At 38.2% G+C, this 288,358-nt stretch overlaps 1 protein-coding gene across 1 annotated transcript; it reads left to right on the top strand.

The window, feature by feature from the left end:
- The first annotated feature begins 23,832 nt into the window (after nt 1-23,832).
- HCN1 (hyperpolarization activated cyclic nucleotide gated potassium channel 1) lies at nt 23,833-198,090 on the top strand. Its single transcript, XM_032214019.1, has 8 exons — nt 23,833-24,231; nt 60,096-60,519; nt 133,548-133,709; nt 149,666-149,884; nt 179,486-179,632; nt 189,059-189,299; nt 194,388-194,552; nt 196,494-198,090. Exons 1-8 carry the CDS (start codon nt 23,849-23,851, stop codon nt 197,330-197,332), a joined length of 2,580 nt encoding a protein of 859 aa, XP_032069910.1. The 5' UTR covers nt 23,833-23,848; the 3' UTR covers nt 197,333-198,090.
- Nucleotides 198,091-288,358: the final 90,268 nt, after the last annotated feature.

Raw genomic sequence — 288,358 nt, forward strand, 5'->3', positions numbered from 1 at the left:
ACCAAATATGAAATTGTAACCAAGCCCATTTATTCTTTGCAATTTAGTTGGACACTAGAAAGGAGGTACAGAAATAGGATCAGATGTTTGACTATCTGCCTACCAACAGGATAATTCTCCCAGCAACTAAACACAGCTGGACCAAATTTGGTATGTTGAAGCAAGTCAACTAGGTCAAGTTCAAACCAATTTGGATCAGTGACCAAAAAAAACCAAAACAAAACAAAACAGGACAGATGTAGAAGAAAATGTCTCCTCCAATTTCCCCAACTCATCTCTATGTGAGCAGATGAACAGATCAAAATGCTGCCAACTTTACCATTATTTGCCTCCCTCACTTTTTTTACAATAATTTTATTAGAATTTTAACAATGTAAAGATGAATTACTAAAGAAAATATAAAAAGGAAAGAAAAAAAGTGCGGAGATAGAAAAAAGAAAAAGAACAAAGCAATATTTAAAAGACGATTCCTGTTCCCTCTAGATTAAATAGAAGTTATTTTAGTTATTTCAGTACCTGAACACCTTCTCTAGAATTTCAGTTAAAAGTTCTTTTCTTCCTATATCTCATCCCTTATTTATAATCAGATTGCAAAAAGATCATCATTCAACTCCAATCATCAAAACTCTATTAAGAGCTATATATTAACATATAAAAATTATGTTATGATTTATAAAGTTGTAATATAAAAAATAATAAAAGTCCATTTTATAATCCAATTTTATATTTTTTTCTAAGAAATGAACCAAAAGAATTCTCTCCCCACTTATAAACATATTAAAGTCTTTCATTCAGTCCTAGTCAAAAAGAAATTAATAGCTACACAAACCATAATGTGTATATTTTAACCTTGATCATATACTGTAAATTCATTTGGTAGACTTTCAGTTTACTTTTTGAAAAGCTTGATCTTAAGTCCCATCAAATGATTAATTTGATTAATACCACTTTATAATGCCTTGGTAAGGCCATACTTGGAATACTGTATCCAGTTTTGGTCACCGTGATGTAAAAAAGATGTGGAGACTCTAGAAAGAGTGCAGAGAAGAGTAACAAAGATAGCAATAGCAATTAGACTTATATACCGCTTCATAGGGCTTTCAGCCCTCTCTAAGTGGTTTACAGTGTCAGCATATTGCCCCCAACAACAATCCGGGTTCTCATTTTACTAAGGTGACCAGACATAACGCTTTTGGCGTGACACCCCCGCTTTTTGATGCATTTTCCCGCATCCCGCCCGCTTTTTTAAAAGGCACGCTTTTTTTGGTGCTCGCAGCTCCTGCCCATCAGCTGCTGGGCTGGCTCATCGTTCTGTTCTATGCTACCTACAAATTTAAGCCAGCCCAGCCTGCCGCTCACTGAGTTGATTGGCTGGACTCCAGCCAATCAGTGAGCTGGCCAACCAGCTCACTGATTGGCTGGACTCCTTAGCTGAGGACGCATGGGCGAGTCTCCATTTTATTTTGTCTTTCTTGTTGGGGTTGCAGCTGCGCTTACTGGTGGTGAGTAAAATAAATCATGTTTTGTAAAAAAATTTACTCGGGAGTAAATTTTACTTACTCCCGAGTAAAAATTTTACTCGGGAGTAAAATTTACTCCCGAGTAAAAAATTTACTCGGGAGTAAAAAGCGGCTGCCGGTCGCGCAGAGAACTTCCACGTGGTTCCATCCAGACTTGCCGCCCGTGCTGGCTGGGAACTCCGCAAAGCCAAAGGGGGAGAAGGCAGGGGGCTGTCTCCTCCTCCCAGCCCAGCAAACAGTCCTTTTTTCAGCTGTGCAGACAACTTCCACGTGGCTCTCGCAGCCCGGCAGAAGCATTTTTTCGGGGGAGGGCTCTGTCTTAAGCAAGAATTGCATTAAAGACCACAGCAACAGGTATTTCCTTATTTGCCTGGAGAGACAAATAATTCCTAGGGATACTTGCCATGTTCTTTCATCACCATGACGATCTTATTTTTTTGAGCTAAATGTATTTTTCCAGTTTGAATTGGGCATAATCTTTTTTTATTGATCCACTGTCAGGAAGAGGGATTATAATTTAAAACAGATGATTTCAGTGGCATCTTTTTTATTAATTTAAATTTCTTTCCGTTCTCCATACCCATCTTCTTGTATCAAATAATAGCTGTGGATTCATTGGTATTAAGGGTATATGTTTGAAGCAGTGCAGGAAATCTTGAAAACTTATAAATTTCTCTCCCCTCTGTGGCATTAGGCCTTAGTATCTGATTTGCTATATAACTTAGCAGTAGTTATTAGCACTCTTGGTGAATGATTCCCTTTTCTCAAATTATCTTGAACAATAGTTTGCAATGTTTTCATATCTTGTATCCAGCTTTTTAAATGTATTATTAAATAATTTGTATTCTATCAGGGGCTTTCAGCAGTTTACAGCAACAAAAATGCCAAATAAAATTATATTATTATAAAATCATTGTAACAATTCCACAAAAACAATAAAAAGAAAATCCAGTGATAAAACCATATTAAATCCCAATGGCTCTAGAAGACAGAATAATTTGTACAGCCTTCCTGAATGGACAGCAGGTTAGGGCTCCCTGCTCTGGAGGAGGTTTCCAAAGGATGGGCACTGAAACCTTCCTCCTGAGAAAGCCCTACCTTTGTCATGAATGGGATTACAGGGCCTCCCCAGAAGATATTTAAAGCTCTGGTAAGATAGCTTTGAGGGGGGTGGTCTTTAAATATTTGGACTTTAAGCTGATTTGGGAACATCTGTAAATTTGAAAGCACAAAAAATGCTATTGGCTTGTTTCCAGATGAGTCATTTACTGTAAGGAGTATAGGCTCAATGTATTTTAAAATAATATTTTATTTATTGTGCATATGATTTTTTAAAATAGTGGTATTCTGTGTTGATTCTTTTTTTAAATTGTCTTAGACTATTTAAAAAAAGATTCTATCCAAAATAAATTGAAACAAGCCATTTTTAAAATTTCTATGCACAATACTTTGAAATGGACTCAGGAGTCATGATTGACACTGAGTGAATTTGCACTTTTAATAATCAGGAAGATACAATGGCATTGAAAAAAGTGACTGATGACCATTTTTCACACTTAGCGACCATTTTCACACTTAGCGACCGTTGTGGCATCCTCATGGTTACGCGATCAAAATGTTGATGTTTGGCAACGGATTCGTATTTCTGATGATAGTTTGAAATGGTGACAGTATAAATTATTGCTGGTGTAATACTTAACAATGGTTTTTAAGGATTTCTTTTATTTATAGAATACCTTTTTTATTATTTTGGGGGGATTTTTACTTTTAAATTGTTTATAAAATGTATTTACTACAAGAAATGTTCCTTTTTGCAAATGTGATCTTTGCAAATCTTTGTGATGCAATATGTTCAGACCAGGTTTATGTGTCTCAAAGTGGCTGCTATTCTATGGGCAGGCCAGGTTGGTGCAAGGCAGCTTTGCCAGATTTGGTGTGTTTCACCCTCATTGAATTTTATATCGTATAAAGAATGGAAGGAGGAAGGAAGAGAAAAAAGGAGGAAGGGAGTGAGTGAGGAAAGAAGAGGATGGAAGGAGGGAGGAAGGAAGGAAGAGAGGGAAAGAGCAGAAGACAGATAAGGTGAAGGTAGATAAGCAAGAGGAATGAAGGAAGAAGTGAGGAGTCTCGAGGAGGGGGAAAACATTTAGTGACCAAAGTTACAATGGCATTGAAAAAAGTGATTGATGACCATTTTTCACACTTAGCGACCGTTGAGACCATTTTTCACACTTAGCGACCGTTGCGACCATTTTTCACACTTAGCGACCGTTGCAGCATCCTCATGGTCACGTGATCAAAATTTTGTTTGGCAACAGATTTGTATTTATGCTGGTTTCAGTGTCCTGGGGTGACCTTTTGACAAAATTTTTTTTTTTTAATCAAGCCCCCCCCCCCCCCCCCGCCGGTCAAGGGTGTCCCTCTTTTCCAATCTGAAAATCTGGTCACCTTACATTTTACCCACCTCGGAAGGATGGAAGGCTGAGTCAACCCTGAGCCGGTGAGATTTGAACAGCCGAACTGCAGAACTGCAGTCAGCTGAAGTAGCCTGCAGTGCTGCATTTAACCACTGCGCCACCTCGGCTCTTAGGTTAGGGGACTGAAGGCTAAAACATATGAAGAATGGTTTCTGGAACTGGGTATGGCTACTTTAATGAAAAGAAGGACTAGGGGAGACATGATACCAGTTCCAATATCTCAGGGGCTGCCACAAAGAAGGAGGAGTCAAGCACCTGAGGGCAGGACAAGAAGCAATGGGTGGAAACCAATAAAGGAGAGAAGCAACTTAGAACTAAGGAGAAATTTCCTGACAGAACAATTAATCAATGGAACAACTTGCCTCCAGAAGTTGTGAATGCTCCAATACTGGAAGTTTTTAAGATGTTGGATATCCATTTGTCTGATATGGTCTAAGGTTTCCTGCCTAAGCAAGGGGCTGGACTAGAAGACCTCCAAGGTCCCTTCCAACTCTGTTGTTCTATTAATGTTCTCCAAGTTGATTTCTTATCATTTTCTCCTTTCAGGAACAACTTCAGTAATTGTCTCCTCTCAGTAACAGTTTTCTTTGTTTCACATGTTCCTTTTGTAAATCCAAGATAAGAAGGCTTTCCGAGCCACTCTTCTGATTAATTATTTGTATGTTGCCTTAATTATTAAGACCTCAGCAAGTTCCATTTATAAATCCATTTTGGCATCTTTTTCCATATCTCTCTCCTAAACTGACATATTCTCTCAAGTTCATCTGGCTCCTTAACTTTCCATTATAATTTCACTTTTGCTGTTTGTCTAAAAGTGAAGAGCAAATTCTTAATCTTTTTTAATCCTTAAATTTACCTCAGAGCTTCCTTCATCCAGGGTAGGAAGAAGGGTGTTTTCCCCCAGCAACATAGAAAGGTTTGCCCTTGGGTGAGTTCCTCAAAGAAGTCAGTAATAAACAGTTTCCCAAAGGTGCTTTTTCAAAAGGTAACTGGACCTTCTTTGTTTTTCTTTGAAGACGTTTCGCTTGTCATCCAAGATGCTTCTTCAGTTCAGAAATTCAAGAAAAAAAAACAAATTTCAGTTGCCTTTTGAAAAAAGCTTCTTGGGACAAGCATGAGCTGGATGACTAAGAATCCCCATAGATGATAAGCAGCTTCCTCAAGTAGTTAAGGAGATGCAGTGGCTCAGTGGCTAAGATGCTGAGCTTGTCGATCAGAAAGGTCGGCAGTTTGGTGGTTCAAATCCTAGTGCCGCATAACTGAGTGAGCTCCCATAATTTGTCCCAGCTTCTGCCAACCTAGCAGTTCAAAAGCATGTAAAAATGCAAGTAGAAAAATAAGGACCACTTCTGGTAGGAAAGTAACAGTGCTCCATGTGTCTTCAGGGTTTAATCATGCCAGCCATAGGACCACAGGAGACATCTGCGGACAGCACTGGCTCTTTGGCTTTGAAACAGAGATGAGCATTGCCCCCTAGAGTTGGGAACAACTAGCACATATGTTTGAGGGGAACCTTTACCCTTACCTTAAAGTAGTTAAGAAACAAAGGTGAACCAAATGTTTCTTTGAATGATGACAAACACCATCTTAGACAGGATTCTTTTCCTGCTTTCCCGACTTACAGCAGGCATGCATTTTAGAAATAAAAAGGCATTGCTTAATTTTCCCCACACTGTATTTTTCTCCTTCACATAGTGGTAGCAGCGAGAATGATTATCTTTCAACTCATGTCTTAGTAAATTAGAGCAAGGAAGAAAATGTGGCTAATCAAAGATTGTGTCACATGAACAGCTCACAAACCACTCTTGAATGCTAAATGGAGCTACACAGATGGCTGAGGAAGCTTACCAGTGAGATGGAGAAAATAATGAAGGGCTGCAGGACCTGGAAATATTAAGAAGATGCCACTGTGAATCAGCATTGAAAAAGCTGGATGATGACTTACTGGCAAACAGAACTGGAAGAGAATTCTGATATGGATAGCAGAAGAAAGGGAGTTTCTCTCTCTCTTTCTCTCTCTCTCTCTCTCTCTCTCTCTCTCACACACACACACACACACACACACACACACACACCATGGCATTGTCAACAAATGGGTTAAACAACCTATACTGTAGCTTAATATAAATGAATCTCTGAGGACTAGGAGACAGAATGAACTCTCCTCTTTCTTCTCACTGCATCCTTGGCTTATTGATTTTTTTTTCCCTGTACATTTTCTTGTCTTGCTGAAGCTAGTGGTTGGTTAATTCGGCTTAAGTGGAAAACTTTAAATAGAACTGAACAACAGAGTTGGAAAGAACCTTGGAGGTCTTCTAATCCCTTCCACTTCTCAAACAGGAGACCCTATACCTGTGATGGCAAACCTATGGCCGAGGACCAGAGGTGGCACGCAGAGCCCTCTCTGCTGGCATGCGCGCCATTGCCCCAGGTCAGATCTCCATGCCGTTTCTTTTCTGAGCTTCTGTTTCTCTGAAAACGACAAAACAGAAGTTCATGAAAGAAAATGGTCTTACCTCTTGCCAGTGTCCCCCCACCGGCCAGCTGGTCTCTGCTGTGCAAGTGCGCATGTCTCCATGCATGTCCGGCACACGCCTTTCAGTTTGGGCATGTGCGTGTGCAGTTTGGGCACTCAGTGTCTAAAAGGTTCACCATCACTGCCCTATACTATTGCAGAGGAGTGGCTGTCCAGTCTCTTTTTAAAAGCCCCCAGTGATGGACAACTTCTGAAGGCACGCCATTCCACTGGTTAATTATTGTTGCTGTTAGGAAATTTCTCCTTAGTTCTAGGTTGCTTCTCTCTTTGATTAGTTTCCATCCGTTGTTTTTTGTCTTGCCTTCTGATGCTTTGGAAAATAGGTTGACACCCCCCCCCCCTGCATCATCTTTGTGGCAGCCCGTCAAATATTGGAACACTACTATCACGTCCCCACTAGTCCTTTTTTTCACTAGAGTAGATATACTCAATTCCTGCAACTGTTCTTCAGGTATTTTAGCTTCCAGCCCCCTAATTACCTTTCTTCATCTTTTTTGCACTCTGGACAGATGAAATGATACTGAAACTGAGGTATTTAAGAAATTTCTATTTTAATGTATCAGTTTCAGTCAGCTTGAATGGAAGGTATTGCCTGATTTATTGCTAGCTATAAAATGGCCAAAGGTTGGGTATCTTGTGTTTTACAACCTTTTTTTCTAGTGGTCTCAGGACTCCTTGGTGTTCATGCTGTCTTTTAGTTCCAAAGAAAGATTTCCCATATTGCAAACTGAGGGCTGCTAGAAATGTTGGAGAATGATGAGAGAGAGAAAGAAAAAGAGAAGGAGAAAGAGAAGAAAGAGAAGAAGGAGGAGGAGGCGAAGAAGAAGAAGAAGCCATAGCACCCTGTACCAGTGATGGTGAACCTTTTTTAGCTCACGTGCCATAAGCGGGGGGAGCGCAGGGGGGTCATGTGTGGGCATGCCGCACCCATAATGCAATATGTGCTCCCCCCATTTTTTGTATGTTTTTTTTCTCCCTCCTCAGGCTCCAGAGGCTTTATAGGAGCCTGGGGAGGGCGAAAACAGTCCCCTGTCCCCCGGAGGCCCTCCAGTCCCCCATCCCCCGGAGGCCCTCCAGAGGCTTCAGGAGTTTCCCTGAAGCCTCCGGAGGGCAAAAAATGACCCTACAAGCAAAGCAAAGTCACTTCTGGGTTGCTTGCAGGGCCGATTTTAGCCCTCTGGAGTCTTCAGGGACCTTAAGGAGACTTCCATGAAGGTCCGGAAGACTAAAAACTGCCCTATGAGCAAACAGGAAGTGACTTCTGATTTGCTCGTAGGATCATTTTTTGCCCTCCGGAGGCTTCAGGGTAGCTCCTGAAGCCTCCGGAGGGGGCAGGGAGGCTCTCCCTCCCCTCATGTCCTATAAAGCCTCTGGAGCCTGGGGAGGGTGAAAAATGGCTTTAAAAAAGGCTGAACTCAACTTTCCAGTGTGCGCATGCGCACTAGCCAGCTGATAGGGCAACGCCTCACGGGCCCTGACAAATGCCATAGATTCGCCATCCCGGTCCTATACTATGTAAGAATAAAATAAGCTCATAAATACTATCAAAAGACCTTGAATTAAATTTTAAAGATGTGGAATAAGATAGACTTTCTTTACACAAAGAAAGAATTTGTTTTAGAAATTATTTTTAGAGGATAATAGTTATGTTGATAACAGAGAGAAAAATGCTGTATCTGGCTCTATTTACTCCTTTTATTTTTTCGCTGTTTCAGTTGAAGAAGCCCTTTCTAATACCACAGTAGTGGAAGCTGTCTGTAATAAAGTTGTTCCCATAATAAAAGGAGGAATATTTCATTTCATTCACCTTTATTGTATTTAGTAGCTTCTATTGTTTCCTTGCACATGATTTTTCAAGGGAATCTCATCAATGTGTATTTGTTTCCAGTGCAATCTCTATAATAATGTACTTCTACAAAACAGCTGGGCTGAAGCTTTCCAACAGCTGGGGAGCTTTATAGTAAGGGAGAGAGCAGAGATTCCTTGAAGATTTATTGTGTTTTTCTGTCTACTGCAGAAAGTTTGGTTGCAGGGACCATGCGGCTTTCTGTCCAGAAGCGTTTTTAATTAAAAAAATACATTTTAAAATGTTGTATGATAGTCATATGGACATTAACTAACGTGCAAAACAGATGGATGCTTGCAAATACTTTGGAACACATGAAATGTGAAAGCTGAATCAGATTCCTAGCAACTGATCTTCAGAACTGCAGGAGCTCCCACATATCCTTAATTCTGACCACTGTAGATGAAACTACAGTTGGAGACTTGGTCATGTTTCTCTTAGAGGCCACATGCTTTCATATTGTGTTCATATTATGAAAGCAGATGAAATTCTTGTCACATGATGTCCTCAGCTCATGACATTTATAAAACTCTCCCACCCATTTGCCATAATATGCCCCAACAAGATTCTTCAAATTGCTGTAGCATAACTTCCAGATGTCGTGCAATAGGAGTGGACAGCTATGGCACGTTTATGACCTGTGGACTTCATTTCACAGAATTCCTGAGCCAGCCAAGTGTGGGAGTTAAAGTTCATAGTTTGTAAGAGGGCCATAGTTTTCCACTTTGTCATACAGTTATGTCCCATACAGGGGTGGGTTCCTGCCAGTTCTAACCTCTTCTATAGAAGAGGTTCCACAAATCTACAGTGCCGTTTAGAACCGGTTCCAGCTCCCTCCCCCTGCCCGTCTGCACATCATCAAGATGAAGAGCGAGAGGAGGAATTCTGGGATTTGAAGTCCACAAGTCATAAAGCTGTCAAGTTTGAACACCCCTGGGGATTTTTTTTCTAAAGGGTTAGGGGGTGCAAGGGTCTTGTAACTTGACAGTTTTAAAACTTGCATGCTTCAAATGCCAGAGTTTCTGAGCCAACATTTTGGTTGCTAAGCAAGAGCGTTGTTAAGTGAGTTTCACCACATTTTACAAGTTGGCCATGCCCACCCAGTCACATGACTGCCAAGCCACTCCCACCTGGTCACATGGCTGGCACCCTGTCACATGGCCGGCAAGCCACTCCCACAAAGCAGGCCACACCTACAGAAGAGGTTCTAAAAAAATTTGAAACCCACCACTGGTCCCATAGTATCCTGACATTTAATAGACCTGCCCACGTAGCAGCAAAAATGACTTTTTAACAAAAAAAGTCTATGAAAAAATTGCCATCACAAAATTTGGCTACCATGCAGCAAAATAATATTTTGTCAAACTGATTGATAACTTCTTGGCTTGCTCTTTTAAAAAAAACCTTTACTTTGACTCTATTAATCATCATAAAGAATAATAAAGACTTTGTATAATAAAATACAGGGGTGATTTATACAAAATAAGGTAAAAGGTAAAGGTTCCTCTTGCACATATGTGCTAGTTGTTCCCAACTCTAGGGGGCAGTGCTCATCTCCATTTCAAAGCCCAAGAGCCAGCGCTGTCTGAAGATATCTCTGTAGTCATGTGGCCGGTATGACTAAATGCTGAAGGGGCACAGAACACTGTTATCTCCCCACTATTTTTCTACTTGCATTTTTACATGCATTCAAACTACTAGGTTGGCAGAAGCTGGGACATGTAATGGGAACTCACTCCTTTACGTGGTGCTAGGGATTCGAACCGCTGACCTTTCTGATTGACAAGCTCAGCGTCTTAACCGCTGAGCCACCATGTCCCTTGATTCATACAAAATACAGTAGGTTAAAATATGCATGATAGTTATATAAATGATTTAGAGACTATATGTGTCTGTGTGTATATTTGTACACTCTTTGCATTAAATGATTATATATAAAATTGTCATTCTTTACTGTTATAGTAACATATTCTCTGTATTCTAGTTTTTTGTTGCATTTTTCTTTACTTATTTTAACTACTTACATATTGTTTTGGAAAATGTACCGGTATGAATCTTTGTGTTTTGTTCCATTTGTTTTTTTTTTTTTCCTGTTATTTTAAGAGCAAGAAAATATTGCTCTTGTTAACCAAAATATTGCTTTTATTAAAAAAATAGTTTCTAGTGTGCCAAATATCAATTAAAAAAAAAAGATTCTGTAGGTATGAGTATAGAATAATGGTCAAACAATACATACAGGCCAAGAGTGAAAGTGGGACATATTTGTGTCAGTCAACATTGGAGAGATACATAAAATATGGAATTGTGATTGACTATGAGTTTTAAATATTTCTAACTCTCTTCCCTATTTAATCCTTTTCCCATTCAGAATTCCATCTTTCTCCATGAATTCCCAAATATTGCTTTTTCATTATTGACTCCCCTTTGCTGAAGGCTCACTCATCACTATTCTTAATTTCTTTTCCAGGTGCTGTGCTCCTAACGGAGACATCTATATAACAAGGACAGCCCTACAAAGTTTTGAAGGGCAGCTGTCAGTTTGAAACTGCTTGCTAGAATAACAAATCCTTATACTTCTACAAAGTGAGGTTGCCTTGTTTCTTTACTTTGTACACTTTTGACTGCCTTCTTTAGCAGCTACACATGTGCATAAACCTTTCTGCTGGATATCCTGAAGAAGGTCCCAGAAGTGACACAAAGTAGCAGGTTTCATTGTTAATTCTCCACAATGCATTTTTTGTAGCTTCTGCAGAACCCAGTGGCTCATTGAGGTGAACATAGTGATATTGATTTTGAGCCAGAGACTCAAGCAGAGCCACCAAAATAGGCACAAATGGACACAAACACAGAGACAGTTCTAAAGAGACAGCAGAACAAAAGATGTTCATCATGTAAACTTTTCAAAGGTTTTACATCCTCTGTGACTAAATTAATTATCCCAAAGGCCAGCCTGAAATCTTAAACGTATATCATGACACCGAGATATGGACAAACGACAGCTTTCATCAAATTATGATGAAGCATATATATTCCACACCCATTTGCACCATTCAGGTGACCTTGAGGGCACAGATAAATCTCTGAGTGGCCTCAATGACTCTCAGAAAGAATACTAATGACCAGATGACTGCAGGGAATATAAATCTTTCCATTCTCCACCATTATTCAGAACTGAAGAAGCTTCTTGGGTGAGAAAGGAAATGTCTTCAAATAAAAAAAAACAAAGTTCACTTGCCTTTTGGACAACTATGACTTGGATGACTAAGAACCTCCATAGACATTTAAAAATATACGGTTATATACAGATACACAAACACACACACATACATATATACTGTATAAATGTGTGTGTGTGTGTGTGTGTGTATGTGTGTGTAGAACTACCCAACCCTCTTCCTTCCCTTAAAGGGAAAATTGCAATCAACTACGCTTAATCCTTCCTGATGCTTAAATAGCAATAGCAATAGCACTTAGACTCACAGTACTTTTACAGCCCTCTCTAAAGATATAAAGTTCTGAATCAACATCCCAGAAAAGTCCTTGGACCCACCCACTGTTCACATTTTGACTTCAACTTGGCACTCAAAGTTTGGTAGAGTCCTTGAGTCAATGAAAATTGCATATTGCTGCTCTAGAATATAAACACTAATTCCTCACCCCAGGTATAGTGCACTGAGCAATATACAGCTCCCAAAAGAGAAGTTAAACCTATGATCTATTAAATGCATAATTTGCAGCTGTTCCTGCTAATTTTATCTTAGAGGAAGGGCAAGGAATCACTTTTTGCTCTAGAAGTCAATAGTGGTATAGAAATAAACAATAATACTCCCGCTGAAGATTTTGAAAATGTAATTTAAATCTATGGGCTGCGCTTTGGAGTGGCTGAGCTATAACTAGAGACTGCACTACCTTTAATAAATGTAAGCTGATATTTTCTGCTGTTCACATTTTGTATTTTTAATCTTAATGTTTGCTCTGACAGAATCTAATTTTTAAGATAAGACAGTATACCAGCTGCTGCTGAAGAACTCTTTTCAAATTATATGCATGGCTGTTTCCTTCAAAATTCAAAACAGGCTTAGAATATCAGTATTTGGTCACATTGTAATTCTATGGTTTGAATATAACATAAAACTTACCTTCCTGATGAATTTATACCATATGGCAGTGGTTCCCAAACTTGGCAACTTTAAGACTTGTGGACTTCAACTCCCAGAATTCTCCAGCCAGCAGACCCAGGGCTGCCATTTCGGTGGAGAACCGAGAAGCAGAGATTGCCTTTTACATAGGGATACGGCCACCATGACACTAAACCCACTGAACCGCAGAGCCCACACCACACCTGTTGCCACTGCTGACATCAACATCATACAGCTGATGGGCAGCCAAGCAGCTGGAACCAAAATGGAAGATGCATGCGAACTGAGTGTGGCTGATGGTGGAATTCTGTTGGCTTCCCTGCTAAATGGCTACTGACTCATCTTAGGGAAGAATAGCGGGTAGGTGGAGCTAGGGAACAGTTTAAAAAGGTGGGACAGCTACTGGACAGTTAGTTCTGATTTTGAATTGCCTGCTAATGGGCGTCAGTTCGTGGCGGTGGTTGTGAGGAATATAAAAAATACTCCGTTCAGCAGTGTGAGTTTGTTTTTGTTTTTTCTCACTATTACATTGGAACCTGACAATGTGAAGTACAAATGAACAGCTTGAATGTACCAATATCGTGCTTGTTCTACAACATGGTTTACGATGTCAGAATATATAGCATTGCATACATGGATGACACATGTGGATACTAAGAGCAAAGTTATATAGGTGGCAGCAAGCAATTAGGCAACTTTGTGTATTTGAATACTCCATGTTATTTCTTCTTTAAGAAAGCTGAAAGAAGAATACAGTAGATCACCTTTGCTTGAATTTGGACAATATATACACTCAGCTATATTGGAGGACATCTACTTTAACAATACCAGTCTGAGTTATCTAGAGAACCAGTGAGAAACTGTTGCAAATCCTACATTTTATAAACGGTTTAGAACCTAAAGTGAGAAGATAATACTTCCAGCCTCCCTGTGGAGGTAGATTAGTCCCTTCCTTGCTGCTGATCCATAAATTTTTGAACATGGAATTGTTTTGGTGGGCTCTCCCTTGAGCTTTTGCTGATATCATCTTTTTGATTACTTGTGTTGCTTTTAGTTTTCTTTTGGGGTGAAGGTTTATTTTATGATGGTTATTTGTTCATTTCTGTCTGTTTGAAAAGAGACCAAGGATGTTTTAGCTTGTTCTCTTTATAATCAGTATAAACCATCAAGAGCATCATAATGTTCTGTGTGTGCACTCCTGGAGATAGTAAACTTTTGAAATGTCATAAATAAATGGAGATTGACAAAACAAAAACTAAACCAACAGAAAAAGCCCTGGCATTGTCTGGAAAAATTAAATGCTGAAATTCTCCTCAAAATCTCACATTCTTTTGGGATTTTATTAGACTGAAATTCTATGAAGAGAAAACCTGGCCCAGGATAAAACTTAGGCGATAAGCCTTAAGTGGTTGTTGTTAGTTCCAAGTTCACAAGTAAATGTTGCATTTTTGCTGATAAATAAATAAAGGGAGACTAGTATAGATCTATTTCAAGCTTTTTAGCTCTCATCAGCTAGCCATACCCTTACTGGGATTTGAACCTGTGACGTATTACATATTAGGCAGTTGTGTTAGCCACTAAGCCACAGGCTCTCCTCCTTTATCAGCTAATTATATTATATATATTAGCTGATATATATAATAAATTTAATAGAGATGTATAAAAGTAACACAAACTAATATTTAGAATAAAAAGGGAAGAAAGGCAAGACAAAAAGAAAAGCTGAAAGTGTGTGGGGGGGAAAGGAGAGAAAAAAAATAAAGAAATCACTTCGGGTTTTCTTCACAGAATAAATTTGCCTCTTACTCTATAGTTACAACAGGAATTTTGTTTTTTCTATAATCTACTCCCCCCCCCTCCCAATGGTCAAACCATTCTTCAAAGTTTTCCAGCCTTAACAAAATCCAAATTCTTAAAGTTGCCAATGTTGGAAAATTCTGCCATATATCAGAAATACTTTTTTTCTGTTTCACACAAAAAGCCGAAAATGGGATTTGAGTCAATAATATGGTCATGTCTTTTCTCTGACCATAGATGACAATTTGGCCATCTGAACGCTCATCTTCATGATTCATTCCTCCATTCTGGGTAATGTTTAATCTCTCTCTACCTTTGTGTATAATTACAAGAAGCTTCTTCTTAGATGATTTAGTATATTGTGCCAATTCAGGTTGGAGCAGGTCGACCTGCATACATGCAGGTGCCAAACTGTAAAAGGCTTTATAGGTCAAAACCAGCACTGTAAATTATATTCAAAAACCAACTGGATAGTCCAAGCCAGATGGCTTTCCCTGCTGAGCTGCTCTCAGAGAAGTTCTCTAATTTCAGCTCACAAAAAAATGCTGCTTCTTTCCAAGTTTAAATGCATTTTATTACCATCTCTGCCACATCTGGAATTTCTACAGTTCAGTACCTTAAAGTCTGCTATTTCTCATCAGGTCAGAAGGCATAAACAATTACTGCTGCAATAAAATACAAATCATAGACACCTTTCCTGAAATTGAGCCAGGCAGGTTAGATTCCCATAGATATTATAGCACTTTTTGATTGACTGTCATCTTCATTCATCATTTTTCATACTCTAATTCAAAATCAAGAAGTACTATGGGCCAGTTGGGCTGCAAAGCCTAGATTAAACGGTAGCAAAAAGTAACCTGGTCCTATGTCATGAAGGCCTTATTGTTTTTAAACTTGAATTGCACCTGGAAGAAGCCAATGCAGCTCACACAACAGAGATGTAAAAAGGGTGAACCTAGGTGTATCCAGCACTATGTGCACCACTGCATTGTGAACCAATTGTAACTTCTGAGTGTTCTTCAAAGCCTGTCCATGTAAAGCACAAAGCTGAAATCCAACCAGGAAGTGACCAAGGCATAAGTGACTATGAGAAGAACCTCCACATCCAGGAAAGGGCAAAATTGTTGAACAAACGAATCTGTGTAAGAGCCACAATAGACACTGCTGCCACCTGCTCCTTGAGCTGCAGTTTTGAGTCTAGGTGTTCTGACCTAGGATTCCTGAGAAAACATAAATCACAATCTTAGTCCCCCAAACCCTCTTTTATTTAAATGGCTGTGAATTATGGTCATTCACAGCCCATAATGATTCACAAAGAGTTTGTAAAGAGTCCGACAGATGTCTGCTCAAGTTGCCACAGTCTTTCAGGGTAATGTTGATAAGCACCCACCTTTATCTCCCTTGAAACGCTGCCAGAAATCTAATTGCCAATTAGTTTTGCAAGGCCAAATGTAGCACAGAGTCAAACAGGACTTCTCAGAGCTTGAACCAACTAGATGAACTAATTGCTTCCTGAAAAGGCTCATGTGACTTTGCTCCTCTTTTATGTCTTATGGGAGGGGCCAATCATCTCCAAGCCTTATTCCCGAGTCACCCTTTTTGTCTTAACTATTCTTGCCTTCTGGCAACTCTGCGCATGCAGAGACAGGTTCAGACCTGTTCTTCTGCCTTGCTGATGTCAAACTCCAGAGGCAGCACGTAACTACCAGATGGTCCTGGATCCCTCTCTGCCTCTGACACAGAGCCCTCATCCGAACCTTCCCCAGATTCCAAGGCTAGCCCATGTTCCTCCCCAACCTCTTCACTGTCCAGCTCTGCTGCCAGCTCTGCAGGCTGCTGGCGGACCACAATACGAGGTCTCCAAAATTGTGCACCAGTTCAGTCTGAGGGAGGGTCACCCCATTTAGAGTCAAAGATTACGCATCACCTGTCTGTAGGAACCAAACTTCAAAGCTTGTCAGAGTTGAGTTGGAGTCAGTTCTTCTCCATCATATTCACATAGCATTCAGATACTGGACCAGCATCACAACCAGCATCAACTGCCTGGCCCAAGGTGGGAATGTGTAATTGAATGTCATCAGTATACCAGTCCAGAAAGATAACACAGTAAATGATATTGAAATCTACCAAGATGTCTAAGAAGGTCAGGACAGCATCTTCATCCTGAGCTCTCCCACCCCAAAATGTTATCAGCAAGAGCAATCAATCCTGTCTCAATACTGTAACATGGCCTAAATCAGTGGTGGGTTTCAAAAAATTTTAGAACCTCTTCTGTAGGTTTGGCTGGCTTTGTGGGAGTGGCTTGCTGGCCATGTGACCAGGTGGGAGTGGCTTTCCAGCCATGTGACTGGGTCGGTGTGGCCAACTTGTAAAATGTGGTGAAACTCATTTAACAATGCTCTTGCTTAGCAACCAAAAGGTTAGCTCAGAAACTGGCATTTGAAGCACACAAGTCTTAAAGCTGTCAAGTTACAAGACCCTTGTACCCCTAACCTTTTAGAAACCCTCCCCAGGTGTGTTCAAATTTGACAGTTTTAAGACTTGTGGACTTCCAACTCCCAGAATTCCTCCTCTCGCTCTTCATCTTGATGATGTGCAGACGGGCGGGGGAGGGAGCTGGAACCGGTTTTAAACAGCACTGTAGATTTGTGGAACTCTTCTATAGAAGAAGTTAGAACTGGCAGGAACCCACCCCTGGCCTAAATCCAGGATGAAAAAGGTCCAATTAATATGCTTCACCCAGGGTGCTCTGTAATTGAACACCAACCATCCTACTGAGACTTGATGGAAGTTGTCCAACACATTTGCTCAAGAATGTTGTCTTGAAAAGGGAGCACACTATCAACTCCCTTCAAAGCCAGCAGTATTATCCCTTCCTACAAAGAGGCATTTACCACTGCTTGGATCCATCCACATCCATGGAGACCATGACCAATCAGGAAGGCAAATGGCCAAACTCACAACTGTAAGGACCCCATCTATCTCCTTAGGAAGTAGAATTTTTGCTGCCCTTATCATCAGAGATTAGTCATGTGCTTGGTCAACTTCACCACTTCCTATCTTACTTAATGGACCAAGGTAACTAATAGGATATTATGTTGCAGAAATAACCTTTTTTTAAAAAAGTATGAAAATTCAGATTTGTTATACGCATCCAGTATAGTGGCGAATAAAAATATTCAAAAATAAAAAACCCAACCCAAAACTCTTTGTCAAAATTCCTGCTGTAAGATGCAATTTCTATATCTACCTACCTATATTTCTTTCTTTCTTTCTATCTATCTATCTATCATCTATCTATCTATCTATCTATCATCTATCTATCTATCTATCTATCCATCCATCCATCCATCCATCTATCTCTATATCTATCTCTATCTCTATATCTATATCTATATCTATATCTATATCTATCTCTATCTCTATCTCTATCTCTATATCTATATCTATATCTATATCTATATCTATATCTATATCTATATCTATATCTATATCTATATCTATATCTATATCTATATCTATATCTATATCTATATCTATATCTATATCTATATCATCTATATCTATATCTATATCTATATCTATCTATCTATCTATCTCTATCTATCTATCTATCTATCTATCTATCTATCTATCTATCTATCTATCTATCTATCTATCTATCTATTCCTCATAGTTATATCTTTCTTTCCCTTCAGGAATTCAAAAGTAGTATAGACAATACTTTTTCCCATTTTTCTTAAGAAAAACTTTATGCAGAAGCTTGAATTAAAAGACAATGATTGATCCAACATCATCTAGTGAGCTTCATTGGGAAAGTATTTGCACTTCATTCTTTATGATCCTACATTCAACCAAGTTTCTTGATTCAATTACCACTTTAATCCCTAATCCATAGCTTCCAATCTCTTTATGAAACACTATCAAGAGTAGAAAGTGAGCTTCAATATGTAACTCACAGACTGAATCTATAGCTAGTGCTTGATGTTAATAGTTGCTCCTATTATTAGGAGGCATGGGAGGGAAAGAATATTCTTCCCAGCCAAAAACCTGTCTATTTCCAAAATATTTAGATCATTATACAGGATCCTTAGTTTCAGAAAGAGGGTAAGGAACAAATAAATAGAGTAATAAATTAAATTTAAACAAAATAAAATAATATCAATAAAAAACAAATGGAATTTTGGTCAGTGGCTGCAGCAAAAAAATAATAATTTAGAAGATTTTTTTTCCAGAAAGTGTGCAAGTACAGGACCTCTACTATTTAAAGCAACTATATCCTTTTTCAGGCTTGTTTGTAAATCTGTTTTAATGCAATGCCTAATCCAACTATTAAAATGCAACTGCATCTTCTTCCAGACTCACACAAAATCCTGAAAAAAGACATAGCTACTTGAATGAGTGGCAGTTTATTGCTGCTTATATAAGTTTGATACATTTCTTCTGAATCATGTTCAAAGCACACACAACCATTTTAAAATCAGTTGTGGTTGGAATGAACTAGATATTTTCAGACGTATAAAATATACTTTTCCTTTGCAGGTAGGTAGAATCTACTCTGGAGAAGCTTAATGTATTGTTCCCAGGCATATTCCTCCATGGGTACAGCGTAGCTTCAGGATTGCGGCAATTACAATTATTTCAACCTTTCCATTGAACATTAAAGTAGATGATCTCTGCTTAAGAAACAACTGTCATTTTCCAGCTGTCCTTAGTCACCCTAAAGCAATTAGTAACATTAAATGGCACAAGCACAGATTAGTATCAAAGAAGGAATCTCCATGTGTCATGTGGAATTAGGGATATGTGTTTCTTTCTGTGTCTCCCTGTAATCCTAATGATTCAGCACTGTTATTCCTAGGCTCATACAAAAGGAATAGGACAATCACTTCAAACTCTTGTGAGACAGAATGTTTTGTAACCAGGCTTCTAAAACAGATTTCAGTGATGTGTTCCAAAATTATATCATGTCTAGGCCTTTTAACAGAACAGCACGGACAATATTTGTAAAGCATGTAGAGATACACAGGAAGCATCTCTTTTCTTCTTTTCATCAATATTCTAAGGGCAAAATCTCCCATTATAGAACCTGCGCATTTAAAGCAACAGTCATTTTAAACAGATACAATGGGAAACAGCAAATCATGAAAGCCTATGATTTCTGAATATTGGAATGGTTTGCAAAGTTAACTGTTGTTAAAGATCAATAGACTCGGACACAAAATGTTCGTATGTCAGCAATTATTTTTAAATGACACTTTTCAGAATGGGATATGCATTATGCAGTAGAGTTGTTTTTTTGCTACTCTTGCTGTATCTTCTTTTCTATGTATATTATTGTAATTTCATTCTTGAAAAGCAAATGAAGAAGAAAAGGGAATATGACTGTGAGTTTTGGAACCTGGCAGAGTTTGTTAGCATCCTGGTTTTGCTCCTTCATGGGATAGCAAAAAATATTGCAATGAGAGAGGTACAAAATGTTCTGGCAGATTATTGTAAAATAGTGCTGCTCACAGGTTTTCTGTTTGCCTATCATTTGTTGGATTAGAGGATCAGAACTGGGCAAAGCTATGCTCAAATCCTCACTAAATTACACAATTTCCAGGATGATTTTGGGTAAATCTCTGTGGATATAATTTACAGGATTTTTAGAAAGAAAAAAAAGTGCCCTTCTTTGCAAAAAAAAAAAAGGTAGAATAGAAATAAGAGTTATTTAAAATTCTGAAAGAACACTTAAAAAAAACATTACTTCAAAGCTACTTTGTAAAGCAGGGATGCCCACAGGAGGGCATGATAAAAAAATCATGATAGAATAGAATAGAATAAGTTTATTTATAGGCCGCCCTTTTCCCTGAGGGGACTCAGGGCGGCTAACAACTTATAGGGAGGGGATACAAACAGTAACATATAACATAACACATAATTAAAAAATAAACAACATTCATTCAGCATTCGGGTGGGGGCGAATCAAATCTTTACCCCCAGGCCTGGCGGGATAGCCAGCTCTTGAGGGCTGCGCGGAAGGTCTGAAGGGTGGTGAGGGTACGAATCTCCACGGGGAGATCGTTCCAGAGGGTCGGAGCTGCTACTGAAAAGGCTCTCCTCCGCGTAGTGGCCAGCCGGCACTGGCTGGCAGATGGCACTCGGAGGAGGCCTAATCTATGAGATCTAATCGGTCTCGAGGAGGTAATTGGCAGGAGGCGGTCTCTCAAGTACCCAGATCCACTACCATGAAGGGCTTTATAGGTGGTAAGAAGCACCTTGAAGCGCACACGGAGATCAACAGGTAGCCAGCGCAGCTCGCGGAGGATAGGTGTTATGTGGGTGAACCGAGGTGCACCCACAATCACTCGCGCGGCCACATTCTGGACTAGCTGAAGTCGCCGGATGCTCTTCAAGGGCAGCCCCATGTAGAGCACGTTGCAGTATTCCAGCCTAGAGGTCACGAGGGCGCGAGTGACTGTTGTGAGGGCCTCCCGATTCAGGTAGGGTCGCAACTGGCGCACAAGGCGAACCTGGGCAAATGCCCCCCTGGTCACAGCCGACAGGTGGTAATCAAAGGTCAGCTGTGGGTCCAGGAGGACTCCCAAGTTGCGAACCATGTCTGAGGGGTGTAAAATTTGGCCCCCCAGCCTGAGCGATGGAACGCTAACCAAATTATTGGGAGGGAAACACAACAGCCACTCGGTCTTTTCCGGGTTGAGTACAAGCTTGTTAGCCCGCATCCAGTCCCTGACGGCCTCAAGACCCTGGCTCATCACGTCCACCGCTTCATTGAGTTGGCACGGGGTGGACAGATACAGCTGCGTATCGTCCGCATATTGGTGGTATCTTATCCCGTGCCTCCGAATGATCTCGCCCAGCGGTTTCATGTAGATGTTAAATAGTACGGGGGACAGGACCGACCCCTGCGGCACCCCATATGTTAGGGGCCTCGTGGTCGATCTCTGTCCCCCGACCAACACCGACTGCGACCTGTCCGAGAGGTAGGAGGAGAACCACTGCAAAACAGTGCCTCCCACCCCCACTTCCCGCAGTCGTCGCAGAAGGATACCATGGTTGATGGTATCGAAAGCCGCCGAGAGGTCAAGAAGAACCAAGATGGAGGCGTGGCCTCCATCCCTGGCTCTCCAGAGATCATCGGTCAATGCGACCAAAGCGGTTTCTGTGCTGTAACCAGGTCTGAAGCCGGACTGGAAGGGGTCCAGGTAATCGGCTTCCTCCAAGGACCGCTGAAGCTGGTAGGCCACCAGACTGCAAACAAAGCTTTTGTCTTTATGTATTGCATAAATCATGTGTGTTGTGGAACTTTGATCTCACTGATGTAGTCACTATCTTGATTTTTTTTTCTTCATCACACCCTGAGCATACCCATCTTTTGCAACTGTGTGGCCCCTTTTCTTCTAAAAGCAAAATGTGGCTTGACCCCTCTCCAATTTTTCCACCCTATATGCCAGGTTGTGTGAAATACATCATGATGGTTAAAATTACAGGAGATTTATAGTAAAGACTCCACTGAGTTTGACTTCTGAAAGCTATATTTTTGTGGTGGGTAAAAATATAATAAGGGTTTTCCTTTGACTTTCTTTAGAAAGCTTTTTCATCTTCCCACTCTTAAGATTTTTCTAACTTCAGTATCTGATTTTTCTTAATTTGTTGGCAGTAGGAAGGTTGGCCAGCTGCTGCCAGATGGTTTAAATCCATATTCAGTCACAGGGTTTCAGTGATTCTGGGTATCTCCCCAATAAGCTGAAAAAGAACTTTAAAAATGATACACAACGTTAAACACGCTTCCTATTCTTCCACCTGTGATGCTCAAGATCACAAAGAATGAAAGAACACCCCCTGTAAACCCTCAAAAGAAATGGAAGATTTCTTTTGGATTTTTCAATTATTGTGACCTTGAAGACCACAGGCAGAAGCACTCCACCTGAGATGACCAGAGTGATATGAAATTGCACAATTGGTGAAGGACCTTGGAGGTCATCTTGTTGATGCAGGAATTTTGTAAATATGACAGTGTCTAGACATTCCTTCAACATCGGCCATGAAGGAAAGCTCACCAACTACACAGGCAATATGTCCTAGATCAGTGTTTCTCAACCTTGGCCACTTGAAGATGTCCAGGAAGAAGTCCGGACATCTTCAAGTGGCCAAGGTTGAGAAACACAGTCCTAGATACAGCAGGTCTCAGCCTTATGAATTTTTCTTGACATTGGCTTTCTTAAGAGTGGTTAGAGTGCAGTACTACAGGCTACTTCAGCTGACTGCTAGCTGCAGTTCAGCAGTTCAAATCTCACCAGGCTCAAGGTTGACTCAGCCTTCCATCCTTCTGAGGGGGGTAAAATGAGGACCCAGATTTTTGGGGTAACATGCTGACTCTGTAAACCGCTTAGAGAGGGCTGCAAATGCACTATGAAGCAGTATAGCCTAAGTACTATTGCTACTATTAGCAGATATTTCTAGTCCTTTCTCTTTCGGGCAGTATTTCTTAGGGCTTAAAGGTGTCCAGTGATAGCTGGGGAATTCTCAGAGTTGTGGTCCACAACATCTTCAAATTGCCAATTCCTGAGAAGCATTGCCAGTAACTGAAACCAGGTTCCCCTCGAGAGCCCCAGTGTTTTCACACCTCTGTAAGGGCTCAATCTCCCCAGCAGTTACAACTCGACATTGTGTGTGTGTGTGTGTGTGTGTGTGTGTGTGTGTGTGCGAACTACCACCTATGAATCAGTCAACCTGCCTCGCACACAAGGCAGCTGCGGCCCATTGCAGCGCGCAGCCTAACGCCGCCTTCTGAATCCGCCACCCACTTTTGAAAGAACCCGCAGCGTCCCTGCCGTTCCGAGGGACGGCTTGGCAAGTGAGCTGGAGGTGGTGGTGGGGCACCTTCCGGCGGGTTTCCTGCGTGTATTGTGGACCATCCGTAACTCTTTCTCTTTAAACCAGAGTGTCAGGACTCATAGATGAAGATCCAAATCCAAGCCACCCGGCAGGGTCAGGCTTGGAGCGCTCACACCTAAGCGAGCTGGGGGGGGGGGGCGGTTTTGGAAAAGAAAACGCCGGTTCAGCCAAGCTGAAGGAAAAGGTCGTCCCTCCTCTCTCTCTCTCTCTCTCTCTCTGTGTGTGTGTCTTTCAAGGGCTCCGCCGGGTCGCTCAATGTCGAGACGAGGGAAGGGGCCGAAGGGGCGGGGCGGGGCGTTCAACCAGCAGAGGGCGCGGAGCGGTAGGCTCCGGCTTTCTCTCGCTCTCTCTGTCTCTCCCCGCCCCTCTCGGTTGGTGCCAGAGTGAGAAGCGGCTCTTGCCGGCTTGGCCAATGCCAGGAGCTGCACAGGGCAGTGAAGCGCTGCTCAAGGGCGGGTAGGACCTGCCAGCAGCGCCGCCACCGCCTCCTCCTCCTCCTCCTCCAGTCCTCCTCCTCCTCTCAGTGTTCCGAGGGAGCCGGCTCGCCTAGCTGGCTCTCTCCCTTTTCCTCCGCCGGCGGCTCGAGTGGAGCCGGACAGGCTGGAGCGCTCTCCTGGTCGCCGGACCTTGCCATGGAGGGCAACAAGCCGGGTGCCTCGCCCGGCAGCCGGGACGAAGGCAGTCCCAGCACCAACGCCTGCTCCCAGGCAAAGGCGTCAGCGGAGAAGGCGCTGAGCAGCCCGGGCGCCGGCGGGAGCCTCAAGGAGCATGGCAATTCGGTGTGTTTCAAAGTGGAAGGCAACGGCGGCGCCGAGGAACCGGCGGGGGGCTTCGACAATGCCGACGGCGCGCGGCGCCAGTACGGCTTCATGCAGCGGCAGTTAACGTCCATGCTGCAGCCCGGGGTCAACAAATTCTCTCTCCGCATGTTCGGCAGCCAGAGAGCGGTGGAGAAAGAGCAGGAAAGGGTTAAAACTGCAGGATTCTGGATCATCCATCCGTACAGCGACTTCAGGTGAGGGGCGCTTTGGTTGGGCGGCAGAAAGAGAGCCGGTTTGCAACTGGTGAGCTTGAGCAGGCGTGGGGCCAACTCTGAACAAGCCCCAGTCCGACTGCAAGGGGCGGATTTGGTCCTTTGACAGTGCCAGCCAGGTGCTCGGTGCTGTAATATCTGGATGTCAAACACAGAAGTGTGTGGCACTCTTGAGTTGATAACTCGGGGAGAGAGGAGGAGGAGGGATAGGACGAAATGTTTCTGTCTGTCGCCTTAGTCAGCATTGTCTGTCTCTCTCTTCAGCCCACTCCAATAATTTGATATCGCTGCTGACGAGAATTGTGGGGAAAAAATGCCAGGATTTCTCCTAAAAGCACATCCTATTTTTATTTTTTTGAAAATCTCAGAGAGCTACTTGGTCTTCCTCCCTGGCAAAGTTTTCTTCACCCAGAAGTCATTCCTGTCTCAAGAAAGACCATCCAAGAAACTAGAAGCAAGGATGTTTCTGTAATAGAAGTTACAGAGCTTCTTAACTCCTTTTCCCATTTCTTCTGTCTTCCTGCAAAAACAAGAGTCCAATTCCATTTCCATTTGGAAAACACATCCCAGTCTTGTCCATAAATCTAAATATATGCCTGGGCACACTTACTTTGTTATTTTAAAATTATATCTCATCTTTCCTCTGAGACATTAAGGTGATGGAAATGAAGAAGGTTCTCTGTCATTTCCTGTCCACCGTAATTATCTAATGTAGGATACTGAACATTTGTTGGCCCCAAATTGTACTGTAGTGGCTTTTTCCACACATAAATTGCTTAACTTGGGAACTAAGTTTATTCATTTTTTAATTCATTCCTGGGTTTACATGGGAATACGTTGATCCATGAATGTAACTGAACAGGTTAGGTTCACATGTAGCCCCTAATCTACAAATAAATAAATTTCAAAATCAACTTTATCATTAACCAAGCATAGACCGTGTAAAAGCAGAAAATAGAATTGTTAGCTGATTTGGTTAAACAAGTTGGGGGGTGGGAACATAACCACTGAATTCCTTGCTGAATGAAGACTTGATCCTGGATTTCTCTGATTCCAATTCATGCACTTAAGCAGAGATAACACTGGCTCTCAGAATGCTACCATAACCTTTGGGATTTGAACTGGCAAGCTGGCTCATTTGCATGGCTTTCAGTCCCAATGGAACAGACTATTCTTAAACACCTGACAAGAAGCTAATTTTTTTTCTTCCTATCAGCTTCAGAATATGTTGCTTAAACAGATAACCTGATTCACCTAGCCTTGTTTTAAGGGGGAAAAAACCCAATGCCTCTTTTTAAAAAAATCCCATATATTTATTTCGTTTTATATCTTGCCTTCTATTCAAGAATTGAAGCAAAAGTATGTATTGCTTCCCACCATTTTACTTTCACAAAAAGCCCACAAAGTTGAATATGCTGACAGGTGATGACTTGTCCAAGGTCATCATATGAGCTTCATTCCTGAGACAGTATTTGAGCCCAGGTTGCACTAGTCTCAGTCTGCTAATGTAACCATTGTATAATATTATTTCTTATGACCTTCAGTTTTGAAGGATAGACAGGTTGGGATTTTAAAAATCTCTCTTTTTTCTTAACAAGTAAAAATATTTCACTGATTTTTTTTACAATATATTTTATACATATTTTAATCCATTCCATTCATTCACCCAATATTAATATTAGACCTTGCATTAAAAAAAATGAAACCTTTCACAGCAAAAAATGTGAAATATGACTTTACTGTCATCCCCATTTTCCAAATATAGGACTGTTCCTTAGTTTATCTTCTCCAAAAAGTATTCATTCTCTGAAGTGAAAAGCCGGTGGTTGCTGGCACACTTATTGTGTGGAATCTGTTGAAAGTTGATAGGTGCTGTTTTTCAACAAACCAAGAACCACTAATGTCTAAAAACTGTACATTCATTGTTGTAGCAAATAATCATTTCCCCTCCAGCTGACCAAAGAGGACAAGCAAATGTACACTGCTTTCTTTTGAAAGGTGAGGGGAAAAAAAGTATTTGCATGTAACTCTTTGGGTGATGCCAAAATTAGAAACAATGTGATTGACCTTGACTACAGCCCTGTGCAAAATGCTCTTTTCTAAGCACAGAAAATTGGGGGAGAAGCCACTTTGGTGCATTTAACATTTGTATTAGAGATTGATTCAAAACCATTTAAGTCATTTCTCCCCTAATCAATTCAGAAAGTCAAATGGAATTGACTCAGTTTTATGAATAGATTGAAATAATTAGATTGGTTATTTGAATTAAATTAATCACTTTGTTTGGATTGGAGTTGATCTGTATACCTTAAATATATATGTTAAACATAATATCTGAAAAGTGTTTTACATGGGTAAATACCTCGAACATTAACTGACTGCTTATTTTATATACAGTATTTAGTTATTCATTTCTTTATATCAACATAGGTTCTCTGGATTGCTTTAAAAAAAAGCAAGAATAGGATAGAGTGCAACAGTTAAGATTGTACAAATAACCCAATCTTCTTCAACATATATAGGCAAGCACATACAGTATTTTGTGGTTTATAGAGTACAATTTTACACATACAATTAGGCTCCACATATATAGGCCAGAATGAAAGAATCTCTAACCAGCATAAGTTGGTAGACAGAACATATTTGGGACACTGTAACAAAATGGCTGTTATGCTACAGATAAACATTTTTTAAAAAAATTCCTGTGAGGTAAAACTGGTAAGATAATTTATCATAATCTCTTTTCAAAATGTTGTATAGCTCCTTAGCATACTCTGTTTTCTGGAAAGGTGAACACTCTTCCAAAATTTTGGTCTCTAGCTATCAACTACATTATTTTTTAAGAATGCCTCATGGACTCAAAAGTATTGTTGGGGGCAAAAAGATGCTATCCTTGAGGAGAATATTTTGCTTTTTGATATGCTAGCTTCTTATTTTTAATTAAAAGAAGATTGTCTGGCAGTAATAGTGAGCACTGAAGAAAATGTTAGTGGTTATAGACATCTATCTGGGGATCCAGGGTTTAAGTGAATTGTGGTTATCAGCCACATCAAGAGGCTATGGTCTCTAATAAATGTAATATTTAAATGACATATCTCTGAGTTATTCACTAATCTTTGAACCTTCTTTTCTGATACACAACAAGATGAGGCATCAGTATTAGGAAACCAGAATTTCCTAATTTTTCGTTAGTTTAGAAATGCTGTTTTTGCTCTGAAATGCTGTTTTTGCTATGAAAAATATCAAAGCTCTATGCCTGAGTCCCACTGCTTTGTGAGAAATTTGGAAAGACAGTCTTGGTTGAATCATGCACCATTGAAAAGCTTATGTTGATTTGTGCATAAAATTGCTTTTGTATGATAATACATGCATGTTTAGATGTGTTCCTCAATACTTTGGATACAGGCTATTATTAGCTTGATAGAAAATTAGGATTTTGCAAAGAAGACGAAGAGCATGGATTGAGGGCAACTGGGATTTTGAATAATAATTTTTAGATACAATGGATTTGGTCCTTATTAATTTATCTGTTGCTTGCAAACCAGAGAGTAATATCTTTTAAGATACACAGTATTAGTTTTCATTGAGGTCTGTCAGAGGGGAGAAATATTAGAATCTTTAACTGGGAGCTATCCAAGGTGTTGAATAATAGAGCTTTTGGAAATCCCATATTTAACCTTGGAATGCCTGCCCTTGTCCTTTCAACCACTGTATTTGTTGCTGTGTATAATATATTAATTTTCCTCTCAGGCATAATGAAGAGAGAAGGGAAAAAGAAAATTAAATAGTGATGACCTTCTGAGATCAACTATTAACAGATTAGCAGGATCTTCCACATTTATTTAAAAGCTATATAGACCAAGTAGCATTTTAGCAAATTACAGAATAAACAGTATATCTTTCATTAATGTCACTTTATTCAACCATATAACGAGAATGCTAATTCTATTTATTGATGCCAATTATTATAAGCACTAAATGTGAGGTAAAGATTATATATCTTAGTATCCTAAAATGACTCTTTAATGCAGATATGTTTGGAGAGAATATTATAGCATTGGTGCACAATAATTTGAACTTAATTTATTTAAAACATTTTGTAGGAAGTCCTGGGTTGTTTGTGGATATTATAAAATGTAGATTTTTATAATTTCTCGCTGGCTATTTCAAACTTTTAGAAGACTTTGACAGTGCTGTCAGTTCATACAATATAAATTAATTTTCTCTGTTTGAAGGAAAAACTTTCAATAGAATAGAATATATGAAACTGTGGGTTGAACTGTGGAGTTCTTTAATTTGAGAAATAAAATGTATGCAAGCAAACAATCAAGCTCAGAGAACACCAAGGACCCTATAAGGAGAAGCATGTTTGAAATATTTTAAATAAATACAAGAGAAAGCTTTATTCACAAGCATAAACACAAACAGTGGCTCTTATGGATGATTGTTATAATTGGGTGCTAGTAAAATCTGATATTCCAAAGAGCTGTGCCATCATTGGAGAACTGACTCAAAGTAAAATATCTGAAAGAAAGAGGCTAGCAAATGTCTAACATGACACAGTTTTTCATTTCAAAGTCAATTAACTTTAAATACAATATGGAAGATTAAAATATCCATTTCCCCTTATAATAAATGTGGATTCAGCAATCATCCCCAAACTTTTTCTGATCAATGATTGTTAGCTCGGTTATATTTATACATGAGTTTAGGTAATGCATCACATAAAAATATTCCTGTTGAATCCAGATATCATGTCTAGTCTTTTTTTCTACACAAATCTCCTTGTATTTGTTGAACAACCTTACATGTTACTTTGTGAAAACATGATTCTCACTACTCAAATTATCTATCTTGATTTTTGATATTTTTTATCACACCTTCCAATGCCCTCATTAAGTCTATGCAAGGGAGCTCCGATTACTGTAGGGTCTGCAGGACCCTTGATACCCTCTGGTCTTGTTGGTTTTCTTGCAACATTTCATTACCAAACTGGGTAATATCATCAGATGATGTTGACTAGTTAGCAAAACAACTGCAAGAAAATCACCAAGCTCATAGAGCACCAGGAATCCCAAAGTTCTGTTCTGAACTACAAATATTCTCTTCTGCTGGTTCTGTAGTTTCTCCTACGAAGAGAAGAACTTCATCTCTTTAATTTGGTTGCAAATTTTGTACTCCTAGCTTTATAATGTCCTTATTAAATTATGTAGACCAGAACTTGCGTATTGTTCTGCTGTTATAAACAACAAAATAAACTCAAGCACACATAGAAACACACATACATATACATCATGAGTATACACACTGAGATTGAGATTTTTTTTTTGCTGTGTGTACAGATATTTAGGAAACTATTGGATACATACACGGAATAATGTTGTATTAGATGCAATGCTCCCAAAAAAATTGGAAGTCAACTCAGAAATCCGTGTATGTGTGTCTGTGTACCAGAAGCAGAGCGTAAAATTGATTGATGGATCAATTATATACCATCAAGTTGTTGTCAACTCTTAGCGATCACATAGATAAATTTTCTCCAATGATATGTCCCTAGCCTCTTTCAAGTCTACAAATGGTGCGCCTATCATCAATCTCTCTGAGTCCTTCATTAATTGAATTAATTCCTGTTAAGTAAAATGAATCCTATGAAATAACATGCTTTTTACAAGATTCAGTGATACTCTATTTGCATGGGTCATCCATTCTGTCTCAAATATGTAAGTTGGTGTCACAAACACAAAATACACAAGCAAACATGAACACCTTCCACTCTTTCCTTCCAGAACAAGCAACAGAAGAGAGGAAGAAAAATACTCGATAGAGATGGGGTATGAGGAAAGGGTTGCTGCAATGAGAAGGACAGGAAGAGAAAAGGGGAAAAAAGGTGGATGGGGATGGAGAAGAGAACATGGGAGTAGGAATAATAAGCAAAGAAAGATAAGTCTTTTTAGCATTCTGAACGAAAGAGTTAAATTCTTAAGTAAACACACACACACACACACATATGCAGGTCTTGGCAAAATCTACGAATAGATATAGATATAGGTATAGGTATAGATATAGGTATAGATAGTATATATATATTAGTTGGCAGTAAATGAATTAAGTGCTGATAATATATAATTTATTATTATATTTAATATATATATATATATATAATATATTTATTTACATCCCACCTTTATTATTTTTACAAATAACTTATAGCCAACCTTCCTCCTCCTATTTCCCCACAACAATCCTGTGAGATGTGTTGGACTGAGAGAGCGTGATTGTCTCAAAGTCACTCAGCTGGCTTTCATGGCTAGGCAGAACTTGAACTCAGGGCCTTCTAACATGGTGCCTTAACCACTAGACCAATTTGGCTCTAATTATCCCATATAACTACCGGTAGTTCTGACCCATTTATTATTTTTGTCTGGCTCTTAACTAGTTTTCCATTACCTAATTTACCTCCAAAACAGAGAAGGGTAAAGGATTAAGGGAGGCATGCATCCTGAAATCTTCTGGATGTTTTTAGACTACATTTTCTATTACTTGCCACACTAGCTGAAGCCGTTGGAGTGAAATTCCAAAACAATTGGAGGCAGCAGGAAGACAGAGGGAATAATGAAAGACAGACAAATCATAGTGCATATAAGAAGTGAAGAAGCAAGTACATAAGAAAGAATTGGTCTGTCTCTGGAAATGAAGTTTAAAAAGACATTAATGCCTGTTTTTATGTTATATTATTGAGCTGCTTACTCCTGAGATGGTATAGTTCGGAATACATGCTTTTCATGCAGAAAATTTCAGATTGGCTTTCTAGATTGAACCTGCCATTTGGATTGTGCTACCAGATCTGAGTTGAAAAAGTGTGGCTAGACATTAGATGGCAGCTGAGAGATATATTCTGCATTAAATTTAACAATACCTTTCATCAGCAGTTACTAGACAACTCGCTTATAGAAGACAGGGAATAATCTTTCAAGGCCAGCCTGAATTCAGTGATGTTGGCAAATAGCTCCAAGAAACAAGTTGGCCTAAAGCAACATCAACAAAATGAGAGAGAAGGAGAAAGGGAGAAAGAGGGAGAGACAGAAATAGAGGGTAAGAGGGAGAGGAAGGAAGAGGGAGAAAGAGAAAGAGAATAGCCAAAGTTGATTTTTCAAGAGTTATTGAGCATACAGAACTCCTTCTAAAGCCAAAGTCTATGGTCAGATATTCATTAGTTTTAAAAGAACCCCTGAGCAATGCATTATTCTATGCTACCGATATTTTAATGACTATCTTTAACATACTAGGAAGTTCCATTGTACAAAAACAACATTCAGCTAATTGCACTTAAATTAAAAAAAAGAAAAAAGAAAAAAATTGTGATACAAAGATTATGCAATTCATGCATAAGGTTCTGAATGCTAAATGGATAGATGTATAATTGAAAAGCTTTGAAGATGCACTTAATACACACAACACACAAACAATAGAGAGGAGATATTTTTTTAATAATGGTATGTGGTCATTAGGACAAGGAGAATAGGCTACTCTGATGGGAATTAAGCTCTAATTAGCAAACCATTATGTAAGCCACATGATAAACCTTTGTCTTCACAGCCCCGGTTGTGACATTCAGCTTATGCACTTGAGACTTCTTCCTGACAGCTTTTATTTCTTCATAATCCACTTGTGATACTGATACGATATACCTGAAGATCCCTTCTCCACAGCAGCTGTGTTGCCCTTGTAACCTCTAAACGTATTTTAGTTTCAGATGGAGTAGCAAGTTGAGGAGTCAAACTGATTTATCTTGTATTGTCTGTGAAATGTGGTAGGTAGGGCTCCCATACTGAAGGGCCATTCACTTAAGCAAATAGCTGTCTATACTCTCAATTTGTAGAAAACAAAATAAATGTTTTAGTCTTGTCACAGTGCCATATCCAGGATATAACAGCATTTCTTAATCTTGGTGGCCAATCTATCTTCTCTATTGAAGGTGTGTGTGTGTGTTTGTGTGTGTGTGTGTGTGTGTGTGTGCATACATACATACGTACCAGGATAACTCTGGAACGCCTTGAACAATTTCAACCAAATTTGGTACACAGATGACTTACCCTCTGGGAACAAATACTGGGGGGGGGGATACCCCTGGTGTGTGTGTGTGTGTGTGTGTGTAAGCATAAATCTGGAATGCCTGGCCCATTAAGGAAAGCGAGCGCGGCATCCTAGAGCAGCAATTGTTTGTGACTTCATGGGAGGGAGAAGGGAGAGCCTAGGCCATTAAGGCAAGCGAGGGAGGTGTCTTTGTATCATTTTAAAAATAAACGTGAGAGCGATTACATATTACATACACACCAAGCTATTTCTTTTCAGACCAAGCAATGTTATGCAAGCAAACCAGACTGGTGTGATGAGCATCAGGCTAGAAACAGAGACCCTGAGTTCCAATCCCATTTTAAGCATGAAACCAGACTTTAGGCCAGTCATTTCCTGTCAGCCCTAGGAAGCAGGCAATAGCACACCACTTCTGAAAAAACCTTGCCAAGAAAACTGCAGGGGCTGGTCCACATAGTCGCCAGAAGGCAATGCTGACTTAAAAGCAAACTTCAGAAAACTTCACAAAACATAATAAGGAACAATGTGATCATTTGGAATCGAAATTGAAGAATTCAGGGGTCAAAGAAAGCATTTCCCCCTTGCTAACTTTTTCTGTTTTTTCTTCTACTCCAAGTTCTTTTGTACAATTTTCTTAGGCTTGGAAAAAATAATAATTTTAAAAACGTCTTTCATCCATAATTTTCAGTTTATTTTCTAGAAGTTCCCATTTCTAATACTAGTCTAGATATGTTATTTAATAATAACCTTGTTAAATTAATGCTCATTTTTAGTATTCTGTTTTTGTCACCTCTGAGTGACATAATTATTTGTAAGATGGCATTTCCATTCATAATTGCTAAATCTTGCATTAATTAAGTATACTGGCAGATAATCATTCTAGGGAAAAATTCCATTAAATCAAGGCATAGAGCACTCTATAATTTAGGCTATGCCACCCAAAAGAACCTTAAGCCAGTTCATAAGGCAAATCACTTTGTGATTGTATAAATAGAATAAACATTTTATGAAAGAAATGGAAAGACATATGGCTTTTCCTCTCTGACAATGATAAAGGGAGCATTATCTCTTTACTATATTAAAACTTTGGAGCTCCTTTCATTTGTGCTGGAAAAGAAGGACAGAAGCAAATAACAAAAGTGGGCCACAGTTAAATCAACTATCTGACTAGCCCAGAATTTTCAGTCAACATGCCATTAGCAGGACATTCTGGAAATAAAAGTCTGGAGTACTTAGACTTCAGCAAGTTGAGAAAGGTTGATATAGTGCAGTACTTAGGAAGCAAAAGATTTCAGAGCAAAACTTCCTTTGTATGTTGCAACTTAATTTAGAAAACTCTTCTTTCATCTGTCTGCCCTTATTTTTCAAGAAGTAATTGTTTTCAAGAAGTCACCTGCAATTAGGATTTGTAGAATATATTGATTGGTATTTGGCTACTAACGTGATCCTGACTTAATCTTGAAAATTTACAGATATAGATGTCTCAATAACTTAAATAGGAATTACACTGACAATAGAATAATTTATTATTATTATTATTATTTAGAAATAGAAGAAATTTCTGTTGACAGCTTATATCTCTTCTAATATTACGACACCAAGACGTAAGTGCAATCAGTGGAAAAATAAGAACATTCTACTAAAAACAAGGCTGAATTTTTATGTGCCAAAAAATATTTTCTTAGATAAGCAGCAAACTTCCTAGGAAGACTTCCAGACTGGTATTTATCATAGTTAATTTGACAGCGCCTGAAATCTGTGAAAGACAATCATGTTATGTATTTATGAAGAATGGATTAAAAGTGAAGATAAAGAATTTGATGACTGAATAAATGGTCCTGCATACTATGTATATTAGAATATGAGCCTCCTCTGTCTGGCATTAATGGCACAACAAAATGCCAACAAGGCATTTTGCAAATTTAAAGACAACACTGATAGTGGACTAGTTTTTCTATTGTCAAATTTGTTTGATCTGTAAAATTAGTGATTCTAGTGATAGAACAAATAACGGTTACATTTGGGGGGTGGGGGAGATAAATCTCCAGTGTATTTATCTTTAGCAACATAGAAATCTGCCTTGTGTAGCTCAGACTACTTGTTCATTTGCTGTTCCCATTTACTTTCTTATTTCTATATTGGTTAATATGGTTCCTCAAGAACTTGAGCAGAGACTACTCTAGTCATCTGTTATTTCTTTTTAAAATGTGGATGCCAAGAATTAATTCTAGGATCTTCAGGTAAGAAGAAAGGATAGGCATATCAGAACTTTCTGTTGGAACAATTTTCAGGATTCACAAAAAATGGCTCTACTGTGGTATAAACAAACAGGTTTGAATGGAACCTATTAGCATCTGTCTTCTAGGTATTCATTTATGAGAAATGAATTTTCAAAGTAATATATATCTGTGTTTCAGAAAACCCTTCCTTCCTTCCTTCCTTCCTTCCTTCCTTCCTTCCTTCCTTCCTTCCTTCCTTCATCAGATAGAAGAAACAAAGTACAACCAATACAATTAAAGTCCAAGTTGCCCCAAGCTGAAAACTGGTACATGTTTTAAGGTAGTATGTACTTCCATCCATAATTTCAAAATTAAATGTCATAAAATAACACTATATATATATATATATTGGAAATGTGATATAGAAGGAACATTTTATCATATGTGGTGGTCATGTAAGAAGATTCAAAAAGCATTGATCAGAAAAACTAAAAACAAAGCTTGGATGGAAACTTCACTTCCTTCTATTAGGAACCTTTCTACAATAAATAATTTTTTAAATATCACAACTTACTAAAGTATATTCTGAAACCCTGATATAGAAATAAGGACAAATTTGTCCCAAAATTGGAAAAGTGATATTTTGCTGACAATATCAGACTGGGAAACCATACTTTGACAATATGCACAATGGCAAAATTAACATTATATATCAAGAAGACATGTATGCCCAATTTTAAATAAGAATGGGCTCAAAATTTGGTTTTTAAGAGTTGTACAATAATGCAGATGTTTCAAGTCATGAATCTTGCAGATCCTTGAACTTTTTCAAAAGTATCCTCATGTACAATGCATTTTAACAGCTAAAGTAGGTTGTCATACGATCAGGGTATGGAGTATACCTGTAATTGTGCAAATGTTTGCAAGACCAGCAATAGCTGAGATCCTACTACCAATTTGTGAAAGTGCTTCTTCTGGGGAATCCAGACTAAGCTTTATTTCAATCACAGAATACAGATTTTTCTTTGTTAAAGTCCATTTAGTTTCCTATTCAGTCCATTATTAAGTTAATTTCTTATCTGATTTTTTTCTTGGAGTTATTATGTTATTAGTAGGACTGAATGTAATCAATATATTGACATGGCTCAACTCCAAAGTTCTACATGACTTCCTTCAATGATTTGATGTACATATTAAAAAGCATAGGAGAAAAGATGGACAACAACCTAAGTGATGGACAGTAATTCCCCTAGCGCTCCCTGCCACACACAACTCAGAAACTACTGCCCAGGAATACCCCAAAATTCCATATGACAAAGTGGTACAGAATAATACCACATTGATAGTAATAAAAGCTACTGAGAGGTCAGGAGAGCATTGTAATTTTGTTACGAGAACAAATTTTCCATTGTCTTATTTTAGGTAACACCAGTTTCTCACATTAATTTTAGAACGATATCTGGTAGTCATTCTGTCTGACTCCCTTTCCATCTACATGCAAATCTGTTTCCCATTATTGGTGTTTTTTGGTTCCTATGTAGCCTGGGCTTTGTTATTCACAGCAGCTACCTTAGTAATGAAATATAGAAATGTTCTCAACTTTATTCCAATCTTCTTGCAGCCATTTCATAAAGTCGTCCCTTCATCTCTCAATTTATACGCTAGAATGGATTTTACAGATTATGGCTCTATCTCTCTCTACAGGTAGTATTTCTGAGTTGCCATATTACATATAAATGAATCAAAATTCACAAATATCCACTGAAGACCATGAGAAAATACTAATTAGTGTTGCAATTCAATAATAAGACTTATCCAGTCATTGTTGAATCATACCTATTTGATTGCCTAAGATAAATGCTTAACCTACTTTTGATTTAAAGAAAAATGAGTAAAGGAGACAACTTACTAATTGTCAAAAAGCTTTTCAGCAGTCTATTTCTCTAATTCTATTTTTCCCAGAGATGGTATTTCAGTTTTGAAATTCACGGCCTGTGAAGTGCTAATTCCTAGAGGATTTATTCTAGACATATCAAATCAGGTTAATGGCACACAAAAACACATTCACACATGTACATTCATATTGTCATTGGTGACACTAAAGTATCAGTAGGCTTTCTTAAAGATATATTAATGGGCATGATTTTAAGTAGAGATAAGAATATATATATATATATATATATATATATATATATATGTATGTATGTATGTATGTATGTATGTATATGTGTGTGTGTGTGTGTGTGTGTGTATATATATATATATACACACACACACACACATATACATACATTATTTATTTATTTATTTATTTATTTATTTATTTATTTATTTATTTATTTATTTATTTATTTATTTGCATATGAAGATATAGATCCATCAGCAACTGGGTCCTGTAGTTTTTATGCTTGAATAAAGGTTTTTCAAATCAAATTAAAATAAATGTTTATATGCTATTGTGGCATATTTTAGAGCCAAACCAATGCATACAGTTTTAAAATTGCAAATAGCACGTTGCAGAAATATGTCAAAGGGAAAATGAGTATTTTTCCATTCCCCTTTCTAGAGTTTTGATAATAAATTTCCTTTGCAAAGATTAATAAAATGTATTGATTATCTAGAAAATGGAAGCTGTAGTTCATTGCTAAAGGAAGGGGTGAATTTATGTTTTACTATACCTTCTTTAAATAAAATCAGAGATTACATTTTTCTTTTATGCTTTTCTTTCTTTTTATAATTTTTATTTTTTCCAATTCTGTCTCTTATCTCTTTCTTTTCCATTTTATTTCTCTTTGACCGTTTGTTTTTGTTTTTTATCTTTATGTTTTACAAAAACATTAAACCTATATTAAAAACAATATATAAATATTCAGTATTAGAATTGTGACTTGATGCCAGTGGGATTTTGCCCCCTTCAAAAAAAAAAGCATCAGTAGACAGATTTCTGAGAGAAAAAAAGGGAAGGATTCCTTTCTGGCTCCAGGTACTTCCATAGTTGAATGAGGGATGCGTTGGTTCAGTGGCTAAGACACTAAGCTTGTCGATCAGAAGGTTGGCAGTTCAGTAGTTTGAATGCTTAATGGAGTGAGCTCCCAGTACTTGTCCCAGCTTCTGCCAACTTATCAGTTCGAAAGCATGTAAAAATGTAAGTAGAAAAATAGGGATCACCTTGGTAGGAAGGTAACAGCACTGCATGCGCCTTTGGTGTTTAGTCATGCCGGCAACATGACCATGGAAAAGTCTTTGGACAGTGCTGGCTCTTCGGCTTTGAAACAGAGATGAGCACCGCCCCCTAGAGCCGGAAACCGGCATATGTGGAGGAACCTTTGCCGTATAGTTGAAATGTGAGCTTCTGTGGATTAGCTAGATTACTGAAAGGAAGCCACACTTCTTCCTGGCATTATTCTTGGATAGAATAATCAAGCTATTGTGGCATTATTCTTGGATATGTAATCAAGCTATCAGAATGTAGATTTCTCCCTTGTGATCTCAGGTAATCTATCTCAGCTAATGTCATGCAATGCGGGAAGGAACCATTCCTGTTTATTAAGGGACCCTCATATTCCATGAAGTAAGGCTGCATAAGGTAAAGGTATATGAATAAGTCTAGTTTCAATTCAAATTTATGAATCAATTGGAAAAGCTACATTAATTTAATTCAGAATTTCAAATGAAATCAATTGATATTGATTTTTGAATTAAAAGGATATGTGAACATTCAAGCACTTTAAATCTTGTCTGAAATTTTCAAGTTTCAAGACACAATAACATATGATTCTGAACAACAGGTTTCATTCTGAACAACTTAGGGTTCATTCAGAAATTCATAATGATTACATTGATAGAAACCTACTTGCTTTAAATGAATTGAATATTTGCCTAATTCTATGAAAATCTGTATCAATAATGAAGAAACATTTATGAAGAAATGGAAACATCATTTATTTCTATTTATATATATTCAATATCTTATTGAATAGTTGGCATATTATCATAAACCTCAACCAGTCAATAAACTATCTCACAGTAACTTTTTTTTTAACTTTAACTTTATAAAACTTTATCACTTGCAATGTACACTAATTGGCATACATTAAAATGAAATGAAATGAAATATCTCAAACTCTCAAAGGGTCACCACCTCCAACATACACTACATAACAATGATAGAATGAATAAATGAATGAAAGAAAGAAAGAAAGAAAGAAAGAATGAATGAATAAATAAATACATAAATAAATAAATAAATAAATAAATAAATAAATAAATACAAAATTATGCACCTACCCACATATATTATATGACACAGAAACAACACAGTCTAGTTCAGATGTATAGAGGTATATGGTGAGAAAAACAAACCCTACAAATTTACCAGACAGATGCCACAGACACAAAGCTGTTACAGAATCTGGTAGTCCTGTTAGAAATACTTTGAAACCTCCTCCCAGAGGGGAGCAACAGAAACAGACTGTGAAGTGGGTGTGTGGGGTCTCTAACAATGCTTTGAGCTCTGAGCACATAGTGCTTATAAGCAGTATCCTGAATAAGGAAGCAAGCTTCCTATAATCTTCTTTGCTGTCCTTACCACTCTCTGTATGGTCTTTCTATCTGAGGCACTGCTGCCACCAAACCAAACAGTAATGCAGTTTGTTAAAATGCTCTCAATCGTGCCTCTGTAAAAAGTGGCCAGGACAGAAAGAGAAAAATATGCCCTCCTCATCCGATGTAGACAAAGTGATGCAATAATTGACAAAAATTTACGTGTTAAATGCTGCTGAATTAAATTAGACGAAGTGCCTACTTGGTTCATGTTGTGTTGCCAAAGTGGAGAATGGATGGCAATAGAACGTTGGTTAGCAAAATATGAATGCAAAACTTGTGTTTTCTGCAAAGTAAACAAATAACAAGACATTTTTTAAAAAATATGGACGATTATGAAATTACAGTCATCAATACAGACTTCATCTATCATGACTGAAATTGCAAAGCATTACTTTACCTGCAGCATTACTTCTTGAAATGCTGCTGAGATACAGATAGGCCCTATTCAAAAAATAAAAATGGTGTACTGCTGAAGCCAAGTGCTTTATTTAAAACCACCTGCCTCACACAAAAATACAAAGGAAATCTGTACCTTGAGGCTAAATAAAATGACAGGAATAGCTTCACCAGTTTACCTGCTGGTAAATGGATGTCTTGCTCTTAATGTGTCTACATGAAATGACCCATGGTATAGTCTCAGAAGTCCTGAAGTGCCTTGTTTTCTACCATATAACCACAACTGTTCAAAGTTATTTATAGGTTTATTTCCCATGATGCCACCCACTCTGATGCTGTAATTCCTTCCCTGCAATTATTTAGCACAGTATTCCAATTTCAGTCTTTCTTGGACTGGTAAAGATGCCCTTGAACTCAGCTGGATTTCTGGTAATTCTATAGACATATCCATACAGTTTTCTTACCAATGGTATGGAAATGGTTTGCCATTGTGCTAATTTCTATTCTAGTGTAGAGCCCTGGAATTCACCAATGTTCTGCCATCAAATACAAAGAAAGACTGATTCTGCAAAACCATGGAGCTCAGACTTGGATCTTGAATCCTTGGCATGGTTAACCAGTGCTGCAATTGGCAATTACATCAATATAAGTGGAGGTGGGGGGAATTATCTGCCACCCATTTGCCGTTAAGACCTAGTGTTTCTTTCAAACCAAACGTTTCCTCTGTACACTTTTGTCTGAGAACCAATTTGGTCTAGTATAGGAGTCGGCAACCTTACACTCAAAGAGCCATTTGGACCTGTTTCCCACAAAAAAGAAAACACTGGGAGCCACAAAATCCTTCCCGTGCCTGACTATTTCCTGAGTGCCCACAAAACCAAAAACGTATTTGAATTAAAGGTTCTGTTTTCTTCTGAAACTTTACTTTTCTTGGATTTATCCATGGTTGGCCTATTGGGGGTCGAAAAGCTCAATAAATCATGTGCTGGTGGGTGTTGCACATTGGTGCTTGTGCAGTGGTGGGTTTCAAATCCGGTTCCAATCGGTACGGTTGGAATGGGGCTGGTGGCATCCTCATGAACACAAGCATCTTAGCACCTCCGCGATGCTCCACGATGCTCCATCTGCTGTGTGGAACATTGCGCAGGCGCTGTATGCGCCATGTGCATGCGTGGCAATGCAAAAGCTTTAAAACACAGGTAAGGAGCTCGGACGGGTGGATGGGCCCTCCAGAGCACCATACCGGAACGGTATCCAGTGTTCCGGGCTGGCTCCGATACACCTGTATCAGGGCATACAGCCTGCAACCCACCACTGTGCTTGTGACACAGGGAGTGGTAGCAGAGGGATGAAAGAGGAACATACTGCTCCAGAGCCATGGGTTACTGATCCCTGGTCTAGTAATTAAGGCACCAAGTCAGAAGGCTGGAGACTGAATTCAAGTCCTGTCATAGCCATGAAAGCCATTTGGGTGACTTTTGGACTTTTGTTGTTGTGGGGAAAATAGGAAGATTAAGGTGTGTGGGTTCCAAATAGCATCTTCCACAAACATAAGAATCCGAGGCAAGAGGTTCCTCAAAACTCCAATTTATTAAAAAATGACTTCTAGGCCTGACAAAAGGTGTGTTGCAGTGGTGGGTTACGACCAGTATGCCCCCGGTATGGGTGTACTGGTTCCTGCTGGGAGCACCGGGTACCGGTACAGTGCTCTGGAGGGCCCACCTGCCCTCCTATGCACCTTACCATTTTTTGAGCTCTTTGGGGATTCTGCACACGCAAACGGAGCATATGGCACCTGCGCCGAGCAGCTGGAATGTCACGGAGGCGTCACAGGTGGTAAGTATGCATGCACATGCTGTGTGTGTCCATGTGGTGGCCGCCAAGCCCAGTTGCATGGTACCAGTTGCAACGGGATCCGGAACCCACCACTGGTGTGTTGGATATGTTTTCTACCTTGAGTTATTTGTAAAAATAATAAAGGTGGAATAAAAATAAATAAAGCTTAACAAACAGGATATAGACTTAGGTGTTACTACTAAAATGAAGCAGAATAATAATTTCTTATCTGTAGAGAGTTGATTTTCTAGATACTTGCTTATGAGGATAAAATGTGCCTTGCTTATTGTCATTGACAGAATTACTTGCTGTCAATCATGGAATTTTAATCAGTTTGCTAAGGATTCAAGATGCTATTCTGACTTAACCATCTTTTTTTTTTTTAAAAAAAAAGGTCCAATTATGCATATTTCTGCATAATCCTGCACAGTGTTTAGCATTTTGATTCCTGTGTTATAATGATCTAAGTCTATATTTTTTAATTTGGAGGAGGGGTGAGATTTGCATGAAATTGCATGAATATATTCAGTAGTAAATTTAAATTTAAAACAGCTGCTGAACTCATAACAGTTGCTTTTCAGCCTCTTGAGTTACAAGGTGAAAGCAAATGAGGATTAAAATAGGGTTTATTTGTGAATGACAATACCAAAGTTTTGACTCTTGCAGAAGAGGGCTGAAGTTTTGATAAACTATAGTTCATTCTTATCTTTTTCTTAAGATTGCCACACAACTGTTTATTGCATTTGTTATTTTAGGTTCAAAGTCTGTCAAACTGCTTTGGTGTTAGAAACAGATTGTTTATGTTTTGTTGACATCTTCATTGTGATACCTGGCAATGGTCACTCATGCCTTGATCCCCACATAGAATACTGTAATATCTCCTAAGTGGGGTGGGCTGTTTATGGAGAAAATTCAGACATTATAGTGGATACAAAACATAGCAGCGAAACTGTTTATAGCAATAGCAGTAGACTTATATACCGCTTCATAGGCCTTTCAGGCCTCTCTAAGCGGTTTACAGAGAGTCAGCATATTGCCCCCAACAATCTGGGTCCTCATTTTACCCACCTCGGAAGGATGGAAGGCTGAGTCAACCCTGAGCCGGTGAGATTTGAACCGCTGACCTGCTGATCTAGCAGTAGCCTGCAGTGCTGCATTTAACCACTGCGCCACCTTGGCTCTTATGGGTTAGCCATAGCATTGCAGTGTAATAAAATTAACATGTGAAGTATTAATGCCACTTTATAATTCCTTGGTAAGGCCATACTTGGAATACTGCATTCAGTTTGGGTCACCACGATGTAGAAAAGATGTGGAGACTTAGAAAGAGTGCAGAGAAGAGCAACAAAGATGATTAGAGGACTGGAGACTAAAACATATGAAGAACAACTGCAGGAATTGGGTATGTCTAGTTTAATTAAAAGAAGGACTAGGGGAGACATGATAGCAGTGTTCCAATATCTCAGGGGCTGCCACAAAGAAGAGGGAGTCAAACTATTCTCCAAGGCACCTGAGGGTAGAACAAGAAGCAATGGGTGGAAACTAGGAGAGAAGCAACTTAGAACTGAGGAGAAATTTCCTGACAGTTAGAACAATTAATCAGTGGAACAGCTTGCCTCCAGAAGTTGTGAATGCCCCAACACTGGAAGTCTTTAAGAAGATGCTGGATAGCCATTTGTCTGAAACAGTATAGGGTTTCCAACCTAGGCAGGGGTTTTGATTAGAAGACCTCCAAGGTCCCTTCCAACTCTGCTATTGTATTATTGTATTGTAATTTTAACATTGCTGCCTTGGCTAGCTGGGCAGCGTTCACCAGCAAATCAATAACAATACTGAATATCTTAGTATTGAAACACAATCACAAACAATACACCAACAAAAAAATAACAGCAGAACAATAATGGAAGTCAAATGACAAACAGGCATGCATGAGTAGTCATTTCTCATGTTCAAAGGCCTCCTGAGAAAAAATATTTGTGGTGATACTTGAGGTTCTGAATCTTAAGAAGATTGAGGCCTTATTGCATGTCTGAAGACTGTTGTGGAAGGAAGGCGGTAAAGGAAGGGAAAGGAAGGAAAGGGAAGGGAAGGAGGAAGCCTTTGAGATAAAATCACCATATGTTTCTGGTGCTTTAAAAATAAAGTATAGATAATCTATGATATTCCAAAAGTAGAAAAGGAGGTCAGAACATTTTTGTGCTTGACAAAAATAGCTAAATACAAGACTCTCACTTGAATCTGAGACCCAAATTACTGAAAAATGTATACAGCAGGCTAGAAACCAGTAGATTGCGAGATGATGTTCTGCCTTAGGCATGAAAGCTGGCTGGGTGTCTCTGGGCCAGTCTCTCTCAATTCACAATATCAGGCTCTGGTGAAAAGTCACTCAATCACTTCCTGTTGCAACCAATTAATAAATACTCAGTTGATCTGAAAAAAGCAGACCTGACCTTCCACGTGTGAAAATGCTAGGAGGAAAAAAATGTTTAAAATGAGACTTAAAATAAAGGTTTAAAGTAGCATCTTGACTTAGAAGTAGTATTTCTAAAAAAAAATATTCCAATCCAGCTATAGATTTCTCCCAATCCTGATTATTTTAATTTAAAAAAAAATCCAATGTGAAAATAAAGCCCAATAATTTACTTAACCAATTCATATAAAGAATTAAAGATATCATTTTATACTAACTTACTTGAGAGTAAACCCATTAAACTCATCAAGATTTCTGAAAATAAATACTTCTTAATATACTGTAAAATATAAATCAATTGAAAAACTGCATTTTGGGAATACTTAAGCTTTAAGTGGTAAATAAATACTATAAATGCATTCAGTGTATTCCCATCTGCACAATTTCCCATTAAGTCTTCTGTTAATTTCAGTGTTAATAAAGATTTTTTATTGCTATCTATAAAATGTTTTCTATTAGTTTATGAGCTCTCATTGGGTTTTTTTCTGGCCATAAGCATTGCAGTTTAGAAAGAAAAATTGAAATGATTTTTCTTTCAATTAACTTTCCTTTTTATTTAACCAATTCAATTATTAATCAAGATGGTTTAAAAATGTAGTGAGCTTTAGTTCTGAGACCAAAAGGAGATTTTTAAGGCATATAGTTATTTTTTTGACAAACATAAATAGAAAAAACAGTGGTGGGACTAAAATGACCTAAATTTCTCAAGTGCTTGTTTTAAGAGCAACTAATCATGAGCAACTTGCTCAACTGGAAAGACTTTTCACTGTCACCTTAGGTTGGGTTCTATGTACTGAAGTAAAGAAACAGCCAGAGAACTGCTGAATAAATAATTGAACAATTGGGTCTACTCGGCATTCAAGAATCAGAGAGAACATTTGCTCCAAGAGATTTCAAGGAAGGCATGCTACACAACGTCATTTATTTCCTCTCTATAAGCTGTGGCTTTCATATGATGTCACAGGAGCCACCTGCCCAACTTTGCATATGAGCAGACATTTTAAAATCAATATGGCACTTAGCAACATTATTGAAAAATCCCCTTCTGATGTCCTATAAAGTCAACCGAACATAGATAAATCCATGATGGATGATTTTTCTAAAGAATTTGAGATAAATAGTGCGGTTTAGTTCTGTCCTTGTAATTAGCTTGAAATATCTATCAAATAATACTTAACCATGATTTGACTTGACCGTGGCCGATTTGAAAAATAAGGTTTTTCTTTTCTATATATCTTGTAATCAGCAACAAAACTATAGATAAGACCTTCAAAGTCTTTGCACTTAAAATTCAGGCATTACGTCTCCTGGGTAAAGCATTATTTGGAGCTTTAGATAGCACAAAGCTGCTATAACCTCTTGTCACCTAGCAGATCTTTATAAAACTGGGCTCCAGGTTTTCTATCAGGTCATGCTTTTTAATAGTTTGAGTTCATAGCCAAGGCAAGAGAGTTCACTTGGGGAGCTAGAGGGCTTAACTTAACCTCTTCTAATAGGTTTCCCAGGTTTCCAATCTATAGTAGTTTGATTGACTTGCTGGGTGATATAACACCTTCAGGGACAACTGGAGAATCTTCCTGTTTGCATTAAAATGACAAATGAATGTACAGAAGGAACAAGACTTTTATCATGATGATGAATCCCACTTTGTGTCTGTGGATGATACTGTTCACCTCACTGTGATCAGCCCCCCCCCCAAATAAACCATTCTAATCTCCATTTGTGTAGTATTTATGAAACTATTGTCAACTAGAGACACACATGTTCTGTTTCTTGTTGGTTCTTATATTCATTTTAAAGGCTGTTCTGTCCCAGATTAATATTCCTCTATATCGTGATGGTGAACCTATGGCACGCAGGCCACAGGTGGCACATAGAGCCTTCACCCCAGCCCAGCCCTATTGCACATGCACATATGCCTCCCGCCACCAGCTGATCTCTGCTGCGCATGCACGGGGATGGGGTGAATGTGGGAGATGCATGCACAGGCGGTGAGGCATATGTGTGGGGATGCTCACATTTCATTTTGGGGGTTCGCATGCGCGCTTTGGACACTCCGCACCAAAAAGGTTAGCCAACACTGCTTTACACAGTATAGGGAAGGTGAGTTTATGCCTTGCACTAAAATCTATAGATGCCTTAAGAAAATGCAGTTGCTGTGCTTTTAGAATGATCATAAACCTAAATGTAAAGGCCCAGGTCATACTATCTAAAATAATAACTGGGTTTTCTATACACATTCAATCATAAGTAGTCCACTCCAGATTTCAGTAACTTGTAAAACCCACACATGTAGGTACACAAAGTACAAAAAGCACGCACACACACAAATAACATTTCAGTCCATAGATTACAACTTCTTTTCAGTTATACTTTTAAAAATATTTTGGGAAATAAATTCATAAATTCACCTGAGAAAAGCTTTTCCTCTAAGAATTGATTTGATTCTATGTATTTGGCATACATACACATTATTTTAGCTTTCCAGTAAAAACACAATAATAGACCTGTGTGGCTTTAATGAACCACAACAAAATAAGCTTGCTTTAGAATGTCAGGATAAAATTCAGATTTATTCAGAAAATCGGGGAATTTCAAACTTTTTTAGGCTATAGAACCTGTTTTAAAAAATCTTGAAACTCTGTTCAAGAAGAAAATTCTAAGTGACAGAAAGTTAGCAATAAAATGAAATATAATAAATAAAGGGAATAATAAACAATAAACTAAAATAGCATGCATATACAGAAGGATACATATCTAGGCTGGATGTAACAGTTCAGTATTGCGTGACTGAAAATTATGCATGAGAATCACCATTTTTTTTGTCACTTAGAATTCCACTTAGGAATGGAAAATTAATGGCATGGATTTTTTTTTCTACTGTGAATCCACTTAAACTCAGTCCAGACATCACAGGGTTCATTCCAAAATGTCTCCTCCCTTTGGAGGGTTTATTCTTTTTATACAGTTTTTACAAGCAAAGCAATGACCATATAGCAACAGTGTTATAATTGGCTTATTCTCCTTGTCAATTTCTAAGAGCATCCCACCCAGGGCAGAGGCTTCACATAACTCAATAGTTCCTGGTCGTACCTGTTGTTGTTAATTAGGTGACCTCAGAAGTTAAGAGGTAACCAGCCACTGAGATCATGGCAGTGTGCTGCGCATGGCTTTACATAACCTTTCCTCTATTCCTACAAAGTTCCTATTTTCTTATTCCCCACCTGCTTTTGCAAACTTCTCATGTACATGTATTCACACCATGGTCATGTGTAATGCAGCTACATTTCTTTAATTCCCACACAGCTGTGGAGGACTTACTCCTAATAGGTGTGCACAGAATGCCATCTTAACTTGGCGTATCTCTTCACGACTCATACATGAATGCATATAATTGCAAAGTGAAGAGGAAGGGAAGGACTTCTGGGAATCGCTCCTGTGCTACTAAGCAAATTAGAAGCTCCTGCCAGATTTCTATTGTCTCTGCTTTTAGCTTCCTTAGTTGCCCTTTAGAAGACTTCGATTGTTTAATGGCTGGGGAAATGTTTGTCAGAGCTTGGGGGCAGGCAGGAAATTGGATTTTGTTTGTGTATTGAAGAGAAGGTGGAAGACTCAAGATGTGAGTCTTAAGGGACTTAGGGGTAAGGCAGCCAGTTTCTCCTCTGTGGACCTCTTGCAAATACTGAGGGATAACAAACATTAGAGACACACAACTAGTGAGATGTAAAGAGACAGTGTCAAGGTAGGAAGTAGATAGGATGACTGAGGTATGCATTTAAAACTACTGCATTTGAAAATGTTTTTTTCTTGTTAGTTCCTCATGGAGGAAACTCAAATTTTACACTCAGAAACTAACTTTGGTCTCCAAGTGAAGCACACCTTAAGTACCTGCTGAATATGTTCCACCACAAAACCGCGGTAGACTAAAGCGCATGTGACTAAAGTGCGGTGACAAAACCGCACCGTCAAAACCGCACGACAACCGCGCGCCAACAACAGCACGCTGACAGAAGCGCGCTGTAACATAACCCTAAAAGTAACCCTAAACCTAACGCTAAACCTAACGCTAAACCTACCCTAAACCTACCCTAAACCTACTCTAAACCTAACCCTAAACCTAACCCTAAACCTTACCTTAAGTTAAATCGCGCTTCTGTCGGCGCGCTGTTGTTGGCGCACTTTTGACATCGCGGTTTTAGCGCCGCGGTGTTGTCGGCGTGCAGTTATGTCATGCCACGGCTGAATAAGGTCCTGAAGAGGCTATGGATTGGGCCTTGGGAACTCATTAAAGACAATATACTTGGCTATGAAATGGACTCAAGGAACAGATTAAGGACTATGGCAGTTCTTCCTCAACCATGTTCCTCTGATAGTTCATTATGCCCAGCTAGGTCTTTCCCTTTGTATTCCCTTCTACCCTCAGCTCACAGAGTTTCTCTGAGTGCCCTAAACTTCCTCCCAGGTGCTCTGAGATGCTGCAGTTGAAAAAAGAAAACCAGGAGGGTCACCAGAATTTAGGATGAAGCTGAAGAGATGGTTGAAAGCTCTCGCAAAAGTTTCTGATCTACTGGGAATTCTTTGGGGTGTCTTGTAGAACTTAATGTTCATAGAACTTCTATGTTTTATTTCAGAAGGCTGGAGAGCTTAGAACAGCAGGACAGCAGTGACTCTTGGCTTTTAGAGCTTTCAATCTTATGAAAGACACAAATACCTTGCCATTCCCAAAAGGCATAATTGGAAGCTTGTTCTAACCACACCAATATTTTGAAAGTGTTTAGTTTATAAAATATTACTGAGTGACCAGAGGCTTATATAAAAAGTTAAATCCTATTACATTTAGACAAGTCAACTCAAACTGCCAAATAAGCATGGATAAGATTAATCTACAAGGGCATTTGAAATCTGCAGCTAATCTGGTGATTGCCCAAGCACCGGATCTATTTGTATTCTCTTTTCTTTAGTTCTTCCTTACCAACTAGCAAAAAAATAATAATCACATTACAAACTGTGACTTTAATAAGATGTAAAAATGGAGCAGGGACTCTTTTCCATATGAATGCTGTTTAATAATTTAGCAAATCAGATTCTACTACCATCATTCATAGAAAAATATTTGCATTTATTGAGAAATATTTGATCATCTTTATATTTGATATTGTTAGAACTGAACAAGGCACTGTGTTATGCTCCGCTTACAAGCAAGTAATCAAGCAACTAAAATGGAGAAAAATAAATTTTAAAAATGGATTTTCCAGGCAATAAACATCTGGTAAGATTACCACAAATACAATTCGCTGGTGAGTTCATAAATACAGAAAGACCTGAAATTAATTTCTAAGGAACATTTGGCATAAGGAAGCTGAGAGGTGATGTGAACATGCATTCCAGAGTGTGGGTAGGTACATTGGGGTGTGGGTGGGATTCTACAGGCAGGTGTTTTGGATTGTGGGTGGGTACAGAGGAGGTGCAGTAGGTAGGCAGATTAAAAAGCAGTGGGATTGGGAGGGATTTCTGGCTTCCTGCCAATGTATTTTGTCAGTGGGAATGTCAAAAATTGTAATGATGTCACTATGCTTTAACATCATAATTGCAAGCTTGCACACCGGATTGCAATCACATGAGGGACACAATTTCATGGACTACTTGTAAATTTCTCTAGTTCAGTACTATTGTAACTTTGGATAGTTGTTGAATAAGTGTTTATAACTTGAGGACTATCTGAATCTATTATGGTTTATGTTAGAGATACAGAAGAAGTAAAGAAAAAAATTGTTGCTAGTCTTCTGAAATAATTTCTGCCCATAGGTTGAATTCAGGAGGAGTAATTTTTCCCTAAACCAATTTGAAGAAATTGTCCACAATGATTCACTTATACAAAAGAGAAAAAAAATATTTGTGTTTGGCCACATGAAAAAATATACCAAATGTTTATTTTTTCATGTTATCATTTCAATGCAAGTAAAGAGCTGTCTTCACACAGTATAGGATATAGAATGAGAATTATTTTAACTCCTTAAATAGACAACCAATTGTCAGCCAAGGGAAAATGCAACATACAGAATTCTAGAGTGAAAACTTTATGTTTTCAAATTGTTGTTCCAGGCCATATGCACTCAAATATGAATTTGATCAGTAGGGAATGATACTGAAATTCTGACTCAACAGATTCCCAGAGAACTGCTGTTGTTTATCATAAACTTTCAATCTGGAGAAAAGAAAACAGTAAATATTTGTAATGCAGTTATAGTCCATGAATGTTCTGTTACAGGTTCACAGCAAGAAACGCCAAAACTGCCTTGTTGCTGATTTACTTTTCGTAATATTTTATGTTTTTTAAAATCTATTGTACAACAATATTCTAAACATGTTAATATTTCAGATGGCTTGGGGATTCAATGATACACAGGCTGATTTATTTTAATGTCTTAAATATATTATGAATTGCCTCAGGATAGTTTGCCATAAAATATGGCATATATATGTGGAAATAAAATTTCTGCTGATCTGTGTTATTAAGCAATTGGGGGAAAAAAGGAATGTATTCTTTTGATGGCCTATGAGTTTTGAGTTCATAAGCTCATCTTGCAGTTTTATGCAAATATCCTCCACACCCATTCATTTTAATTAGCCACCTCATAAATCTTTACTTTCCTGTGACAGGGCTTGACCTAATCTCATGGCACTTCATTATAACCATTTCGGTTCCAAGGAATCTCTGAATGTAGATTAGGAACGATTGAAAGTGTGCAGTATTCCCAAAAGAGTGAACCTGCTCAACTTCACCATAAGCTTTTGATAAGTGCCCATGAATTTTGATAAGTCACCAGTTGTTTTACAATGAGGCATCTTTAGAGCCCTGTAGAATGTAGGATAGTCATTAGTTATACCAGAGATATAACTAAGAATAGATAATTACTTTGTTGCTCATTTTTGGAGCCAAGCAGCTCATTGCAACCCTCACCATACAAAGAACCTAAATTCAGTATTTGTAAAAATAAATCACTACACTTACAGAACAGTGAATTTATATTTGGGGATGGGGTGGGGAAACTACTATTATCTTTGAAGATACAGATACTAAAAATAAAATAATATAATAAAATAATTTTTAAATGTCAAACATCTCATGGAATGCCCACCTCATTTGAAATCTTATGAAATGGTGATGATAATAATGGAAAGGCATTACGGACATAAGGTAAATAAGCGGTTTAAAAAAACCTATATCACAGACCATAGGGCTGTGCTGGTGAACCTATGGCAAGCATGCCACAGATGGCATTTGGAGCCATTTCTGCGGGCATGTGAGCTTTTTCCCAGGTCAGCTCCACTGCGCATGTGCCTGTGCCTCCCACTGGCCAGCTGATTTTCAGGTCTTTATGCGGGGGGTGGGGAGTCACGCTTGCATGTGCAGGGGTGGGGGGAGGTGGCACACCCCCTGTTTTTGGTCCCAAGAGGCTTCAGGGAGGCCTGCTAGCATCAAAATGGGAGGTGCAGCGCCCCCCATGCCCAGTTTTTGGTCCCAGGAGGCTTCAGGGAGGCCTGCTAGTTCCAAAATGGGTTGTGTGTGCATGCGTGAGAGCAGCAACGGGGTGTTACCCATGCATGCGCAGGGTCGGGGCCTGAAGGGAGGCATTAGATTATGGGTGTCGGCATGTGTGTGTGCACTTCTGGTATCCAAAGAATTTATTTTTTGCCACCACTGCCATAGGATATCTTACCATTATGGTTCAGGTATTCCTTATTATGAGTGTGTGATTCCCTTTTGTGTGGTAAGAAAACATTGATTTATTAATATGATTCAGATTTGAAATGTAAAGCTGTGATCAGGGCAAGGAAGGAAACACTAGGACGGAATTCTCCAACCTGATCACTTTAAAATGTGTGTAATGCCAGGTTCTGAAATACTTAGTAAGTGATAGGCTTACTGGAAGTATGGGTCTTGGAACCCATCCAGCACATCTCCTGGAGAGAACTACTGGTAGGACGGAAAAGGTTATTGTAGGAAACTGTTCTGAAAACTTTGCTACTGGTGTTTTAAATACACATAAGCATTCATATCGTTCAGTAATATGATTTTTTCTGAATTAATATAATGCTCCTTGGAATTGTGTAACATTTCACTCTGCAGGGAACTTGACAGCATTAATTACTTGATGTTGAAAAGTCTTTGAATGTTTTTTTTAAGTAGGAACTCTTTTTCCAGCACCTAAAGTTAGTGTTGCTTATGAGAATACAGATAAGTTTAGGCACCTGAACATTTATTGGTTATGGTCCATAACTGTCCTTAGAATTTTATACAAAATACTCCATCAGAATCTCTCTATAACAGAGAACCATTAAGTCATGTTCTGCTCTCTGACATAATGGGAAAGAGAACTTGGCCATCCTCAAACATTTAAAGAGTTACTATCATATCCTCAAAGCCCGGCTCCTTTTAGAGATAAAGGTCATGTCCAATCCCTTGATTCTTGCTGTTCCCTGAATGTGTTCCAGTTTCTCTGAATCCAGCAATGTGTACCCCAGTCCTTGAATTGGACTTTGAATAGTGCAGAATAAAGTAGAACAGTTACTTCCTATTATTTGGAAATATAAGTGATGTGCTCAGATAACTTGAATTGTGGCACAGAATTGTGCTAGATATTTCTAAAAACAGCATTCTAATATCATGGGAACAAGCCTGGATACTTTTCTCAAAAAATAGCTTAAGTTGCTGTTCTAGCACAACTACTATTATTACTAATTCTGATTTTAAATTTTTTGGAATTTATAATGTCTTTCAATTATTTTAAATAGATGTCTTTCATCATTTGTGCTTGTGGGTTAAAAGAAATGTAATAGAGATATTTTAAGTCACTTCAAACTACATTTTTTTACTCTCATGTTCTTCCCTATATCTGTTATCTTTTATCACGGCATTAGGCACTTTCTCAACTACAAACTGCTACCATATTTAAGTTCTAAAAAGTCCTTTGGGTCAGTGTTGAATCCAAACAGATTACAGGTTATGCTTGAGGCTAATGATTTACTTCTGCAGCTTTCTATTCACTTAAAAATTAAAACAACAGCAGCAACATCAAAATGAAGAATAGAAGAGAAAGACAATAAAATGCCAAGACCTGAAAACAGAAATAGAATGAGTTAAAAGAAAGCAAAAATAGTACCAACAGTAATAGGCACCTTGGGTTCAATCCCAAGACAACTAGAGTACCACTCAAATACCATCAGCATTGACAAAATCACCATTAGTCAATTGCAAAAGGCAGCTTTACATGGAAACAAACTTACATCTTCTGATGATACCTTTAACATCAACATTTGACTGTCCCAGGTCCTTGGGAAGACCTTGATAAGTGGACAAAAATGCCAAATCCAGTCTGAATATCTGGTGGTGTGAGGAATAATAATAATAAAATGATAAGGATGACTGGTAAACTCCAAAAAGTTTTGGTGGGTATCCTGTCGTTATTAACACCACACATGGTTGAAATATTATGGATTTTTTGTTGCAGAAGTTTCATTGTTTCTGTCCATTGTTTGTTACCTTACACAATCAAATATTTTACCAGTTTGGCATCTCTGATGCTTTATGTATATTTTTCATAAGCTTTTTTTATTTGTTGATTCTGATTATTTTAATTATCTTACTTATCTTAATACACAAAACAGGACAAAATATTTAAAGTAAAATGACATGGCCTTACATCAGTGGTTCTCAACCTTCCCAATGTCATGACCCTTTAATATAGTTCCTCATGTTGTGGTGATGCCCAACCATAAAATTGGTGTCTAGGTTCCTAAGACCATCGAAAATATGTCCCGACACACAGGTTGAGAACCACTGCCTTACATCGTGATTTATTTGTTTATTCATTTATCAAATTTCTAAACAGTTCATCTCACATTAGTGTATCTGGTTTACAATTAAGTCACACATAGTTAAAAACAGAAGAAAAATAGAACTAAGACAAGGTTAAAATGAAGATGTTAAAAGGTTAAAAGAAACCGAGGGAGTTCCCTCAAGCCACCAATGACCTCAGGTTTACATATCATCCTTATTTCCCCATGCTAGTATATCTACTTCGTGCTTTCTAAGGATAAGAATAATCTCCAGTAGCTCTGATATTGATATACTGCAAAATCATGATTATGCAAATATGATACTATGATATATAATGAAAACTAAATTTCCACATATCACCATGATGGTGAACCTATGGCACACATGCCACAGGTGGTAGGCAGAGCCATATTTGGTGGCACACCATGTGTCAGCTCTAGTGTGCATGTGCACGTTGGCCAGCTAATTTTTCACCCTTCCAGAGGCGTCTTCGCCCTCCCCAGGCTTCAGGAAAGCCTCTGGAGGCCGAGGAGGGTGAAAAATGGCCTCAACAGGCCAACTGGAAGTTTGGAAATAATCTGTTTCCAACTTCCAGAGGGCCTCTGGGAAGCCGGGGGAGGCCATTTTCATCCTCCTCAGGCTTCAGGAAATCTCCCGGAGCCTGGGGAGGCATTGTGCAAACATGTGCGGGGAGGGGGTGTTGCATGCACATGTGCAGTTGGGCGGGGAGATTGACTGGGAACGCACATGGCACACAGTTTTGGCACGCCATAAGAAAAAGGTTTGCCATCACTTGCATATCATATTTATAGTAAACACTGTGTCAGTGTTCCAAATACCGTGCAGAATTAAATCGGAGTCAAAGGCAAAACTATGCTTAAAGTTCCAATTTAATAAGACAGGCATGTTGGCATCGTGCTGTGGGATTCCAACTCTGGACGTTACATCAGAATCCCACCCAGTTAAAAGTTCATGATCTTGTCCCCACACCCACAGTCCATCACATGGTCCAATCTTCTTCTTCCACTCTGGTGTCCATGCCCAACTGTTTCTGGTCAGGTGTGAAAGTACGGAGACTTCATTCTAGTAAGGAATGAAAAAACAATACATTCCACAATCCTACTCCTTCTCTTCCCCCCTCCCATCGACTATACTTAAAGAAACAGCATAATGAAATAAGAGAAAGTGTGGCAGGCCAAAATTCCAAAAGGAGTATAAATGCACGCCTGACACACTGGATATAATTTATCCGTACATTGGGGGGAAAATGCTACATATCAAAACAGATATTTGACTGCAAAATAAGAAACTTTCCCTATTTGTACAATATATGTGATATACATTATCCATTCTTCCTCAAATATTGTACCATATCTGAGACATGCACTTATTTGAGGCTGTCCAAGAATGAATTGTTTCTGTCTCCCATAAAGTCCATGGTTAACAGCAGGAATTTCTGTTTTAATGTCAACACCTTAATAGATTATGACAGGAAGTCTGAGAAAAATGCCACCTAACCCTTCAAATATGACATGGGATAATAAGGTAATTCTATGGCACGATGACAAATTCATTCCATATGCCAATCATTGATAGGAAGAAAGAACAGAACCTGAATATGTTTGTGTAACTCTGCATGTATTGTACATCAGAAAAACTGCTGAAACTTCATCAATTTAAAAAATACAAAACTTTTCACCAATGTAGCCAAGTGTTTGTTTGCATGTCTGATGGGATAATCAACAATTTTGCAAGAAGTACATAAAATGACATACAGAGTGTCTTTTAATCTGCGTAATTTTGTCACTATAAGGAGTGAATTAAACACTAAGAATTTATGAGTAAGGAACTTCATAAATTATCTAGCCCTTCAAGCTGCCTCATATAGTATTCCACAAACCTATCACTAAAAAGTGGCCATCCAACTCTCACTTGAAAAGCTTTTACTAATGAGGAACATATCACAGGTTTAAGAAAATGGCTGCAATGCTTAACATTTCTTGTCATGTTTAGGTTGAATCTCCTTCCTTTCAAATACAATATTTTAGTGGTTGTCAGTTTCAGCGTACAACAGATCCCCAAACTCTCGTATACGACAAAATGTTAGGTTCTCTATAGATTGCTCTCATTGCCTGATATTTTTTGCAAGCTGTGTATGCCCATCTCTTGTGAACCACTTTTCATAAATCTTGGTTTCCAGATTCTTACAATCTGATCATGTCTTTTTAAACTGTAATGGTCAGACAAACTGTACAGAATAGACAGTCACCCAATAACAGTCTAAAAAAATGCTTAATTGTGTGAAGCAGCACATCTCTTCAGGTTTTTAATGAATCAGTTCCAGAGTGCATTTATTCAACAAATTGCAAATTCATTGAACTCCAGTACCATCTGCTATAGATTACAGGTAGTCCTCATCTTAATCATTCCTCTAACAATTGATTGAAGTTTAACAACACTGACAAAAAGTGATTTACGACTGTTCCTTGCACTTACAACTTTCACAGCATCCCCATAGTCATTTGATCAAAATTCAGGCATTTGGCAACTATAATCCTGGGATTGTATGATTGCTATTCATGACCTCCCCAGCTGGCTTCTGACAAGCAAAGTCAATGGAGGAAACCGGATTTGCTTAAAGACTGCGTGATGCACTTAAGAACTGCAGTGATTCAATTACCAATAACAACAAAAAAGCTTTTTATGAGACAACTCATTAACAACTGACTTGCTTAGAATGGAAAATCTGGTCCCAGCTGTGGTTTGTTTGACATAATTTGTTCTGGACAAATCCAGTGTAACTCCTGGTAAATAGTAGTATTCCTTTCTAAATTTTCACAGACCTGTTGCTTGACAATTAGCATTCTAGTAGCTGCATGTGTACACATGTGTATTCAATCCCTACCTACCTACCTACCTACCTACCTACCTACCTACCTACCTACCTACCTACCTATCTATCTATCTATCTATCTATCTATCTATCTATCTATCTATCTATCTGTCCCCCAGGTTTTCTTTCTTCTTCATCTTGAATATGAAGGCTATGAAGAGGAGACCTATGTCATTATTATTCAATTTGCTGATACCTCATCAGTTTTCTACTTTTGGTGCTGACACTGCTGTGTACCAGTCCACGAGATGGCAAGCTGAATACCTGCCACAGCCTAGTGATAAGCAAAGCTCAGGGACAACCTTTACAGGAAAAGGACCCCTTTTGTCAGCAGAATCAGATAACAGCTGTAAACATAATCACAGACTTGGCACAGGTTGAAACCCTGAATCCAATCAGCAAATTACTAACTCAAAGGAAAAGACAGGACACATGTGGAGGTGTCCTGTTGTGTCCAGAGCACAGCAGGATATACACATCAAAGTTGAGGCCGTAAAAGTTGTTCACAGGATTTGTTCTCAGAGACCAGGGCCAATAAATCAGCTGTACTAAGTCTCTCCCCAATACACAACTGTGACAATTTACTCTTCAGCTTTGGGGTTTTCTTGTTGGATTGCTTCTTGGCAATCATCTACAGAATTCTGCTGTCTGTTGTGGAATCTGTCAAATTTCGAAGTGCACTTTTGCTGTTGCAACCATTATCACTTCTCAGCTTGCCAACAAACCAGAGAGGAGGGAAGGAGGAGATAGAATATAGGCTCCACACATCAAGAAGACAGCCGTGGGAACCAAAGACACTTCAGTAGGTGTTGGCCAGAGCCAAAGACTTTCTCATAGTAATACAATGAGACTCAATTGGATAATGTGATCTGGTCTCATAGGGAGAGGGAGAATCTATACTTTGAGTATGTGGGTTTGCATGGGAATTAGCCAGATCTGGTTTTGCCCTCATCTGTGCCAAAATGATGTACTCAATAAACTTTCGCATTAAGAGATTGAATCATCTCAGCTCTGCTTGTTTTGGGTGGGTTCATCAGTTGGAACATTGACAGAATCCTTATCAATGCCTTTGATTAGGTCTTGGTGGCTGGAATTCAGAGTCAAAGATACTGTCAGTAGATGCAGGCAAGATGTACTGGGGTCTGGATCTGCTTCAATCAGATCATCATGATTGCTGGAATCACATATAGCAAAACTATTGTTACTACTGCATATGCTCCTGTCTTCACTATTTTCCCAACTTTCTCATCAGAAGTCCAACAGGGCTGTCATATTGTAAGAGTTTTCAAAGATTGCAATCAGCAGTACTTGTATCACTTTAGTCAGATGGTTCTTCTAGTGTTTAGCTGTAATCCAATTGTTTCTGGAGATTTGAATTCCTTTAAAGTAGCAAGGTGGGTTTATATTATATCTTTATAAGGCTAGAGAGTCTACTTTTATTTCACAAACACACTGGATATAAAAGTGAAATTAATCAAAGTCTTGATATTTGAAAAGGACATGCAAGTATTAATTCATAAGAGCAATTCAGTAACTTCTTACTGAATTTACGTAAGAGAACTGTAAACAGATTTGCTGGGAGGAGAGAAAGAAAAATAAATAAATCAAATCCAAGATCATTATTTTTAAGGGATTAAAACTTGTTAAAAGTGTGAGGAGGGAATCCAGAGTTGCCTTATCTAATTGAGGTTAAAATAGTTATGTAGTGATTTCTCATAGCCCTTAATAGATGTTTGCTGACTAGGAATGAATGATAAGTCCTTAGGGTTTAGTTAAGAGATGAGTTATGGGAAGAAGAGTGTACTGATTGTAGAGATAGTGATAATTAGTGATAATTTACTAAATTTACTAAATTAGTAAATTTACTAATTAGTGATAATTTACTAAAGGAAGGAAAAATCAGTCCTTATTTGCCTTTTTAATTTTAATTTTTATTTCTTTATGGTTTTTTTTCTTGTGCTTCTCATTTTTCTTTTTATATTTTTCAGTTTTTTAAGGTAAAAGTTTTTACTTTTTGTATTGTAATATTAATAAAATTGTTTGAAAATATTACTTCCTTGAGGAAGAAAATTAAATCCTTTATAAACATTGCACAATATGGCAGCAATAAGAGATGTAAGGGACCTCAGTCATAACTACTCAGAAACCACCTGTAAAATAAAATTCAACAACAGAGAAGTTTATTCCATGGCCTTTTGAAATGGAGGGCTACTGTTATACACTAATACAAAAATAAGGCCAAAAAAACAAGCAGTACTTCAGAGAAAGTGCAAAGAGAACTTTATTCCTTTTCCAGGGCATGTATTCAATAATACATTTCATGCAGTTCAGAGAAGCTGATTAGGTAAGTGGGAAAAGGATTGTAACCTTAGTTACTTTAGCCAGATACATGAATATATTTATGTTGCAGAATTTTTAAAAATAGAATATGACTCTAATTGCTTTTATAGATGCTATTTGTGCATGGGAGAATATTTATTCCTGTTGTGGCACAGTGGTTAGAATGCAGTATTGCAGGCTGACTCTGCCCACTGCCAAGAATTCAATTCTGACTGACTCAAGGTTGACTCAGCCTTCTATCCTTCCGAGGTCAATAAAATGAGCACCCAGATTGTTGGGGACAATATACTGATTCTGTAAACTTCTTAGAGAGTGCAGTATATAAGTCTAAGGAATACTGCTACTCTTTTGAGCCAACCTTGCCTACAAGTGATCCATCCAACTTTCTTGATAATAACATGGAAGTGGTTTGACACTTTCCCCAACTCTTTGATTTGGACTATAATTCTGGTGAAATTCCAAATCTAAATCAGCTCAATTCTAAGCCCAGGTTGATTTACCAGGTGAATCATAACCACCCTCATATTATATATATTTTTTGTGAAAAAAGCTGAGCAGATCCCCACTATTCTTCTGCTCTTTTAAATTGCATTTTTTCTAGAAGTTTTTTTTAAAATGGTAAACCTTAAAAATGTAATGGTTCTCTCATAGCTTACTATCTTAATACTAATGTTCCTGATTGCTATCATGAAGCTTTTATTTTGCTTCTGAAGTTTAGGCATTCAGATTTTTTTCTGTGTGGAAATGTCTTTTCTTGCAGTTATCAATGCTTTCCATGTTACTGCAATGAAAAAAAATATTTTACAGGGTTAGCTCCAAGCAAATTTATGTTATTCAAGTTAGTTCTTGGTGATCAAGAAATATTTCTGTTGAAGATACCAATGAAAACTGACTCTCAGAAAAATGTACCATCAAACCTCGGGGGAGGGGGAGAGTTATTTTGAAGATATGACCTGCAATCATAGGCACATGAATAATTATGAAGGGATGGTTTCAATTTCTGTTTTGTATATTTCATGAAATAAATATTGAGTCCAATCTAGTTTCTTCCCAATGTTAAAGCTCTGTCCGCAAAACATATATGTACAGAAGAGAATAAGTGGCCATTTACATGTTTCTTTGATTAACAATTGCATTCTCTATTTCTCTTAGGTTTTACTGGGACTTAATCATGCTTATCATGATGGTTGGAAATCTTGTAATAATACCTGTTGGTATCACATTCTTCACAGAACAGACAACTACACCATGGATTATTTTCAACGTAGCATCGGATACTGTGTTTCTGTTGGACTTGATTATGAACTTTAGAACTGGCACGGTTAATGAGGATAGCTCTGAAATAATACTAGACCCCAAAGTAATCAAGATGAATTATTTAAAGAGCTGGTTTGTGGTTGACTTCATCTCATCCATACCAGTGGATTATATCTTTCTTATTGTAGAAAAAGGAATGGACTCAGAAGTCTATAAGACAGCTAGAGCACTTCGCATTGTGAGGTTCACAAAAATCCTCAGTCTGCTACGTTTGCTACGACTTTCAAGATTAATAAGATATATCCATCAGTGGGAAGAGGTAAGTTTCTCTTCTAGATATTCACTCAGCCTTCCATTGCTTTAAAATGATAGTAGTGGTACTACATTGAGACAAGTGAGAATTCTTAGTATATTAGACATGAACTGCACCTCGTTAATTATTTTTTCATTCTATCAATTGTTTAGTTCTTTCTGTTATGGTGTATGAGCTATTTTACAAAAAACTGTAAAAATTGTTAGAGATTCAGCATAATAATATTGATGCTGTGAGAAAAAAATGTTTAGAAAAATTAACAATGAGATGCTTGCTACATTTATAACATGCCTTCTCATTAAAACAAATACTTAAGCAACCTTAGAATAAAATACAGGCAAAATAATAACAATATAATTAAAAGACATTATAACTGAAGTTTAAACGTGTTCTATTTCAAATTAATTTAATGCCTAACAACATTTGCTAGATTAAATAAATAAAAGCACTAAGAAGATTAAAATCCATAAGTCAGTTTCTACACCAGAAACTATTAATAAAAACATCCTTGCTTGTCAATGAAAAGATGGCTTAGCCTGATCTCAAAAAGGAGTTTTAGAAGCGGCTAAATCTGTCGTATTTTTTTCCAAAAGTGATTTCATAATAGTGGGACATGCAAATGAGCTTTCTATGTGGATCTTGAAACCAGCTCTTACAGAGGACAAATCAACACAATAACTTCCTTAGTTTGACCAGCAGTGCATTCATACAGCTCTATAAAAATATAGTACTGTATATACTCGAGTATAAGCCTAGTTTTTCAGCCCACTTTTTGGGCTGAAAAAAGCCGCCTCGGCTTATACTCGAGTCAGTGAAAAATTTGCCCGAAATGGAGGAGAAAAAGGGGCGGGGCCATGCCGCTGGGTGACACTCGTGAATGGCCCAGTGCCCCTGTGAGTTTCCCCTCCCTCTGTGTCAGTTTGCCGCGCAGCGCGCACCGCACCATACCCCCTCCTCACGTTCTAATGTAATGCAGGGCTGTCTTACGATTCCCCTTCCTCCCCCTCCTGCCGCTCTGCAACGATGTCCCACCTCCTCCTTGTTATGGCAAGCAGCCACATAGCGATGTCCCACCTCCTCTGGTACAGTGATCCAATGATAGGAATCACTGTGCCGTGTGTCATAGGAGGCGGGACATCGCTCCCGCGGCTGCACGGGACATCATCATCACAGCGGGACATCAGCATCATGAGGTGAGTGAAGTATTTCATTGAATACACCGCTAGTTTACTGTTTTTCTTTGAAATAAATATTCAAAAACATTATTGGTATCTATTTTTATTTTTGAAATTTACCGGTAGCTGCTGCATTTCCCACCCTAGGCTTATACTCGAGTCAATAACTTTTCCAGTTTTTTGTGGTAAAATTAGGTGTCTCGGCTTATATTCGGGTCGGCCTATACTCGAGTATATACGGTACTTCAGAGCTTATTTGTAATGATAGCATCATCCCACTTTTTGTACTGGCTTGTTTGTAATGCTAGTAATTTTAAATGTCCTTACTGTTTTGTATATAATGGCTTCAACTTTTTCGTAATCAATAATGAACTGTACTTTATCTTGTTTTTATTGCAGTAACAACCAAAAGTCAGTAGAAAATACAGCCGTACAGCTATTTTCAAACTCATTTTCTTGATCTTTTAAAAAAATTTCAATGAGGGGATGAGTCATGGTGTCATTCAGGATTTCAGGATTTGGAAAGATGTGAAATACAGTAGGGAAATGTTCTCTTACTGGTTCCATTTGATCAGGGGTATGCTTCAAAATTTTTAGCAAGGGGCTCTCTGTCCGGTTGCAGGTGGGCATGGCCTACTCAGCCTCCTGAACTATGGCGGGTGGGAGGTTTTTGCTCTCCCTGGGCTCCAGAGGCTTCCCTCAAGCCTCCAGGATGATGGAAATTGCCTCCCCAGGCTCTGCACGTCCTTCTGGTAAGCTTGTTTTTTGCCCTCCCCGAGCCTCCACGCGCACCCTGCATTTACCTCCATACAAAATGGGCTGCATGGGGACTCCTGGGAAGGTCGGGGTGAAGCCAGGAGTGGGATTTGGGGGTTCTCCGAACTGTACAGAATCTTAGCTAGAGGGTCTCCTGAATCCCTGCGAACATGCAGCAGCCTACCCCTGCACTTGATCCTTGATGCTGTTGTACAGTTGCTTGGGAGTACTTCTACAGCTCATTTTGGGAAGAATACAAAGTGTAAGAGAATTTATTGTCTTGCTGTATGGAACATAAATAAAGCTTGACAAACATGCCAAGAGAAACAGTTGAGCAAAAGAGCAGAAAGGACTGAAAGTGCTCTCTTCAATTCCGTCATACAACCAAAGGGCTATTAATTACACTTGATTCCCCCACACCTTCAGAACTGTAGCCTAAATATTTAAGTACCCACATTTTTTTTCAGAATGGAGGGTGTGGAATGAGAATTAATATGGTTATTCCATTTCTCTGGGGCTGCCTGCATTCTGTCTCAGTGATTTTTATCCTGTAATTAACTATACATTATTTAAATTTAATTTTCAAAGCTACCTCGCATAAGCAGAAATGTACCCCTTTGCACAAGACAGCTCTACTAAAGTGACACAAATTCTCCCTCACATTATAATCCACCAAAATTCTCCCGCCCAAACATATCCATCAGAGATTTTTCTCCCTCATCGGAATAAAATGATGGGAGAAAAGAAATACAGTGCTCATGAGATGTCTGGGTAAAGTCAGGAAGTACAGTTCTGCTTCCTTTATTTACATCCAAATACTTCATAACCTCTTAATTCCTATGGCAAATTCATCATTCTGGTCATTGTATATCCATTGCAGGATGAAGGCCTCTTCTCCATGTTTCCAATCAATACAGTCGTGAGCTTTCTTTTGCCAAGTGGACCAGAATACTTGCTGATGCCATTTCACAGTGGCAAAGATTCAGGGGTGGGTTTCTCGCCCCGTTCCAACCGGTTCGGTTGGAACGAGGCCGGTGGCGTCCTCGCGCATGCGCGTAGCGTGCACGTGCACGTGCGCGGCGCACGCATGCGTACTAGTGTCTGTGCGATGCTCCAGCTGCTCCTGGAGGATCGCGCAGGTGCTGTATGCGTCCTGCGCATGCGTGGAAGCGCAGAATTCGGCAAAACCGGGTAAGGAGCGGGCGCGGGGGGGGGGGCTTCGCCGTTCCCGGAAGTTACTTACTTCCGGGTTCAGCGACCAACCGGATCACAGGGACCGCCGCGAACCGGTTGAAACCCACCCCTGCAAAGATTGTAAATTTGCATATTAAACGAGTCAAGTCTGGTCACTTTTAGTTTTTTAATATCAGAAAGAGGTGATAAAATCTAATAAAATAAATAAATAAAATAAAAAAATAAATAATAAATAAATAAAAATAAAAAAATAAAAAATAAAAAATAAATAAAATAAATAAAATAAATAGCAATAGCAATAGCAATAGCAGTAGACTTATATACCGCTTCATAGGCCTTTCAGGCCTCTCTAAGCGGTTTACAGAGAGTCAGCATATTGCCCCCAACAATCTGGGTCCTCATTTTACCCACCTCGGAAGGATGGAAGGCTGAGTCAACCCTGAGCCGGTGAGATTTGAACCGCTGACCTGCTGATCTAGCAGTAGCCTGCAGTGCTGCATTTAACCACTGCGCCACCTTATAAAATAAATAAATAATATAAACAATACAAATAAATAAATAAATAAAGCAAATAAAATAAATAAATAAATAAATACAATAAATAAATAATATAAATAAAATAAATAATATAAATAAAATACATAAAACAAAACAAAACAAATAATAAATAATAAAATAAATAAAACAATAAAACAATAAAACAATAAATAAAATAAATATAAAAATAATTTCTTCATCTATAAACCAAAGAGCTGCTAAATTGTTCCAAACTTTTCAGAGAATTTCCTGTTTTACTAAACCACCGGTTCTATTCTGGCAGCATTTCCAGATGTTAGAAGGACACTGACTATGCGCTTCATATTATAGCAAGTCTTTCTATTTCTAAAATCCTGTAATTAATTGGAAATGAATTACAAAGCAGAAGGGAACTCCACAGGATTATAAAATGTAAAAGATCAGTACTGTGATTCAGTAAAATGGTATTGCCCTTTTACAAGTGAACAGTATTTATTATTACTGTTTCATGTTTTAAGATAACAAGGTCTTAGAAATAACCCTGTTTAGTATGAAACAGATAAAAAATAGAAAAAAATGATACAGTATCACATTAGTGTTCCAGAGGGATTTTAAATAGATTAAAGTTAGGGTTTTACTTCCTGTGAGTTGTTGAAATAAATGAAATAAATGGCATTTTGGGTAATAATTTATTTTTAACATTATAGCTAAGAGCTATAACAAAATGTAAATCCCAAATTGTTATAGGTGGATGTTCTTCCTCTCCTCTTTCCCTCCACCCTCTCTGTCTGTTTAAGGGGAAAAAATCCTCTAGATTCTCAAAGATTACTTATATTTTCAAAATAAAACCAAATATAATAAAAGTATAATCACCTTAATGCTATCAGTGTCATCCAATATGTGGTTTATATTTATTCAATATCTGATCTTAAGTTTATTTATTGCAATTTATAAGTCTTCCCATTTCAAATTCATAATTCTCGGTGTTTAACAACACCATATGACAGTAACAATAAAAGCTATAGCAATAGCTATATTTTTTCTTCCAAAAAAAGGGTATGAATAGCCTTTAGGAGGCTTGTATACTGCTCCTGCCCCCTCCACAAAAAAAAAGCAAAAAAGGCCCCTTTTTTGCGAAAATGGGCCTCTTTTTGTCAAAAAAAGGGCATGCATAGCCTTTAGGAGGTTTATAGAGTGCTCCTGGGGGCTGGGAGGGGGGGGCAAAATTTAACAAAAAATGGCCTGTTTTTTCTCATTTCTGCCCTCCCCAGCTCCTAGGAGCACTCTATAAGTCTCCCTAAAGGCTATGCACAGCCGTTTTGATGAAGGGGGGAAGTTTCAGGAGACAAAAAATGCTATATTCAGCATATAAGATGCACCCAGATTTTCACGCTCTTTTTTAGGGTAAAGGTGTGTCTTATACTCCAAAAAATATATGTTTGGGGATATTCGTTCTCATTGACTTGATGTCACATCTATATTTTATCCCAACCCTGGCATATTTTTTAAGAGTATCTATTTGATGATGGAACAGAATATCTCACCTGTGGGTAATATATGTGGAAAGCTGACATTCTTAGCGTTTGGTATTTTGTAGTGGCATGCTTTGATAATGCCATAGTCTTGCCTCCAGAGATTCTGTTGAAGCAGGTTGCACACCTGGCTTCCTTTTAAAGTTTAACTCTATGTTCACAAAATAAGCACACTGTTTTCCTTTGTTGAATATTGAGGGATGCTGGGGAACATCAGCTGGCTTAAAGTATATACCTTGTGGGCAAAAGTGATCTAAATGTTTGAGCTTCAAATAATGAAAATAAGACATCCGTATATGATGAGGAAAATGATGTCAACAACATCCAATCAATGTTCTTTGTAGCTTCTAGCATTCTAGAAGGAGTGTAGGCGGGCATAAAGGTGACAAGAGGGCATCCTATCTTAGTAGAATTTTGCTCAAGTGTCCCTATGTAACCTTCTCTTTGGTTTGATCCTAAAATCTTCTTTGTCCTCTGGTCCTGATTGCTGCTAAGGGATCATATATCCCCAAAGAAAATAGCGGTATTATAGGAGGGATAATTGACAATGTCATATATGCATTTTCTGGATTTCACATTTTATTAACTACAATTTGACCTTGTTTTGTAAAACAAGCTGGTTAAAAAGAAACTCTAGTAACATTTGTACTGATTTTTAAAATGTATATTGTATATATAAGGTTACAAAATGGATCCCAAATTAGTAGATTTGTTGTAATCAACATTAGTAAATGTTGATTAGTAGAGCAATGTTTTTGGAAATATTCTAGGAACTAGACTGTTGTCATTGTATCTAATACAATGAACTGATTGGCTGATTAGAGCTAAATATGTCTTTTTTCCCCACTGAAAAATTGCTAAATTCATAGCAATGTGTATTTTGTCACTGAGCTGCAATTGTTTCAATAGGAGCAATAATTAAGAACCTGGGAGTGAATATGGCTGCCATCTCTTTGTTCTCCATAACTTTATCTATTGTAGATTTCCTTGCAGTCAGGAAGAGAAAGAATCTGCAGGTAGTCCAGTTTCCCAGGTGGAAAAATGTCTTGTCCCATCAAGAGATCTCTTCAAAGCTTGAAGGATGTCATTATAAGTCAAGGCAAGACAGAGATGGAATACTAAAGTTATAACAATTCTGAATTTTCCTACACTGGGGAAACAAGGCCTTTGTAGTGGCAGCTGAAGGCATACACTGCGAGATATATTTAGAGAATGCTTTAGAGAAGAAAAGTTGAGATGTAGCAGGACTGGATAAGACAAAGAATGCACAGTCATTCTTTCATTTGGCTGTGATGCTGTATAAGCAGAAAGAATGCAAATATCTTTGATGGTGGATTTGATTTTGATGTAGGGAAAATAAACAGAGGAGATGAATTATTGAGGCCCAGGGGAGTTAAAGAATAATTTCATGCACGGGGCATGGATATTTCTTTTAAAACAGCAGCATTTTCTTCTGTGAACCATCTGCTTTTAATCAAGACATTCACATATTGATCTGGGAGGTAAATTAAGGTGAAAAGATGAGCTCCTGTGGCTCATAAACCTAAATGTTTTCCCTATAAAGAAATGCATGGCTCAGTAAGCACAACTGAATGTCCTTTCCTTGGTGACCCCATTTTTTATGCATCAGTTCATTTCAACGCAGCATTTCCTTTCAGAGGCCATTTACATTAGGCCGGAAGCAAAATGGAGGGATACAAAATGAGTACATTTCTAGATTAATAAATCAATAGCATTTAAAGATAAATTTTATTGCATGGAATGGGAGGTGCTTTTGCTAATTGTGTCCCAATTATTGTGTATCAAATATGTTCAAAGAGAAGGGAACAGCAAGAAAGCAAATATGGCTAAAGCACAAGATGTTGCTGATACAGCTGTTAGGAGTCCCAAATTGACCGGGTCAGTTTAGTAAGCAGAGGATTGCTTTAGTACAGGGGTGAATAACCTTTTTGGGTGTTAGAAATTTAGGAGCACAAAGTGATAGTCTTTAGCAAATAAAATGCTCATTCCCTGTGGATGTCAGCATCTGTTTCCTATCTTTCCTTATGTTGCTGGTCTTCTTAGCAAGTATATAGGCTAGTAAACAATACAGTTTCCATTTTTGGTTTCTCAGAACACCTATAGGGACTTTGTGGATTGCTGACTCTGCAACATGCAAGCTTCTTGTTTAATTTTTAAAATAAAAACATGTTTTTTTTTAAAAAAAAAATTAGGCGGATAGAGAACCTGAAAATTGCCTAGGGAGGTGACCGTGGAAATGTTGATGCTTACAGATGCACCGATTGTTTATTCCTGATTTAAGATAGGTTCCTTTCTTTCCATTTATGTAATATACAGAAATCTTGTCCTTTTCCCCAGAAATATGTGAATAAGGTATGCATGATCAATACTTTAAAAATAAGGCTTGGACATGTTTTTAAAAAGTTATTCTTTAACTATGGTAATTTAAGTCAATTTCTTGTTGGCCAGGAAATGGACTGTACATTTCGTAACCAAAATATTGTGTGTGGCTCAAAAGCTATAGATTGCCCCTTTTGAGTCTGCTTTGCAAGTTGCCATTCATAGAAGTGACTCAACCCATTTATTATATTCTTATGTCTCCTGGAAATAAAAAAAGTTTAAGGTGAAAGCCAGTAATAATAAAATTATGCATTAACATTTGAAATAATTCCAGAAATATTTGAAATTTTGAAACACTTTTCAACATTTGAAATTTTGAAGCACAATATATCATCACAAACATTAATAGTAGTAGGCATGTGTTTTTAAAAATGAAAATAGCCATCCAAGTCATTTTGAAAAATGGTTCTTTTTTCTTTTTGCTAAGTTCTGGAAGGCCAATAAGGTGAGCAGTGGGGGCTCACCCAGCCCCACAAAAGACCTTCCTTAATCATCCTAGCCAATGCACTATTGGGTATGTTAGAACCCAGAGGAATCCAGATAGTTCTTCAGATTCTGGTTATAAGCATTTCAGGGCTTTATGGTGATGAACAAGAAATCAAATTGCACATTAGGCTCCAATGCAGCTCCTTAAACAATCTGTTTCAAATTGGCACTTGAAATAGTCGATGCTAAATCAGTAGAGAACGTAGGCCATGCACAAAGCATTCTTTTCTCTAGACTCCACACATTCAGGTAGAATATGTGTATATTTCTTTGAATCCAAGTAAAGTTTTTAATCTGATCTAGTGCACATTCATGTCAGTGTTGACTCACTTGGCCACATAAACTCTGAAAAGACAGTAGAAATCCCAATTTTTCCGTACCATGTAAACAGATTAACAAGATAGTACATGATGTCTACCTCTTTTCCCTCTCCATTGCACTTAGAACTGATTATAGAATAGAATAGAGTTGGAAGGGACCTTGGAGATCTTCTAGTCCAACCTCCTGCTTAGGCAGGAAACCCCTCACCACTTCAGACTAATGGGTATCTTCTTAAAAACAGTCTCTTTTTAAAATCCTCCAGTGAGGGAGCACCCACAACTTCTGGAGGGAAGATGTTCCACTGGTTAATTGTTCTCACTGTCAGGAAATTTCTCCATAGTTCTAGGTTGCTTCTCTCCTTAATTAATTTCCATCCATTGCTTCTTGTCTTCTGGTGCTTTGGAGAATAGTTTGACTCCCCCTTCCTTGTGGCAGCCCTCAGATATTGGAGCATTGCTATCATTATAGTTTCCAGACACTTTTCATTAAATTTATATTCATTTCATGTAGTTGGAATATATACTAGTATGACCAAAATAGCATTTTTCAGGAACATTTATATTTGGTGCATTAGCTTCAGCTTCAGAAACATTTACCTGGGCATTCAGAATCAAGGGGGATCCAGGAACCAACTAATGATAAACTTGAATGCAACTCGGTCTAATTGTTCTGAACCTCAGTTAGGTCCATATCAGTCCATCACTAATTGGAGATTCCTTATATCAGTGGTCTCCAACCTTGGCAACTTTAAGACTTGTGGACTTCAACTCCCAGAGTTCCTCAGCCAGCAAAGCGGAGTTGAAGTCCACAGGTCTTAAAGTTGCCAAGGTTGGAGACCACTGCCTTAGATAGAATGAGATACAAAAAGATACAGTATTAAATGCTTTCTGAACAGAAGTATGCTGAACTTCAAACATTTAAATGACTCAACAGACACTATAATAGTTATATGTGCATTTAGTGTAGGAGACTTCAGGATCAGTTGCTACAATGTCTAATAAGATGGATGAGACAGAAATAGAGCTGGCAGCTGTTTGGTATGAATTGGGGAGAAACATCTGCTTAACATCACACCTATCAATTGTTTCTTTCTTATCTTGCAGACTCTATAATACTATATAATTGGCCTCAGATATATTTCTGTCATGTAATTCATAAACTTGCAGGTTTGTCTGTGAGATAAATAAACCAAAAATTGTGGGAGGCTAAATCAAATGTGTCTATCATATAACTTCCCCTTTTTATATGTTAATAAAATTAATTTTGTATGGGGTGTACTGAGTCACCAGTCTCCAGTCATTTGTTTTGCACAAAGTCCAATTATGCAATCAGAATATAATTGGAGTTTTCCAACCTTTTTCTCTTTGGCGCAGTAATCAGAAGTATTTTGAACAGCCCAAAGTCTTTAATCTTAAAGGCAAATGTGGTCAAAATAAATATAGTTATTGCTTGCAAACTTTGTCTCATTGAGTTCCATATTATATTATATTATATTATATTATATATTATATTATTATATTATATTATATTATATTATATTATATATTATATTATATTATATATATTATATTATATATTATTATATTATATTATATTATATTATATTAATTAAATTATATTATATTATATTAATTATATTATATTAATTATATTATATTTATTATATTATATTATATTATATTATATTATATTACATTACATTACATTACATTATATTATATTATATTATATTATATTATATTATATTATATATATATATAGTTACCTTCAAAATAAAATATGTTGTTACCTTCATTTGCTTTCATTTGCTACACATTTCAGCCAAGGCAAAAGTTTTACTTCGTTCTTGTTTACCCAAACACAATTGCTATTGGTGTGTTTAACTGAGAAGAGGACAGTCATTAGGAGGGTTATTAGTAGAGGCAAGCCAAGAAGGAATTTGAATCATGTTGATAAAATAGGGCAATGTCTTCACGAACAAGACTCCAATAGCAAGAAAGATGACTATTTCTTAATGGTGAAGACATTTACACAACATTGTTTCATTTCTCTCCAAACTATTTTGAAGCTGGCTAAGTGTTTCTGTATATTTGCAACAAAATAAATTCAGTTGGTTGTATGATGTGAATGTTTTTTGATGGTCAGGCACCATAAAAGTTGTAATGATGGCATAACCTCCCCCCTCCCCAAGAGAGGTATTTTTTCCAGAAATGGCAATCATGGTAATAGATTGCAATATGTAGTCACTGTGAATATGTTTGTGGACCAAGAGAGCAATGGTTTGGAGCCCAAGGCTGCATAGTGGAATAAGTAAATGCATGCTATATAAAAACGAGGAAATCATGCTTGGTAGCTTTTGTTGTTTTGTATAGGGATTATAATGCTCATTAGCACAATGTAGTTGAGATGTCTAACACATTTGCTATTAAATATACTAGAGAGCTCAAAGTTCATCTGGGTAATGCAAAAGTTCTTGTGATGGGAAAAAGACCTGCCCCCAAGGTCCATGCGGCTTTACCATCACAATCGCAAGACACAAATTTGTCTTCAAATGTTTAAAATTAAACTGCATGCAGCCAAGCTGAAAGATATCAGCTTAGCTGCCTAAGGAGGATGACTTTGTGTGAACTCATCAGCATGGTACCATTCCAGATTCAACACAAATGCTGAATGTGGAATGGCCTTGAATGCTACCTTAAATCAATCTGTCAGTCTGCCAGTCTCCCTGTCCTGCATCTACTAATTTCAGTAACTAAATCACTGCAGTTTATAGCAATATATATATTGTATAACTCAGGGATGAGGAACAAATACCACCCAGAATAACAGGGCGGAGACTCTGCATTTAAACTTTTACAGTATATTTTAGAATCAAACGTTTTTCAAAGTTTGAAACAACAACAAAAATGTTCGGATGATATTCATACATTAGAAAAAGCCTTATGGAAAATCTCTATTTTAATCGATTCCTCAACGTTGACAGGGAAGTGAGTGAGTCTGATGTTCAGGGGGGAGTTCAAGTGTTTCAGGAGATCATGGCTGCAACAGAAAACACTGGCTCCTGGCCATAGTTCCAGCATTGTGCTTGTCTTGAAATTATTAGTTAGAACAATTCTGGATAGAGAATGCAGTCCTGGAGTTACCTAAATGCCTAGGGCTTTGCAACTATGATATGTTGCTGCACAAACAGAAACAAAATTCTGGTTAGATTATTAAGAAGAGTGATGCTAAAACACGTTTATCACAGTTTATGATCAAACGACCAAAGGACGGCCTGTTATAAATCATAGCATCAACCACTGCCTGCATTGGCAACACTAAATCAGTGTAGCTTTCCAAGCCAAAAGTCTTTCATGTCTAATTTGATGTTCAGTGTGCCTCCTTTGGCGTTCAAGGTCAAAAATGTTCTTTCATTTAATGATTAATTTTAACTGGTATAAAATATACGCATGGATTAAAAACACAAATGATTTATGACCTCCTTTTAATTTTGAATTCAATCATATTTCAATATTAGGATCAACAATTTTGTCTTAATTTATTTGATAAAATAGAATACAGTATGAATCTGCAAAGAAATGCTTGTATGGAATCACCTACAGAACTTAAGTTACTATCAAAAACTTGAGAGGATTTTGCTCTTTCCAGTTTTGCCCTTTGGCGAGATGATTAAATATCAAATTCAATTACAAGCTGTTTCATTTAAAGAAAAGGAGTGAGTGAATGAGTGATGGATGGATAGAAAGGAAGGAAGAAAGGAAGGACTCTCAGAAAAAGACTCATTATTCATCAGTTCTAGGAAAATTAACATGGTATGTTCATGGGTATGTTCATCCCTAGTGCCGTGTAACGGAGTAAGCTCCCGTTATTTGTCCCAGCTTTGAAACGGAGATGAGCACCACCCACTAGATTGGGAACAACTAGCACATATGTGCTAGGGGAACCTTCATATTCATGAAGTAATCTGGAATTCAGCCAAACTCAAAGGAGTTTTTAATCTAATTTGTTGTTCCAAAAAGGTTTTCCATTGCAGTTTAATTAAAGTATGAAAAGCCAAGGAGGCTTAGAAAGATATAATATAATGAAAGATGCTCATTTATGCCCCACAAAACACCTCATAAATAATGGAAGTGAAAGATCCCATCTGTTTTTTTTGGGGGGGGGGAATCAAAATCATGTTCCTTATCAAACTGAGCTTTGATTTAAAGGGGGCAAAAGTAATGTGTGTGGGTTTTTTTTTTTTTTTTGCAGAACAGTCATTTTCTCTGCTTTAAGTAAATTTGGGGATTGAAAACCCACACCCAAAGATCCTCTTTAATTCCACTTAAGGAAATACTAAGACTGCTTCTGTTCTTACAACTGGTTGTCCCCATTTGTTTCCTAAATGATGGATTGTAAATCAGGGAAAGGATAATTTATTCTAGGGCAAGCATTTAAAAAGAATTCTTCCAAAGAACTGCTTTGGCAGATATCATGCCATAAATAAGGGAAACAGTCATTTATTCAACCTTTTTTTTTACAGTATACTACTACATTTATAACTGTTTAAGTGACTATAGTATAGAGATGAATGGCTATTCAAAATGTGAGACATTTTAATAATTTATAATTAATTAATTCTTTTGCCAGACAACATGGGAATATTTTGCTGAAAGTAGCAAAAGGACAAGGGATGGCAGTACTGTTCAAAGTTATAATTAGAACTCTGGGTCTGGAACAGAAAGAATTTTTTTTCCAGAGTACTTAGTTATAGGACACACCAGTGGTTGGATTCAAATTTTTTAAACTTACCGGTTCTGTGAATGTGACCTTGGTGGGCATGGTATGGCTTGGTAGGCGTGGCAGGGGAAGGAAAATGTAAAATCTCCATTCCCTCCCGATCAGCTGGGACTTGGAGGCAGAGAATAGATGGGGGTGGGTCCAGTCAGAGGTGATATTTACCAGTTCTCCAAACTACTCAAATTTCCGCTACTGGTTCTCCAGACTGGTCAGAACCTGCTAGTACCATCTCTGGGACACACTGATATCTATGGTGGACATACTAGATCTGAGAAAGAAACTGTGACTTTCATTCTTTTTTTTTTCTGGAAATCCTTTTTCCTTTTCTTTTATCTTGGCATCTCCTTTCCCTCTTTTTATCTCTTCTTGATATGTTCCATTCTTTGCTCCTATTGGGATCAGACAGATCATTTCAGGCAGAGGTTTGACCTCCTTGTACACAAGGGCTTCTGAGAATAAAATGAGTACTGCATGAAATTAGGCAGGTATCTCTAAATGTGCAGGTTATTACTCATGGGGTGGAAATGGGATGGAAGAGTAGACAACATTTAACTCATCAGGCAATGAGCAGTCCCTCAGTGGATATTGAGACTTTTTCTGAGATTCTGGATTTTCCACATCAAACAGAGGATAGACAACATTACCTAAGACTTTTACCTATTTTATAATTCCTGCCATAGCATACACTGTTCTCTTGTCTTTGAATGAGATTTCCTGTGAAACTGATTTAAATAGACAATTCAATTTCCTACTGACACTGATTGGAGTAGACAGAGAGCATTTTAATAACTGGTTTTTAATAATTCTGCCTGCAGCTATTAAAACAATTTGCTGAATCATCTCAGATTTCTATCAGAAGTAGGGAAAAAAACCCCAAATAATAACTTGAAGAATCACTTGTTCTGCACGATGCTAAATTTGGTGAGCACAGCCTCTCTGTAATAAGGCATTTCAAGAATAATTAAGCTGTTAGAGCTTTCAGGTTGTAGTCCCTGCATGTGTTTCTTAATGGTGTTCTCACTTCAAAAACCAAATGACACCTTTTTTTGCCTCTTTCACTCTTGGAAACTGTCTGGACAGGTCCTTGCAGTTTCTTGGCAAGGTTTCAGAAATGATTTGACACTGCCTCTTTTTAGGACTCAGAGAGGTGGGGGGAGACTGGCCCAAGGTCATCCAGCTGGCTTTGTGCCAAAGGAGGGACTAGAACTCATAGTCTCCTGACTTCTGGCCTGTTGCCTTAACCATTACACCAAATTGGCTCTTGACCAGATATTATCACTAATTATAGTGATAATAATGAGAAGGAGACTCTTGGGAAACAGCAATGAAAGAGGAAAGGCTGCTGGTGGTTCCATAAAGAGAATCAGTTTGGTGTAGGCATCAGGGTAGTAACCAGGCACTTCTCTCCAGCTTTGGAATAAAGCCAGCTGATGACCTTGGGCCAGTTCCTCCCTCTGCATCTGATTCAGAGATGGTATTCAGTCAGTTCTGACAGGTTCTGGAGAATCAGTAGTGGAAATTTTGAGTAGTTCGGAGAACCGGCAAATAGCTGGCCCTGCCCCCACTGCCTCCCAGTCTCCAACTGAACTTCTTTTGTTGCCCTGAACAGGAAAACAGAGCTGGAAAACAGATTAGTGGGTGGGGTGGGGAGGGAATGGGGATTTTGCAGTTATCCTTCCGTTGCCATGCCCATAAAGCCACCCACAAAGCCATGCCACACCCACAAAGCCACACCCACAGAACTGGTAGCAAGAAATTTTGCATCCCACCACTGATCTGATTCATCGCCCCATAGTTTCTTCAGAAAATGGAGGGACCCTTCTATAAAATAAACAGAACAGTAATAAAAAGTAGATGTTAAATTTTAAAAAATGCTACTTTGGATGAATTTGTCAAGTTAATATTGCCAGAATTATAAAACTGAAAGATCTAATTTACCACCTGTTAAATGCAGGTTATGATAAAGCCTTTTGGGTGGATGACTATCTGGGCTTGGTTAAGAACAGGGCTGTCAAACTTGTGTGCCACAAGCCAGATGTGTCACATGCTGGCCATGCCCACACTGGGTTTAGTGAAGGGGAAAAAGTTCCAATACATCACATGATAATGCCGTAATGACACAAATTTGACACCCCTGGTTTAGAAGGTATGTGCTATGTTATGAGCCAGTTTGTTCAACCAATTGACAGCTCTCATCACCCAGAAATTTATCCTAATATGTAACCTGAAAACTCTTTCCATATAATTGAAACCAGTATGTCTCAACCTCAGAACTTTAGGATGCATAGAATTTTTTCTAGGGCAAGAGAAAGCTACCGTATACAAGGTGAAACTCAAAAAATTAGAAAAATCGTGCAAAAGTTCATTTATTTCAGTAATGCAACTTAAAAGGTTAAACTAATATATGAGATAGACTCATTACATGCAAAGCAAGATAGCCGTGATTTGTCATAGTTGTGATGATTATGGCTTACAGCCATAAAACCCCAAATCACTATCTCAGAAAATTAGAAAATTGCATGCAATCAATAAAACAAGGATTGTACATAGAACAATATTAGACATCTGAAAGGTATAAGCATGCAATATGTACTCGGTATTTGGTTTGGGCCCCTTTTGCAGCAATTCCTGCCTCAATGCGGCGTGGCATGGAAGCTATCAGTCTGTGGCACTGCTGAGGTGTTATAGAAGATCAGGATGCTTCAATAGCAGCCTTTAGCTCTTCTGCATTGTTTGGTCTCATGTCTCTCATCTTTCTCTTGGCAATGCCCCATAGATTCTCTGTGGGGTTCAGGTCAGGCAAGTTGCTGACCAATCAAGCACAGTAATCCCATAGTCATTGAACCAGGTTTTGGTGCTTTTGGCAGTGTAGGCAGGTGCCAGTCCTGCTGGAAATGAAGTCAGCATCTTCATAAAGCTCGTCTGCGGAAGGAAGCATGAAGTGCTCCAAAATCTCCTGGTAGACGGCTGCGTTGACCCTGGACTTAATGAGCACAGTGGACCAACACCAGCAGATGACATGGGCTGCCCTAATCAACACAGAATGTAGAAACTTCACACTGGACTTCAAGCATCTTGCAGTTTGTGCCTCTCCATTCTTCCTCCATACTCTGGGTCCTTGGTTTCCAAATGAGATACAGAAGTTGCTCTAATCAGAAAAAGAGGACTTTGGACCACTGAGCAACAGACCAGGTCTGTTTTTCTTTAGCCCAGGTAAGATGCTTCTGATGATGTTTGTTGTTCAGGAGCGGCTTGACAAGAGGAATATGACAATTGAAGCCCATGTCCAGGATCCGTCTGTGTGTGGTGGCTCTTGATGGACTGACTCCAGCCTCAGTCCACTCCTTGTGAAAGTCCCCCAACACTTTTGAATGGCTTTTTCCTGACAATACCCTCCAGCCTACGGTCATCCCTCCTGCTTGTGCACCTTCCCCCCCCTTTTCCCTTCCACATAACTTTCTATTAATGTGCTTGATACAGCATTTTGGGAACATCCAACTTCTTTTGCAATTACCTTTTGGGGCTTTCCCTCCTTATGGAAGGTGTCAATGATGGTGTTCTGCACACAGTCTTTCCCATGCTTGTGATTCCTACTGAACCAGATTGAGAGACCATTTAAAGGCTCAGGAACCCTTTGCAGGTTTTATGGCTTAATTAGCTGATTAGAGTGGGACACTTTGAGCCTAGAATATTGACCTTTTCATAATATCTAACTTTTGAGATTGTGGATTTGGGGTTTTCATGAGTTGTAAGCCATAATCATCACAATTATGACAAATCATGGCTTGAACTATCTTGCTTTGCATGTAATGAGTCTATCTCATTTATTAGTTTCACCTTTTAAGTTGCATTACTGAAATAAATGAACTTTTGCATGATATTCTAATTTTTTGAGGTTTCACCTGTATGACAAACAATTAGATATCTTAAGACTGATATAATATCTCTCCAGTTTTTTCCTAATGTAGGCTAACCAGGTAATATCCCTTTCTGGTTTTAACTCAATACATTGTTTTATCATCCTTTCCAACCATATCTTTATCTTGGCTCAGTACTTAAAAAAGCATTTGCCTTTCTAATAGCAATATCACACTTGCTTTATACTCAATTTATCATCTACAGTACTAAAACCCAAAGCATACACTCAAGCCAGGTCTCTCCCATTCTGTACTTGTGCCTCTCTCCCTCCCTCTCCTTCTCCTCCCTCTCTCTCTCCTCCTCCCTCTCTCTCTTTCATTTGTGCCAGGTTCTACATTATCAAATTACTTGTTGTTCATTGTGCCCCACTTTTCAAGTCTGGGTAGATCTTCTGAATCCTCTCCTCTCTACTATTCCTTCTTATTTCGTGTCATCTGTACATCTCATATTTTCCTCTGCGGCCTTACATTCAGGTTATTAGTAAAAAGGCTGAATATCAAAGGGCCCAGGACAAAATTCTATGGCACTCTACGCCATGTTATTTCTAAGCTGATGTGGAGCAATTTATGAGTATCCTCTAAATGTGATCATTCAGCCAATTAAATCTCCATCTGACAGTGGTATTTAGGTCAGGAGTTTTCAGGCCTTAAAAAGCATGTAGTAACTGTCTTTTCAGGAATATGTTTTATGGATATTTGTAGATGGAAAATATTTCTGAGTTGCCTGTAGTGAAAATGTAGGTTTAATCTTTAAATTAACATTTTTCCACTGTCCTTACCTTGTCTTTGATAAATCTTCAAATCAGGTCACTTTTCAATGGATTACAATGCTAGGAAGAAGCCATATATCCAGGATAGAAACTTGGAAAAGCAAATAATTCATGATAAATCATGTGTTCTAATGGAATTGATATCTAATCAAAGTCAGTTATTAGGACATTTTAGGAAACAGTTAATCTATTTAAAACAAAACAGATTTTAAAACCATTTAAATAGAATTCAGAACATCATCTTTTTTAAAAAGGCTGTGGCTATCATTCTAAATTGATCTGCTGGGTGAGAACAAAAGGTAAATTATTACTTTACATAAACCTTCTCTTGTTTATGCAAATGCACATGTTCCTTGACTCTTCCTTGTTCTAAAAAAATAGGCCTTTAATAGAGAGACATTGAAATGGAAAGCTGAAACCTGGTTTCCAGGCTACAATTTTTTCCACCATCTTGCTTTTGATATAAAATTACAAACAAGTATCAAGAGTTGATGAAAGAAAATATTAATCTAATGCTGTGCACAGACTTGTGGAAAGATGTAATTATCTTTCCAAAAGATGCCATTTGTGATTTGCAAGTCATCATCTGACTTAATGACATTCATAGTCCCAGAGAATAGTCCTATTGATTTATTCCATAATTCTCTTAAATCTACATATTAATATATTTTTGTACTTTCCTTGTACTTACTTTTTGACAGCTTTGCTGCTGCTTTTTTTTTTCTTCTTCTTTTTAAAATATAGGCTGCTATTGATATACTCATACATGTACATCCATAGGGCATGTTAAAAGTCACAAATATTGTTTGATTGATCAGAAACAAATGTTGATATCATTGATGGTAATTAGTTTTAGACATTTGAAAGTACAATATTGAATATATTCCTAATATGCTTACTGTATTTCATTACACTGTTTTTCCTAGCTGGTGTCATACAATTATTATGAGCATGGAATTTACTAATTTAAAATATCAATCTTTAGTTTATTCATATTTAGTATACTACTTCCTAGGAAACCGATACAGCTGAAGACAAAATAAAGTAAAATAAGGTTGATTTATTTTATTCTTTTTCTTCCCATAATATTTAATTAAAGATAAATAACAGAATATGTTTGAATTTGCTCACTGACCTCATTTAATTAAAGGAACCGATATCAGTTCTTGGCAAGTGACTGTTTATGAAAAATCCACTGAAAAATAAACATAAAATTACCACTTATTTGAATTCTTAATCTCAAGCCTCTTAGATTTTACATATCTCTGAAACTTGGTAAGCTACTCACTCATTGACTCAATAGTGACTACCCAAGATTGGCAAAATTGGATTTCAGAGCCTTTTCCAGTCCTGATGGTGATCCCAGCCATTGCAGAGTTTGTTTGTAAAGTAGGGTGACCAGACGTCCCGCTTTTGGCGGGATAGCCCCGCCTTTTCATAATTTTCCCGCGTCCCGCATGCTTCTTAAAAACACATGCTTTTTTGGCGCTCGCAGCTCCCTCGCTCCCCCCGCCCATCAGCTGCTAGCTCGCTGGGCTGACTCATCATTCCGTTCTATCCTACAAATTTAAGCCAGCCCAGCCTGCCGCTCACTGATTGGATTGGCCTGGACTCCAGCCAATCAGTGAGCTGGCTGGGATGGAAAATTTTCAGCACGCCACATGCTGAAAATTTTCCATCCCAACCAGCTCACTGATTGGCTGGACTCTGCTTTGCTGAGCACGCCTGCGTGAGTCTCCATTTCATTTCATCTTTTGGGGTTGCAGCTGCGGTTACTCACTGGTGAGTAATCATGTTATGAATTGGTACCGGTGGGAATCGGGAGGCACTGGGGGGAGGAGACAGGCCCTCCTCTCCTCCTTCTCCCCCTTTGCGGAGTTCATTTCACCTCCTCGCGTCACAGCCAGCCCCTGTGCTGCGCCGCCACGGGCGGCAGAAGCTCCGGAACCCGAGTGGAATTTCTCTGCACGAGTGAAACAGCCCCCGCCGGACTCACGGAGCTTCTGCCGGTGTGGCGGCGCCTGTGCTGCGCGGTTTCCCAGCGACCACACCGCGAGTCCGCGAGGCATGGTAGCATCCTGCCACCCTCCCCTGCGGCTCTCCTGCGGCGGCGGAACGACTGGAAGTTCTCTGCGCGAGGTGAAACGGCCGGCAGCCGCCTCGCTCTCCTGCCTCTCTCCGTTCCCAAGCAGCCCCGTCCTCTCCTCCTCTCCCTCGGTCCTTCCCGCGGCCGCCTCGCCAAAATCTAGCTCTCCCTCCCCCTGCTCGGCCGCTGCTGGCCATCGCCCAGCCGCCGCAGCCACCTCCCCTTCCTCCCTCCTCCCCCCCGGACTCCTCTTCCCGCCCCCGCCGCCTCGGCTTGGAAGAGCCGGGAGAGCGAGCGAGCGAGAGAGAGAGAGAGAGAGAGAGAGAGAGAACGGGGGAATCTCTCGGGGCTCGCCAGAACGCTGCTCCTTTCCCAGAGCAGAGAGAGAGAAGGAAAGAAGGGGGGAGAGAAAACTGGGTGCCCGAGCTCTTTTCCCACATCCCTATGCAGCGGGGAAAGAGAGGTCACTCCCAGTGAAGTGTCGCCCCCACGCTCGCTGGCTTCTGCCGCAGCCACCCGAGGCTGAGACGGGATTCGGGGTTTTGACAGATGCCCGTTTCCCCCTCCCCGCGCCCGAGCCCTTCCCCCACATCCCTATGCAGTGGGAAAGCTCGCTGCTTCTGCCGCAGCCACCCGAGGGCCGATACGGGATTCCCCTCTGCCAGCGCTGGGCAGCAAAGCCTGAAATGTTAAGCTCACTCCCTCTTCCTGCAGCACGCCCCGATGCTGAGATCCCGCGCACTTGGGGCTGCTGCGATGTCCAGGGAGGCTCAGCTGGTCTGAGTAGGCAGGGCAGGGGTAACGCGGTGCCCAGCTCAGGTGCTCTGAGTAGGGGGGGAGCCACCCTCTCTGCCAGCGCTGGGCAGCAAAGCTGAGATGTTAAGCTCACTCCCTCTTCTTGCAACACGCCCCGATGCGAAAAACGCTGAAATCCCACGCACTTGGGGCTGCTGCGATGTCCAGGGAGCTCCAGGATGACTGAGAATCCCCCGTGTTATTCCAGATAGGATAGAATATTGCCTTTTCCACTTTTTCCATTCCCCCCAATGGCGGTTAAGAATCAGCAAAAATTTGGGGCGTGTGTCTGCGGGAGAAAGAAAAGAAAAGTAAGGAAAAGGAAAGAAAGGAAAAAAAAGAGAAGAAAAGGAGGGGAGAAGAGGGGAGAAAAAGGGGTTTGTTGTAGAGTTGATAAAGCTTTTAAGAGTTTGGCGGCGAGAGGATTCTGAATGGATCCTGAATGATCGGGACTCGAAACAGCTCTATTACGTCCTGCTTTTTGTGGGGGGGAAAGAGAGAGAAAGAGGGAAAGGGGAAAAATTTTGGGAACGGCCGTAGCCTACCTCATCTGGATCCTGGAGCAAAGCGCAAAAAAGCACAAAAAAAGCGTTGGGTTGGGGTTTTTTTGATACTCTGATTTTGTCACTCTCGTTACTGTTTTCAATTCAATTCTTTTTTTCCCCAATCTTTTTTTAAAACTGAACGCTTCTACCTCCACCCCTCCTTCTGCCCCGAGGAGTTTTGGAGTGGAGGGGAGGAACAGGGTTTGAGGCACGGGGATGGAGGTGGGGGTGGGGATCGGCTGGCCAAGACGGCATAATTCCCCGCTTTCCAAGCTCACAAACAGCACGGATCTCTCCAACTCTTTCTCTCCAGCTCTAAGTATTTTACACTGAGGTTTTTAGCTCCAGCATCCCTGTTTTAAAATGCTGAAGACCCATCCTGATCCCTCCAATGACGTTCCAGATAATGAAATATGCAGGGCACGTTGTAGTAAAAAAAAATTGCCAATTATCATGATTGAAACAGGATCTGAATTGAAGAACTCCAATTTGCTTGGCATAATGTTTAAAGGACTTTGATTTGAAGAGAAGAGATTTCAGAGGAAGAAATGGCTATGGCTTCAGAGGAACAAATGGCAGCCTCAAGTTACATGAGCTCACCATATGTCATACCTACATGCTTGCAAATTCTTTTACTTATTGGACCAAAGACCCAGCTAGGAAAAATGATAACACATGGAATCCTTTAGTGAATGCTATGCAGCAGTATGTGTATCAAAAGCATAGATTTACAGGAGCTTAGTAGAAATGTGCTGTAGTAATGCAAATCAAAAAGCAGAAGAATTTATCCTTGAGGATCTTTACTATTTTCAAGCCCCCTTCCCTCTTCAGGCTTCAGAATTTAAGGAAAGAGAGAGGGAGAGGGAGGGAGGGACAGAGAGAGAGAGAGAAAGAGGGACTGTGTGCACAGGAGTAGGGATTTCTAAAAGTCCCATTGAATCCAGAGGAGGGAAGAGAGAAAGAAAGAAAGGGAGTGTGTGCACAGGAGTGGGGATTTTCTAAAAATCCCATTGAATCCAGAGGAGGGAAGAGAGAAAGAAAGGAGGTGGGGGGATTTCCTAAACCCCATTGAATCCAGAGGAGGGAAGAGAGAAAAAAAAGAGGGAGTGTGTGAGGGTGGGGGATTTCCTAAACCCCATTGAATCCAGAGGAGGGAAGAGAGAAAGAAAGAAAGGGAGTGTGTGCACAGGAGTGGGGATTTTCTAAAAATCCCATTTAATCCAGAGGAGGGGAGAGAGAGAGAGAAAGAAAGAGGGAGTGTGTGCACAGGAGTGGGGATTTTCTAAAAATCCCATTGAATCCAGAGGAGGGAAGAGAGAAAGAAAGGAGGTGGGGGGATTTCCTAAACCCCATTGAATCCACAGGAGGGAAGAGAGAAAGAAAGAGGGAGTGTGTGCACAGGAGTGGGGATTTTCTAAAAGTCCCATTGAATCCAGAGGAGGGAAGAGAGAAAGAAAGAAAGAAAGGGAGTGTGTGCACAGAAGTGGGGATTTTCTAAAAGTCCCATTGAATCCAGAGGAGGGAAGAGAGAAAGAAAGGATTTGGGGGGGATTTCCTAAACCCCATTGAATCTAGAGGAGGGAAGAGAGAAAGAAAGAGGGAGTGTGTGCACAGGAGTGGGGATTTCTAAAAGTCCCATTGAATCCAGAGCAGGGAAGAGAGAAAGAAAGAAAGGGAGTGTGTGCACAGGAGTGGGGATTTTCTAAAAGTCCCATTGAATCCAGAGGAGGGAAGAGAGAAAGAAAGGATTTGGGGGGATTTCCTAAACCCCATTGAATCCAGAGGAGGGAAGAGAGAAAGAAAGAGGGAATGTGTGAGGGTGGGGGATTTCCTAAACCCCATTGAATCCAGAGGAGGGAAGAGAGAAAGAAAGAAAGGGAGTGTGTGCACAGGAGTGGGGATTTTCTAAAAGTCCCATTGAATCCAGAGGAGGGAAGAGAGAAAGAAAGGAGGTGGGGGGATTTCCTAAACCCCATTGAATCCAGAGGAGGGAAGAGAGAAAGAAAGAGGGAATGTGTGAGGGTGGGGGATTTCCTAAACCCCATTGAATCCAGAGGAGGGAAGAGAGAAAGAAAGAAAGGGAGTGTGTGCACAGGAGTGGGGATTTTCTAAAAGTCCCATTGAATCCAGAGGAGGGAAGAGAGAAAGAAAGGAGGTGGGGGGATTTCCTAAACCCCATTGAATCCAGAGGAGGGAAGAGAGAAAGAAAGAAAGAGGGAATGTGTGAGGGTGGGGGATTTCCTAAACCCCATTGAATCCAGAGGAGGGAAGAGAGAAAGAAAGAGGGAGTGTGTGCACAGGAGTGGGGATTTTCTAAAAGTCCCATTGAATCCAGAGGAGGGAAGAGAGAAAGAAAGAAAGGGAGTGTGTGCACAGGAGTGGGGATTTTCTAAAAGTCCCATTGAATCCAGAGGAGGGAAGAGAGAAAGAAAGAGGGAGTGTGTGCACAGGAGTGGGGATTTTCTAAAAGTCCCATTGAATCCAGAGGAGGGAAGAGAGAAAGAAAGAGGGAGTGTGTGCACAGGAGTGGGGATTTTCTAAAAGTCCCATTGAATCCAGAGGAGGGAAGAGAGAAAGAAAGGATTTGGGGGGATTTCCTAAACCCCATTGAATCCAGAGGAGGGAAGAGAGAAAGAAAGAGGGAATGTGTGAGGGTGGGGGATTTCCTAAACCCCATTGAATCCAGAGGAGGGAAGAGAGAAAGAACAAAGGGAGTGTGTGCACAGGAGTGGGGATTTTCTAAAAATCCCATTGAATCCAGAGGAGGGAAGAGAGAAAGAAAGAGGGAGTCTGTGAGGTGGGGGGATTTCCTAAACCCCATTGAATCCAGAGGAGGTGTGTTTGTGTATTTTGTGTGTGTGTGTTTGTGTATGTGTGTGTGTGTGTGTGTGTTTGAGAGAGAGAGAGAGACTATCACTGTGTTGTAGCTTATGATTCTTGATGAATGTATTGTATTTTATTTTATTTATGTACACTGAAGACAAATTCCTTGTGTGTCCAATCACACTTGGGTAATAAACTATTCTACTCTACTCATTTCTATTTCAATTCTAATAAGGAGTTTAGCTTCTCTCTCTTGAAAATGTAAGCTAGCATAATGCAAGCTAGCTTTAGCTTTCAAACAGTTTCATTTAGTGACCAAAGTTACAATGGCATTGAAAAAAGTGACTGATGACCATTTTTCACACTTAGCGACCATTTTTCACACTTAGCGACCGTTGAAGCATCCTCATGGTCACGTGATCAAAATTTGATATTTGGCAACAGATTCATATTTATGATGCTTTCAGTGTCCTGGGGTCATATAATCGCCTTGTGTGACCTTTTGACAAAATATAAAAATTTTAATCAAGCCCCCCCCCCCAGTCAATGGTGTCCCTCTTTACCAATCTGAAAATCTGGTCACCTTATTGTAAAGAGGAATGAGGCCCACCACAGAACAAAAGGCATTACCTGTTAGCATGTCTATCTATTCCAAAGGACTCTTATTCTTTATTTATTTATTTATTTATTTATTTATTTATTTATTTATTTATTTATTTATCTATCTATCTATCTATCTATCTATCTATCTATCTATCTATCTATCTATCTATCTATCTATCTATCTATCTATCTATCTATCTATCATTTATTTCTCTTTCTTATTTCAAAGCTAAAATACATTCCCTTTAGCCTATGGATACATTTAAAATTTCTAATTTTGCTTTTGTTACTAACCTCCCTCCCTCCCTCCCTCCCTCCTTTCTTTCTTTCTTTCTTTCTTCTTTCTTTCTTCTTTCTTTTTCTTTTCTTTCTTTTCTTCTTTTTCTTTCTTTTTTCTTTCTTTTTCTTTTTTTAGCTTTCTTTCTTTCTTTCTTATATTTCATATTTCTTACTGGCCATCTCCCTTTTTCCTGAGAATGAAATCAACAACCAAGTAACACCCGTTTTCTTTTCAACAGTTATGAAGTGATATACTGGCTGTTTTCCCAAGCAGGCAGAAATATGTGCCTGTGGGAAATAAAATTGTAAACACCAAGCAGGATCATGATAGTAACGAGAAAAATGAAGCAAACAAAACCCTTGTTTTATACCAGATTGATGGCAGTAAATGAAGAGGATGAGTCTTTGTTTTAATTTTTTTCCAATCGTTACATTTTGAAATCCTTGATAAAGTGTTATGATCCATATGTAAAAGGAGAAATGTGCTTATCTATTTATAATTTTGTTCAATTTCTGTGTTTAAAAAATATATTATTGAATCCCTGTTTAGTTTCCACAATTATTACAAATATTTTACACATATTATGACAGAATAAACACCATCTGCACACTTTAATTTTGATCAAACATTAGGGAACTAATATACAGAAAAAACATTTGGCCATGCAAATGAAAGAAACACAGATAAATATTTTAGAAAAGATATTTGCTCCTTATTACAGGTTCAGAAAGGACTGTGAAATGAGGGTTTGATTCTTAGATGACAAACCTCTAGAAAATGAGAGAAATGTTGTAAAAAAGACACCACAGAAATATTCTAAACTATAATTTACTTGTGTGAATATACCTCAGGAATTCCTGGGTTTATATAGTATTTTGACATATTATTTTTACAATTTGACAAAGAATATGATATTATCATAATGCATTTCATACCTTTCAAACATAAGAAAATATCAAAGAAAAATTATGAAATAAAATATTGCCACATCAACATTCCAAAATGAAAACCACATTTTTTCTGGTTTGTATCTGAATAAATATTGTTGCCGAAGACCTCTGAAAGCACATAAATTCAGGGAACTTTAATACTTGAAAAACCTGTAAATATCTTCAGGAAGTACTAAACAAATTGTGTAACCTATAAGACAGGTAACAAAATAATTTTTTGAATATAGAGATACAGGCTGCTTTGAGTTAAATAGAAAGTGCAAATTGATTTGTGCTGGCATCTCAACTGGGAGGTAGTCAAAAACATCAAGATGGCAGCAATGATAGTGCAATCAAAGCTCTGCCTGTTTTTTATGTCCATCATGAAGTAAAACATTGCTTTGAAGCTTACTATATATAATCTGATTTATCTCACTTAACCTTTTAGAACATACAAGCAATTTCAATTAGAAATTGCAAATCTTAAAAAAATATCCAAACTATCCTTTCTAGGCAAATGAACATCCAAAATCTGAATTCAAAGTAGAATATTTGGTATGATGTACCAAAATCCTCCCTAACCCAATTTGATTTAGAACAGCTATAGTTTTCCCAGTTGCAATATATGGCTGTGAAAGTTGGAGCGTAAAAAAGGCTGAGTGCCTAAGAATTTAGGCCTTTGAACTATGGTGCTGGAGAAGACTCCTGTGAGTCCCTTGGACTGCAAGGCGATCAAACCAGTCAGTCCTAGTCTGTCCTTGACTTCTCTTTAGAAGGCCAGATCATGAAGATGAAACTCAAATATTTTGGCCACCTAATGAGAAGGAAGAACTCACTGGAGAAGATCCTAATGCTGGGAAAGATTGAGGGCAAAAGAAGAAGGGGACGACAAGAGAATGTATCTGGATGGAGTCACTGAAGCAATAGGCATGAGCTTAAATGGACTCCAGAGGATGGTGGAGGAAAGGAGGGCCTGGAGGAACATTGTCCATGGGGTCATGATGAGTCGGACATGATTTTGCCACTAACAACAACAACAGACCTTATGTGAAGGAGATTTCTTTGGGGGTGGGAGAGCTCATTAGCTCATGGTTATCCCTTAAAGGACTCACTTGCTGCATGATGTTATATCCAGTCTTGCTTCTATATCCAATCACACATATATCCTAATTTGCAGGAGTCTATAAAGACAGATGTAATACCTTTCCTCTCGAGGACTGTCTTTCCTTCCAGCCTGTCAGTAATCAATGTATACTTTGCTCTAATGCAATTCTTCTCAATCTGGGCAATTTGAAAATATGTGGTCTTCAAACAACCAGAGTATCCCAACCAACATGACAGGAGATTAAATTCAAGCATCTTAAAATTATTCAGGTTGAAAAATACTGCCCTCATGTGGATCTGCTGGTCTTGTTTTATTCGGGTCTTTTCCCATGTAAGATTGAGATTGTCTTGGCAACATTTCGGCGAGGTCTCACTCGCCATCTTCAGGCTGATGTTTTCGGCTTAAAGCGTGGTCGGAGCTGCCATCTTTCTATAAATCTTGGTGGTGGGGTGTGGAGTGCTGGCTTTGTTTCAGTAAGTGGATTGATTGGCTGTGTGGATGTATCATGATTGGTAGTTGGTGCTGATTGGTGCTGGCTGTGGGTCCGTTGTTGTTTTGTGTTGTAATGGCCTGGGTGGTGGGTGGGGCTCATTTGTTGACTAGGGCTGGTTTCCAGATGTCTGGTAGGTGGGAGGTATCATCACGTTTATTCAATATGTATGTATGTGTGTGTGTGTGTGTGTGTATGTATGTATGTATGTGTATATATATGTATGTATGTATGTATGTATGTATGTATGTATGTAGATAGGTAGATAGATATAGATATAGATATAGATATAGATATAGATATAGATATAGATATAGATATAGATATAGATATAGATATAGATATAGATATAGATATAGATATAGATATAGATAGATAGATAGATAGATAGATAGATAGATATATGTTGAATAAACGTGACTGCCCACCTCACCTAAGTGACTCTAGGCAGTTTGCAATCTTATTATAAATCAGTCTAGATTTGCATCCATTCTAAGTCACAGATGCTCTGAAATACTGTAATGGGACACTAATTTGTCAGAGTTAACAATTCCTATTTATTGAAATATTCCTTTAGCGGTCCTACTATGTCTCAATGCAATAATACATAAGGTTTATATGTTCCAGTTGTTATAACAAAACAAATCCCAGGATTGAAATTGCCTTGCCAGTGAACCTTGCCAGCCTGTGTTTAGTGCATTTTATTGTTTGCTACAAATCAAAATAATTTGAAAGATGTGGGAGAGGAGAGAAATGGAAGCCAACTGTCTTGTCTATTTGCATATGTTTCTCTTTCAAGAAACATTTTGACACCGAACATTGGGTGGATGGATTTGTGATTATAAATGTATTTTTTCCTCACAACATTGTCTGTCTGTCTGTCTGTCTGTCTGTCTGTCTGTCTGTCTGTCTGTCTGTCTGTCTGTCTGTCTGTCTGTCTATCTATCTATCTATCTATCTATCTATCTATCTATCTATCTATCTATCTATCTATCTATCTATCTATCTATCATGTAATCTATCTATCTATCTATCTATCTATCTATCTATCTATCTATCTATCTATCTATCTATAAATAAATGGTGCTGTGTGTGTGTGTGTGTGTGTGTGTGCCTGTGTGTGTTTGTGTGTGTGTGTGTGTGTGTATGTTCCAGCATAACTCTGGAACAATTTCGACCAAACTTGGTACACAGATGACTTAATCTCTGGAAACAAATACTGTGGGGGTAAGACACCTCTAACACCCCTTGGGATGTTTGTTCTGTTAAGATACAACCTGTTGTGCCTTAAAATGGTTTCTACCATACTGCTGTAAAATGGCGTCTACTGTACAGCGCAGTGGAGTTGCCATGGTAACGGCTTACCTACAAGGGCACTTCCTCTGGTAAGGGGGAAAATCCAACATTATAAATTACATTTGGTCCAGGATTATTTTTGAGGACAAATGTATGGATTAGGATAAATAAATACCCGGGCAACACCGGGTTATCAGTACCAAATAAATAGTGATGAATCATAATCATAATGATGATAGTGATGACGATGGTGTTGGTGTTGGTGACAGTACTTTATAACTAACAATGTAGCTAAGTATGTATCATACCTACATTGACTTTTTCAAGTTAATAGACTTATTTGGTTGCCTTCTTTGTTACAGAAGAAAAAGCCATGAAGGTATATATAGAACCCTGGTTCAAGCAACAAAAGGGACCAGATGTTATTTTCTATTCTGCTTTGCTAACAAATGTCTTTGAAATATACTTATCCCAAGTAAGTGCAGAAGGATAAGGATTAAAATAGGAACAAAAGCATGACCTTTGGTCAGAAAGAGAAGCCAACCTGAAATAGGAAATTATCAGTTGTTTCTGTGCATTCTTTGCGTTTTTTAATTTAACCCCTTGTATACAACATTCAGTTCACTTGACATTTTACTCCTCTTAATTGTAATAATCAGTATGAAAATGATCAGGTTCAATTAAATCAGAAAAAGTGGGTTTTCAAAGAAGAATATAGTTAAGACAAAATTATTTCATGTTAGAGTCACAGGAGAAAGAGAACAAATTAGATAATAATTATTGCTCCTTATTGGGTTCTAAGAGATTTACTTTGAGTCAGGATCCTTTAGAAATAATTGAAGTTGGCTATTGTCTCTTTTCACTGCTGCTGAAAGGACTGGAATGCAAGAACTGGAAAGGAATATTTTTTACACATCAGAACATATACGAAGTGGGGCCCCTTTGAAGTCCCATGGCAGCATGTTCTCAATGCAACAAAGATATTTATTTCTCCATCACCATTGTGTTTGCGTGAAACTAGGAATGCATGCATGTATGTATGTATGTATGTAATGTATGTAGCAGAGGTGGGATTCAGTCTGTTCTCTCCAGTTCAGGCAAACCAGTAGCGGGAGCTGCGGGAGGCTCCGCCCACCTGCCCCACCATAATGTGCAATGACTGCGCATGTGCAGAAGGTGATGCACATGCACACATGCTCACACTTGTGAACTGGTAGAGAAGGTAAGTGAATCCCACCTCTGGTATGTATGTATGTATGTATGTATGTATGTATGTATGTATGTATGTATGTATGTAAAAAAGGAGAATACTGCTCCAGTATTGGGGCAGGTCATAAGTAGGAAACTTGGCAATGCCATGTTCTGTTCATATTTGTATTCTTCATAGTTTATAGATCTGGAGAGAATAGTCAGAATGTGTGGAGAGATGAGAGCCTGCTTATTTGACCTTGTCACTCCTGATTTAATCAGCCAGAATGGGAAGAACACATGGTTAGAGCAGGTGATTAATGTCTCCTTCAGCCTGGAATGTGTCAGCACCTTTTTAAAGCAAACTATTCAAAGACCTTTATTGAAAAACATGCTCTTTTTGGATTGAAGATGTTTGTAATGATTGCCTAGTCTCAAATAGACCATTCCTGGATAATCAGATTGAGAAAATAATGGCCTCACTGCACCAGTTATATTTGGGTGAAACAGATGGTTGGGATGCTTTCAGTAGGAGCATTGTCTAGGGATGGGGCACTACAGCCTTGCTATGGACTTCTTGATGACTTTTGATACAATGAGCCATAATATTCTTATGGACCACATGATAGGCTTGAGCATATTTTGAAGATATGTTAGTCCTTCCTGTGAAGACTGCACCCAGGCTAACTAGTAGAAGACTCTCTGACATGAAACCATTTGGGAAGGTCATTTAGACCTCTGAAATGGAGTGCCGAAGTTAAACTCAGAGAAGATGGAAATGCTGTTGCTAATGAGGAGGTTTAAATATATTGCAAATACACCCATCTTCTCACACCCATCATTACATATATATGGGTGAATGTCACTCACCCATATATGCCAACAGAGTCACAGCTCTCCATATATCAGAAGTGAGAGTGTTACACAAGGAAGCTTCTCTGACAGAGATGGTCCTTGATCTTCTAATGTCATTAAAATCACAATTGATGTTTTTTTCATAATTAAAGCTAGTGTGCCAGCTGCAAAACTTTCCTGAGCTGGTGATGGGTATCCATATATTGATTACAGCATCTACATTGCAGTTGTATCCAGAAAGTGTAACAAGTAAAAATGCTGTAGCTAGGTAGATTAAAAATGTAACCAAAAGGGTTTTTATAGTGTTGGCATCAAAATACTTGCATTAATTGACTGTGACATTGTTTAAAATGTTGATGCCAACATATAAGGCTTTAATTAACTAGAAATCACTTCCTCAACTTTGATCTGATGAATTTTGATCATCAGAAGAGACTCTTTTAAAAATGCCACCATTGGTAGACATCTGACTATCTGAAAGTGGGAGACAGCCTTTTCTACTCCCAGGTTTATGTAATATGTTTCCCAGGGAATACCTTAGGATTTGATTTTCTGTATCTTCAGTATTTCAAAAAAATTGGGGGGGATTTTCCCCTTAATTTTATTCTATACTAGCTGATAACCTGGCATATTTATTTATCTTAATCCATGCATTTGTCCTCAAAAATAATCCCAGACCAAACGTAATTTCTAATGCTGGATTTTCCTCTTACCAGAGGAAACCCCCTTGTGGAGTACTATGAAGCCATTACTATGGCAACTCCACTGCCGTGTACAGTAGAAAGCCATTTTACAACAGTACAGTAGAAGCCATTTTAAGGCACAACAGACTGTATCTTAACAGAACACACACCCCGATGGGTGTTAGGGGTGTCTTACTCCCCACAGTATTTGTTTCCAGAGAGTAAGTTATCTATATAGCAAGTTTGGTTGAAATTGCTCAGGTTGTTCCAGAGTTATGCTAGAACACACACACACACACACACACACACACACATACATTTTATAGCTTCTTGGAAATGCTCCCTAGATCATCTATTAGTAATGACAAATACTAGAAATGACAAGGAAGCATTTGGTAACTTTGAATCCATTTACAATTCTTTGGTATTGTCAGAATTGAAAACATTGGTATTTGTAATTGCAAACCAGGTGGCTGTTTTTAATTTTTCAACTGAACATTCCTCTGCTGGTATAGAACAATTTGTAAATACTTTGCCTTTAGTTTTCAGTATAAAATGTATTAAACACATATTTATGAAAATGCACTATCACTATTTTATACGATAAGTAAAGGGATTTGTTTAATCTCCTCTATTTTTGAAGCAATATTAACCATGTGGTTAAGATAACTAGATAAGCATATTAGAGTAATTACCTTCCAAGGAAGGAGAAGCTTTAGAAATTTAAACATACTGCATTAAATGATGGGTGGCATTAAAATATCAACAGCTGCTGGGTAAAAGTGATTTATCTCATAGGTTTTTATTGGACATTTTTCAGGTCCAGCATTTCATGGGACATAAAGCTCTTTCTGCATTGGGTTATACATTAAATTTCTACTTCAAAAGTGTGTTTCTTGCATTATGTCCAAACTCTCAATATGTTCTGAGCATTAAATTGGTAGCTTGTCTTTTAAACCTCATTTATGTTTTAAGCATTGTCTGTTAGGGGTATTTTTTTAAAACATATTTGAAGATAGAATAACCTATAAAAACCTATAGGCTACAATATTTCACTTTTAATGCATGTAAAACAGTTTATACAGTTTTGAGTTTGGTTCTCTCAGTAATATAAATCTTCATTAGCCTAAATCAACATACATTGGAGATTAAAAATAACTTATGTGCTACTTAAAAAATAAGTAACAACAAAATCCTGGCCAGAGCAGAAGGTATATTCACTGTAGATCTAACTTTACATTCCAGTCTTTGCATTGTATAACTTGAAATCTATATCTCAGATGCTTTGATTTATATTTGATTAGCAGTATCTCTATCATTGAAGCGAATACTGAAGTTGAAGTAAATAAAATAGTTATAACTGAGATGAAACTTTGAAATTGATTGATTTATAAAATTTATCTGTATGCCTTAAATGGGGCAGAGTTTAGGTAGCTTATAAAATTTGCATATTAAAAAATGAGAATGAAATGATTAAAATAGTTTTTTTAAAAAAAGACTTTATAAATTATAAACTTGGTTAATTTAGTAAAATCCCAAAGTTCCTCCAGAAGTAGAATATTCTCATTTGCTTCCATAATGGCATGAGAGTGGGCCCCATATTGGCAGGAGGACGGAAACTATTTCATAATTTTCTGCTGAAAAATAGAAGATGTAGCATAGTTGTGAGGCCATAATATTGGAGACTTAATGGTGTATGGCAACTGTCTTATTGATTCTGCTTTCATACTTATTATTTATAAGAGCCAAAGCAGAACCTGTTTTAGCTACTGCAAATGAACACCCAATATTTTCTCCCAATTGCCTGGATATTGAAGTGTTGCAGTGCATTGTGGGTGATGATAGCTTTCATTGGCTGTGCTTTTTGGAATGTGTCAGTTGCCATTTTTCTCAATTATAGAACACATGAGCATCTCAGTTCATGATGCCGTAAGAAAAGAAGTGAGACGGAGAAAGAGAGAAGAATGATGCCTTTATAGCTTAGTCATCCTATTAAATTTGCTGCCTCACTTGGGTAATTAATTGTCTGTGAGTGCTGAAAAGTGTCACTTGAGACTCGGATTTGCTGGAACCAATAGACATATTGATTAGTAGGAGAACAAATGAAACATTGGAAACATTACATTATGGTGAATCAGATAATTTGGACTGCAGTTTTCATCTCTCTTGTCTAGCATGGCCCAATGACAGGGATTATGGGAATTGGGATATCATCTTGCAAGCCCCTGATATTCTATATCCTTTTTGTATACAGGTGTTGGGCTTTACTTTGCCATGGGCTCGTGTGCTACAATATGACATCACTGCTACAGTAATCATGACAAAAAAAGAGTATATTGAAAGAAAAGAAACAATTTAATTTGCTATGAACCCATAACTATTTTTCCTTGCACCAGTTTATCAATGCTCTGTTTAATAGCCTTTTAACAATAAACAATGACAGTTCAGTGTTCATTTTTGAAGAGTTTCCTAGGTTCCATCCAGTGGTGGGTTTCCATTTTTTTTACTACCGGCTTGCTTGTCTGTGCGGGTGCAATACTTCTGCATATGTGCAGAAGTGTCCAGGTAGATGGGAGCCTCCTGTTGCCGCTACTATCAGTTCGCCAGCTCTGGGCCAAACCAGGAGCATCCCATCTCTGGTTCCATCAATCCTTTGAAGGGTTGCAAGCAACTTTAGGGGCATTAGTTGTGTATCATAGCAAACTTTTCTTTTTCCTCCAGCCTCATTTGGAGGTTTGAACTTTGCATCTCCTACAATCAAAGAGCTGTGTTAGGGCTATACTGTTGAGAAGACCGGTTTGCATGATGATGTTGTGCGAGGAGATGCTTAATTAGAACTTTCTGTAATTTATATTTACTTGCTCACTGTGGCCAGTTCCTCCTTAATGTCTGTGAATAAAATAGTTGCTGCATATACAAAGCATTTAAATATTCTATTTTCCTTCCAACAACAACAACAATAATAGAATATTTTTTCCGTTAATGGTGTCTTTCACTCTGTTTAATTAAGAACAGAGTTTACTTGCCAACAGAACGCTTTAGCAAACCATGTTTATTGTGTCAGCTATATCCGCTATGGCCACCTTTCATGCTTGCAGACGCTGGCTGGCTTCCATGTTTCATTTTATCTGCAACAAAAAAGACATTAGCAATTTGAGATGTCTAATTGAGATGCTATCTTGGAAAAAAAAACAAAAGCCCAACTTCAATAATTTAACATTAGCATTTTCAAAGCAGTCACCTTAGAATTCCTTCCTTTGCCCAATCAAGTGTCCCTATCGTGACTTTGTGTTCGGGTTTGCTAAATTGTGACCTATCATTAGATGACTTTAAAAAAAACACACCAGAGAACACAATGATACCTTACTAAATATGATTGATTGTCATAAGTTTCAAATGAAGTAGAGTCAGAGTAATTTGTATTTGGCAGCTGATAGGATCGTTTGTGAGGCAAATTTTGGTGCAGGGATTTAAAAAAATCTCCAGTTAGCAATCAGGAGATTGTGAAGCTTTTCTTGTTTTAGGGCTTGAAGCCAGCTGGGGCCCAGTCACTCTCTCAGCCCTAGGAAGGACACAAGGTGCAACAAACACTTCCAAAAAACCTTGCCAAGAAGACTCCATGGATATCATGGCTAACTTACAACACAAAATCCCTAGTGATAGTGTGATATCTCTTAAACCTTTTGTTTTTGTTTCTCTGTAAAAATCTGAATGATTTCCAGCATTTTATTTTGCACAGCTATTTATACAGCTGGATATTTGGACTTCGGATGTTTCTCTCTTGCACAAACACAAACACACATACAGAGTAAAATATTTCAATTTAGAACCTGACTGCCAAAATGTGACCTGAAAGTTATGTGCAGAACTCCTGGATGGGACACAATTATCCTATAATTTAGTGGAATTAAATTTGTTCCTACCTATTTGGAATTTCACCATGCCAAATCTAATATGGCTGTTGAGACAATGCTGCGTTTGTTCTGAAGATACATGCCTGTTTTGATTTTTTAATTTGGGTGTCAAGAATATGGAACTTATGGTGCTATAGCATCAATGGCACCATTAGGTGGTGCCCAAATTTAAAAGACATTAGGATATTATTACATTGTGCTATGTTATAACATCTTCAAAGATAGCCAAATCAACCAAATTTTAGACATTTACATTATATACATAGATTTTTTTTTGTTGATAAATAATTGAAGGGAGACTAGTATAGATCTATTTCAAGCTATTTAGCTCTCATCAGCTAGCCATACCCTTACTGGGATTTGAACTTGGGCTATTTTACATGTTAGGCAGTTATAATAACCTCTAAGTCACAAGCTCTCCTCCCTTATCAGCTGAGCCAGGGGAATAATTAGATGTGTTTGTCAAGGCACCTGGTATGCCCCAAATGCTCCCATATTTGAGACATACCAAGTGCCTTGACAAAACATCATACATACATACATACATACATACATACATACATTCATACATACATACATACAACATACATACATACATATTAGGGCTGCCAGGAGATTTAGATCAGAAAAGTGAAACATGACTCAGAGGTTGAGGTGGTACATATGTGGCACATGTGGGGAATACCGCAAGGTAGCAGTACCCCTTGTTTCAGCATAACCAAAAGCCAGAAACTTTCTGAGTTTAAACAACTGCCCCTCCACAGGTGAATCAAGGAAAAGGTTATGTGCCTTTAAGTGACATCTTGTCTCTTGAATTTGGAGATCCATTGCACAAAATTGCACAGTGCTGTCCATCACCTTGAAAGGTCATGGATCCATATATTAAATTTGATTGAGATTTAATATATCCTATGAAACAATCTATTCATTGTATTTTACAAAACATGGCTTACAGTTTAACGTGATGAGTGAAAGCAATCAGTTGTCGCTTAATCCACCAAAGCATGACTGAGCTTAAAGTAATGTGGCAATCAGATCATTCACACGCATAAAACAAATAACTAAAAAAGAAAAGAGTTAGGGCTCCCTGCCATATATTTAAAAGAAATGATCGGTTAATCATGAACCATGTACCTTTGTCAGCAAGATCTGCCAGTAGTTCTTTCTTTCTTTTCTTTCCCCTTCCCTCCCTCTTCCCCCTCTTTTTTTCTGATCCCATTTTTATCAATTGATGTAAATCTGAGGATTTGTAAACTGGCATTTTTTGCTTGCTGGCTATCCTTCAATTTCCTGCGATGTAAGGATCATCTTCTCTTTGTCAGTATAACACATTAAGCAAATATACTTGAAGACCACATACCTCAACATTTCACTGGGTCTTTGATGATCCTTTCAGGGTTCTGTATCTATTAGTGGTGAATGTGTGAGACAGTGAGAAGATTGCAGTACAATGAAGATAGATACTTTTGCAACTAAGGTACATGCCAGAGTCCTTCAAAAATTTTTATGATAAATAAAATTATCAGATTAGCTTGAGTTTTGTTCAAAAGCATAGGAGCTTTCAGATTTTCTTGCTTTTTTTCCTTATGAGAAACAAGAATGTTGTTTTGATGTGGGATGGGCAAAAATGGTACCATTTTGAAATTCTTTGTTTGTGTGGCAGAGACAGGATGAATGATTTCTTCAAAGAACGGAGAATTCTCATAGCAAATGCTCAAGGGCAGGAGATCTGGAAAAGTTTAAGGAGAGGAATACCTCTTGTGAGGTCATTCCTTGGAAATGTAAAAGCCAGGGAGACTGCATACCAGTAAAAGAGAAGATTCATGCTTGTACTATCAATAACTAATAATAACTTTTTAAAAATAAACTTCTCTCTCCCTTTTTTTCCTCCTCCTCCTCCTCCTCCTCCTCCTCCTCCTCCTCCTCCTCTCCTCTCTCTCTCTCTGAAAATTCCAAGGCAGCCTAGAAGATAGAAAACAATGCAGAATATTTCTTTCGTAGTGCGGTAGTTTTTAAAGTTATATTCCTAATAAGTGCATTGAGTGCAAAAATAACCTTTTTGTTTAATCAGAATTTAATTTCTGCTTTTTGAATCCAAAAATATATCACTCACATTTTGTTTTCTTTTTAGTGTATTAAAATTTCTCAGTTTGGTATTACAATACATTCCTCTTGGGACCCTCCAGTTAGAACAGTTGGATATGAATAAATTACTCAATGTCGTTATTCAGTTGTTTACAACAGAACTTCAGAATCTCAAGTCTTACTGGTCACAGATGATGTAAGCTGTAGTTAATATACCTGAAGGGATACTATGATGAGGAAGATTGATTAATTTGTCAATTAGATATTGTTGTGTTTGCTTCCAGGATAATTGTTAGAAAAATGCATATTCTAAAATAAGATGATGTGTCTAGGTGTGTCTAGGGGCAGTTTCTGTGCTGTCCTTTTTCTTGCAACACAGATCTTGAATCAGCTTGTCATGTTGATGACTTTCTGGTGCAGGCTCAAATGTTCTTCTATTGTTATAGTCTTGAGTTCATCAAAACAGAATAAATACAGTAAAACCAACAAATATGCATATGACACACAGCAGTTGATTCAACAGATTGTATTTTATATTGTTTTGCATTTTAAATATACCTTGTTGTTAAACAGTTTGCTCTGATGCTATAACTCTACAGTATAACAACAATTGTGCAATCATTATTGTATACATTTGTACATTGCAAAAATGCACATTCTCCGCAGCTTTGAGTGGTTAGGATGCATTTTCTTGATGTATTTTTTGCATTCCTAGCCTATGAGACAACCATTTTTCTGAACCCTAAAAAAGGTAGAAGTTCTGTACATAATTTGTGGCTACACAGCAGTTATGAGACACAGCTGAAATTTGCATTACATTTCTTCTCAAACCCTATTTTTACCTTGGATTCTAAACTCATTGGTTTTGGAGAGTGAAGTGCTCTGTGTACATAGGAGGATTCCTAAGAGTGGTATAGCTAGGATTAGTGAAGAGGATATATAAAGTAACTATAATAGAAAGGAGATCTCTTTACAAGAGACTAATTGAAAGGATAGGCAATGCCTTTCTAATTGTATCTTATCAGCTAACAGTCAACAAGCATGGGTTTTGAGTATGTACACCTACAAAGAAAGTCAAAGAGCAGAAACCTCAATTAGCAATCTCTGTGAAGAAGTCAAAAAGCAGTAAAGTCAAATTAGCAATCTCTTAGACAAAGGCCTTTTTCAAAAGGCAACTGGACTTTGTTTTTCCTTGAAGATATTTTGTTTTCTCATCCAAGAAACTTCTTCAGTTTCTGAGGTACTTAAGTGGTAGTGCCATAGGATTTGCACCTCAAATAACTGGAATAAGAGGAAGGCATTAAAATGGATTTTTCTTAGCATCTATCAAGAAAATGCATTAAAGTTTCTACAGTAACTGTATCTTGATATGTATTCTGCTTCCTAAATGCCCAGCTTTATTCAACTTGGGATATGTAGTAGTGGAAAGTCCCTCATCCTTCCCTATCTATCCTAAAATGAGTGCTAGTGATGTATTGCAGCTAATACGCCTGGACACATCTGGCTTGAATCCCAGCTCAGCCAAGTGAATTCATTGGATCGCCTGATACAAGAACGTAGGAAGCTACCTTCTCTGAGCCAAGTGGCTGGTCTATTAAAGCCAGTACTGTCAACACTGACTGCCGTTAGATCTCCCAAGATCTCAGATGGGGTTCATTCTTCTTGCTTTATCATAGATACTAAGGACTTGTGAGGGCAAAGATTGGGCTTGGTTAATAACCCATTGTTTTGTCATATATGTCAGCATATATGATTATATGTTTCCAATGTTTCAGTGAAATTCCTAAACCCCAGGTTTCCCTTTTTTCCAAATATGTATGCTTGCAACAAACTTTTCAAGATTGGAATCTTCTTTGCAAATGATGACAATAGTCCTGTGACCAAATGTACCTAATTTTTTTAAAGAAGTTTCTTCGTAGGTGAGAAGATTGTGCTTTTTTTTCTCTGAGTATCAGGGTCATTAAGAATTTCTTTCATATTTCTCTTGATGCTGGTTTTGATTATTGGAAGTGTTTGCTATAGCTTTTACTGTTCTCTTCTATTATCTATAATAGATATTATTGAGTCATTGCCCTATCATACCAAAGGGTCTATACTGCTATTGACTCTTTGCCAATCAAAAAAAAAGGCCAGTGATAAAGCCACAATATTTTTCACTGGGCATCTAATTTGAAGGATAAGAATCCAAGGAAGCTGCAGCCTCTTGAATGCAAGGACACTTTATTCTTCCTTGCAGAAACCAGATTCATTCTAGATTATTATATAGATTCATTCTAGATTATTATACAGATATGTTCTAGATATATTATTCTTTATACCCCCTTGCCTTCCTAGTGTTAACACTAAAACTCTTTCTAATACTGTACAGAAGATTGGGTGCAGTTTCTTTTCTCACTGACTCTCAGTGCAGTCTTTTTCAGTAAACTAGTTTGGAAATCCCAAAAGGGAGAAGCCCAAAAATGATGAGTCCATAATTTGCCTGACATATAAAATGAATCTATAAAATCACAGCTTCGAGGCCTCCTCTGATCTAATCTTTTTCCATAGTTTTCATAACTCACCTCAATTTTTATTTTATTTTAAAGCAGCCAGAATGACATTCACAGCCCCTATTTTGCCTTTTCATGGAAATCTAGTGATTATATTTCTTCCATGCTCAATACCATTTCTGTTTATACACAACCAATTTATTCGTGTTAAAGTAATCACGGTTACTTATTGAAGCCGATTTGGGGGGTTGCACAATACTCATAAATTAACCATTTGGACAGGGTTTGTGTAATATACAGCAAATAAAATGTCATATTTATGTCATATGAACAAAGCCTCTGAATATTGAATTATTGGGTGCAACAGAGTTAATATTTCCTTACTGATGTTACTAGTCTTAAGTGAAGGTGACATAGAGTCTAGGATCAGAAATTAGATGGTAGCTGACAAACAAGCTGAGTTTCAATGAGTTCAATGAAGCATGTTGTTCACTGGCTACATTAGCACTAAATGGATGTTTAATGTGAAAACATTAATTTAGGACAAGTGATGCTGGGAATGGCTACTTGCAACTGATGTAACAATTGTTGACTTGGCATCATCATGTTAATATTTGCCTATCCCTCACCTTTCCAGTGTAACTGCACACTTAATTTAAAATTAAAAATGGGGTAAAAGTAACTAATCATAAAAAGTTCTAAAGAAGAGTTTTTTGCAGTTTCCAGAATGTAAAGAGAGATAATGCAGGTGAATCACAAAGGGAGGTTATTCCATCAGCCTAATGGCTGAATTTGTCCTGGCTTCCATTCCATTCCCTTTTCTCATGTAATGAGCTACATTTCAAAACCTTTCCTGGAAGTAATGTATTAGATGGGTCAATTCAAATAGGTGAAAGCAGTCTTTATACCTGGTATAAGTGAAAGTGACCATAATGCTCTTTGGAAGTAGAGTTAGCTTGGTCTTCTGATTTCTATGAGTCTTCCTTAACAAATAGCAATAGTGCTTTTAAATATTGCTTCCTAGTCCTTTGCAATCCTCTCTAAGTGGTTTACAGAGTTAGCATATTGTCCCCAACAATCTGGGTCCTCATTTTACCCACCTCAGAAGGCTGAGCCAACATTAAGTTGATAAGGATTGAACTGCCGGCTGTGGGCAGGCTTCACCTACAATACTGCATTCTAGCCCCTGTGCCACCATGGCTCTTGTTGAAATGTTGACAACTGTATTTCAGTACGTTCTGAAGGACCTGAAAGTCCCCAACCCTGAGCTAAGGGTAAAGATGTAATTCTGAGAAATAAGAATGATAGCAAAATATACAAAGTAGACAGTTACAGTAGTTTATGAATCTGTCCTTTTCCTTCAATGTTGTTGCTATTTAGTAAATGCTTGTACCTGGGAAAGATTTTGGGAGTCAGGCAAAGATGCTGCCTGGTTGGATAAAAGACAACACAACAATAGCAATAGCACATACTTATATACCACTTCATAGTGCTTTACAGCCCGCTCTGAGCAGCTTATAGAATCAGCATATTGTCCCCAACAATCTGGGTCTTCATTTTATCCACCTTGGAAGGATGGAAGGCTGAGTCAACATTGAACCATAGCTGCATACTAGGTAAAACAAAAAGCTTAGTAGGGACTATCCCCAAGTTCTCGGGCTATAAAGGCGATGGTGAGAGAATTGTATGTTCAGACTTGCAAGATGCTGTTAATGTTGCTTTTTTTTTTAAAAAAAAGCAGAATTAATTTATCTGATCATATGTCGAGTCTGATGTATCCAGTAAGGCTGATAATATTTCACTGCAGAAGCTGCAAAATTGGGAGAGTTGATTTTTGCAGATTGGAGCTTACAATAATTGTTTCTTAATTGTTTTATAATTTAAATAACAGTAACACAAATGTAACCCTAGTGTATGGTCAATTACAGTGGCCATCACAGCACTTTAATTGCTATAATCAACAGGAAAACTGAACTGGGAAATTTGAGAGTATGAGTAGATAGATATAAGATTCCCCCCCCCCTTTCTGTTTTGCTGCAGTCATTTGCGATATGAAAATTTTAAAATTGAAAATCCACAATTTAGTGACCTCTTTAAACCTATGTAGAAAATGGCTCAAGCCTTTCCTCTTGTTAACATATGTCACATTTTCATTTACTTCACAGAGGACAATATTGCCTAAAAGTGGAATATAACTTAACAGGAAGAAGATTTTCAGTTAGGCTGCCAAGCAATTCTGTGATATCTTTCAAATAATGCAGAATAAAATGTGAGATTTGCCCATGCAGTTGCCTTCTGTTTTAGACTAATTCCAATACTTTACATGGTGTTAGTAAAATATATATATATACTGGTAAAGCTGTAATATTCTGCAGTTCTAGGTCAACTGAAGTTAAGCATCCATCCAAGCTGTTGACAGAATGAAATTGTGAAAGATTAAGAGGAAGTTGGAACACAACTTTAATTTAGGTCACAAACATCTGTTCACAAATGAAAAAATAGAATGTAAGCTTTAAAAAAGAAAGCTGTAGACCAACATTTAAACCCTATTAAAGTTTAATGCTGCAAGCCACTGCTAAAAATGTCAACCAAGTCAGAAAAAACATCTTTTCACTCTGTTCCAAAATTGGATCAAACTGTGCGATGCTAGAAATACATAAAAGCCCTATGCAATTATTAAGACACCATCATGGCAGAAGGACCGAGAATAGTGGGGAGAAGATGAAGAATTATGTCCTTTCTAATAATTCATGAAAAATCCATTTAAATCTCCTTTACTCTGGTTTCTATGTTGTCACCATTTATTTATAAAACTAAATTAGAAAAAAAAAGAATGCAAGATAGGTAAAAGCAAAACAATTTTGCTTTCAGCAAAATTTTGGTGTAGAACCCATCAATATAATATTTACTATTTATTCAGCTTTCCCTGAATAATTTTCATGGAGATAACAAGTTGCTCCTGAACCAACAGAAAATAATATACAAACTGTAGCTCAGGGTTGAATTGTGGACTGCTTGATGCTCTTTGAATTTGGTTGTTGACTTGCAAACTTGAAGGAATGAAAAGCCTGCAGGTTCTGCCATGTTCACTATTCAGACTATTTTGTTTTTCTTATCAACAATTGTTAGGTCTGGGGTATTATAGGTGTTATAATACCACAGTTGCTACTATTGAGTAAGGTACCACCTAGTACCTTACTCAATAGTAGTAACGGTGAGAGAGATCTTGGAGTCCTAGTGGACAATCACTTAAACATGAACCAGCAGTGTGCTACAGCTGCCAAAAAAGCCAACACAGTTCTAGGCTGCATAAACAGAGGAATAGAATCAAGATCACGTGAAGTGTTAATACCACTTTATAATGCCTTGGTAAGGCCACACTTGGAATACTGCATCCAGTTTTGGTCACTACAATGTAAACAAGATGTTGAGAAAGAGTACAGAGAAGAGCAACAAAGATGATTAGGGAACTGGAGGCTAAAACATATGAAAAATGGTTGCAGGAACTGGGTATGTCTAGTTTAATGAAAGAAGGACTAGGGGAGACATGATAGCAGTGTTCCAATAACTCAGGGGCTTCCACAAAGAAGAGGGAGTCAAGCTATTTTCCAAAGCACTTGAGGGTAGGACAGGAAGCAATGGGTGGAAACAAATCAAAGAGAAAACCAACTTAGAACTAAGGAGAAATTTCCTGACAGAACAATTAATCAGCGGAACAACTTGCTTCCAGAATTTGTGAATATGCCAACATTGGAAGTTTTAAAGAAGATGTTGGATAACCATTTGTCTGTAGTGGTGTAGGGTTTCCTGCCTAAGAAGGGGGTTATCCTAGAAGACCTCCAAGGTCCCTTCCAACTCTGTTATTCTATTCTATTCTATTCTATTCTAACCAACAACCAAGCTCAGGGAGCATGAAAAACTCCAAAGCTGGTGTGCTTGTTTGGGACATGTCCCAAAATTTTGGGACATTTAAGTCCTTTTTGCTAGCATTCTATACAACCATTTCTACATGGTTTGTGCTTTCATATTTAAAATATTTTGATAAGGATTGCAGGCTAAATCATTGAGCATTAAATACACATTCAATGTACATCACTCTCACTTTAAGCACTTTGAGAAAATAAAAATGGGATGTCTACAAACCTTTTTGTGGTTGGAAATGTACTTTGCAGGGGAAAATTATCCATGACCCAATTTGTAAGTGGAGACTGCATGATGTGTTTGAGCCAAATCTATCTGAACAAGGCTGGGAATAGAATACAAGAGTCTCCCCACTTAAGGAGGCTACAAAGAACCATTACATAGTTGTATAATAAATGCTGACAAGTAATGATGTCAAATGCCAATCATCTTATTTTTGATAACATGGGTTATATTTTCTGCTAATAGTGAGAATACAGTTAGCACAGCTGATATATCTTTTGTTGTTTGTTACTTCCTAGTTCCCATTTAAAAATACAAGTGCTGATTAAGACAATCAGCCAGCGTCTGCAAATACCTAAGCAAGCTATTACTGAAGCCTGTTTGAGTTCAGAGGCCTTGATATTTTTAGAAGATCTTGATCCAAGTATTTGTTTTTACTTCTTCAACAGGAAGGAGTATACAGGGGGAAAAATAGTGTCACATAGTATAATAATACTGCTAAACTAATTTCTTAATGCCCATGGGATTTCTTTCTTTTTTTAATATCTAGTGGAGCTTTTATTTTTCTTTACCAAATGCTCCCTAAAGAAAAGTTTTGATTCAGATGTTGAAGCTGTTTGGCATTGTCGGCTAAAACATTTGAAAGACCCGAGTTTTCTAATGCTAATCTAGATTGAATAGTATTCTGGATACGATTCGCCAGGATTTCACAGAAAAATGCTTCCAAAACCTGTTTGATGATTCCGGAGATTAATTAAGAGTCTTCTATATGCAAAGTAGAGACTCGTCTTCTGATTTCTACCTTTTCTTTTCTCATTTGATAGGCAGGAATTTAGTTGGCAGTTTTTGGTTTTTTTCATATCAGATTCGTGAAATGCTTTTGAATACATTCTATGGAGATATTATATACATTGCTTAATTAGAAAGTCACAGAAATATTCTTTTGTGCAGAAAATTAATAAACTGCATTCACAAGTTTATATTGACATAGCTAGAGATCATACGTTTCTCAGTCAAGTAGCTAATATATTAATTCTACTGCATGCTGATTTCCCCCCTGAAATCATGCATTTAGAAGAATGCAAATAAATGTGTTATTAGTTTCATTCAGCCAAATTATTTTAGACTTATTTTTTAAGACTGCACCATATCTGTGTTGACTAGAGCTTTTGAAACTAAAGACAATTTGGAAAGGATGGCTTGGGAGATTTCACTTTGAAAGGAAAATGATCCTATTGAATGCTTGAATGATTTATAGTGGCCCTGAAGTAAGATTTTACTTGACAGAGTAATTTTGATAGGAGAATAAAGATAACTCAGTGACCTGCTTCAGCCTTCTCAAAACTGGCATTATCCAATATAATGGGTTATAACTTGTAGAACTCTGAAATCTGTAAGAATTCCATCATTGTGAATTCTGAAAGTTGTAATTTACTACATGAAGAATGGTCTTCAACCAAGTGTTGGAAGAAATGTCCTTCTGGGTTCAGTTCCAAGTGGGAAAAAAGACACTGGAAACACGGAGGCTGCTTGGAAAGATGGTTTAATGGTGGACATGATCACATGGCTTGAGTTACTGAGCAGAATCACATGGTCTGAGTTCCTGAGCAGAAAAAAGGCAGAGATGCTGAGAGCCCCTGGTTTTATGCCCTCTCTAGGACCCCACCTCTATTTCCTGTTCCTGTGTAAGAAATGTATTCTGATTGGTTGCTGTCAGAGGTTATAGCTAGCTTTGTAGGTTGTGTGTTAAGTTTGGTTGAAACTTGATGGGTGGTGCAATGAAGTACAATGAGATGGGGTAGATCTTGTTTATGTAGAATAGGCTGGCTCAGGCCTTAATGACCCATTGACAAATCTGGGGGGGAGCTATTAAAAGTGAATCTGTTTCCTGCCCAAAAATATGTTTCTCTGGCTCAGGCCTTAAATGCGCATTGACAAAGGTGGAGGGCAGAGTTTCTGCCTCTCTGAGTTTCTACTTCTCTTTTTAGGGAAAATATTCTGCCTTTTTAATATTTCCTAAAATATTTCATTTTCTAGTAGTGGGATGGGTTTTAACTTCCTATACAAGGAAGCCCAGCAGTGGCTTTGTAATAGGTTGTAATAATGTAGATTTCAGGATCCAATCTGAGTCTATCACCTGGACCAGAGTTTTGGGTCTTCCATGTTCATTCTTAGGGAACTTCTGTCTCTCCAGAATGTTTCCACATTTCTGGAGAGAAAAAGTTCCCAGAGGATGGGCTCCAGAACAAGTCCAAAAGTTTGGAAAACTAAAATTCCAATCCCAATGACTGACTTTGATTGGATCCTACAACATTATCCTTGGACATGTATATTTGCCTTCATTCGCGTAGATTTCACTTACAGTTTCTTAAATGCTCCTGCATGTAATATCCTCCTGCGATATTGTCTTTTTGATAAAGCATTTTTGCAAGGATAATAAACATTTTGAACGTAGGCTACCTAAGGGAGACCTACAAGCTCCAAGCATATATGTGGCGTTTAACAAAGCAGTATGCAAATCATGGCATTTCAGTAAATGCTGACATTTTCTGTGAAATGAGAAAATTGTTGTCAGCCTGTTGTTTTTAGAAAGATACTTAATTGAAGTAGGCTTTGCACATTATGCTATTCATGGCATAAAATTAATACTATCTCAGAAATCTTAAATTTTTTAAAAGAGGTGTCTATTAAACAAATTGGTTGTAGGGAATTCCATTAGCAATTTATTAAACCTATTGGTAAGGAATCCCATACAACCATACTGGATATATAAAGACAAGTCATAAAACAAAATACTACTTTTTAAAATGTTATGATTTTTATTTTTATCAGGTGGCCTGATAAGTGTATGGATTTTTATACCCATCTTCCCTTTGAAGTTGGTGTGATTTGATGAGATTTTGTATGTGCCTTTAGTTAAGGTGATTGCTCTGAATTCTGTCTTCCTGCCCATTATGGGCTTTGTCTTTCCTATTCTGGGGGTTAATTTTTCCAGGAAAGAGGAAAAGGGGAGGTCCAGGTGACTTATTATTATCCTGATTCCCCTTATCTTAATGGCTCTACTTAAGTATTTTTATTGCCACCTCTGTTAGCACGGCTGCTTTGTGCTGGTGCTTCTTGGTTTTCTTAAAAGGGGCTGACTTGAATCTCTTGGCACTGTTTTCTGAAGCTTCTGGTGCTATGAGGTCCCTGGCACTGTCTCCCTGGGGTACACTTCCCACACTGTCATTATTATTTTTAAATTACTCAAGGTAGTGAATATTCCTAATACTTTTCTTCCTCCTATTTTCCCCACCACAACAACCCTGTGAAGTTATTTGGGAGGAAAGTGCAGCTAGCCCAAAGTTATTCAACTGATTCTCATGCTTAAAGCAGGACTGGAATTCACAGCTACCTAGTTTCTAGCCTGGTATCCAGTGGTGGGTTGCAGGTGGTACCCCCAATATGGACATACCGGAGCCTGCCCGGAGCACTGGGTACCATTCCGGTATGATGCTCTGGAGGGCCCACCCATCCACCCTCACTCCTTACATGTCTTTAAAGTCTTTGGTATTTCCACGCATGTGCATGGCAAATACAGCGCCTTTGCGATGCTCCACTGAGCAGATGGAACATCACGGAGGCTCACTGAGGCATTGCTGGACAGTAAGACGCATGTGCTTGCTGTGTGTGCTGTGCACATCCCTGTGGACACTGCCGGGCCCGTTCCAACCATACTGGTTGGAACAGGATCCGGAACCCACCACTGCTGGTATCTTAACCACTTGACCAACATTTTTTCTTTGAATGGTTTCTGGATTGGATGCCAAAATCACAGGATATGAATTTTAGGATAAAGTAGCTATCAAGTGAAAATGTTAGAGTGCAACTTTTTCAGTTTAGGGAAATTGCTCCTTAGCTCTAGGTTGGATCTCTGTTTGATAAGTTTCCATGCATTAATTCTTGACCTACCCTCAGGTCCTTTGGAGAATAGGTTGATCTCTTCTTCTCTGTGACAGTCTCTCAAATATTGGAAGATTGCTATTTTGTCACCCCTAGTCATCTTCATTAGACTGGATATACAGTTCCTGCATCCATTAATCATCTGTTTTGACCTCCAGCCCACTAATCATCTTTGTTGCCCTTCTCTGCATTCTACAGTCTCAATATTTTTTTTGTATCATAGTGACTAAAATTGAAAACATTCCAGTTTTGGTCCAAGCATTCCAAGCATGGTCTTACCAAGGCAGTTTAAATGATACTAACACTTCATGTATCATTGATACTATGCTGATGCAACTTAGGACTGCATCAGCTTTTTTGGAAGTTGTTGCACCCTGTTGGCTCATATTTAAGTGCTTGGTGACTAGGACTTCTCTCAGTCTTTGCTGTTGAGCCAGGTACTACTTATTCTATACCTGTGCATTTGGTTTTTCTTGCCTAAATGTAAGGGCTTACTTTTCTCATCATTGTGTTGCATTTTGTTGGTTAGAGTCTGTCTAGATACTTCTGGATCTTGAGCCTATCTTCTAAAGTGTTGGCCATTCCCTCCAGTTTGGTGTTCTCTGCAAATTTGATGAATCCCACTTCTATTCCTCATCTAAAGCATTTATGAAGATATTGAATGCTTAAGATAGAAGCTTGAAGTGCCCCACTGCGTGCTTCCCTCCATGAAGATGTAGTTCCATTGATAACTTCATACTGAATGCTGTTGGTCAGCAAGTACAAATCCTTCTAGTGGTGATGCTGTCTATCCCACATTTTTCTATTTTAGCAAGAAGTAGATTGTGGCAAGATTTGCAATCAATAACCCTCGATGGACTTCTGTAACAACATTTGCGATTTCATGACAACTTTTGAATGCTGTAGATTGCACTTCTAAGACTATACACAATCTTAAAACTGTGAAACCCTTCCCTAGGGCAATGTTGTGAGGTTTTGGTAAACTTTTACTCAGAAACTGTCTCAACTGTTTTCCTTCAAACTGAAAATTGGACCACTACATCCACTAGCCTGTAAAGCTCTTTTGGCTCATATAACTGCTAGCTCTTGGAAGCTTACCCACAAATGTTGTTTGACCCTGGCAGCTTCACATTCTGCAAGTCAAGAAAGTATTACTAGGAAGCAAAGTATTAACTTTTAGGGTTGCATGATGTCTGACCTCCTATGCAGTAGTTATCTTTCAAACAACTCTGTAAAGTTGTAAGATTTCTACTGTTATGGAGAAGACATCACCTAAGAATTGAACAAGGCTCCTTGGTGAAATTGTAAATATTGGTTTCCCTAATATCAGTTTTCAGACCTTCAGTTTATTCTCCCTTTGTCTCTGTCATCAGGTTTAAAGGGCATGGGAAACTATATGCCAGTAAGGAATTTTTTTTTGTTAGCTACTATTAATCTTTAATAAAAGTACTAAATAAAAATAAGAAAAACAATACCAAATATACTGAAGAAAGAGGAGATGGAGATAAAAGTGGTGAGTAGTCCTTGTAGGTAGTGTTAATGAAAACATTGCAACCTTTTATACTTTCCAGCACTTAGAAAAGCAAGAATTGCTACACTCATAAATATTATAATGAATGTAGAAGGAGCTTACATTAGCTAGCACTGTCAGAGATCTTCTAACTCTTCCAAACTTAATGTTTATTTGGAGGGTCTGGATGTGCTCTACTTTACAGGCAGATCAACAAAAAGTTAAGTGGCCATTCTAGACAATCAAAATAAGTCTGATATTACATTTGATGAACAAGGAATATTATTATTATTATTTTTTAAAAAATCAGCTTCTTTTAAGAGGCAGAAAAAGTGACAGAAATCTGCCAAGGAGACAGAGTTTTGCAAACCAAATGCCTTATTGCTTATGTAAGGTCATTAAAATGCAGTTTAGCATTAGCAAAAGCACTTAGACTTATATACTGCTTCATAGTGCTTTACTGCCCTCTCTTAGCAGTTTAAAGGAGTCAGCATATTGCCCCCAACAATCTGGATCCTTATTTTACTGATCTTGGAAGGATGGAAGGCTGAATCAATCTCAAGCCAATTAGGATCGAACTCCTGGCAGTGGGCAGTGTTAGCTGGTTAGTATTGCATTCTAACCACTGCACCACCACAGCTTGGTTGCTCTTTCCCCTCAGCTTTATAGAAAATGATTGTAGTGTTGATATCTCTTATGTAGCTGAGAGACCACCTACTGGATAAACGCAAGCATTTGAGAAGAGAAGAACAATATTTTTTTCCTAAGCAAGTAGCTAGTCTAAATTCACAACTACAAAAAAAAAACCACCCCAAAATTCCCCACACCCAAATATGCAAATGCTTTGCTGAATATTCAGTGAAATCAAGGTTGATATTACACTTATTGTGAAGATTAGAGACTCAGAAAATATATTACTATTTAGCTCAGGCATGTTCTATTTTCTGCCAAAAAATAGCTATGAAATAACCGTCTTAATGATGAAGGGGAAAGATTGATATATGTAGTTACAGCCTTTTAAATACAAATTAGGTAAAAAATGAAATCGCAATGGCACCAATTATATATCCCAAAATATCCCTGATAATTTCAGTTTTTATCTCTTTATGACTAAAAATAGAGTTATATTCTTGTACCAAGCAAAAAATAGGACCAGGATAACACTCAAGCAGTGTGTAGTACATTTGATGCTACCTGTATTGAGGCTTATGAGCATGCACATGGAGCATACGGTGCCTGTGTGATGCTCCGCCAAGCAGCTGGAGCATCGCGGAGCCATTGCAGAGCATTGCGGGTGGTAAGTACGCATGTGAGCGCTGTGTGCATGCTGCGTGCATGCACGTGGTGGACACCTGGCCCCGTTGCACCGTACCGGTTGCAATGGGATCAGGAACCCACCACTGCCTCACAGTCATGTTCACAATCCCCTTAATCACCCCCTGTTTGGACTGTTGTAATGCACTCTACTCAGAGCTTCCTTGAAGACTATTTGGAAGCTATATCTGATCCAAATTGTTGAGGCTCCAGTACTTAGAGACAAATCTTAGTTTTTCCATGTTATTCACTACAAGAGCATCACTAGTTACTAGTTGGCTGTTGAAGGAGGTGCTCAGGAATTGGATATCTTTGTGGTAGCCTACTCCTACTTGTTTCTGCCTATCGAGTTGGATCTGGAAGGCTGGACTTGTTCCATATTCTTTTTCTCAAGGAATGTCATCAACAGAGTTTATGTGGGATAATATTTGCAACTGCTGTTCCCTGTATGAAATAGAATTCACTCAAGAATTTGAATGGTCCCAATCCATTGACATTTGGAGAAGCCGTAAATTCTAGCTGTTTTTAAAAAAAATGTGAGGACCTTAGGAATGTAATATTTCTTCCTATAATATGGTGTTTATTTGTCTAATAATGTTACTATGTTCGCTGGTGAATTAGAATCATAATTTTGTATTGTATTTTTAATATTCTTTTTACTTCATTATTGCAGTTTGTTATTATTTTTGTCTGGGTTATGGAGTTGGCCATGTAACTGGAGATGAAGTACAACAAACAAATAGGAATGTAGCTTTATATGTTATATAAAGCATTAGGTTCCATGACCTTTCCTTTTCTTTAACTTACTGCTTTCTTCTTTTATCGCAGCTCCATTTTGTTCCCTGTGGAGTCAGTGAGAATTTTAACACTATCAATAAATCAGTGAAATTCAGTAGAAACCCATAAATTACAATTGTATGCATTATTATTATTTTTACTTTAAAAAGGAATAGAACTCTCTAATAGGCTGGGTACTTGTTTTATCTTTCTTTAAAGAAACATTTTAAAATGAGATGATTGACAATTCCAGTTCTGCTTCTTTCAGTAGCAACATGCTCTTAAAGCTCACAAACGTACTGTATAGTCCTGAAGAGATGCTGTCCCCTAACAATGAATTTCCCACCTCGGTTTTCACTGGAATGTTAAAATATTTAGGCTCATGTAAATCTACGCTGACGGAGTCATTCAGGGATGCCCACCAGCTTTCACAGCTTTCATCTGAATGACTACAGCATTGTGTAGATAAGTTCCACTACTTTGGGGCATGTATACAACGTTGCAAAGCACAAGAAAATGCTATGCTTGTATTTCAATGCTGCAATACTTGCAGCACTCTAACACCCCCTAACCCACACCTTGTCACACCCCTCCACACACATTGGATGCTCCTGGGCACAAAACCTGATTCTTGGTTAAGATTACAAATTACAGGTATTTAAATATTTAAATGCAATAGTATCTCCTTAACTGTGCAACCTTATGCCTGCCTGCTTGCCTGCCTGCCTATCCCTATCTACATCTGTCTGTCTGTCTGTCTGTCTGTCTGTCTGTCTGTCTGTCTGTCTGTCTGTCTGTCTGCCTGCCTGCCTACCTACCTACCTATCTACCTATCTACCTACCTACCTATCTACCTATCTACCTACCTACCTACCTATCTACCTATCTACCTATCTACCTATCTACCTATCTACCTATCTACCTATCTACCTATCTACCTATCTACCTATCTACCTATCTACCTATCTACCTATCTACCTATCTACCTATCTATCTATCTATCTATCTATCTATCTATCTATCTATCTATCTATCTATCTATCATCTCAGTTAGCGAAGGCAGATACACTTTTTAAAGATAGTCACCCAAACTATTAAAAAAGACAGATACAATGTGGAGACAAACGCAAAAAAAGGTATTGTCCTTTTTTTAAAAAAAGGACTAGATTCATAGATTTGGAACAGACCTTGAAGGTCATCTAAACTAATCCATTGTCCATTTAAAAAATCCTTATAATATCCTGGATCTCCGATGAAGACTCATGCATACCTGCTTGCCTGCATGCATGGTCTCAGAAGCCAGGCTGTTTCACTATTTAATAGCTTCCTCCTTATTTCTAATTTGGATCTCTGCTAAGCTTCTACCTTTGAACTCCCAAATAGAACACAACACAGGTCTTTCTCTTTTTCTGTGTTATATAAGAGATGTGCTGGATGGTATTACAATGTGCTATACTTGTGGTTCATACTTGCCATATAAATGGAAGATAACATGTATCTCCTATGCTTGATATCAATGATAATGAGCCCCAAATGTTATCCATCCAGTATAAACTTAGCTGTCCTTCTGCTTTTGATACAGTGTCAGAAGTCAGAAGTCTGGTTAAAGGTATCAAAAGTCTAAAATACTCAGGGGGTGAGGAAGCACTCTTCTTATCTAGACCACAATGAAGCTACCAGTTCAGTTTCCATCTCATGACTGGGTCTGAATATGAATAATCCAGTTTTGTTAAATTCTTCCATAGATGTCAACCAGAGGTGGTATTCAGCAGGTTCTAACCAGTTCTGGAGAATTGGTAGCGGAAATTTTGAGTAGTTCAGAGAACTGGTAAATATCACCTCTGACTGGCCCCGTCCCCATCTATTCTCTGCCTCCCGAGTCCCAGGTGATCGAGAGGAAATAGGGATTTTGCAGCAACCTTTTGGAGTGGGAAGGGAATAGAGATTTTATAGTTTTCTTCCCATGCCTCACCCACCAAGCCATGCCCACCAAGCAAAGCCATCCCCCACCAAGCCACACCCATATAACTGATGGTAAAAAATTTTGAATCCCACTGATGTCAACCTATTGTTTTTACAATTCTTCTATGAAAATTTGGTTGGAGCTTCTTCTGATACCCAGATATGTATTATTTGCAAGACCCATCAGTTTGAATGTGAATGCATGTTAAATTAATAGCTGCATTTAAAAAAAGATAATATTAACAATCTACACGTAAGCAAAATATATTAAAAGCTGATTTGATTCTTAATAAATGGTTGGCTGTGATAGCTAAAATGCTTTAGCAACATTATTTGAAAAATGAAATATAAAATAATGCCATGAACAAATTTGCCTTTAATGAAGGATTCTATATCCATTTTCTTTTTTTAAAAAAGTGCTAATATTGTTAAATAGTGTGTCTTAAGCTGATGACAAAATATATAACCAAACAGAATGCATGTTATTAGCTCTCAAAGTAATACAAATGGATTAAGAATATATATTAAATATATATAATATATTTTTTTAGTATCGGTTCTTTGTATTGTTATACCAGAATAAAAATGAACAAAAAGTTCAATAAGGAAAGAAACCTAAAGACAGCAAAATTATGTGCACAGTTTTATCATATAAATTAGCAGATCGGATTAGAATTACTTTGAATCTATTACTTAGCCTTCCTAAAGTTACCTATTCAAAAATAGAAAAATAGCCCAAATTAGCTTTGCTCCATTTCTAGTAATTTGCAGGGGCAATAATTCAGTTCTACGTTTATAAAAAGCCCAGAATAACTTTTTTGTGAGATGGGCAGCTGTACAAGTTTGATAAACAAACAAACCAATAATAGATTGCTTATTTATGAATAACTGATTTAAAGATAAACTAACACGAATTCTCTTTTGTTTGCTATGTTCTTCTTCTTTTTTAAACTTTAAACATAATTGCTTTAAATTGGAGCCATTTTAAGATGTATATGAAATGGTGTAATTTTAGTGCTCTCTGTTATGTATTGAATGTATATAGTTGTCTTAACTGTGCTAAAGTGAAATTAACCTTTAAATGACCAACTGTTATAAAGTGAAACTAACCTTTAGATAACCCCAACTGTTTTGGAGGGAAATGTAGAACATTTATATTTGGGCGGGCTTTTTTTAGTTCTGTGATTGGTTAATTATAGAGTATAAATCAAAGGCATTTGCCTGCAGTTCCTTAGTTCCATTTTTGAGTCAATAAAAGCTGTTGCGGCTATGCTGGTCTGGTTCTTGCCTGCTGAAGCCCACTACACAATACTTTCATTCAGACTTAGCAATTAACCAAGAATGGCAAGACTTCTCTCAAGCCACGCCTTCATCTTCGGCTTTGGCAACGCGTTACACAAGAGCCAAGCATAGGCTTGAACTTCACTGTCATACAATTTATTGTTCATCCTCTTTTTTCCCATTTCTACATTTACAATCTATTTCCATTAGATTACCCTGCAGACCTTGATATTTGGACTTTCTTTTCAGAGTATACCTTTTGAAACAGGACTATGGAGGATGATCAGTGACAAATGTCTACTTTTGACTTCCGAAAATTGGTGCGCCAAAGATGCTGAATCCTGGGATTCAAAACAAATGTAAATGATAGTTCTGCGGATCATAGTCCAATACATGTGAAGATGTAAGACTGAAAAAGAATAATTAATGGGCATATTTCTGGCTATATTCCTGGAAATTAGAATAAAAAAATCTTATCAGTATGGCTTTCTCATACTTCATCTTTTGCCATTAATAGCATTCTGTACGCTTTTTAAGTTTCTACAAATATTTATTTTTTTCTTCATATTGCCCCAGACCTCTTTTTTTAAAGAGAATTGTTGCTAAATTTTCCTCATGCATTCAGGTTTTCTTAGTATTAAAATTTAAACAAATACCTTCTTGTACTTTGTTTTCACAAATATATGTACATTTGTGAAGATTATGTTACTTTAATCAAGGAGCTAAATATTTATAAAAACTTTCACAGAATAACTGAGTTTCTTCTGTGTGTCAGTTAAAAATGCAAAATCATATCAATTCCCTTTCACATGAAATCTATTAAAATACGCTTCTTTTAAGAGCAGAATACAGGACTGTTTAAGTACAGTATATCTCTAGAAGATAAGACTCTTCCTAGGTGAATGTACCTTCAGTTAAGGTCACCTTCAAAATATTTCTCTAGGCCTCTCCACCATGAAAAGTTACAGCATGTGACAGCTTAGGAAAAACCTTGCATAGGAACATGAAATCTGTGCTGGTTTACACAAAGGGTATCTCATCCAGTATATATTCTGGAGGGCTATTTTGTGCTCACCTGATAAAAACTGAAAAGGACTGCCATCATGTTTTACTGACAAATTATCCTCTGATGTGAAACATCTTTTTATGAGACAGATTGTACAGAGTATTCCAGATTTGAGTCTTCCGTGCATATGTATGAAATATGACAGCGCACATGTCTGTGCTGTCAATTTTTAATACATTGGTTGAACTATCTAATATTGTTACTTAGTTATAGTCAGTCAAAAGTTCTTCTCTGACAATTTTTAATATTTATGGATCTATAGAAAAGGATATATCACCATACACACAAAAACATTCAAAGCAACCTTTCCTAAATTGGTTAGTTATTTATTCCATTTATATTCCACTTTTTTTTGCTAAATCTCAAAGTGACTTTTGTGAGATTCTTCTTAATAATTTTGTAAGCTAGTAAGGCAAAAAAAAAGTGGCACAAAAGCACAAAATCATCCAGTGATTGAATGGGAACTTGAACATGATTTTCTCTTATCTAATTACAACAGATGAACTACTATACTATTGAGGTTTTCTTGCCTTTTATTACTACCAGGGAGGATCGCCTTTCAAAAGTACCAACAAATCTGTCCTAAAGATGCTTTTTTCTGGAGGAAAGTTTCTTGTTTTTTCTTTTGAAGATGTTTCGCTTCTTATCCATTTCGCTTCTGACAGGATAGTGGGGAGTGGAAGGATTTATATTCCTTGCAGATAGCTAGTCATCCTTTGTATCCTTTTAGAGGGTCATTGAACCACTTGGAGGTTTATCTGTGTCCTCAGGATCACCTGATTAGTGCTTCACCTTTGGTACAACCATGGCTTGAGGTGACCCTGAGGACACAGATAAACCTGCAAGTCTTAAAGACCCTCTAAAACGATGCAAATGACCAGCTGTCTTTCTATTCCTTGCTATCCTGTCAGAGCTGAAGAAGCTTCTTGGATGAGAAGCAAAACAACTTCAAAGAAAAACAAGAAAGTCCAGTTGCCTCCAGAAAAAAAAAAGCAACTTTGGGACAACATGCCTTGAATGACTGAGAATCTCTACAGACTTTTACCAATCTGATTATTTATTTATTCAATTTCTATAGCCACCCACTCAACCAAGTGACGAGGATTAGACATCCATCTTGACTTGATACTTAATACTCCCGTTTTAGATAGCAAAACCTCTATTTGCCAGAGGAATCCACCAAATTATTATCCACAATACAACAAATCCTAAAATCCATGTTTGTTTTCTTAGAAATGAGTATTCTGTATTAAATTGGGAAAGTACTTCTACAGAAAATATATTCATTTAATATGAACCATCAGAAGATCTACTTTGCTATGAATGTGTATACAGAAGGAGATTAAAAATCTAGTCTATATAATAAGCAGATAAACATACAAATAAAATAATATTTGGTCTTTTAAAATAAGTGTATATTGTGAATTTGTTAATCAGATCTCTCTTTCTAGTCCTGTGATGTTAATTACAACAGCATGCTAGCTTGAATGTCTTCCTATGTTTATGTTATATTTGCATGACACTCATAACACTTCCCCAATGAGATGGCATTTATCATATATTCTTTTGGCTTCTTTAACATGAATAATTTTTTTATTTAGTGTTTCTTTAGGCAAATTTATTCAGTAATAGAAAAAAACAAAAAAATAGGGCATATGAGTCATAATAAGAGAAATGGTAAAGAGCATGAATCAAATGAAAAAATAAAAATAGGCATATTGTGCATCTGTGAAATAGAGAAAGGAGAAGAATAATAGAGAGCAATGTGAATGCCTTGATTTTGTAAGGTGAATTTAATGAATACATGTTTAAAAGCTCAATGAAAGAATTAAACTGTGTGAAAAAATATGAATTTAAGCTAGAATTCTTTTGATGCATATAAAAGAAAGAAACCATAGCATCTGTTGTAGTTGTATGTAATGTTCCAGGAAAAATCAGAACTTTGAGGAAACTGTGAAATGAATTTTAAAAATTGAAAAAGTCAAAGAGAATTTTGAGCAATTTTGATGAAACGTTTAAAAAAGTTAATGGAGTAAAGAGTCAAGCAAGGAACTTCACTAGCGTGAATGGAATTAAGAATAAAAGTGGTGAAATAATATAGGATGGAAGTTAAGGAAAGGCATTCAGCGAAAACATATTTCAGAGATTTCTGTGAGAATGATAGCAATATGTTGATAAGGCAATGTAAACAAATTTTATAAGAATTAGTGCCATAAATAAATGAATAAAATGGAAGTCATACATCCTATCAACATTGTTGATAGCAGGTATATACAACTGGAAAGGGTATATTATGGATATGGCTTGCTTATGAAATGTTTGTGTAACTTGTTTAATGTTTAAAAAGATTGTGCATGTGAGATCTGTTTTCTCTGGTGCGTAAAGACTGAAAGAAATTGTTATTGATGATATACTATATGCAAGGCAGAGCCGCAGGAATGAATGCAAACACTACTAGAGAAAATTGGTTTTGTTAAGTATACATGGGAAAGTTTTTTCCCCAGAACTCTAAATGAATGGTACTGAAGTAACCATGAGAAAAATTGGTAAGTGCAATGGAGTACAACTTTATTATGGGCATGGAATTTGCAGGCCAAATGTTGCTCTTCAGCAGATCATTGAGGAATTGAAAAATTAGAAATGTACGCATTTGTACATCTGTAGATCTTAAGAAATTGTATGAAAAGCTTGAATTTTGGGATGTTTCACTCATGTGTGAGCAAAAGCTGAAGGCTGATTGTTTATACATTAAAAATGATAGATGAAAAATTAAGGCATACTGAGCAAAATGTGGAAATACTTAATGGTTCCATACTGAGCTGAGAGTAAAACAATAATTTTAAACTGCCATGTTAGTTTAAAAAATTACTAAATGTTTAAAGAAGATTTGTAAATGTTTAACTCTGTTTGTTTTTGTTAAAAATATATGTATAATTTTCTGTGTAAAGAATGGCATTTTATTGGATGAAATTATTTTCAGCAGATGTTAGATTCATTTTTATTTAGTTTATTTATTAAATTTGTATGCCACTCATCTCCCCTACAAGTGAATCTGGACAGCTTGTATGATGAACTGTATATTGAAACAGGGAGCATGCATCTGAAAATTAATATTTCAAAATCTACGTAGTTCTGTATCAAAGTGAGTAAAGTAACAGCTGCAAGTTTATTATATATGGTGAACAGTATTATATGTTAATACTTAGACATGTAATTAGAATTTATGTTTAATGAAGAAAATGGATCAAGAAATTTTCAGGACATGTAAATCATGGGGGAATTTTAGGGAGTATTATGTGATCTGTTGCATAGAAATCAGTATGTATAAGAACATGAATCTGTTTATTTCATTTTAGGGAACTGAGGCTTGAGTATATCAAGAGAACACAAAAATAAGCCATATGCCAGTTATAAATAAGTGACCTATGAACAGCATATATTAAAAAAGGAGATGAAGTCAAGAATGGATGGGTGCTGAAAGAATGTAGACTGAATAGAAAAATGAGCAACCAGTGCAGTTTGGTTATAGAAAACAAAATGAATGAAGATCAAATTGCAGAACAAATCCAAGAGTGTATTTGCAAGAAGAAGGGAAAATTTAGAAAGTCATTGGATTATGTTAATGAGACCATCAGAAAAAGTGGCTAAACCCAATCATGATGGACAGAACAGCAACAACACCAGTCTCCAAACCAACATAATTTAGGTAAACACATTGCTTTTTTTGTGTAGCCATCTGCTTCCTCCTTCATGGATATTTTATGTAAGCCTTGCATCTTCCTTTTAAGGAAGAGAAGAGCAAAACATTTTGCTGAGGAGGCTGGAAGTAACATTATAGATTGAGAATTGTAATCAAAAGATTGGGTATATGTGCTGAGGTAAACTTCCTTTTAAGCACTTTCACCTCACTTTTGCCAATTAGTTTTTGCAACAGACTATATATTCTATATCTCAACCTGTTAGAAAGAAACTAGTCAAGTTCTGTGAGAAAATTCAAGAGCTAGCAAAATTATCTTTGGTATGAATTCTCCTCTACAAGCTGCCCTGGTTTGTAAATTACTGTGAGATATTCTTTTCTTGATTCTAGCAATAGAATTTGATCTGTTAATAAATCAAGAAAGCCTTTTTGGTGACTGCTTCCAAACTTGAAATTTCCATCATAAGAAATAAAGCTCTATTTATTGTTCTATGGACAGACAGACAGATACCACAAAAACTGACATGACTGCACAAACATTTGTTCATATGATTTATATTGCTATTCATATCATATGAATGGGAACTGGGTATGTCTAGTTTAATGAAAGAAGGACTAGAGAAGACATGATAGCAGTGTTCCAATATCTCAGGGGTTGCCACAAGGAAGAGGGACTCAAACTATTCTCCAAAGCACCCGAGGGCAGAATAAGAAGCAATGGGTGGAAACTAATCAAGGAGAGAAGCAACTTAGAACTGAGGAGAAATTTCCTGACAGTTAGAACAATTAATCAGTGGAACAGCTTGCCTCCAGAAGCTGTGAATGCCCCAACACTAGAAGTCTTTAAGAAGATGTTGGATAGCCATTTGTCTGAAATGGTATAGGATTTTCTGCCTAGGCAGGGGTTGGACTAGAGACCTCCAAGGTCCCTTCCACTCTGCTATTGTATTGTATTGTATATGAGTAATTTTAGGCAGCATAGAAGGATATAAACCCTATACAACCTCCTCCCCCTCCCCCCAAAATCCCTAAAAAAAACGCTATTGGAGCCTAAGGATGAACAATAATCCCAGCCATAGAAGAAGCCAAAGCATCAACAACAGCAGATCTAACTCCTGAACTGAAAACCTGAGACAGCCAGGTCTTCGGTGCCTTACAAAAAGGCTGAAGAGTTGAGGCCATCTCTGCTTTTATATAAGCAATCCTTTATCAAACAGACAAGTTTGGACTATTGAATTAGTGATAGCAAAGGTGGGGAATATGGACAAGAAATTTGCTGAGGAAGTTAGGAATTTGTCCTTGTTTGTTGCATTTGCAGGGATGTGGTGGCTCAGTAGCTAAGATGCTGAGCTTGTCGATCAGAAAGGTCGCCGGTTTCGAATCCTAGCGCTGCATAACGGAGTGTGAGTTTCCATTACTTGTCCCAGCTTTTGCCAACCTAGCAGTTCAAAATGATTAAAAATACAAGTAGAAAAATAGGGACCCCCTTTGGTAGGAAGGTAACCGCGTTCCATGTACTTTCGGCATTGAGTCATGCCACCACATGACCACGGAGACGTCTTTGGACAGTGCTGGCTCTTTGGCTTGAAACAGAGATGAGCACCCACCCCCTAGAGCCAGGAACAAGTAGCACATATAGGCGAGGGGAACCTTTACCTTTTGCATTTAATTAAATTTAATTAAATAAATCCATATTAGCTATCTTTCTGAAAAGCCATTTAAGAATTGGATAGTGGGATGGATGGATGGATGATAGATGGATGGATGGATGGATGGATGGATGGATGGATGGATGGATGGAGAGAGAGAGGGTGGAAAGAAAGATATATCCAAATTTGAACCAGACTTCCTAAGTGTCAAAAATCAATAAATTAAATATATCAAAATATATTAAATGTTATTAAATCACTGGTGTTTCTGCTTCCTGGCCCCCACCCTAGGGTAGTTTATTTGAATTCAGGGCTTGTATATGCATAACAAAATGCCCCCATATTTTAAAAGTTAAATACATATCTATTTTACTTTATGCTGAAGTATTACTGTCCTCAAATACACTGAGAATTAACAATGCACTAGGACTTCATTAAGTAACACTGCCTTCCAGGCGTAACCAAACAAAATTACACTCAGCAGCTTTTTCACATGTTCTGTCGCAGACACAGCTTTCATTTTGAGCACTACTAAGTGTTACAAACTATGTAGGGCATTGGGACCACATACTTTAACTATACTGACATCAATAAGAAAGCTCCATTTATTTTCCGCAGGCACTGAATCAAGCGAACAGTTTTGATATTGATCTTTTTTGCCGAGAATGCCACTATCAACAATAGTTATGCCTCTCTATCATAGAAGCTGGATTGATTGCAACGCTCAAAAGCTTTCCTCATTAGTTTTTTATGTGTTCTGGCAAATGGGGCAGCAACTTGCACTATATGAGATGTAATAATCACTCTCGCCTAGGGCTGAGCAAATCTCTTTAGTTCTTTTACCTCTTTAGTTCTTTCATTTTTTGCAATTTAAATTTTTTCCAACTCATTTCCTCTTACAGACATTTATGACTATGACTTCTCTACTTTTTGTGTTTAGCATGAATGGAGGACTTTTCTTGGACTTGTGGGCTACAATGCTTGCACCCACAGCCGAAGATTTTTAGGTGACATCCCCTGGAAAGATTAGGGCCTAGTTTTTCAGCTGATGTCTTCCTTGGGAGAGGAAGGGTGGGAATCGCAGAAGGATAATTCTGGGGTGCAAATAGCTTCTTTTTCTATCTAAAAAAAAAGAAAATACTCCAAAATTACTCAAAATGCAAAGAGAGCTGAATTTCAGATTTTCATTCCCATTCCAAAAACTACCCTGGGGTGGAATGAAAGAAAGAAAGAGATAGAGAGGGAGGGAGGGAGGGAGAGAGAGAGAACATAATACTTCTGAGAATTAGTCATCTCAAGAAGACATTTGATCAGCGTACCGGGGTGAAAAATTGGCCTGAAATTACCTTGCTGTAGGATAGATTTGAGAAAAGTAAATTGGTTGAGTTTCAGAGGAAATATTTTCTTTGTTGTTATGATGGGTTTGTAGCTTACATAAAAACAGACAAGGAATGAAGCCAAATCTCAGGTTTCTGATCCAATGTGGCTCTCTCACTTAGAAGAATTGATAATGAACATTGCATTTGAAGGACACCAGCAGAGCAGGAGTCATTAAAACCATGATTCCTGAGCCATCTGTATTTTCCCATCAAATGCAACGATAGAAATGGATAGGTTGCAAGAGTTATAAAAATGGACGGTTGTCCTGTATTTTGTTGTCTTCTCACCACGATCTTGGAGGCAAAGCCAAGACATGGTAATACTTATGACTCATTATAACTACAAAGTTTAGGAGAAAATTGAGTGACAGTGATGTCTATGCCATGTTTTTCTAAGGCTACGTATAAGAAAAGTCCTTCAGAGATACATTTACTTTTTGGGGGAAGGGACTTTGAGAAATGAGATAAGCTTTTAGATAGGTCTTTGGAGGGCATTATATTTTAGTCTTTTGCATTTAGCTGAATTTTAACTCTTTTCATAAGAAAGTGATTTTGTTTGGGCAAGTAACTAAGCAGGATCAGACTTGGATAGCACTTGAAATTCCTGTCAAACTTATCTCATAGATCAGACATGAAACATGGCCAAATGAGCTAATCCAACTTTATTGAAAAGATACATTATCAGAATCTTGCAAATCTGAAAGTACAATTTTTCTACTGTCATCTTTACACCCCACGACTTAGGGTCAGTTAGTTTTTATTCCGCCTACTATGTGGCATGTGTAGATTCTGCTTCTTTTTATCTGACCATTCCTTGGACAGCAATTCTTTGTGTGGTCTTCCAAGGTCATTGGCACAAACTATTACAATTCCAGAATGGTAGCTTTGACTGGGTGGTTTAAAAAAAAAAGATGAATTAAGAAAATAGCAAACCGTTCTATTTTGCTCCAAGAAAATGACATGAACATTGTCCAGAAAATCACGGAGCTGAGGCTGAGTTCTAAATTTCTTTATTATTTTATTTTGTTTTATTTTTAAAAAATATTCTTTCTTTGGCTGCCATAGTGAAAAAGAGGACGATATGCTGAAAGTCATATATAAAAGCCAGTTGATTAAATTATGTAAGGAACATAATAGGGCATGGACCAACAACAAATAAGGTGATAGGCGAGTTCCTTTGCGCTCTTATGCTAAGGAGTTACATATTCTACATTAATTTCAATCTTTAAGTGTCAATGTATCAAGCTTGATTGTAGCTACTCATTGATTATCAAGCCCGATCACATAATTTCATAGCGAAGCATGGGTATCCAGCTAGTAAGATATAAAAAGGATATACATTTTAAAGTGGAAATGATGAAGATTGCAATACAGGAAGCACTATTTTCTACAAGAAAGTATATTATCAGCACACTTCCATTTATAAGTAATAGAAACACTGTATTTGCTTATCTTAATAGGAATAGTAAATCTGCTATGCCAAGGCTATACGTAAAACTGTCTAACAATTAACAAATGTTGGTTCTTACTAAATTAACTTAATTGAAAAGCATTAAGTACATAATTAGATACTGCATTAATTCAATATATAAGTTACATAAGAGATAAGTTTTCCTAAATAGATTCTCTAGTAATGATCATACTATTAAACATGATATTGAGATTGATTTTAATCCAAATGTTAGGGCAAAGATTCTCAAACTTTGTGATGTTATGGCCTCTTCACATAATGCATATCTCTCACACATCACGAATAAATGAATGTGTGATCCTTTCTTTAAATAGGCACACAAGTCCTATAGAAAGAAAGCAAATTGATGGATGCACCTAACTGAGATGCAGTTGCCAAGGAAAGGATGCTTCTATCCTTTGACAACAACCAAGTTGAAAGAGGCCAACAAGAATGGAATGCGCTCCAAAAGATTCCAGCTGGATCATTGCTGATTTTCCAGTAGGATACATTCTCTTCCTGCAAGAAGTAAAAAGCAAAAAAGGCTTAATGCCTCCTAAAAGAAGCTCAAGAACAAGCATCCTTGGAGTAGGAAGAAGCAAAACAAGGGAAGCGTACCTTGAACCTAGCTGAGATATCTTGGATGGTGCTCAAGAACAGGTTTAAGGCTGTTACAGGTTAAGCACAGAGGTTACTGAAGAAGAGACTTGGTCCAATCCAGTCCAGTCTAGTCCAGCACCAACAGCATAGTGAAGGCCACTTTTATTTTTGTGCATAGTGGAAGCAAGGATCTCTCTCTCTCTCTCTCTCTCACTCACTCACTCACTCACTCACTCTCTCACTCTCTCACTCTCCACTCTCTCTCACTCTCTCTCAGACACACACACACACACACACACTTCCACTTTGCTTCAATCCCCAGACAATCATATTTTATACTTTGCTTGCAATCCCCAGAGAATTGTATTTTTATAATTTGAGTATCTCTGTGTTTGGGTACTGATGACAAATCTGTATTGGGGAATGACAACTCATTAATTTAAGCTGAAGTTATAGCTCACTTAATCCATGTTGCTGAATCAATTTATTTGAAACATTCCCTTACAGCTCTTCATCACAATTGATTGTAGAATAATTTATAAAGTCTGAATATGTGGCCCAATTTTTAAATACATGCAGCGTAGGAGACAGATTTATAATTGGACCAGTCATATTACTCTTAAGTTACCAAAAATAGAGAGTAGATTTCAGCAGTTTTGGCCACAACTTCTCCATTGATAGGTTACTTTAATAATGAATAATAATCTGGCATCTGTCCTTTCCTTTGCTGAGAAGGCTGTCACATATGCTCAGCTTTATTTATTCAATTTCTTTCCATCTTCTTTTGTTTCTTTGCCTTATATCAGTTGCTTTAAAATACCCTTTTAGATCTTAGGTACAATATGTCTTGTTTTTAATAATAGTTTGACAATAATCCATCTATAATCTCATCCAAGTAACAGGAATATTTTAAAAGATGCATTGGTGACATGAATTCTATTCCTATTCAAAACTTAACCTATCCTTTCTATTGGAATTAAAATGTTTGGATTTAATTATGTTCAGTTTGGTCCTTAGTTACTGGAAGTTAGAGTTGTTTCTCTTTGTTCTTCCTTGCCAATTCTCTAATTCACCCTGCTCAGGATTCCAATTCCAGCAAAAACAATTTTTGCAATACATTTGGAATAGGGTGATGTACCATAATTATTTTCAGCTGGCTTCAGTTTCTTTGGTTTCTGTTCCTCCTTGGGTCCCTTCTTGATACTGCCACAAACATCTGTGCATTGATACATGCTATCCAAATCTCCAAACTGCTCTGTGTTCCAAATTCAGTTCAGTATTCAACAATAGATGACACATAAAACTGCACAAACAAGCTCAATACAGCTGTGCATGCAGTTACATCTGCATTGTGTTTTACAGCATTTGTTACTCTAGTTCATATCCATATGTCATAGGATCAGTAGTGGGTTTCAATTTTTTTTAAAACCTCTTCTGTAGGTGTGACCTTTGTGGGAGTGGCTTGCCAGCCATGTGACTGGGTAGGTGTGGCCAACTTGTAAAATGTGGTGAAACTCACTTAACAGTGCTCTTGCTTAGCAACCAAAATGTTGGCTCAGGAACTCTGGCATTGAAGTGTGGTAAAGCTGTCAAGCTAAAGACCCTTGCACCCTAATCCTTTAGAAACCTCCCCCCCAGGGATGTTCAAACTTGACAGTTTTAAGACTTGTGGACTTCAACTCCCAGAATTTCTCCTTTCGATCTTCATCTTGATGTTGTGCACACGTGCAGAGGGAGGGAGCTGGAACCGGTTCTAAACAGCACTGTAGATTTGTATGTTCTATAGAAGAGGTTAGAACTGGCAGGAACCCACCCCTGCATAGGACGCATTAGAAAGGAACAGAAGCGAATATAAAAACAAAATGTGCCCTATTTTTATAATTTCTCTGTGGGGGTGGGGAGGACAATTTGTCAGATACACATTAAATCAGATACACATTAAAAAGATTTTTTTTTAAAAAAGTTCATAATGCAAGGTTTTACATTAGCAGGACCTAGTTATTTGGATAGTGACAGGAGGATAACTACTCACTTTGTAGCAAAAGTATGCAGCCTGCGGTATGATCTAAGTGTAGTACACAAAATTGTCTGCTACAACATTTTACCTGTCAACAACTTCTTCAGTTTCAACCTCAATAATACATGGGCAAACAATCGACATAAACTCGATTGCAGATATGACTTCAGCAACAGAGTTGTCAACTCCTGGAATGTTCTACCTGACCCCATTGTTACATCCTCAAACCCTCACAGCTTCAACCTTAAACTGTCTACCATGGACCTTACCCCACTCCTAAGAGGTGTGTGCATAAGTGCACCAGCGTGCCTAATATCCCTGTCCTACTGTCCCCATTTATTTGCATTAATTTCTTTCATTTATATCCATGTTTATATTTATACCTGCTATCTTGTACATGTTTGACAAACTAAATACAAATAGCAAATTCAACCACAGAAACTCAGGATGCAAAAAGAGTTAATAGCGCTCTCATCCCCGACATTGTTTTCATCATTTTTACTAGGATTAAATCCATTTATCTTCCCCATTGGAAGGGAACATCATACACACCTTGCTGTCAGTGGACTGTCAGTGAGCAGAATCTTTCTTTCCTCAAAATTTCTTTGAGAACAGCGGTGCTTTTGAGATAACCTTATTTGAAAACTTGCGATATTGATAATGCCATACAAGGCTACCTCTTACTAGCTTCTGAAGGTCCCAAGAGAAAAAAAAACCTTACACATCTGAAATGTCAGATCAGCCCAGGGACCTAACATTAGTTTACAACATTCATTAACATATAGCTGTTGGGCAGTAAAAGATTTGTGAACCTTAGAAAAAGAATTTAGATGGTGTAGCTAGTTTGGTTTTATAAGGCATTTGTGACCCCAAGCACAGATCTCATATTTGCTCGTAAATGTGGATGTGATTCTTTGGTTGGAGTAATTTGTTGGTTTGTACATGAATGAGTCATCGCCTGTAGGGATGAGAATAGTCTCTAGGAAAATTTACGAAGGCTTGATTTTCCCTTAAGGCAACAAACAGCTAGGAAAAGAGGTTACTGTGCACGGAAGCATATTGGCAGCTTTATGGCTTCTAATATTTGTAGATTTATTTTGAAGTCTCAGTTTAAAAGATTATGACAGAGATTATAATCTGAAGTAAGATTTATATTGAACATTATCTCAAAGCTTATATCAGTATTACATATATACAGCTTTTTCTACCTGTACCCCCCAGATTTTAAGCGGCCACCATTCAAAATCTTCAGGGGTGACAGGCTAACATACTGTACATCTCAAGGGTTCAAGTAGCATGGCAAGTTATTTTATTCTTTCAAATACACTAAAATAAATTTCTCATTTCAACTATGCAAATTTCAAAAGTGTTTTATAATTCAGTGACGTTTTCCATCCATATCATCATCAACATCAAAGTTGCAGTATAAATTGCAACTTTATATATTTACTCATGGGAATGAAGCACAGTTTTTTTTTAAAAAGTCCTTTTTGTTGTATTTTGCACAGTTTTCCAAGCAAACAAATGTATCAGTTCTATAATTTTAAAGAAAAAAATATCTCATATTCCAGAAAATAACTATATGTCTGTAGATGGATAACAGATTCAGTTCTTAAAGGCTTAATTTTAAAAAGTTTTTAACAGGTTTATTCATTTTATCATTCAATCGTCACGTCAACAAATTTATTTTTTATGTCACCTTTATTAATTTTATAGATAACTCAAGATGGTAAGCATACCAAATACTCCTTCCTTATATTTTCTTCTCCACAACAAGAAGAGGGGGGGCTTGGCTGAGAGAGGATGATTAAAGTCACCCAGCCAGTTTAGAATATTTGTAGTCACTCCAGCTAAGTTAATGGTATGTTAAAGTAGTGGGTAATCAAGAAAAATCTACATAAATATTTAATTTTTCTCAAGGCTGCTAGATTGCTTCCTCCTTACCATTAAATACTGCATTTTCTCCAAATCTTCTAAATAATTATAGGCAATATAAAAGCAGTTGTACATTTTTAACTTCTCTAGGCTACTTAAAAAAAAATTAAACTAAACTTTGGAAATATCAATTCCGAATAGTCAGAAATGCCAAAACATTGAAAAGATCAGTTTTGCTCAAATTGTATTATATTTCATTTAAGAATAGCATTAATGTTTGTAGGTGATCGTTTATAACTATGACAAAATTTTCCCTACAACAAATCTATTTTTTTATATTGTTGTCAGGGTGATTAGTAATTTCTTTTGAATTTTGCTACATTTTTATATTGTTAGAATAGAAAGAGTGTGCTACTAACACTGTATATTATATAACTTTCCATTTATTTGACGTCTTCCCCGTGGGAGGAGTTAATATTATATTTCTCCTCCTTTTTTAGACTCCACTGAAATGTGGTAAGTTAGGAAGGCTGCAGTCACCTAATGAGAAAATTACAGGTAGTCTTCAGCTATTGGGACCAGAATTTCTATAAACAATGTGGTCATAAAGTACGTTGTCACATTATCAGATTGCTTAGCAATGGCAATTCTAGCACTTTTTATTGCCATTGTTTAGTAAGGATTACGAGTCGTTAAGTAAGAATCCCAGGTAGTTTACAAGCAGACCAGCAGCCAGGTAAGGCATGGTGCAAGCAGCAAGGATGGCTGTTACTGTACAGGTTAGTGTGGCATGTGGCCCAGAAAGGTAGGGCCAGGTAGGGCAAGTTGCAAGCCACTTAGCAGAGCAAAGTACAACCTTCTCAGATGGCTTCCCTATTGCCTTTGCTTGTGGGAAGCTGGCAGGAAAGGTTGCAATAGATGATCACATGTCTATGGATCCCTTCAACTGTCGTATGAGCCAATTGCTAGGTACCCAGATTGAAATCACAACCATAACTTCAAGGACCAATCGGAAATGCCCTTTTTCAGTGCCATGATAACCTTGAATAATCATGGTAAGCAAGGATTACCTGTGTTCAGTAATAGACAGGACACTAATTTCCACTCCTCAATGTGCTGACACTGTGCTTAGAGAAGGCTGCAAAGCACTGTAAAGCGGTATATAAGTCTAAGTGCTATTGCTATCTCATTTTATGTCTAAGAATACACATGATCATTTCACTAAAATTCTCCTTCTTTGAAAGTCATTTTTAAAAAATTCAAACTGATGAAAATTGTAGTGGTAGTGTAGAATCTTTAGAATGCTAATAATAATATATGAAATTGAGGGTGGCATAGGCAGCAATTCATTCATGTCTTATGTCTACAGGAAAACTAGGTACACCCTATTATTGTAATAGGTATAACAAAAGCTTAAAAGCATGACTCTCTCTGAACCTCCTTATATTAAAAAGTCATATACTGAATTTCTTTCTTACGCTTTGACCCTATGGGGTTATAACTGATTCTCCAAGTTCCTTCTAAATGGCTCTTCCACACTATTTTTTAATTTACAGCAACTTGGGGCAATCACTCAATTCTCTCTTCTTTTTCTTTGGTACTACCGTATATACTCGAGTATAAGCCGAGTTTTTCAGCCCACTTTTGGGCTGAAAAAAGCCGCCTCGGCTTATACTCGAGTCTACAACTGGATCCGGAAGTGCTGTTGCCTGTTGGAGGAGGAGGAGGCGAACCAGCCTGCCATCGCCGGCCACCGCTAGCCCCGCCGCTCTTCCCGACCCCTTCCAAGCCCCACAGTCCAGCGGACGGAGCAGAAGCAGCTCCGGGGCTTCGCTGCTGCTCCCCGCATTTTCTGCACGGGGATCCCTTGGAGAGGGGATTCCAGCCTGCCATCGCCAGCCACAGCTAGCCCCGCCGCTCTTCCCACCCCCTTCCAAGCCCCACAGTCCAGCGGATGGAGCAGCGAAGCCCCGGAGCTGCTTCTGCTCCATCCGCTGGACTGTGGGGCTTGGAAGGGGGTGGGAAGAGCGGCGGGGCTAGCGGTGGCCGGCGATGGCAGGCTGGAATCCCCTCTCCAAGGGATCCCCATGCAGAAAAATGCGGGGAGCAACAGCGAAGCCCCGGAGCTGCTTCTGCTCCATCCGCTGGACTGTGGGGCTTGGAAGGGGGTGGGAAGAGCGGCGGGGCTGGCAGTGGCTGGCGATGGCAGGCTGGAATCCCCTCTCCAAGGGATCCCCGTGCAGAAAATGCGGGGAGCAGCAGCGAAGCCCCAGAGCTGCTTCTGCTCCATCCGCTGGACTGTGGGGCTTGGAAGGGGTCGGGAAGAGCGGCGGGGCTGGCAGTGGCTGGCGATGGCAGGCTGGAATCCCCTCTCCAAGGGATCCCCGTGCAGAAAATGCGGGGAGCAGCAGCGAAGCCCCGGAGCTGCTCTGCTCCATCTGCTGGACTGTGGGGCTTGGAAGGGGGTGGGAAGAGCGGCGGGGGCTAGCGGTGGCGGCGATGGCAGGCTGGTTTGCCTCCTCCTCCTCCAACAGCACTGCCGGATATCCGCCCAACGCTGCGGGGGCGCCAGCGGGAGCTTTGGCGGCTTCACCTCAGCCGCAGCGCTGGGCAGCAAATGTGCTGGTGCTGTTGGAGGAGGAGGAGGGCGGCGGGCAGCAATAGCACCTGAGGACAGGACAAGAAGCAATGGAAACTTGTCAGAAGGAGACTCAAGCTGGAAATAACGAGAAATCTGACAGTAAGAACAATTAAAATCCTAGGAAAATGTCCTTCATGAAAAATTACTTTTTCAGTTAACTCTGCCTGACATTAGTTGGGCGAACAGAAATATTAGTTGGCCAATTCTAAAAGGGAGCACCAGAAAGAACTTAAAATATTTTTTAAGAGAGCTGGGTTTTTCATTTATATTATATGTATGAACAGAATTAACACAAATTGCAGATACCAATCAAACATAAAGAAAAAAAGGATGAAATAATGCTCATTTTTAAAAACTCAGTGAAAATAAAAACAATATACCAAGAAGGTGGCATACTGGTTGTGATTTGATCTCTTCGGGGGATCCCGGGGATCCCCTATACAAGTATTTTAATATTGCAGACTTGCAGTATTATAAGTCATACTGATATTATAGAACACTGTCCCTTGAATAAACATAACTTTGAGTTTCAAATAACACTGATTTTTTATTTTTGAAATTTACCGTAGCTGCTGCATTTCCCACCCTAGGCTTATACTCGAGTCAATAACTTTTCCAGCTTTTGGGGGTAAAATTAGGTGCCTCGGCTTATATTCGGGTCGGCTTATACTCGAGTATATACGGTATGTTTAAGACTCACATTTTTTCTCCCATTGAATGAGAAGCTACATTATTACTTTATACATTACAGATTATTTTTCTCCAATAACTTTGCTTCTTCCCTTAGCTATTAAAATGGGTGGTTACATTTGTTTGAAGGATAGGTAAGGAATATCAGAGGTATATTGTTGCTCTCCATATTATAATGATATTGGTTAAGTGTTCTTTGAAATTAATAATTTGAGAAACACTTTTAAATAAATATCATTAACATGGATTTGATATTCCATCATAGAATACAACAGCATTGTTGTATCCAATATACCTAGCATTATTTGGCCATCTACATTTCGCACAGTGACATCACTGGGAAAACATACATTCTGATAATGCTGATCAAACAAATCTTGATCACATCATTCTGGTAAAATAACATTCTCGTAATCAATAATGCCTGCAAAAAAATATTTTCTCATAAATTAGGAAAGTAGCTCTAGTAATTATATTTCATTGTGATAAAAAACATTGTTACTATTTGAATTTAGAGTGTTCCTTCTAATACTTTTGTATTTTAGTGTAACCCAGGGCATGCTTCAATTACTTCAGGGTGATGGGATTGTAATCATTCAACAAATCATGAAGAAATCCATATAATAAATTATCAGCCTGTCTTTAATTTAAAAAATGTAAAACTAAAAAGTGAATCAAGTGAAGAAAAAAGAAAAGCAATAATGGTTTAATGGTTATTTACTGACATTTGTTTGAAGTTATATGTTAATTTTATGTAGCTGCAGACTGCTATATATTAGGATAAACTCATAAAAACAAAACAGATGAATACAAATTTGTGCAGTCTTCTATTGCCTTTACAAAATGATTGTCTTTTATTCTCAGTTCTGCTCAGTTTCTAAGGACTTTATTTCCAGAACATAATCTTGATGGCACTATTTTATAGGATTTGGACTATTCAGTCTACTGTTGGTTTTCCTTAATGAGGCATAACTCAATGGTAAAATCTTGGTTTTGATGATCGCGTATTGTCTGTAATTTTACCTGCAGATTTTCCACATGACCTATGATCTAGCCAGTGCTGTGGTGAGAATCTTCAATCTCATTGGAATGATGCTGCTTCTTTGCCACTGGGATGGTTGCCTTCAGTTCTTGGTCCCATTGCTTCAAGATTTCCCAGAAGATTGCTGGGTGTCCCTAAATGGTATGGTTGTAAGTATTGTTCATTTTTCATTGTGTTTTTTCAGACGTTCTTTTTAAGCTTGTGAAAGGCAGGAAGTTAATTAAGAACTTATTGTCTTTAGCAGTGGAAATACTGTCAATTGCTGAGTTTCAAATCTGCCTCAGAGTGGAATGTGAAAATATATTGAAGGATTAGAACAATAACACATAATTTTATTGATTCAAGAACGTGTTTATTTCAGGGAGGGGTTTTAGATATTTTCAAGGTAGAAGGAAGAAATTTTGCTCTATATGTCTCAATTCTCACAATGTAAAGTCAGGCTCTAGGAACCATAAAAAAGATGCTAGTGAATTGCATATAGATACCATGCCACCATTTGTGCATCTGTGGCTAGAATATGTTCAGTGTATTCAGTGCAGGGGTGGGTTTCAGGCGGTTCGCGGCGGTCCCCGTGAACCGGTTGGTCGGCGAACCCGGAAGTAAGTAACTTCCGGGAACGCCAAAGGGTCCACCCGCCCGCCCGCGTTTCATACCCGGTTTTGACGAGTTCTGCGCTTCCACGCATGCGCAGGATGAATACAGCGCCTGCGCGATCCTCCAGGAGCAGCTGGAGCATTGCACAGATGCTAGTACACATGCGTGCACTGTGCGCGTGCACGAGGATGCTGCCAGCCCCGTTCCAACCGAACCAGTTGGAACGGGGCGAGAAACCCACCCCTGATTCAGTGTATCAGTGTATAATGAATATGTTCATATTCATTAGACAATATTGGCTATTTGCTGGTACCAAACCATTCATTTTCTAAAGATGGTAAACATTAAAAACTTGCTGGAAAATTAACCATCAATTTAGTTAGTGTTATTGCTCTTACACTATGAAGATAAGTCCCTAATAGTCTCTATGAGCTACCAGCATCATCACATTTAGAACATGTCACTCATTCTAATAATATACCGTTGGAGAAGAGCCTAGGTGGCGCAGTGGTTAGGGTGCAGTACTGCAGCCACTTCAGCTGACTGCTAGTTCTGCAGCTCGGCGGTTCAAATCTCACTGGCTCAGGTTTGACTCAGCCTTCCATCCTTCTGAGGTGGGTAAAATGGGGACCCAGATTGTGGGGGCAATATGCCGACTCTGTAAACCGCTTAGAGAGGGCTGAAAGCCCTATAAAGCAGTATATAAGTCTAACTGCTATTGCTATTGCTAGAACAAGTCAGACTATCTACTGAATATATTGAGCAAAGGAGAAAAGTATTCTAGAAGAACCGTAGCACTGAAAACATAATTTTCCATTTAAATGGAAAGCCCCTTTTTCCATAGCTGAAAATCTTTCAACTTTCTTCACTAAAACCGATTTTTTTCTCCAATATAAAATGTCATTTTGTAACAACTTTAAAAAGTATTAAAAAACAAAGAAAGGTATAAAAATAAACAGAGTAATTTGCTACTTATTTTTTTGGAAAGAAATGGTTCTTCACAGTCAAAAGCAGCTGATGGATAAAATAGGCAGTTGGATTTTAAAAAATCAAAGATTAAGCAAACAATGGTATAGAACTGAATATTGTCTACCAGCACACATTCAACAAAATTAAAATTAAGGAGAACTGGACTTGCAATTAACTGTCTTAGTATAGCTTAGGTAGTTTCTTAATCATATTCTCACCCCCAAAAGTAATTTCTTAACTTTTTAATCACTGACATTGACATTCTAAAGAAATGCCCATGGCTTTAAATATACCATAGATATACAATATGATTATTTCAATTGCTCTTGGAATATATCTACAAAAGTTGAAACACTGCAACTAAATGCAGAGATGCTTTTCCACTATTACTTTTCCATGTAGTCTCTTTTAAGTTGTGCAGTTAAGATGAAGAATCAATATGGTACTTCTGGAATAGATTGTGCAGCCAATTATTTTCCAATTGCAAACTTGATACTAGATGTACATGGTATTCCATGGAGTTAGCAAATAAAGCGTAATGATTCCATGGTTTTCAGTAGTCAGTTCAGATTCCTCATCAGTCCAAAGGGAATTCATAACTAGGGATAAGGGGTAAGCAGAACTAGGAAATATGAAGGAAAAGCATTGGGATCAAAGAATTAGGGATCAATATATTGAGGCAAAACAAAAGGTATGCTGAAATCCTAAACAAATATTCATGTATTATTTTAGCTGAAAGAGGCTCTCATTCTGAGAGTGCTTTAGATTTTTTTAACCTTGGCATTTTTAATTGTATTGTTGAAATGATGGACAATATTACTGCAACTGTTTTTGTTTATGCATCTTTCCGTTATTTTTAACTTTTTCTAGCTGCCAATTTGAAAAAAACCATATAAGAGATATTTGTTGTGTCTTACTTTGAAATGAGGCATGGGAAGCAAAGTTGTAGACTACTGGAAAGATGATTGGACAACAAAAGACAGGCTGTTCATTCTCTCTCTCATTCATAACATTCAAATTCTCTCTCGTTCTCTCATTCATAACATAAGCAAGTGCGAGAACACCATACTCCATCCACATGTGAGAAATTCATAAAGATTCTCTCCATCTTTGAAAGAAATTTCAGAAGCAAAGTCTCTTGCATAAATTGCCAGAAAATTGCTTCAGATTCCCCCCCCCTCGCCTTACCTTGCAGGACACTAAGCAAAACAACAAGACAGAAACTCAAGGAGATACTTCAAAGAGTTGTTTGACATTTTAAGAACATGCTTCCAGTTTGGAACAGTTTTCTCTTCTACCAAACAGTAGCTAATTGATTGTCAGGTAAGGAGAAACTGGCCCATACACAGAGTTAATCATAGTTACTTTTTTGAAGCGATGCCTATTTACAAGAATCTCACCAGACTGACTGCATTTTCAGATAAGCCTTCAAGGGCTCTGGGAAAGATAAGGCTTGTGCTGCTTTCTGCTGTGCAGAAAGTTCATCCCGCTCTATACATCTTCCCCCAACTCTAGTTGGAGATTCTACCGTATAATTAAAGCAATCATATTAATATTGCAGTTTTCATCATTATTGTTACATTATAATATCATTTTATGTTCACAACAGCACATTTACAACTGAACTGAAGCATGGCCTTGAACCAAAATTGCAGAGTGCACTCTAGTTAGGAATCTAAAGCTGTGTTACCTAGTCACCTAAGCCACTAACCTACTTTTTGCCACTGATGACACCAGAAATTGTTAGACTCTAAAACTGAACCCCACTGAACTCTTGGGTTACATTAAACACTGCTTTCAAAAAATTTAACAAATTTAACTTATTCTATGATGTCAGACTGGATTTGACATGTTTGTCCCTCTGTCGTATCCTTCCCAAGGTCCTGGGATAAGCAGTTGTGGATGTTTGATGATGTTAAAGGTATCATCAGAGGAGGTAAGCTGACCTAAGTACAGCTGCCTTTTGTAATTGACTGGTGGTGATTTTGTTAATGCCGATGGTATTCAAGTGGTGCTCTAGTTGCTTTGTGACTTGTCCCAAGGTGCTATTGGTACTACTTTTGTTTTCTTTATTACTGTTATTATCACTATTGTTATTGCACCACTATAATTGTTATTATTGCTTCAGCTATTCCATGTCAGTATTCTATTTATCAATTCTGAGTTATTTTTATTTGACATAAATATTCTCTTCCTAGCCAGCTATATTTTCTTTGACTTGCTTGTATCAATCCCCTTTCTCTTTTTCTTAGTTTTGATTTTTGACTACTGTGGTCAGAGTCTCTTACATGTTTTGCCAATCTTTGAAGACATTCAGAAATCTCTTAGCTGATCAGCTGTACATTTGCTGACATCCTGCAAGTATAGCTTTTCAAACCAAATGGTGACTTCAAAAATGTAATTACCCTAATAAAAAAAATAGGTCACCAAGTTGCTGAGTGGTGTTTCTTGATCATCCCCATGCTCTTGGTATTCAGCTTTTTTATAGCTCCCTTCCCCAGCACTTACACAGGAAACTAAAAATGCACATTTTCTACAGAATTTTGTAAGCCAGGTGTTGAATGAAAGGAACAAAAGCACTCCCAAATGAGCTAGCCAGAGTGAAAGAAAGATTTTGTATTGTGCCATGTAGAGAGTTTCATAAAAGACAGCGCAAAGCAATCCCAGCGCAATCACCTTTGAAACTCAGGGAGAATTAGTTGCCTACGTTACATGGAGTAACTCTATGCGTGGTTGTGTAGGAGGGAGTTCCAAAGAAACTACTGGGATTTATTTCAACATAAAATCTGCAAGTCAGAAAAGCAAGCAGACAGACATCTCCACTGGTACTTTGTGATTCCATTTAGTATTTCTTCAGTCCTTCTCTATAACTGGCATATTAAAATAACATACATTTCTTTTCAGTTTCACAGTTCTGTATTTTGCTGAAATAGTTTTCAAGACTTGGCTTGTTTTAATTATGACCAATTTTGTTGCACTGCTGTACTGAACTCATTGTTGAATGAATTGATACTTTTACTATGATGGATTATGTTTGTTTGTTTGTTTGTTTGTTTATTTATTTATTTATTTAATATATTTATATGCCACCCAATCCCGAAGGACTCCGGGCGGCTTACAAAAAATATAAGAAAAAACACATAACAATAAAAGAAAACAATTTAAAAACAACAAACACCCTCATACATTCATTCTAGTTGGAGCTGGACCTCAACAGTGAGGTCAACAGCCCCAGGCCTGCCGGAACAGCCAAGATTTTACAGCTTTCCTGAATGCCATGAGAGTGGGTATAGTCCAGATTTCCGGGGGAGTTGGTTCCAGAGAGTCGGAGCCGCCACAGAGAAGGCTCTCCTCTGAGGGCCCGCCAGCTGACACTGTTTGGCTGACAGCATCATCTGAAGGAGGCCCAATCTGTGGGATCTTACTGGCCGCTGGGAGGTATGTGGCAGGAGGCGGTCTCGCAGCCTTAGAAAATGTTAAAAGTATTCAAAGATAGTGTAAAGATCTGGCAGCTATATTTTAAGGAAAGCCATAGTATTCCCCTAAGATGAAAATACTGTTAGTAATTAGGATAAAATAGAAGGAACTGAAATAATTTTTACTTCCATAAAAATATGTAGCAATAGCACTTATATACCGCTTCACAGTGCTTTACAGTCCTTTCCAAGTGGTTTACAGAGTCAGCGTATTGTCCCCACCAATCTGGGTTTTCATTTTACCAACCTCAGAAGGATGGAAGGCTGAGTCAACCTTGAGCCTGGTGAGATTTGGACCGGCAGGCAGCAAAAGTAGCCTGCACTACTGCACTCTAACCACTGCACCACTGAGGCACATATACATATATATAAGATCCAGAAAAGAACTTTATATTTATTTGCTTGTTTATTTAAATCATTTGCAATTAGCTCTTCACTCTGAAAGCTTTGGATATGTAGAATTGAGCATATGTCACTAAATCGCATCAACTGTCCAATCCTCTTTTAATATTAGTGAACTTTTATCTTAATGTGGTATTTTTCTAATATTATATTCACTGCTAGCATAACATTAAATGCTCTTAAAAGATCAATAATAGCAATTTGCGATAATCCTCTGACATAAGAAAAACCAAACTAACCAGAGTCCTGGAGATTAGAAAGAAAGGACAACATTTCCATTTCTTACCCCTTTCTAAGGTTTCTGTCCATTAATAGTAATTGGAAGAGTTGTCTTTATAAACTGCAGACCTAAGAGCAATAGCACTTAGACTTATATACTGCTTCATATCTCTCTCTGAGGGGTTTACAGTCAGCATATTGCCCCAAACAATATGGGTCCTCATTTTACTGACCTTGGAAGGATGGAAGGATGAGTCAACTTTGAGTGAGTCAGAACTGAACTCCTGACAGTGAGCAGACTTAACCTGCAATACTTCATTCTTACCGCTGTGCTACCATGATTCTATCCATTTCTAGATATGTATAGAGTCGGCTCTATAAATCTAATATAAATTTGACCCAGTTATGAGATCTAAGGGTTCAAAGAGGATTTTCAGTCAGATAGATCCATGATAGTGCACTTTAGCACATCAACACAAGATGTCCCATGTTTTGTAAGAGTTTCTCTTCTATTTGAAATACTAAAATAGGTTTCAAATTTATGAAACTTTAACTTGTTTTGTCTATGAAAATTCTCAATCATCCAAGGTCAGGGTTGTTTCAAAGATGCTTTTCAAAAAGTGTCTGTACATCCTTGGTTATTTCTTGAAAAAATGAATAAATAAATCCTTCCACTCCCTGCCATTCAGTCAGAATTGGGAAAGCTTTTGGATGAGAAGCAAAATGTTTTCAAGAAAAAAATTAAGAAAGTCCTGTTGCTTTTTGAAAAATAATGATGAGATGGATGGTGTTGCTTGGTGACCAGAGGAGTTAATAAAGTGGTTAAATGTCTTGCAATGTTGTAGGTGACTCAGCTGATGCTGCTGACAATTGGTCTGAGTGGCGTGCCCTCTTTGTGGATGTTAACTTGTTTTCTATTCCAAAGTAAGGTATAAAATGAAAGTAGAATGAATCAGGAAAATGTTAAGAAAATGCAGCTGCATTTGAGCTTGATAATTTTGGACTAGTCCTTTTGAATAATTCATTCTTTTCATCAAATCCGTTAAAGTTCTATTTCAGAAAACATTGGGCTGCATGCAATAACTGGGGAATTGCTTTATATATTCTCTGTATTCACATAAAATTGTTTTTCTTTTTTTAACAATACCTTAGTCCTAAGAAAGAAGTTTAAAAACAAACCATTGATAGATAAAATAATAACTATTAATAACATCTATAGATAAAAAAATTTTAAAAATTACCTTAAGAATGGGAAAATGAAATAAACAAAATTACCGTTGTTACCAATATTCCAAACTGGGTGGGAGTTACCAAATGTTCTAACATTGAGTCCTTTGATGGTATTGACGGTAGTAGTTCTTTTGTGAAATTGGGAGGCCGTGAGTTCTATCTTGGACACAAAGCTAGAATGGGGACCTTGAGTCAGTCACTGTCTCTCAGTTGTAGGAAGCAGGCAATGGGAAGGAGGCAAGCTGTAGGAAAGAGGAAACTGCATCTGAAAAACTTTGCCAAGGAAAATGCAGGGACTTGTCCAGACAGTCTCTAATTGAACAGGAGGGAAAATATTCTTTTGTAAGGAAATCTGAAAAATCAAAATCCAGATATTATTGAACAATAGCTCCAGTCATCTTTAGGTTTTGGACATGCTTATTGTTGTTAGTTGCAACCATATCTGACCCATTGTGACTCCATGGACAGCATTTTTCCAGGCCTTCCTGTCCTATATCATCTTCTGGAGTCCATTTAAGCTTACGCCTACTACTTTGGTGACTCCATTCAGCCACCTCATTCTCTGTCGTCCCGTTCTTCTTTTGCCCTCAATCTTCCCCAGCATTAGGCTCTTCTCCAGTGAATCCTTCCTTCTCATTAGGTGGCCAAAGTATTTGAGTTTCATCTTCAGGATTTGGCCTTCTAAAGAGCAGTCAGGGTCGATCTTCTCTAGGACTGACCAGTTTGATTGCTTTGCAGTCCAAGGGACTCTCAGGAATCTTCTCCAGCACCAGAGTTCAAAGGCCACAATTCTTTGGTACTCGGCCTTTCTTATGGGCCAACTCTCACAGCCATATGTTGCAACTGGGAAAAGCATAGCCTGGACTATATGCACTTTTGTTGACAAGGTGATTGGACATGCTAGTTGCATCTGTATTCTGTAGTGGTATGTGGGAATAACCTTGGTAGAAAAGGTGAAAAGATGCTTCCTAACCAATAATCAGATAAGAGGGATCGTAGTCCAGAGCTGCATAGCGGGCAGAGCAAGAGACGCAGGAAGAACAGTCCTTACATTATTGAGCTATGTGTCAAACTCCAATAGGGGTTTTCCATACCTGGCAGGGGGGCTTGGACCATTAAGACTGTGAAGGTAACAGCATGAGAATTATACTTTCGGACTTGCAGGATTTTCTTAAGATAGCTTTACAATAAAGTAGAATTAGCTTATCTGGCCATGTTTCTGGTCTGGGCTACCTAGTATGGCTGACAAGTCTTAAGCAAAGAAAATTTTATTGATTCTCTACATGTTGTAAAAACTGAACTGGAGTTTTCTAAAAGTCCTAACAACAGCCTAAGATTCCATAAAGTAGACTTCATCATCTAACATTTGCATTGTTCTTTTTTCTCCTTCTTCCTAGTGTTTTACTGCAAGTATAGTATCTGGTGGTTGTTGTTTTTATTGACAAAGTGTTGACCCATTGGCTGTGATAGGAATTGAGCCTGATGTCATGTGCTAAAAGAGAATTGTAAGGAGTTGAATCGAAAGGTGTAAGAGAAGGAAAGTACTAGGCCAAAGAGTCTAATTTTAGAGAGGAGCTAACTAAGGTTTTGATGGATATGTCACTGGGCCAATACTTCTAAAAATGGAAAAGAACAAGACAAAACTTGAATAACATCATGTCAAAAACTGAATTAATTAAACTGACTGAATACAGTTTCTTTTCATTAAAAATTAATTTTGGCAGTGACTTCGATAGAGTTTGTTGTAGGCAACAGAATTCCCAAGACAAAACAGCATAGAGGAAGCCAGAGAAAAAGGCAAGATATCAAAGAGAGGCTGAAGACTGTGATTATTTTTAATGAAAGTTCTAGCTCATAGTAACAGGTAAAGTGGTAATACTTTTGTAAGGATAGTGTGCATTTCTAATTATAATGAAAAGATGCATTTCAGCTGACAAAGATCTTTTGTTGAAGGTCACTACTGATAAAGGAGAATATTTGTAACTCAGGATTGAAATGAGGAGTCTTTTCTATTCTCTGAGCTTAGTTGTTTTCTTGAAATGTTTGTTACCCAAAGTAGGTAACATCAGTGCTAGTAGGGAGTGAGCTTTGCTCTTGTTTTATATTCCACTGTCTGATAACCTGGCATTACCTGGGTATTTATTTATCCTAATCCATAAATTTGTCTTCAAAAATAATGTAATTTCTAATATTAAATTTTACCCCTTACCAGAGGGAGCCCCCTTGTGAGGTACTGTGAAGCCATTACCATGGCAACTCCACTGCGCTGTACAGTAGAAGTCATTTTATGGCAGTATGGTAGAAGCCACAACAGGCTGTATCTTAATAGAACACACATCCCAAAAGGTATTTGTTTCCAAGAGTAAGTCATGTATGTACCAAGTTTGGTTGAAATTGCTCCAATCCTTCCAGGGTTATCCTGCCATGGATAGATAGATAGATAGATAGATAGATAGATAGATAGATAGATAGATAGATAGATAGATAGATAGATAGACAGACAGACAGACAGACAGACAGACAGACAGACAGACAGACAGATAGATAGATGATAGATAGATGATAGATAGATAGATAGATAGATAGATAGATAGATAGATAGATGATAGATAGATAGATAGATAGATAGATAGATAGATAGATAGATAGATAGATAGATAGATAGATAGATGGGAGAGAGAGGGAAGGAGTAAGAGGAGGAGGAGGAGGAGAAGTAGGAAGAAGAAGAAGAAGAAGAAGAAGAAGAAGAAGAAGAAGAAGAAGAAGAAGAAGATCGATCACTATGTCATAAGTTGAATGACTTTAGTCAGAAGAAAGCACCACTGAATTCAGTTGGGCTTTTATTTTGATGTAGCTATGAACAGAAATGTAAAAACTGCTCTGCAGATTTAATGATCCATTTCTTTTTGGTGGCTTTATTTTACTGGTTCTTTAATCATCATAATTATTATCTCTTTTGACTATAAATTCAAGAAAAAGAGGGTATGTTTTTGTATACATACCCACACATTTACACCTTTTACTGTTGTTTTTCTTCATAGTATATTAGTAGGAGCATTAAAATGGGTTTATGCAGGTATGTGCAGCTTTTCTCTCTCTCCTCTCATGTTACTAGAGCCTGTATTTAGCTAATGAAAATAAATAGACAAGATGTAGGATGAGAAATATTTATTCACACAAACAGCTTTTGATGAGGATTAGACAAATCACTAAATATATTCTTTCAGTGGCTATTGGCCATGGTAGCTTCACATTATATATTTTCCATTTCATTGTGGAACACTTATTAATATAATAGTAGCAAGAGAGGTTTATACTCTTAATGTCTTGCACACAGGTTTCCCATGGGGATCTAATTTTCCTTATGACATTGGTTGTTGAATCAGACAATCTTTAGATCAAATCCAGCTGCATAGATGTTTCCTCCTTTTATTCTTCTCTCGATCTTCTTTTGCTCTCTTCTCCCTTAACACTTAAACAGTAAAATGAGTATAGGATCAAAGTATGTATAATGTACTTACTCTTGTGTTTAATTTATGTCTTTCTGAGTAGTTTCATTATAACTATTTGACATCATCAGTATGATTATTTGATCCACTAGTTCAAACTTTGATATTTAAAGTTGAAATCTTATTGGAATAAATTCTTAGGGGTCTGAAATTTAAATTTTAAATTCTATAAAATTAATGTTATGCAAAGGATGTTGTTCATCCTTTTAATTGTTTTGGGGATATGTTATTTCCCTTACATTCCTTACATTTTATGCCTATTTATTTGGTTTTTTGTTTGTTTTAATTAATGTCTAGCTAGGTGGATATATCTAATAACTTTGGGTTAGTATGAAAATAAAAATTATATAAAAAGTTACGAAGGCTCCAACCTGATTAGTATTTACATGGGAAATCACCAGGATTGTAGTCTACATTGAAAAGTAGAAAAAAAATCCAGAATATTGATGTGTCCGCTTTCTATTTGCCAGTATTAATTAATTAACTAATCAACACATTAATTTTTATATTGCCTTTATTATTTTGGGTTGAAAGAGAATGACTGGCTCAGAATGACCAAGCAAGTTTTTATGCTTAAGTGCATACTTTCTTGAGAAAAACAGGGGGAAAATTATGTTTATGGTCATATAACTTAATACATGAATTAAATATGATAATTAGAAATAGATATTTTTACAGCTTGATGCCCTAAATAATTATTTAGTGTTTGAAATACCAGAGCCAGAAATAACTTTCCATCCCCTTGCAGCTAGTTTTTGGTTGTTTTGAGCAAGCCCTGTAAAAGATCATTTTGTTCATGAATGCTGCAAATAGCATGAGTTTCCCAGTGAAGATACCAGTGTACAACAAATGAATAGTATTTAGTATTAGGTTTAAGTATTAAGTATTTAGGCTCAAAATATCCCAAGAAACCGCTATAAATCTGCTTTCTCTTTTCAGCCTAGCAGAAGCATCTGCTTTGAAGCAATAGCAATTCTGCAGATCTTTGCTACCAGATTGCAGCAGCTGGAGCTATCCAGCTGTAACAAAGAGCGGAAGGAAAGAAAGGATAGCTTCAGTTAGGCAACAGCCTTCAACCTTGAAAATCAATTTGCCTTTGAATGTCAAAGTATGGATGAATGGTGGTAATGAATAAAGCGACCATGTGGCAATAGAATTGATCTGCTTAACAACAGGAGGCTTCCCTAGGAGTAACCCCACCCAACTCAAGTTATAACACTGTTTTATAATAGAACAACAAGAATTGAGCCCTTTGAACTGTGGTGCTGGAGAAGACTCCTGCGAGTCCCTTGGAATGCAAGGCGATCAAACTGGTCAGTCCTAGAGGAGATCAACCCTGACTGCTCTTTAGAAAGCCAGATCCTGAAGATGAAACTCAAATATTTTGGCCACTTAATGAGAGAAGGAAGGAATCACTGGAGAAGAGCCTAAATCTGGGAAAGACTGAGGGCAAAAGAAGGAGGGGACGACAGAGAATGAGTTTGCTGGATGGAGTCACCAAAGCAGTAGGCATGAGCTTAAATGGACTCTGGGAATGGACAGGAAGGCCTGGAGAAACAATATACAAAATATACAATATATACAATAGCATAATTGGAAGGGACCTTGGAGGTCTTCTAGTCCAACCCCCTGCCTAGGCAGGAAATCCTATACCATTTCAGACAAATGGCTATCCAATATCTTCTTAAAGACTTCCAGTGTTGGAGCATTCACAACTTCTGGAGGCAAGCTGTTCCACTGATTAATTGTTCTAACTGTCAGGAAATTTCTCCTCAGTTCTAAGTTGCTTCTCCTTGCTTAGTTTCCACCCATTGCTTCTTGTTCTACCCTCAGGTTCCTTGGTAAACATTGTCCATGGAGTCATGATGGGTCAGACATGATTTCGCAACTAACAACAACCACATAACAGATACTGTTATCATGTTTTCATGTACTACACAGTACATGTGTAGATTCCCCCTTCCCCTCTTTTTAAGAAGAAAGAATCTAACTCTCAAGGTTTCAAGTAGCAGCCCGGATGAAATCAAAACTCCAAAGCCAGAGGTTTCTTCAAAGTATAGATTTATTAGGCATGTCATATTTCCACAGCTGGTGAAAACCAGACTCTGGAGCTCTCTGGATTTTCCCTACCCAAATCAAAATCTAAAGTTCTTCCCCCCCCCCACTACATACAACCATCACATGCCCCAATCAGGTCACAGTCCAAGACCCGGATGACTCCCATCCACGCCCCCACCACGTGCTGATGAGAGTGTCCTTGACTCTCAGGAGAAAGAATATTATTTTGGCTACATATTTCCCCAGATATCTCTACTCTCCCCTCCATTTCCCACAGTTCTATACAGCCTCACCATGGCAACCCTGAAGGTGTTCTGAGATGGCTCCAGGATTGACACTAACTTGATCACAGTTAATCCTGATTATCCACACCTTCTCTAAACCAGGCATATAAAACAATATCTGAATCAAGATTCGTGTATTTGTTGAGGCCTCGAATTAACCGAACTTTGTTATAGTAAGATCTATTGAAGTGAACTGACAGAAGAGCCAGTAGGATATAGCAGACAAAAAAAATCTAAATCTTATTTTCAGACCTGCATGATGGCAGACTCTGTAGGATAATGGAAGAATTGTGTTCTTGGTCTGAAGGCTCGCTGACTTAGCAAAAACTGGGCACAACCCATCATTCTTTTATTTTGAACCCAATTGGGTTCAAAGGAAGAATAGTAACAGTACTGATCCCCGTGACCCAACAAATGCGCGCACGACAAAAGCGCGCCGACAAAACCATGGCGCTAAAACTGCAACGTCATCAACGGACCGAGAACAGTGCACCAATAACAGCGCGCCAACAGAAGTGAAATTTAAGTTAAGGTAAGGGTTAGGGTCAGGGTTAGGTTTAGGGTTAGGGTTAGGGTTAGGGTTAGGTGTAGGGTTAGGTTTAGGGTTAGGGTTAGGGTTAGGATTAGGGCTAGGATTAGGTTTAGAGCACGCTTCTGTTGGCACGCTGTTGTTGACGCGCTTCAGCGCTCATTCGTCGGCGCGGTTTAGAACTCTCGGTTTTGTCACCGCGGTTTAGTCGGGCGTGCTTTTGTCGGACGCCCTTTTGTCGGTGAACCCTGATCCCACAGCTGTCATTATTTCAGCCCAGTTTTTGAAGAACGAATGGACTCAGTTTTGGAGTTTACAACTGCTGAACTTCAACAGTAGTACAGACTCTTATGAACATCAGTAGAATTTATTGTGAAATAAGATATAATCCTTTTCTCTGCTAGCAGTGGCCGTCTTATGCTCCCACAGATGATTTCCCAGCAAAAGTAGGATTGTTCCCTTAGTTGTCCCTTAGCTGTATGAGGCCAATATTTAGAAGGAAACATCTTCCTGATTAAGAAGAGTACAACAGACCTTTAAACATAGAACAGAGCTGTATTTAAATAGAGTTTGCTGAAGAAGACTTCTAAATTAAGGCTTAGACTTGGTAGACTAATTGCAAATAATCAGTGATCACTGCTTTTTTACAAATGTGAAGATTTTCTGGTACCCTCAGGCTTGATTATATAATCAATCCTCGGATAAACAGCTCTGGTATTTGTCACAATTACTGTCTTTAATAGTTTATTTCCCTCCTTGGATTAATGTTTCTCTGTTTAATTCAGTTAAAATGGATTACTACTAATCTGAAGGCAGTGATAACTGTAAGGTAAAAAATTAAATGCCTTCTTTATGGCATTTATAGTGTATTGTTTTTCCCCTTTGAGGAGAAAAAAATAGGATTTTGAGTAACAGAAAGTGTTTTTTAAATTTATCAATGTTTCAGAAGCTTTTAAAAGTTATTAATACTAAGAAAAGTGTCCTATAATATATATTATTGGACACTTGCATGCATCCCAATACTGAATATTTTTCATGCTGAGATCTTATGTTCATGTTTGAACCCATGCAAACAAATATAAATTTGGTTGTAATGATCTCATTTTCTATTTTAAAAAACCCAATTATTTCTTTGTGAACTATTATTGAAAGAGGCATTAAGCAACTGGAAATATGTATTTCTAATTTATACTTGCTGATTTCAGTAACTAGAATGAACAATTGTGCTGGGCCTTTAAATTCTCCTGATTGATCCTGAGGGGTAAAGAAGAAAGGAAAATAGCAAGAAAATATCTATGTTTCTATGTATTCAACCAATGTCATTGCTCCAATCGGTTCTCTGCCCTAATGACCAGCTGGGTAGGCATGGCTTGGTGGTCATGTGACTGGGTGGGCGTGGCCAACTCAATGTCACTCAGGTCAATGGGCGCTTCACCTTAACTGTTACAATGTAATAAGGGTTAACTGGAGAGGCAGTTTCTGTAAGCAACGCAATAAAGATTAGGCTAGAAACAATACCAGAATGTTTCCTTCCTGTCTTCCTTACAGGATTAGCCCTGTAAAGTGGGGGGGGGGGGAACAAAATGAGATTTCTTCCAACAACTAGTTCTCCAAATTGCTTAGAAAGTTAACAACCAGTTCTCCCAAATAGGTGCGAACTGGCTGAATCCCACCAGTGCATTACTCGCAGTATGAAAAAAACCTTCCAAACTATCTCAATTAAATGCATAGATTTCTATATCCATTGCTGAACTGTTGTTCAGCCTCTGCAACAATCCATAGAAGATATGGAGGATTTTAGAGGTATAGAGCGGACTTCAAAATGCCACAAGGTTGGGAATGAAACAGGGATGCCTATCACATCCCCATCAACATCCCCCCAAGAAAATACATTTGTGATATGGCATATTTAAATGAAGAGTCTGAATAGAGGTCCGTCCCCTCCCCAAGACTTAACCAGATTGGAATTAAAGGATATGAAATGCAACTGGTAGAAAAAGATGCATGAAGGAGTGTACTATCTGAGCATTTGAGATTTCAGGATTTCCTTTAAGCATTTTATTTTATGTTTCTTGTTCATGTGCCTTGAACCAAAGTGAACATTTCAAGGAACACTATGATAATTCAAGTAGATAAATTATCTTGGATTTGATAAAGTTATGCTATCTAATTTTACTTCATAGATATTTGTGTCCCGTGAAAAAATTCAGAATAATTTGTATTGTGTCCATCAAATTAGAATCCCAAAGCAGGACATATTCCTATAATTTTATGAGTTCTGTATCAAACAGATATTGTGCTATCAACATTTTCTACATATTACCTGAAGGGGAGGGAGGAGAGGAAGATACAAGCAGTTGTTCTAATAGTATAGTCAACACTATCTAAAAAAATTAATACATTAGTGTGCATGTGCATTTCTGTGTTGATGTATTTACACACATATATACAGATACATACATAAACAAACAGACATACATGGATGGCACATACACCCATGTCTCTGTGTGTGAGCAAATAATCATATAATACTTTTGTAATACATACTGTATGTAGCATTTATCTTTCCTATATGAAAATGCATTATAAATTCTGAGACCCTTGAATACTTGCTTGCCATCCTTTTGAAAGAGGAAAGTTCATGGTGTGTAAATGCCTGATTTGTGATTATATGAATCTCAACCTACTTCTCCAAGATATTTATTTATTTTAGAAGGCTGTAATACAGGGATGTTTCTTCTGGGTAAGAAGGCTGTTATCCTCCTAAATCTAGTTTCCTTTGTTCTGTGTTCTCAAGCATTTCTCTCTGTTCACCCTTCCCTTCCTCTTTTACAGAATAATTCCTGGGGGAAGCAGTATTCCTATGCACTCTTCAAAGCTATGAGCCATATGCTTTGCATTGGATATGGAGCCAGAGCCCCTGTGAGCATGTCAGATCTCTGGATAACCATGCTGAGCATGATTGTGGGGGCCACCTGTTACGCAATGTTTGTTGGACATGCCACAGCCCTGATTCAGTCTTTGGATTCATCCCGACGTCAGTATCAAGAGAAGGTAATTTTTAACAACGGTACTCTTTAAGTTTCAAATCTTGTTAGTTTCGGTGCTTGTTACTGAAAAGAAAACTGGTCTCGTGGATTCTGTTGGGACAAGTTGACTAAAAAGTGGCTGTTTGAAGTAGTGAAGATTGCTGATAAATGCAGACACCCATCAAATGATACAACTGAAAATGGGAAAAAAGAATTTTTTTTTCAGATTTGTTTTGCCTTCCTCAACTGAGCGCTAAACTTCACTTTGAATTTGAAATAATGCAATCTGAAAGACATAATAATTTTGTATTAAACTTCAACATGACAGTTGTGCCCAACAGATGTCATTTCCTAACATTCCCATCTCCATATTTTAGCATCAGCAAGTTGGTGTACTATCTGCAGGATATCATTTCTAGAATGTAAGGGTTAGATAGTTCTTCAGCTAATCCACTGAACTATTTAAGGTCCAGCACATTTCAAAAATTCCTGGCAATTTAAAATTTCCCCCAAATTCACTTGAGATTAGTTTCTCAAGATTTGTTGGGTAAAGTTAATAAGTGCCCAACATAAGCACTCAATCTATCTTTTCCTGTGTTTGAAGAATCAGTAAATGAAAGGATATTCTAAATATATTGTACAAATATAAAAGTTAATACATGAATACAATTTAATTGATTTAGGAGGTGTCTTTAGACTGACACTAGGTAGTTCATAATATGACAAGTAGAAAAAATACAATATAGTTCAGAAAACATAAAACCAACAAAAACAAATAGGATAACAAAAGAACAAGATGGTGAACCCACCACTAACACATACACTAAACCATTCACAAAGGCCTTGGTCTTCTTCTAATGATGTTTGAGATGTATCTTCTTCATCTCCCAAAGTTCCTCAGTAAAGGAATAGCATATGAAATGAATTATGTCATTAAATGAAATAATTTTAAAATGAAATGTTCTAACTCAAATAGCATTATATAGTTTTATCACACACACACACACACACACACACACACAGAGAGAGAGAGAGAGAGAGAGAGAGAGAGAGTGTTAAAGCTTTAAATTAAATTATTATTGAGCCTGTGCATGAAAGTAATAGTATAAATAAAATAAATGCTGGATTTCATCACGTTTTCCTGCACTGTTGCAAACTTTCCATTAAACAATATGCTTGGGGAAAATATCTTTTTTAAAAAGCTATCTTAATAGACTTATGGAGCCATTCTGAAGATTAACTTTTATTTTTCACCCATGTTGTGATTTGCACCACATTTCCAAGAAATCAACCTTTCTGTGCCAGCAGTTATTCCAAATGTTGCTTCAAAATTGCATATTTAAGAGACATAATGTTCTACTCTGTTTTGAGCTACGAAATTCTGAAGTATGCTGCTACTTGGAAAAATTATACTAGGATATTAGCTATGCACATTAAGCATACCAATTACAATCTCTTTCCAGCTTAAAGTAGTTTTACAGTTAGAAGAAACACAAACTCTCATAACTGTACTTTTTCTGCCTAAGAAAATTAAGAAAAAGGAGAAATTGATTCTCGTTATCTATTTCTCCAGCCTGTAATAGCTATATTCTCATCCCTTTTTTCCCATCTTCCTGGTAACCATTGAAGAGTTGTGTTCCCAGTTTGTTTGGCTTCAAATATGCATTAAGAACCATGGCAGGAGAAGAAGGAAGGAGATTTTCATGTAGATAGGTAGTGCTTATGGAAACATTTATATCCAACGTTCCAGAAGAAAGGCTTAAGATACAGAAGGATCTTGACAAACGTAAAGATTGGGCACTATCTAACAAAATAAAATTCAATGGTGAAAAGAGTTCTACATTTAGGCAAGAAAAATGAAATGCACAGGTACAGTATAGGTGGTACCTTGCTCAATACTAGTAACTGTGAGAGGGATCTTGGAGTCCTAGTGGACAACCATTTAAATATGAGCCAGCAGTGTGCAGCAGCTGCCAAAAAAACCAACACAGTTCTAGGCTACATAAATAGAGGGATAGAATCAAGATCACGTGAAGTGTTAATACCACTTTATAATGCCTTGGTAAGGCCACACTTGGAATACTGCATTCAGTTTTTGTTGCCACGATGTAGAAAAGATGTGGAGACTCTAGAAAGAGTGCAGAGAAGTGCAGCAAAGATGATTAGGGGACTGGAGACTAAAACATATGAAGGACGGTTGAAGGAACTGGGTATGTCTAGTTTAATGAAAAGAAGGACCAGGGGAGACATGATAGCAGTGTTCCAATATCTCAGGGGTTGCCCCAAAGAAGAGGGAGTCAAACTATTCTCCAAGGCTCCTGAGGGTAGAATAAGAAGAAATGGGTGGAAACTAATCAAGGAGAGAAGCAACTTAGAACTTAGAACTTAGAACAGGAGAAATTTCCTGACAGTTAGAACAATTAATCAGTGGAACAGCTTGCCCCCAGAAGTTGTGAATGCCCCAACACTGGAAGTCTTTAAGAAGATGTTGGATAGCCATTTGTCTGGAATGGTATAGAGTTTCCTGCCTAGGCAGAGGGTTGGACTAGAAGACCCCCAAGGTCCCTTCCAACTCTGCTATTGTATTGTATTGTATATCGAATTCTTTTTTCCCCAAACTTGGTTTTCTACCATACAACAGGTGTTCAGGTTTAATCAATGCTATACATGAGTTTTTTTAGTTGCTTTGCTTCTAGTACTTCCTTTCTCTGGAATAGTATTGCCTCCAAGATCCATTTGGTCTCTCTAGATAGGCAAAGGACTATTAAACCTATCAATCCCAAAAGGCATCAGAGGTGGATATTTTATGAAGTTTCTTCTTTAAGTGGTGATATGTTTGTCATTAATGGACTGTTATTGTTCCTTGCCTAGTAAATTATAACTAGTTATGGGTGTGTAGTGTAGTTATGATTTATTTCGGTTGTTGTAAGTATTTGATTCTTTTCTTATTTGTTCTTATGCATTGTTTCAATTATGTAAGCTCCTAAGAATTAGCAACAATTGAAACAGCTTATAAATTCAACACACAAATTGAGTACTCAGGGATTTTAATAGAACTTGCTCCTCTCATTGTCTGTCATGTGCTCCTCCACATTACAAAGATTATTTTAGTTAATAATTAATAAATGGAAACATGGCTACAAGCAAAATATCTGTCTCTAACATAACATTTCCAATAATGTTTCTGTGGCCAACCCAGGCCTAGGAGCATTCTTGACAAAATAATAGCCAATAACTGTCTATTTAACTAGACAATAGCTAGGTTGAAAAGGCAAAGAAAATGAAAAGAGAAATATGGCCAATTTTGAGAACTCGCAGATCAGGAAGCATGAAATAATGTATTAATCCACAGTTCAATTGTCATTTTAAAAAATAAGTTAAATAACAAGATTAGTACTTATTTATTTCTCTATTCCATGAATGAACATCATTTTACATCTTTTGAATACCTTGCCAACTATTAGAAAAACAGATTTTGTGTGACAGAAAATAGCATCAGCATCAACTATTTATATTGTTGTTCACAGTTTTCATAAGCGTGCCATTTAAAAAAAAACATATTTCCTGTGATTATTCACAAAAACACTTCTGCTGTAGAAAGCATTGCTTTCTTTAAGCAGATTTGAATTGAAAATGTGTTATTTTGCTTTGTAGTTTATTAAATAGTAGCCCAGCAAGGAATCAAAATTGGACCACATCATTCAAGGAGAGGAACTTCCCCAAAGCACTGTCCTAAATAAAATTACTCACTCCCACTCAGTGATGGGATTCCAGATGTTTTCCTACAGGTTCTATGAGACCATGCTTTGCATGCGTGCGCATCACTCAAAGATCACCCTCAGTGTCAGCACTGGTGAGCTGAGTTGTTATTTTTTTTTAGCTCAGCTGAGGTGCGGCAATCCATTCTGTCGCGTGAATCAGCTGAGCTAAAAACCAAGGGAATATAGGACAGTAAATAATGGGGCAGTAGGGTGGGGCCAGTCAGAGGTGGTATTTGCCAGTTCTCTGAACTACTCAAAATTTCCACTACCGGTTCACCTAAACCGGTCCAAGCCAGCTGAATACCACCTCTGCTCCCACTCCAAATGAAAACTGCTGTTTTGGGGGGGGCAATTTCAGGAGACAATGGAAGAGAGGGGGACCTGGTTGCTGTGATCTGTAGGGTCATGAAGAGTCAGGCACAATTTACCAACTGAATGACAAATTGATTGAAATAATTATTATTGTAATAGAAGTTGTGGGTTCTTTTTTCATTGCTTATATATTTAGTTGCTTACTCATTGGAACTGTTTGTGTTTTGTCATATCATTTACCAAAAAAAAACCCCATTAAGCCAAATTAAATGAAGAATATTAAAAATTAAAATCTTCACAAGTTAAAAAGAACAGTCCCAAAAGATTCGTTTTGAAGACTTTTTGGACAAACCAAGAATGAAGCCAGCCTTTTCAATTCAGCTAAGATTGCCTTTTAAAAATTGGGACAGCTACAGGGAAAGCTTGACCCCCGAGATCTCACAGGAGACAAGCCCCTATTGCTGAACCTCCTTAGATGACCTCAGTGAACCTTGGAGATTTGGACTTGGGTGAATGGGAAGGGGTAGCCATGAAGAAAAAGTTTGAAGTAGCCTATAGTCATGCATTTAGGACTTCAAAGTCAATACTGTGTGCTTTATCCAGAGAAATACCAGCAGCCAAGAGAATGCATATATGGTCTTTTCTGGTTCTTTCTTAGACTACCTAATGCTGATGTCTGTGCTAATTGAAATTCAAGACTAGTTGGAAAGTAATACATAGAATGCATTACACTAGTCAAGCATGGGTGCTATTAATCTTTATAACAAACAACAGTATTGTGTCTGGAATTATTTGAGTGCAAAATATATATTTTATCATCTAGCAAAATGCCCTTTTATGCAAACTGTTTTTACTTTTACAGTCTTCAGCTTGTTACCTTTCTTAGGGCCAGCAGACCCATCACCTATACCAGATGGGAATTATTGGAGTTGTAGTCTCAAATACAGTTGATAGCTATTCTAATAAGGATTTCTAGGTACGCAAAGAGAAAGATTAGCATTTTCCTGAATAGAAATTTTCTGCAAAAGAATATAAAACCTCTAAAGCAACATGGCTCTTTGTGCAATATTGAATTGTGGTTTTCAGTTAAATTAAATCGTATTGGAATCTGATCTTTAGTACCATGAATATGGAGGCCTGATCAAACTATTCTTTCTTAGACTCAAATATTCTGTCTGCTTGCAAATTAATTTTCTCATAGTTTTCTACAGAAAAACTCATGGTAAGCTCATGGCCACTGTACCTTCTTCCAAAGTAAAATAAAATCAATAGGTAAGAAGTTTTGTGGAAATTTTAATCTACAAATTTTATCTTCTGGTGCCTGGTATCCTGGCTCATTATACAGATTCTAGATGCAAAAACTAATTGGCGTTTGATGTTTCACACATGTCAGTACCTTATTATGCTAGTTGACATTCTAACATTTTAATTTATATTTCAGGTAAAAGCAGAGGAATAGTAACAGCTGAATTTTCCTTCTGTTACCTCCTGATATAAATATCTAATTTGAATAGTTTCAGACAGCACAGAATAATTAGCAAGCATTTAAAAAAACTGGTTTTCATCATTTCTCAATCAAGTTCAATTGAAAGAGAACTTCCTTCTATAATTTATTTAGATTTTTATTTTGTATTTATTTTATTTACATACACACACACACACACACACACACACACACATACAAAAGCCAACAGATATATTTTGCTCAATTCCAGCATTTGGGTAGCTGAAATCCAAATGAAACTCATAAAGTAGTAGTAGTAGTAGTAGTAGTAGTAGTAGTAGTAGTAGTAGTAGTAGTAGTAATGGGCGCCACCCCTCCGAAGAGCTTTACCTTGTTGTGGTGGAGGGGCTTGCATGCTCTAATGATCCTAAGGGATATGCTGAACAGGTACAACCATATCAGACAGGTCTTAGGTGAAGGGCCAGACAAAATTTGCTCCACAACCTATTCAAATATGGTGAATATGAAAAAAATGAATTTATACCAGCTGAACCGTCACCCAGATTAACAAGGGTTCCGTTGGATGCTATGGCTCCTGGGCATTCTGTGCAAAATGAGCTACAGGGCTCAGCTCCCTCTGCTAGGCAACCAGGGCATGGAGCTGACAAGCTATTAGAAGAAAAAGTGAAAAAGCGAAAAATCTGGACTAGGGAAGAAAACATCTTTATTATGAAAGCTTACTATCAGTCTGAGCCAGCAAAGCGTGGATTTCAAACGTGAATGTATCAGATTTTGAATGTATCACGGGCTGTGATATCAGTGAACAAAGGCTAGTGGACCAATGACATGTAATTCTAAGCCACAAATTTTTCACTACAGCAGAATTAATAGGAATTGAAGAGAAAGCAACTAATGGTCTGAGTATACCAACAAGAAGAATAACATCAAGAATGATTTGCAGACTCAAAAGCAAACTGAGGAAGAAAGGGAGGTATAGGATGCTGAAATGGATGAAGATAAAGAACAAGGAAGCACTGAAGAACAAACACCAACAGATATTGCTCAATTACCTGAGAAAATAAAGCATCAAATGGAAGATGCTGAAAGAATACGTTTGCCAAAGCTGAACCAAGTGAACCGGAAAGAATTGAGAAAGGTACTAAAAAAGGTCAATGAGGCTGTGAAAACCATTCAAACCACTACATTAGCTGCAAAAATCAGCTGATGTATGCAGCAGCCTTCATAACCACCAAAGAATTGGGTATGAAAATACAAAAGAACCAAAGAGGTAAGAAGAAGAAGCTTAAATGGAAAATTCAGTTGGAATTGAAGATCAAAAAATTTCGTGGAGACTTGAGCAACTTGAAGAACCTAAGGCAAGGTCAGCTAAAGAACAAGCAGGTCAAAAGCAGCCTGGAAGCAAGATGCGATTTGGAGAATAAAGAGATTGCAATAGTAATTGAAGAGCTGAAGCAGAGGGTTGTTGCCATTGCTGAAAAGATTAAAAGATATGAAAACCAAGTAACTCAATTCAAGGAAAACTCACAGTTCAGAGCAAATCAGCACCAGTTTTATAAGAACTTAGAAAGTGGAGATGGAGTAACAACAAATGAAAAGCCTGATAAAGAGAAAGCTCCAAAATTCTGGAAGAATTTGTGGGAAAACAACAAGAAGCACAACAGAAATGCAAAATGGATCAAACAGATTGAGGATTCTATTAAAGTGCATAAAATGGAAGATGTGAAAGTAACAAAAGAAATGATGCAAAGACAGTCAAGAAAAGTGAAGAACTGGAGTGCACCTGAACCAGATGAGTTACATGGCTTTTGGTTAAAGGCACTTACAAGTATGCACAAAAGATTGGCAGCCCAAGTGAATCAGATCCTAAAAACACCTGAAAATGATGAATGGATGACAACTGGGAAGACATTTTTGATCCAAAAAGATAAAGAAAAAGGAAATGATCCAGGAAACTATAAGCCAATCACCTGTTTGCCAACAACATACAAGCTCCTTACTTGTATCATTGCAAACCAAATGTATGGATACTTGGAAAGAAATAACTTGCTTCCTGTAGAACAGGAAGAGGAACAAAGGACCAACTGCTGATTGACAAACTAATCCTAAAGAATTCAAAGAAAAGACGAACCAACCTGTTCATTGCTTGGATAGACTATAAGAAAGCATTTGATTCAGTTCCCCATAGCTGGATCAAGAAATGCCTGAAAATCTTTGGCATCAGCAGCAACATACAAAAATTCATGGAAACTTCAATGAACTTCTGGAAAATGAAGCTTATAGCTAATGAAGAAGTACTGGGTGAAGTTGAAATTAAACAAGGCATTTTCCAGGGTGATTCCCTTTCACCCCTACTTGTTATACTCTCAATACTACCACTGATAATCAAGATGAACTATGGATACGAACTTGCAAAGAAAGGAGTGAAAATTTTGCACTTGGTGTAGAAGGATGATTTGACGCTGTTTGGTAAAACAAAAGCGAACTGAATTTATTAATTGAAAGCACAAAAGAATTTAGCCAGTTTGGAATTGACAAATGTGCAACAATGGTAAACAAAGCAGGCAAGGTCATAGAAGATGATGGAATAGAACTTGAGAATGAAGAAATGATAAAGGCAGTAAAACCAGAAGAAGGCTACAAGTACTTGGGGATTTTAGAGGCCTCTGACTTAATGCATAATTAACCTCGCTATTTGGAAATTTTAAATTTATCAGACTTGAACATTCTGATTCTACAAAAAACCACCCTACTTGGAACAGCTTACATCCTTCGATGTTACCTTAATAGTTCCTAGGTCCTTAGTTAGGACTCGAGCTGTTGAGCTACCAACCAGCCCCAAAGGCTGTGAATCTCACCAAAGATTAACTACGCAATAATAATAATAATAATAATAATAATAATAATAATAATAATAATAATAATAATAAAAACTTCGCCGTTGCCGGTCCCAAGCCCGGATGAGAAAGGAGGAAGGTTGGGATCAGGTTGGCATCTGGTCCCGTAAAAAAACCCCGCCAACTCATACAATATGGTGAAAAAAACGAATAAGAATTCCATACCGCATCGGTCGTCGCGCGGGTTAACAAGGGCCGCGGCGGATGTTGGGGTCCCTGGACATCCGTCGACAAGTGGGCTACAAGTGGACCAGCCAACAAAACGACAAAAATATAGTGCAGATGAAAACCGTGCCATAATGGCCTGTTACTACAACTCAGAGCCAGAAAAAAGAGGATATTTAAAGCGAATGTATGAATTATGGAAACAACAATATCCAGATTCAAATGTTAGTGAACAACGACTAGCAGATCAAAGGCGATTTATTATACGGAATAAAGTGTTTAGTGAAGTTGAACATGAGGAAATTCAGGCAAATTGCAAAACCCAAAAAACAATATCACAAGCGGAAATAACTGATATTCAAGACACAACTAAAGACACTATAGTAGAACTCCCAGAAGAAGCTCTCAGGGAGGAAATAACATCACCACCACTAGAACCAGTTATCACTGAACCAACTGATGAACTAACTCAAAAACAAAAAGAATTGAAGGATAAGATCATGGAGCATTTTCTGCTTAATGAGGAAAGGCAACGTTTACCATCACTAAAAACTGTGCCTAAGAAAATTTTGGCCCCTATCATGAAAATGGTTAATGCAGTGTTTTCAACAATTGAACCGGGATCCATCTTGGAAACAAACCAGTTAATGTACAGCGCAGCTGTAATAGTCACTAATGAACTAGGCATTAAAATTAAAGTACCTAGTCACACAACAGAAAAAGCATCAAAGCCAAAGTGGAAAATCCGTCTAGAACAAAAATTCAAAAAATTAAGGGCAGATGCTAGTAACTTAAAGAACATGCATGAGCAACGGCTTAAAAACAACAAAATCATAGATCGGCTAATCAGAAGATATAGATTGGATACAAGAAACATCAATGAAGCTGTAGAGATTGTAAAACAGCAGATAACAGCAACAGCTAGAAAAATTGAAAGATATGAGGCACGAATCATCCAATATAAACAAAATCAGCAATTTCGATCAGACCAACGGCGTTTTTATCAAAGTCTTAATGTGAATGGTGACACCAAAAGTGAAAAACCAGAAAAGCAGGCCACAGTTGAATTCTGGAAAGAATTGTGGGAAAATGCAAAGGACTACAACAAGGAAGCAAAGTGGATACATGACTTTGAGAAAAGCATTGGCAACAAACAAATGCAAGTATTAGAAATAACAACTGAGATGATCAAAAATCGAGTTAAAAAGGTAAAGAATTGGACATCACCTGGAAAGGACCAATTACATGGTTTCTGGCTCAAATATCTGACCAGTTTACATGCAACATTGGCCAGGCAACTGAATGAAATTTTACAAAAGGGCCAAATTGATGAATGGTTGACAACTGGAAAAACATACTTGATTCAGAAAGATCCAACTAAAGGAACAACACCTGAAAACTATAGACCAATAACATGCTTACCAACAACCTTCAAATTACTCACAGGCATTATTGCAGATAACATGATGGATTATTTGGAAACAAACAACATCTTGCCAGTAGAGCAAAAAGGCAACAAAAGAAGGAGCAGGGGCACAAAAGATCAGCTTCTAATTGATAAAATGATATTAGAAAATTGTAAGAACAGAAAAACGAACTTGAATATGGTCTGGATTGATTACAAAAAGGCATTTGACTCACTGCCACATAGTTGGATCATAAAATGCTTAGAAACAACTGGCATTAGCAAAAATATTACATCCTTTACTGAAAAGGCAATGAAACAATGGAGAACTGAGTTGGCAGTAGGGAATGAGAGCTACGGAATGGTTAATATCAAGCGAGGAATTTTCCAGGGTGATTCACTTTCACCTCTTCTCTTCATCATCGCAATGATCCCACTATCAGTAATCTTAAAAAAAATGAAATTAGGCTACCAAACAGCCAAAAAAGCTGAAAAAAATTCGCATTTACTATATATGGATGATTTGAAACTCTATGGAAAGTCAGAAATAGAAATCCAATCATTGACAAATACAGTCCGAGTATTCAGCACCGATATTTCAATGCAGTTTGGCATGGAAAAATGCGCCACTGTATCCATAAAAAGGGGCAAAATCACTGCATCTGAGGGAATTGAAATGCCCAATGGCCAACTAATTAAATGCAAAGAAAATGAAGCCTACAAATACTTAGGCATTCTGCAGTTGGATAACATCAAGCATGGGGAAGTAAAAACTATTGTCAGGCGAGAGTACACCAACAGAGTTAGGAAAATTTTGAAATCTAAATTGAATGGTGGAAATACAATCAAGGCCATAAATACCTGGGCAATACCAGTTATAAGATACACAGCTGGCATAGTTAACTGGACACAAGCTGATTTGGACCTTTTGGACCGAAAAACCAGGAAACTAATGACAATGCACTACAGTTTACATCCACGTGGTGATACTGATAGACTATATCTGCCCCGAAAATCAGGTGGCAGAGGATTATTACAAGTGAAGCAAACAGTTGAAGAAGAAAAACATGCACTGGCTGATTATTTAAAAGACACTCAAGAACATCTATTAATCGAAGTAAAGAACAAAAATCTACTGAAGGCCCAACAGACAAAACAAGAATACAGAAAAGATGTGATAAAATCAAGAATGGAGAGTTGGCAGAACAAAGCACTGCATGGTCAATTTCTGGAAAAAATAAAAGATAAAGTGGACAGTGAACAAACTTGGTTATGGTTAAAAACAGGTACATTAAAGAAAGAAACAGAGTCACTAATCCTGGCTGCGCAACAACAAGCTATCCGCACAAATGCCATTAAGGCCAAAATCGAAAAATCCTCTGATGATGCCAAATGCAGACTTTGCAAAGAAGCTGATGAAACTGTTGATCACATACTCAGCTGCTGTAAAAAAATCGCGCAGACTGATTATAAATTGCGGCACAATTCAGTAGCACAAATGATCCATTGGAATTTGTGCAAAAATTATAATATTAAAACAGCAACAAACTGGTGGGAACATCAGCCTGAAAAAGTCACCGAAAATCAGATGGTCAAGATCTTGTGGGATTTCCGTATACAAACCGACAAAATACTGGCGCATAATACACCAGACATCACACTGGTTGAGAAAAATAAGGTCACAATCATAGACATCGCAATACCAGGTGATAGCAGGGTCGCCGAGAAGGAACATGAAAAAATCGCAAGATACCAGGACTTAAAAATCGAAATTCAACGACTATGGCACAAACCAGCAGTGGTAATTCCAGTGGTAATTGGCACACTGGGTGCTATTCCAAAAGCACTGGAATTACATTTAAAACAGTTAAAAATTGACAAAATCACCATCAGTCCAATGCAAAAAGCCGCACTGCTTGGATCTGCACGCATATTACGAAAATACGTTACGACGTCCTAGGCCCCTGGGTGGGGCCCGACTAGTAACCAATGCCAAATCCGGCGAAACAACTGGCCGCTGTGATACAATTGTACAACAACAACAATAATAATAATAATAATAATATAGTAATTATATATATATATATATATATATATATATATATATATATATATATATATATATATATATATATATATATATATATTAACAACAATAACAACAACAATAATAATGTAACAGTGATACCCATTGTGATCAGGGCACTTGGCACCATGTCCAAGAATTTTACAAGATACATCAACAAATTGCAGCTTCCTGCAATAACACCAGCGGAACTGCAAAAAAACTGTGTTACTCGGAACATCTTATATTTTAAGAAGGTACTTGGTTGATACCTAGAATGCTGGTAGCAAACCGTATTAACCATTAGCACCAATCACTGGTATTTGTAATGTATTTTTGAATGTTCAGTTGGCTGAGTTTCATGTTTAATGAATAAAGTATATATATTAATAATAAAAGTGAACAAGTTTGGTCTAATGGTTAAGGCACCAAAGTTAGAAAGCTGGAGTTCCAATCCTGCCTTAGCTACAAAAGCCGGCTGGGTAACTTTGGGCCATTTACTCTTTCTCAGTCCAACTCAACTCACAAGGTGGTGGTTGTGAGGAAAATAGGAAAGTGTCTTAGACATGGGTGCGGCCCAGTGGTGGGTTCCTACCAGTTTGGAGTAGTGGTTTGGTGACCTGGGTCACTGGAACTGGCAACAACCCAGGCTTGCCCCCCCCAAAAAAAATGGTTCTCGGGGCGGTGTCATAAGCGCCACTATCTTGCTTTTTTGCTTCTGCACATGCACAAAACAATTTTTATTGTACTGCACACAGCTACAATTGCCATGGTTGGGAAACACTACTCCAGAGCTGGGCTGTCAAACTCACAGCCTGCGGGTTGGATGCGTCACATTCTGACTGCAACCACCCCCGTTTTAGCGAAGGGGGGAAAAGTTACGATATATCATGTGATAAAAATGTTATGCCTTGAGTTTGACACCTTTCCTTCTCCAGAGCTTCACAGGCTTCCCAAAGCATCAGGAAGGAATTCCTCCCATGTTTTTTTTCTCCACCAGATTAGGAAATGGGACATTTCATGTGTAAAAACATAGTTGGCAGTGCTACCTCTAACAATATGTAAACTCTGAAATGCTATCAACAAAAATTTGTGCCAGAAAGGCAATCGCATAGAAAATTTTGTCAATGAAATTTTTTGGAAGAAATTGTGAAGCAGATTTCACACAGCACCAGTGTTCATAATATTGTGAAATATTTAATATTGTCATGTGCAGATGCTTCAAAGACTGCAGATCAATGCTATATTCACATACCAGTTGTGGGTTGCAGGCGGTATGCCCCATTATGGGTGTACCAGAGCCTGCCCAGAGCACTGGGTACCGATCTGGTATGGTACTCTGGAGGGCCCACCCATCTGCCCGAGCTCCTTACCTGTCTTTTAAGCCTTTGCCGCTTCCATTATTTATTTATTTATTTATTTATTTATTTATTTATTTATTTATTTATTTATTTATTTATCTTGTATGCCGCCCACTCCCGGAGGACTCCGGGCGGCTCACAAAAGACAAGGGAAAGGGGGGGAACAAGACAAAGACAACATATTAAAAACAAAACCAACACTCACAATTTCTATGGAGGTAGATGCTTCTCAGCTCCCCCAGCCTGCTGGAACAGCCAGGACTTGGTGGCTTTGCGGAAGGCCGGGAGGGTAGTAAGGATCCGGATCTCAACAAGGAGCTCGTTCCAGAGGGCCGGAGCTGCAACAGAGAAGGCTCTCCCCCGGGGAGTCGCCAGCCGACATTGGCTGGCAAATGGAATCCGGAGGAGACCCAACCTGTGCGATCTAATTGGTCTGAGAGAGGTAATCGGCAGGAGGCAGTCTCTCAGGTACCCAGGTCTGATGCCATGTAGGGCTTTATAGGTAGCGACCAGCACCTTGAAGCGGATTCGGAGACTAATAGGTAGCCAGTGCAGCTCGCAGAGGATAGGTGTAACTTGGGTGTACCTTGGTGCACCCACAATCGCTCGCGCGGCTGCATTCTGGACTAATTGGAGTCTTCAAACACTCTTCAAGGGCAGCCCCATGTAGAGCGCATTACAATAATCCAGTCTTGAGGTCACGAGGGAGTGAGTGACTGTCTGAAGGGCCTCCCGATCCAGGTAGGGTCGCAATTGGTGTACCAGGCGAACCTGGGCAAAGGTCCCCCTGGTCACAGCCGACAGATGGTGTTCTAGAGTCAGTTGTGGGTCCAGGAGGTCTCCCAAATTGCGAACCCTCTCTGAGGGGCGTATAATTTCGCCCCCCAGCCTGAGAGATGGAACAGTTGGACAATCTTTGGGAGGGAACATCAGAAGCCACTCAGTCTTGTCTGGATTGAGTGCCAACTTGTTTGCTCCCATCCAGACTCTAACAGCCTCCAGGCATTGGCACATCACTTCTACTGCTTCGCTGAGTTGGCACGGGGCAGACAGATACAGCTGCGTATCATCTGCATATTGGTGATACTTAATCCCGTGCCGGCATATGATCTCACCCAGCGGCTTCATGTAGATGTTAAATAGGAGGGGGGGACAGGACCGAACCCTGCAGCACCCCATACTTGAGGGGCCTTGGGGTCGATCTCTGCCCTCCGACCAACACCGACTGTGACCTGTCCGAGAGGTAGGAGGAGAACCACCGCAAAACGGTGCCTCCCACCCCCACCTCTCGCAACCATCGCAGAAGGATACCATGGTCGATGGTATCGAAGGCCGCTGAGAGGTCAAGAAGCACAAGGATAGAGGGGTGACCCCTATCCCTGGCCCGCCAGAGATCATCGATCAGCACGACCAAAGCAGTTTCCGTGCTGTAACCAGGCCTGAAACCCGAATGAAAAGAGTCTAGATAATCGGCTTCATCCAAGGACCATTGGAGTTGCGAGGCCACCACTTTCTCAACAACCTTCCCTACAAAGGGAAGGTTGGAGACTGGACGATAGTTGCTCAAAATGGCTGGGTCCAAAATGGCTGGGTCCAAAGACGATGAGACCCCTTCAGGAGGGGTCTCATCACCGCATCCTTTAGGAGGGGTGGGAAGATTCCCTCCCGGAGAGAGGTGTTCACAATCGTCTGGATCCACGTGTCACCTCCCTGCTGGTCGAGACCAGCCAGGAGGGACATGGGTCCAGTATACAAGTGGAGGCACTCACCGCTCCCATGGCCTTGTCCACTTCATCAGGAGAAGCCCGTTGAAACTCAATCCATAAAGCATGCTCAAGACCCTCCCCCGCTACCTCGGCTGGTATCATGCAATTGGAGTCCAGCTCTGTCCGAATCCGAGCGACTTTATCCGTCAAATACTGAACAAATTCCTCAGCTCTACCCTGTAGAGGGTCACCCATATCCCTCCCTTTCAAGAGGGAGCGGGTTATTCTAAACAAGGTGGCTGGGCGCGATTCGGCGGATGCAATAAGGGCGGCAAAATGCGAACATTTCGCCACCCGTATTGCCACGAGATAGGCCGATAGTGCTCGGTCTGACTCAGATTTACTGGCCCTCCAGCGGCGCTCTAGGCGTCTCTTTTGGCGTTTCATCTCCCGGAGTTCCTCGGTGAACCAAGGAGCTCTCCTGGATCCGCCGCCTCGGAGAGGTCGCAAAGGCGCAATCCAGTTTAGAGCCCCCGCCGCCGCTATATTCCAAGCAGCGACTAAGGACTCCACCAGATTGTGGATGATAGTGTCAGGTATTTCTCCAAGCGCCGTCTGAAACCCCATTGGGTCCATCAGGCGCCTGGGGCGGAACCACCTAATCGGTTTCTCCTCCCTACAGTGGGGGATTGGCCTCCGAAAGTCAAGCCTCAGCAGGAAGTAATCAGACCATGACAAGGGCAAGGTTTTAATGCCCTTCAACTCTAGATCACATCTCCACTGCTCCGATATACAGTACCTGCATGATGCTCCGCCGAGCATCTGGAGTGTTTCTGAGGCTTGCGGAGGCATCACAGGCAGGTATGACGCATGCGCGTGTCCATGTGGGCGATGCCGGGCCTGAAACCCATTACTGTCACATACCCATGTAGTCCAAAGTATTTTTTTTTCAAAATGAAATCTGAAATGCTAACGCAGCTCTTTTTTTGTCACCTAAGTAGAACTTTCGTTCATTTTGTGAAACTAAATTCAACATAAAAATTTTTAAAAAAACTAAAATCCAAGGTTTATTAAACTTGATTAATGTGAAGATCGGATTGGTCCACATAGTTATAATAATCTTTATTATGCTCACTGTCCATAACAATGTGAGCTAACAAAATAATTAAAAGATTACTTTTCAAAATAAATAAATATAAAATAAGTCAGGATTTGTTTTACAGGCAGTATAACAAAAAGTAGCTACATTCAAAGAAATAAAATCATACTGATCTAATAAGTGACCATATATAAAAATTGAGCAAAATTGTTGTGATGCTTAACCAAATTCACTATTATCCTATTAATATTAATCCTATATTAATAATTAATGCCATTAGTATCCTACTGTTCCCATTTATTTGTACTCATTTCTTATGTATATACTTATACCTGCTTATACTTATATGTTTATAAGTTATATTCATACTCATACTTGTTTTCTCATACATGTTTGGCAAACTAAATAAAATAAGAAAGAAAGAAAGAAAGAAAGAGAGAGAGAGAGAGAAAAAGAGAGAGAAAGAGAGAAAGAAAGAATCAATCATATTAGGAGGCACAATGTACCAAGCTATGGATTCAGTGGTCGCTTCACAGGGACATAGCTTTAGCTCATAAATAATATGTTTGTATTTGCTCTCAGGTACAGCTGTTGGTAGGACACAGAAATGTGCTAATGCTAATGCTTTTTTAAATTTTGGGGTTGTTCAGTTGAAGTATTTTTCCCGCCTAAAAAGTGGGGGTTGGGTCCTCAGGAACTTATTCCTGGGAGACGCAGATTGATTGATTTCTGCTTTTCCAGATCTGTAGATGTTACTCAAGTGTTTCCAAAGTGTGGCTCTTAAAAAATGTAAGGAAGAGAGACAATAACTTTTTAAAAACCAAAACAGAATGCTTCTTTCACTTTCAACATTTGAAAGTGCAAGATTTTCCCAGCAAGATATCTGAAGGAAACCAACAACAGTGAAATAGCAATTAGAAAAGAAAGCCACAAAATTGCCCTGGGAATTTCCAACAGGTTGATTTGAAAAAGAAAGAAATATGAAGACATATCCTCCCTGGGGTCTCATGCCAAATTTCACGGCAACTTTGAATCCAGCTTTCCTCTCTTCTTGAGTGAGCTTGCTTGACAAGCTGCTTTCTATGACTTAATTCACTGAAGTGAATTCTAAGAGTCAGCTTTAGTTATTCACCTTTCTATTCTCTCTCATTCTCCCACCTTCCCTCTGAGTAGTTTTAATGATTTCACATATTTTTTCTAATAATTTTATTTTTCCACGGCACATGTTAGAAACAGAGATGAAAGCACTCCAAATTTAGTCACTGCTTTTGGATCTCCTCCCTAAATTGACCTCCCTGCAGTGACTCTTATAATATAAGACTGTTAGGTGAGCTGTTTGGAATATTTCCATGCCCAGGTTGAGCACTGTCCAGCAAAAGTTGTGGATTTTTAAGATGCTTTCAGTCCCATTAATTTTATTGACAGATAATGTCTCATATCTTTAATAGTGTTAGACCCCTACTCTGTTTCTGAGAGATTTGGTTTGAATTTTGTATAAAAGCAATTATTTAGTGGATGTACCTAGAAGTGATTAGCAGTTCAGAATGAGGACAAATGTAAAACCCTGAAAAAGACAGAACTTTTACTTTTTTTTTTTACATTCCAAAGGTTTTATTTCTTTTAAAAAACACAAATATTTCATCATTCGTCAATCATTAAAACATTGAAGTACAATTTTTTTTGTATACCCCTCCCTCCCTCCACCCCCCCAGCCCCCCTCCTCCTTCCCCCCCCCGACTTCCCAGAACCCGTACACAGTATGAATTTTTAACTAACACAGTCTAAATCTATTGAGAAAAAAGAAATAAAGAAATTAATGACATTTTACATTGACCTTAGCTTCTTCTTGCTGAACTAACTTTAAACAATTTAAATCATTTCTGATCTTAAGCATAGGCTAACTGGAATTTCTTGGTCCCGTATTTATTTTGTATATAGTCAATCCATTTTTTCCAGTCTCGTTTATATCTCTCATTTGAGTGATCTTTAAGATATGCCGATATTTTAGCCATCTCGGCTAAGTTTGTGACTTTCAATGTCCATTCTTGGATTGTAGGCAAATCTTCCTTCTTCCAGTACTGCGCCACCAACAGTCTTGCTGCCGTTATTAGGTGCAGAATCAAGTTAGTCTCTACCACTGTAAAATCAGTACATATACCTAGTAAAAATAACTGAGGAGTAAACTTTATCCTTCTTTTAAAGATATTTTGCATAACCTACCAAGACAGAACTTTTGAGTGGAATCTCCCAGATGGATTTGCAAAGCTAGCTGATATTATCACATACAGTAGCAAAGATCGTAGGAAGCAATCCATTATTTAGAGACTTCTGCACAATACTTTCTAATTACATGGGATGCAAGAAGAAAACACAAGGAAGGTGAGAAAGTGAAAGGCAAATGAGTTCTTTGTGTCAACTTAGTTTTGATAAATTACTGCAGGCAGTTCTTATGTAAAATATCCAACTGTAAAGAGGGTGCCTCATTAATAAGTAGGAGAAAGTGACAAGATGAGAGGAGCACTTAATACTTAATATGGTGCACATGTGTGATTATAGAAGAGAGTTAGAGGTTCCTGGAAGAGAAAGTATCTTCTTTGAAGGCACGAAGGGCACAGAGAGAAAGACACAGATAAACAGACATGTATTCTTAGTGTACAGTCAAGGAATAATAAAATGGTGGCTAAACTGTTTTCAACAAATTCAGTAAGCCATAATTTCTTTAATATTTACCATTCATGCATTTAACACATTTATGTTTCAGTCTTCTTAATTTAATTTTAATAGGGGTTATAAAATAAACTGATTTTGTGAACCAAAATTTCAAAAATAAGCCAACACAGAATTAAATATCCAGATTTGGACACTGAATTGACTAATTCATAATTATTAACTGTATTTAATCAAACATGGAAATGAAAGCATCTAACCTTCTGTTTCACAGAAAGAACAAAGGCAAAACATTAAATAAATAACCTTACAGGTATTTAAGGGACATGATGGCTCATTGGTTAAGATGCTGAGCTTGTCGATCAGAAAGGTCAGCACCTCAGCGGTTTGAATCCCACATAACGGAGTGAGCTCCCATTACTTGTCCCAGTGTCTGTCAACCTAGCAGTTCTAAAGCATGTAAAAATGCAAGTAGAAAAATAGGAACCACCTTTCGTCAGAAGGTAACAGCATTCTGTGTGCCTTTGGCATTTAATCATGTCGGCCACATGACTATGGAGACATCTTAGGACAGTGCTGCCTCTTTGGCTTTGAAATGGAGATGAGCACCGCCCCCTAGAGTCGGGAATGACTAGTACATATGTGCAAGGGAAACCTTTACCTTTACCTTACAGGTATTTATATGGCCTTCAAATGATTAGCTGACTGTGATAGACTTTATAGTCCTTTCTAACTGGACCCTAGCAGAGCAAACCTTTGCTTTTACTAATTCTAAAGGTTTTGAAGCAGCTCAAAGTTCTTTATGGCAGAAATTTAGCCTGCTGGTTTGTAAACCAATTACACAGAGCAGCATGTTGCTGTTTTTTTTTTTTACTTCACTTAATCATTTCTCTATCAGAAAGGCTGTGCATTTGAAAGGGACAAGTTAATAATAAATGTTTCTTTTTGTTGAAGATTCTTGGATCGTCTTACTTTCATTGCATTAGAAAAGAAATGCAGTTATTGTGTTTAAGTCTGTACACGATCTTCTTCCTGTCATGTCTAGTCTATTTCTTCCCCATTAATTACTCTTCGTGATGTCATTTAACTGATGCTCGGTAATGAAAAGTTGCATTTCAATTATCAATATACATAAGTTTTTCACAGCTTTCCTTTACAATTCAGTGACTGAGAAATCAATTATGTCTGAGTGAATCTTCTGAAGAAAATTTAGAGTCTTACTCTCTTCCTATAAAGCTCTTTTCCCCTTTATTATCTTTTTTTTTCTTCTAAACAGTACAAGGAATGTAACTTCAATTACTTCAAAGGAATAAAGATTGGCTCACCTTACATTAATGATGACAATTTGAGAGCCACAAGTGTCGGGACTCCAAGTAACAATCCTAATGAAAGAAGGCTCTGATGCTTGAGTTTCCTCAAAGTTCCATTTTATTAGTTCCATGTCATATTGGCACATCTGGGAAAACCCGAATCTGAAAGTTTCCAGGTTTTCCCCATGCAAAAGAAAGCTCAAGTCCCTGCCCAGCACCCACATGTCCATCACATGATCCAATCAGGCACCATCCAACACAGGAGGTGCCTCCCATTCATCTCATCACAGCTGCAGGGCCAGATGACCTTGGCTTTCTGAGAAAGAATGTTATTTTGATTATATATCACCCACACACTGTATAATGCCCTCCCATTTTCCCACAGTAGAAAATGTGGCAGGCCTGAAGTCCAAACGGTAAAAGATGGCTTCCAAGTCTGACAACAAGGGTTTTGGCTGTTAATATCAAAAAGGCAATAGGGAATAGGAGAGATTCCCCCCTCCAACAAAGCCTCTTTTTTTCTGAACCACTGTCTACCCTCCAGAAAGTTATCCTGGAAGGGAAAAACAGGAAAACCCATAGGAAAATGGCTAATGTGGTAAGACACTGAACCTGTGTATCACTGAGGTCAGCAGCTCAATTCCCATGAGCAAATAAACCATGTAGGGACAAGGAAGGAGCCTCCCCCAATTGCCTACCAGCATTCAGGTGAAGATAACACCTCCCTTCAAAAATTCCTTTCACAGAGGCAGCCAGCCACCTTGGTTATCCCTGGCTAACAAGTGCCATACGTTAAAAAAAAAACCTTCCCCTTATGCTAGGAGTACCGTAGAATCAACAACTCATGTTCTTCTGAATTGCCAGTAGGGTGATTCACCATCAGTTGATTACCCCACTATTATTCAAATTTTCTCAATACCCTATATTTTTTATTTGCACTACCTGCTAAATAATCGAGATGAATTTATTTCTCTAAAAGTAGCAAAATTTTGCTATAGTATGTATAAGCTTTACCAACGAATGATTGCCAATAGGTCTTGTTACCAGGAGATGGTTTGGTGTTATTTGTCTGATTCAATGTACTTTTACTGGTCAGTGGCCAAAATAAAATTTCTGTTTGTCTGGATGTCTACACCTATTCTCTAGATGAAAATGATAGTTTTATTGCCTTTGCTTGTCCTCAGTTATGCATTCAGGTATTCAATTCCAGCTGCAGAGCATTGTGCTCATATTCAATACTGGTTGAGTAGAATTACCAGGTTAGTCCAGAAATAGAGTTAACAGGAGCTAAGAAAGGCCGAATGAAGCTGCAAAAACAACATCAAACCCCATTATCATTTTTTTTCTGGAAAGAGTTATGAACGTGAGTAATTTCATTCTGAAAATCTATATTTTTTTGGGAGGGGAGGGAAGGAATGAGTTTTAAATCAAGAAATTGTGTCAACCAATTTTCATTTTGTTGCTGACTTCACATAAATTGAATATTGCAAGATGCAGATGAGGGTTTTTTAGATGCAGGATGAGGTTGAAAGTCATTTAGAATAATAGAATACTTAGACGAATAGGTGTAGTGTTTTTAATCTTTAAACTGAATTGTAGGTTTGTGACTAGATTTTAGCATAATTTTTAAACTTTTTGGTAATTGTTTTCTCAATTAAATTAAAATCCCAGATTATTTTACTTTTTGAAAATATTGGTTAATTTCTGTACATTTCAATCATCTACAATGCTTATAGATGGGTTTGCCAAGTTTATTTACTGCAAGAAATACTTAGAATTAATTCAGGAAAATCAAGTCTGTGATACACTGATTGCTTTATTTCATTTCATTTTCATTCATTTCATTTATTATATTTATATGCTGCCCTTCCCCCCCCCCCCGAAGGGGACTCAGGGCGGCTGACAAATCAAATCTGGGAAGGGGGGGTACAGAAGGTGGACCTTTTATATAGAGATTAGGCTATGTATGGCTGGTTTTGAAAAATAGCTGTAAAATTTCATCTAACTCATCCTAGACTGCAGTTTCAGGAGCTGTCAATCTTACTCCTTTTCCCTCTGTTTCTGATCCATATTGAGGTGGATTTGAGTTGGTTTTTTAAAAACATTTTTCTAACCCAAAATGATTACCAGACCTCTCCAGCCATCTGCTGCTACTAAATCTTTGCATGTTTTAAACAGATCAATTACTATCTTGTTCCCTACTTCTATAGACTGGGGGCTGTTCAAGAGATGGGTGTTTTTGTAATGGCAACATTATGATGCAAAGACTGGCTGTTAGGTGACTTATGACTCCCCTTATGTCAGTATCCATTACATAACCTTTGTAATATTTCTAATGCATTCTGCAGAGCAACTGGGCTTAGCTCTCTGAATCTGTCTTTCCAAGCATGACTCCTATGGACAAATCAAGATCAACCGGCTCAGTCTCCAGTAATTAGGGCAATATTAGTCACAATACTCTCACCGTAAATCCATCTCTTTTATAACATCTGGTATTGAAGACTAAACAGTGACCTTCCCCCATAACAACCTATAATCCCTTTCAAAAATAGGTCTTATTAATGATGACTCAGCAGATGGCCCTCTCATGTTTACAGAATACATTTTTTTCAGGCAGCACAAAAAAAGATTTTTTGGTAAATTTGTCATTCTTTCATAACCCAATGATGCTTCTATTGGTTTTTTATTTTTGTTAATTTAACAGTAGCAAAATTAGCACTTAGGCTTAGCAATAGCACTTAGACTTATATACTGCTTTATCGTGCTTTACAGCCCTCTTTAAGAGGTTTACAGAGTCAGCCTATTACCCCCAATAATCTGGGTCCTCATTTTACCAACCTCAGAAGGATGGAAGGCTGAGTCAACCTTGAGCCTGGTAAGATTTGAACTGCCAAATTGCAGGCAACTAGCAGGCAGCAGAAGTAGCCTGCAATATTGCACTCTAACCACACTGCCACCGTGGCTCAATTGCTGATAAAACAAACACAAAATTTCAAAATATGGGTAGAAGAAAATTCTTCTCTCCCCCTCCCCCATTTTGTTCTGACCCCCCCTTCATACATCAAAGCAAGCCGAGACAAAGGGTTCCACCACAAAACCGCGGTAGACTAAAGAGCGTGTGACTAAAGCACGGTGACAAAACCGCACCGTCAAAACCGCGCGCCTACAGAAGCGCGCTGTAACATAACCCTAAAAATAACTCTAAACCTAACCCTAAACCTAACGCTAAACCTACCCTAAACCTACCCTAAACCTAACCCTAAACCTAACCCTAAACCTTACCTTAAGTTAAATCACGCTTCTGTCGGCGCGCTGTTGTGGGTGCGATTTTGACATTGCGCTTTTAGCACCGCGGTGTTGTCGCCGTGCTTTAGTCTACTGTGGTTATGTCGTGCCACGGAGATAAAGATACTTCAAGGATTTATTAACACACAGACTAGACCTTGGCAGCAATCCAGCACAGTCCAGAGCTTAGCAATCCAGCACAGACTAACCTTGGCAGCAATCCAGCCTGCCATATAGCCATGATAGCTTCTCCAGCTCTAGTAAATACGTTGATTCCTGCGACGAGCTTGTGAAAAGCCATTCCTTTTATAGTCTTAAGAGGAGCCTAATTAACTTCTGTAACTGTGTAATTGTTCTTTACACCTATTAGCCCTCTGTTGCCGGGCATCCAGGACCAACTCCCTTGTCTCCTCCCCACTGCTCCAATGAATGACATCAGGATCACACTCCCTTGTGTCCTCCCCACTGCTCCAAGGCTTGACTTCGGGAGCATGCTCCCTTTGGCTCTCACCACTGCTCTAGGCCTCAGGCACCTCCTGGTGGCCAACCAGCCTCTCTGTGCCCTGCTCGGAGTCAGAACCCTGCCCAGGGTCCTCCACATCTTCCAGAGCCGACTCATAGGGCCCCTCGCTGTCGGAGTCTGGTGGCAACTCCAATGGCTCCTGCTGGGTCACAACACCTTTACTATTTATTATTGAATTTACATGCTGCCCATCTCACTCTGCAAAGCAACTTTGGGAGGCTTAAATTTTACAAATTAAAATCATCAATGTTAAAATATTAATAACACTAGGTACAAAACTAAAAAAAAAGGGGGGCAAAAATGATATAGTGGCAGCATCTTCCCCATTAATTCCCCAGCCACCTCCAGTACAGATCCGAGATTGCCAGGATCCCAAGCCAATTGGCAAAGACTCTTCCAATAGGTCCAAAAGGCGGGGCGGGGGGCAGAACTAATTTAAGGTGGCAAGAAGTTCCAAAGACTGAGAGAAAAGATTCTTCTTCTAGATCCTGCCAGCTGAAACACTTTGATTGATGGGAGACCATAACATGCCCCTTTTGGTGGATAAATGGGTTGGACCAATGCCATTGGGTTGAGACGGTGCCTCAGATAACCTTGTCCCATACCATAAAGGGCTTTAAAGATGATAACCAACATCTTAAAACAGACCTGGAAGCAATACAGCAACCAGTTCAGCTCACACAACAGTCGTGTTGCTTGCACCATCTCAGAGTCAGGCAAAACTGTCTGAACCATTATAATATGTACCAATTGTAATATTAAAGTTTTTTTTATAACTGTATTGGTTTTCAGAAAGATAAAAGTTAAAAGCTAAATAAACAAATAGAAAATTTTTAAAAAGGCTCAGAAGGGAATGAAAGTAAAAGTGGAGAAAAGATAAAGAAGAAAAAATTGGAATTTTCTATTCTATCTATAAAGAAAATAGAAAAAAAATGACTTCCAACTTTCTTTGGTACAAATAAGGCTATAAGAAGGATCAGGCTTTATTCTATTTGTCTACATTGTATTGATAATGCTATATAATACTACCGTAATCATCAAATCCATGTCCCCTTTTCATTTTTTTCCAGTTTCTTGCAAAAAGATCCAATAATGGTTTCTAAGTAGAAATAAAATTTGCCAAAGTTTTTAAGTTTTCTTTTATCTCCTCCAATTCCAACTTTTGCAGAGTGCAAAATTCACTCAAAATTAATTAATTTTGCCACCATAAAAATACTTACAGTTGCCATTTACAGTGGAAAGAAAGCCTCCTCCCCCAGCTAATGGGTGTTTTTTCACCATTGTGGATAGCAAACTCAGACATTTTTTGGGGGGGGAGGGGATGGGGAATGAGGAAGAGTTAATCTAATCTACCTCATCCAGGCCATGGTCTACATTTGACTCTTCACTGACCATCATTGACTTAAGGATAAACTCAGTGACCGATACTTAAATGGAATTTCCACATAAGGTGTGTATATATGCATTTTAGATTGTATTACCAGCTTCTTCTCCAGAAAGGATCCCAGGGCAGCATACATAACACTAAAGAAAGTGAAAGTAATACAACAAAAAGCCAATGTGCATATAAGTTGCAGAGGCAACAAAAATGTCACCCATAAAGCCCTCCATGGTAGTGGGTCTGCGTACTTGAGAGACCGCCTTCTGCCAATTACCTCCCTGCGACCAATTAGATCTCATAGACTAGGCCTCCTCCGAGTTCCATCTGCCAGCCAGTGCCGGCTGGCAATTACAAGGAGGAGAGCCTTCTCAGTAGTAGCTCCGACCGTTTGGAACGATCTCCCAGTGGAGATTCGTACCCTCACCACCGTCCAGGCCTTCCGCATAGCCCTTAAGACCTGGCTAGCCCGTCAGGCCTGGGGACAAAGATAATTGCCCCCACCCGAATGATGAATGAATGTTGCTCATTATTTTATTCTATGTTTTGTCTGTGTTATTGTTTGTATATCCCTCCCTTGATTTTATGTAAGCCGCCCTGAGTCCCCTCAGGGAAAAGGGCGGCCTATAAATGTTAATAAAACCAAAACCAAAACCAAAAAGAGAAAGTCACTGCTTTCATGCTCCAGTTAGCTATAGGCGGACCATAAAAATAGCCGTGTGCTAATCAGCCCTGAATCAATTTGAATTGGAAATTCAAGATGCAGAACTGGCATGATTCGATTTGACTTTACAGATTGAGATTCCTGGGCAAATCCTTCAGTTCAAGCCCCTTTGAGATTTTAGAGTCAATTAGAAAACCCTCCCCACAGGTTAGAACTGGAAAGCATTAAGGTTTTTAGAACCTGAATCTTTTTAGGAAGGATAATACATTCCTTGCAGGGTATTAACCCCTGCCTAATATTAGTTGTATAATTTAAAGGATTTCACTGCAATATTTATTTTCAAATATTCCTCTGCCCATCCTTCTTTTAAGGTAGAGACCAAGATTTAGGACAAGTAGCTCAACAGCCTCCAACTTGTATAACTCAAAGCCTAATTGTATTTAACTAGCGCAGCATGGGATCTACCCCAATTTAAAAACAATAATCGTTCAAAAGGTCTTCTAAAAAAATAAAGTCTTCATTTTTCCGCTTACTTTTCTGGGATGCCAGACTGGCTTGACATTAAAGATTGATCCCTAATTTTCCAAAGTGGGATGATATATTTAATTCCCTCTGATTACTGTTTCATTTCCAGAGGTATGAGCAGGATTGACATAACTGGTTGATAAGGTCACCTTCATCATTGGTTTTAGTGGGTATTGACTGTAAGGAAAAACATCTATAGAAATAATTCCTTAATTGGAAAAATTGAAAGTTTCCAAAATTGTTAAAAGTAAGTTTGTGTGTGTGTGTGTGTGTGTGTGTGTGTGTGTGTGTGTGTGGGAGAGAGCGAGTGACAGCGAGAGAGAGAGAGAGAGACCGAGAGAGAGAGAGAGAGAGAGAGAGAGAGAGAGAGAGAAATGTCTGCATAGGAAAAGAATATTATCACAGGTATATTGATAATCTTAGGATACATCTGGCTGACAGTTCTTATTTAGTGATATAACCTTACAAGGAATGTGTAGTATCAGACTGATTTTTTTTAAAGAGTATATTGGTATAAATGTGTGTATCATACATCCTACACATATACGTGTAAAATTAGTAAGGGACCAAAATGTTCAAGTGGACTGGACAAATGAATGAATGAATGAATGAGTAAGTCAGTGACTCAGCGAATCAATGATTGAATGATTGATCAGGTGCAGGAAATCTTATTTTGAGAATGGAATGTGCATTCTGCACTTGTATAGCTATAAATTCAGTGATCAGTAGAAGTTATGACAGTGCAAAGTGAAGGAAAGTTCCAGCCCTTGCAGCACTCCTGCGGTCACATGAACAAAATTTGGGTGCCTAGCAACCAGCTCACACATGCAGCCAGTAGCTGTACCCCACAATCACACAATCACCAATTGCAACTTCCCTACCCCCAAGCAAAGTCAATGGAAAATTGGCATGGAAAGTCACAATTGCAGGAATGTGTCTCCATCCCCTTTGTTCATTCACTCAAACTGCACCCTCTTCCCCTCCACTTTACTCACTCCTCCCCACATCCTCTTTTTATGGCCTCCCTTCAATCAGATACACGGACACACTCTGTACTCTCTTCCCTGGTCTCCCTCATATCACACACACCCTGCACCCTCTTTTCTACAGTTTCTGCAATTGCACACATACACACAGGTCTTTATACGGTTACATGTACCCCATGCCCTCATTCACTAGCTTTTCTGAGTTCACACTACCCTGAGCACCCCCACTCCCAATGGACATAGAGCCTGCACTAGGCCTCAAAGGAACTCCCTTCACCCTTTGTGTGGCATCGCCCCCTCTTCTTACTTGAAACTTTCTCTATTTCCTGCTTAATTGTTGTGGTCCGCCAGCTGGCAGCAGAATTAGATAGTGAGGAAGTTGGGGAGGAACATGGGGTAATCGTGGAATCTGGGGAAGGCTCGGATGAGGGCTCTGCATCAGAGGCAGACAGGGGGTTAGGGCCATCTGGTAGTTAAGTGCTGCCTCCAGAGCCTCTAGAGTCTCACATCAGTGAGGCAGAAGAACAGTGTGAGCCTGTTCCCACTGTGCACATGCACAGAACTTCCAGAAGGCAATAATAATTAAGACAAAAAGGTTAACTCAGGAGTAAGGCTTGGAGATGATTGGCCCCTCCCATAAGACATAAAAGAGGAGCAAATGGATGTGAGCCTTTGCAGGAAGCAATTTTGTTCATTCTGATCGGTTCAAGCTCTGTGTCCGTTTGACTCTGGCGATGAGTTCAGGGAAGAGTAAATCCCAGATGCTCCCAGGTTCTTTAAAATTGTCTTAGCAAGATATCTTAAACCAAAAATTGGTGGTAAATTGTTCCGTAAATGTGGAATTTGGTGCTCGGTTGAGGAGAGGAGTGAAATTAATCCAGTCTGGCAAGAATAATATCAGGAGCAAAGACCAGAAACAACATGACGAAGCGCAGGAGTATGTTTATTGTTGCTCCCTTGTGGTAGTTGTCATTTAACAATGATATCGTCAATAATTATAAATTTGAAAAAAAAATCAGCTATATAGAATGACAAGTGAATGAAATAAGTTTCCCAAGCCTTTATGGAAAGTATTGTTGTTGCTTTTAGCCATTTATTGCGAGATGAAATTTGATTAGATGTAATAAAAATTGTCTAAGAAGAAAGATAAGGATTCTTATCTTCCTATGAATCAGCCATCTGAAATTCAAGTGCTTGTGCTACATGGCTCTAGATAGCTCATTTTCCACTAAACATTTTCTGCTGCAAAAAAAAATGCAGCTGCAGGAAACTACTTAATGCATTCATTCTTCATTCAGCTGATCTTTTGATTCAGCAAGAATCCCATTCATCCTTCTTCAGACAGCACATAATTAACACATGGAATCCATTGCTACAGGAGGTAGTGATAGCCATTGGATGGCTTTAAAAGAGGATTGGATAAAGTCATGGAGGACAAGTTTATTATGTCTTGATTGAATGTCATCTCCATGGTAGGAACAGTGTGATTCACAAACACCAATTGCAACAAGTGGAGGAGACTGTGCCTACATCTCCCACTGGCTAGTACCTCGGAGGTATCTGGTTAGTCACTATTAGAAACAAAATGGTAGATTAACATGGAACTTGAGTTAATCCACTAAGGCTATTACGTGTCTTCCACATGTCTTCTTTCAAAAATATGCTTAGTAAACACACCCCCTCCCCATTACAGTGCTGTTTCTCATGGATCAACATGACAATCAAAAATATTTTTGATGTATAAAGAAAATAAAGATCATCACATTTTTTATTAGAAAAATAAACCTCAATCCATGGCTGGAAAAAATGTCATGATTGAGTTGAACTTTCATAAACTAGAAAGTAATAAAAGCAAAATAAATATATTTCTGGCACAGAGTGTTAGGAAAAATAATTTCCATTCACAATCCCAAGCACTCTGAATTTTAAAGCTATTATGCTTTCATTTTTCTTTCAATAACCATAATTTAAAAATATTAGTAATGCATTATATATGGTTCTTCATATTATTCTGTGACACTTTGCAGTAATTATTTGTATTTTTTTTCCTTTTAGTACAAACAAGTCGAACAGTACATGTCCTTTCACAAGCTACCTGCAGATATGCGTCAAAAAATCCATGATTATTATGAGCACCGTTACCAAGGCAAGATCTTTGATGAAGACAGCATTCTGAATGAACTCAATGACCCACTTCGGGAGGTAAGGAAATGGTGCTGATAGGAAAGAACATTTTTTCTCAATTTGAACTGTAAGAGAATTCAGAAAGTTCATCTTTTCTTAAGGTTTTTGTTTTATTTTTGTTTTGCAACTTTGAGCAGGTTTCTTGACAAGATTTTTAGAAGTAGATTACCACTGCCTTCTTTCTAATGCCATCCACTTGGCTGTGTGCTTAAGGCAGAACTAGAATTCAAGGATCCTCCTAGGTTTACAGCCTGGTGCCACTATTATATCAAACTACTTATAAACTTGGATGTAGATATATAAGACATGAGGAATGTCTTATATTGGATTCCTGCAATGTGATGGTTGAGCTAGAACTATGAATTCTTATTTCCAGATAAAATTGGACCTTTTATTTAAACAGATTCTAAAGTAACCAGGGATGATAACTCCATGATACCTGTGTGTGCACTTGTGCACACTCATGCACATTTGTCTTCAAGTCAGCTTTTGACTCCCAATGACTTCTTGTACAAATTACTAAAGTTTCTGGACAAGATTTGCCACTGTCTTTTTACTAGGAGCGAGAAAGAGTGACTGGCCCAAGGCCACATAGCAGAATCATAATTGCTTAGTTTCTAGTTTGATGACTTAATTACAATACCATAGTGCCTCACTTATATGCCTTAATTTTATTTTATTTTAAGCAGCTCCATAACAGAAGTGTTTAAATTACAACTCTCTGAGTACCATTCAAATTGTGCTCCAGTGTTATTTGCTGGAGATCGGTAAAGAAGACCATCATTGGAATGGTTCTGGTATTGTTGTCAGTTCCTTCATAAGCAAAAGCCAGCAGGACAGAATAAACCATTTACGGGAGCTACTTTATTGGCCCTGATAATTTTAGCATAGGTTAATCATCCACATCAATTCCGGAGTGAGCATATTTCTATCAGCCACCACCATCAATGGAGAAATATTTCTTTTAAAATATGTGCTAGTCATTCCCGAATCTAGGGAACGGTGTTCATCTCTGTTTCAAAGCCAAAGAGCCAGGGCTCTCCGAAGACAACTCAGTAGTCAGGTGGCTGGCATGACTAAATGCCAAAGGCACAGGAACGCTGTTACCTTCCCACCAAATGTGGTTCCTATTTTTTCTACTTGCATTTTTACATGCTTTCAAACTGCTAGATTGGCAGAAGCTGAGGCAAGTAACCGGAGCTCACTCTGTTACATGACACTAAGGATTCAAACTGTCGAACTGCCTACCTTTCTGATCGACAAGTTCAGCATCTTAGCCACTGAGCCACCACGTCCTTTTAAAATATTCAGCAGGTATTAAATCCAGCAACATCACCTACTTAGCCTAGCTGTGAATTTGCAAGTGTGAGATGAGTTGGGTGCTTCTTCTGTAGGAAGATTGCTATGGTCAATAAAATTATATGTTAAGCCACTGAATTGGAAAATCATTAGTGTAGCTCTAGTGTCCAAGAAGAAAATCTATAGTAAACCAGGCAATTTCAACCTTGTCATTTTATTTCTAGGTGACATGGTAGAAAGCACCTTAAAGGCTCAGCTTCATAATATAGAATGGAAAGCGTGCTTCTCATAAAAAGAGGTTCTGTCTTTGTATTTAGACTCACAGTCACCTAAGCAGTAGCCTGTGAAATCATTAAGTACAGAGTATAAAGTGAAACTAGGCCACCTTAACTCATCTAAGAACTGATGGACTGTGCAACTTGGACAAGTTCAGTTTTTCTCACTTGACTTGAATGATAAGGAAATTACGTTTTTGTTTGCAAGAATAATTTTCTATTAGCATTATTGAAATGCCATGCTCATTAATTTTAAACTTCTAATAAAAGTATGACAAATGTTACAACTTCCACAATTTTTAACCTTTTCAAACTCTGTTTTCTATTCATCAGATAATGAATTTTATTTCCCTTGCAGATGAGGGTGGGCAATTCAATTAATTAGAGTTGCACTTAGAAAAATGCCACTGAGCTAACAGTCACTGAAGAAAACATTAAAAAACAAACAAACATGAAAATGATGAAATGCTTTGCACAAAAAGGGGGCAGCTGGAAATATTAGCAAAAGAGTGAATATTATCATGCACCATTAATTATAGTTGGTCCCTGCAACTCTTTTGTTAATAGTGTTTTCAAGTGATCTAAATGTGTGTACTCAGTAAATTCATTCAGTTGGGCTTCATCAGATATTTCATTCAGTGGAGATGTCATTGCTATTTATGACTTTTGTAGAATTAAAAAGTATTGGGAGAAAAGAAAAAGGAAACTAACCATTGGAAATATCTTTGACGGAGCCAGTACTGATAGTTGAATTTGCTTGCTTAAAACTCTAGGAAGCATCTTAGATTTTCTGGGAGTTGCGTAGTATAGTAATCCCCCACCCCTGACCTATGGCCTAATATTGGGCCATGGCCTTTTTGCAACCAGGTTGCATGAGTCGCGGGCTGGTGTACACACATATGTGCACAGCTCAAGTTGCGTGAGAAGAGGTGGGCTGGCATGCATGCACATCAGAGGTGGGTTCCTACCAGTTTGGTTCAGCTGAGTAGGTAGTAACTTGGCTGGCCACGCCCACGAACCCACCCCTGATGCACATGCACAAACAGCACAACTTGCACAAGTCTGTGTGCACATGCACGTACAGACTAGCCCGCCACTCATGTGGCTAGTTCCCCTCTTCCCTCCCCTCTGCCAGGCTGCCAAAATGCAAAGGAGGAGGTATAGAGGAGGAGGAGGAAGAGGAGGAGGAGGAGGAGGAGGAGGAGGAGGAGGAGGAGGAGGAGGAGGAGGTGGTCTTTGAGCAGAATCCTCAACCGCACAAAATAATACCATAACAAAAAATAGATTAAAAAGAATTTTTTAATATGGTAAAGTATCAGAAGTTATTAAACACACAAGACATTATTGTATTCATCATTTCCATCATAAACATGAAACATTAGATATCTTAGCGATCTCAGAACCATAACAAACCAACTCAATCAAGCAGAGCTTTTGTTCTGCCATCACAACTCCTATTAGCTAAGCCACTGCTGGAAAAAGAGAGTTCTGCAGGGATGGACAGCTTTTAAATCAATCTGCATGATTTCTCAAATGTTCCTCAGCTACCATTTTTTATTCCAGATTTATTTATTTCATCAACTTGTTATAATGTATTGAATATATTGCAAATGCATTTCTTGCAGGTTTTCAGAAAGATGCAAACATAAGCATAAAAAATATGCATTGAGTATAATTCTATTTCCCCCGTACTTTTTAGAATTAGTGCTTGCAAACACATTCATTTCAGTAGCCTTCTTAGTAAAATCATCATAATTTCATTCGTCATAATAATGACCAGCCTTCCTTTTAATAATACACACATCCATTGTAAAGTAGGGAGCAACACGAATCAATCTGTAATAAGATTACAAATCCTGGCTGTAAGCATTTGGGTGAAGACTGAATGGCAGCTGGGACCTAGAGATCTCTGCGTCTTTGTTGCCATCTGTATTTTTGAAGCTGAAATTCAGTAGTTTGCATCATGTGAAATTGTTTAAACATGGTTAACTGGCCGTGTTCATGCAGCAACTTAGCTGTCAACCCTGGTTTATAAACTGCAGTGGCTGAGTGACCAACCACATGAAGCCACACCATCCCCCAATCTCCAGAATTGTATCTTAGTGTCATTATACATATCGGTATATATATATTTCTAATTATCTAAGCAAGTAACTAATTATCTAAGCAATTCTAATTATAAGCAAGTTACACAAAAATGCCATTCAGTTCAGGGATAAAATCAACTTACCTTTGCTACCAGTTTGAAATGCACAGAGCATCTAAAATGGGACATCAGGACCTCCAGGCAGGTGGGCGGAGTCTCCCACCGCCACTGCTTCCGGTTCGCCCAAACCAGATAGGACCTGCTGAATTGCACCACTGATTCAGTTAGGACTTAAAATGCAGATAAGGGAATAAAAACAAAAGTAGAGCTTGTGCTGGTGTGCGGTATAGTGTAGCTTTAATGTACCATTTCTGAGCCCATTTTACTGAACCTCTCCGCAGATTTGTGATTATAATTTATACAAGAGAAAGTGATACAAGGTTGAAGAATATGAGATATTTGGTCTCCTTGTCTGGGTATTTTATGTCACTGGGAGTTCCTTTTAGAGGAAAGCTAAGTCAACAGATGCTAGTAGTATATGGAGCTACTGCTCTGGATAGACACCAGTGTAGTATTTCCTAAGATGAAAAAAATAATAATGACAGATTGCATTGCATTGCATTGCATTGCTGCTTATAAAGAAGTGGGTGAAAAGGCAGGTTTTCTTCTAAACCCAATGAAGCTAACAATGCCCACAGTTTCTACTAGCTAGCATTCTACGTCTTCAAGCAAAAACAGATTTGTCACTGTAGTAAAGCAAAAATATTTGCTACACTAATTATTCAGAACAACTGAATCATTGTTCAGTATACACTTTTCCAGGCAAATTAAAAAGGGAAATCCCAGCATTCCTTTCTGACATGACCAAGAAAGGTAAAGACTTCCCTTGTCCAGTCATCTCTGACTGTAGGTGCTCATCTGTTTCTTAGCTGAGGGGGGCCAGCATTGTCAGATCTCTATGGTCATGTGGACAGCATGACTATACACTGAGGCACATGGAACACTGTTACCTTCCCGAAAAGGTACCTATTTACCTACTCGCATTTGCATGCTTTTGAACTGCTAGGTGAGCAGAGAGGAGCAAGTAGTGGAAACTCACCCCATTGCACAGTACTCAGATCTTGAACACGGCCTGTCAAATTTCCAGCTGACAAGCTCAGCAACTTTAACCACTGAGCCATCGCAATGCAAATCTTAAATTGCACGTTAGCAAAAATTGTCTTGTAAGAAACATTGATCTTTTCATTATTCACCATTGTATACCCTCCCCTACCTCTCCTATGTCTAAAGAATCATGTGTGGAGCAGAAATATATTGATCTTGAGTTCCGGAGCTACAGCAAAAGAGTTCTTTGACAGGACCTGCTTTAGAAAGGGCAAGGCCTCCACAGCTTGAGTTTCAGGCACCCTGTGACGATTGTCCAGTTAATCACTTGTTTTCAGCTGTCTTGGTGTTAGATTGGCTATTATTACATTTAAAAAGGGCAAAGGAACAATATTGTTGATTTTGAAAAACAAGAAGATGTCTTAGATATCGTTCAAGATTTAAGAAAGAATAAAAATAAATGCTGTTTTGCCTTGTGAAATCTCTGAAAATATCTAAGTGCAAATCTTTACTCAGTTTTGCTTCATGCTGCAGTGAAGCGTGAAATGACAACTGAATAAAACATGTAATCTAATGTTCATCTGATATAAAAACAGGTAAAAATTACAACATGAACACAGCTATTTATTAATCAGGTGTAGATGGTATTCATTAAAACAGCTCTAAAAGAAAAAAATGCAATAACACCAAAGACATACAACTTATGTAAAATTAAATCAATATTGGAAGGACAAGAAAGGATTGAAGTAGTAATTAAGCGCAGTTTAATTAAGAGAGCCAGTTGGTTAGGCACCAGGCTAGAAATCAGGAGACTGTAAGTTCTAGTACCATCTTAAGCATGGATGACCTTGGGCCAGTCACACACATTCCCCCCAACTCACCGCATAGGATTGTTGTTGTAGAGAAATAGGAGGAGGAAGGATTATTAGGTATGATCACTGCCTTGAGTTATTTATAAAAATAATAAAGATGAGATTAAAAAATAAACCAAAGTATTTGAAGCAACTGGTTAAGTTTAGTTTTAAAAAAAGATAACTGATGCTTTTCAAATGCCTGAAAGATCCCATGTAAAAGATATATATCAAGACCCGATATTTCAGTCTGGAGGGCAGGACTTGGAATAATAGATTTCAGCTAGACGAAGATAAGGTTCCAATTGAATGTTAGAAGAAACTTCCTAATAATAAGAGCAGTTGACAGTGGAATCAAATGCTCAGATAAGTCATGGTCTTCCCTTCATTGTAAGTGTTCCAATGGAAGCTAGATAGCCATCTTTCAGTAATACTTTAATTTGGATTCTGGCACTGAACAGATTGTTGGATTTCAAGACATGAATGGCCTCAATTCTGCAATCCTGTAGTCTCCATGTTTAAAGGAATGCCAGTCCCCTCCCTTGAAACTTACACAAAGGCTATGCTTTATCTTATTTAAAAGAAAAAAAAGCCTAAACTTTGTCCAGTAAAATAAGGTAGAAAGACTCCCAGGATTATTATAATATGAAATTTACAATTAGCCTGTCCAAATATTTGTTACAATTTTTGTGCCATCTATTTTTAACTAGAAATGTTAGCAACATTATTCACGTTTTCAAATAACAATGTTCAAAGGTGGTTTATCTCAGTTTAGGTTTCTTCGGGCAAAGCTGTTGCCTTATGAATCCTCCTTAGGGTCCTTTGCATGTCTTTTGTATCTTCCTTATGACCCTTTGATTTTTTTTTATTAACAGTCAACTAAGGAATTAGTCTTCATGTAACATCCAGATTAATTAGTTTAAGAAATAGGACTGGACTAATTACATCTGAAAGAGGCAGTTCGGTGTAGTGGTTAAAGTACCAGGCTAGAAAACAGAAGACTGAATTTGAGTCCCACCTTAGGCACCCAAGGCTACCCATTCTCTCCCCAACCTAGTAAAGAGGGTGAGATTAAACCACTTCTGAAGCTCTTGACAGGAAAACTGCATGGAGTAATGCTGATATGAAGGCGTGGACAGGCAAAAGGTTACATTTGATCTAGCAGGGCCTTTAAAAAAGAGCACTGGAACAAAGATTTGGGAACTTGAGTCCATCTATCAATTAGATTTAGCATCTCTGACAAAGGTATATTTTGTCAGGCACAAGCAATCGGAGCCTCACATGGACAGGCCTAAATAGATATTTTATTATTGATTGCCTATCGTACAAGAATCCCACCAGACTAACTGCCTTCTCTTGGGAAATGGAGACCTAAGAATATGATCTCAGACATTTCCTTCCGCACATGGATTCTAAGCTGGAATGTGTCTTTACTCTCTGAGGTGGATAGCTCTCCCCTTCAACTGGTATTCCGCCAGAACCTCAACATATAGCAATAGCACTTAGACTTATCTACTGCTTCATAGTGCTTTTTACAGCCCTCTCTAAGCAGTTTACAGAATCAGCATCTTGCCACCAAAATCTAGGTCCTCATTGTACCCACCTTGGAAGGATGGAAGGCTGAGTCAATATTGAGCCAGTTAGATTTGAACTGCCGAACTGTAGCTAGCAGCCAGCTGAAGTAGCCTGCAGTACTGCACTCTAACCACTGTGCCACCTTGGCTCTTCACTCATATTCAGTGAAGAGGACTACCACTTGCCTAACTTATTCATTTAGTCTTCTCTCAAAGCATCTGCACTACTCGTATTTGTTATTTTTTTTCTTAATGTTAAAAAAGAATTTGCCTTGATGCAAAATAAGCACATAATTCAGTATCTTGCCCTGGAGAGCAACAGGAAACATGTGTTAACATTCTCTGCAAAATATTTTCCTGGATTGGTTTAACATGTAGCATAATATTTTGCATTGCAAACGATACCTGCGCATTGTGTTGACATTTACTTCCTGCTCTAGACTGCATATGCAAAGTAGATCAATCCAACGCAAATTATAATTCTGTTGATATTTAAAAGCGAAATTCAGCAGGCAGAGCTAGAGTACAGACTGCAACCTTGAGAACTATGCACTACGGTAAAAGCTAACTTCTGAGAAAGAGGTTAATACCCTTTCCGAGCTATTATTTAAAGTTCAGCACTGATCTATTTTTAGACAGTAGTGTGAGAAGAGGTTGGCTGAAAATAGATACAGATCATGTCTCCTTGTAGAATATAGAACATTGAGACACTTCATTTTCAGAGAACATAATTGGTATTTAGGATATAACCACTGTGCTCTCAAACCTTTCCAAAAAAAAAGAGATTTCTACAAAAGACAAACATTTTGTGTGGGCCCTTACAATACAACAGCATATCAATGAGGTGGAATTTTGAAATGTAGTTTTTTCTAAACAAGTTTGGGAGCCATTGAATTGAAGTTTTCCCCTTAAATCCCTTACTGCTGTGCAATTTTAACAGATGGATTTAACAAGTGTATATGCAGTATATTTCAGCTATCTTACTTTCAACCTCAGAACTTAAGCACCGTGCTGGCTTGGAATTCTGAGAATTGAAATTCATGATATCCACAGCACAAGCTGGATATATTAGTCTAATGCCTCTAAGTAGGCACATTGTCTGTTAACCACTGGGCTATTGTTGTTTTTTAAGAGTCTATTTGGATAGAACATCTGTCTATTTGACCATGAACAGCTAAGTCCACACAATTTTCAGATAGTATCAGTGCTTTGATTTGGATAGAACATCTGTCTGTTTGACCATGAACTGCTAAGTCCACACAATCTTCAGATAGTATCAGTGCTTTGGACAACAACTTCCTCAGGTTCTCCATAAACCTCCCTACCAAGTCCAATGTTTGCTCAGTTCTTCTTCATATTATTATCTGAGCCACACATTTGAAGGGATAATTCCCAGTATGCTGCTCTCAGCAATTGCTTAAAGGCTTTCAAATCAAGAAGACTGAAATATATTAATTGCAGGAGTGATTGAGACATTTCTTTAAAATTCAGACCATTTTTGGCTATGACTCTGGAGTCTATTTCTCATAGAGATCATTTTTGAATCATCTTTTTTTTAAATAAAAACAAATAATTAAAGAAGAAAAGGGATTTTCCATGAAATATATGTCAAATTGCTAGCATGTAAATTAGCCAGATTTGTTTATGTTTCATCTGAATATTTTTTGAAGCCTCTTGATATTATATGTGTCCCCCTCTCACCAGAATATGTAGCTCGGGGGGGGGGGGCAGAATTCTTTAAGAACAGTGGTAAGTACAGGCAGAGATGGGTTGCTGTCAGTTCGGCCCAGATCAGCCAAACTGGTAGTAGCAGTGGTGGGAGGCTCCGCCCACCTGCCCAGACACTTCTGTGCATGCGCAGAAGCATTTCACGTGCATGGAAGTGCACCTGAATTGGTAGTAAAAAAATTAGCAACCCACATCTGAGTACAGGTCTTGTGAAAATTTCCTGATCTTGGAGCTGTTACTGTGGTAAAAATTTGGCACATGACAAGTATATTTAAGTACTATTTCTTTTACTTCGGTTTAGAATTAGTATTTCAATAAATATTCCCATTAAATAAATAACATTGATCTATAACTTAAATACATATTGCTTGTTACCAAATAAAAATACTAAGAGTTTCTAAGGCAATTGTCTTCCCCATTTTCCCCAAGGTCATCCACATCCACGAGTAGGGTAATATTTCATTTCTATCTTCCCTAGATTCTACCAAGGAGCCTTTGTCAGACCAAATCTCTTTTTTCCATTTTAGGAGATTGTCAACTTTAACTGTCGTAAACTTGTTGCCACCATGCCTCTGTTCGCCAATGCTGACCCGAATTTTGTAACAGCCATGCTAAGCAAGTTGCGCTTTGAAGTGTTTCAACCTGGAGATTACATTATCCGAGAAGGGGCTGTGGGGAAGAAGATGTATTTCATTCAACATGGGGTCGCTGGTGTTATCACTAAATCCAGTAAAGAGATGAAGTTGACTGATGGCTCCTACTTTGGAGGTGAGTACAATGGAAGTTGTGGGTTGGTAAAGATGCAGAGACTGAATGTAGGTTTATTGAATATGAATTGCTTTATAAAGACTATGAAGGTACTATGAGATGTCTATTTGGCATTATTTCTTTTTCTTTTACTACAGAGCCCAGTGATAACAGCATACAGTAATTAAAAAAAATTATCCTAAGCAGTTTTTCTGGGAGTCTTTGATATACTGTTTTGATGACCAGGAATATGTCATAATCTGTCACACAGCTCCCATTCATGTCCATGTTGTCTTGACTCCTATTCAGTTGCTTTCCTAGAACCAGTAATCTAACATGTATATTCTTTGATTTCCCATCAGTTGAAAACTCATAGCTGAACATATAACTAATGCCATTAAAAAGCATATGGATGCAGACCTATATGTGTATACAATATTTTTTTTAACTGACATGGTTGTCCCAAAGATGCTTCTTCAAGAGGCCTTTCTGTTTTTTTCTTTGAAGACATTTTGCTTCTTATCCAGGAAGCTTCTTCAGGTCTGGCTGGATGGTGGAGAATGGAAGGACTTATACTCCTTGCAGACAGCTGGTCATTTGCATTCATTAAGGCCACTTGGAGGTTTATCTGTGTCCTATCAGGTGGCATTAATGACTTGCTTAGAGAATGCAAATGACCAGCTGTCTGCAAGGAGTATAAATCCTTCCATTATCCACTATTCAGCCAGATCTGAAGAAGCTTCTTGGATGAGAAGCAAAACATCTTCAAAGAAAAACCAGAAAGTCCAGTAGCTTCTTAAAAAGAAACTTTGGGACAACCATGACTGGGTGACTGAGAATCTCCATATAAAATGGCATGGTTATCTCTGTTGTATTAAGCCTGTAATGGCTACATATTTCTTCATGGTTTTCAACATTATCTCATGCACTGCAGAGGAATCTGTACTTCCACAGCCATATTTCCTTATATCCAATTGCCTAATTTAACCCTGGATATGATACAAGAGTGAGCACACTTCTCCTCCAACTAAAAAGAAATTTATCAGCAATTCACAGAATCTTTCAAAGTGGATGATGCAATATTTTTGCTTGTCAAACAAAATTCAAGTGAGTCATTTCACTAACAATTGCTTCAGTTAGTGGAACAAGAAACTGCAATTCCATTTCTCCTGTAGATGTTCAATATCTCTGAGAAGTTATAGGACCTTCAGGATTAGAGTAGATTACAGTAATGGGCACTTGTACAAGGAAAATGGTGATAAAAACACCATGGAAGCACATATTGATCCCTCTCATGCTTATACTTTATCAGAGCCATTTACTTCCTGCTAGTTTGAATTCCTGATATTTGTATTTGAAGGTATCCTCTTGTGTTTATTTACTAAAAGATATGTAATTTTAAACACATTAATTTGGGACTCTGTAATATAGGTATTTTTATAGGCAAACAAGCAATCTGTTCTATTTTCACAAACACAGAATACAGCCTGCTTCGAATACAGCCTGCAATTCTTCTATGACATTTCCTGCTGTTTCATTTACAGGTATAAGACATGCAGTCACCTGACCATTTTTTTACAGCAGAAAACATCCTTGAAGGATGGAGGTTTAAAAAGGGAAATAGAACTGTTTTTTTCTGTCGGTTCATTATCTCTCACACATACACACAGACCTCTGTGTATTTTTTCCGACCAAGTAAAGAATAGCTGAAGGTGGCATGTATGTTTCATGGATAATTTGAGCAGTCAAATTGATTTGAAAAATGGATCCAGTTTGTTTCAAACATTTTAATCAGTTCAGAAGATTTATTTGACTCAGTCCAAACTTCCAAATAAATTTACTCAAGTAAATTAAATCAAGTTAGACCTGATTCAATCTGCAGTACTTTGGGCTATTAAAATGTAAGTAAACAAGCATAATAACATATGAAATCAGTCTGATTTCATATGTTACCTTAGGCAACAAGTCATTAGAAGTAATGATCAACAATATTAATCACAACCTCAATTCATTTGATAAGGTGCTTAATCAAAAAAGTAAAGAAAATAAAAAGCAGTAAAGTGACAGAATGTTATTAACGTTTCACAAGGATTTTTCTAATATTTTAAAATAACAAATGTTACACATGGACGTTTAGATGATTGAGTGGTTTCTACTCTTAAGTTGGTAGAAGGAAAGTGATTAAACCTTTGACAACTCAGTAACCAGGGGATTTGGTTTTAATCTCTTCCCTTTTGTCAAAACTGCCTGGAACCAGCCACAGAACCATCAGAATATTCTACTCTCCATTCCCAATCTCTACATTCAGGCAATAAAGAATAGCGTGATTGTTGGTATAGAAAGCCCTCAAGAAATCAAGGGAACAAGGATACTCACAGTACTCCAAACCCAGGTTTCCTAGAAGTCATCAGTTGCAATCAATGTAATCTCCATTCAAAAATGGAACATGAAATCTGACTGAAAAAACATCCAAGTATGGTGCTTCCTGTAGAAGCTACAACCTAGCTTCATTAACTTTTTACAAAAATTGAATGATGAAGAGTAGACAATTTTTATCCAGAACTGTAATAAAAAACATGTGATATGTATCCAATGGTCAAGCAGTTCTTCAATATTTTTATAGGCTTATTAGTTTGTAATTTAGAATACTCCTTTAGAATTTGTACTGAAATACCTGCCATTTATTATTAGAAACATAATTAAAGAGAAATCAAGTCCAGCTAGCTATCTTACTTTAAAAATATATGAGATTAAGCTTTTAAAGCAATGAAAAGTTAAACGTTTAAATGGAGGCAAAAGGGGTACACTTAGAACAGTGTTTCTCAACCTTGGTGACTTTAAGTCCTGTGGACTTCAACTCCCAGAATTCCCCAACTCCCAGAATTCCCAGTTGAAGTCCACAGGACTTAAAGTCACCAAGGTTGAGAAACACTGACTTAGAATGTTGCTACTTGCTCCTAAAATTATTTCAACTTCCATTTTCCATTCAAAGTGGAGAAATGAAATTTTATTACTTTGGAGGCTTGATGCCAGTTATCAGTAGATCAGGGAAATGCAAATCTGCCAAGGCTCAGAAGCTTTGGCAGATCATTGCCTTGAAATGACTTCATGTTTCTTCGCTGAACATTTATTTTCCATTTTTAATCAAATATTGATGTGACATTGCATGATAACTAATTATATCGTGAGGTGTAGTTTTATGTGGACAATTATCTGGCAACAATTGGATCAGTGTTGCATTGCCAGCTAGGCATTATGTTGCTCCAAGAGTGAACATTTTTTTTATTTCAGCTTAGAAAAGCAACAGGAATTGGGAATGAAGGAGGAATTCTCATACCTGGATCAGATTAGTATGTGAAATTTTACTCCACTTTATGGAGCAAATTCAATTAAGTATGCTTACATAGAGTGGAACCAATCTCAAAACAGTTTTAGAGAGATATAATGTGTAATTATTTATCAGGTAAGACTTCTGGTGCCAAGGACAACTTATCATCTTATTACCTTATATTGGGGAAGCACAATAAGCAGCAAATATGCTACAACTTGTGATTTTTATCTGTCAAAAGGGGAAATTATTAAGTTCATGGGAAATAATCATATCAAAGATGTATTCAACTTAAAGATGCAGTCAGTTAAATTATAACAAATTTAAGATTTGTTTAGAATCTGACCCTAATATTTCCAATCTCATCTGAAAATGATATAGGCACCTTAGAATGTAAAGCATTTTTTAGTGTAATGGCCCCTTACATTATCCTTACACCAGTGGTGGGATTCAAAAATTTTTACTACCAGTTCTGTGGGCCTGGCTTTATGAGTGTGGCATAGTTTGGTGGGCATGGCAGGGGAAGGATACTGTAAAATCTCCATTCCCTGCAGGGGAAGGTTACTGAAAAATCCCCATTCCCTCCTGATCAGCTGAGACTCGGGAGGGAGAAAATAGATAGGGGCAGGGCCAGTTACATAAAATCATACAATTCTGTGAAGTGTTCTAGAATTTGAATTTTTCTGGGTGTTGAATTATTTACTTGGACAGAGCTTGTATGTTTCCTGGGTTCTCACTTCAGAAAATTTTCATTTGTGAATTATAGAAAACTGCAGATATGTAAGTCTTCTTATTGAATCTTCTCACACATGAATAGTTTAATGACTGCACATGATTATTTGCTTTCCAAATGCTACATCTCATAATTTCCATCTATTTTAAGAGAGGCACCAATCAAGTCTGTTCCGTTTAACTTTATCTCCTAAGTCTATTTTGTGAAGCTTGGCTTACAATGTTTTAGTATTTCTGGAGTGACTTTAGATTGGTGGCTCTCATTACAACGATAATTAGTCTTCCTTTAAAAAATCATAAAGGGAATAATTTTTTCAGAAAGACCAAGTAATTATGGAAATCTCTAGATATGAATGCTATTGATGCATAATTATAAACAGAATGTAGCTATATCTTTTTATCTTTTAGTTGAGTTTCAAGGGGGAAAAAGAAGTTACACAGTAAAATCATGCCAATGTCCACCCCCTTGTTATTGGCTTTTATGTCTGGTTATTGAAGGTCCTAAAAATAGGCTTCTATAAAGGCTGACCCTTTTAAAGGGATCACAGAGCTATATTCTACTGTAAGAATTAAAAAAAAACTTGAGAGACTCTAAGCTTTATAATAAGAGAGTGATACAATTTCTGAATTTTGGTAATCCAGTTTCCAGAACATGTCTATAATCTTTCCATTTACTAGAAACATGCTTTATCATTTTACTTTCTTACAAATAAAGATTTGATGAAAAAAACCTGTTGGGTATTAGCTAGGCACATTTCTTTAAAAGTGCCTGAATTTTCTTCTCTCTCAAAGATTGAACAATTATTTTATTCTTATGGCACAAGAATATCCCTGAGCTCTTGCTCTGGAATACATTATCTGGAACCTTAAAAAATGTTGAAGAGGTTTGCTCATTTCCTTCTATCATCCAAGTTTTAATTCCAACACTCCCAGGAATCCTGGGCTGACACTGAGTAGACTGGCAAATAATTTTTTTTAAACTGGATTTGAATTTGTTCTGACATATTTCCTCTGTCTTCCTTCCTGTATGTCCTTTTTACCTCTTGCAGAGATCTGCCTTTTGACTAAGGGCCGTCGCACTGCTAGCGTGAGAGCAGACACATATTGCCGCCTATATTCTCTCTCTGTGGACAACTTCAATGAAGTTTTGGAAGAATATCCAATGATGAGGCGAGCGTTTGAAACAGTGGCCATTGACAGATTAGACAGGATAGGTAAGTATTCAATTTTCATGAAGCTATTTTTTCTCTTTAAGGTGAAGAAACTTAATAGGCCTTAGTTTTCCATTTTGATTTGTTTGAATGATTGGGTATAAATAACTATATTTGAGATGATGATGATTATCATCATCATAACCATCACTATCACCATCATCATAATGTTGTTGTGTTCTTTTGGACATCATGTCTATGTAGATTAAGGTAGGGGAGAGAAAGGTAAGGATGCCTATTAATGAAACTTAACTCCTGATGACTATATGAGGACATTCATACAATTTTCTTGACCATAGAAGAGAAGAGATTTCCCATTGTTGTCTTGGCACTTTTTGATATCTCAGTCTAAGTTATGGTTCTAGAACTCTTAGTGGTCTTTTATCCAAGTATTACTCAGGGCCAATCCACATAAGGAAATATGTATATTTATCTATCTTATGAGGAAGCATATATACAAATTCCTGTTCCAATGTCTAATAAAGTTAAACTTTCCTATGTCCATGCAAAATGGAATCCCAACAAAACAGGCAGGATCTAGTACATAGTTTCAAATCTTCATTTCACGATCCCTTATCAAACCAGTTGACCAAGTTTACATAAATGTATCCTTTCTAAATATTTCCAGCTCTGTACTATTATAGAGCAATAGTCCTTATTTAATTATTTCAAGGTTAGGGATTGCCACTAATTCATATAAGTATATGAAATTATGTTCAATTGTTATGCCTGTGGCTTTGCAGAAAATATTAATTACAAGAAATAATTCAGTTATTATTGAAGTGGAACATTTATTTTGGGCAGTGGATTAAATATATAACACAGTCCTGTAACTTCGCCTTAATACTAGCGAAATTATAGTTAGGTGTTACATAATATGTTCTATTTTCATGTTATTCACATACATTTAGAAAGATTATCCTCTCAATCTGTTGGTCATTCATTACCAGTGTTGAATAGCTGCTTTCAAGAAACATGTTGAATGGGCACATGCATTCATAACCTACTTAACCTGTTATCATTTGAGAAATTAGGATAGCTTGACAAAAAAAGTCTATAAAATCTAGTTATTCCATTTATATGCCTTTTGGTAACATGCCATTATTGGCTTGTAGAGTATATTGGATACTAACTAACAAACAGACAAGCATGCACATCCAATTATGTGAATAGGTGGCAATATAAATTTTCTAATAAATAAAGTACAAATGTAAAATTTCCAAGTATTTCTTCACATTGGTCTTTATTAATTAATTATGAAAGAGTCTCCTTAAAGTTCATTGGGTTCAACCAAATTATCCCAGAGGGTACATGCAATATTTTTCTGCATATTGCACACAAATCAACATTGTCAACATACAAAAAATGTGTATGTAGCTCTTATGACTTAGAGCAAGGCCATTCAGTGATACAATTAAAATATTCTTATGGATATGATGTTTTCCCCACAACTATGACTTCTTCCCCTTAAAACGTCCATGCAGTTGCGTGGCTAATACATTTAAGTAAAAACTTTTTTTAAAAAACGAATTAATTGAAGCTAAAGAAAAGACAAAGGGATTGACAAATTTCCTTCTAGTCTTGATAACTAAATAAAACTCTTTTGTCACTGAACACTGTTAGATCCATAAGTAGAACAGCCTACATGGCTAGATGCTATGCTTTGTTGAGTTACATTGGTGGCCAGTGTGGGAAACAAGATCCTGGGTGAACCTTTTTCAAGCCAGGCGGACTTTTCAGTATGTGTTCTTGAAAATGAACTTTATATGGAGAATAGAGCCAGAACTGAATTATTGCTTCTCTTTTGTTCTTATAACCATTACAAATGATCATTACCATGATGCAAAGATGCATTTTAGAGATAGAGAAGCAGAAATGTATTCCTATGCTGAATAGCTGCTAACTTGCGTGGTGTGTTATGTCAATCTCACTCTTTCCCTAAAGGAAAGAAGAATTCAATTCTACTCCAGAAATTCCAAAAAGACCTCAATACTGGTGTTTTCAACAATCAGGAGAGTGAAATTTTGAAACAGATCGTGAAGTATGACCGAGAGATGGTACAGACTGTTGGGACAGCAAATTATTCGCAGACACCCGCTTTGAATTCAAGCCCTTCAGCTACCACTTCATCAATGCAAATGAGGACACAGACAACACCTGTCTATGCTGTGACCAATCTCTCCCATGGGAGCTTGAATTCATCAACACCGAGCACACAGACACCTCAACAGGGTGTAGTTTTCTCACCATGCTCCTACCCTTCTGCGGTCTGTAGTCCTTCAGTACAGAGTCCTTTAGCTGGCCGAACTTTTCAGTATGCAACTCCTACTGCTTCACAGTTGTCACTGCTACAGCAGCAGCAGCAGCTGCAACCACCACAGCAGCTGCAACAACCGCAGCAGCTGCAACAACCACAGCAGCTACAGCAAATGCCCAGTGGGTCACAGAAGAGCGACATCCATAAGAGTACACAAACTCTTCACAATACTAGCCTGACAAGAGAAGTACGGCCCCTGTCAGCCTCACAGCCTTCTTTGCCCCATGAGGTCTCTACTATAATTACAAGACCACATCCAACAGTAGGAGAATCTTTAGCTTCCATTCCACAGCCAGTGTCTGCTCTTCAAAGCACAGGAATCCAGGGTGGCAGTAAAGGCACAGTCCCCCAGAGAGTGTCCCTCTTCCGACAGATGTCTTCAGGAGCAATTCCACCAACACGAGGACCGATGCCATCTACAGCTGGACCACAAAAAGATACTTCCACAGTCTTAAACCCTGACTAGAGGGAGATAAACCACGGTTTGCTTCAAATCTATGATTCATGTGGCCTGAATAAAGCAGAAGCAGTGAAACAGACTGAAGTTATTCGAGGACACTTGTTAGAACTTAATTTTGCATAGTTCCCAGCGGTCTACAAAAGAAAAAGAAAATTGTAGACAAACTTAACCCACAAAATTGAATGTACAATGTAAAGACAGATAGTCAGAAGGAAAAAAAGAGAGAGAAATCCAAATGGCGCCTCTTGTCTTTGTTTCTTATAAACAATTCAGTCTAAAAACAGTTGTAATATTTATTTTTAACTTAGTTAAAAATATAAAGTTTCCCGATTTGAATCTATATTTTTTAAGAAATGACAGTATTATGAATTCCAGGAACTAAGCCAGAAAATAAGAACAGCTTCTCAGAATACATGCTAGCTTGGAATAGCGCCTCTAAAACAGTGATTTTTAACCTTTCTTAGTCAACTATAATTGAGTTGTAATTCCTATTTTAGACGTACAGATTATTTTTTTGGTGCTTTTATGTTAAGGCTTAGATTGAAGGGTCAATGAAATTTTTACTGTCTACAAAAAGTAGTAAGAACAGTAAATAGTGAAGACTCACTCATCTTGTTGTAAATAACTTTTTAGACCCAAGTAATAATAACAAAAAAAATAGCTCCTGTGTGTTGTATCATTGCAAAGTATTTGTTTAGAAATTTAGTTTCAGCTACTCATGCCAAAATGTAAACATTTAAACATTTTTACAAGATATAAAATACAATATAATTGTAATGCAATGGCTTGCATTCTAAAATGCTACTTTTACATGCAGTGTTTTTATGCAGATTTGTATGTTTGATCCTGCTATGTGTATTTCAGCAATGCTATTATATTTTCTTCTTTGTCCTGGACAATGTAAGAAATATTCCATGCATGTTCTGACATAATAGATGGGGAAAGAGGGGAACAGAAAAATAACCAAGAGATGAACCAGAAATATCCTGTGCCCTCAAAAGCAACTAAAAGATTCAGTTAGCAATATTAGAAGAAGTGGAGAAAAGGAATATTGATAAATGTGAATGTACGGTTTTTACAATTCATTTCCTTTTATGCTGATTTTGAATCTAGAGTTAAAGATTAGAAGTATTTTATTTCAATGATTGAATGAATGTTTTAACAATGCTTCAGTTAGTCTTTCATATGTGTACTGTGTCCTCACTGTAACTCTATAGTTGATTGTAGCAATCTTTTTTTTTAAAGAAGTATATTATAGCATCCTGTTTGTTAGAAAGCACACATTCCAGTATATAGTGTAATAATTTGGACAACATACTCTATTACACCAGGTAGCATTGAAAATAGAAATGATATTTTTCTTTCTTTTTGACTTCTAATGTCTACACAAAAGAAAGGGAGATCGTAATTGAATGTGGATTTTTTTGTAAATCTTTTCTTTCAATTGCTTTATCATGTCATCTTATGACTTCAGATACCTCCTAAAGGAATATTTTTCAAATGCTTAATGTACTGATTTAGGGCCATTCATTCATGGCCTACCATGTTGCCAGTGCTCTTAGGGGCATGTTGTCATCATGGAACATATCTATATGACATTTTCCCTTAGTCATTGGATTGAAATTGTAATTTGGGTTGGGTTTTTTTTTCCTTTTGACACTCCTGTGTCAAAGTTTACTCTTTCCCATAGTCAGAACTAGTAACTGCCAAGGAATTTCAAAGTTAGGTTGAGAGAGACATAAAAGTCAACTGAAGCCAATTTGAAGGCATTAATGGGAACCGCTATTGAAGCAGGAGAATGGTCATGTAGCTATTGGTAATATATAAACCATAGATTATCTCAGACCCTTTCCAGCAATGTACTGATTTTCTCTAATCCACAATGTAGCACTACTTTAATATGTAATGTCTTCAATAGAGTACCTTTTGAGCCTAACATCTCATGATACAGTAGTTCACTGTTTTTTTAAGGCACTTCTTCCCTACTTTGGATTTTGTCCTGCAGCTGAAACCCAGAACAAACTGCTGCCTGTTAACATTTTTCCCTCCAATGTTATTGTAAAAGAGGATGTGAATTAGGCATGATTATTAGTGAAAAGTACATATTATTTTAATGAATTCCACTTCCCAACCCCAAATTAAGTAAATGTGGTCATTTATTCCATGAATATGATGCTGCCGACAGTTAAAATAGAATGGTGATGAATCCCATGTAAGGGATATAATATTTAAAGTATTCTAGGTAAACAGCAAATCCATTTATTTTTAGTACACCAAATACCTGACTATATATTAATACTGATGACAATTTTATCCAAACAATGATGATCTTATCCTGGTCTTTAAAACTGTTCACAGTTTACATTTTGATAGGAGTATAATGGAGTTGGTAGTGAATTATTTTTATACATAAGTTTATTTTATTTTACGTACTATACAAAAACGTAACATACATGATCTTTCAGTAATACCATAAAAAAACTTTTAATGACTTTCTATTAGAATGGGCAAAATCTAAGATTTGTAAGTTAATTAAAATGTTACAGGGTATAAAACTGAAATTATGTATATAAGAATGTGTGTGTGTATTTATACATATATAAATATATATACATATACGTATACGTATACATATATGTATACAAAACAATCCACTCATTTCTGTAATATAAAGACTATGCATTGCTATTTTGAGAATTGACCTATTTTTCTCTGAATATAAATAAGCCCTGAAATATGGAACCTTACATCTGTATAGGTTGAAATGTATTTACAATAATGTTGGATTATGTTGCTGCTGAAAAAAACAACAATACATCAAACTGATTCTTACAATAATTGCACAATCAGGGATAAGTTAAACTTTTTTTCTTTTGTCTTTGCTCAAAGCCATAAATATATATATAAATAAATATATATATGGTTATTAGTAAATTTAACAAAAATATAAAACAATAAAATGTGAATATTTTATTTCATTTGTAATGTTTTTATCCCAATGTAGCATATTATTTTCATGTGAACCTGGATATTTTCTGATCCAAATACCATGTGACTGAATGTTCTGCCTTGATCCATCCTTTCCTCTTGGAAGTACATGATAGTTGATGATCTTAATCGGATAAACCGAGGTTCATTTCTTGAATTTCATCCAAGAAATAGATTGGTAGTTTTGATTAAAATGTAACTCATGCTTGTATGCATAAGTGACAAAATGCTTTCTCATCTCCATATGCAAGAAAGATGAAAAAAACACAAGGTGTGGTAGCACATTAACATTTAATAATTATCTATTCAGATAAGTTTCATTAAAAAGAGGGTACTGTTATGAGAGACTAACAAGGTGGAAATCAGAGGATTTAGCATTTCTATTCTGAGACAATGATATCTCTGAGCAAAGAAAGTCTTAAGTATTGAAAAATATACCGTAAGCTTCGACTTGCAAAATAAGTATTCAATCAATTTGTTGCAACTTGTTTGTTTTGAGAAGAACAAACAATAACTTTGTGAGATAGATATTCTGGTCCTTCTTACCAACCTTCCAGTTTTATTGAAACCATCTACTGTGTGTCAATAGATTTCCAGTATTTTTATGCTGTGTAGAAGTGTCCTTCCACAGTTTCTCAATGGAATATTTAGAAATTTAGGTTACTTTATTTTATTATGTGGTTAAGCCAGAATTAAGCACACCTCCTTAATCCATGAATAATATGCTACAGATTTGGCTCTCCAGGTTTCTTGAAATAACTGATTCATGACATTGTGACAGCGCATTTGAAATGTGGATAGTGACTCAACTGGTATTAGAAAAAAAGTAATTCTTTTAGATGCTAAGTTAGAAGCTAGTTCAACACAATAATGATCCTTTTTTAAATTCAGAAGTAGGAAGCTAGTTCAACCCAATTTTGACTGGCCTTAAAAATGTGCTTCCTAATACATAAATTCAAATGGGGCAGAATTGTCATGATGATATTTTGTCTGCCATCTTCTTAATTTTGATAGAAGCCAACTACACAATCCACAGGGACCACTATTAGAACAGCGTAGTTTAAGTTATATATAAAGAGCAAAACACTTGAGCTAGTTGACGGAATGTCTATAGAGAGTCTCAGTTATCCAGAATTAAATGCTTACTAAAGAAAAAAAATATTATAGCGTAATACATACCCGTATTTTTCAGAGTATAAGACGCACCTTTTTCCCTCAAAAAAGAGGCTGAAAATCTGGGTGTGTCTTATACACTGAATACAGCATTTTTGCCTCCTGAAACCCCACCCCTTTTGCAAAAATGGCAGTGCTTAGCTTGTAGGAAGCTTTTGGAGAGCTCCTGGGGGCTGAGAAGGGCAGAAATGAGCTCAATTTTACCCCCCAAACCCCCGGAGCACTCTATAAGCTTTCTAAAGGCTATCCGTTCCCTTTTTTAAAATGAAAACGGGACAGTTTTGTGAAAAATGGGCCATTTTCTGATCATTTTGACCCCCCTGCCCCCCAGGAGCACTCTGCAAGCCCCCTAAAGGCTATTCATGCCTTTGGTGGGGGGACAGGCTGCTAATGAATGTTGTGGAATTAATGCAAATGTGGGCACCTCATTTAAAGAAATACATAGAATAATAGTGTTGAAAGGGATCCTAGGGGACTTCTAGTCAAGGTAAATAGGAGACCCTATACCATTTCAGATAAATGTTTGTCCAGTCTCTTTTTGAAAGCCTTTTATTTTATAAAATAAAAGTCTATTTTATGGTTGAGACAAAATAATAAAAGAGAGATTCAAGGAATAAGAATATCAAGAAAAAGATAAATTTATAAACTAAAATTAATGTATACTTTTGTATACAGTAATGTATACTGTATACTAGTGGTAGAATCATGCATGCTTTGGAAAGGTACAAAGTTATGGAGAAGTATATGGAATGGTATTGCTGTCCAGTATTTTTTATGACATTAATTTCATATGCTTTCTATTCCTTTTCTGCACTGATACAGCGTGCATTTATTGTGAGAGGGAAACAACTGATGGGAACCTATGCATGTAGGTAAGGTTATCACCTTTACAGAGGAATTATTTGAGGAACATCTTCAAGGGATTAAAAAAATCAAGAGGGTCGCCATGACCATGTCATCAAAGTCCCACCTCTTTGTTATGTGCACCCACAAAACCCACATTAAAAAGGATAAGGCTTTGATTCTTGTGTTAAAACAAGTGAAGTGGGAATATAGGAATAACAGCTTCTCCATATGCCCAAACATTAATACCTAGTAGGGAAAAAGGCACAGGTTTAACCCAAGTATATGTTTCAAATAGCTTTTTTAAAATTACTTTGAATACGTCTCCTTGTACTGCAAGCTACGTGCGGGAAATGAACCAAGGATTGTGTGAAGTTTCCAAAGATGACCTAATTAATTTAAAAGCCTCAAACCAAAGTTCAAAAGATATCCAGTCATTTATTAGGATCAACATTTTTGGCATGTTCTTCTGTGGAGCTGAACTGATTTCCGGTCAATGGTCTCCACTCTTTACCCCTGTGTCTCTCCTCCCCTCAGTCTGTGTTATAAATCATATCCACCAACGAGGTGCTGCAGCAGGCTCGTGAACTTTTCATCCCCACACTGGCTGTAGAAATATGAGCTCTGACTCTGGTGAAGGTATGCATGGAATTCTCCCTCCCGTTTTCATGCCAACTTGAAATAGTCATGACAACATTTTACAGTTGACAGATTGGTTATTGTATGTGTCTAAGGACGTACTGAAAAAGTATACAAAATATTTAGGGGAAAATTGTAAAATATTTATGGAATTGTATGCTTACATATTTTAATATCCTTTTATGAATTTCAAAGCCTTCATCGCGCAACAATGGAAAAAGAGTAGGCAAATGTGTTTATCCTTGACAATGTTCCTCTCATGCCTAAACATGAGGTCCTTTCCAATGTTTTGCACAGCTTTTAGAAAGCAAAGATTTGCTTCACAGAAAAGGAGGAAGCAAATGAAACTATTATCCATCAGATGTTTCAGTAGCTGAAAACAAGAAGAAAAGTTACTGATCTCTCTCCTCTCAATTCAGATCCCTCCGCAATGGTTGTAGACCAGCGACCTCAGCAACTTTAAATATGTGGACTCCCAACTCCCCAGAATTCCCCATTAAGTATTACCATAATTAAAATAAATAAATAAATAAAACAATGCCAGAACTAAATTATACAATAGTTTAATAAGTCTCATTGAACTTTTGCCTTTGATGCTCTAAGGCTGCTCAGCAATAAAAAACTGCAATGCTGCAAATATATTTTAGTACTTAAAATAAGAGACATTTGGGACTCCACAACCTGGATGATCTATGTATCATATAAATGGTGATTCAAAAAGCCACACTTGCAAAGCTAGAAACAGAAATAGCCCATGATCTCTGGGGATCAAGAACTCCCAAAATAGGTAAGTAAGGGGAAAAAACTAGCCTTTCTTTTTTCTCTCTCTTTTTGCTCAGTTGGCATTTATTTCTCTGGCTTATGTGAGTTGGTGAAACTCATTAAGCTGTTAGCAGCATTTTTGGAAATCAGATGATCTTTTGTTACAAAACAGAAGGTAGAACACAGCACACACAATTCATCAAATGTACTTCCATTTTCATTTCCTAATTCATGCCAAGTAAATTTCACAAAGGTTTCCTCTATTGTGATAAGGAGAAAATGTCTAACTTTTAAAAGAAATTTATAGGTCAATTATCGATGAAATGTAATTATTAGATTAATTATATTAGAGAACATACAATATTTTGTGTAATTTTTTCAGAGGAGGTTAGTTCTTCAATTCATAATTTGAAATGCATTAATACCAAACCTAATTCATTTGAATTTTTTTTTAAAATGCCCCCTATGACACAAACTTCACGTTGCTTCAAATGGTGAGTTTGCTTTGCACTCTAAACTTAACAGGTAAGTTAACGTATTTGTACAGTATGTTAAGCTTGCTTATTTTTAAGCTTGATACATTTATTTATTTATTTATTTATTTATTATTTATTTATTTATTTATGGCAATGTGTGTCGCATAAAGCCAGCCTACTGAAATTGTAAATTTATAATTAAATAGGTTGTGTAAATCCAGAAAGCAATTGCAGCTATGAAAAGTATTGAAAAAATGTTGTTCTCCATTTTGGTCAGACATGTTTTCATTTATGCCTGTTATAATAAACTTTTTTTTTATTTCCATCATGTACAAACTAAACTAATCTCTTAAGAAAGCAATATGTATCACCATGAAGATGGTATCACAATATACCTATATAAATATAAACAAGCAAATTTGCAAGGGATATTTTCAAATCGACTACATTTTCCCATTTGCAGAAATTTCCATTTTAGACTTTTGAGACATAACTTCACCCCATCTCCATTTAAACATTTTTAAAATACTGCATTACATTTATTAGAAGCAAGTTATTTCTAATATTGAAGTGAATGTTCATCTTGGGAAAAAATAGGTTATTCCTATCTTCTAACAGAAAAATTATCTAATTTCTGTTTCCTACAATTACTGTCTGTATTTTAGATACTTTATTGAGCAAAACTGATTTCTAAACTCTGGAAAAATCATAATCAAGCCAAGATTAGTTATGCATATAGATGATATCACCTTAAAGAAGAATATAAGAAGTGGTAGCTCTTTAAATATTTAATTTTAGTAGAAGTGAAGCATGCTGAGATGTCTGAATATGAAATTTAATGATATTAATCTTTAGAGACAAATAATACACTTTAGGAATATATAGAAAATAAATGAAAGGAAATTTTAGGTACACATATGAGCTGAAAGAGATTTTAAAAACTGATCCATGTATAATAAAATATACAATATTGATAGATTTCAGTTCTTAGGGTTAGATTTTCACAGGTTGATTCAGGCTTGTGCCTCAACTGTAAGCTTCTCCTAGAAACAGCTTCTATGGTTCTGAAAGACATGAGGATTGATAGTCAAAGAACTACCTGAATTGAAGGTACAGTTCCACTTCTCTCAATTATGTCTGACCATTTCCTTTTTAGTGAGCTATGGCACTTATCCAACTATCCTGGTGCTGGTACTTTAGTAACGAAACAAGTCTTACATCACTACAGCAATAGTCAGCTAAAGCTTGTAGGATGCTATCAATCATTTGTGAGGTAATGTGAAATTTGCAATAAAGAGGTTGTTGTTTATTAAGCTGATTTATAAGATCTGCCTTCTTGAAAATATGACACTAACAGAGTTTAAAACAGCAATGCAAAAGAAAACCAAATGAACGAATTAAAAAGGAAAAGGAAAAAAAGCATAAAATGTCAACCAAGGAAATCAATCAACCAGCCCTTCAAGGACTCAAATAACCTCCTGATATCCTTGCCTAGGAAAACAGGGAGGTGCCTCCAAAAGATCAGGTAAGGTCAGGGCCAACCTAATCGACAGCTTGTCTACCTCCCAGCATTGCCTATCGTGAAACTCTAGTTGTCATTCTCTCTGAAAATAACATATGAGAAGATTTCCCTGAGAGGGCCTATGTCCGGTGCCTGACATTGAAGAAGCAGATCTACCTGGCAATATTTTATCTTGTACTCATGTAGGTATTTGGGGCTTGATGGCTCAGGGGTGAAAGACGCTGACCTTGTCAGTTGGAAAGCTTGACAGCCTGGGTTCAAGACCAAGCACTGCCACAACGTGCTGAACATCTGTTCCTTTTCTGTTTCTTTGCCAACACAGACATTCCAAAGCATGCAAATCTGAGTAGATTAATAGGTACCACTTCAAAGGGAAGGTAACAGCTGCAGTGGCGTAGTGGTTAGAATGCAGTACTTCAGCTAATTCTGCTGGCTGCCGGTAGTTGGCAGTTCGAGTTTCACGGCACAATTTTTTGCACATTTTGCCCTCCCCCCCCCCCCCCCCAGCCTCCAGGAGCACTTTGCAAGCCTCTCAAACTCTCTGCAAGCCTCGGTTTTCACAAAAATGAGGCGTGCAGAGGGTTTGGAAGTATGCAGAGTGCAAAAACTCTTTTTAAATTTACCTCTTCAAAACCTTGGTCCGTTCTTATGCTTCGAAAAATATGGTACTTGATACCAGTACGGTCTTTGACAAGGAGATCTGTATATGCGGGCAGCTATGATGGTACTGTAAAAAGAACCGAAAGCTATTCCTAAATGAGTTCAAGATTTTGTTTATATTGCTATACTACAATATTGTACCTTTGATAGACTGAGAATCATTTCCAAGAATATTTCCCAAGAGAGTACAGTTTATTTCTGCAAACCACTATTTACGAAGGGTACATTCATTTCGTTCTTATCCTACTTCTCATCGCAGTCATCAAAGAAAGCCTTGTCTTACAGAATGTCTTCTCTTGTCCATTATTAATAATTAGGCAACATTTACAACAGCTACATTGCTGGGCTGGCTCTAAAGTAGCAGACAAGGATTAAAAATTTCATTAGGATGGTTCCCTCTTCTCCTGTACTTTGACGACTTTCATATTCCTTTGGAGAATAAATGTTTTGCATATAGCACCTAATTTGTATCGTACACTAAATGCATTGATTTATGATTACTTTTCATTGGCTAGATAAAACTAGGGGAATCCTTTAAATTCTCCATTGAAAAATGTTCTTTTGTGCCTTGACTATCTGTGCTTGCCTATGACAAGTTTTCTTGTTGAATCAGTAATGTTCAAAAGGAGATTTTCCCTCCCAACTGTCCTTTTGTCTTTCTTAATATAAATATAGGTATTCGTGGTGGAATTACTCTTACGTATTATGTACGCATGCCTGCTGCTTTTCTGCAGTTTGCTGTCCTGCCATATTTGTAATTCGTCACTCAGAAAAGCACACAATGGGCAACTCTTTCCCCAATCCCTAAGGGGAGATATAAGTGATTCTGTGAGAAGTGATTGTATCAGTTGCCTGTTTCTTTTCCAATGGAAGCTGAGATTCTAAGTCGGTTTTTCATAGAAGTGCAAGTTAACTGTAAACTTGTAAGGATAGACTGGAGACATGAGAAAGGTTTAGTTGGGAAGAGAAGCTGGGAGGGAGAAATGGGATAAAGGTAAAGGTAGGGACATGATGGCTCAGTGGCTAAGATGCTGAGCTTGTTGAGCAGAAGGTTGGCAGTTCAGTGGTTCGAATCCCTAGCGCCGCATAATGGAGTGAGCTCCCGTTACTTGTCCCAGCTTCTGCCAACCTAGTAATTCGAAAGCATGTAAAATGCAAGTAGAAAAATAGGAACTACCTTTGGTGGGAAGGTAACAGCATTCCATGTGCCTTTGGTGTTTAGCTATGCTAGTCACATGACCATGAAGATGTCTTTGGACAGCGTTGGCTCGTCGGCTTTGAAATGGAGATGAGCACCAACCTCTAGAGTCAGGAATGACATATGTGCAAGAGGAACCTTTACCTTTTCCTTTACTTCAAATCCTCCCTGCCCAAATATCACACATCAGAAAACTTATTTTCTATCACGTTGGAGTGAAGATTAACCATCTTAAATTGCAAAATATAAAGTCCAATTAATTTTTTTTTCAAAAATTAAATAGTATGACTACTTATTTCTGGTTTCTTTAATGTCTACAAGAATGTTGGGTTCTGCTGGAGATACTTCAGTTTAGATGCTTTCTTCTCACCAAGAGATTGAATTAAATGATCCTTCTTAATCTATGAATTGCTTAGAATTTCAGTGTAATGCATGAAAATGAGAATTTTCTCTTCTCTAATTTTCTCTACCTTTGAAAGGTTGTCTATCACCAAATTGTTCCCTTGGGGCAAATATTCTTTGAATTTGACTTTATAGTTCCACTTAAAAGTCCCTCTACTATGTGATCCTAGTCTCGGTTCCTGGATTTGTACTTTTTAGCTATCTCCCTCCATCTCACAGATGTCCTTTCCCTTAAATGACCCCTAATGTCTACTAAATAAATTCACTGCTTGTCCACTATCTTCATACTCTGGCACACAGTTCTCATCAGTGTTCAACTATATGTACAATTACATTAATTGATATAATGGATAGGTAATCATTGCTCTTATATTTGTAGTGTTTGCTGCCAAGTCAATATTCTGACCTTTTCTTTCTGAAGAAGAGCCAGAAGATAAATTTAACACAGTAGGCCTTTTTATCCACATTCTTCATGGACTGATATCATCACATTATTATAATAAAAAAAATTGAAGGACAGTTTACAGTTCATAGTCCTCTTTATTCCACATATTTTTTTAGTTATTTTTCCACTATTAGCTGCTCAGGTGTCAGGAGGGAAACAGATTGAGAGATTCCAACATTTACATGTTGGCAGGAAGCTCCAGTTAATCAATTAAATGGAAGGAAAGTTTATATCAGAACTAGATATTGTATTATTAAAGCCTATGGGAATGCATTAAAAGGGACATAATCATTCCACTGATAATTCTTCCAAAGTTATTAAGCTTAGTGAACAGCTAGTTTTGTGTAACTGATAACACTTATTGGAACTTGAGCTCCAAGTCAGGAAGTTGTAACCTGTCAAACATCAGGAAAATCAGAAGATCCTGGTGTTCAAATGGGTATCAAGATTTATTGCAAACTTGAGCTCTCTATAAGAATCTGAACTACTAATGGTCCAAGCAAATTTCCTGCAGATAAGAGTTAATGGAATTCTAGGTGGGTTGATCTTAGATCTCTTATGGACATGAAGAGACTCCTGACTGATGGTGCATCTGACCCCTCCCTCAGGCACAACTTGGTTCTTTCCTACATCACCTTTCTAATGTATCCTGCCCCATTCTGGCCCCTTGCAAGTGCATTGAATGCAGTCTGTAATTCCAGATGGATAGAACTGGTGGAAAAATAAATGAATTCTCAGCAATTTAAGTTAAAGGTAATTCTGACCTCCCTGAAGATGACAGTTTGGGAAGCATTTTATAATCCCAAGCTATTTTCTTTGGAAGGGGAAGAAGCCATAATTGTTGAGTCATCAGATGGGTGATATTGGCACTTTTTTCCCCATCAAGAATTGGGAGACAAATGTTTAAGACTCAGTGACTCTTCACCTTGCATTCACATTACGTTTCTCACTTCAAACTGGGAGAAAAGGATGTGAGAAGGCAACAGTCCTTCAAAAACACAAGAGTTACATGAGGGTGAAGAGAAAAGAGATGGTTTTTTTTTTTTTTTGTTGTACCACAGTTTAAATGTCTCAGATAGCAAGTGATGAGGGGGGGGGACTCCGAGACTCTATACATTCTCATGATAGTGATGGGATTTATGTGGGAGAAAGAAAAATATATTTGTTGGTTGAATGTACTGCTGTGCATGTCTTTGTACTTGAGTGGAAAATTAAAAATAGCATGTGTCATGCAATTAATAAAAAGAGTTTGAGTTTAAAATGAGAGAAGAATCCTACTATAAGCGTGAAGAACTTTCACCTTTTGCTCCTTGCTAAGGGACTAATCTGGATCATAGTTTCATGGATTGAAATAAGATTTCTTTTTGTGTCAATGGAAGTTTTCCTTCTAAGGCAGCAATGGCGAACCTTTTCAGCACTGATTGCCAAAAAGGGAGCGCACTTTGCTACTCAAGGTGCATGCGCATGCCATAACATGAACTTCCGGTTTCTGGCACGCGGATGTGCAACAGCAAGCTAGTCTTACGGTTTCTGGCATGCATGCAGGCGCAACAATCAGCTGGCTGGCATGCATGTTCATGCCAGAAAATAGAAGACTAGCTCTTCCAGTTTCCGGCACTGCCACGCAAACAATGGCCAGTTGATTCTCGTACGTGCATGCGTGCCAGAAACTCAGAAGAGGAATGGATGACGTGCGTGCCAAGCGACATGGCTCCATGTGCCACTTTGGGCATGCATGCATTAGGTTCGCCATCACGGTTCTAAGGCATATAAAGAGATTTTGAGAACCCAGTGTAGACCCAGGACAAGATTTAAAGCCGTGATCCCTTTCTTCCATCAGGATCTTGATCTACTGCAGAGGCAGGGAGTCACTCCTCCCTATTTACTTTACAGAACAGAAGAAGAAAAGGAAATGCAATAAAATACAATTGCTAGTTAGCCAGACAGTACAACACAAAACAGCTTTTGTATTATGTAAGGATGAAAAGATTAAATGTGTAAAATCCCAACCCAAAGATGTTTTTTTATTATCTGCATTCTGTATTTTATCATTTTTATTTTATTCTGAGAAGGACCTCAATAGTGAATATTATAAATATAATATATCATAAATATAAATCTTCCCTCTAAACACAGCATATCGTTTATTGTTTTCTCTTTGTTTTGTTTTCATGCCTTCAAGTCCAATTTTATTCTTGTTGACTACATGGACAGATCCCTGCAGTTTTCTTGGCAAGGTTTTTCAGGAGTGGTTTGCCATTGCTTCCTTCCTGGGGCTGAGAGAGAGTGACTGGACAAAAGGTCACCCAGCTGGCTTTGTACCTAAGGCAGAAATAGAACTCATGGAAGTCCTGTGTTTCTAGCATGGTGGCTTAACTTTCACTTCTTGTAATTTTAGACAATTGGTTTCAGATCTTGTTTTCTGGGGCAGAGAATAGAGAATATGTCTGCTCCCTAAACTACAGTAAAATCTATACAGACAGTGATATTAACGACTGCGGGGCATCTTATTTCCCCACAGTGACTTTTGCTGTCTAAAAAACTTATATCAGCACTCCAAGGTAAATAGTTGATCTGTCATAACAATACATTCATCCTCTCTGCCAAAGTTCCCTTACAATGGATAACTTCAACTTTTGGTAAATACTAATTTCCTCATTATGCTAAATGAAAAGGATTATCAGGAGGTTTTTTTAATTGCTGAACTGCCCAGCAACTTATGAACTGCCCCCCCCCTTTTTAATATCATGACATATATTTTAAAAGGATGGGACATGAACACATGGTTGTAAATCTGCTATCGTGAACTTTTTGTCCTGTACCTCCTATGGATACTCCTGAAGCCAAAATAATTATAAGAATCTGCTGTTAATTTTGATTTTCAACTTTTCCCTGTCCAGGCTGGTCTTGTTCGGAAAGATATTTCAAAATCTGCTAAATATTATATATATATGCATCTTTTTAAAGGTGGTTTTTAACACCCGTGGCTTGGGGAGCAATCTAGCAGCTGGTCCTTCTGACTAAACATATGTCTTTTCTTCCTTGTGAAACAGCAGGAGAAGAAATAAGTGCAAGATGTCACGCAAATTGTTGGAGAATAAAGCTCATCGCTGCAGGAGCAAATAATCACATTAGGGAAATTTCTTATATGAAAATTAATTATATGGAAGTCTTTGGGGCCAGTGTTATACTCTAAACAAGGTTATGGAAAAGCACAGCAATTGGACTGATAGAAAGCAACCATTTTGGCTTTTTCCGCACGATGCTTTAGAATATGTACAAAATTTGAATGCTAGCATAACCTATGTAATAAATACCTGATCTATATTTAGATTTTTTTTTTCCTCCTTCCCAGAGGAGATGTGAATGTTCATGACAACTTCATTGAAAAAGGTTTTGACAGAAGGAATCCTTAGAGATTGTTCACTGAGGCAACAGTCAAAGTCAAGGTCAAACTTTCAGTCAGGCTCATTGCACACAATTAAAATTAGGGACTTTTTCTTCTCCAGAAAGCTCGATGGAAAAACAGTAAAAACCTGTGCAGTTTACTGTGAGACAGCTATTTAAAATACATATATCTTAGTCGTGAAATCTAGATGCTTTTTCCCATCCAAAGGTTAAATGATCAGTTCCTACAGAGGCCAATAGGTCAGGCTTTTCAATGTTTTAATTTTCCTACTTCCCAGGGGATCCACAGGAGATAGTGCCAAAAATCTTATTTTGGTCTGTCTGTCTGTCTGTCTGTCTGTCTGTCTGTCTGTCTCTCTCTCTCTCTCTCTCTCTCTCTCTCTCTCTCTCTCTCTCTCTCTCTCTCTCTCTCTCTCTTTCTGTCTCTCTCTCTCCCGACCCTACATAAAGAATTGTAATCTGGTCCAAGAGCACAACATTATTTTAAGTCCTCAAATTACTTAAGGTATATGTGGCTTCTATCAGTGTTTATGACTGCCAGGTATGGTTCTACACATTACTGGTAGATGCTATTTTAAACTTTATAGCAATAAATGAGTACAGCAATCATATATTATGGAAGGGTATATTAATTCCCCATTAACGCCTCTCATGGAAATAAACTGATACATTTGAGTATGCTTTATCTAGTCATGTAATTGCATTTCTATTTTAGACAGTCCCAGTTGGGAGACTCTTGATAGTTTTATGTCTTTATACTTGTGATTTATTTCAATTTTAAAAATAAATAAATGAGAAGCAGTGATGCTGCAAAACCAAGAAACAGCTTATAACACTTTGTTTCCAAGAATGTTACAAATCGACCCAATATGCAATTAGATAATAAAACTGATGGATGAAGTTTCATAGTATATAAAGATCAAGCAAGCAGAGAAAACCGAGATCAGGGTCTTTGCCATCTATATGATCTTGAGACTTGCATTTCCTTTCTTCTTATAGTTTAACTAATTAGAACTATTTCAGCAAAATATTTTCCTTCTTTCCTTCCTTCCTTCTTCACTCTTTCCCTTTCTTCCTTCCTTCCCTCCTTCCTTCCCTTCCTCCTTCCCACCCCTTCCCTTTCTTTCTTTCTTTCTTTCTTTCTTTCTTTCTTTTTTCTTTCTTTCTTTCTTTCTTTCTTTTTTTCTTTCTTTCTTTCACAAATCAAACACACCTGATCCTTTCCCGGAACCCTGAAATTGAATATGTACCTATGCATGCATGCATGTCATCAAGAAATAAATATATGGTTTCCTATAATATATGAGTTGGAGTTAAAAATCATTAGAGATAGGGTAGCTAAAATACTAAATACATAAATATCTCACCACATAGAGTTTTCAATCTGAAGTAAACCTCTTCATATCATCTGTAGACAATAGGAGGGGCGTTTAATCCCAGCTATTACATCTACAGTGTCATATCCCACGCCCCCCCCCCCCCAGCCCGAAGCTTTGATATACTTGTTTGGAAACTTCCTGATATCGTGTTCTCAAATTGGTCTGATTTTAATTGGTGAAGACTTTGTTATTAATTCGTACAGATTTTGCCATATGTTGAATATAACAAAGATGGTTGGCATTCTTGTTACCACTCTTTCTAAGTGGATTCCTAGCAGGAAGCATTTGTGGTTTGCATGTCTAATATTCCATGACATTTCAAGGAAATAATATGTGAAGTTTTGCAGGATGTACTTGGCAAAATATTATTTTTTACAAAAAAAAATGTATATATTTTCTCTTAGGTTTCTGCATGTACCAATTTGCAACTTGGTGCGTCAGTCCTTAAGTGATAATTCTTATACTCCAGCTACCACAGTTTATATATGTAAACATTACATATAAAATATACCTCTATTAGACTACAACTCCCATGATGTCCAATCAGCAACCCTAAGTAGCTGGGAATTATGAGAAATGTTATTCAGTATACTGGATTGTGGCAGAAATTGGCAGTCCATGTCTACCAATGTCAGGCAAATTTTGTTTCTTAGTTTTGTTTTGAATTTTCTTAATTGAAGGTGTGTGTGTGTGTTTGTGTGTGTGTGTGTGTGTGTGTGTATGAGAATCTGGTAACTGCTGTCACCAGTGCTTTAAGAAGTTATCAGAAAATTACTTTGGAAAATTCAAGTTTATTTTGCCCCAAGGACATATCTATTCAATCTCTATGTACATATCAGAGCAAGTGCACACCTCACTCTATTCAAAATAGATGTATGTACAGCAGCAAGCATCAAAAATAGCTGATTGGAAAAATAGGAGAGAAGGCAGGCAAAAATGGGAAGCAAGAGACATTGAACCACAAGCAAGACATAAAAAGAGGAGTGAACTTTGCATTATTAATGCTTTTTTAAGTGCCTCTAGAAGCAACCCTTTAGTATTTAGCCCAGATAGCCCCAAAGAGATCAAGTTTTGGTGATTTGAGTGAGTGAGTCACCAAAGCTGATTGGTGATCAAAATATCGTACAAGGATTCCATCTTTAGTCCTTTTATGTACACAATTGCAGCAGACTAGAGATGGAAAGTAGGATAGTAGGTGTCTCCCCATCAATTTTTCCCAAGAAGGGAACAATTTGTTGGATAGGGACTGTGCACCATAATAGTGTGTACCATCATGCATTGTTTCATGCACTAAATGCCAATCCTTCTCAGTCTGGGAGAGGAGCAGCTTCAAAAGAAGCTATATGGCAATAGAATGTTTCTTTGAATAGACAACACGTCATAAATGCCATCTTCTTCTGAAACTGTCCCTTCTCCCAGACTGAGAGAAGGATTGACATTCAGCTGAATGACTGTGACTCATATTTATCTGAGGTTTTACCTTCATCTTGGGGTGGCATACTTTGTGTGTTTAATATTGATGTGGACTTATTATGAGTTTTTACTGTCATTATATGCTTCCAGAACTTAAAATGAATGTAAGCAAGCAGCATGCAATGCAGACTTCACAAGCAATGGTTAAAAGTACATCCATTTCTGGTGAAGGTAATACTAAACAAAGGTAGCTCCAGCAGTAAATTGGTAAAATCTTGTTCCTACCTCTAATATATGTTCATTAATTTACCTACCACAGTAAGCTCTGAGACAGACATGAAATTGCATTCTTCAAGGCATCTGTGTATCCAATTATCAGTTAATCACAACCCACACAACAGCTGTAGGTTCCGTTCCAGTGGGAAAGCAAAATGCCATCTTATTAGTCAGTAAAACAAAATATTTTCCAATTAGTATGAGCTATTGGGATATTTGTGTGTCTTTTAATTTCTTTTTATATGGGCACATGTAAATTGGGACATGATTACATGTCAAGGCCGTATCAATGACTGTGCTTATTATGGTTGTCATAGTTTTGGATTCAAAGGCCAAAGATGCTTTAAAGAATTGGAGGGCAGCCACATGAATCTGGATAAAGATGCAGCTGCTTTAAACAGGTTGCAAATAGTTATCATGGTAGCACACACACACCCAGAAGTTACTGTAGGAAATTTCCAAAACAATTTTTTTGCCTTCAAATTCAAAACACTGCCCATCACTAATATTAATCTGATGGAAAGCAGCAGTAAAGCCGTCAGGCTGATCCTAAACTTATAAATTCAGTATGTTTTATTTGTGGATAAGTAGGCTCACTAGGGTATATTTGGAGAAGAATATAGAAAGTATCTGAAGGCAAGTCAAATTTTCAGGGGAAAAAAACATCTTGGCAGCTAGGAGTTCTAAGGTAGAAATAAATGATACCTTCATATTTTGATATAATCAAGTATACTACAATTAAATCAATAAAATATACCATATTACAACTGACTGAGCAATTAATGTTGTTTTAGTTGCCTTACTGAATTCACATTATTCCCTATATGTGAGCAACCTCTATCCTTACTGTCCCTAACAACATGAAGCAGGACTGGCTTTCTACACCTGGCTTATCTAGAGTACATATTGATAGATCCAGTAATCTCCTGATACTTTTTATTTTATTTTTTATTTTATTTAGTTTGTCAAACATGTACAAGATAACAGGTATAAGTATGAACGTGGACATGAACAACAGAAATGAATACAATAAATGGGAACAGTAGGGATGGAAGACACGCTGGTGCACTTATGCACGCCCTCTTTATGAACCTTATGAAGCTATCAGGATTAGAGGATGTAACAATGGAGTCTGGTAAGGCATTCCAGGCATTGACCATGCGGTTGCTGAAGTTGCATTTTCTGCACTCGAGTTTGGAGCGGTTTGCCTTGAGTTTGTATCTATGTTTGCCTGAATATTTTTGAAGTTGAAGCTGAAGTTGTCTTTGACAGGTAGGACATTGTAGTAGACAATTTTGTGCACTATGCTTAGGTCAGACTGTAAGCGGCATCGTTCCAGGTTGTCCAAGCCCAAAATTTCAAGCCTGGTGGCATAAGGAATTCTATTGCAAACAGAGGAGTGGAGTACTCTTCTCGTGAAATACCTCTGTCCCCGCTCAATTGTATTAATGTCCTATATACAGTGTGGATTTCTGGCAGATAAGCTGCATTTGAGAATTGGTCTGGCAAAGGTTTTGTATGCCCCACTTAGCAGTACAATGTTACCGGAGAAGAAGCTGTTGTCAATTGGATTTTTGTGCTATCTTCAGACTTCAGCATTCTTGTGGATAGGGTAGATGTGACTTCGAGCCTAGATGAAGATCGCTGAGCCCCAACAGGAATGATGGGATAGTTGTTGTCTCAGGTCTCTGCTTGGGCTTGGCAACAGAGTTTTCCTTGGAGATTTATTTACTTCTTCACCTTCAAAGAGCTCTTATGTTCAAGCCATGGCATTACAATGGGCAGGACCATACGTAAACAAAGAAAATATGCAACAGAGGATATTTTTACAAGATGGTTTTAGTATCTATTTGATAGATCCAACATTTAATCCTTAGAGTGTCTCCCTCTAAAACGTTACTTGTTGCTCAAATATCCAGTGGAATAACATTGTCAGTATTTTTGGATGGAATGAAGATTTTGACTCAGAGGCTTCTTGCAGTAGTTCCTGCGACTTTTTAAGACAATATTCTGAAATTCTTACGAATTATCATTGGAGAATTGTAGATATCCAGATGAAAGTTAAGCACAAATGAAATTTGGCCCTAAATTTGTGGGAAGACCCCAAATGTTGATCATAACAGCAACAATTTTATGACATCCTCTCAGTCTCTGAGACCTGTCTATCTGCCTCTCTCCCCCCCCCCATTTCTTTATTAATTGAATTTATTTGCCACCCATGTCACTGTCAAGAAACTCTGGAAAGCTTACAAACTTCATAAAAATAAAGATACAACACATTAAACAATGAATAGTAAAATGAAAAAGAAAATAAAATTTAAAATCTAAAATACTATGGGATGGAATTGGCATAATTTTCCTAGTTCACTAATCTCCAACATCGCACCTCCTCACATTATATCCTCTGACAGCCAGGTTTGTTAGACTAGTATTCCAGCATTGCTAATTAGCTCCTAGAGCAGTGATGGCCAATCTTTTCAGGTCCAAGTGCCCAAAGTGTGTGTTTGTGTGCCCAAACCCTCAAAATGCAATGCACTCACAACTGCCCATGCACACACAACCCCCACACAAACACCTCCTCCCATACACAGCAGAGACCCAAGGACCAGCAGGTTAGCAGGAGTAGCGCGCAATGGCTTGCATACCATCAGAGAGGGCACTGTGTGCCATCTCTGGCATATGTGCCATAGATTTGCCATCACGGTCCTAGGGGAATAGAATAGAATAGAATAGAATTATTTATTGGCCAAGTGTGATTGGACTCACAAAGAATTTGTATTTGGTGCATATGAATTATATATTGAGGTTCATAGCTTGTTTCAACTCAGACAACTTTACCCTCTATTTGATACATTATCCTACTAAAGCATATGTCTGCATCTTACATAACAGAACACATGCCCCTTTAAGAAGTCAAGTAAAATCAAAACTGTTTGTTTGTTTGCTTGCTTGCTACTGAACATTGGTGCCCTGCCGAACACTGGCCATTGTTATTGATTGCTCTCTCGAGGTACTGAAAGCTCTCAAATAACTGCATTTTCATTCATTCGTTTCATTCATTTTCTGATTTGGATTCTTAAACTGTCTTGGCTTTACTGATACCATGACCGCTTATGATAGCTGAATGAAAGTTATACATATTTAATATGAGAAGCTAAAGGAGCATCAAGGATAGGGAAAGGAATGGAGAAGGGGAGAAAGAAATGAAAACCCTTCATTTCTCCTCCCCCACCTTCTTCTTTTTATTTTTAATATCCAGATATAAATTCAGAATACACTAAAAGTGTCACATCTTCACAGCAATAGGATGGATGAAAAATCATTCTACATTATGCGGATTTACACTGAAATACATTAACCTAGTGAAAAGTTAGCTTTATCACAGGTCATAAAGAACAATAATAGTAGCCTGATGCAGTAATATGTGTTCTATTAAGTCTTTTATTTATTTATAGCTTGGTTTGAAAGAAGCAGAAACTTGTTCACAAAATGTATATTAAGAGACACTGTGCTTCAGTGATAACTTTACTGATCATTTTAGGGGAATTTATATATGAGTGTGTGAGCAAGATAGATGATTAGGGTATTGGAGGCTAAAGCATATGATGATCACTTGTGAGAACTGGATATGTCTAGTCTAGCAAAGAGAAGGATTAGGGATGACATGATAGTAGTCTTCCAATATTTGAGGGACTGTACCAGAGATGAGGAGATCAACTTAGTCTCCAAAGCATCTGGGAGCAGGATAAGAAACAACAAATGCAAACTTATCAAACAGAGATCCAACATAGATTTAAGGAGAAATGTTCTGCCTTGAGAATAATTAATCACTGTAATGGCTTACCTCCAGAAGTTTTGGATGATCCATCATTGGAGCTTTTAAGGAAAGATTGGACAGCCATTTATCTGGAATGATATATGATTTCCTGCTTAAGCAGGGGATTGGACTAAAAGATCTCCAAGATCAGGGGTGGGTTTCAAAAATTGTTTGAACCTACTCTGTGGGTGTGGCCTCCTTTGTGGGAGTAGCTTGCTACACATGTGACCGGATGGGAGTGGCTTGCTAATGCCGTCGCCGCCGCTAATGCCGCCCCCCACCCACCTTCGGCTGCGTAGTACACGCGAGCCTGCGGCCTTCCCTCGCGAAAGCTAGGCCACCCCCCCTCACTTCAGCCGCTACTGCCACCGCCACTACCGCCACCGCCGCTACCGCCACCGCCGCTACCGCCACCGCCGCTAATGCCGCCGCCGCTAATGCCGCCGCCGCTAATGCCGCCGCCGCTAACACTTCAGCCACTACTGCCGCCGCCGCTAACGCCACCACTAACGCCACCCCCCCACACCCAGCTTCAGCCGGGTAGTGCACGCGAGCCTAGCTCGCGAAAGCTAGGCGGCCGCCCCCCTTTCAGCTGCTACCGCCACCGCCACTAACGCTGCTGCCACTACCGCCGCCCCCCCACCCAGCTTCAGCTGCGTAGTGCACGCGAGCCTAGCTCGCAAAAGCTAGGCCGCCACCCCCCCACTTCAGCCACTACCACCGCCGCCGCCACTAACGCCGCCGCTACCGCCACCCCCAGCCAATCAGTGAGCGGCAGGCTGGGCTTAGTGCGGAAGGGCGGGGGAGCGAGGGAGCGAGCTGCGGATGGGCGGGAGAATGAGCAAGTGAGCTGTGACGCACCGGTAAAGGGGCGCTTTGCAGCGACAGGGGCCAGGACCGGTACTGGCGTTCCCGGAAGTTAATTACTTCCGGGTTCACCGACGAACCGGTTCGTGCGAACCGGTGCGAACCAGGAGGAACCCACCCCTGTCCAAGATCCTTTTCAACTCTGTTATTCTGTAATTCTGAATGTTCTTTTGCTCTCTTTGGTAGCATTACAAACTGCATGAAAAAATAAATAGCAGGCTGAACCTTCTGGCAAATAAAGAACGACCATGAAATCTCAGAGTTTTGGGAAGGCCACAGTGTCACCTTGTGTAATGTCTTCACCTTGATCACAAAGTGAGACTTCTTACATGGTCCAGTCTCACAAATGAGTCAACTGAAAATGTAGATCTCCTTTCTCCATAAGTCATTCCTTTAATTATAGCTAACAATTTTAACAGAAGAACATTTCTGAAAAAATGGGCATACGTAAGCAGATAAAATCCTGGGAAATTTGATTACTATGGCATTTAGGGTCACCTTGGTGAGATGGGTGGCATAGTAGTCTAATACTAAATAAAAACATAAATATATTCATAGATTATGGTTTGATTCCTTGATATTTTGCTTTTGTTCCAGGAGTTCTGGGTGGCATTCTTAGCATTCCCACGATAGCAGCCATTAACTCAAACTGAACTTTAGTATGTTTGCATCATATCCCTTCAGCTAATTATCCTGTTGGGTAGGCGGAATGATTTTGCATAATCCATTTGCAAAGAAAACTTCGTTGTCTTGATTGTAATGTACTGAAATACATGAAATAGCAAATATAACTAACTATAATAAGTAGTGTCCAAGCTAAGCTTCCTTCTGATTTTTCAGATAGGAACTATTGAACTCTATGGGATTTCAGCATGAAGCTTTTATCATGAAACCATCCGGTCTCATTCAGTAAATTATATTAAATTACAACTCAATGATCATTTTAGCTCCTATGATGTTCCATCACTTTATTCCAGAAGATGGGAAATTGAATTTGGCTGGTAGCACTGACTGACATAAACAACCTTTTTGATTCCCATTAAATTTGCATGTGACTGGAGTGCCTGGGGATTAAGAATATTTTTTAAGTAACTAAAACTGACAAAATGAAATTGTGCAAAACAATGCAGTTATGTTCATACTATTGGAATTACCAGCCGTGGTGGTGCAGTGATTAAAATGCAGTATTGCAAGCTAACTCTGCCCACAGCCAGAAGTTCGATCCTGAATGACTCAAGGTTGAGTCAGCCTTCCATCCTTCTGAGGTCAGTAAAATCTAGATCCAGATTGTTGTGAGCAATATGCTTATTCTGTAAACCACTTACAGAAACTTAAAGTACTAAGTCTAAGTGCTATTTTGATTGCTATTAGTTGTTAAAAAGAGGTTAGATGTGTTGGTAAGTTTTTATACTTATCTGCTGCCTTTTTTTGGTGGGAGCAGAGGAATTCATTCCATTTTTCTGATAAGAATCCTGTTTGGTAGACTAGGCTGAGAAAGTGCAACTGGCCAAAATAATCCAATCAGCTTCCATGGCTAATGGTGGACTTGAATTTGGGTCTCCCTGATCCTAGACCAACATCTCAGCTGCTATAACACGTTGGTAAGTAACAAATGTTAAGAAATAATCAGAAATATTAAGAATAATTAAGAAATATACATATACAATTAATGAAAATCTTCTTTGGCTTATTCTACAGAAATGCAAAATTGAACCATGCACCGAATATTTATTTTTAACTTTGCCTTCTTTTCCTATTTGCATTTAGAACATTCTGAGCTTAAGCTCTGGTTTCCACAGATGATGATTCATCACTGGCAGCTTTGGTAGTTGAATGCATTGACACTTTTTGGCATTACTGTTAACTCATGGACAAAGGGAGTCTGCAGAACTATCTCTGGGTTTCCCCTCCCCCCCTATCTCTGCAGTATCATTCGATGTCAGTTGATGTAAGCTATGAGTCAGACTGGTGAAATATTTAGAATGCACTCATATTGTCTTGGTCTTTGTTTGGCATAGAAGATGGTGTCTCAAGATTTTTCAGTCATAAAGAATGTAGCCCCATGGAGAACATAATCAAGCATTTTAAGGGAATATTATGAAAGTGTTGACAAATTAATATTTGTAGATTTTTTTTGCTTTTTTTTCAACAACCTTTATTACAACTTTACACTTCTTGTCCTGCCACCTATCACTTCAAAACATAATATGCCATAGTTATCAGACTGCAACAGTTCACCCATGTTTTCTTATCCCCAAATTTATTTTTCTAACAGAAAAAAATACAAAAAAGTTTCCAGCAGTTTTTCTTTTAAACTATGAGTTAATGAAATGATTGCTTCTAAAGATGTTGGATTGCTTGAAATGTTATTAAATCAGTGCAAGTCCTAATTTTGCTATCTACATCTACAACCACACAGTAGTGTAACAAACAAATAGAAATTGCTGTCATTATCGTTTTACTGTTTATAGATCAGACGAGATATATAATTCATTACTCTATTAAATAAACAAGCCAAGATGGAGCCAATTCTGAGCAAACAGGAAGCTGACCATTATATTTCAAGCCTTTTGCAATTGTTGGGGCAGAACTATTGTTGTTTGAAAAAAAATTTTTTTTAAAAAAAAGGGAGTTTAGGAAACTGTAGCAATAAGACAGAAGGATTAATTTCAAAAAGTTTTGATCCATTCAGACCAGGGGCGGGTTGTAACAATTGCAACAATGGGTTCGCTGTCCCGTTGCTAGGTGGGCATGGCCATGGTGGGCATGGCCTAGTTGACCTCCTGCACCATGGGGAGAGAGGGACATTTTTCGCCCTCCCCAGTTTCCAGAGGTTTTCCTCTGGGAGGGCGGGTTCTGGAGGCCCTCAGAACACCCTCCGGAGACCGGAAACAGGTCTCTTTCTGGATTTCCAAAACTTCTGGTAGGCCCATTTTCTCTCCTCCCCAGGCTTCAGAAGGCCTCTGGAGACCAGAAAAAGGCCTATTTCTAGACTTATAGAACCTCCAGTAGGCCCATTCCCCCTCCTTCCATGTGGGCCCCGCACTTACCTGGCATGATGAATGGGCTGCGTTGAGACTCCTGGGAGGGGTGGGAGGGACAAGGTGGGGTGGGAGGGGCCAGCCAGGGGTGGGATTTGGAAGTTTGCTGAACTGGGCAGAATCCTAGCCAGAGGATCGCCCGAATCTGTGCAAATCCCCAGCAGTCCACTCCTGATTCAGACTTCTATAATCTATCACATTCCCAAGGAATTAAAAGCCAGGGAAGAACAAGATGGAGAGAATATGGCTTCACCCCATCCAAGGTTGTCTCTGACTTTATCCACCACTGACTTTAATCACAATCAGCTTGAATCCTGCTTTAATAGATTAACCTTGAGGGAATGCATTTGCTGTGTTATGGGAAAATTTCACTCTGGAAAGATTTCTAATAGACATTAAGAGAAGCCCAAATAGAGTCAAGATGCTATTAGGAAGTCAGCATTAGGAAGAGGAAATGATGTCCGTGAACTGTCTAAGTACATTTTATTCCTAATGGCTCTGCTGATAAAAGATTCATCCCTTAAAAAAACAGATCTCTCCACCATTAGTGACACAGTTACCATCCCCTGCAACTTTTTGCAACAAGGATACAAACAGAATGACTTCATCCTTAACCTGGGTAATTTGTGATGCAATCACACATACTGAAAAATAGGCTCAAATGGGATTGGATAGACTATGGCAGTGGTCCCCAAATTTTCAGACTTGGCGGGCCTGCAGAGCAGGGAGAGTGGGGAACCGGGCCCCACGAACAGCGGGTCGGTGCACACGGACAGTTCAAGTTGCACAAGTTGAGCTGTCCAGGGACTGGTCTGCTGCTCGTGCAAGTTGTGTGCATGCATGCTGGTATACCTTTCATGTGGCCAGGTTGCGAATAGGTGACAGCCAGACAGTGGCCCGGGCGTTGGGGACCCCCTGGTCTATGGTTCAGCATGTTTTGTGGAAAACCCAGCCATAAATCAGATAATCTATTAAGCCACATTATTTGCCTGCTTTATTTGTATGGGGACCAGGCAAATAAGTACAGCTTCACTTTTCAGTATTATACAGAAGATTCTCAAACATACACTCCTGGATCACTTTCTGTTTATAAACTGACCCAGATGAAACTATAATGGAAATAAGGAGCAATATTACTCTCTGTGACAAAGTTTAATGATTTGTTTAAAAATTAGGCAGCACATTTTTTTTAAAAAGATGTAGTATGTGTTTTTCTTTTTCTTGATAGTTTTTGTGTTTTTTATTTTACACACACACACACACACACACACACATGTGTGTGTGTGTGTGTGTTTTCTGAGGTTATATATACTGTATATACTTTTATTACACATATAAAAGTATATACATATAGATACACAGAGAGAGAGGGGGGGTGGGAGGGAGGGAGGGAGGGAGGGACATATCTCTCTATATAAAAGGCAAATACCACTCACTCATCACGAAATCTCCAGAATCGTAAAGCCTACAAACTTGAAACTTGGCACATATGTTCCTCTTGGTTTCTAGGTGCTCGCTAAGAAAGGATTTTCGAAATGACCATCAGATCATTAATATTTCTTCTATAATAATTAACACACACCCTACCCACCAGTTGCCTCACATTCCATTACCTCAGTTCAAACTGGCATACATTCCAATCCTTCACTCAGGAGCGGTCTGGGACTCCTTACAGTACTAAACGTTGGTATCTCACCAAAATGTTTATGCATTCCACCTATGGAACTGCTTCTGGACTCAAGGTGGTGGGAGTGATATTGCCTTATGTGCTTCAATCACCGACCACCACTGAGCCAACGGATTGTGAGCTGAATTTCTTCTGCATAGCCCGATCACATAGTTTTGTCACAAAGCATGGGTATCCAGCACTGGAGTGTGTGTCTGTGTGTGTGTGTGTGTGTGTGTGTGTGTGTGTACATACACACAAACAAACACACACACACACTTATACAGACACATACAGACACAGAGGATAAGATGATGCTCTCTGCTCCAAAGTGGGGGATTTTGTGATAAACCAAAAGGGCAGGAAAGAAGTTCCCATGAGGAGGGAAAGGGGAAAAAAGGGCTCAGCTTACAGAATATACTATCAATGAGAATTCATAGCTCTTCCCACCACAGAGCTTTAGAACTGGCTTTTGAATGCTTTCTGAGCTGTCAAACAGAAACGGTTCTAACTGAATTGAATTATTTCTTGAAGTTTAATGTCTTTTTGATTGCAGTATTTTAATTTTACCGTGGGATGTTTCGAGGAGAAAAATAATGCTGCAGTTGGATTTTCTTTTTATGCATATTTTATATTGAACAAAGTGAATCTGATCACTTTAAATGAGTAAATAATAAATAAAATCCAGTGCCAACAATCATGCCTGTGGATATGCTTGAGATTTGATTTATTTTGATATGATTGAGGTATTTGGTCTTTCATGTATGTAACCGTCAGCTAGGAACCTGCATTTGGGGAGCCCCAGCGGACATGTCACCTTATGGTACATTCCCTCCCTTCTGATATTAAATTAACTCCATCCTTTTTGTCATTCTGGAACTCCCTCAAGACCTGGGGCTTATCAGGCCTGGGGCTCCCAGGAATCTGGAGACAGGCTTATAGGGCTCTATAATTGAGATAGCCATTTTTATCCCCTCTCTGTCTAGAGTTTGTACATTCATTTTTATCATATTTATCTCTTAATGTGTTTTTTATATATCATTTTTTTCATATCTGTTGTTTTATTTGATTATTGTATGCTATCCAGAATCTCTTTCTGTTACATGGGTAGCTTTGCAAATTTGATTAATTAATTAAGTAACCAATCAAGCATACAAAACCTTTGCCAGACCAATTCTCGAATACAGCTCGTCTGCCTAGAATCCACACTGTTTATCGGACATTAATACGATTGAGCAGATCCAGAGGTACTTCACGAGAAGAGTACTCCACTCCTCTACTCGCAATAGAATTCTTTATGCTAGCAGGCTTGAAATTTGGGGCTTGGACAATATGGAACTGTGCTGCCTGTGCTGATCTAAGCACAGTACACAAAATTGCCTTCACAACACCTTACCTTTCAATGACTTCTTCAGCTTCAACCTCAATAATCCACAGGCAAATAATTGATACAAACTCAAGGTAAACCGTTCCAAACTCGACTGCAGAAAATATGACTTCAGCAACAGAATGGTCAATACCAAGAATGCTCTACCTGACTCTGTTGTTACATTCTCAAACCCCCACAGCTTTAACCTTAAACTGTCTACCGTGGACCTCACCCCATTCCTAAGAGGTCGGTAAAGGGCCTGCCTATTGTCCCTGTCCTATTGTCCCCATTTATTTGAGTTCATTTCTTTCATTCATGTCCATGTTTATATTAATACCTGCTATCTTGTACATGTTTGACAAACTAATAAATACAAATACAAAATTACAAGACAGAAAGGGCTCAGGAAAAATAGTCTCAGAACTCCTATAGCCATTCACACCTATTTCAAACATAATCAGTAGCTTTTGCTGTAGAAATAACCACTCCCACTTCCCCAATCTGTTCTTTATGTGCATACTTTTAACAGAACTTAGCTTCATTTCAATTGTAACTCTTGAGAAAACATCACAGAGAGAAAAGAATTACATGGATTAAGGGCAACCTTGGAGAAGGGCAACCAAAGAAGGGCAACTAAAGGGCTTGTTGGCTATCAGGTTCCTTCTGATGTGGTGAGAATTGAATTCCTCTTGGAGAAAAAAAATCATCAAAGACAAACATGAATAGGGAGAAAAGTGTTCCTCTGTTCCTTTTAATCAGCTGGCTTGTGTGCCTGGCATGGATTAAGATAAGAATGTTTTTTAGGAGATTTTTGATCTTGTGCCCTTAGAGATAGAATTGCTTTGTATATGTAACCATTCATGAAATATTCTACTTTACTTTGTCCAAGTGGGAGTCCTTCTTCATCTGAATGGATGGATTACAGCAAACTATGAATAAGGGACCATTAAAAAGCCTATTAAACTACACCTGCCCTCAGTAAAGTTCTACTGCTCAGATTTCAAACCTTGTTACAATTTTATTCTTTTTTAATTTTAATTCTTTTCAACTTGTCTCCTCTGCTAGTAGACTTATAAGATACAGTCTTTAAGAGACATACAAATATAGGAAGCAATGTTATTTCTAATAACTTGCAGTTTCATTATCCTTCCCATTATTCATTGTTTCAGATGATTACACTTGAGGTACAGAATATTCCCTCTGGGCTGAACTGCAGTAGACTCAGTGACAGCTTTTTAGAATTATTAGACCGAAATGGACTCTTTTGATCCACTTTCAATTGGTATTACCTTTGATTTTCCAACCTTTTGTCAGGGCACACAAGGAACTGTAAAAATTGTCTGGTGAGGCTAGGTACTCTGGGCATTTCAACAGAAACTAAGATGGATTGTGTGTACTGATGTAACTGTGCAAATGATATAAATTTTGTATCATTTGGGTAGTGACATGGTATGCATTACAGGAAATAACTCTCTGTGGACTAACATGCAGTTTGTCTATACCAGGGGTGTCAAACTCAATTTCATTGAGGGCCGCATCAGGGTTGTTTGACCTTGGGGGGGAGAGTGGAGTGGACATGGCCAGGGTGGGCATGGCCAGCTCTATGTCATTCGTGTTGGGGGCGCCTATGGTGGCCCAAGCGCTCTGCCAGAGAAAACAGGCTCTTGCTCCGTTTTTGGCTGCAATGGCCTCCTGCAACCCTCTTCCCGCAAAAACAGGGCTTGGGACGGCCTCACACAGACCTCCTCAACTCCATTTTCACTGGTAGAGGCACCATGGGCCAGTCTTTCACTGTTTGCAGGGTGGCCCATGTGCCAGATCTAAACACCTGCGTGCTGGATCCAGCCTTGAGTTTGACAGCCCTGGTCTATAGGTTACATGACTTTTTTTTTATACTTTATGTTTGGTAGTTTTGCCTTCCACCAAAGAAGTCCTCTCGTGTTTTCTTGTCTCCTGTAAAGAAGATGAAACTAAAGCATGATTATTTGGCAAAGATTTTCCAGGGAGCTTTACAGTTGAAAACCTTTTTCTGGTCTGGTTATTCATTCACCTTAACTCTTACCGGTAGGCAGATGAAGTGTTGAATGAAGTGTTGAAAACAAGATACTAAGATTATTTTGTTTGTTTTCATATTATTTTGGAAAAAATAAGAACAGCTCAGAGAGGTCAAGGAATATATTGTAACATTAAAAGATAACAGATTGACAGAGTTGGAAGGGACCTTGTAGGTCATCTACGCCAACCCCCCCACCCAAACAGGAGACCCTACACCATTTCTGACAAATGGCAATCAAGTCTCTTCTTGAAAGTCTCAAGTGATGAAGCTCCCACAACTTCTGAAGACAAACTTTTCCATTGGTTGATTGCTCTCGCTGTCAGAAAGTTCTTCCTTATTTCCAGGTTGAATCTCTCCTTGTTCAATTTTCATTTGTTATTCCTTGTCTGGCCTTCAGGTGCTTTTGAAAATAGCTTGATGCCCTCCTCTCTGTGGCAGCCTCTCAAATACTGGAACACTGCTATCATGTCTCCCCTTCACTAGACTACCCATGCCCAATTCCTGCATCCGTTCTTCATATGTTTTAGCCTCCAGTCCCCTAATCATCTTGGTTGCTGTTCTCTGCACTCTTTCTAGAGTCTCAACATCTTTTTATAGTGTGATGACCAAAACTAGATGCAACATTCTAGGTGTGGTTTTACTAAGGCTTTACAGAGTGATATTAGTACCTCACTTGATCTTCATTCTATGCCTCTGTTAATGCAATGTTAATTCTAGTCCACCACCTTATTTTTTGGAGTGCATCAGCAAAAAGCTTTTAGGAGTGCAGCACAGCAACAATTAGAATGTGTTAAGGTTATGATTTGGACTCTTCTGATACTGACAATCAGAAAAGCCTTCTATACATGGACAGCACATGCAGAGAAGTCTTGTCTGGCTTTTGCAAATCTCAGAGGGAGCAACAAGAAGGCTGTTAGGAAATGTAAAACATCTTCTTGACATTGGTTCTTTCCTTGATAAAGTGTCTTACTGAGGCAAAATCAAGCCACATCATTAATTATGGGGAAATTCTCACATCATACTACACTAGCATGATGTGAGAATTTCCCCATAATTAATCAGTGAAACAACTTGCCTCCAGAAATTGTAAATGCTCCAACACTGGAAGTTTTTAAGAAGAGATTGAATAATCATTTGTCTGAAGTGGTGTAGGGTTTCCTGCCTTAGCAGAGGGTTGGACTAGAAGACCTCAAAGGTCCCTTCCAACTCTGTTATTCTATTTTGTTCTGTTCTATTCTATTCTGTTCTATTCTGTTCTACTCTATTCTATTCTGTTCTACTCTATTCTAAATTTTGTTTATATCCTCAGTATTTTATAGCACAAAGAACAAAAGAAGCACCATGAATCAGGCAAAAAGACTCTTCTTACACTTGAAGTGTTAAAATAACTGGAGGATGAATGAATGACATCAAAGTAAGATGTTTCTAAGTATACAATCAAATCAAAGTAAGTCATCAGCATAGAACTGATACTGGGGATGGGTGGGATGATGGCTTATTGAATTACTGTTTCTTTATATCCTATTTGTGGGGGTTTTTTTGCCCTACTGATTGTGACATTTCTTTAAAGATGGAGACACACATTTTATATACATTGTACATATAAAGCCTTCCTGAACCTCAACATCACAGAATTGAAAAGCATGCACTTACATCACACACAGCCAGTAGAGCAAATGCTTTTTACATTTACTTACCTTTGTGCAACAAAATTTTGTAGTTTTGTGTAACAGGCTTCCCCTCTCAATTGCACTGTCATGGCCTGCCTACATACACACACTATCAATGATAATGGTTCATTGGGGAAACAGAAATTCTATGTCTTTCATTTTACTGCTCAACCAGGTAATTCCATAGGTGTGAATTCTAAGGTGCTGTTTGTATTGAACAGAGAAGTTATAATTAGCAATGGCTGAACCCATGATTATTGGTGCTTTTAATCTGTCATCTATTCAATCTTCCATTCAATCTATCTGCTTTTCATATCCTTTTTTAAAGTATGAATTTTTTTTCCTGTATGCATTGTCATCTGTGTATATTGCTTTCACAAAAATATACTCTTTCTGTTCCAAACCTATTGATTGGGAACCAAATATATAGTCACATTTATGACAGAGCAGTACTTTTAGGATGTAATGGAGAGAGGCTTTTATCTAGCTCAGACATTATTCATAGTTTTGTTCAATAAATTCACAAGAGAAATAAAAACAGGATTATTATTGTCATCCAGCATCTGTTCTCCACATCTACAGCTGGATGTATAAAGAGAGCTAAGAAGTGTCTCTCTATATAGAAACCTATAAAGAAACCACAGAGTTGCTTGATTATTGTGCTTCACAAAATATGCCAAAACAATCCAGCAGTATGATACTATGGGGAAGTGTGTGCTATCATGGGCTTATGCATGCAGGATGGTTTTATGGAAAAAGTTAAAAGGAAATCAATGATAAGAGGAAACATAGCAATTTATTATATGAATAATCATTTGGTTCCAATTTGTGAGAAAAATTGAACACTTATAGTGACTAGAAAGTTTATATAGAAAATTAGGGTCCTGGTAGCACGATGGATTGCTAATGTTGTGCACTTTGTGTTGACTGACTGCTGTTTTGGCAATTCTTAGAAAAATCCTACATTTTTCCAGGAAATGGTTTGGCACAGAAGTGAACAGAGTCATCCCAGTGAAGCTGTTACATCTAAAGGACATTAGGAGAATTGCCAGTTTAGATGGAATCTGTGAAGGGATTGGCCAACAGGAAAATATGTTACCAGGTTTTTGCATTTATCCAGCCAGGGATGGAAGAGATGCTTATTATTCTTGGTCTGGTAGCTGTCAATAGAATAAGCATTTTTCATGTTGCTAAGGATAGCAAAACGTGAAACATAATTTGTGCTTGTGTGACTTTGGGATATTAATGGTGAAACTTTTTATTGTATTTTCTAATGGGAGTATCCAGAATGGCCAAGCTACCCTTTGTCTTTAATGCTGCCCTTCACATCCAGACACGCAGTGTAGATCATTGCAAGATCATTGTCTCTCTACAGAATATGTGTGAAGGTCCCTTTAAAAGAGATCCCAATGGTTGATTGCCTAAGGCCAAAGCAAAGTCTATGTTAGGCACATGAAGAGAAATGTAAGTGCATTATTCTAAACATTATTATTTTTAAATGCACAGAACTTACTATCACAATGGAGCCCAAAGTTTCTGTTCTTAAGTGAGGCATTTGTTAAGTGAATTTTGCCTCTTTCTTGCTTCAGTTGTTAAGTGAATCTCTGCAGTTGATAAGTTAGGGACTGGTTGTTCACTGAATCTGGTTTTCCTATTGACTTTGCTTGTCAGAAGGTCACAACAGGAGATCTCAGGATCTTGGGATACAGCAAGTTGCCAAGTTGCCAAGAAACTGAACTTCGATCACATGATAATGGGGATACTGGAAAGGGCATGAGTCACTTTTTTCCACTGCCATTGTAACTTTGAATGGTCACTAAACAAACTGCTGTAAGTTGAGGACTATATGTTTTCATCTCATTTATTATGTTCTAAAAGTTGCTCAGGGGTGTCCAGAAAAATGTTTACAGCTTTTCCCTTTCTTTTCTCCCTCCCTTCTCTCCTTTCTTCCTTCCTCTCTCTTTTCCCTTCCTTCTTCCCTTTCCTCTTCTCTACTCCTCTCTTCCTCTTCCCCTTCCTACCCTCTCTTCTTCTCTTTCTCTCTCTTTTACCCTCCTCTAATTACCTCTTTCTTCTTTCCCTCCTCTTCTTCTCATCTCCTCTCCTTTCGCGGTGAGAAAGGTGCCACAGAGGGTCTTTTGTTTTCAATCACATATCTTTTAATTTGTCTGCATCATTCCAGGCTTTTCATACTTGGATCTGAAATAGCCTAAGGTAAGATTGAAATTGAATTAAAATGTGGGAAGTCATGTAGACTGCAAATCACAATGGAAATGATTGCACCATGAAAGACATGAGATTTATGCAGAGTCCTTGGCCAACGTCTTACAAAATAAGGTTAAGGGCCTCATAATTTCCCAGAAATTGTCTTCTCCACTGAAACACATTGTTATAGCAAATTCTCTTTCATCAAATTGATTGAGAACTGTTAGGGAAAACATTTCTATCCTCAACACAGCTTTGTACGGTCTCTTGGTGAGCGGAGGAGGAGGGGTGGGGTGGGGGAAGAAATTACTTGGGGAAAAAGCCAGGTTTAATGAAAATGACAAAATGTATCTGAGGCTCATATCCCCATCCAGCTCAATGTTAGAGATGTGTGAGGATTTATGTTCTGTTCTGTGAAAATAAAAATGAGCAGAGAATATCTGGCCTTACGCTTTTTTCCCCTCCCTGCCAATGGTTGGGCTTTTGAATGATTAAAAAGTTCATGATCTCAAGCAAAGCATCTCTGATTTTATTGGAGCACTTCAAATTAATACACTAGAAGCAACTCCAGTAAACCTTTAGAGAGGGAGGAAGAGAAAAGAATAACTAGAATAACTGAAGACAGATGCAAACATGAGGGAAGCCATTGGGCGCCAGGCCATCTACAGCTCATATTTATGGAAAAGTTGCCAATTTTTGTTGATCTCTGGCATGTCTTCCAAACTTCTGATGATAATCATTCACCAATGAGAAAAATGCTAATTACTCTACAGTGACTGTCATATTTGTCAATAGTGGCAATTTAGCCTGTCCTAATGGAACCTTCTTATTCCACTAACTCAGATAAACCACGTGGTCACTCTGTATAACTTTCCAAGAACTGGTTCAGCAGTAATAAATCTTGCTTTTCTCTTTTTCAAAAGATTCTGATCGATTAAAAAAAGAACCCTCTTTAGTCTTTTTATTCCTTTGCCTATTATGCTAATACAGCATACCAGTGATGGGATTCAATTTTTTTTTACTACTGGTTCTGTGGGCAGGGCTTGGTGGGCATGGCAGGGGAAGGATACTGCAAAATCCCCATTCCCTCCCCACTCCACAAACCTGCTTCACAGCTCTGTTCTCCAGTGCAGGGCAACAAAAAAAGACCCAGCTGATCAGCTGGAACTAGGGAGGCAGCGAATAGATTGGGGGCGGGGCTAGCCAGAGGTGGTATTTGCAGGTTCTCCAAACTACTCAAAATTTCCGCTACCAGTTCTCCAGAACCTGTCAGAACTGTCTGAATACCACCTCTGCAGCATACTCTGGTCGGGACAATAAATGTTGGGAAAGAACGACCGCATTCCTGTTTACAGAAGGAATGGTGGATCTATGTTGACACATGAGCTAATTTGTCTCCAGGGTCAGGAGTCACATATCCACTCAGGTAACCAGGATTTTAGGAGAACATTTGATAGAACTTCCTATAAGGCCAGGCCTAAAATAAAGTTGAGTCTGCGGTCTTCCAAAAGAAACTCTTGATACCTGTCCAGCCTAAGTTCCAAAATAGGATGAAGTTGATGGTTCATCCTGATTGTCTACATAACTAAAAACTGTCAGGGTTCCAGATAGCATCTTCAATCAAATAAGAATCTGAGGCTAGATATTCCTCAAAGTTCCAATTTATTAAAGAAGCCATGCTGGCACATCTGGGAAAACCCAAATCTGAAAGCTTCCAGGTTTCCCCCACCCAGTTGAAAGTTGAAGACCCTGCCTCAACACCCACAAGTCCATCCCATGGTCCAATCAGTCACTGCCATGAAGGAAAACAACCATGACTCTCTGAGAAAGAATGTTATTTTGACTGCATATCTCCCATGCTCCATTCAATCCCTTCTCCCAGTTTCCCACAGTAGAATGTGTGGCAGGCTTGAGGCTCAAAGGAAAAGATGACTTCCAAGCTTGACAAAAACATCACTCAGGATAGGCACTGTGCAAAACCAGAGAAATCTTCCTTCTCTCTCAAAAAAAGGAAATTGTGTAAAACCCCATACATGGGACTATGACATAACATAACCTTTGTGTATCTCTGCTCTGACAGCATAAGAAACCCGGATAGAGACTTTATAGCTTTTTGTACAACATTCCTAAGTGATCTGAACAGTTCTTACATCTAATGGGCTATATATAGTTGTTTAAAATGCAAAGGTCCATGATTTCAATTCCCCGTAGATTTAAACATGGGGAATAACATCTGGCTATCTCCATTTGAAAAGCCCCAAATAGGCTGAAACAAAAATAGTTATTTTATCCCTTGGTGATACTAAATGCATCCCAAGGCTAGTGCAAGTCCAAGTCTTTAAAAAAATCGCTGAACCAAATTTCTTGCAAGCTTTAAGTTGTTCATTAAGTTTAACCATTTTGATAACATGCATTTTATTTAAATTTTGGAGCTTCTATCTTCTGTCTTATTTGACTGTTATAATCCATTTCTGCTACTTCAAATAAGCAGAAAGCAATGGTTATATTTAAAATAATAACAATAATATTCACCGGAAGTTCTATCAATAGCAATAGCAATAGCAGTTAGACTTATATACCGCTTCATAGGGCTTTCAGCCCTCTCTAAGCAGTTTACAGAGTCAGCATATCGCCCCCAACAACAATCCGGGTCCTCATTTTACCCACCTCGGAAGGATGGAAGGCTGAGTCAACCCTGAGCCGGTGAGATTTGAACAGCCGAACTGCAGAACTGCAGTCAGCTGAAGTAGCCTGCAGTGCTGCATTTAACCACTGCGCCACCTCGGCTCCTCCTCAAACCTATTATGTGCCAGAAATAAAAAATTGGGAAAATAGGCTTGAAAGAATAGTTGAAGTTGAACTATTTCCAAATGCAAACCGATAAAGACTTGGCTCATAACACACTATATTTAACTATACTTGAAAAAAGAAGTGTGGGTAATTGATGTGACAATACCAGGAAATAGTGAATATAAGATGAACAATTGGAGATCACAAAGGATCAAGATCTGATAAAAATGTCATAACCAGCCATGGTGATCCCAGTGGTTATCGCCACACTGGGTTCCATACAAACAAATCTTGGACAGTACTTAAAAATATGTGCATTGATAAAATTTCCTTTTATCTGTATAATTTTATTTAATAATTAAAAGATAAACATGAAAAAAAGATTTTTCCAACTTTCTTCAGATTTTTACAGATATAAGTAAAAAAATGCATCAGAGTGTTACCCCCTAAGGTTAACATTTGTCTATATTATTTCCATATAAATCCCATATACCATAATCCTAATTATCAAATCTCCTAGTCAACTTTTCATTTCTTTTAGTTTCTTGCAAAAAGTCGAAAAAACTTTTTCCACGTAAAATGAAAATTTGTCACAGCCTTTTCTTTCATAAAGGCTGTCAATCTTGCTAACTCCGCCAATTCCACCAGCTTCATAATTCCTTCTTCTATTGTAGGCATTTATACAAATCTTTCCACCTTTGAGCATTCAGGAAAGTTGCTGTTGAAGTTTCATAAGATGTCTCTGTAGTTTGTCCATTAAACCCAAAAGAAAGGCCTCTGATATCAGTTGTATATTCATTTTTAAACTCTTCTGCATCACATTGCGTATTTGATACCAATGTTGTCCAGTTTTATTACATGTCCACTGCAGGTGAAAATATGTTCTTTCAATCTGATTACATTTTCAACAAATATCTGAAATTCTCTTATAAGTTTTTAAAAAAATTGTTGCCTTGACAAAATTTCTATCTGTCAATTACAAAAGGTCACACTGTTTGGATTTGCACATATACAGCATCATGCTGCGCACGGCATGTGGGCAGGTTCGTGCATGCATTGCATTATTGGTGTGGGCATAAGTGTACATGCTGTCATGCACACAAGCTTTCAGCACCCCAGTAGAAAAAGGTTAGGCATCACTGACCTATACTATGGTATTACACCACCTATAATACCCCAGACCTAACAATTGTTGATAAGAAAAACAAAATAGTCTGAATAGTGAACATGGCAGAACCTGGAGACAGCAGAAGAGAAGAGAAAGAACCGAAGAAAGAAAAACTGTGAAGGAAAGTAGAATGACTGTGGCAAAAGAAAGCAAAGATAGTGCCAACAACAATAGGGGCCTTGTGTACAATTCTGAAACATCTGGAATTAAACAACATCATCATTGACAAAATTCCCATCAATCAGTTGCAAAAGGTAGCTTTATTTGGAACAGCTTACATTCTGCAACAGTTGTAACACTATAAAGCATTTACATCTGTCTATTGCAGTTCCTTGGGAAGGGCTTGATAGGTGAATGAAAAATGTCAGATGAATATTTGGCTAAATAATGTGACAAAATAACAATCTTCTATAGAGCAACATTATCTCAAATGTCTTCACTCCAGCTATACACAAAAAAATATCTGTGTATATATAGAAACATACATACACACACATACACCAGAAATATTTCTTTAAAGCAAATAGACTTCCACAGATACCAGACCATTTTAGCACTTAGTCTTAGCACTAGCATTTTGAAGCCTTAGAGTATCATGGGAATGTTTTTATTTCTGATAAATGCTTTCTAGCCTTTAATCAATGGCCTTTCCTTTTCCTGGAGAGAAAATATGATTCCGGGGATGTTAGGAAGACATCATAAAGTAAATATAGATTGTTTTTAATAGAGCCACATTTTCATGCATGTTTATGCAAAAGCTTTCATCCTAAATAACATTTCTGATTACAGCATAAAAAGAAATTGGTGAGTGAGCTATGGAATCTGCATATGCACTCCTATTCCCCCACCAAAACAAAATGCCATTTTAAACCCAGCACAGTAGTTTCTAGCCAACAAAAAATTCTACCCATCTGAAACACAAACACTTTGCAACAAAATACGTCCAACAGAGCTCAAGAGAGCTGTTCATTTGTCACATTGAACAAGTTTTCAGAGTTGGTAAGAGAAAATGATTTCTATCTACTCGGCTTAGTGTTTGTTATCAAACACCTTTCTTTTCTGTGGTACAGGTCAATAAAAATGTGCATTTTGTATTTCATCGGCACTCTGCCTCCCAAAGCCAATTTCCTCCTTCCCTATTACAAGGTGAACTTTTTTTGCTGCCTAGTACAAAAGCCACAGCACAAATCTTATCTTGCTATAATTAAGCACGTTGGTGTCCAGGAAGTTGTTCTAGAAAATGTTTCTTACCCCAAAAGCTGTAACAACTGCAGCACAAAGACATCTGCCCAATTTCCCTGGATTTCAGCAGCTTCAATCATGTGGAAGGAGCCCTGTTCTTGGACATGACATCTAATTATGTCGGGGGGAAATAAAAGCAAAAATGAGTCCTCATAGATCTGTTAGGGATTTTTAAGGAAAACTTCTACAAGTGTCTAAAAATTGGTAACAAGTATCAACCAGCCATGCAGGTTTGAACTAAAGCATATGAAGAATGGTTATGGGAACTGGGCTAGTCTAATGAAGAGAAGGATCAGGAGAGACATGATAGCAGTGTTCCAATATTTCAGGGACTGCCACAGAGAGGAGGGCATCAAGCTATTTTCCAAAGCATCTGAAGACCAGACAAGGAATAATGAATAAAAACTGAACAAGGAGAGAAACAACCTAGGAATAAGGAGGAATTTTCTGACAGTGAGAACAATCAACCAGTGGAACAGAAGTTGCCTTCAGAAGTTGTGGGAGCTTCATCACTGGAGGCTTTCAAGAAGAGACTGGACTGCCATTTGTCAGAAATGGTGTAGGGTCTTCTGCTTGGGCAGGAAGTTCGACTAAATGACCTACAAGCTCCCTTCCAACTCTGTTAATCTGTCTAAATTTGTCTGTCTGTCTTGTTCAGTTTTAAAAGTTTCTTCGTGAAATAACTATGAAATTCTGTGAGGCATGAAGATTTTGGATGTGGATCAAGCTTTTGAAATAAGCTTCCAGCTCACAACAGGCCTTAAACTGGATAGCCTCTGAAATTCAGATCAATAAGATATCAGAATCTGATTTTGTGGCCAGGTCTTACAAAACATTATATGTTTTGCATGTTGTTTTGTAACATCATACAAAACAAAATATGAGCCAGCAGTGTGCAGCAGCTGCCAAAAAAAGCCAACACAGTTCTAGGCTGCATAAACATAGGGATAGAATCAAGATCATGTGAAGTGTTAATACCACTTTATAATGCCTTGGTAAGGCCACACTTGGAATACTGCATTCAGTTTTGGTCACTACAATGTAGAAAAGATGTGGAGACTCTAGAAAGAGTGCAGAAAAGAGCAACAAAGATGATTAGTTGGACTGGAGGCTAAAATATATGAAGAATGGTTGCAAGAACTGGTTATGTCTAGTTTAATGAAAAGAAGGACTAGGGGAGACGTGATAGCAGTGTTCCAATATCTCAGGGGTTGCCACAAAGAAGAGGGAGTCAAGCTATTCTCCAAAGCACCTAAGGGTAGAACAAGAAGCAATGGGTGGAAACTAATCAAGGAGAGAAGCAACTTAGAACTGACGAGAAATTTCCTGACAATTAGAACAGCTAATCAGTGGAACAACTTGCCTCCAGAAGTTGTGAATGCTCCAACACTTTTTAAGAAGATGTTGGATAGCCATTTGTCTGAAATGGTGTAGGGTTTCCTGCCTAGGCAGGAGGTTGGACTAGAAGACCTCCAAGGTCCCTTCCAACTCTGTTATTCTATTCTATTAGCCATACAGTAAGACTGTTGCTTCTAAACTCCGTCTAAATAATAACTCAATCAGAATGGGTCTTTCTAAGGATCAGCAGGCAGGATAGACTACATGAAAGTAGAAAATCTAGCACATTTTGCAGGTTTAATGTTGTCATAACCCAAAGCTTGATGCCAGATGAAAGTAGATAAAATACTGATAATCTCTTTGAAATGGAAATTTGTATTTTTGTGCCCCCTCCCAATCATTGCTATGCATTTTATTACTTTAAACTTCAGAAGTATCAAGTGACAGTATTTTTCCCCTTTATATGTATGCAAGTCATTCAGAATGTTCTCCTCATCTCTGCCTTCCTTTCATTCTTTTGCATATATATTTAATGATGTGACTAATTGATGCCGGGTTCCCATCTTGCCATTTAAGGAAAACAACATGATTCAAAACAAAGGATTTCAGAATTCAGAAATACCAGATTGTCTTCAAATATAATTTATGCTCACCCTCTAGGATGTATTTCATTCTCCAGAAGGATCAAATAGGTGTCCTTGTGTTTATCTGATCCTTCTTCAGTAGTTGATCTAAACTCCAGTGGACCCACTATGATGCTATTTTACTGCATTTTGAGTCAAAAATCCTCATTCATTCTTGCTTTCACCCACATTTGGATGCCACAAATTATATTGATTTAGTCATCATAAGCATGATGAGAACAGCACCCTCCAAGTTCCACCATTCAAGATTTCTACCAACTAGATGTCAATGGCTGGCCACTTCGGGGGTGCCCAAAACAGAGATGGCAAGACATCATCAACAAAGATATGCAACTGTGCAAAGTGGCGTTCAATAATCCGAAATGCAGACCCTGCATTTGCAGGAATACGCTAGGAAGAACCTTGGAGGGCAATTCACAACTGTGAAATCAACAGCCATATAAACCATGTAAATAAAAGTGAATTACATAAAGCAGAGCCAGTGACAAACACATATTGCAATATTGCAATATAAATTCCACCTCTTATGGACTTGTGTAAGACCCATCAAAGCAACCTTGAAAGTGTGTAGCTTGTGATGATGTTCCAATGAACAGTTAGGAAGGGATGCTTGGGAAGTCCTTTGCTGTGTACAGTAAAACTGAAGAAGTTATGAAAACAGGCTACATGAAGGATCTGGGCATGTTTAACTATAAAGAAGATGATTGAGTAGCTATATAATAACTGTTCTGACCTAGGCTTCCTGATACAGTAAAAAGCACATGCTTAGTCCCCAAAACCCTCTTTTTATTTCAAAGGCTGTGAATTATATTCATTCACAGCCCATAATGAGTCCCAAAAAGAGCCAAGGTGGCGCAGTGGTTAAATGCAGCACTGCAGGCTACTGCTAGATCAGCAGGTCAGCGGTTCAAATCTCACCGGCTCAGGGTTGACTCAGCCTTCCAGCCTTCCGAGGTGGGTAAAATGAGGACCCAGATTGTTGGGGGCAATATGCTGACTCTCTGTAAACCGCTTAGAGAGGCCTGAAAGGCCTATGAAGCGGTATATAAGTCTACTGCTATTGCTATTGCTATAAATAGTTGTAAAGAGTCCTACAGTTGGCTGCCAAAGTCTTTTGGGATAAGGCTGATTAGCACCCACCTTTATCTTTCTTGAAACACTGCCAAAGACTTAATTGGCAATTAGCTTAGCAAGGCCACATAGAGCAAAGAGTCAAAATTGAGTTTTAGAAGGTAAACTGACCAACATGAACCAAGTTGTTTCCTGCAAAGGCTCACGTGCCTTTGCTCCTCCTTTATGTCCTATGGGAGGGGCCAATCACCTCCAAGCCTGTTCCTCTGCCTTGCTGATGTCTGACTCTGGAGGCTCTGGAGGCAGCACATAACTCCCTGATGGCCCTGGACACCTCTCTGCTTCCGATTCAGAGCCCTTGTCCGAGCCTTCCCCAGACTCCAGGACTGGCCCATGTTCCTCCCCAACCTCCTCGCTGTCCAACTCTGCTGTCAGTTCCCAAGGCCACCGGCAGACTACAATATAACAAACTTCAATCCACAGAAGAAAAAGTAAACTGATTCTGTCTGTCCCCAAAGAATATAACCAGAGTTAATGGGGTAAAATTACAAGGATGACAAAATTTCAAGCTAGACATCAAATAAAACTTCCTAACTCTATGAGCTGTGAGCTGTGAGCCAGGTCATGAATAGTGAGTCCTTTACTAGAGAATTTCAAAGAGAGCCTGAATGATAATTACTCAGAGGTGCTTTAGTATAACTTGCGTTGAGCAAAGGATCCCATCTCTAAGATCCCATCCAAATCTATAATTCTATGATTAGCTTGCATGCTATATATGCTTAAAATATAATTATGCTGGCAAAAGATCCTTCATTATAAAAAGTTTGGGTGGGGACATATTTTATGCTAAGAAACTGCATTACCGATAGAATAATATGGGATTTGGTTAATGCTTTTATTTGAGGTGGGATAACCTGTCAGTGCTGTGAAATAAGAGTCTAATGTTGATGCAAATGCGAAACAACAAACACCAGCACAGAAGCATTTCTTAGTCCTTTCTAACAATTCCATATTTACATACTGTTTTTCCCCATTATTGAGTATGTCATGTGGAAGAATTCTTTTGCAAATAGACATCTCAGCATGCCCACTCTGGCCGGGAATTATGGGTGATTCCAAGTGTTGTTAATAGTGATGAATATGTTTACTTCAGTTTGTTGTGGTAATGGATCTTTCTATGGATCTGACAGCAAAAGTGGGCAGAAGCAGACAAATCAGATCTGGCCTCTAAAATAATATCAGTAAAGGCCACTAATCTATTTTCTGGCTCATACACTATTTAATACCCTGAAGTAACCACACAGACTTCATTTACCAAGGCAGAAAAAAGTACCTAAAGTTAAGACTGAGTTGTGTGAATAAAGATATCTGTGATTTCTTTAATGGAACTGATTAAACATGTTTTGTGCCACATAGCCATTCAGAGTGTGAGAAACAGAGCAGATGTCATAAACAGTAGGATATACCAAAGATCAAGGAATGCAGCAACTACCCATCTTTGGGTGCATGAATGTGACTATATGCACAAACTCCCGTGAGTATAATGGGAACTTCATTAGCATCTCTGTAGGAGAAAAACAGCAAGGATCAGACTAGACTCCATTGATTAGTGGATTCACTGAGATCACAGGTGAATAAAAGCCTGCGATTCTTACTAGACTTTTGTCAATTGAATCTTGGTAGATGAACAATATAACTAGAATTAAATAATAATTTTTGGTTGGTGTTTTCCTCCTGCACAGCAGAAGCTTGTAGTGTATCCAAGATGAATGGAGTGTCAGTGCAGTAAAAAAAAAAGATGAAATAATACTTGGCATAGGACCAAGTTATCTGCAAAACTGCCTTTCCCCAAGGACATCTACCCATCCTACCAAGTAGAGGGGGCATGCTCCTAGACCCTTCCCCTAAATATAACCATTTGACAGGAACTAGAAAAAGTGCCTTTTCTATGGCATCCCCTGCCCTATTGAACATTCTTCCTTCTGAAGTTCAGTAAGCCTCCAAGAAAGCTTCCAGAAAGCTTCAAACACCTGGATTTGAAGTTTGTCTTGGCACCAGGTTTTTGTTTTTTAATATACATGTTTAGTTTTAATAGTTCTAATATGGCTTTTATGTTGTTTTAACTTTTGATTGGGAGGTGCCCAGAGTTAGTTATAAAATGAGTGATCATATCAGGGATGGGTTCTGGCAGGCACTGCTGCCTGTTCGCTTGTGTGCATGCTGTGCGCGCATGTGCAGTGCGATTAAAATTGTTCTGTGCATGTGCAGAATCGAAAAACAAACTGGTGGCACCTATGGCACTGCCTGAAGAACTGGTCCGGGGGCATGGCAGGCCTGAGTCATTGCTGGTTCCAGCAACCCATGCCACTAAACCACTTCCAGTTGGGTCCAAACCGGTAGGAATCCACCACTGGACTATATACATGTTTTAAATAAATAAATGAAACAATTGGAGGCCAAAATATAGCCATTGTGTGACTGTAAGAGGGGATAAAACCTAAGTCTGCATTTTGAAAGTCATCCAGGCAGACCTGAAGCAAGACCCAGAAGGTTCCAGATCTTCCTAGTTCATTCTAGAAGGATTTCCAGGAAGCTCATCTGGATAAAAGTAACATTGCTATTCAGCATGAATTCCCTCATGATATGTTTCCCTGGAAGTCAGAGTTTGAACAATCAGGAACCCCAAGAAAAGATTCTACAGTGAAACCGTATAATGCTTGCTTAAGATAAATATTAGAATATCACATTCAATCCATGAGAATGTTTTCCAATATGTTTTTTTCATCAGATGTAATAAGAACTGCTAGGAAAGAAAATCAAGAGAAATTTTCTGCACAACAGAAATGAAAAATCAAGTCGGACAATAGTGATAGCCTCGGTTAAGAGCTTTTATAAATTGTATTGCTTTCCAAAGGATTGCCAAAGAATGGAACTGAGAGAAAAGCACGATTTACTCTCTGCTGTGCAGGCCCATATTTGTGCCACAGAGAGAGGCAAGGGGTTCCTGCTGTCACTGGAAATGTGGCCAGACAAGGGAAAGAAACATGTCTAACAAGGAAAAAAATGTTGCACTTAAATGCTATATACTAAGGGTGCATGCAGATATAGCAAAGCAAACTGCAAGCAGTGCAAAAGACAACTATCATAAGCAAATCAGTTGGGGAATTCATCCATCTGACATGATGCAAACCCATTAAAAGGCAGATAAAATCTTGAAGCTCCATCCTAATGCCATTAAAAAAGAGGCAAATTTGGTTTCTTTAAACATGGGACTCTGATTCCTGGGTATGACAATGAAGATGTGGTCAAACCAAAAGCTTAGAATTGTCTTCTCCTATTTCATGGCATTGTACCATATATTAAAAATCTGTCTGGTTATTTATTGAATTACAGGTAGAGTTTTTTAGATGGATGGATGTGTTGAATAGAGTAGAGTAAGAGTAGAGTAGAGTAGAGTAGAGTAGAGTAGAGTAGAGTAGAGTAGAGTAGAGTACAGTACAGTACAGTACAGTACAGTACAGTACAGTACAGTACAGTACAGTACAGTAGTGTAAAGTAATGTGGAGTGGAGTGGGTGGAGTGGAGTGGAATAGAATAGAATAGAATTCCTTATTGACCAAGTGTGATTGGATATACAAGGAATTTGTCTTTGGTGCATATGCATATGTACATAAAAGAAAAGATACATTCATCACAAATCATAAGATACAACACTTAATGATAGTCATAGGGTACAAATAAGCAATCAAATCATACTAGGAAATAATCAATATAAATCGTAAGGATGCAAGCAACAAAATTACAGTCATGCAGTCATAAGTGGGAAGAGATGGGTGATAGGAACAATGAGAAAATTAATAGTAATAGTAATGCAGACATAATAAATTGGCTGTACCACCTTTTATTTTTATTACGTGGCTTACAGGCTTTAAATTTTATAGTTGGATTTAATTGCTATTAGCTTCCATAAAACAACTACACGTGAACATGGAAGTGTGCTTAAAATAGCAAGGAAATTTGGAATTATCCTGAACAACTCACTACCCTTCCACATCCGCCTTTCCTTCTGGCAAATCTTTGTTCAGAGGCAGATTGGTTTGCTTCCCTTGTAAATGACTGAAAACTTTCCATCTGAGAAATGATGTGCAAACATTTTCATTTTCAGAGGCAAACAAGATGCTTAGCCTTCTAATGAAAACTCTGTCCTTCATTTGAAATAAAAAGCATTTTGGTGTGCTGGTAGGATGTAGCATAGTATGTTTTTTAAAAGATTTATATGGCCATCCATCTAACGTATAATAACCCCTGGAGAGTGACAAAAATAACAACAAAACAGTTTACACAACAATGTCCCACTATTAAAAAAAATACTGACACATGCATTATATTTATCAAAATAGAAACTTAATTCCCTTACCGCACTGAGTTTGAAGATCAAATTCAAGCTTCATTCATGTAATTAAACAGGAAAAGCTTTGGAAGCTGATGGGATTTAGCAAAATTACATTTTTTTATAGCTCATTCTTTCCATTAATTAAAAGATCCCATGATAAGCATGGAATAATGTCTGGATATTCCTTTGTAGGTCTGTGGTGGGACTCAAACCAAACTGAAAAAAAGGCAATCAGAAAAGAAATGTTGCCCACTGAAGATTTGTTTCTAAACTTCAGACTAGATGGGATTCATTCACCAATCAATTAAGTTATCAACCCTTGCCCTGGGAAATGTTAGCAAGCCTGAATTAAGCTGCTTAACTAGAGCCAAGTCAAACAAGAAGCATGAAGGTAATGGAAAGAGCTGGAACTGGTCTGGTATTACCTGACCCAAATTATTGATCAGGTATTGATCTGCTACTCATCAGTTCATCACAAGACAAAGCATAAAAATGAGGCACACTTGAAGCCACCCTTTTGCCTTTGGACTCCAAAACACTAGTTGGTATGATTCTATGTTTATCAAATGTTTTCTAGGCTGGGGGCGGGAGAGGGAGCTATGAAAGGCCATGAATGAGATAAGCAATGGCACGACCTAAAAATTTAAGGCATGCAATAATAAAAAGGGGAAAATAAAATGAAAGTAACTAATTCTAATTTACCTTAACACCACTCCATAGACCTGTGATAGACCTATGGCACATGTGCCCAAAGTGGCATATGCGGCCATGCCACCTGGCACATGCACCGTCACCTGTTCTTCTTCAAGGTTTTTGGTGTGCATGCATGCACAACAATCAGCTGGCTTTCATGGGTATGGTAGTGCCGGAAACTGGAAGAGATGGTCTTCCATTTTCCTATGTGAGCATGCATGCCAGTCAGCTGATTGTCACATGCATATGCGTGCCAGAAACCCTGAAGACTAGCTGGCCGGTGCATATGCGCATGCTGGAAATCGGAAGTTCATTTTCGAGTACGTGCATGTGCCCTCCGGGTTATGGCCCAGACCAACACGTGCATCCTCTCTTTTCGGCACTCGGTGCAGAAAAGATTCGCCATCACTGCTGTAGACCTTCTTTGCGTCTTTTTTATCCTTGCAAATAATCCTCTTTGCATCCATTTACTCTGGTGGATTTATTGTCTTTTGCTTGTTCAACTTCTAGTATCTCTTCTTTGGAAGATCTCATCGCTTACAACTAGCCTTGATTTACTTGGTCTTCTTCTCAACTCATTTACTCTTAAAACACACAGTACATGCATACACAGTTGTATCTGTCCGCCCCGTGCCAACTCAATGAAGCGGTGGACGTGATGAACCGGGGCCTTGAGGCTGTTAAAGACTGGATGAGAGCTAACAAACTGGTGCTCAACCCGGAAAAGACCGAGTGGCTGTTGTGTTTTCCTCCCAAAAATTCGGCTAGCGTTCCATCAATCAGGCTGGGGGGACAAAATTTATACCCCTCAGACAGGGTCCGCAACTTGGGAGTCCTCCTGGACCCACAGCTGAGTTTCGACCATCACTTGTCAGCTGTGACCAGGGGGGCATTTGCCCAGGTTCGCCTGGTGCGCCAGTTGCGGCCCTACCTGAACCGGGAGGCTCTCACAACAGTCACTCGAGCCCTTGTGATCTCTAGGCTGGAATACTGCAATTTGCTCTACATGGGGCTGCCCTTGAAGAGCATCCGACGACTTCAGCTAGTTCAGAACGCGGCCGCGCGAGTGATCATGGGCGCACCACGGTTCGCCCATATAACACCGATCCTCCGTGAGCTGCGCTGGCTACCTGTCGATCATCGGGTGCACTTCAAGGTTTTACTTACCACCTATAAAGCGCTCCATGGTAGTGGATCTGGCTATCTGAGAGACCGCCTCCTGCCAATTACCTCCCTGCGTCCCATCAGATCGCACAGAGTAGGCCTCCTCCGAATTCCATCCGCCAGTCAGTGCCGACTGGCGACTACGCGGAGGAGAGCCTTCTCAGTTGCAGCTCCGACACTATGGAACAACCTCCCCGTGGAGATCCGTACCCTCACCACCGTCCAGGCCTTCCGCACAGCCCTCAAGAACTGGCTATCCCGTCAGGCCTGGGGATAGGATTACTATCACCCCGCCCGAATGTTGAGTGAATGGTGTGTTTTTATGGTTAATTTCTTTTATTCACGTTTCTTTTTCTTTTTAAGTCTTGTCTTGCACTCCCTTCCCTCCATTGTTGTAAGCCGCCCTGAGTCCCCTCAGGGAAAAGGGCGGCATATAAATGTTTAATAAAATCCTAAAAAAAAAATCCTAAAATACACATAGGCACACGCATACATACTGATTTCATCCTTTTGCATTTTTTCTACATGATCAACCACTAACATACTTTGTTCTAATAATTCACCTTTTATATTCAGTGCACATTCATACAATGGCAATCCATTCTTGACCTATTATCCCCCTTTCTAACATCACCACAACAATTCCTTACATTTATCTGAACATAAATTAAGCAGGTAGACATAGAGAAATTGGTTTTACTTTCCCTTTTTGCTCAAATATTGTATCATTTCATTTATTCTTATTCATGCTTTACTTCCTTTAAGTTTACCTCATGGATTTGCTCAAAGCTGATTGGTCAGCACATTTCAACCCAATCTTTGTTTTCATTGCGTGCACACATATTTTGTTTTAATACCTGAAGAGTACCAGTGTGGCAATTGTGAAATACTGACTGCAAAGGACTATAATTGTCCAAGAGTTATTTAAGTACATAGGACAACTATTTGGATGGGAAAACACTAAGTGCTCTATGCATTCTAGAAAGTTTGATATTTTGTTACCTGTGTTTGGTTGTCAAAAACTACAAATTGTCCCCATTCTGCCAAAGTGGGTAAACATTATTGTGTTATTGCTAAACCAGAGAAGTGAAATGCCTGAACAGTTAGTACTGTAGTATCAAAAAGAAAATGAAGAACTGAAATGTTTAGGTCTAATTTAATGACTATTTTTTAAAAAACCATTATTTCAGCTTGGAGCTAGAAGAAGAGTTACAACACTGAATGGATTTCTTCTTAGACAAGCATTTACAAAGATTAAGTACTGCAGTATACATTTATTTCTCATACTTTAATTCTATTGAGCTTGCAAGTGAAGAGAAATACAAACAATAAGGAAAAAAGATTTATGGCCAGGACATAAATATAGGTTAAATTACACTGTATCACAAATAAATCCAACATTTAAAAAATCCCTGTTACTTCAAAGCATTATTCAACCATTTGAAGTCAAAGAGTTTCTAAGGTATAGTGGCGAATAATTTTAAAATATAGAGTGGATGTGACAGATCTAAGTGATGGATTCAGCTTTGGCAATGTGCTGTAATTGTGTGTACACTTTAATATTTCTGTAATCTTATTAAGGAGCAGAATAAAGTGACGGGACAATGATTCCATAAATCAGTCCCATCGCCCCTTCTGTATACATGAGCCCACAATGGCCTGTATTATTTCTATATGCATGTACAAAGGCAGGGCTAAAAACATACTGCTATGGCTACCATCTTCTTGCCTTTTTGGATTCCCCTCTCCCCCGCAGTGGCTACTTTCCAATGAGATTTCTACCTTGTAACTCTAAAAAAAACACCATGTTTGAGGTTACTTTTGAAATTGTGATACAACAGGAGCATCTCAGAAACCCTTTTGGGCAGGGGGCTCATAAACCGCCCCGTGCCAACTCAGCGAGGAGGTAGAAGTGATGTGCCAGTGCCTGGAGGCTGTTAGGGTCTGGATGGGAGTAAATAAGTTGGCACTCAATCCAGACAAGACCGAGTGGCTACTGATGTTCCCTCCCAAAGATTGGCCAAATATTCCATCTCTCAGGCTGGGGGGTGAAATTATACGCCCCTCAGAGAGGGTTCGCAATTTGGGAGTCCTCCTGGATCCTCAGCTGACCTTAGAACACCATTTGTCAGCTGTGACCAGGGGGACATTTGCCCAGGTTCACCTGGTGCACCAATTGCGACCCTACCTGGATCGGGAGGCTCTTCAGACAGTCACTCACACCCTCGTGACCTCAAGACTGGATTACTGTAACGCGCTCTACATGGGGCTGCCCTTGAAGAGTGTTCGAAGACTCCAGTTGGTCCAGAACGCAGTCGCGCGAGCGATCGTGGGTGCACCCAGGTACACCCCCGTCACATGTATCCTCCGCGAGCTGCACTGGTTACCCATTAGTCTCCGGATCCGCTTCAAGGCGCTGGTCATTACCTATAAAGCCCTTCATGGCATCGGACCTGGGTACCTGAGAGACCGCCTCCTGCCGATTACCTCCCATAGACCGATTAGAACACACAGGTTAGGCCTTCTCCGGATCCCGGCCTTCCGCAAAGCCGTTAAGTCCTGGCTGCTCCAGCAGGCCGGGGGCTTTCGAAATATCCAGCCCCTCGGAAATTGTGACTGTTGTATATTTTAATATGTTGTCTTGTGTATTATCCCCCTCCCTTGTTTTATTGTAAGCCGCCCGGAGTCCTTAGGGAGTGGGCGGCATACAAGCTCAATAAAACAAACAAACAAACAAACCCTAAAAATAAAATAATTTCATGATCATCCCTACTTCCTTTCCTACATTTTTTTAGTTTATTATTGGAATACTAATTAAATTGTGATTATCCCAATCTTTTACTGCCAATATAAGCATTTTATACATTTCTTATTAACTTCCATAAGAGTTTTAGTTTTTAAAAGTATGTGCCTTTACATTTATGTCCTGATTAATTTTATACTTGCGCTAGTTATAGATGGCAAAGTGAGATCACCTTATGCCTGCTGGACAATTAACAGATTAACAGAGTTGAAGTTGGAAGGGATCTTGTAGGTCATCTAGTCCAACCCCCCCCATCCAAGCAGGTGATTCTAAGCTCCCACAACTTCTAAAGGCAAGTTGTTCCATTGGTTGGTTGCTGTCACTGTTAGAAAATTTCTCCTTATTTCTAAGTTGAATCTCTCCTTGATCAGTTTCTAACCTCTAATCTTTGTCTGACCTTCAGGTGCTTTGGAAAACATGCTATCATGTCTCCCCTGGTCCTTTTCTTCACTAGACAAGCCATGTCCAGTTCCTGTAACCATTTTTCATATGTTTTAGCCTCCAGTCCCCAAATCTTTGTTGCTCTTCTCTGCACTTTTTCTAGAATCTCAACATCTTTTTTTATAGTGTGGTGACCAAAACTGGATGCAGTACTTTAAGTGCGGTCTTACCAAGACTTTATAATGAGGTATTAATACCTCACTTGATCTTGATTGCATCTGTTGATTTCCCCTTGATGATATCTGTTAATGGAACTTAGGATTGCCACCCAATGCTATCTCCAAACTTGCTAGTTGAGGATGGGTCAAAAATAACCCTGAGATGGCAGCCACAACTACAGGGCGGGGCATAACCTTTTCCTAGGGGGTCACAGCAACACTTGTAATAACAACACAAATAATTCATACACCATTCGAAAGCCCATCAAAAACTGAGTTTATTGACATGATTTAATAGTCAGTATGACCACCATTAGCCCTTCGAACAGCATTCAAACGAGGTGGATAAGAACACAACAAATCTTCAAACAGTTCCGTTCGATTTTCCAGATTTTTCAACACAGTTTCCAAATTCATTCTCAAAGTTTCAACCGAATATCGATTTTGACCTTGCTCCTGAATCATCAGAGCTTCCACTTCATCCTTAATTATGGCCCCAATGTTCTCTGCCGGATTGAGATCTGGCGAATTTCCCGGCCAGACGTCATTGCCCCAAAATTCGACATTGTTTTCCTTTAACAATTGCTGAGTCGCATTTGCACGCATGCAAGGAGCTTTGTCATGAAGAAAGACAGCCTCACCAACCACCAAGACATTGTCTGGATCACTGAGAAATGGAATGACATTCTCCAATAAAATTTTCTCACAGAAATAACTGCCATCCCAGGATTCCCCTTTATCCTTCAAAACCCAATGCAGTTTCTTGGCTGTGAAAATGACGAAAATCCCGATGCAAGTCGGATTGCGAACGATTTGTCGATATCGTTCATGTTTGGCGATGTCGTCGACGTCTTTAGCCCAAATTCGATCGTTCTGGAAATTCGGTTTTCGAATGGCATAAACGAAGAATTCGTCAGATGGCGCCAAATGAAGAAAATCTTCCTCGGTCCATTCAGACAACCAATCGCACAACCAAAGCCGATCTTGAACGTGTGTTTGAGTTTTCAATGGTTTGCAAATGACGTGGAATGGCTTCAAACCTTCTCGTTCTCGATATCGGCCGATTGTCCTTTGATCAACTCGTTTTCCACGAATTTGAAGGATTTCTTGGGCCACTTTTCGGTTTCCTTTTCGTTGTTTGCGACTGCCAGTTGCAATGATGGCTTTGCTTTCTTGGGACAGTTGCAGAGGACGCCCTTCTCCAAATTTTGTGAAACATTCTTGGGCTGTTTTGTTCCAATTATCAGTAACCCAATCCGGATGACGTTTCAATTTGTTTGCAATCCATTTTCGATTGATAAACGTCGCTCCAGCATCGCGAGCCTCTCGAAAGGCAATGCATTTTATTCTGTCAATGATCCTTTGTTCTTCCGAATCGAATTTTCCAGCCATTCTTAAAGCAAATTTAACATTTAATAGCTCATTCAATTCAGTTTTTTATGGGCTTTAAAATGAGGTGTCGCGGAAGTTGTAAACTGCTGTCGATCTTGCTGTGACCCCCTAGGGAAAGGTTATGCCCCGCCCTGTACAAGATGAAAACATATCCTTTTTATGTGAAGCTGCCATCTTGATTATTTTTTATCCAGAGCCCTGGATAAAAGCCCTGGTTGATGGTATGGAATGGATCTTACCTCATCACATCCTCAGGTACATCACAGCTTTTGCATTACTGGAACATCCAGAGCTTGCTGAAAGAATGATACCATGAAAAGATTAGATGTTTGTTTCCCTTTCTTGTGTCCAGAGATTACGGTATGGGGATTGTGTTTGTTCTCAGGAAATGGAAATCTTTGGATACCTTGGTCCACAGTATTCTTGCAGAAGTTTGAAGACTCCTAGCTAAACCTGTTTTTCTATGCAGGGGGGGGGGGAGGGAAGGAATGTGCATCTCAGACTACAAGATGCAGAATGAAAAAGGTGAAGCAGGAATAAATAACTATATGCATCACTCTTCTTTATTTTTCTCCTTTTGATCTATCGTGCCAAGAATTAATAAATTATTCCTGTCTTTTTAATGCTGTAATGCACCAATGTATTACATAAATACTGTATCTACTCATTAATTTAGAGATTTAACAGTCCATTATTCGGGGGGTGGGGGGGTGGATTGAATGGCTTACATTACTGGAAGACAATAACCTAAAGCAGTTTATGCCAAAAGCCATAGCCAGCAAAGAGGCAAAAGGTTGGGGGTCGTATGCCAGGTCCATTTCTCCAATAGGCAGAGTGGCCACTTTTCATGGATAATAGAAGCAATGTTTCAGTAAGTAATATTGTGGGCTCCTGCACTCTGTCCCTCTTGAAACTCTATGTCTTTCCATTAAAGATGGTCTTTGTCCTAGTACCAGCTGTGCCTCTAGCAACTCTCCTGTCCCAGCTGGACCTCAAAGAATACAGTTCAAACATAGGGAAATGCTATGTGAAAACTGAAAACCTTGCTATCAACAACTGCCTCAAACATGAGTTCCTGCTGTGGCTAAAGTGATTCAGGATGGACTGAGGGCATAGATGATTCCACTATAGCTTGTTAGAATTATTCCAGAAGGCAACTTTGCTTACCAGCTAAACCCCAATGTTTCCTAAGGGATCTTTTCTCTGGAGTAAGACTCCCTTGTTTTCTTATGGCATGCCTTCATGACCTATAGGTTTTATTTTAAAAAGTTTATTTAATTTCTTTGTTTAATTTATACAGCTTCTCATCTCACGAGCAAGTTATTTTTACAAGGCAGATACAAGAAAAACCTCCATATTAGGATTTGGAGAAATATGAACTGAATATGCTGCTGAAGACACTTTGATATTACTCTGTAAAGCAGTGGTGGGATTCAAATAATTTAACAACCGGTTCTCTGCCCTAATGACCAGTTGGGTAGGCATGGCTCGGTGGTCATGTGACTGGGTGGGCGTTGCCAACTCAAAGTCACTCACGTTGATGGGCACTTCACCGTAGCTATTATAATCTAATAAGGGTTAACTAGAGGGAGTTTCTGTAAGCAGGGTAATAAAGATTAGGCTAGAAACAACACCAGAATGTTTCCTTCCTGCCTTCCTTACAGTAAAATGCGGGGAGAGATTTCTTCCAACAACCGGTTCTCTGAACTGCTTAGAAAGTTAACAACCAGTTCTCCTGAATAGGTGCGAACTGGCTGAATCCCACCACTGTCTGTAAGTCTTGTTTCAAAATACACAGGGAGGGAGCAAGGAAGAATAATCCGACCAGTGGTGGGTTTCAAAAAAATTTTGAACCTCTTCTGTAAGTGTGGTCTGCTTTCCGGGTCCACTGTTGGAACCTCTTCTAACCGGTTTGGTAGATTTGATGAACCAGTTCTACCAAATAGGTGCGAACTGGTAGGAACCCACCTCTGAATCTGACCCAACACATTCTAATTTATGATTCAAACAAACACAATCATCTACGAGACTTCCCACATTATGTACCTACTAGGAGAGTTTGAGGGGAAGGAGACTAGGGTGGCCCATTCAAAAACCTGAGGAATGTATATATAGATCACTATCTATTCTTTATCCTCCCAAATTATAGGATATGGAATATCCGGCAAGTTACAGCCATGATGGTGCCAACAGAAAGTCAAGAAAAGAACTTGCCAAGTGATATGGCTGGCAAGGAAGCAAACGCAAATTTAATAAAATTCCATTTGTAATCTTAGAAGCAATAATTCTATTATATTCTGCATTAGTCAGATTTCACTATCACTCCTCTGTCACATTAAGAAGATTCAGACAGGGGAAAAAAGCATTGCAGATGAGTCAGGAACTGGAAATATTTTTTTTATAAGAGATTGGGAGAATGTTAGCACTCAGGAAAGTAAAGAGTGGGAGATAGGAAATCAGTCTTTAATTCTGATCACATCACAGGCTTAATCAGGTTCTTTGGTTAAGCCATATTCTTTATATAAATCATTGAACCATAAATTAACTAGATGGGCTTAGTTTGCACAACACCCTAAGGTTAATACAAATAAAGCTTGGCATTTGATGTGCATTTAGCTGCTAAATCTTTAGCATATTTAAGCTTAATATGTATATAACTTTCAAGTAACAAAGGATACAAGGATTTTGGTCTAGCCCTCCAAAGCAGAACAGAGAATAATGGATTTCTTTTTAGGAATGTTGAGCTTGGATTCCACGAATGTTGATAAAATCTTCCCAACTAGAGAACCTCTTAGAATAAAGTATTAAATTGTTCTTATGAACCCTATATGTTCAAAAACAGGCTAGACAATTGTCTGTCAAGGTGGACTGGATTGGTTTGCATACCTACACTGAGCAGAAGATTAAAATCAGGACCTAAATTGCCCCTTCTATTCTATAAAGACCACATCTGGAGGGCAGCAATTCAAATAGAAGAACAAAAAACAAACACTTAGAGACCGGAATACCCATCATGTATCTATTGCTTCAGCCTATGTCCAACACTGTATAAGAAAAAAGCCATAATGAAGAAAAGGTTTTGACCCAGGAACTAGAATAAATATGGGAATACATACAGGATGGGCTGCTGGGGGTTTGCAAGGTTTCGGGAGAACATCTAGCTAAGATTCTGTGCAGTTCAGAGAACCCCAAATTCCACTCCTGGCTGGCCCCTCCTACTCCTCGCCTCCCCTCCCAGGAGTCCCCACACAGCCCGTTTTGTTGCAGGTAAGTGCAGGACACATATGGAGGCTTGGAAAGGGCAAAAATGAGCCCCACACAGCATGGTGTAGGAGGATGACTAGGCCACGCCTACCATGGCCACACCCAGGGCCGGATTTAGATGAAAAGAGGCCCTAGGCTATTCCACTTATGAGGCCCTTTCATCTCCCATTTTTAAGTTTGTAAATTGCATGAGAGACAATAAAATACATCATTACTGTGACATATCAATATATATCAATATATATAGCTGGCCTCCTGACAGAGGGCAGCTCTGCTCTGCGGCAAAGGCAACGAGGCCAGCCACCTCCCCTGCTGCGCTCAGCTGCCTGGCTCAGCCCCCTTGCCCTCACCTGCCTGGCCGCTGGTGGGCTCCGCGTCGATGGGGCGGCTACTGGGAGCAGCCACACCTCTCATCCGACCGCTGGTGCCGGGAACGTGGGCGGGCTCCCCAACTGCTGCGGCGCTGGAACGATCTTAACCAATACATTTTTATGTTTGTTTATTAGTCATATGCGTAGAATTTCTCCTTATTTTCGGTTCAGTGTTTTAGTGTTCACTGTTTTTAGAATAGTGTAATTTTAATTTTGCTAACAATTTGAATGTATGCCCCTCTTGATCTTGAGGCCCTAGGCTGAAGCCTAGTTAGCCTATAGGAAAATCCGGCCCTGGCTACACCCACTCAGCAAACTGGACAGAGAACCCCTTGTTAAAAAAAATTGAAGCCCCGCATGGAATGAATTCAGGGGTGAAGCCCACCCCTGAACGCATGCCAGAAACTTTATTGAACTTTGTGCTTGCCAGTCAGCAGTTAGATAACAAAATCTATGTCCTTCCACCAGCTCCCACATTTACATACACACTCGTATTGGTATTTACTATTTACATACTGAGAGCCAGCTTGATATACTGGTTAAGGCATTAGGCTAGGAACTGGAAACCCATGAATTCCAGTCCTGCTTTAGGCACAAAGCTAGTTGGATGATCTTGGGCCAGTCCTCTCTCAGCCCTAGGAAGAAAATGGGAGTAAACTAAGAGAGACAGTTTAGTGTGGTGGTTAAGGCATTAAGCTAAAACTTGGAAAACTGATTTCTGTTTTGGCCACAAAGTGAGATGGCCAACCTTGGGCCAGTTCTTCTCTTTTAGCCCTGTGAAGCAGGGAGGGGTAAATCATTTCTGAATTCTTGCCAAGAAAACTGCTGGAGTCAATTCAGACAGTTGCCAGGAGGCAAAACTGACTCAAAGGCATTCACACATTCATTCATATACCATACAAGCATTTGTTACATTGGTATGGACTCTCTCAAATGGGCACAAGCTACTTTGGTATTTCACTTTTTAGAATTAGATTGGTATTTTGGGGACCCTCGAAGCATGGGTGGCCTTCAAAAAATTCAGCAATGGGTTCCCTGCATAGTTGCTGTGTGGGTGTGGCTATGGTGGGTGTGGCCTAGTTGGTCTCCTGTACCATAATGAAGGGAGGGGTGCATTTTTGCTTTCCCCAGGCTCTGGAGGCTTTCCTTGTTCCTCTGGGAGGGTGAAAACTGCCTTCTCTGGGCTCCGGAGGCTCTCCAGGAGGACAGTTTTCCCCTTCCCTAAGCTGCCACATGGGCCCTGCACTTACCTCACATCCAAAATGGGCCATGAGGAGACTTCTGGAAGTAGAGGGGCAGGAGGGGAGAAGAGAGGTGGGAGGAGCCAGTCAGGGTGGGATTTGGAGGTTCTCTGAACCAGCCATAACATTAGCTATGGGTTCTCCCGAACACGGGCAAACCCATAGAAGCCCCGCCCCGCCCCACCTAGGACCATGCCGGCAAATGTTTTAGTCATTGGACTTCTCCTTCACCTCATGAAGAGAAGCTGGAAGTTCTGCTGGAGCCATCCTCTTTTTCTCAACCTTGTTTATCTCTTTGTTGGACAATGAATGTGAAGCTTCTTAAGGATCATCCAAAAGTCATGGTACCAAGAAGAGAATATGCAATTAAGCATTGAAAGTTTGTAAACTCCCATGTAAATACATGGGAGGATGAAATAGTGTCATGACAGCACCAGAATGGATTGAGGCATAAATAGTTTATCCCTGCTATTTTCTTTTTCTCTGTTTACCCTTTTCTGAGTAGTGAGTGCCTAAGGCCTTGTAGAGTGGCATCCAATTTGCCACTTCAAATAGGAAAACTGTTCCTGTTTGAAGAAAAAAGCTCAGGAGTTTTAAGAATAGAGCAAGCCGTCCAATTATCTGTGACAGGATTAAAGTAGCCCTTAACCCACTCAAATCTCCAGCACTGCTTACATTCCCTGGCTGGCTGAGGAATTCTGGAGATGAAATCCACACATCTTAAAGTTGTTAAAGTTGAGAAACACTGCACTGGTAGCTCTGGATTCTGCAGGGTGGAGATGGTGGTATTCAACAACAACAACAACAACAACAATGAAAATAACAAGAAAAACAACAACCTGAAGAAGTAGGTGTGGTTGTATTATTAAAGCTCCAACACAAAGAGGAAAGGAATAGGGGTTTCATTGCATGAGTGCAGTTACCATGTTGAATTGTTTTTAGTAACATTTTTATTTTTAAACAAACACAAACAAACAAGACATGTAACATAAAAATATCTTCAATTATGTACAGTGTGTCAATTGGTTACAAGGTTTTTGTGCGTCCTTTCCATAGTCATCACTTAAACTTTATCTAAGCTCACATATTATCAATCAAACATATTTGCATACATTACCATTATAGTACTTCATTTGTTTAACTATCACTATTGTTTCTTCATTTTAAACAAGATATTCTAAATATGGATTCATTTAGATTATGATAATTCATCATATCATCTTCAATATATCAATTAATAAAGTATTTTATATCCTAAGTCATTCCATTATTTTAATATTGATAACATTCTCTAATAATTTTCAATTCCATGTTTTTTCCATTATTAGTATCATCAGTCCAATACTTATGTATATTACCATAACCATCAAACACTCATTGAGTATAGCTATTATTACATCCTTTTTATATGAAACATACTAAATTTAAACTAAATTTTATATTATGGCATTTCATTACATCGTCCTGAAATTGTCCAATGCTATTACATCTTTATATTCTATTCTATATAGAATTATTTATCTTTTATAAAAAAAGCTTTTCAACATCATCTCCATAGTCCCACTTACAATTTATATAAAATTTCATATTATCAATCTAGTATATATAAATGCATTATTATAATTGCTAATCATTTATTTGACTATAACCATTATTACTTTGTCTTATACATAATACTCAAAGTTTAACTAAGTTTAACTTAATTTTATTGTGACATTTCATTTCATCATCCTGTATCCTTCCAGCAGTAGTGCAGTCCAATACCTCTTTCCATTTGTAGAATCTGTATTCTAAGTATTTTCTTGGTAAGGCTTATATGGACTTCTCTAGGCAACTTGTTATTCATTATGTATCTTATAGAGACTTGAAACCCTCAATCTGTTCCTTCCATCAGCTTTCCCTTAGTTAACACTGGTGCTTCTGCCAAAATTACTCTCATTGTTTCTGCCAAATTTTCTCCCCTTTCTTCATCTAAGTTTTGAAGTTTGAGATAAAGTTCCAGTTCGTCAATCTCTCCTTTCAGTATTTCACATGTATCATTTCCCTCCAGTCTCAGTTTGCTGTCAGTATCAACAATTTTCTTATCACTTTGTTCATATTTCTCTGCAATTTTTTTGATCTCTGTCCTCAAATTTCATCATTGTTTCTTAACTCTTCCCTCCATTCTTTCCATATTTTGTTCTATAATCTCAAATCTCTTTTCAGTTCTTTCTGTGCTTATTAGTACTTTTTAAATTTCTAGCATAATTGTTTGTAATGTCAATTCCTTTCCTTCTTCATGTTGTGCCATTTTTCCAGGTTGTAAACACTGCCACTAAGACATCCAAGGCTTTTTGCTAGGTTTCAAACAAATTCAGTGTAATCTTTCAAGTCTAGGTTTTTTCTTTACTCCAAAAGAACACCTGTATAAAAAAACCATTTCCCACTGTCCCTTTCAGTAAACAGAGCCAATGGCCTTGTAAAATCAGGTGTTACCAAGCCTCCAGCCTCTAGATGGCAGTGTTACTTCTTTTTCCTCTGCTTTTACCTCTCTCTTTAATTTCCGAGCACAAGAAGAGAGAGAAAAATGCAGGGGCGAAGAAGGCGGGGCTTAGCAGTGAGAAGACGGAGTTTCAGGTTATTCCTGAAATTCCCCTATTCTGAAGGAATTGGACGGGTCGTTTCGGATCCTAGCTGACCCGGAGGGACAGTGAAAGGTTAGGGAAGATCCAGTGACCTCAGAGACGTTCGCAAGTCTCTGGGGGGCTTGGAATTTAACCCCTTTTGCCAGCTCCTTCTGGATTAGCTGTAAGCTAACCGAAACTGCAGGTTGCCCCTAAGAATGGTGGAAGTGATTTCAACTGGTAAGCTGATTTTATTACTCAAAGAGATACGGTCCGCATTAAAATTTAAGCTAATTGAAACCAAAGAACAGAAGAATCTAGCGGCGAATTGGTGTTTTTTTTTAATGGATTTATGGCCGGTGGTTACCCTATTTCTTAAATGTTTTAAAGATTACTTCAACATTCCCTCTGACTCTTCTTAAGTGGGCTGTAAACTAATTTACTACAATTTGGCTTCTTATGATCTGACATTTTTATTGCTTGGCTGTGTTGGTCTAAGATCAGATAAGATCGCACAGCTCCCAGTGTGTTCTTACTTGCAAATATCTTAGAGCTTCTAGCTGCGTCACAACATGGCGTCTATACATGCTTCAAGTGATTCGTTTCAAATGATTTTCTCTGCATTTCAAAAGTTGTTTGACACATATGAAAGATTTGAAAAAAAGCTGGACTATGAAGAAAAAAGTGAGAACGTTGAATGTTTGAATGTTTCTGAAATACAAATGAAGAATGTCAGAAATAAAGTTTCTCAATTTGCTGACACGCCGGGCGTCTGGTTTACTTCGGAGGGAGAAAGAGATGCAACGCTTGAAAGGGGGGCAGCCATACAAAAGATTTATTTTAAAAGACAGAGTGCAGGAGGAATGAGAAGCATTAAAGAACCTATACTTTATGAAACATCATTTGCAGAATTTTCGATACCACCCTTGAGAATTAAAGACAAACTGAAAAGTGCAACAAGCCTGGGACAATGTTATTATTACATCAGAGGCATCCTGAGCAAAAAGGTGCGAAGATATTCCTGTTTGGACTTGCTTATAAAAACATTTGGTAAATCTGTTCCACGAATGGCAATAGGACTAAGGAGGTTTTGTTATTGGAGAGACATAGGCTGATAGATGGAAGAATACAATTTAAAATTGGCTAAATCTAATTACTCTTATTTGTAATAGACATAGCTGAATAATAATTGATATTGATAGTAATGTATATAATGTGGAGTTGATATTATAAATAATAATTGGATATGAGAAGGGAAGGTTGGAAATATTTTTGGACCATATACAAAGGTTATTAATCACAATAATTATCACTATTAAAAAATAAAATAAAATATATACAGTTAAATGTTAACTAATATGGGGAAAATGTTACGATATACAATATAATTACATAAAGAAGGGAGAATGATAATAAACTATACTGCATGGAAGATGGAATTCTTGGTATTAAATATTATGGATGTTCAGCTAAAATAGGACATGAGGATTTGATGTTAATAGAGGATTTTACAAACAAGTAAATGAAATGTCAGCATGTGGTTATGGATTAAATCTTTGGCATAGTTAAGGATGAAGGATGTTTAAATAACTGTAGTCAACTAAAAGTGGAGGTATAATGATGTCAATAGAGTAAACATTTGAGTTAAGATATTTGAATTAATATGAATTAATGGAAGAGATGCACCAAAACATGTTGTAACCAGCTGATATACTTTTTTTATAATATATACCTGTGTTCTTTTTTTTTTTTTTTCTTTTTTTTCCCTGCCTTGTTTTTTGTTCTTTTTGTCTTCTTTGTTTGTTTTGGTTTTTTTTTTTACTTTTTATTTTCCCACTGGTGTGGGCATGTATTGTTTAAGAAACAAAAATTATTATTATTATTATTATTATTATTATTATTATTATTATTATTATTATTATTATTATTATTAACAATTATAGTCAAATGAAAATGGATGTATAATGATGGTGACATGTATGAATATTTGAGTTAAAATGCTTGAGTTAACATGAACTATGTTTGTTGACTGTGGAAGAGATGCGCAAAAGTCTATTTGTAACCAACTGATACACTTTCTATAGCATGTAAAGAAAGATGTTGTATTTGTTTTAAATTAAAAATTAAAAAATTATAATAAAAAAAGAGAGAGAAAAATGCTTAAAAGATATGATCCAGCCGAGCCTTGAGAGGAAAGAGATTTTTAATACACAAATACAAAAAATGGGAAAAAATAGAAGAAGGGGAAAAAAAGACCAGTCCAATTTAAAAGTAAGAGGCATTTATAAAAATTCTATCCATAGAAAGAAGCGAAATTAAAGAGAAAAATATAACACAATAGTTTTAATCCAGGCTTGATTCACCACTTACTTTCTTCTTTCTTCAATTTTAATTTAACTCTAAGTCTTTTTGGGTGTTCTCTTCTTTAATAGTAAAATTTTTCTCACCATTTCCAACACACCCTCTCTCCTGTTCTGCTTCTGTTTCAGGGGTCTGTCACAAACTTTTGCAACCTCAATGGCTGCACCTCTTGTTGCCAGAAAAAAGAGCTTATCCTGGATCGATCAGGGGCTTTGCGATGCCCCTGAGATCAGCCAGACGTGCCTTTCTCTATCACCGTCTCTACGGGACGGTTCAGGTCCAAACGGACTATCCAGCAACAGAGATATCGACAGCAATCCTGGAGCTCCAAGATTGCATGTCGTATCATAGTGATGTCAGCCCCGCCCTCTCGCCATCTTGAATTTTTTTATTTGACCCATAAATGTCACTGTTCTGGAAGTCACAAAAACAGTATTTGAATACTGTTGCCTTCTGTGTCAGAATAAAGCTGTAAGGGACCTTGGGATTCTTCTAGTCCAACCCCCTGCTCAAGCAGGAGACCCTATACCATTTCAGACAAGTAACTGTCCAGTTTTTCCTTTAAAATATCCAGTAATGAAGTACCCACAACTTCTGAAGGCAAGTTGTTCCGCTGGTTAAGAATTATCACTGTTAAGAAGTTTCTCCTTACTTTCAAGTTGATTCTCCCCTTGGTTAGTTTCCAACCATTGTTTCTTGTCCTGCCTTTTAGTGCTTTGGAGAATAGCTTGACTCCCTCTTCTTTGTGGCAGGCCCTCAAATACTGGAATACTGCAATTGTGACAGCCCTAGTCCTTCTTTTCTGTAGACTAGCCATGCCAAGTTCTGCAAATGTTCTTCATATGTTTTAGTGCCCAGTCCTTTAATCATCTTAGTTGCTTGTCTCTGCACTTTTTCCAAAGTCTCAACATCTTTTTTGTAATGTGGTAACCAAAATTGAATGCAGTATTCCACATTTTACTAAGATTTCATAAAGTGATACTAACATTTCATGGGACATGCATCTGTTTATGCAACCAAGGATTACATTACTCTTTTTGTCTGCTGCTGGACACTGCTGCATCATATTGCAGTGATTGTCCACTAGGACTCTAAGGTCCCTCTCACAGCTACTGATTTTCAGCCAGGTTTTGCATAATCTGTATTTATCTTCTTATATACTCTGTCTATCTGTCTGTCTATGTGTGTGTGTGTTCGCGCGCATATATTATACTGTGCTATGCTATGCTATGCTATGCTATGCTATGCTATGCTATGCTATACATAGATTATATGTAGATTGTATATATCCTCTTGTATATACTATATAGCTAATCTTCTCTCATATATTGTTGTTGTTGTTGTTGTTGTTCCGGGCACTGTATTTTAGGAATTGTGTTATTTTGGTACATGGGGGTGGAGGTTTTGGGGCTTTAGTCCTTTGTTTCCTGCCTAGAATGACTTTGGTGAGATAGGCAGCCAAATAAATAAATTGTTGAGAAAGATTGCTATATTTTTGAAAGATGGTGTATAGCTGAAAACTTTGCCTTTCACCATTCCTCAAAATTTTCCACAGCACTTTTTTTCCTGACTTTCTTCTTAACAGCTTGTTTAACTCTTTAACCTACAGTATGACTCATCATTTCCTACTGGACAGGAACCATAGTGGTCAACTATGCCTCATCAGACCACAGCACATGCTGTTTTAGCCATTGCCCAAGCTGCAGCATTTTAGAAATGAGAATAAAACTGCACAAGCTTCAGTTATGCAGCTATGAGTAAGAGATCAGTCCGTTTAAGATCAAATGGGGCGACGTTTGATCTCGAAAGTATACAGAATTGCTCTCCAGTCTGCATCTTTAAATATCCTTTCAGGGTGAATCTTCCTTTTCAGCTATTTCATTTTAGGTTCATTTCATTTAATTTACTTAGCTTGCATCCCATGCCATTTTCCGCACTTGGACTAATTTAATGTTTGAAAATGTCATTTCTTTCAGTCCCTAAAGCACAGAAGTTGATTTGGGAAGTGGTTGTTTTTTTTAAAAAAAATAATAATCTATCCTGCTACATTGCAAATAAAGAAGTTGAAAATAAAGTAACACAGAAAAGGAGCTTTTGCTGTATTCTACACAGATGAAGAAGATGAGCATGGTCCATCCAGTCTGGACAGAAAAAAAGAAAATACACCCAATAGAAGATGCCTGAGTTGAGTGGATAGTTTCTAGGGTTGAAAATAGCTGACTAACGTAACAGGCCACCAGCCTGCTGGATTTACAGCAAGATTAATTTTAAAAACAGCAAAGAGCAACAGCAGAGAGCATAGCAGCTAGGCAGCCCAGGAAGAAATGGCTGTTGTGGGAAGCCCTGGTGAGACGGGAGCATGTCGCAGAGTGCAAATCAATCAGAGTTGGAACTGCTACTAAAACAGAATGAAATACAATCCATTCTGAAATGCTTAAGACAATTCAGGACAGAAAACAGCAGTTTTGAATCAAAGCTGAAATACACAGGCTTGGAATACGCTTGCAAGGGGCCGAAAAGAGAGACCAAGAACTTCATTCCTATAATGATTGAAAAATATCACTGTAGTAATAAGTAATCTGAACCGGTAATGGGCCAAGCAGAAAGTTTGGATCTGTCCAGTGGTGGGATTCAGCCAGTTTACACCTATTCGGGTGCAACTTTCTTTCTTTCTTTTTTTTTGACAGATTTTTTTATTATTTTTTCCCTTCTACACCACCTTACAGTCATTACATCAACATTGTTATGTCATCATACCTGTACATGTATATAATATTTCGCTTCTATATTTACACACTTTATACACAGTTCTATATATATTTATATATATTGTTTTTTGGCTTAATTAATTTTGTTCCTGTTTTGCAGCCATTTGTACCAATTGTTCCAAATTTCATGATATTCCGACTCTTCTTTATCTTTTAATTTCAGTGTTAATTTGTCCATCTCTGCACAATCCAAAGTTTTTTTTTATCACTAATTTGTCCGAGGGGGTATTATTTTGTTTCCAGCATTGGGCAACTGCTATTCTAGCTGTAGTTAGCAGATGTGTTAATATGTACTTAATTTTCTTTGTATATTTCCCTTTGATTATTTCCAGTAGAAAGATTTCAGGTTTGTATTTTATCTGTTCTCCTGTAATTTCTTGCACCCATTTCCAAATTTTTGTCCAATATTTTTGTGTTTCCAGGCAGGTCCACCATATGTGATAATAGGTCCCTTGTACATTTTTACACTTCCAGCAGGTCAGCTTCATGTTCGGGTACAGATTTCCTTGCTTTTATATTTTTTGGGTAGAAAGAGGGAAAGATAAGGTCTGTCAGGTTTTGAAGACTCTATTATTATAGCCAAGATCAAAAAGGTAGAGTTCTAATGTTTCTTACAGTATTTGCTTTCTGACCTAGTCTACCTCAAAAATTCCCCACAAGTTCTAACTCCCTTCCCCTGAGTCAAAATGCCAATATGGCTGCCATCCTAATAGAAATCCCTAAACTGTTTTAGTTTATTTTATCATCATTGCAGCTCGTACAACAAAATTAAATGCCATTTTCAGTATAAGTTATAATTATAAAAATAAAACACAAACTGAGGAGAATTAGAATGTAGAGATAAAAATGCTTCTGTAGAATTACTCCTTACACATTGTTTTCCCGTCTCTCTTGTAACATTCCACCGAAGTGTTGTTTTCTTTACTTTATTGCCACTGTAATTTACTTTTCATTAGATTTTATCACTTGTCATTTGATCATTTCTTCTGTTCCTCTGCTTATTTCCTTTAATTTATTTTAATGGAGCGTTCTCTGGTGGCGAATTGGCTATGGCAAGTTGTCCTACAGTAAATTGGCTGCTACAAGTTTGTCATAGCAAGTTGATTGTGGCAAGTTGTCCCATTCCATGTTGGCCAATACCCTACTTCTGCCAACAATAACTTGATGCAAAAAGATGGAAAGGAAGAGAATAATATTTGTCAAACAAAAAATGCTGAAATGACAGGGAAATTATAAGACAAGCCTTAAGAGGCTGTAGAAGACTAAGATGATGGTAGAATGGATTATCCCATTATCCAAGGCAAGAGAGAAAAAGATTGCTAAATAGAAGGAAGTAATAGTTAAAGCAGTCACAATTATCTTGTTTCAGTGTAAGGAGAACATCATTTCTTGCTTTGCATATTTGAACTTAAGCTAATCCTTCTTTTTATGTTCAGTATAAACAGAGAATGGAACAGAGATCCTAAGAGAAATGGTTTTCTTAGACCTTAATTATGAAGAGAATTTAGCAGAAATGTGCTTGAGTGGAGAATGTTGTCCTTGCACTTTAGTTGAAACACAGCCAAGGACTGCTTGTGGATGTCCCATTTTTCACTTGTCATTAATTTCTCCAATAGTTCACAGCTTCTCTGGCTTCTCTGTGCCTCCTATCATGAGAAAAGACTTCACACGAAAGCTTCTCCTTCTCCTTCCCTACCCCTTTCCAGAATCAATTATTTCTTTTGCTGCTATGGAAGATAAATTGTCCTTGAAAAATTCTCCTTTCCCCAGATACTTGCTGTAGAATTTTCAAAGGCCATCTGTACTTAGCCCAGCACCAGGCCTGGACAACATGATGCTCATCAAGCAGCCTTGCGTGGTAAATTCATTGTCACCAAATGTTGCTACCACCATTTAAGGATAAGCCTGAAGGATGCACTGTAATTCCACCAACACATCCAGACCTTACTAGTGCCACCAACTCCAATGTTACCGTTGATCTGTTAGCTGCCAAACTGTTAATCAGCACACCAAATATTTTATTGGAGTTTTAGGAAGCCTACACTCCCCCCCCCCCCCGCCAAGATTAAAATATTCTTAAAATTAAAAAGACAGGAGAAAATATTTCCTCTAAAGGAGAAGAAGAGAAAAATGTTAACAAAGGCAGAAAGCAGCCCCAGTCTTCCTCTCATAGAAAAACAGCCTCAAGCAGAATCTTGAAGAGACTGGTCTTTAGGAATGGAAATATTGTATCCATTCAGAAAGATTGGGCCAATCTATTCATAAACAAAGAGACTCCAAATAAGTAACACAATTAGGTAAGCCAAAACTGACAAGATTAGCTCAGACAAATATCTAGGATTTGCATTTCCCCTTTTGCCTGTTGAGCCAGCCATGACTCCTACATGACCACAAAGGAATCTGGCAACAGCCATTAAAATATTAAAGGACAAATTCTTACTCAGCAACAGGCATCTTAATCACAAAGCCCACCTACTCTCAACCCCATTTTGTCAGCCACCCTAGAAACATGGTGCTGCCACTAGTTTCTGGCTACCAAATAAACAGAGACTTCCTTTCCTGCAGCCTGCTTCCATTTTATTTCCAGCATCTTTCTCCTGGCTTGGAATTGGACCAGATTTTTCTTCCAACAAGAGTCAATATTTATTTTTAATTGATCACTGTGGTCCTTTCCCTCTAAGAGTTGTGTAGACGTATTCCAATCTGTTGAACTTATAGTAAGAAGACCACAGCTCAAGCAGCAGTGGAGAAACCTAATTATAGAAAGATTATGTCACATTTGGGGTCCAAAATGTAATCTTATTCCTAGGGTTCCCATCTGACTGTAGAAAATAAGCAATATCTCCCTTAATGAATGCTTCATCTCTACCAGGAATTGCTACAGGTACAATATGCCAGTAGGTCCAGTAGAAGAGATAGCAAGAATGAAGAAATGCATGTGCTAAGATGTCAGACACATTCAGGCTATAGGGAAATTTCTCTCATGAGTGATTTTATTAAACTTATCCTAAAACACTTACACAATACATAAAATACTGAGCAATACTGCAACTTATTTCACATTGCTGTCGGGTTTTATGTGAATATAGCATTGAAGTTATCAGTGGACTATAGGTTCTTCTTTTGATATAATCTTCACCTGAACAGAACACTGCATATTTCTGCATTTGTAGAGATAAATTAAACCAATGATTTTGGGTCAGAATTGTGTAGATCAGAACATATATGAATGTGGGTCAAAACATGTATGTATGCATAGTTATTATGATTAGTTAGTCATAAGAATAGGCACTGCTTCATGATACAAACTAACTTCTCATATCAAATCTATATATGTGTATAAAAATGGCTGTGTGCGTTTCTATGTTCCAGCATAACTCTGGAACTCTTCAAGCAATTTCAACCAAACATGGTACACAGATGACTTACTATTTGGTAACAAATACTGTGTGGGTAAGACACCCCTAACACCCCTTGGGGGGAGGGGTGTTCTGTTAAGATACAACCTGTTGTGCCTTAAAATGAATTCTACTGTACTGCCTTAAAGTGGCTTCTACTGCACAGCACACTGGAATTTCCATGGTAACGGCTTCACAGTACTCCACAAGGGCGCTCCCTCTGGTAAGGGGGAACATCCAACATTAGAAATTATGTTTGGTCCTGACATTTGTGGATGTCTAATACAGGATTGGGATAAACAAATATCCTGGCAACGCCGGGTTAACAGCTAGTTGAGTATAAAAATATACTTGTAATGTATAAAAGTTCTTTGGAAATCAGTGAAATAACCCACTTATTATTGCCTCAAACTGCTATAATGATAGACAACTTGCAAATGGATCATTGACTCAGATTTGTAACATGAAGGCAGGCAAGTATTGTTATTGTTACTATTCATCTTTAAGGTCAATGAAGCTGGTATTCTTCTGCTTGTCTGGTGCAGTAAAATTTATAATCCTAGGATAGGAATCTCTTTGACATTTTTATCTTTCCCCTCACATTGACACCACACACCATTTCTCATTGTCAATGCTAGATATTCTGCCATACTAGTTGCTAGACTGATAGCATCTTCTGGATTGAAATTCCTCCATTATTATCTCCCATGAATGTCATGAATGAGTCAATGTTACATATACATTGAAAGCACCTTGCTCATCTGAATGAATGAGTAGTTGCTTAAAAGAAGCTGATCATTGAAACTAGGAGCATGTCTGTTCAGCTCAGCAACACCATGCTTCCTAAACCATTTAAAGGGAACTATATGTATATCTAAGATGCTGAGCTTGTCAATCAAAAAGGTCAGCAGTTGGGCGGCCAAATCCCTAGCGGCACATAATGGAGTGAGCTCCTGTTATTTATCCCAGCTTCTGCCAACCTAGCAGTTTGAAAGCGCGTAAAAATGCAAGTAGAAAAATAGGGACCACCTTTGGTGGGAAGGTAACAATGTTCCATGGACTTTCGGTATTTAGTCATGCCGGCCACGTGGCTACGGAGATGACTTCGGACAGCACCAGATCTTCGGCTTTAAAATGGAGATGAGCCTCACCCACTAGAGTCGAGAACGACTAGCAGATATGTGCAAGGGGGTCCTTTACCTTCACCTTTATATCTATGAGACTGAATTTTAGAGCATGTTCAGACCTAGGTATTTATCTATTGCATATATCGTTACGCTCTGAGACCCCAATAAATATCTCAAATTCTTCTAATATATCGGATTCAAGAGCAGGGTTTCAGATTCATATATCATCAGGAAAAAAAAAACCTGATGGCTTTTCTCCAATTCTATTTTCACAGATTTTTCCAACATTAAATGAATAATATTCAGAAAGAGCAACATTAAACTTTAACCAGAATTTAAGTTAATAGAGTTAACAAAGATTCAGAATCAAATTTTGTTTCTATTATTCATTACTAACAGTCCATTGGCAAGCCCGCTTTCTCTGTGTTAGTTCTGTGTATATCTTCAGAATGAAACAGACTGTTTGGGTTCACACATCACACTCAACCATGATTAAACTTAATCAATAGAAGCAATAACTGAGTTCACAGAATGTATTAAACTTATAAGCCTTAATGTCTGTGTTTTCACAACACATTAAGTCAAGCCCAACCAAATCACATTACAACTTAGTACATTTCTTGAAAAGATGATAATATTCTTCGTTGTTACAAAGATTTGTGAACATATTTGCATAAAACCATGTAGATATGATATGTTATTATTATTAACCTAAAGGAGATTGATGAAATGGAGCTTTGTGAAGTATTATTATGATTATGATCTTGCCCATTTTCCCTGAAAGTTTCATAGTCTGCTGCCATTGTATGCATTGCCTACCACACAGGTCTCAGTTGGACTGGTGCTTTCCATACCATCCTAATAATTGAGATCAAAATTACAGTCATTCTCTATGCACTATGCACTTTTTGAATTATGGAAACGGTGAAAAGGCCTTGACCTGCATATATTCATCACAGGGATGCCTACTGTATGTGCAGCTCATACCATATATATTTGGGGAACTATGCTGAGTGCTGGAACTTTCTTTTGAAGATTACTGGCATCTTTTTCTTGTTGATCAATGGATGTAAAGAGTAAATGAGAAATTTTTCATCAAAAGAAGTATCTCAGGTATGTTGAGCCATGGCGCACAGTGGTTAGAGGGCAATACTGTAGGCTACTCCTGCTGACTGCCAGCTGCCTGCAGTTCGGCAGTTCACATCTCACCAGGCTCAAGGCTGACTGATCCTTCCATCCTTCCGACGTCAGTAAATGAGGACCCATATTGTTATGGGCAATAGGCTGACTCTGTAAACTGCTTAGAGAGGGCTGTAAAGCACTGTGAAGTGGTATATGTGCTATTACTATTGGAATAGCAGAGCAACATATTGTGGATTCCAGGAGAACATGAAATCAGGAATAGGAGGAACAGGCACAATAAGCAAATTATGTGGGAAGATACTTAGCTCCACAATAGAACATATGATTGTATAACAAAGGATTGATTTTAGTTACTGATATTTACACTTTAGCAATAGCAATAGCAATAGCAGTTAGACTTATATACCTCTTCATAGGGCTTTCAGCCCTCTCTAAGCGGTTTACAGAGTCAGCATATTGCCCCCAACAACAATCCGGGTCCTCATTTTACCCACCTCGAAAGGATGGAAGGCTGAGTCAACCCTGAGCTGGTGAGATTTGAACAGCCAAACTGCAGAACTGCAGTCAGCTGAAGTAGCCTGCAGTGCTGCCTTTAACCACTGCGCCAGTAAAGACATCTCCTGGCGAGTAGTTACTAATCAGAATATATAATTTAGCTTGGGATTCATGGATAAATAATAAACACTGGTGTAAAGTAGCACTTCATGTTCTAATGTTCCCTCACTCTGCCAACAAAACTTTGTATAGTCAAGACTATGGTTTGCCCATTTGCAATGTGTGGCTGTGAAAGTTGGACCATGGGCGCCAAAGAGTTGAGGCCTTTGAACTATGGTGCTGGAGAAGACTCTTGCGAGTCCTTTGGACTGCAAGGCGATCACACTGGTCAGTCCTAGAAGAGATCAACCCTGACTGCTCTTTGAAGACCAGATCCTGAAGATGAAACTCAAATACTTTGGCCACCTAATGAGAAGGAAGGACTCACTGGAGAAGAGCCTAATGCTGGGAACGATTGACGGCAAAAGAAGAAGGGGACATCAGAGAATGAGATAGCTGGATGGAGTCACCAAAGCAGTAGGCGTGGGCTTAAATGGACCCCAGACGATGGTAGAGGATAGGAAGGCCTGGAGGAACGTTGTCCATGGAGTCGTGTTGGGTCGGACATGACTTCGGAACTAACAACAACAACAATGTTCTGTACAAGCAGGGTTTTCAAGCAAATTGCTAAGTTATCGTTTGTTTTTATGATTGTCTAAACAGATACAGATTCACATCCATTCTATATTTTCTAGTATGGAGGACTCTACTATAGGTTCAAAACACAATACTGGAATGCCATTCAAGTCAGAGGTGGGTTATTACTGGTTCGAACTGGTTCAGCCGAACCAGTAGCGACCACTGGCTGGCCACGCTCCTGAACCAGTCTGCCCTCTCGGACACTTGCCCTTCCTCGCCTTTGCCATGTGAATCCACTGCCTCCTCCTGCCTACACACAGATAAGCATTGTGGCAGGGGCGGAGGCAGCCTGGCAAGCTTTGCATGCTGGAGAAAGCAGTGGCAATGATAGCCTTCCCTAGTTTCCAATGATAGCCTTCCCTACTTGATTCTGAATGTTTTCGAAGCATAGCTCTTAAAGATCTGTCAAAAGTTTGTTTATGGTGTTCTGATTAAATGTGGTTCTCCACCCACCCGAGATTTCTTTTATATCACATTTTTTTCCTGGTTTTTATTCATAAAAACATAACAGAATGTTGAAAAGAAATTATTTAAAAAGGTTTAGGTCTCTGTCTTTCTGTCTCTCCTTATGCACGATAATTATCTAGAACTAGAACAGAATTGGGACAGATTTAGTGTGGTGGGAGAATTCTGGAAATGAAAGATGCAGTTAAAAAAACAGTCCAGATATTTACAGGAAAAAAAGTCACACCATGGAAAAAGCAGCTAGGCAACAGCTCAACATGTTTTCCATCCAAAGCCCCTTTCCTTCTTTTTTTTTTTTTTTGGTTATGTGACATAGACAGAAATATTCTAAAGGATAGAAAGAATTCAAAAAGGCATTCCCTGTGTTTTTCCTCATTTATATTATGATGCATCTCACATTTTTCAGAATCATTTTTCCTTCAAAGGAAAAAAGGGCACACATCACGATGGCTGGACAGAATTTTGTTTTGTTTCACTTTTCCATATACGTTATTCATTCGTAATTATTCTTTAATTAGGTTTGCTTTAATTCAGTTTTTAAAAGTTGTTTAAACATTTTGCCGATATTTATATTAATGAATAAATACATCCATTTTTTTTGTTTTTCTCAAATGATGCCTTCAGCGTTCTCTCTCTCTCTCTCTCTCTCTCTCTCTCTCTCTCTCTCTCTCTCTCTCTCTCTGTGTGTGTGTGTGTGTGTGTCTGTCTCTGTGTTTGTGTGTGTGTGTCCCAGTAATCAGTAATGGTATTCTATTCTATACATGCACAGAAGGTCCATGATTAAAGATGTAATATTATTAGATGATTTTTGGAGGATGTAATGAAATGCCATAATATAGATTTATTTTAAATTTATAATATTTTATATAAAAGGATGTAATAACAGTTATAGTCAAATAAATGTTTAATAACCATAATAATTGTTTATACACATATTGGATTGATGATATGAAAATTTGTGTAAATTGCAAGCGGGGACTATTGTGAGGAAGCACAAAGCTTTGTAACCAATCAACATACTGTATGTAACTGGAGGATGATTTTTATGTATTGTATGTGTTTATGTATGTTTCTTTTATGTTTGTTTAAAAATAAAATTTTTTTAAAAAGAAGGTCTGGGGTGGGACATCAGGGTGGGTGGGTGGGGTCTTGTGTCACCACCACTACCGGTTCACCCAAACTGGTGTGAACCGGCAACATATCACCTATGGCGTATACGGCCACTTTACCAGAACAGTGCTTTGCAGGGCCCGCCTGCCCTCATTCCTTACCTCTATTTGAGCTAACCAGGCCATTTGCGCATGTGCATGGAGCATACAGCACCTGCGTGATCTCCACCAAGCAGCTGGAGCATCGCAGGGTGGTGGGTTCACATGTGTGCACAGCGTGCATGCCCATGGTGAACGCCCGGCCCCGTCGCAGTCTACTGGTTACGACGGAATCCGGAACCTACCACTGGTATGAAACAAAGCCCATTGGTCCCTCCTGTGGGCATGCTTAACTGCATATTTTCTATAATCTGCTTTGCAATTTAAAAGACTGTTGAGGGCATCATTACTAAAATATCTTAAAATTAGATATTTAAAAGTGCTATGTATTTTGCTATATATTTTAACGGTAAAAATGTTTAGAGTAGCATGTAATTCAGGATCATTTTACAAAGAACCTGTTTCTTGTGTGTCTCTAGAGCATGGTAGTCATGGCACCATCAACATGTCTTAAAGGCTTAGGTCCGGGCAAGGCAATCTTGCTAATAATCAACACATCAATTATGTACCCTGCACCTGCCTCAATTTTAATACCAAATTAGGCCATGCATGCTAATAGCAAACTTGAACTTCAAGTTTCTGCTCTCCCTACAGTCAAGGCTTTATGTAATGATGCTCCTAATAGTAGGAAATTTAAAATCTTCAAAACCATTTTCTCTCACTCTAAGTGCCTTTGAGTGTCAAAATTATCCGTAATTAGGAGCAGGGGATTTCAAAGCCCGTTTTTCCATGTATTTTTCATCTTTATTTACTTTTTCCTAACTTGATCCACTTATGTATCATTTAACAAGACTGACAGAAAGAAGATAGCACTGGAATGAAACTATTTGAGAAGGGTAATCCAATAATACATCAAAATCTATTAAGAGTTGCTAATAAGTGCAGCTGATGAGACATACAGAATTATTTACCAGTCTGCAAGATATGAGCTAGGAATGTAATGACTTTATATTTCATTTGATGATCAGAGGCCAATCATAAAAACAAAATACAACAAATAAGATAAGTGCAAGGGGGGAAAGTCAAATAAAAATTCTGAAAAAGTTAATAAAGTGAAGAAGGCACTTGGTGGTCTCTAAAATCCCTGGCTCTCACAAGAACTTTGCGACCTTTTTAGAGAACTGAAGGAGAGTGGTAATCTTATAGTCACAGGAGCAATTGAAGTTCTGATAATGGGGCTATAAATTTTATTCATCATTGGTTATACTGTATAATGGCATTTTAATAACACGCATGATGCAGAACCAACCTCTGCATAAGAGCATAGGGATGTTAAGCTTTCAAATGGAAGCCTAGTGTTTACTGGTTTTGTTACTAAAGTGAAGGAGTTTCAGTGCAGCGTACTGTAAAAAGTCTCCCGTAAGCAGGGGTGGGCTGCTACAGGTTCACCCGGGTTCGGGACAATCGGTAGTTAACTTTATGGCCAGTTCAGAGAACCTCCAAATCCCACCACCGACTCCCCACTTACCCCGCCCAACCTCTCCCAGCAGTCTCCCAGCTTGTTTTGGATGAGAGGTAAGTGCAGAGCCCACACGGAGGCTCGGGGAGGTGGGAAAACGAGCCTCCTGGAAGTTTTGTAAGCCTGTTTCCAGCCTCCAGAGAGCCTCTGGAGTCTGAGGGAAGCAGTTTTCGCCTTCTCAGAGACTCAAGGAAAGCCTCCGGAGTCTGGAGAAGGCGAAAGCTGCCCCCCCCCCCCATTGTGGTGTAGGAGACTGAGTAGGCCACGTCCACCCACTAATCGGGCAGAGAACCCATTGCTGAACTTTTTGAACCTCGGTCTATAAAGGACATGCATAATATTTTTGAAAGTATCTAGGAACAGACCCTGGCGTGCAGGCTTAGAGAACAGATAGAAACCCTGATTCCATCAATTACATCCATGCAATCTTTACAGTGATCCATACACACTAAAAGATAAAAGCATATAAAACAACAAATGCATGGTAATCAGGAATACCGTACAGGCTTTACTGCTGCCACAGAAAATTGAATAAAGCTACTATGGGAATCAGAAAGTAGAAACTTTTTACACCAAAGTTTTGTCTCTGCATAATACTGTTTCAAGGTAGGTGAAATTAAAAAAAAAATCTTAGATCCCTTTAATTCCAGATAATGGTATGTGGGTCATAGTTTTGATTTCTCCTGAGCAACATGGATAATTCTGTTCAAGTGAGGAGTTTTGTAGTGTACCCAGCAAGGGTGTGCGCTGTGCTCAAAAGAAATCCTTCCTCAATCTAAGGTAAGTCTATCGATTTAAATACCTGAATCCCCAAATCCGGTGCTTCGTTACAGTTAGAGTTTTATCTAGGCTAAGGGGAGAAAGGCCTGGCAAGAGAAAACCACAAAAAGCTGGGTCATTGTTAATTTGTCTCCATAGGATAAAGAGTCAAACCTGCCTAGCCAAATGAGGTGGACCAAGGAAATTCTCAAAAGATTTATTTCAGTCTGAATATGAATTAGTAGAATCTTAATCGATCCCCAAAGGAGATGATGTACTTTTCAGGTAATGAACTGCAGTAAAATAAATATATAAAGATAATGATTGTATTTGTTTAAATATGTTACAGATTGCCTATAAAGGCTTATTTTTCATCATTTGGAAAGCCATTGGCCTAGAAAATTTTCACTCTCCCTTGGAAGCATTTTCCACTCACAGACATAAATTATTTTGGGGTGTCAAGTTGAAAATCTTTGGCTAAAAGAAAAGATTTAAGTTATGAGCTGTTGCTATTTCATAGTCCAGCTGGAAGGACACTCATTAAAAATACACTCTGCAAAACAAGTTGCTGCAATTAAAAAGATCTCAGGTGGCATCTGCATATAACTGATGTCACACACCATAACCAATGTGGTACTAACTTGCTTGTTCTTTGAGAAATTATTGTCCTCACTCCTTATTATTAATACCTTCATGGTCTATGCTAAAGCAAGAATTGGTACATGGGGGTCTACTTGGGTAGTATAGGGCCATGATGGTGAATCTATGGCATGTGTGTTACAGGTGGCACGTAGAGCCATATCTGCTGGCATATGAGCCGTCAGCTCTATCACGCATGCATGCTTTGGCCAGCTGATTTTTGGTCTTTGGAGGGCCAGGGAAGGCCGCTTTTGACCTCCCCAGGCTTCAGGAAAGCCTCCAGAGCCTGGGGAGGTTGAAAAATGGGCCCAACGAGCATACCAGAAGTTTGGAAACAATGTGTTTTCGGCTTCCAGGGGACTGGGGGAGGCTGTTTTTGCCCTCCCCAGGGTCCACGAAAGTCTCCGGAACCTGGGGAGGGCAAAAAACAGGCCCAATGGGCCTACCAGAAGTTGATTCCGAACTTCCGGTAGGCCTGATGGGACTGTTTTTCTCCCTCCCCAGGCTCCGGTGGCTTTCCTGGACCCTGGGGAGGGCAAAAACAGCCTTCCCTGGCTCCCCTGGAAGAAATACCAAGCTCAGCTTGGAGGCAAACAGTGTAGAACGTGTGGGGGGAGCGTGAGGTGTTTGTGCATACATGTGCATGTGGGAGGGGCGCTTTGCATAATGGGTGCCGGCGCACGCTCGCTCACAGTTTTGGCACCCAACAACAAAAAGGTTAGCCATCACTGATATGGGGTCTCTTCCTTGGGAAGGTAGTGGACTAGACTAGAAGATTGACAAAGTTCCTTCCAACTCTGTTATATCTTAGTAAGAATTTTCTAAATATTCTTCCTGCCTTGAGATGTTCAAGACCATCCCTACTTATTTTGTTAAGCGGAAAGGTCTCTAGAGGGTTTTTGTATCTTTGTGCTGAAACTTGTAAAGAAGTCATTACACAGTCATGAAACACATTTTTATATCCAAGATTCCCAACTTTTTGACTAATTGAGCCATCAACTACTATGGTGTTCCACAAACACCCATTGAGAGTAACCTCTTAGGAAAATGAATTGTTTAAATAACTTGGAGAAGGGAACAAGAGACTTTTGCAGAACCCTAACCCTTGCAAGTCATTACTGTAACTTGTGACAGGAACCCTAAGTATGATCATCCAATCAAGTGACTCCTGAACTATTAACTGCAGTAATAAATTCAACTTGACTTCATGTTGCTAAGTTCATTTTAAACAGTAAAAACTTCAATTTTGATAGCCTTGGTGGCACAGTGGTTAAAATGCAGTATTGCAGGCAAACTCTGCCCACACTCTGGAGTTTGATCCTGGCAGGGTTCGAGGTTGACTCAGCCATCCATCTGTTCAAGGTCAATAAAATGAGGACCCAGATTGTTGGAGAATATGCTGACATTGTAACCAGCTAGACAGTGCTGTAAAGCACTATGGGGTAAAATATAGGTTTAAATGTTGTTGCTATTGTTATAGCCAACTCTAGACTTGAATCTTGAGTCTTTATAGAAATACAACTTTACTCATTCAGATCTTTTCCGGCTATCCTGACAGTGATTTCCCACATCCAGTTTAGAAATCACAATGATTAGGAGAAAGTACATATTAATTATGGAGTCTCTGCAAAACAAAACTGCTTAGCATTAGAACACAAATGAGGTTTTTTTTTTAATGATCATGAAAATAAAGGGGAGAATGCCTGCCTACTAAAACTGCTTAGCAACCTGACCAGAATTAAATTGAGTTTATACACTGTTCACAGCCATAGTATGTTTTGCATCATCGTGTCTGAATCCAACTCAATTTAATGCTTGTGCTTTGTGAACCAGAGTTTGTGGTTTATTGAAGTGTACGGATGTGCACTTAGTGATTCTTTGGTAAATGACCCAAGAGTTAAAAAACTGTGCTTTGTGAGAAGCTGGTGTCAATATTTGGATTATGGAGGATGGGTGACTTCTGTTATGGTGAACTTGAGAGCTGCTTATAAGAATGATTTCCCTTAAAACAAAAACAAACCAAAGAACAACGTATTATCTGTTTCTACTTTGGCATCCTCCATTCCAGGAGCAATGAAGTTTAGTCATGTATCTAAAATTAAGAACAAAAGCAGGGAAAAAGAATTGGCACAAAGGCCAACATTTAATGTCTTGAAATTAAGCCAAATGACTTCATCCTTTAAGTGTGGCCTTTTCTTTGCTTTGAAACTTTTATTCTTGATTGGAGCTTATCCAAGCAATGCTTTTTTAAAGCCTACCCAGACATTGATAATGTGTGTTGGAAGAAATTTTATTTGAGAAATCTAAACTACCTAATCAATAACAAAAAAACACATATTTTTCTAAAAATGTGATTTTAAGATTCCTTTTGCTGTGATAACTGTCCAATCTGTAGACCATTTCTCACAACACAAACAGTGTGACAGTCAAGCAATGTGTCATCCTCTGTTTTGCTGCTTGCTTTCGGCTGCCATTGAAACGGGGAGGGGGGGCATTGTTTGTGGGTGGGGAAGTGTCAGCACTAGAGAGACTGAAAAGGGAGGTGTTCTCACCATCTACTGCGCCTGCTGCAGATAACTGTCCAGCAGACCAACTGTCCAGCATACCAGCCTGATGATGCATTTTGAAGATGTCTCCCACATGACACCTGTGGGGTGTACTGATTGGACTATGGACTAAGGTTACCAGGGGAAGGGGGTTGAGTCACATATTGATATCTATGATTACGTGCACTTTTGCCTCAAACCTCGCTTTGCTTAGCTGCTATCTACTCATGACCAGTAAAAGTACTCTTAATTCTACAAAATGGAGTTGAGTGGTTTTTTTCTTGGTTACTGAGTGAAGCAGCCTTGACACAATGAGATATGTATACATGTACATATGAAAAGGCGGGGGGGGGGAATTGTATTCTGAGTTTTTTTGGGGGGGAAACCACTTGAAATATTTCTCCAGAATGTTATAAGTTTGCTGTGTTTCAATGGGACACAACTTTATGTAATTCAAATAACCCCAAATTCTGTAAATATATTGTTCAAATATATATTGAACAAAACTGGAAATGTTCTACCATAAGGGGAAATAGGAATCAAAAGAGCTTTGGACTGCCTCAGTTTTCAACATAGAATGAATGAAAATTAGTTGAGTAATTAGCGCTGCCCAACACCTAACCTATATTTTAAAAATGGACAATATATTTTAAAATGAATTTAAAATATTTCAAATTTCCCTGGAAAATAAGGTCTGAAGATTATAGATTTTGTTCAGCTGTTTACTCAGCTCCAGGAATCCATAAAGGTAGCATGGGTTCATTTCAGTGAAGTTTGCTGCCTGTGGTTTTCATCCTACACACAACCACTGAGATTGTTTTTGCATTTGGCAATGTGGCGGTAATACTCAGAAGCAAACAAGAAACAAAGCAGTGTAGTGTGTTTATGTTCTCCCACGAATGAAGCCAAACATACCTGTCCCAGGATAATGTTGCAGGATCCAGTCGGAGTCAGAAACTGGGACCAGAGCATTAGTCCTCCAAGCTTTCAGATTTGTGCTGGAGCCCACCCTCAGGGAACTTCTTGCTCACATTCTGGTGAGAGAGAAGTTTCCTGAGGGTGGGTTCCAGCATGAGTCTGAAAGCTCAGAAGACTAACGCTCTAGTCCAGGGGTAAAATGCTGCCGGTTTAACTGGTTTGGTGAGTGTGCGTTTTGCGCATGCATGCACCTTTGTGGCTGAAAATGGAGCATTTAGAAGCTCAGCTGCTTACCTTCCAATCAGCAATGGTAAGTAGAACAGCGAGGGGAGGGGGGAATCAGCTGTGCTGCATGATTGAGATGAGCTAGAAAGGAGGAAATAAAGAACAGGATAGGACAGGTGCGTGCGGGGCGGACCAGCTGATCGTCACATCTACTGGTTCGCCCGAACCTGTCTAAATCGGCTGAATACCACCTCTGCTCTGGTCCCAGTTTCCGACCCGGATTGGATCCTGTATATGTTCTTCCTTGGCAGTCTCCTGATCACACCACCCCACATTAGAAAGGCAGGTAATGAGAAGAGACAACCTTCATATTTTATTTGTAGCAGGACAGGAAGGCCTGGAGGAACGTTGTCCATGGGGTCACAATGGGTTGAACATGACTTCACAACTAACAGCAACTTCCAGAGAATCCTTTTCCTCACAGGAATTTCATTATGGGATAAATCAAGCAACATAGGTCATTTGATCCCAATTGTGCTTGTGTTCTTATTTCAGATTTTTTTTAAAGTCAATTACTTTACAAAGGTATTTGCATTGTGACTAAAATCTGAGACATTTCAGAGAGAAAAATGTTATCCATTCTTTTTAAAATATTACCTACAGCAGAATGAGAATGCAGCCAAGATATTTGCAACTAAGAGAGCTTCCAAGAAATGGAATGGACCAAAAGATAGATTGACTGCATCATTTAATCCATCTGAAGCCTCTGAGCATGGACTAGTCACTCCATTACATTGAACGGCTGTGAGTAAATCAAGTATTCTTGTCCTATGAACAGTGTTAGCTTAAATGGCTTCTCAATCAATCATCCTTCAATACTGGGAATCCCAAGGTAATGTTTTTTTTTCTTCCTCAACCCAGCCAGTCAAATTCAGCTGACTGACAAGCAGTAGGAAAAACAAATCAAGGAGTCAGTTATAATAATAATAAATGCCCTTGCTATCAAAGGTATCTGGACACAGCATCCACAGAATGTGAAGCCAGCATTGTTCTGGGTAAATAAATAAATTTGCTGACGCTTCTCCAAAATTGCTTTGCAAATAATCAAGCAGCTTTACCTTCACCTATTTATCTACTGTACTATTCACTCAGTTTAGTGGTTATATTTTCATTCTATATTTCTTTGTAGAAATAGTTTCTGTATTTCTTTGTAGGAAAAAAAATAGTCTTTATCAACGTTCAGGGAATGTTTCATATAACGGTGCCCTCAAAATGCTACGTATGGTCCAACAATGAACAAATCTCAGTTTCAGAAATATCATCATCATGATCAGTTCCTAGTAAAATGCTGGCTATACATTGCATCTTGTGCTAATTGTTCTATTTTGTTTGTGCAATTTATCCACATTCATTCTAGGCCTGTGAGGGTGAACCTATGGCCCTCTCTGTGGGCATGTGCGCCATTGCCAGCTGCTCTTCTGGGTTAATGCGCCAGAGATGGGTTGCTCCCGGTTTGGCCTGGATCAGGCGAACCAGTAGTGGTGGCGGTGGGAGGCTCCGCCCACCCACCCAGACACTTCTGCGCATGTGCGGAAGCGTCGCGCGCAAGAGTGAACTGGTAGTTAAAAAATGGTAACCCACCACATGCACGCCAGCCAGCACCAGAACCCAGAAGAGAGCAGCTGCGCATGATGGAACCCAGAAGAGCAGCTGGCCACTGCATGCATGCACACCAGCCAACTCTTTCTTCGGGAAGTCCTTCGGGATTGGGCGGCATATAAATTCATTAAAGTTACAATTTCCAGGTTCTGGTGCTCCGGGGTGTATGTGCGGGCATGCGCACATGCTCCAGGTTCAGCACTCAATGCCGAAAAGGTTAACCATCACTGTTCTAGGCAGTTTACAGCTATTAAAATAGTAATCAAATGAAATGATATTTTAAAACTTCAGTAATAAATTTGTGACAATATTTGTAATGGGAAGAAGGAAGACTATCAAGGAACATTCACTACCAAAATGAAGGTCGTATAAATAAAAACTGAGCGCTCAGAAGAACTGAAGCCCCAGAAAGCACCTCAGACTTGAACCTCCTAGTTTCTACAAAGTTCTCAGAAAAAGTGAAGGAGGAGGGATGTCAAGAGACTTACAAGTCTCTGTTAACATATAATAAAAGTTGTATTAGCATTCATAGCTTTTTAGTTTCTTGGTTTGGTCTACCTTGAAGGGTTACAAAGATCAGATAGCAAGGGAGTACCTATATACAAATAATATGACATGTATATATATGTGTATGTACATGCACACATACATACATACAAACAATAATAATAACAGTAGACTTATATACCGCTTCATAGGCCTTTCAGGCCTCTCTAAGCGGTTTACAGAGTCAGCATATTGCCCCCAACAACAATCCGGGTCCTCATTTTACCCACCTCGGAAGGATGGAAGGCTGAGTCAACCCTGAGCCGGTGAGATTTGAACCGCTGAACTGCTGATCTAACAGTCAGCCTGCAGTGCTGCATTTAACCACTGCGCCACCTTGGCTCATAAAAACATATATACATTAAGTATGCATACTGGTAGTATGCTCCCTCCCATATTTGGCCATACCAGGTGCTTTGACAAAACACTTAATCATTCCTCTGGCTCAGCTGATAAGGGAGGAGAGCTTGTGGCTTAGAGGTTAATATAATTGCCTAATATGTAAAACAGCCCAAGTTTGAATCCCAGCAAGGGTATGGCTAGCTGATGAGAGCTAAATAGCTTGAAATAGATCTATACTAGTCTCCCTTCATTTATTTATCAGCAAAAATGCAACATATATCTGTATGGTATGATTATGGGTGCGTGACATGTATGTGTATATATGTATGTATGTATAAATATATATACATACATACATACACACATACATACACATACATACATACATGTCATGTACCCATACTCACACCATAATCAATTCCCAAAGTCCTTCTAGAAAATTCAAGCTTGTAACAGTTTCCAGAAGGCCAAGAAAGTGGTGCCATGTCAGTTCAGAGGGCCAACTGTTCCATAACCACCTGATTCGTCCTCATAGAGTTGTTTGGAAAACCAAAATGTTTTTTTTTTTTTTCAAATGTCCTCATCACAGTTCTAAGATTCCAAAAGGTCTGGAAACAGAATATTGGTACTTTAAACACAAATCCCCGTTACAGAGAGTGTACAAAGTAGAAATAACTCCTAGATTTTAGATTCCAATTCTCCTGATAGTCCTTTTCAAAAATAGATAAGTCATTTTTACTCTCTCAATCTGATTGGAAAGTAGCCACAGTCTAAAACTGAACCATTGCTTATAGCTTTTAACAACATGAATCTTATATCTTATTATATCTTCTTCTTTTCGATGAACACTACTTTCCTTTTATATGTACAATGGTATGTGTAATTCAGTGTTTCTGAAACTTTTATTAATGAAAAAGAGGTTATGTCTTTTTGGGGTATCATGCTTAATGATTAGGCAACACAGTACAGCATTTTGCCATTAAATAACTGTTCAGCATTTCATCTACCCTGATCTTAAATTCCAGGAGTTTATGTTATTTTCCGCTGCAATTTTTCACTGCAGACTAAATGTCAGTGATTTTCTCTTTTCCCCACCATTTATACTAAGGCTGTCATGCAATAATATGATCCTGAATACATTACATTAGCACAGCAAATATATGTCGACGGAAAGTAAAACCTAGTTAGACAATTTTTTTTCCTTAGAATCATCGCAGATATTCCACGCAGAAATAGCATTAAGTGAAATAACATTAAGCTAATTGTCTAGAAAGCTCGTGCTTCTAGTGTTGAAATTCTATTCCTATCTAGTCTAAAAAATTCTTGATTCCAAATTGCATACTGGCCCAATTCAGATCTAATGCTGTTCCTCCAAAATATAATTGCTGAAATCCAGGAACAAATAAATTCCTACCAGCATGCTTGAGGTTTCTTTTTTTTGTGTGTGACCATATGCCATATTTGGAAGATAAGCTTGACTTAGAAGTGATAAGAGAATGCTCACTATTTAATAAAGGTTAGTTTCCTTTGAGGTAACATATTCCAGATATGTTCTTGGATATGGCATTGGTTGCAGTAATGGTATCCTATTTTCTTCACTACCGATTTGGTAGCGGCAGCTCTAGGCATGCACAGAACCTTCTGCAAATGCGCAGAAGGTCAGTGATAACATCTGGGTGGGTGGGCAGAGCCTTGCGCCACCGCCACTACCGGTTCACCCAAACCAGTGCGAACCGGCAAAACACCACCTCTGCTTGGTTGGCTGTTGCCTTCTTTCAGCAATTTTTTTCTAGTTTCCTTTCTAGCTCTCTGTTCTGGGCCTGGAGACAAAACCATATGAAGAACGGTTACAGAAATTGGGAATGGCCAGTCTAGAGAAAAGAAGGACTAGGGATGACATGATAGCAATATTCCAGTATTTGCGGGGCTGTCACAAAGAAGAGGGGGTCAACTTATTTTCCAAAGCACCAGAAGGCAAGACAAGAAACAATGGACAGAAACTAATCAAGGAGAGAAGCAACCTGGAATTAAGGAGAAACTTCCTAACAGTGAGGACAACTAACCAGTGGAACTTGCCTTCAGAAGTTGTGGGTGCTTCGTCACTGGAGGTTTTTAAGAAAAGGCTGGATGGATACCTGCCTGAAATGGCATAGGGTCTCCTGCTTGAGCAGGGGATTGGACTAGAAGAGCTCCAAGTCCCTTCCAGCTCTATTCTGATTGATTGATTGATTCATTGATTGATTCATTGATCGACTTGAGGCATATAAATAAATTCAAGATAGCAACCACAATCATAATTGAAGTCCTGTCCCTTTCTACAACTGTTGCACATGGAAATGGATAGAAGCGCAATGAATAGATTTTTGTTGCCATCTTGATGTTTTTACCAAGAAATAAATCATTATCCTGTTTCATAACCAACCTTGTTTAGCTCTTTGCCACGAGACTTACTTCACCTGTAGAAAATCAGAATCTGTTTTAAATAATGATTAAAAGCTACCAGCAAATGCCAGATGAATATGGAACTGAGAAGGTGAGTCACCCCTCACTGAATCACTGTGTTCCGACTGCCCAAACTAAGATGTACTGCCTTTTCAGACAAATTATATTTCTACATGTTAAATTCAGATCTGTATATACAAATTAACTTCTGCAATGTTCAAACATGTCTAAACAATGACATGTTTGATCCTCTGTTCCCCTGCCACATTTTCTGTTTGGAAGGCTATGCAAATGCCAATTCTATCAATGGTTACTTCTCTAAATTAGGCTTCTGTTTGAAGATATCAGGTTGACCAGAACAAGAAGACACAATGACATTTTTTTCCTCGAATGCCATCACTCTGCTAAACAACTAATCCCCACAATATTGTCAAATTATTTACTAAGACTGTATTACTATTCTTCTTCTCATCCTTCCTAGTAGCTATCTCTTTCTACTTATGACTATAACCATGTTGCTTGTATCTTTACAATTTATATTGTTTTATTTGTTTCCTACTATGATTTGTTTGCTTATTAATAACCTATGACTATTACTAAGTGTTGTATCTTATGATTCTTGATGAATGTATTTTTTATGTACACTGAGAGCATATGCACAAAAGACAAATTCCTTGTCACACTTGGCCAATAAAGAATTATATTCTGTTCTATATTTCTACATTTTAAATTCAGATCTGTATATACAAATTAATGTTCTGTCTAAACAATGACATTTTTGATCCTCTATTTCCCCTGCCATATTTTCTATTTGGAAGGTTATGTAAGTGCCAATTCTATCAATGGTTACTTTTCTAAATTAGGCTTCTGTTTGAAGATGGCAAGTTGACCATCTTTTCTAAAGTTCTAAATTTTGAACCATTGTGCAAAATAATACAACTAGCACAAGTTATGACAGTTATGAATAAAATGAGTAATTTCTATTTAAATATAAACTATTGTGGAAAAAGCTATCTATTTAAAATTTTTGAAACTAAACAATGCAAAGTAGAACAGACATTAAAAATATTAGCTCTGTATTCTCGTCCATCCAGCAAAATAAAACAAGTTCAAATATCTGAGTTTAATCAAGGTTGTATTGTTGAACAAATAGGTTTTAGAAACCTTTGAAAAAAATTGCAAATTGTCCAACTGTCTGTCCAATAGATAATGATTTTACTCTTCTTTTTTTCTGTTTGGCAAAAGCTTTTCAACAGAGATGGGGAAACTTCCAACTTGATAAGTATATTAGAAAATTGGGTACAAGGCATAGAATGAAAGAATTCTTGACTTCTGGATAGTTCTGGACTTCTGAGTATTGAAATGTGAATGTAAGTTATAATACTTCCAAATAAAATTGATTTATAATAGTGATAGGGATAAACATTGAGGGAAAGGGGGAAGAGATGCCATCTAAGGAGCAATCAGACACACAGAGAGCGAAGCTAGTAGCTGGTCAGGCTGCAAAATGAGACGATGGGAAATTTGTACTTTCAGACTTGCATGATTCTGTTATTATAGCCTTGCAATAAAGTAAAATTAGCTCATCTAGTCATGTTTAGTGTATCCAAAAGATGTACCTCACAAATCTAGAACAAAGATTGGCAATCTAAGTCAATCACAGGTTGACTTCCAAGTCTTTTTTGTAGCTGTAGTGTTCCCTCCAATGATATTGGCAAAGCTTAGTTAAAAAAAAATCATAGAGTTGGAAGGGAACTTAAAAGTCAACTCATCCAACTCAGTGATTGGAATATCTCTTTAGGAGGTTTTAAAGATGAGATTGGACAACACTTTATCAGAAATAGTATAAGGTTTCCTGCCTAAGCAGGGGTTTAGACTAGAAGACCTCCAGGTAACCACGCAGCCTGTGTTTGAAGACTCCCATGAAGAGACTAAAATGACTACTCACTATATTATATTATGTTACAATTTATTCTACGAGCTGATAGCTTGTACACCCAGGGGTTTTTTTTTCTCTTATGTCTAACTTATTTTCTTGCAGCTTTAATCCATTGGTTCTGGTTGGCCTTCTGGGGGGGCATGAAGAATAATGGCATTCCTTTTTATGCATGACAAGCTTTCAGATAGTGTATTTATTTATTAAATATGCCACTCCAGTTATTAACAGAACAGCACTTAAAGACTACATTGTTTGTTTGTTTGTTTATGGGTATTTTGATTTCTATTCATATTTCACTCTAGGCAGCTGACAAGGTAAAAACAAGAACAGCACTATAGAAAAACTAAAAAAATAGAAATGGCCTTTACTGAGATGGAGCAGCAGAAATATCCCGAAACAATTATCAGTAAATAAATTCAAACTCAATAGCAGGTCACAGAACATGCTGGGGCAGAAGTAGATTCTTCAATACTTTTTTGAAAAACAGCAGATCAAGGCTACACAAATCTTGAAGGCAACATTATTCCAGAGACCAAGGGATATTATAGAAAAGGCATGCCCTCTGGGACCCACCAGATGATATTCTTGAATAGATAGTAACATGCCAAGTGATAACCAGTGGGCAAACCCAATTGGAGACAGGCAATCACTAAAATACCGAAGCCCTACATCATGCAAAGCTTCATAAATGACAATCTTGAATTTCACTTGGAAGCCGAATTCCATGAGTTGATGTTGTTACATGAAGCACTGACACTACATCTTAACTAACATTGCCACATTCTATAAGGTGGTTCTTCCTGTTATATTCACTTTAGCCATTAAGAGCCCTGGTGGAGAAGTGCTTAGAATGCAGTATTGCAGGCTAATTCTGCTGAGTGCTGATTGCCAGCAGTTCAGCAGTTTGAGTCTCATCAGTTGACTCATCCTTCCATCCTTCCAAGGTCAGTAAAGTGAGGACCCAGCTTATTGGGAGCCATATGTTGACTCTGTAAAACCACTTAGAGAGGGTTGTAAAGCACTGCAAAGCAGGATATAAATCTATGTGCTATTGTATTTGGTCCAGCCTGTCTAGCTATTTTTAAATCTTGTCTCTTTCCAGTCCTTTTGAGATGGGAAATACATGAGATTTAACAGATTTTTTTAAAAAAATAAATCCTTCCAATAAATTCAGAAAACCAAAGATTCCCACCCACTTTGCATCATTGTCTCACCCAATGTGGTTGTTACCCTTAGCCAAAACTACTAATGTGGTCCTTCAACAATAAAAATATTGCTCATCCTTGAACTACAGAGACATTGTTATTACTGCAATTTTTGGAATATAAATGCCTCCCTTTACTGCTAAGTCCCTTTATTGCTAAGCATTCTGATATCTACATCTGTTAAGCCATGGATTACAAAACAAACAGTGGCACCACATGAAAGTTCTTGCTTTGGTCTTGTCATTTTTATCTTTTATCTTTTAAAAAAATCCAGAGAGAGAAAGGAATAAATAAATTCTGAATATTTATTGACCTCTACATTGGAATTGTGAAATGGCTTAAAAGTGGACAATGTTTCTCTTCCAGACCCAAAGTTTCAAGAGACAGATTTATGCTCATTGTCTGCAGTTTTTTATGATCTAACTAATATTGGCAGCTTGTAGGCGAAGAGAGTATATAACATTTCTTCTGGTTAAAAAAAAAATCAATTTTATCAATCATCATGAAAGAAATGGTACCAGCACTGAAGACAAGAGAGAGAGAAAGGGGGAGGTGGAAAGATCATTTGATTTAGATATTTACCTTCCAGGTTAAAGAAAAAAATATATACAGTGGTTAAAAAAAACACATACAACTAGGAGTCCTTGCCCTCCCCCTACTGTACGACAGGATTCTGAATTTCTTAAAGCTGTGGCTGGCAATTATCAGTTTTATTATTCACAGACAGACATATTTCCATCCCTGGTCTGAATAAATATATTACTTGAAATCAGGAAAAAAAATAACATTAATTTCATGTAGTAAAAAATGTAATAGAACGGTAGTCTGTATGTGGGTTTATGTGCATGTGCATATGCAAGTTTGCAAGTTTGCAAGTTTAATAACATTTATATGCTGCCCAATCCCGTAGGACTCCGGGAGGCTTACAGTACAGAAATAAATCAAAAAATAAAATATAGGGAAAGAAAAGATAGATTTAAAAACAGCACACCATGCACTCCATTCTAAATGGGGCTGGACCGTATTTTGGGGTCAACAGCCCCAGGCCTGCCGGAACAGCCAGGTTTTAATGGATGCAATAATGTTAAATACTAAGTGTATGTTAAAGTTAAAAAATATATAGATTTTTAAGGGAATGTTAAATCCCTCCTTCCTCTTTTTTGGAACATATACAAAGTCACTTCAAATATACAAATATATACAAATATAAATCATCTCTGGGAGTTGAACTCACATATCTTAAAGTTGCTTAAGTTGGGAAACACTGCAATAGTGGAATCAAAATTAAGCCATTACAACAGGCTTTGCTTGTAAACATTTCAGGAAAGGAGAGGTTATTATCTCCATTGACAATTGGTTCTAATGCCCGGTTGCCTTTTAATTTATTTTTAGGTAATATTTCACTTCCCCCCAGCTATTATGAGCATGAATAAATATACAAGAAAGCCAGAGGTAAGGCATAGGGAGGCAAACACAAAAAAATATTTCCTCTTACTCTTACCAATTCTGGATCTGGTTCTTCCAACAGCATTAGGAATA

Source organism: Thamnophis elegans, chromosome 3 (genome assembly GCF_009769535.1).
Source record: "Thamnophis elegans isolate rThaEle1 chromosome 3, rThaEle1.pri, whole genome shotgun sequence".
Classification (NCBI taxonomy): Eukaryota; Metazoa; Chordata; class Lepidosauria; order Squamata; family Colubridae; genus Thamnophis; species Thamnophis elegans.

Excerpts from the sequence above, each read along its gene's own strand:
- HCN1 (XM_032214019.1), top strand. The coding sequence starts at position 23,849 with ATGGAGGGCAACAAGCCGGGTGCCTCGCCCGGCAGCCGGGACGAAGGC. Across the intron at positions 179,633-189,058 it reads TCAATGACCCACTTCGGGAG|GAGATTGTCAACTTTAACTG; the intron begins GTAAGGAAATGG and ends TTTCCATTTTAG. Across the intron at positions 194,553-196,493 it reads TGACAGATTAGACAGGATAG|GAAAGAAGAATTCAATTCTA; the intron begins GTAAGTATTCAA and ends CTTTCCCTAAAG.